Source organism: Centrocercus urophasianus, unplaced genomic scaffold (genome assembly GCF_019232065.1).
Source record: "Centrocercus urophasianus isolate 14NV4802_14NV808 unplaced genomic scaffold, USGS_Curo_1.0 seq_9, whole genome shotgun sequence".
NCBI lineage: Eukaryota > Metazoa > Chordata > Aves > Galliformes > Phasianidae > Centrocercus > Centrocercus urophasianus.
Window position 1 is genome coordinate 25,722,200 of NW_024885532.1, and position 288,358 is coordinate 26,010,557.

Here is a 288,358-nt window from a genome sequence, read left to right on the forward strand (position 1 = left end):
TAATAATATTAACATTAAGTAGTAACAATATTAGTATTATTTTCCCTTATAGAATAAAAAGAGTATGCAATAATTTATTTTTTCTAAATGCTTTGCACTTGTATAAGTCACCATCCTGCTTTGCTAATTACTCAAATGAAAACATCTGGGAGACATTTGTGTGCTTTTTGTTTTTTTAAATACAGGAGTGAGAGCATGAAAAAAGTGGCCTGCTGAAATAGTAATGTATAAAGACAACATGAAATTTTAGATTCTATTTTAATAAGGTATCTAATTTTTTTTTATATCAACATTCAAGTGTTTTGGATTCCATATTTAGTGGAGTCGAGCACTGCAACAAAATGCATTGACATAATAAAGAAATAAAGAGCCAAAATATTTCACAACAGTAAATTCACAATTTATTTTACCAAATTATCCTTATTACACAATTTTTCAGAGATCAGTTTTAAGATGATACATAAGAAGACCCTCACAGAATAAGAAAGTGCATATATCATTTTTGCAGTTTGGCCACAGACACAAAAGTGAAAAAGGAGTCTGAGAATCTCATGCTATTTACATCCCTTCTTATCACACATACCCAATCCTGGAAGGAAAGGCTTATTTTGGCACCATGGCCCATCTCAGTAAATTCAAACAAAATGGGATGAATATTCCCCTTCTCTAGGTGCTGCAAAAGCCCACTTAAAAACATCCACACAGCAAACTGAAATGTGCATAACTAACTTGTTTGTCAACATCCAGAAGTGCACTACTCCTCCACAGAACACAGAAGAGTGTTTCCAGAAAGCTTAGTTTTGCTTCAAATGGAACAAAGAGAAAATAAATAAGGATGAGAAAGAATCAACGTGCTTGGACCCCTTATAGCATCAAGATATGCTCAAATATAGTTAATTATATTAATATTTTTAAAGGTAATGTCACCTTCTGTAGGTGAGAAATAGCTAGATTGCACAAAGAGCAGAAATCCCTGAGCTAGTGGTGACCTAGTTAGAAAATCCACACAACACACATCAAAGCTATGTGGCCCTATCTGCTGAGGTCAAGAGGAAGAACTGCTACCTTTTCAGCTAATAAACACTGCTTATTAGCTGAAATTCAATACCATGCAGATGATGGATCACATTTGCTGAAGTCCCAGTTTCAGGGCTGGCATGTGCACAGACAGATTAGATCTGCCTTTATTATTGCTGATCCAGCCAGCAGCAAAGCATTTATATCACAGAATCATAGAATGGCTTGGGTTGGAAGGGACCTTAAAGAGCATCTTGTTCCAAGCCCCCTACTGTGGGCAGGGATGCCCATGTAGTGCATTAATCCCAAATAGTGCTGAAAACAAGGCATCAGGTTCACAACTGAATTGCTTCAAAAAGAAAGTGTATGAATCTGGCTTTTTCTGGACAACTTCCCCATCTGCTGACCCAGAAATGTTGAGATCTTAGATTGAAGCCTGCCAAATTAAGATGCATTTGCTTTAAATGACATTCATTAACATGGATACCTTCAGAATTAATACATTTCCCTTATTCTTTCCCAAGGAAGTAGAAAAAAGAATCACTTTCATTAGTTTAGCATTAAATTAGTCCCACACATTCTACTGTGTGGAAACAGGAGAAATCCTCCCAAATATTGTGAAAACCTAGTAGATAAACATGGAATGTGTGACCATGGCTTTACAGAAGTACTGGGTGACTCACTCTAGGGCTGTGAAAGCCCTGTTTTGCCAATTCCATTCTTGTACCCACCTCCCTCTGCGCTGTAAAGTGAACTAACAGAAAATCTCATAGCAGCATGGAAAGAAAACAGAACCACTCTGGACTGCGAAGGGAAAGAGATGCACTACACTGGTGCTCCTATTCAGAAAAGTAAGTTTTTCTTCAGAACAGAGTTTGGAGACATCTGTTAAGAAGTCCTTCAAAAGGAAGAAAATCTAGACATTAATGGAGTTGTCTCTTTGGGGCAGTGAAAGTCTAAATGCAGAACATAAAATGGTGAAGAAAAATATCCCAAATCAAAACAACTGCTAACTGACTGAGCTTCAATAACATCGGGTGGGAATCATGTCTCCAAGGCCCCAAATGCTGTTTAAGAGTTTCCTAGCAAACTCTGATTTCTTTACCATGAGCAACTTAAATGAGTTGAACTCCAATATGTTCCACTGTGAAATCTCACTGAATAGAAAACTCATCCTGATAATAAATCAAATTAGATTAAGAACAGACATAGTTAAGAATTAGTATGTGGCTGCTGTGCATATACTTTTAATTTAGTTTGACATGCCTGATGTCATTTTAACTGTAGCCTATTACAGGCTTGACTGCTTCAGCTGAAAGTGAAAACTTTCATTTCACTGTAGATATTATTAGCTACTCAAGGCAGATCCCAGTGTCAGCACTGACACCAGCATCCAGCAGCATCTCTCAACACTATAATGCATCCCTGTATTCAGAGCTGGGCAGTTTCAGCACGAAGACAAAAAAAAAAAAACCAAACATCCAAAAACAACCCAACAACTAAAGAAATGTTATAATGAGGTGTTTGACTAATCAATCATTTATATACTTCTCTCAGATCAGTTCTGGCCTTCATTTAACAACATACACAACAGGCCAAGTATTTGAGCCCCAACATGAAGCTCTGTACACCGATTAATAAATTTTTCAGTGTTTACAAAATTGTATAAAATAAAGACACTTATCTTCCTCTTTCCAGAAACAAAAGGAAAAGCCACCGTTGCATTACTCAAATTAACAGCTCAAGACCAAGTACTTCTCCAGAACTGCAGCAAGAACAAATTCTTCTCCCTAGAGTTCTGAGCACAATGTTCTGTGCTAAGGAAACACAAGCTACAGAAAACTCAAGGAAATGTGATCACAGCTCTTACACGTCATACAGCTTGTGCCACAGTAGTTGTGGGAAACCATCAACTCAAGGGTACAAATCTTTGCACTTGCTGGGCTCCAATTTCTGCGATATAGATTGCTCCACTCTTCACATCCACATCTACAAGGTGTGGCTTGGTTTCGTCTGCCAGCTGGATTGTGCTGACTATAGCACAGTCCCCAATTTCGCCAACTGGTGGTGCTGCCAAGATTGCCAAACGGTTGATATTCAGGTGAGCTACAATCAGGTACTTGTAATTGCCAGTAAATCTGTGAAAGAGAGAATGATGCACTACATGACATCTCACATTAACACAACCATGCACTTAAAAACAAACAAAACCTCCACTTAAACACTGAAGTTTTAGAATGCTACAACAGACCTAATGCAGTAAAAGAATTAGCTAGTAAACCTCTTTTCATGTGCTGCTTTTCCCTGAGACAAGTTAAATTACTACTGAAAATTCATTCAAGACACTCTTTCATAGAATGATTCATAGAATCATAGAATGGCCTGGGTTGAAAAGGACCACAATGCTCATCCAGTTTCAACCCCCTGCTATGTGCAGGGTCACCAACCAGCAGACCAGGCTGCCCAGAGCCACATCCAGCCTGGCCTTGAATGCCTCCAGGGATGGGGCATCCACAACCTCCTTGGGCAACCTGTTCCAGTGTGTCACCACCCTCTGCCTGAAGAACTTCCACCTAATATCTAACCTAAACCTCCCCGGTCTTAGTTTAGGACCATTCCTCCTTGTCCTATCACTAACCACCCTTGTAAAGACTCATATTTCCTCCTGTAAAGGCTGCAACAGCAAAGAAAATACAAGAACTTCAAAATGAAATTCCATTTTCCACACTTTAATCCATATGGCCTGTTATAAAACCAGAATTCTACTGTCATATCAGGATGCATCTGCACACACCTTTGCACACAATCAGGCCCAGCTCCCTATTAGTTAAACTGGTGAGCTACTTGTCATCAGACACTAATTATCAACATTATCATTCACAATGTATATATTTTATTTATGTAATTGCATGGTTCTAGTAGAACTGTTTGGCAATACCTGACAGAATAGGGTCCATCTTCTGAAAAGCAGCTGCTCCAAGCCCCCAGCCATTCCCCTGTCACTTTATCAAAAACCTGGATTCTTCTGTTGTCTCTGTCTGCAACCCAAACCTATCAAGAACAAAAATCATGGTTGTTCACAATTACAACAAATTAAACAGATCAGTTTCTTGCACAAGCAAAGTATCCTGAAGTAAAAAAAGAAGTACCCAGGAAGAACATACCTTCACATTCAAAGCTGAATAAGTAGGTATGACTTCCAAACAAACTCTTCACATACAGCAATTATTTTTAAAGTACTTTAGCAAAGAAATCAAGGCCCTCTCTTCACTTTTGTAGCTGTGACATGGGTATGCTCAGTGGTAATTTATTCATACCTCCAGTGAGGACATACACACACCTATTAAATTCTAGAAATACTGGTCTGTCTCTTGCTAAACATTTGTTTCTCAGCAGTAGTATCATGATCCAGACCCACGATGACTGCATCTGTAGACACTATTATGGTTTTAATACTACTACAAATGTTGAGCAACTTCAGCACTATGACATTTTCAGCACATTTGTGCCTCCTCAGTTTTGTGGAGCTTATCTCTGTTCACCCTGTGCTGAGTTCACAAACACTGTAAGGTAGCAATACCAATAGCCAGTTCCACTGAAAGCCTCACATTTTCTATTATCATGAACATTTTAGCTGTTGACAACTTGTCTGACAGGTAAATAAGCTTCATCAGTTTTCTGGGACATCACCCAAAAGGAAAGAAAAAACAAGTTTACCTGGGATCCTTCATCACTATTTTTAAATGAAATACTGCTACAGCATTCTCAGATTTCTTAGGAATTTACAATGGTTTTCAACCCAAGCTGATAACCAACACCACTTTGGCAATAAGATCTCAGCCCATCATAACTGCTGTCTTTGACTCTATATACTCACTGTTCCTCTGCAACACAAAGCTGCTGTATCTTTTCTCTCTCCCATTCCCTCAGTTTTGGCAGATAAGTTTTATAATCACTTCTTATTCTGGTTCAGACAGCATCTACAGAACCGGCTGAAAACAGTGACTGAAGATGCAGCCAAGTGATCTTATTTTCCCTTAAAAGTATTAAGAACAGCAATGCAAAAACTACATAATGATTTAGATCAGGAAGAAGTAGAATCTTGAATGCCTTGAGGTACATGTAGAAAAGGACAGATGCTCACAACCTAGCCAGAGTCTTACTGTTCTCTTAAGCTTATCTGGAATTTCCAAATATGAAACTGGAGTCCCCTGAAGAAGTTTAAGTGCTTGGGCAGTTATCTGTTACAGAACAAAATTCTTCTATGCTCCCACAATGGCAGCCTGTTACAAAGTGTATAAGGAACATTTCCAACATCCATGCAACAACAAACAGTATCTGGTCAGGACCCTTGCATCAACCCTGAAGATATCCACCTCAGTAGAATCTTCAGTATAAAACTTTGGCTCATGACTGCTATCACACCGAAAACTGTAAAGCACAGCAGGTCAAGGAAAACAAATACAATTTTTTGCATTGTTCAAATTCAGCTGCTATCAGAGTCATCTATAGGTAAAAAATAAAGTCCTCTTTACCCGTCCAAAAGGGTCCACTGTCACACTGTGAGGGATCTTGAATTGGCCAATACCAGTTCCATTTTCTCCACTCAGCCATATCTCTTTGTAATCTGAGCAGAAGGCACCACATGAAATAAAAGAAAAAGAAAAAGAAAAAAAAAAAAAAAAAAAAACAAAGAAAATAACTTCAGCTTAAAGTCATTCCCTTACAAAGCTATTTAGTCATTTGTAGAAGATGGTATTTCTGAACCTTGATAAGTGAAACTAAAAATACTGCAACTAGTGCAGTAACTACTGGATTGTAATTAGTGGTTTCAGCATCAAGGTTACAGAAATGCAGCCACTAATGCACGGGAGCCATAGTCAAGGCTCTGTTAAGCACTGTATTAAAAATAAATAAAAACAAACCTCAGTGATGATCACACTTCTTCGTTTACTGAATTCATGTTCTGTATTTGTTACCTGGCAGTTTTGAGTCTATTCTGAGTTTCAATAGTTTATCATTTTGCATGTTAAATGTCACCTGACTGTTTTATGAAGTGGATGGTGTAGTGCAAAGGAGAAACTGTAACACCTCAATCTTTCCCCAGCTGCAGACAGGCACAGGCTCCCGACTCATCGCCCTAACCAGCACTGATCATCTGCTGGAGAGTATGAGTAAGTTAATTAGAATCACAGAATAAAAGCATCTCCATCTGGCTCAACCTGGCTCTAAAAGTAGAACTGGTCCTGGTAACAAATCAAAACCTGGAATTAGATCAGGTTGGTGATATCAAATTCTCAGTATCTCCACAGGTTGAGATCGCAAAGGTTCTCTGGACAAACTACTCACTGACTGATCACCGCCATCATGAATCTTTCTCTCCCAAGATCAAACTGGAATTCCCTTATTTTGCAATTTTTGTTCATTGCTTCTCATTCTTCATAGAGAACATCCAAGAAATGTGCAACCCCTTCTCTATACCCTCCCATCAGTACCCTGCAGACAGGGATAAGAACCCACCTTACCCTTTGTCCCTGAAGTGTGAACAAATAAACTCTCTCAGCTTCTTGTCATCAATAATTAGAATATTAGTTTTTTAGATCATTTTTCCATACCTTCGGAAAGTTTGAGCAGTCTGTTATTCATTCCTCCATCTCCATCCACAACATACATCTCTCCACTCTCCTCTACAAAGACCTCTGCTGGCTGATCAAATTGTAGGGGATTCAAACTTGAACCAGCGTTACCTGGCGTGCCCAACACCTGCAGAAGTTTACCAGAAGGGCTGTACTGTTTCACAGTGTGCCCATATTTCCCTGAATTAAAAAAAAAAAAAAAAAAAAAAAAAAAAAAAGTGCAAAAATATCTTAAGAAACAAAATGAGAAGTATTACAACTGATTACGAAGATTAAAAAGAAAACCTGATGATTGCAAGTGAGATCAAAACAAGTAAAATTCCACAGTGAGAATATGACTATGGGTTAGTGAATCCACAGGCCATAGCAGTACTTCTCCAATCTACTAGGGTCACTAATCATAAGTAAAGACAAGCTTCACAGCCACAAGGTATTTTTATCCCTGATTCTTCTCCTTTGCCAAAAAGAAAAAGCGCTTGCTAAAGGAAGAAGCTACAAAGAGACACACAGCTCTACTCATGAACCTTCAGAGTATTTTATACAGCACCTGACTAGTTTTTTCAAGGCAAGAAAAAACACCAACTTGTTTCAGAGTGATCTGAAAGCCTTATTTAAATAAAAAGGCTGTTTAATTTATATACAACTTGCAATTTTTTCCCTGCTTAATATTTCCCGCATCTCCACAGTGCTTACCTGATCCAACATCTGTGATCCATACTGAACTATCTGTTGCAGTGTTTGATACGAAGATACCATGAGGCATTTCAACTGTATCATTCCAGGAGTAAAGAAAATAGCCTTCCTCTGAGAACACAAGCACCTTTGGTACATCATCTCCCCTCTGAAAAAGCAAAAAAAAACCCATTAATAAAACAAATTAAGCAAGTAATGATACTTTTGAAAATTCCTCTTTGTTATTTTTTGCAGTCTTTCATGAATCATGAAGGTCACTTGTCTGAGAGTTATCACTTTTTCCAGCTATAAAAGGAAAGAGAGAAGGGTCTAAATTAACACCTGCCAATCATTCTAGACTTCCAACTTAAATCACATTGAGATCAATTTTCAGAGCAGCCAAGCACCTGCACTTTGAATTGTGTTTTTAAGTGGTTGATGAAAAATACACAAATAAAATGCAAGCATAATACAGGCACAAAAAACTAGCTGTACTGGTTAACTGCATGGTAGTGAATTACTCACGCTGTGCTCCATAATTAAATCCTTTCAGATGGTCCCAGAGGGACCATCTTAGCCACGAATAAAGATGCAAATACATGGCACAGGATAACACATGTAACTGAATCCCAATTACTGTAACCATATGGTTTTGATTTCATGGGACAGAGGCTGGAAGGGGACCAGTCATCTACACCAGAACTACATTCTACACTGCAGTTAGAAAAGAAGTTACTGTGATTCAGTTAAGTTAGATCATGTGCTCATACCAGAAAAAAATTCATACTTTAAAAAAAGCACAAAAGTATTCTCCCAGAGCTGCTTTAACAAATGATCAATATCCTTATATAGTCACTAGTTTTAATACAATAATCATTTTATATACTTTGCAGGTTTAGCTATTATATTAAAATTACTGGAAAGTACGCGGGATGCTTCAAAAGTAATGCCTCCTGTCTTATTCTGTTGACCTACAATGTCAGAAGGCAGGCAGGATGTTGGTGGCATGACAGTTGAACCTTCCCATCCATGCTGCATTACATTTTGTTGCTGTGCAGCAGATGGTGGCATAGGGGTGGTCTGACAGAATGGTGTCTGACATGGAAGTGCATTTGAAGCAAAGGTGTGGCACTAAATTATTCCATGCAGAAAAAAAATGACACCCAGACATTCATTGATTCTTGCTGAGCATTTATGGAGCCCAAACAGTGGATGTGAACACAGTGAGGCAGTGAGTGGAGCATTTCAGCAGTGGAGACAGTGACAGTGGTCACCTGTGCTGGTGCAGATTTTTTCAAGCATGGCATGCAGGCTCTTGTTCATCGCTGCTGATGGTGGTGACTGTGTTGAGAAACAGTGTTCTGAATTTGCTCTATCAAATAGTGTTATTCTGCCCTTTGTTTCTCTTGTTCTTTTTACAGAAGTAAGCAGGAGGTATTACTTTCAGAGCAACCTATGTACATGTTTTAGCCTCACATTTATATAAACATATAAAATAATCTATATAGAAAAGTAAATATCCTTTTACACTACCTACAAATTATACATGCATATTTATATTTACAGATATATGTAATCATAACTCCTTACATATATGTAAAATGCACATATGAGAAGTATATACACAGACATATAAATGGATAACAAAATAATAAAATTATCATAGGTGTACAACATAATAATCCTTAATGTAAAGCAGAAATTTTGAAGGCAAAAATGCACTAGATTAACATGAAGAGAAATCTAGCATTTTCACTCACCTGTCCCACATAGACCAAACCGTGAAGAGAATCAACAGCAACACAAAATGTTTGGCCACTGAAGTACTCTGGAATTTTAGGCCAGCTTATGTCCAACTTGTACATCTGTTGCTCTCCATCTCCCTTCCAAGAAGAGAAGTAATCAAATGCTTTTAACATCTGAAAATACAAAAATATGTCTCTGTTAGCAGTTAGATTCCACAACAGTGGGGTTTGCTTACATCCAGTTTCAACAAATATGAAGATTAGAAGAATCAGCAACAGTAACTTATACTGAAGCACCGTAATTGGATTTCATTGAATCACAGAATCGTTTAGGTTGGAAAAGCCCTCTGAGATCATCCAGTCCAACAGGTGACCCATCTCCACCATGCCCACTGACCACGTCCCTCAGTACCACATCCACACGGTTCTTGAACACCTCCAGGGATGGTGACCACCACCTCCCTGGGCAGCCCATGCCAATGCTCCACTGCTCTCTCTGAGAAGTTTTTCCTAATATCCAATCTCAATTACTCAGGTTAGAAAGGTAAAGAGAAGCTGGTCTGCAGCTATGGCTCTGATGAACTGCAAATGAGGTAACAAAGCCATTTGCGTTGTGGAGCTCTGGAAGTGGAATGTGAAAAACAAAAAACAAACAAACAAAAACAGGGAAGAAGTGCACATGAAGAAGGAAAACGTCTTAGAAATGAGGAAGCTTAAGACTGCAGGAACAGCAAGGCTCAATGCAGTGTATACATTTTGAAACATAACAGAGAAAAGACTGCTGCTTCTAGGTTGCATTTTTGCAGGTGAGGGGTGGGAGAAGAGGGTGAGCATGGGATAGAGATCTGCACACGGGCACGGAAGGGTCAGGGCAGAGTCATGAAGAAGCAAAGTGGCAGCGGCTGGGGACAACACCTTTCAGCTCTTCTGTTAACGGCTTGGCTACAACAGGGGTACCCTGAGCAAACAGGACTGGGAACAGCACAGGGGAGGAATGTCATAAACGAAACAGCGGAGCAGGGAGGAAGCCTGACAGCAAAGAGAGCAGGCAGGGTCTGTCACTTCGCAATTAGTAATCACACTCTTAAAAGCAGCGTTCATGTGGCATTCCCTGACAAAGCATCGCCCGGCTGCTCATTTACCTCACAACAGCTGCAAAGCCGTGAATACAAACTACTACCTAACAGCCCTAAAGCGGGAAAGGCGCGAACAGGAGGCGGACAACGAACAAAAAAAAAAAAGGAAAAAAAAAAAAAAAGAAAAAAAAAAAAAAAAAAAAAAAAGAAAAAAAAAAAAAAAAAAAAAAAAAAAAAAAAAAGGTAAAAAAAAAAAAATAAAAAAAAAAGGAAAAAAAATAAGAGCTTCCTCCCCACATACGGCTGAAGAAAGGCAGCCAAACCCCAAGCCCAAAGCCGCCCCTCCCCACCTGCGAGCCCCAGAGGAGGCCGAGCAGCGCCAGCACGGCACCAGCCATCACCAGCCGCGGCTCCGCCGCTTGCTTCCGCCTCATGGCAGCAGGGCGGGCCGCGTTGCCATGGCAGCCACGTGACAGCCCCACCCAGGTCTGAAGGGCTGAGGGGGGGAGAAATACCTCCGCACATTGGGCTGTCCGAAGCAGTGCCTTGCTCTCCGCCTAGCGGCTGTGGGGCGAAGAAAAAGCGAAGAAGCCCCATGGAAGGACATAGCGTTTTGAAGAGACACCCAGAGGCTGGAAAAGCTTCGAGACTGGCTCTCAGCTCCACGATTTCGTTCAGTCACTGTTGTAGACGACCAAGATGGGAAAGGGCCTTCGAGCTGCCCTGTGACGTCATAGCTGTGCGCCCGGCGCAGGCGCAGGACCGGTGGAGCGGGCAGTGTGGGCTGTAGAGCTTCTTGCTTCTCTCTTCGCCTCGCCCCGGCTCCTGTCTGTTGTGCTGCTGAGTCCCGCTTCCAAACGCTCGGCCGCGCTCAGTCTTCGCGGCCGCCGGAGCGCAGCAGGCGGTGCGGCTATGGCTGCTGGCAGCGCTCTGCGGGCGGGCGCGGGCCTCGGAGCCGCGTGCTGAGGGGAGTGATTCCTGCGGCCGTCTTTCTGCCGCTGCCTCGGCCTCCTCGCTGCCCTGTTCTGCTCTGCCCTGCCCATCTCCTCCCGCGCTGCGAGCGGCCCTGTGCCGTGCGGAGGCCGGGTGCGGGTTGTGGTGGGGCGTTGAGCAGCGCCCGGCGCGGTGCCTTTGTCTCCCTCCGGCAGCCCTGAGGGACCCATCCCATCGCCTTGCGCTGCTTATTTTAACCTTTTTTTTTTTTTTTTTAAACTTATTTCTGTCCACATAAAGACTCTCGTTGAAAGCTTTGATTTAGATTTTTTTTTTAACTTTATTTTTTGCGGTTGTTTTTCCCTCTATTCAAATAGCTGCACTGAGTGAACTAATAAAGATGGATAAGAAATCATTTGAAACCGTGCTGGATGAAATTAGAAAGGTAATTTTTCATTTTGCATGTTAATTTAATCATCTGGTGGTAGAATACTCGAGGAATGTTCCATGTTAAATTGTGTACTGTAATTATCATTTGAGGCTTAAATAAAGACTAAATTATACCTCAGCTTGGAAAACCATAATCCGGCATTGCAGGTGCATCGTGCTCATTGCATACAGCAGTATGTGGCAGCTGTGCTGTGCTTGCTCAGTTTGAGGTAGCTTTATTTTCTCAGAAAACTGTGCCCGTGTCCACACTGTTAGCGAACTAACAAGATGTGCTTGGAGAATGCTTATTTGAGATGTGTTTATCATGGCTTTTAAATGGTAATAAAAGCCAGAATAACCTATCAGCACATTGGTCAGGGTGAAGGGATGCTTGGCTAGTCCAGCTGAAGTAGTGAGCTTGTAACATGAGATGTATTTTATTTTATATACCACCTTTTATATGTACATTTAGGAGACAGAACACACAAATCACACACCGTGGGGAGTTTCTAGGCTGCATTCTGCTTGCCATATTGAAATGTATGTCTCCATCAGTTCATGAGCGTTTCCTTCCTCTGAGTTGGTCCATGTTCTGAACTCTGGTGATATGTCTCCTGTTACAGAAGTGCTGAGCAAAATACTTGTTTGATGTAGAAGGCAGAGGTACAGACCTGCCCTCCTGTTCCCTGGCAGATGCTAATGTTCATTCTGCATGGAGCTCTGCTTTTGAAAGGGAAGCTGGAGATGGATAGCTGGGGCAGTTCCTAACTGATGGAAGTGGAAACAGAAAAATAAGTGTCAGAATTCTTTAGGATCACTGGATAACTAGTTGGGAGGTTAAGCAGAGGTGAGGAAACATCACAGAGCTGGTATGTGTCCTGCTACAGCTGCTGTGGTGTGGAAGGGAAGGGTATGCACCAGGTGTTGTCCTTACAAGGGGCTGTCCAGAAGGGATCATTTGCTCAGTGTGTTATGGTACCAGAGGGTGCAGCTCCTGCTTGAGATGCAGCAGTGGCCATGGTTGAAGTTATTCTTTTGGGTGAATTGGGGTACAAAGTGCTTTTGCACAAAAGCCCCAGTTATGTTTGCTGGCATAAAGGCACCTGTGGGCGTTTTATATAAGGTCGCTCTCATAAACTTCTCTTTATAAAGTAGGTTGGATATTGGGCATGTATGTGTATGTACGTGTGCTGTATTACCAGCTAAGGATGTGACACAATAATTCCAGGATATGGATTTGCCTCCTAACCTGAGGACTGTCATGGGAAATACGGGGATAAAATCAGGGAACAGTTTGCACATGAAGGACTTTTTCTGAGAATTGATGGAGGAAGGGAGCAGTGTCTCAAGTGTTACATCTGCATTGCAGCCCTTCAGAATACATTCTGTGATTACTAAATACTGCAGAGAAAAGGGTTTTTGGCATGGGATGTCGGGCGTTTGTATTTCCTGATGCCATCTGCCTGTATTCCTGTAAGCTGCATTTACTGCTCATCTAAGCATCGGTGCTGTGCTGTCTTAATGCTAAAGGTGCTGCTTCATTGTAACCTCCAGCTGTATCTTTGTTGCTTTGTTTAACCTTCATGTGAAGGAACCTTTATTGTGTGACTCACAAGTCAATTGTGTTATACCTTTCACTCCTACAATTAGCAGCAACAAAGTATTTAAACGTCTTAATGTGCAGCTTTAGTGCTATCTTTCTCCATGCTTATTTATGATAATTAAAAAAATAAACCAATTTTATGTACAGCAAAACAGAGTAATGCTTTTCATTTTTTTCTCTTATTATGGAGTTATCAATTGTCAGTTTATATGCTGTATTACATGCTAGTTTTGTGTGGTTGTTTTTTTCCCCCACAAATACGAAAAGAGAAGGAAGGGAAAGAAAAAAAAAAAAAAAAAAGGAATGAAGAGAGAAGTGCATTTTTTCTCTGACTTCAGCATTTCTGATAGTTTCAGGCTCATAAAGAGGTATGGGAGTTTACCTTGAACAGTGTGCAAGTGAGTTCTGTGCACCTGTGCTCCTGCAGGCAGACTGCAGTGACAAAGACCTTCATTTCCATCTGTGTGGAAGCAGAAGGGAAAAAAAGAAAGAATAGGGGCAGGTTTTAGGGCTATGGTAAGACAACAAAGCCCCCTGGAGCAAACTTTTATCATGAACTTCATTCTGTTGCAGTCTTGTTTCCCACTCTCCGTAAATTCACTGAAGTAAGATACTCAGCTCATTATTTTATAGGGATCTACAAAGAGATTGTATGAATAACTGTATTATCTTTAACATAAGGTTGATGTAAAAATGTAAAAAATGAGAATGGATAATATTTTTCTTTCAGTGTAGCTTTAAACCAAAGCAACATGAAATGAAATTTAAAAAGAGTGTTTTTTAAACAGAAAATTTCAATGACCTTTCTCTGATTCTCACTGTTCCCTTAGTTAAGGAGAATGCAGTCACTTAGAAATATTGCTGTTAATGGTGTAAATGTCATTTTGCAAGGTCAAATGTAGTATTTTTTAGATTAGTAGGTTTGTTTAACAGGACTGTGCTGTAACTGTAATTTTTTGAGAGCTACTTACGTGTCTTTTTTCTTTTTATGCATCTTTAGGCTGTATTGACTGAGTACAAATTAAAAGCTATTGAATATGTCCATGGATACTTCTCTAGTGAACAGGTAAAGTCAACACAGTTGCAAATTTAATGGGAGTTGTTGGTTTTGTCTATTCAGTAATATAGAATGTATCCCCAGTCATACTGAAGCTGAAGAGATTTATTTCCTCATTACTGTATCAACATGAGTCTGTTAAAATAGTTCTAAATTCTTTTGTATTATCAAACACATTACATTTTAGCTCCTCTTGCATGAGGAAAATTGGGGAAAATAATCATGGAATTTGGAATTATTTTTAGTATACAGCTGCTGCCAAGCAAGGCATAGAACTTCTCCTCTAGGAGGACAGGCTGAGAGAGCTGGGGCTGTGCAGCCTGGAGAAGAGAAGGCTCTGGGGAGAGCTGAGAGCAGCCTTTCAGTATCTAAATGGGGGCTGTAAGAAGGGAGAGGACAGACTCTTTAGCAGGGTCTGCTGTGACAGGACAAGGGGAAATGGTTTCAAACTAAAAGAGGGGAGATTTAGATTGGATACAAGGAAGAAGTTTTTTACAGTAAGGGTGGTGAGGCATTGGCACGGGTTGCCCAGAGAGGTGGTGGATGCCCCATCTCTGGAGACATTCAGGATCAGGCTGGATGGGGCTCTGAACACTTGATCTACCTGTGGATGTTCCTGTTTGTTGCATGGGAGTTGGACCAGATGACCTTTAAAGGTCCCTTCCAAGTCAAATGGTTCTATGATTTTTGGTCCTATTTGCAGTTTTCTGTTTGCTTTTCTGCTTCCTATGTACTGTGGGAATTGTGCATATATAAAAATGCATAGTGAGGAATGTGTGTGTGTTTTAAATACTTTAATAGAAAATCTTCCCTTCGCAACACTGGATTAGTTAGCAGCCTGTTTGGATGTAAAAAGAGCATTAGGTACTGATGGACGCTGAGGTAATCAAGCATTACAATCAAACATTACAGACAAAGTTGTCTATTTAGCTGTGTAACACCTTACTCTGTGAATGTAAAGAACGCACTGATGCTCTTAGCACTATTTTTGATATACTCAAAAGATTAATGATGATCTTTCTGATGCAGGTTGTTGAGTTACTGAGATACTTCTCCTGGGCTGAACCACAGCTCAAGGCAATAAAGGCTTTGCAACATGTAAGTTCTTGTGCAGTAATCTTGAGGAAGATGTTCTCTCTTTTAATCTCGTTTTAAATTTGTGATGTGTGCATTAGCAGCTGCCCTTTAATTGTCTCTTCATCTCTCTTTCTATGGTCTCATAGTGTGAATGCACATAGAATCTCCTTCTCAATGAGAGGAAAAGAATATTAAACATTTAGTGACGTACACAATACTTTGCTGTTATTAAGTTCTCAGTTTATTGTAGCATTATTTTATGTATGTTCTTTTCTTTCTTCCTTGCTTGTCAGAAAATAGTGGCAGTCCCGGCATCAAAAATGGTTAATATTCTCAACTGCTTCACATTCAGTAAAGATAAACTTATTGCTCTTGAAATCTTGGCATCGTAAGTATCTCTTCTGTTGTATGTCCTTAAGATGTATTTGCTGTTTTTACTAATGTTTGACTATGTAAAACTTAATGTATCTCTAGAAGGAAGACGTTAAGGTAAAGCACATGTCTGCTATTGATGTGACTTCAAAAGAAGACGTGCTCAAATTTGTAGTTCACCTGAGTCTTGTCTGTGCTGCTTCATGCCTGCTGGAAAACTGCTCCTTGGCCAGTATTTTCAGAGCAGTCTTCAGATGGTCAAATGATGAGGGCCTTAAGTTTATTTCTGTTTACTGAAATGTAAGAGGCTTGAGACCAGCATGTTCTGAGCATTTACTCCTTTGCATTTGAAAAGTCCTCTGATTATTATATAAAAATGTGTTAAATGCTTCACTCAAATTGATACGTTCGATTTACAGATCTAACGTCTATAACAGGTTTACCTTTTACAATTGTATATATTGAAACTCTTCTGCCTGATTTAGGGGATTTTTTTATATGAAGTGTTCTGTTTTTGTTATTGTTTGCATTGAGTATGTCTGCCTTGCATATGAACATTGTAGCTTAGAGTTAACTTGAACATTTTGAATGATATATAAATATATGATATAAACATCCATAAAACAATGAAGACATTATATAGGCATGATCTTACTTTTAGGGTTGAGGTATGAGAAGCAGTATGAGTGCTCCTGATCTCTTTCAGACCAAAGCAAAATAGGGTAGCCTAACGGAAGTTCAGTGGTATAATTAACTCATTTTTCTTCTTGGAATGGGAGCTCATAGGCTCTTTTGTTGCTACACTTCAGCTGGTGTGATCATTCACATTTTAATATAGTCTTTCAGGTATTTTTCATGGCTTTATTCAACATTCTGCTGATTGTGTCTATTCTTATGTTTTCCTCCTTTGATTAGTTGTCCTTTAAGTGGCTGAACTGTATTTCCAGTGTTTTGGCAGGAGCATAGTACTTGACACCAGTCAAAATGTCGTGGTCAGGGTTTTGAACAAGGCAAGTGGAAGCAGGCATTAGGCTTCCTGTATGTGCACATTTTGTTGTTCTCTGTGGTGTGTCTAATTTCATTTTTGAAAGAGGATCAAGGGAAAAGGAATGGTACTTTTTGGAGGTATCTGAGGAGTTTTAGTACTGCAGAACATGGGTAGAGTTGCCAGGAGTTTCAGCTTAATTTTTCTGGAGTAAACAAAATGAAAATTTGTTTATCTATCAATCTAGTGAGCAGCAGTGACAAATTCAGTAGCTAGAGGTTTTCTGCTGTGCTGGGAATTGTATGCTAGTGGGAATTAAAATTTTCTAATGAAATGCTGTGATCCAGAATCCATTTTGTCAGCTTAGTTATTTTTTACTGTAAAGTCTAGCCATCATTATCCATTGTTCCATATTGATTTTGATGTTTCACATGTTTCACTTACAGGTATGAAGTCGAGGGTTTTTGCTTTAGTAAGATTAGAAATGTTACAATCTGAACTTTTTATGTTCTTATTAATGAACTGTTGGATATTGGCTAAATAATTGTTGATCATTTTTTAATAGTGCATCATTTCTGATAAGTGTATAGAATGGCAGTAATCATTTGTCAATGTCTCTATTTGTAGCAACATTGTTGATGCTCAGAATTACCGCCTTATTGAAGATCTGTTCAGAATTAATATGTCAGAGAAGAAAAGGTGTAGAAGAATTCTTGAACAGGTAGTCAAGATACTCTGTGTCTTTCATTCTGTCAAATGTAGTATTGTTTCTGTCTTTACGGTCATTGTGGGGTCAAGACTTCCTTTGAGGACTGCTGGGAACTGTTGGTAGAAAAGAGGATGAAAGAAGCAGTCAAAGAAAGATAAGAACTGTGTAGTGTATGTGCAAGAAAAGGGAAGTTTTTGTTGGGCACTGGGATAATGTGGAGAAAGAGGGAGAGAAACATAACCAGTACTTGAGGAAACAATCTGGGTTTGTTTTAGAGAACACCAAGTGCTTAATCCTCAGTTCAGTACAAGCTGAGATGAGTTGAGTAGAGTTACTGAAAGCAAATGGGGCTTTGGCAGAACTTCACAAGGGCTGTTTGGCAAGAAGATCTGACAGATAGAGACAAAGCTGTGAGTTGTTCCCCATAGATCGATTTATGCAGTCTAAATGTCATTAAATATTAATGCATTTCTTTAAAGCATTGAATTTTGTAGCCAATAATGACCTCTCTTCGTTATTTTGCAGGCTTCAAAAACAGGTTGTAAGGCTCCTCATGCTATGATATCATCCTGTGGCATGATTCCTGGCAACCCTTATCCCAAGGGCAAACCAAGCCGTATAAATGGGATTTTTCCAGTAAGCATTTGCTTTTCATGATGCTCTTGATTTAAGATCCATTATAGTATAACCAAACTAGGATTCATACACATGTGAGGAAGAGTGGAATTAAAAGCAGTGATTTTAATTATATCATCCATTTCACTTTCACAGTGAACTGTACTTATTTTTATTTGCATATTCTTCCTATGCTGCTTTATGTAAAGATTACTGCAAAAATAAGATAGTGTTCATATATGGAGAACATTGTAAACTACAGTAATGTTTGGCAGAATCAGGAGAGGTATAAGGAACCTCACTCGTACATAAGATGGCTTAATATGATCACTACAGTACTACTGATAACCTTAGAGTGGTTTTTGAGGAGTTCTGGTATTTCCTGTGAACACTTTAAGGAGTGGAAGTTTCTGTAGAGAACTACGAAAGCCCAGTGTTACATACCCAGCTATTGGAATGCTCTTGTTTAGCATTTTACAAGTTTGTAACACCATTTTTTTTCCCCCAAAACATGTGTTGCTTTTAAAATACTTGGAAACTCAAATGTAGTTCAGACATAAAGCAAATATACCAGAAATTCTTCAGCAAGATTTACTTCTAAAGTAATCCCTAATAGTTGATTTTCTTTTGTTTCAGGGAACCCCCATCAAAAAGGATACAGAAGAATGTACTAGTGAAGGAAAAGGAATAGCAGCCCGTATACTTGGCCCATCCAAACCAGTATGTCTGATAAATGAATGAGTAAATGAAACTTCTAAAAAAAATAATCTAACCAACTGCAGATTTCATACAGCTTTTATGTGAAATGTTGTTATGTTTCAAGAAGACTGTAGAGCAGCAATTTAAACAAAGTTGAGTGAAGAATAAAGATAATACGTTCTAGAATTTTTGTAAATAATGTGAACAGAATCAAGCTGTAGATTATATCTTTGAGGAATAGGATTCTCTGGAGGATAAAGTGTGTGCTCATTCAAAGCAGAATTTAAATTACAATAGCAGAAGAGAAAACTAAAAGCAGTTTTAGTACTCCATTGTAAGCTAGTGGAATTTTTAGTTACAAATATATGCAATTTTATGTTACAGTCTCTGGGGTTTTCCTTTGTGAACATAAAAAGTGCTGGCATCATAGAAATGTGAATTATGGAAGTGATTGAGGAAATACTTGTTTCTTAGCAACATAGTTGATCTATATTTCAAACTTTTTAAACAGAAGTGTGATAAACTTTCAATGAACCTGATATTATCTAGAACTACTGTCCTAATGTTTTATTTCTACTTGTATTGTGAGATGTTTCCCACTAAGTGGTATTATTTTGAAGTGAAAGGTAGCCTCATAAGTATTGGTTAGTTTTAAATATACTAAATCTTTAAAATGAGAATTCAGTCCAAAACTGCAGGGTGTGAAGTCTACAAGGCAGGAAGAAATTCTCCTTTTCACTTGTGATCAGTAGGTATTCTAGTTCCTAAAGAGGACTTCTCATTACCCAAAGAGGCCTTACAAGAAAACTAGAGAAGGACTCTTCATCAGTGTAGCAATAGGATGAGGGCAATCCTATTTAAACTAAAAGGTGGGAGATTTTGATTAGATATTAGGAAGATATTCTTTACTGTGAGGGTGGTGAGGCACTGGAACAAGTTGCCCAGAGAAACTGTGGATAGCCCTTCCCTGGAAGTGTTTAGTGTCAGTGTCAAACTAGATGGGGCTTTGGGCAGCTTTGTCCAGTGGAAGGTATCTCTGCCCTTGGAGGGGGAGTTGGAACTCAATGGTCTTTCAGATTCCTTCCAATCCAAGCCATCCTATGATTACATTAAAATGTAAAGTTGTACTAGTGATGTTTGTTTCATTCTCTTGGGAAAGAATGAAATGTATGCAGTCAGTATGGATATTACAGAGAAATCTGATATCATGAATATTTTCACTGTGGACAACAGCAGTTCTGAATGTTAGCTTTCTGACAAAAATTAGGTAATGCTTTCACTGTTCTTCCATTTTTATTTATTTACTAATTTATTGTTATTGTTGTTGTTTATGTAGGCTCCATCAACCTACAATCCACACAAGCCTGTTCCATACCCCATCCCACCATGTCGGCCACATGCAACTATCGCACCAAGTAAGGCTTCTGTGTGTTTTTATCTTGATGCTGTTGTTCCATCCATTTGCCTTTTAATTAATATGTCAGTATGTCAGTTTCTCTGACCACAATTAGATCTGAAATTGGCTTGTGCTTCCTAAGCATGTTCTGGATACTGGTTTATGCCTCTTCCTGTCATGAATGCAAAGATGCTAAAAAGATAAACATATACTGACTTATTTTTCCAACATCCATTTTGTGAGAAAACTTCAGTGTCCTGTTCTGAGAACAGTATAGTTCACTGATGGGAGACACTGTGTATGTTAGATAAGATTGAGGCTGTGTATCCATTTTAATCTTTTACAAAGGTTTGGACTTTGGTTTGACAAGTCTGTTGACTTGTTGCTGTCATGTCACACTTAAGATATGGTCAGGTTCAGCCATACACTGGATGGGAATATGTAGGAATTTGCTGAATAGCAGGGACCTCTTCCTTAGTTGACCTCAGTAAAAGCACTTTATTGCCTCCTCATCACAGTGGAACACTGTTTCCTAAAATAAAAGTTTAGACTTCTAGATGAAGATTTCAGACTCAGAAGGGGCAACAGCATTTGTGCTTGCCATATTATGTTTGATCTGATTACTCCTAGTCACATGCCTCACACAAGATCAAACCTTTGTTTATAAGCTCCTCTCCTCTTGTTCTGCTGCATCAATCGTTTGATTCAAGACATTTGTGGTAGCAAGGCAATTAGTAGCACTTCTCTCAGGGGTAACTGTAATCCATCCACCTAAATGCTTTTCCTGGCAAATGACAAAAAATTGTGACATAGGTTTTGCTGGCAGTACTCTTAAATGGCCATTTCTTTGAAGTGAGAATTTGAAGATCTCACATGTCTGGGCTCTGATCTTTTTGTGCAGCAGACAGAAACTTGTTCTAAATTTGCCATTCTGTGAAGAGCTCTGGTCTGCAAGCTTGCTTTTCACTGATTTTAGGGATTTCAGGGACATTTTAAGGCATTTGATGAGAAAGCATGTGATGTTATTTACCATGGATATTAAAGGGTGAGTCATCTAACAAACATAATGTCTACAAATGTCTTTATAAAGAATCTAGAAAAGTAGGCACTACTACCAGGTAGAGTAAGTCTGATGACTTGTGTCCTAGAAATGCCTCACTCTCCAAAAAGCATACAGGAAACTTGCAAACTAGCTCTAATTTATATTACATAAATCCTATGTGAAATAAATTGGGACACAAAGTTTGTCCTGTGGCTGCACATAAATACTAGTGCATTTTAGGATATGAAGTAGTTTTGAAGGTCTGAGGCCTTGTTAAACTGCAACAGAGTTTTAAAAAACCTTTGTGATAAGGGAACTGATGATAAATACCTATACATATAAAATAACATTTGATGAGATTGCAGTTGTTGATCTATAACTATTGAATCTGATTCCAACAATGTTTAGAAAGATTGGAATGATGTTTTATTTTCTGCCTCTTATATGTTTTGGTGTAGTATCTGCTTTCTCTGAGTCACAGTGATTGTTAGTTACTTCTCTGATTTTGGACCATGAATTGTCCTGCAAGAAGAACCACGTGAAAGTATGAAATGAGAAAGGATTTTTGTATTCAGATTGCTGCTTTTTGAGTATTTTTTAAGTGGTGCCTTTTCCCGTGAAGCATAAGTTTGTATATTCTTAAAACAATCATTCAGGACCATTGTGGATTGTGTGTATATTCCTGTAGTTTAAATTCTGATGCTCTTCATCAGAAACGTATACCACAGGTATATATATATATATATGTATACGACAGTAGCAGTTTGGGTTGCTCTAACCCAAGAGCAGTTCTAAAGAATAAATAAGGGGAAAAGGTATTTTTGTCATGTTCAGTAGAGTAAGTACTTTATATAAAAATCATCTGCTGTCCCACTTCAATCTCTTTACATTTAAAGAGACATTGAAGAGTGATAGATTAAGAATTTGGTATGCACAGAGATGGGACATCATTCTCTACATTTTCTCACTAGCAGTGGAGGGCTGGTCATGATCATTGATATGTTTGACTCTTTTGTTTGTTAAGGCTTTTCGTGTTAGAGGAGGAGTTGCACCAGCCGTTAAGTTAGAAATAGGAAAAAAACAAGTGAGGCTGCAGACACTGATTTTTTCCTCCCATTAAGTTCTTCAAGTGAGAGGGAAACAAAAGCAGTTGAAACCTGTCTTTTCCAGGCTGTTTCAAGGTGAAAAAATCAAAAGTTAGTTTCTGCTATGTTCTGCCGTAAAAACAATTAGAGTCTCTTCATAAACTTGGATCACAATGTACGTCACTCAGGCAGATAATGTCAAAAACCCAAACGATTAATGGCTTTGTCTTTTTAGTGAAGAGATGTCTTAAAATCTTGATAATAGTCTTTTTAAAGAAAGACACTGGGTCATTCAGATATGGGTTCTTCTGGCAAATAAGACATTTACTGCATTTCTTCTTCTAGGTGCTTACAACAATGCTGGCTTAGTTCCAATGGCTAATGTCATAGCTCCAGGCTTACCAGCTCCTTCAACATACACTACTAATCAAGGGGTATCAGGTAAAACGCGAATAGGTTTAAAAGTGTTGAAGATATTTTCTCCTCTTTCTTTGTTATGACTGGATTATTCATTGCTGGAGTTCTGTTTGCTTTAAAATGATCAGCTGTTGTTCTCTGTTTAGAAAATGAAGACCTTTCCAGCCAGGCAAAACCTTCCCAAAATCCAGGTAAATTCAGGTCCACAAGGGGTTTATCATGTTGATTGTAACTCTGTTAATTGTTCAGAAAATGTAAATCATGTATTTGTTTAGTATGATTTTCATAAGCATTGAAGTATTTAATTGCAGCTGAAATATAATCCCTTGAGAACTGATAAAAATTCATTTCAGGCATTTGGCACTTACAGTTGTTGAAACATTAAAATCTGGCCTTCTGTGTTAGCTCATTAGAGTTTTATCTTCTAGAGCATCTGTGTATGCATGTAAGAGTTCATATAAAAAGCTAAAAAAAAAATATGCTTTGCAGTATAGTGTATTGAAATACTTCATTAATATTTTTTGCACTTTTTAAAACCTTGGACCTCTATTTGAAAATCCATTCACATTTTAATTCCATATATTAGTTGCAATGGGAGACTAGGAATACAAAATAGACATATTCTTTGTTCCTAGTTTGTTGAAATCCATATCTAGAATATCTTAACTGTTAAATTCAGGTATGTCTACCTGCAGTTTTGTCTTGTGCTTTAAATTTCAGTTATTTTTGCAGAAGAGAGTTGTGCATGTGTTGGTCTGTATATGTGTGGTACTTGGTGTACCGAGGTTTGGTAATTGAGGTGATAGTAATACAGATAGTAATAATAAATCCCATGATGAACTACTAGTACAAGATTTTTGATAATACTTTGGTAGCTTTGACAAATATAAACTGAGAATCTGTTATGTATTGAATCAGGCATATTAAGAAATACCCAAACAGACAACACGATTGTGATAAGTTCAGCTTCTGTAAGAAAAAAAAATATATATTTTGTCTTTTCTTCTTTGTGCTCAGGCTTGGTAGAGCAGAAGGGCTGCTATTTCAAAGAATCACTTTATACATATTTGCCCTTTAAGTGTGCATGTATTTTTATGAGGTAGTTTATACAGGTAAATCAATACCTTGTAAGGAGTCAAATAGTCTCTTAGGAAGAGAAATTCAGTAACAGCTTTGAGTTCTGTTGCAACTGTGTTTCTCTGGTGATTATCTTTGCTGGATTAAAAATTGTGACCATTGGGAGAGTATTCAGCTTGGAAATAGGGTGAAGGAAAATACAGCATCCAGAGCAGAGCAGTCTGGGTTTAGATTCTTGGAAAAGGCTATATAAAAGGAAATGACTTGTTTGCAACCTTTCTCACTTCAGAGTTTCAAGATGCATAAAACAGGAGTGTATAACATGAAGCTAGGTCCAAGATTTTAAAGATTCCATTTTTCCATTTAGTTTATGCATAGAATTTGGTTGAGAGAGAAATCCAACCTATTTTGGGCCTGTGGGAGATGAGTTTGGCCAATTGCATCAGTGATTTGCTTACGGTCAAACTGACCGTTTTTAAAGTAAATTAAAATTACCAGGGTTGTTTTGAGAAGAATGATTAATAATTACATTCACATTCCACAGGGTACTAGATGTAGAGATACCAAGGCACTTGATGTGCCAGCCTTCATAAAATGCAGCCCCGAACCCTGACAGTGTGCTGCCTTGTTTTCCTCCAGCTTGACTTGTCTCTTGATCTGTAGGGTTGATACAAAGTAATATTCCTAGTGTCAGGTGGTTGCCTCAATTATAGATGCCTGACTTTCAGCTTCTAGCAATATCTGTTGATAAGGTCAAGTGACATTGTTAGTTTAATACTGTAGTGTGATACATTAATTTAAAAGTGTACCTTCTTAGAATCAAAGTATGAAGGAAACACAGTGAAGAGAATGACCTGATTTTGAAAGAAAGAAAAATACCAGCACCTGAAATCAGCTTTCTTCAGATGTTGACTAAACTTCTCTGAAATCATGATACATTGAATTAACTGATTCTGAAGGAAATTCTGACCTTCAGTGAGAGTGAATGCAGAGGAGCCCAGGTGATCCAATGCCAATAGATACAGGTGTTTACCTGTATCATGTAACTATTCTTGCAGAGTATACTTGAATATCTAAACTGTCTTGCATGAGATTATGAAGAGATGGTAGATGTCACAAAGTGTTTTAAAGAAAAGTAGTAGCCTACATAATGTACAACTTGTGTGATGTGTTTGTACGTACCTTTTTGTTTTGTTTTTGTAGTTTCCAGTGTGGATTGTTTATATACAGACATTGTATGTTAGCTATTGCCTGTGTTTCATTTTTTGAAATGCTGTATAAAATGTGTTTGTGTTGATTTCAAACATTTCTGACGGTTTCAAGTATTCTTACCAGTTTTGTTTCTTTCCAGCTTTTTCTGCACAAACGAATCAGCTCTTTACTCCTCATGGTTCTAATCCTTCAACACCTGCTGCTACTCCAGTCCCTACCCCATCACCTGTCAAGGCAATAAGCCATCCATTAGCACCTGCAACTCCACTCATCTCTGGGATGAACATGTCTACCCCTGTCCTTCCTGTTTTCCCGGGACAGGTCTCCTCCTCCATCCATACATCTCAGCCATCCACGCCAACCCCTACAGTCATCAAATCCCTTTCATTACCTGGTGTTCCTGTCACATCTGTACACAGTGCAACCTCTACTCCCATCCCTGCGGTTTTCTCTGGGCTGGCTTCTATACCCTCTGCTACACCAGCTCCACAAGGCTCTTCCACACCGTGTGCTACACCTGCACCTAGTGAAGCTTTTGCATCTGCTACTACACCATTTGCTGGTCTCCCTTTTTCTGCAGCCTCTTCAGTTGCTTCAGCTAGTAATCCAACTCCATTGTCATCAGTTTTTGCTGGACTTCCTCTGTCCTTGCCACCCAGTGTCCAAGGGATTTCTAGTCCTGTTCCCTCAACAATTGCTAATTCTCCTGCCACCACCATTCCTGGTTCACTTAGCTTGCCTAACCCTATTTTGTCTGTCTTAAAGGGATTTCTGACATCAAATGACACTTCATTAATCAATTCATCTGCTTTACCTTCTGCCATGACAAGTGAACTTGCTTCTTTATCTGCTCTTGCTAATCAAAGCTCTGACCCTCCCACGTCCTCTGTCAAATGTTATACTCCATCAGCCACCCCCACCTCACAGCGTTCCTCCACGCCCGGGCTGGCCATTTTTCCAGGTCTTCCATCCCCATCTGTGACCAACTCTAGTTCCACTCCTCCAACATTGCCTGCACAGTCACCTTTAACCACATCACCATCAGTTATGCCAGTCAACTGTGGCTCATCAGCCTCCCTCTTGCATGGCACAAGCCCTACTAATCCCGACCAGCAACTCTCATCAACCCCAGTTGCCACAAGTATCCCACAAGTCCTGATCAAAACGGAACCCATGAGTCCTACCCTCTCAGCCTTCAAAGGTCCTTCTCACTCAGCTGGTCCTTCTCATGGCACTATAGGGCTCTCAGCACTCGGGCGTGCGTACACCTCAGCAGCGTCAGTGCCAGTCAGTTTACCCAGCTCCCTGAACCCAGCACTATCGGGTCTCTCCTCTTTGAGTGCTCCTCTAAACAACCCCAATTCTCTGGCTTCCATTTCCCTCGCCCCACATGGCTCCACCACTCCCATTGCCCCTGTATTTAATGGACTTCCTCCTTTCACATCTCTAACCAGTAACTTTGCTTTTACTGGTAATCCAGCACTTGCACCACCCGTCACTCTCCCAGGGTCTTTGTTAGCTACTCCAGCTACTACTGCTTCAGCTGTGTCTGCCCCTCATGTGAATTCCACAGCCGCCGTACTCTCAGGACTCGCCGCCTCAGCAACAGTCTCTGCTCCACCCTTCTCGCTTAACCTGTCCAGTGCCGTCCCTTCCCTTTTTTCTGTTGCCCAGGGACCTCTGGGATCATCAAACCCATCCTTCCCTGGTTTTCCTGTCTCTAACACACCCTCTGTCACTCCTGCTCTCCCTTCTTTCCCTGGCCTCCAGGCATCCTCTGCAGTAGCAGCAGTTGCACCGTTGCCAGCAGCTGCCACAGCCCCATCTCCGGCTCCGGTCCTGCCAGGGTTTGCCTCGGCCTTTAGCTCAAACTTCAACTCTGCACTTGTTGCACAGGCTGGGTATGTTTTTGTTTCTGAAGGAGCTCAGTACCACTTATTTTTCTCTTGAGCAAAATGCTGATTTTACTTTATATGTAGACCTTATTTTCAGTCCTAGTTAGTAAATTTGTTAGTAAATGATTAATTTGTAAACCTAGTTCACCAGTAGATTGCCACTGTCTCTGGAAACTAAATGGTATTTACTAAATAGTTTGTACTCAGTAGTCCCTGTCCAGTGAGGTGCTGAGTGATCTCATTTCCCAGATGAGGATACTTGGCACCTGCTGGCTTTTACACAAATGCATTCCACGCTGGCATCCATTGACACATCCAGATAACAGCAGACAATGTTCCTAGATGTTCGTATGTTTTAAGGAAATACTAAGCATTAACTTTTGTCTATAAAGTTTTTTTTTGTGTGTAGAGTAGGTACAACCAAGATATAAAATCTTCTGAGTTCCCTCTTAGGTACATTGTGTTCCAAATGGTCTTGGTTTGTATATGTGTGAATAATTTCTAGGTAGGTAGAGACCAGGCTTCAGTTTGCAAATTCCAGTCTTTGTGAAGCTTAGAAAAAGATGCTTTTCTGATTTGTATAGGTACAAGTTTATATAGAGTGAAAGATAGGTTAACATTTGGTAGGACTATTCCTAATAACAACCACATCTTGATTTCTTTCAGCTTGACTTCTGGACTGCAGACGCCAGGAAATGCAGTTTTTCCTGGTCTTTTATCTCTCCCTGGTATCCCTGGCTTTCCCCAAAGTGCCGCACAGTCTTCCTTACAGGAATTGCAGCACAGTGCGGCCGCACAGTCAGCACTGCTACAGGTATGGTGCCCGTTTGTTAATACTGTTCTGCTTCCAGTAACTACTTGAATATGTACTGGGGTGTTAACTTCTTAGGATTGTTTTAAACAAGTAAACCTGTAACATGTTTGAGAACTGATTACAAGGATAATGGTAAAGAACAAATCAGATGAATTTCTTACTGAAGCTTTGGGTGATAATCAGTGTATAGTGCAATGTAATGAAACCCTTTTTGAAAACTATGCAGAATAAGGAGTGAAAGATAAAGGAAAAGGCAAGCACATAAAATTTTCATAAGATTTGTTTTAAACCTATTGAGCTGATCATGTAGCTGCAAAATCTGTGCTCAGATTCACTCCGACATTTTAATACTTAAAGATTTATGTGGAAAATTACTTTATTTATGTACCTTTCTGCATCCTCCAGCAAATTTTATTGACTTTGTTGCTGTGCCTTCATCTTGACAGTTCTTTATAATATAAACCTGAGGTTGCTTTAGGTAATGTGTAGCTTCATCATCTCTCTCATTTGTGAAACAGCTTGTTGTAGTCATCAACAAACAGAGGCTAACTGAAGCTATCATCAGAGTTTGTATTTGATAATTGAGATGCTTATTTTGCCTTTTGTTAAAAAGGGCTTACGTACAGATTAAGAATGCTGGCAGGGCTTTTGTTCTTCCATCCAAAATACAGGCAGTAAAGTGTCTTCAGTTACTGATTTCTCTGTTCTGTGACAAATGGATTTTTGAGATGGAACATATGTCTAATACTGTTTAGTGTGCAAAACACTGTCAGATACCTCTTAAATAGCACGGGAAATGTAAGGGGGAATGTGTAGAGAATTATTCTGTGGAAATCTACATACAGGGGTTGGTTTGGAGAAATGTTTTTTCTTGTTTACGAGTCCCTGTCAGTGAAATGAACATTTAGATACTCAACCTATGTAGATGAAGAAGGCTGAAAGTCAGTGAAATGCTACAGCTCCTGATTAAGCTATGCCTTCCAAATCAGCTGTGGCTTCCAACGTGGGAAAATAAATGCCAATAATGCTTCTTCATTTTTCCTGTTAATCCAGCTGCTTTCTCACTCTGGTATTTCGGAGCAATAATTGCACTGCAGTTTAACACATGCATACAGCACCATTGCTCATCCTCATTCTTTGCATACTTCAAATGATACTTTAAGTAATTGCTGTTTTGGCTTGAGTGGGATTGGTATTGTGGCTGAAATTTTGCTTGATTTAGGTTTTTGTTTGTTTGTTTTTATCTGTGCTGTTTCCTAACTTCTTCTCTTCCTTGAAGGCACATTCTGCTTCTGCTCTGGAGAACTATACAGCTCAGCCTGAAGGTTTTGCTAACTATCCATCAACACCAGGAACACCATTTTCATTGCAGACAAGTCTGCCCCAGAGTGGATGGCAATAAATACCAGACATTTTTAAAGACTGCAGTGGTTGCTTGACAGAGCCTGGTCCTATTCACTTTGAAGGCTGTCTCCACTTTAGTGAGAGCGCTCTGCTTGAGTGGGAGCATGGTTTGAACTGGGGAAGGAGGGGAAACTGTGAGGATAAAATTCCAGGCAATTGTATCAGACATCAAACTTAGGTTGTGATTGCATTTTATTGATTCAGGGTCTGATCCTGCAAGTTTCTGAGCATCCTTGACTCTTTTTGTAGTTTATAAATCGGAATGTTTGGTTTCTTACAGGATCAGGAGCATTCAAACAGACGTTTGTGTAAATAGAGCAATTGGCTAACAAATCAAATGGGGAGAACAAGTATACTTAATTGTGTGTATAAGCACCTATTCTGTTACATTTTGTATGGTATACGTGGTTAATATAGAATAAGACCTAGAATGAAATTGGGTAATTAAAGCTGTAGATGGTCTTTAGATGCACACATCTGTGCGTGCATAGATCAAGATCAGCTTATGGTTCTTCAGACCTACCATTATGTCTGAGGATCTCCTGTTAGCATCGATAGTACGGTAAGGGGAGATCACAGGGGCTTGGGCGTATTTTTACACTTTGAATTATTGTCATGGGCTTGCTGCTGAATTGTGTATTCTGTCAGAATCAGAAGGAGAGAACTAGGAAATGATAATGTATTTGGATAGAAGTGGATGTCTTACTGGAGTATGGTGTAGCTAGCTGGAAATACGTCTTTCCAAAGTCCGTAAAAAGCCTTTTAATTTGCATCTAAAGTAGTGTTCCATAGCATTTTCCCTGCCCCCACACCTCTCTGTGGATGAAATAATTGTACTGCGGATAGGTTGCCTATCCGGCACTTTTGACTGCAGACTTTTGTGAATGTTTACAGACATGGGTCAAGTCCTTCTTTCCCTTATATTTACAGGCCCACTGGTTTTATTTTGTTGGCTATAAACCACAGTGTGATGGTGCTTACGAGTTATCCTGTGAATATAAGTGGGAGCAGAATTTGGACCATGGGATTTTTAGTATTTTTCCTTGGAAAACGTACATGATTTTAAAGGCATATGGCTAAATTAACTGTATTGGTTAGGAAGGGTTATGATGCAGTATATAGAAAGGTCTTGCTTTGTTAGTGAAATTGAGTTGTGCACTCCTCTAATGATGTTAGTACCTGTGGCAATGTGTAACACATCATTGAATATCATCTATTTAAGGTAAACTCTCAATCGTGTCAATAGAGATGAATGATATTCAATCCTGTGGTTAAATTAAAACGTAGAGGATATGATACTGTAGAAAAGCTCTGCACCTAGAGTTTTACTTTTTTAAAGATGAATTCTGCTGGGAGATGTTGCTAATGTATTTTCTTTCAAGATGTGAACAAACTTTTTTAGAACGTTAATGGAAATTCATGTACTGGTTTTTAACACAATTTTTTTAAATAAAAAGTTTACAGTCATGGCAAAAGGCTTTGCTGACTATTTACCTATTTGCTTAAAATATAGATGAATAAACTTGTTTTTACTAAGACACTTCCTAATGTTTGATCCTACTTAAGCAGGTTTTTGTGATGCTGAATTATCTACAGAATTATAAAATAGGTTTCCTAAAGAGTGATAATAGAAGTACTCTATGAAGTGTCATTTAGATAGAAATTGTAAATAGTGTCCTAGACACTCTGTCAGTATTGGGGTAGTCTTGCATTTTCATAATCAAATTTACATATTGCTTTGAAGTATGTTGCACGTTCACAGTTTTTATTTTGTGAAAGCAGTTGATTTCACAATGATTCTCTGCTTTGAACTTCTTTTGAAATTAATGCCTTACCTGTTGACTCCGGAAACTTGTGGAAAAAATCTCAGCCATCTTTCAATACTACTCATTCTTTTTATGAGAATTTTTTAATCATTTTTAGATCGGTTGGAAAAGGAGAAAATAAAAATGTAGGTATCTCGTCGAGAAGTGATTGTCTTTCATCCTGCAGATGTGACTGTACATGTAGTTCAAAACCAGTAATCATTCTGTAACCTTACTGAGGTGCTAAGTTTGATCTCTGGTTTGAGCCCTACTTTCCTATGCAACCAAGCAATCAAATAAAAAGCTTAAGCTAACTTAGTTCACCTTGTAGTCAAAGTCAGGTGTCAAACATCAGCCTTTATGTAATGTTTCATCATATGTAAGTAGTTCCTGTGTCAGTTTTTGGAAGCATGTATTGAGTGGTTATGGATTATGTGTTTGTGGTGAGTTTTTTCCTGTTTAAACTTGAAACATCTCAAGGGTACCTAAAAGATCGCGAAGCTTTGTTTCTCCAAATTCAGTCAGGTGAGAACTAGTGAAATTTTCACTGTTTGAAAAGTTGTTTTTTTTTTCCTGAAGCACTGTACTTCATAAGTGGGGCCTACCTACTGGGAAATGTCCTTTACCAAGGGAAGAGTTTTCCATGTGCAGCTGGTGTCATGTCAGATAGAAGCTTGTCATCAGTCTTAGACAAGTACACGAGTTGGTTCAGAAGCATTAAACTATCAACAGTTCCTCTCTATAATGGGCTCTTTTTTTTTACTGAATCATGTTGAATAGGACATTGTACATGGAACTTTTCAATGGTTAGGATTAAGGTAAGTTTCATTTCATAAAAAAGTCACTCCTGATGTAAAATGTTTTTTATTAATTTTTCTCCTCAGGAATAAAGTCAGTGTTCTGCATTGCAGCTTGAAGCCAACTCTTGTGACCCAACCATGGAATTTCTGAAGAGGATTGTTTGTCCTGAGCTCTTTCATACTTAGTTGAGCACCGTGTTTAAAGAGCCAGGGAAAAGTCTGCTCCTGAGGCAAATGATGCCAGATCATACACTGAAATTGTCTTTGGAAAGGACTGTTGCTGTGTGACTTGAGTCTGGACTAATTACGGTTTGATTGTTCAGTTGCTGATTACTGCTGTATTTCAGCTATGCTGAGAGACTACAAAGTCAGGTGCAGTGAAATGTTATTTAAAATAAACTCTTTATTCACAACAACAAAGCGAACCTACTGGGACAGTTTTTGCAAATGCAAGTTTCACTGTTTCAAGTGCTCTAATTGCAGTTGTACTAAATATGAGAGAAATTTATATTTAGAAATTTTATAATTGTTTTGTCATCTTCTTCCTCTGACTTGCAGTGGAGTGATGTGAGCTTGATTGGGCCTGGAATGAAACTCACCACAATATGAGCATTCTTACTTTTGTGTCAATTGTCTGCCTCTCTTGGTTGAGATGCAGAGAACCCATTTGATTGGTTCTGTCTTATATTTATTCATGGTCTCATGAAGTAGCCGGTGTCAGCACCTTCCTGTCATCTCACCATCTTCTGTAGGGAGCACGCTTTGCAGGGGAGTTGGACTCGATGATCTCTAGAGATCCCTTCCAACCCCTACAATTCTGTGATTCTGTGATCTTCTGTTCTAGAAAGCTGATACCATTTTCACACAAAAGGAGGAGGAGCAATATGGTGATGTTCCTACAAGTAGCAAGATGTTACCGGTAATCTCCTCGGTGTCCTAAGGGAGATGAATGAGAAGCCCAGAGCAAAAGGCTATTGTCTGTTCTGGGTGGTAGTGGGGATAGAATTCAGAAACAGGAAAGGAATGCGAGGGAAGATGGGCCTTAAAAGATCAGAAAGAAGCAAACAGAAACTTAGAACTATGTTATGTGCAAATCTCATGACCTGCAAATGTCATATCTACTCTATGATGGGGTAAGTAGAGCAAGTGGAAACCTTAGACTGTAAAAGACTGGTCACATTTTGCAAACTTAGTGGTTGGTGCAGGGAAATGTTGGAGAATGGAATGCTGGCAGGTAAGCCACATATCATTTTGTCTGACCTAAGCCTTTGTGATGATCCAGGAATAGACGTTAAAGGCTCTAACTGTATCAGCACACGCTGCAGAAGTGCTGCACCACCCACCCACCAGAACCACGTTTACTTACTGCTGTGTCCACGCCAGTAAGCGGTGCTAAAGTAGCTTTGGACTTGAGCTGTTTTGCTTTGTGCTACTGTACCAGGCTGGTCAGCATTAGTGAACTTGCAGCTTGGAGGCTGCTTGAGTGCTCACGTGTTTTACAGGTGGAAACATGAGGGCTAGTGGCTGTGTGTCTGCATTCCCAGCATAGCCCAAGGAGAAATGACTTAAAATTGCCCTACCTTTTAACTTCAAATGTTCGAAACTTAGAGAGAGAAAGTGCAACTGAAGTTAACACAAATAGTAATACAGTAATGTTCCTGTACATCAAAGAAACACACCATCTGCTTCTGTCACCTTCATGAGTTGTATTTACAGGCACCTCAGGGACTTCTCACTAAACAGCAGGGAGCAATTATTTCTGTTAGATTTGAATGGTTTGCCCTTGTGTCTCATGGTGTGAGCAGCTATGTAGGCTGTAGTATTCAAATGATCTGCAATAATAAAGTTATTTACCATAAAAACAGTTACTTCAAAATAATAATATGAGGGTAGTTCTGCATGTTAGATTTTCCTTTCTGAAATAATTAAGAGCACGTATTTCTTTTACCTGCTGTCCTGTTAGTAGGCATTTGTCATGATCATCTCCAGTACCTGAAGGGGGCCTACAGAAAAGCTGGGGAAAGACTTTTTATAAAGGCATATAGGGATAGGACAAGAGGAATTGGTTTTAAACTGGAAGGGGGTAGACTGCGACTACTAACCCTAACCCTGTATTAGGAAGAAATTCTTTACTATGAGGGTGATGAGACACTGCAACAGGTTGCCCAGCGATGTTGTGAATGCTCCCACCTTGAAGATGTTCGAGGCCAGGCTGGATGGAGCTGTGAGCAACCTGGTCTAGCAGGAGATGTCCCTGCCTAAAGCAGGGCGTTGGAACTAGATGATCTTAAAGTCCTTTCTAGCCCAAACCATTGTATGATTCTATGAGCAGGTTTCATCTTACAGCCAAGAGGTCAAATCACTGGGGAAGTGCAGCAGATAACTTCATATAGATATAGTGACTATTGGAGAATAGTGAGATAAACGTGAATCACAATTTTGCAAGCTGTGCTTATAGTTTCCACTGTAACTTCAAACATCCATTCAGCAAGGGTAGGTTGAAGTCTTTGTGAAGCTGGAATAGAATTCTCTGGGGAGCAATCAGTGCTGAATAACCCATCTGGGACCAATGTGGTTACTGGCATAAATGAAGGCTGGTATGAAATGAAGCTGGAACCAGATCTTCCAAGATGCTTGAGGTAATGGATGCCCATAGAAAACAACCATAGAATGAATGTGGCTATCTGTCAAAGTCATAGACTACATATGAAAAAATATGCCTTATTCTCAAATAACTGTTTTGTGTCCTTTGAGAAGGCTGCTCTCTGCTGCTGCAGTCTTCCAATATGTCTTAGTCTAAAATGCTTTGCTAAAATTACTGTGGAATCATAGAATTGTTTGAGTTGGAAGAAACCCTGAAAGGCCATCTGGTCCAACTGCACTGCAGTGAACAGGGGCACCTACAGCTCCATCAGGTGCTCAGAGCCCCATCCAGCCTGACCTTGGATATCTGAAGGGATGGGGCATCCACCACCTATCAGGGCAACCTTGCTAGTGCCTCACCACTCTTATTGTAGAAACTCACTATGTCCAGTCTAAATCTTCCCTCTTTTAGTTTGAAACCATTTCTGCTTGCCTCCATTATACTTTGTTTGATTCCTGTATTGAAAGGGAAGTTTTAGAAATGAAAGAAAACATATTTGCGGAAAAAAAATGTTAAAAGCCTTTGGAGCTGAAGCGTTCCTGCTGGAGTTTTTTAGTTATCTGGCACAAGGGGGTTCTACCTACTGCGATGTAAAGTATCAAGAAATGTCTGAAGATAAATTCCATACAGCATGGGCACTTTTCATACTAAAAAGTGAGCAGCAGAAGAGCAGTACCCAATTCATACACACTAGATTTCTTCTCTTACAGTTTTGTCTTTTTTTTATTATTAAATCTGTGTTGATAAATATTTCTGTGATTCACTGAAATAATTTCTAGTTTGGATACTGCATGGTTTAAAATCAGCTGAGCCATGTATTTCCCCAGCCAAAAGCCTGCCATAGAAGAGCACGGAATTACATCAGGGGCAACGGTGATCCACAAGTCTTTGTTTTTGTAAACACATCCTCCTCACCAGGGTAACTAACTCCCAGAGGACTCTGATACAGGTGGGGATTTCTCCTCTCCCTGTGCTTCCCTCTTTGGTGCATCGCATGGGTGCTGTGCTGTGTTGAGGTATGTTGCTGTCCTGTCTGTGAGGGGATCAGAACTTCCCTGGAATGAGATGGATCCCACAGAAGAGACACCCAAGAAAAACAACATAGAACATCTAATTGGTAAGCATCATCTTTTTGTGCGTGGTTATGTTTTTCTCAATGGAAACCAAACAAGAAGAATACGTTTGTAACCAAGCATTCATTGTAAATCTTATGTTGTACCAATAACAAAAACCAATCTCATTGTAAACCCTTATGGGCTGGAGATGAAAATCCATTATCTGCCACTGGAAGTGATGAGGCAAAATACCTCCTACTGCACTGCCACCATGCTTCAGCACTTACCTTCCAGGAAAATGACCCCAGAGACTAAAACATCCAGGGATGAGGTGAAATGGGAAAAATGTGAATAAATGAGGAATAGCAGGGATTTTCAGCCCCGAAAAGGAACTTAATGTGGTTGGGCTTGTGTGAGGAGCACCTAGTGCTCTTGTCAAGCGAAGGAACTGTTACCAAACCAAAGTTGTTTGGGACAATATGTTCTGTTTCCATCGTTGTGGGCATAAGAATGGGTGGTGCAGTGGACAAATGTGGGGACAGCAGGGTTGGTTTGGGTGCTTGTGGAAAGAAAGAGGTAATGGTTACAGAAGTCAGAGGCACCTTTTAGTTTGCTATGGGCTGCAGATGCAAGGGAGGTTTCTGCTGGTCATGGCTATAGTAATCAATATACAGGTGCAGCAAAACTAAGTCACTGGCATGTTGGGTTACTGGATTTATTCTTCACTATTGTGTTTTTGTAGAAACTCCCATTAGTTATGTGGTTAAATGGTTTGAAATTTTGGAATTATCAGAGTACATTTGTGATGGTCTTTGGAGACTGGATTGCTATTGTATAGTAAACAGGTGTATCTTTATATCCTGCTTTTCTCATTGGACTTGACACTTTTAGCTGGCATCAGGATCCCCAGGACAGGTCTCATGGAGGAGTCAGTCATAATTTGTCAAGTTTTGGATGAGTGGGTGCTTCTTAGCCATAGTTATGATGAGTGATATAATGACCTCTCTCTTCTCAGCTGTTTGAATACTGACCCGCAAAGCCATTCGTTCCCAGATAGTCCCACCTCTCTGGATTGTGTCAGTCCTATCAGGTGTGTGTCATTCCTATCCATCCTCACAGTGGTCTCATGTAGGTGATGGCGGATGATGCTACCATCCAAAATCAGCTTTTGAGGGGGGTTCATGGCAAAGGTTGGCACTGGAGAAAAAGATTTCCAGGCACTTTTCTCCATGTTAATCATTTAAGTGAAATAGGGACTGGGCAGAATGTTGTCTGCTGGTGAACAGAACACCCCCTTGTAACAAATTTCTCCAAGCTTTTGATTAAGAATTATGAATGATGCCCAATCCACAGCTTTCATAGATCAGTTTCTACTAATCAGAAGACAGACAACTGCTGGCACTTCATGTACCTGCTATAGCCTGACACACTCTTGGTGTAATGTGAAGAGCACTGTGGCTGTGAAAAGGTTAAAGCTTTTCATGTGAAATCTCAACAGCCCTGTTTTCAAGCACATGACCTTAGGGTCCGCATGGTAATTTACTCAGAGGAACTCCTCATTCCTACCAGTGACTATGGAATGGCTGATAATACCTCATTAAGCAACCAGGGAATATACATTATTATCAGTTGGGAAGGGTCAGGAGGGATGCCAGGATCCCAGGGCAGCAGGTCTATGTCCTGAAGCTTGGTCCTATTGGACACAAACTTACTTCAGTGTGAGCAGTTAAATCTCCAGAGAGGATCTCAGAAGGGAAAACTGCAAGGAGCAAAGTTGTAACACCCAAGTGTGCAGTTAAGGTGGGTTCCTCATTGCAGCCTGCAAGGAGCTCTGCAAGGAATTTCCTGTAAGAGGAAAGCACTGTGGGAGGGCTTTGTATCTCCTGCATCATCAGGATCATGGGTGTTTTCCAACAAACCTGTCCTCCCAGTCTGCCGGTCTGTTGCCTGGTATGCACAAGGTAACCTGATCAGGTCACTGATCAGGTAACCCCACACTGTCTCATTGTGGTGGCAAGTTTATTTCACAAAGTATATATAAGTTTTTCTTCCTATTTATCAGTTTCTGTCTGTACGTTAAGTTTATTTAATGTGAGAAATTTCTAGTGTTGCCTTACACCACTGAGGTAACATCAAAAAAAATACACTGCATATTTGCATCAGCATGGGAGTGGATTTGTTTTTAAGAACAGCGCAAGTCAGAAAGGAAACAGCCTCATGTGGACCTCAAAGCTGGCAACCCTTCAGACAAGCCCTGCATCTTTTGCTTTCTTTGCAGCTCTCCTGGTCCAAGACATTTCTGCATTCAGCAGGATTGCAGTGCACTGCTCTCATGGCAGGTTTCATGGCATCCGTTTCTCACCTTGTGCCTCTGCTGTGAGTGTCCCTGCAGCTCCAGTTTCTGATCTCACCAGAAAGCAGCAACTCCTTGGTCCACTTTCCCCTACAAAGAGCCTCCCAGATTTTTAGTACATGAGCAGCAACTTACCACCACCTTTCCTTCAGGCACTAAAATAATTAAATTTTGTGATGAGAAGAGCTAAGCACAGTTAGAAAGCTACCCACAGTTCCTGGGTGTGCACTTAGACAACCACTAATTCTGAAGCTTGTCTTCCAGTGGATGGACTGGTCCATTAATATTCCTCAAAACCTCTATCTAAAGATGGAGGAGTTCCCCTCATTTTTCTTATCTGCTTTTGTACAAACTAGATCTCCTATCCCAGGTGTAACACACTTTCTCAGTGATTCATATCCATACATACATTCTACCTGATCTTTTATATCTCCAAGTCCCCAGTTTTGGCAATGCCTGTCACTGCTCCTGTTTCTCCCCTGCAAAAATCTTTTAACCTTTCATGCAGAAGAAGTATATATATAGCTGGATTGTTGGTTATGTATTTGTGCTGAGAGGGAGGAGAGAGGGACTGACTCTTTGTGGACTTTGCATTCCATAGTGATTGCAGTGGGCTAGGTCTGCATTTTTCTGACAACTCGTTTCAGGATTTGCATTCATTTTGCTCCTCTTCCTTACTGTTTACAGCTGACAGGCGGGAAGGAATTGGTGTCTGTGGATGGATCCTGGTTTCCATATCTTTCCTGTTGGTGCTCATAACCTTTCCTATTTCCATCTGGGCGTGTATCAAGGTAAGCTAGTGGGATCTGGGGCACCCTGGGGCACCCCCATTCACTTTCTGGAAATAAGAAGGCTTTGCAGTGCAGATGTGTTCCGAGTCCAAGAGATTCATTATTATATAGTCAGTATTTCCACTGACTTTCTATATCAACAAAACCTTCTCATTTGACTTCTTATCATATCAACTTCCATAGTCAATTAAGCTTTCCTGCTTTACAACAACCCTGGGAGAATAAATTAGAAACTTTTTTGAAGAGCTCACACCTGGTGCTGCCAACAACAGCAAATAACAGATACTGATGGGAAAAGGAGTAAGCCCCCACACAGAGGGACTATACAACCTAAGCCTACAGTCCCTTCAAGACATAGGCATGATACGACTAATTTAAAGAAGTTTTTAGGGCTGAATCACCAGAGTGATTGCCCTTAGCACCATACCATGGATCGCCCTACTATCTGAAGTAGTTATGTCAACATTCTGATGGTATACTCTGCCTACAGCTCCTCTGCTTGTAGCACTGGTGTTGAAAGAGCTGTGGTCAGCCTCATTAAATCAGCAGCATTTCTTGCATATTTGATCTGTTTTATGACTTATTCACAGGGCCAAAGTCTGAATTTTTCCAGCAATGATGTGAGAAAACATAAAATGCTTGGTAACTTGCAGCATTGTTGACCCTGCGTTGACTGTGTTTTTCACATTTAATATGGATGTTATAGATAAAAAAAAAAAAAAAAAAAAAAAGTCATGCCAGAGAGCATGAATAGAATTACTTGTAAAATTCTAATTTTGAAATGTTTTCCTAGGTTGTCAGAGAATACGAACGTGCTGTTGTATTTCGTCTGGGACGTATACTGTCTAAGAAAGCCAAAGGACCAGGTGAATGCATGCAGTTTTACTCTATTAGGATGCACTGTAATCCCAAGGAGAATTACAGAGGCCCATGAAATCCTTCTTTAAAGCATACGTGGAATGAGGAGTTTCTCTGCTGCAGGTCTTTTGCTTTTCTAAATAGAAGGTAACGTCGTCCCACAAAGAACAGCACAGAAGGTCAAAAGGCTTCTAGTTGAAGGCCTTCTGGTTGAAGAGCTGTTGTGGCTTTGCTGTTCAGTAGATTGGATGACTGAAGGTTGAGCTTACGCTGCAGGCACTAGTGAGAGTTCTGGGAGGTTAAAATGCAGACTTCAGCTCAGATTTGTTTGAGTGACTGTGATGATTCTCCTTGTACTTCACGTCCAAAACTACAAGTTCTTGCCAGGACTTTAATTCGCCTTCAATTCTGTAGAACTATAAGTGCAGGGGCCTTTCCAGACTTTATCTACCCAGCGTTTGTTACATTTGAGTGGGATCAAGTTGCCAATTGCAAATAAAGTAACCCAGCAATGCTAGCAATTTGCATTGGTGCAGCAACCACGTCTGTGCAATAAAACTGGTCAGGTTGGAAGTCGAAATAATAAGAAAAAAAACTTTTCAGAGGGTGTCTTTCATCTTGCCAGCCATTGGGCAGGCACAGATTTTCTCTGCATGGCTCTGGGCAGCCAAATATGGTGCAAAGATTGGAAGAATTGTGTCAAGGCTCCTGCTCTCATGAAGGGAGAGTGGGGAATGCTACACAGGACTGCTCATATCTAAGGACAGCGTTCCTCCTAGCCTGAAGGCCTAAAGGTGGTGGAAGACTCCGGACGAAGGTGCCTTACCTGAATGGGCACACATACTGCAAAAGGGTTATGGCTGAAAGAATGGAGTTAGCAAAAGAATGGATGGAATTTTTGCCACAAGTCTCATGGCAGATTTGAAACCAGAATGATGTCTATCCATTCCCAGACCACAGCTCTAACCCATTAAGGTCTAATAAGTTCACATCATTTGCAGATATCTGCATTTCCCTCTATTATTTGAAAATGCAAAGCTTCACTGCTGTTACCTTCTATAGCAGAAGGACAGCTGTAGTAATAAAATGCTGCACAGCTCCTTGACTCCTTCCCCACCTTGTTTCCATCTGCTTGCTTTGTACAGGCACCAGGTTCAAGTCAGCTCTCAGAAGCAAGTGTTTCACCTAATTATTTCTTTATTTCAGGTTTGATTCTCATACTTCCATGTACAGATACGTTTATCAAGGTTGACCTTAGAACTGTTACGTGTAACATTCCTCCACAAGAGGTAACTATTTTCCAGCAGCCATCTAGATCAGAAACAAAACAGCTGATTCATGGCAAGATCAAAAATGTTGTGGGTGCTTTGTAGTCTTGCAGCTGTGAGCTACCCTATAGAGTTTAGCTTATTTGTTTTGTCTCTGGACTTCCAGAGGCATCATTACAGGCCAAGCAAACTCCCCTTGCTGAAGTGCTAGTTAAAGAATAAAGAAGATGATGTTGGGGCTCTGAATAGGAGACAGCTGAGATGCGAGGTTGCAGGGGGTGCATGTGGTGGCTCCCCAGAAACAGAAAGCAGGAAGGACGGCGGTTACATACTTGTACTGCATGAGATTTAGCAAGTTTTGGCAAGGCTTCTGCAAATGTTGGCAGAGCTTCCATGGAGCACTTAACTGCAGGCAAGAGACACTGAAAAGGGGAGCAGTCATGGGAGTCGTTAGTGCTCTGCTGTAACCAGCTGCCTGCTGAGGTGCAGAATCATAGAACCATAGAATGGCCAAGGTTGGAAGGGACCTCAAGGATCATTGAGCTTCAAGCCCGTGCTGCAGGCAGGGACACCAACCTCCACTTTTAATACCAGACCAGGCTGCCCAGGGCCCCATCCAACCTGGCCTTGAACACCTCCAGGGATGGGGCATCCACAACCTCTCTCATCAGCCTATTCCAGTACCTTACCACTCACCTGGTAAAGTACATCCCCTGATATCCAATCTAAATCTTCCCTCTTTTAACTTAAAACCATTTTCCCTTGCCCTGCTGTTACCTACCCTTTCAAAGAGTTGACTCCCCTTTGTTTATAGGCTCCCTTTAGGAACTGAAAAGCTGCAATGAGGTCATCCCACAGCCTTCTCTTCTCCAAGCTGAAGTGCAGGCACTTACATCTTCTTGCACTGGCAGAATATGACACAGTTCCTTTAGGAATACTGAAAAATCTTTCAGAATTTCTTCTCACTATTTTTGCACTTTGCTTTTCTCTTTTGCTTTAATTTTTGGTGATTCTCATAATTACATTGTGTAAAGAAAGTAGCACTGCTTTAACAAACGCCATGCAATGTGTGAAATCAGTTCTGGCCCTTTCTACAGGGAAGGAACAGGATAACTATAATTTATCATTGCAGATGAAATTCATGCAGGTGATGAGATTTACTTACTATTGAAACAGTTGTTTAAAAACTATGTAGAACATTTTGCCCTAATTTAAATTGTTGGTGATGCAGGATGACTTCTTTGAAGTCATCTCTTTGGGGGGAATGCCAAAGAAACCAGAAGGAATTCTTAGTTTCCATGAATTTTCAGGATCTATTCTTCACTAAAGGAAAAAGAAAGATTATGACTCCCCTTCATTGTCAATCTGTGCCTTATTGAATACTTCTCTAATTCTGTATGTTTCTCCAACACAGATTCTGACAAAAGATGCTGTTACTATTCAGGTGGACGGGGTGGTGTACTACAGGATCCACAGTGCAGTCTGTGCCGTTGCCAATGTCAATAATGTACATTCAGCCACCTTCCTATTGGCACAGACAACCCTGAGAAATGTGCTGGGTACACAGACCTTGGCTCAGCTCCTGGCTGGTCGAGAAGAGATTGCACACAGTATCCAGGTACATCTTGGGTTTACTGTCAAGCATAGAAGTTAGTTCTGGGCAACAGTGAATCAGAAATAATCTCATTCATTTTCTTTAACAGTAGAAAAAAATCCTATATGGTCCTTTCAGTTTTACTTCTCATTGCTCGAAGTAAGAAAGAATTACTGGAAAGGTATTTCCCAAGATTGTTCTAGAAGAGTTATTTCCTCTCAAATAGCAATGAAGATGCTGAAATTGTCTGATGAGTTGAATAAATCAGCACATGCAGTCTTTGCCCAAAGTTAGCTGCAAGCAATAGGAAACAAGACTGCTTTTTGTGGGAAACTCCACCCTAAGCAGACCCTCAATGGAGTTGTTGCACCTTCTGTCATGGTGGCCAACACAGATCCTGAGTGCTGCAGGACTGTAATGTATCATTTGCCAATAATGTGCTTGTACATTGAAAACATAATGCTATTCTTAAAGACTCTTAAAGTATTAGTTTGTAAATAAGGAAAGTGCCTACCTAAAAAGAGGGTAGCTTTGGGAAGGGCAGCAGTGATCCCCTACAAAAGTCTTACACAGGGAAAAACTTCAAGTATTGACCAGTATCTCACATCAGAGATCAGCAAGAGTTTCATAAGGCTGGGGTACCTGCTGTGTTCACACCACAGTGTGTGCCAGCACCTTAGTACATTCCATCTTCCTGTAGTCTGCCTTTCCTTCTGTTGACGTGGCACAGTAAATCCCACAGAGTTCTTCCTGCTCCCCCTGTGCTGTTTTGCTGGATATTGTGTTTGTCTCCAAGGCCATCCTTGACAATGCCACAGAGCAGTGGGGAATCAAACTGGGCTCGTGTGGAGATCAAAGATGTCAGGATTCCTGTGGCCATGCAGAGGGTGATGGCAGCCGAAGCAGAGACTACACGACAAGCAAGAGCTAAGGTGAGACCCATAGCTATACTTACCTCCAATCTGCAATGTCCTGTATCTTTCTTTGGGCTCCCAAGTTCTTCTGTTTCCTCCTCATTGTAAAGGTGATGGTGTTGCAATGCCATTTCTATTTCTTTTACATCACAGGTTGTGGCAGCACAGGGAGAGATGAATGCTTCTAAAGCCCTCAAGCAGGCCTCCATGGTGCTGGCCGAGTCTCCAGCAGGTCTTCAGCTGCGCTACCTGCAAACGTTGACAACTGTGGCAACAGAGAATAATTCCACTATTGTCTTCCCTCTGCCAATTAATTTGCTTGATGGTTTTGGGTGGAAAAATAGAGGGGGATAGAGATTGATCTACACTAGCTGCTTGGATTGGGGTTTTAATTTAAAAGGTTTTAGATTTAAAGGGTTTCCCAGGAAGCAAAGGGTTCCAGATTATCAAAGTAGAGTAAAATAAAAATAAAAAATAGTTTTTAATAACCACACATAGCTCTCCCAAGGGGAGACTGCATTTGAGCAAAGAAAGTTGCAAGATTCAGGCACTGAGCAGTTTTATCTTAGACTCGTCTTGAGATAAAAAGGAGGAAATTATGTAAAATACATGTTAGACCTAATAAGAAAATTTATTGATGCTTTCACTGCATACTGCATATGCTTGAGTGTAGCAATTATTTGGTGATTTGTCTGCTAAGCAAGAACCTGTGAGCTCCTGATGAGCTTACAAATCTACTCCATGCAGCAGAAGGGTCAGATGCTGGTGCATAATTCAAGTCCCAGAGAGCACAAGAAAGGATTTGGCCATGACCATGCTTAGTATTACTTCTTAACTATCAACAGAATTATTGGATAATTGATATGTCAGTGGAAGCCCTTATTCTTTATCACAGAATCGCAGAATGGCTTAGGATTGGAAGAGACCTCAAAGATCATCTAGTTCCAATCCCCCTGCCATGTGCAGGATTGCCAACCACTAGATCAAGTGCTAGACCAGGTTGCCAGGGTCTCATCTAGCCCAGCACTGAATATCTCCAACCTTAGATAAATGAAAATTAGCAGTAGCTTTACTGACCTCATCTGAATTTTGCCGTGTCACTGATATTTCTATAAGCTCTATAATAAAGGGATGAGAATATATGTCCATGTATTACAGTCACATTTCTTATATTTGATAGCTGATGCAAGCTTCTGCAAAACAAATTGTTCTATGCTAATTTAAGTGTCTCATTTTCATTCCCAAGAGGTTTATTATCCCACCTTGCAGATGTCATGAAGTGGTGGTACAGCTTTTTGTAGAAAGAGCCTTCCCCACCTTCCATCCATGCAATCCCCTGCAGCTGACTGGGGGGCACTCCAGAGTTTAGCCAGCATTAATGCTGAGTTTATGGCCTTCAAAAACAGCTGAGCTATTCACATGGCTGGGACACAACAGGCTAGCTGTATATGAATCTGAAGGCCCTTGCAGTGTAGATGCTCTGGTGGATGCTTCTGCTGTGTAGAATCTGAAAACACACAAGGCTCATTGCTGCCCTTTCTATATAATAATGTCATTTAGCTCATGACACTACTATGTCATGAGATCAGCACGGGCCTACTAACTGTGTTGTTGATACAGGCCCATCTTGTTTTGGCTGCAGAATAACTCAAGCAGTCCAGGTAGCAAATTTTGTCCTCAATAACTTCTGGCACACAGGCAGTGGTACGAGCATCTGAGGATGGTGACCTGCCCAGCAAATATACCTTTTCATTGCACCTCTTTGTTTCAGAGATGACTGCCAAATGGCATTTTGTTGGCAAATTAAAGGTGTAAAACCTACATTCAAAAGTCATCCCTATTAACATTTGCTGCAGATCCTCCTATTTTAAGAAAAGGGATGTTTTGAATTTGGAGGCTATTTTTCACTGTCAACTTAGTTTGACAGTTGTAGAAGCATTTACAATTGCAACAGGAGAAACCTCCTGCCTTTGCCTGACAAATGTTGCAACTCCACTGCAGAGCTGTTTGCCTAGCTGCAGGAGCAGCAGTGTTTGAGAGAAATGCAGCCATGGACTGCAACTCTTCTTTAGAGTAGTGCAAATTAATTAAACTATGGGAAGGAAAAGCTCGAAAGATATATAACTACAGAGTGTAGTTGGAAAACAGCTCTATGCCCTCAGTGAGCTACCTGCACTAATTGACAGCCCATGCAGGATTCTGTGGTCAGGTATATTCAGACCAGTTGTTCATCCCTGATGCTGAGCCAGTTCCAGTTTAAAAACTGTATGGGAATCCTACTGTGAGTACAAGTTGGGTTCATTTGTTTCCCCATATGAGCTCTCACAGAAATAATGTGCTGAAGCATGAGTGCTAATATCTTTTATTTCAGCAGCAAGCTGTACTTGGTAAGCCCATAAATATCAAGCCTTCTTTCTGACCCATGCAAATTTCTTGGTCTCTTTAATGTTCATTGACAACGACTGAGGGAATCAATCAGCTCTGCAAGAAAAACGTTCTATTAAAAAAATCATTTTTCATTTGATCTCCTCCAGTATAATTATACCACTGAGTAATGGGTCAGGTAGCAGAAATTTCTGCTCCCTTTTCACCAGCATAGAGTGCTGTAAACTCAGTAAGCAGTAGAATAGCTGCAATTTTTATCACATTGTCCCCGTATATAGATCTACAAGAAGATATCCCATTCAGCAAGTACACTGCTAAAAGAAAAACAGCCATGGAAGCAGCTCTGTGGTGTCTCCGGTGCATCTCTGATGTATAGGATTTCCAAGAAAAAATCAGGAACGGGCTGAGCTGCAGTAACATAGGTGGGATGCGAGGAGCAAAGCAGCCTTTCAGAAGAGGCAGATGTTGTCAGACTTGCTCAGGAAGCTCTGCAGGTGAGCACAGGCTTGCCGGTTACGGGTGGTGTGACACTCCCTGTCTTCTGGAATTTTCTCCACCCAGGCTTGCGAGTCAAGGAAGTACTGCATCCTGAGTAAAGGAAGTGAGTCATCAGTGTTTAACAGAGAGAAACAGGAAAGCACAAACCATGTGAGGCTGCCCTCTTCCGTCAAGGCACCTCTGAGATCAGGAGGAGTCACACTAATCATAAAGCTTGTCTGAAACCTCATTCCACCAGGAGGCTAACTGAGCTTTGACTTGAGTTTAGCAAGATAATCATTGTCAAGCTGGGACAAATGAGGATATACTTGTGTTTTGAGAGACACCAGTAAGCTTGGGCTGAGTTTCTATTATATTTTTGTGGAATAGCACCACAAATGTGGTCTTTATTAGTCTCTCTAAGTTTAGCATACACACTGGTGTCAGTAGATATGGTGGGGGGTTGTTTTAGGATTGCAGGAAGTGGTGCTTACAATTTCACAGAGATAGTCTCCATCCTGGAAGCTTTCAAAGGCATTACCTTTCTCCAGTTCTGTCCTGAGGAATTAAATATTTAAGATGCTTTTCTCACTGAATACTTATTAAGGACAGACTACATTCCTCCTCAAATAAATTCCCCTTTTTATATTCAAGTATGACAATGAGAAGTGAGAATAATGAGCTATGTCCACACATGATATAACAGAAACTTTGAGCGCTGCTCTTTGATGCAGTCCCACCCATTTCTTTGGCAAATGCACAAACTGTGTAAGACATTTGCAGCATAAGGAATGATGCAGCATTTCCCATTCTCCCTTTCAGCTGTGAGTTTTTAGCCCATTGGAGAAGGGCCAAATTTTGATTCTTAGAAATGTGGGAACCAGGCTGTACACAGATAGATTTGAGTGGCTCAGCTGTTACCCACAGCTGCCCTTTCGACTTTAGGCTGATACTCTGCATTTTATTAAAGCAGAATCAGAATCCTAGAGAAATCTGGCCCTCCCTTTGCTTTCTGGAAGCATTCCAGCAGTTTGAGTACCAGCTGGATTCATGATCCGTGCTAGCAGCCTCTGTGGCTCAGAACCTATTGCACTTACTTGCTGTTGCAATCGACAGTTTGCCCATCTTTCCCCATGAGAAGGTACCGTTTCCCAGCTACCATGTTTAGCGTGCAAGAGGAGCGCTTTAGGAAATGTCGATGGGCTCCTACTTGGATGCTTTCATCAGCAGCTGTGGTATGAGAAGAGAAAAACCCATAAACTTTCCTGATGAAGAGCAAAACAATAGCCTATGAGATGCAAATCTTTCCAATCTTTAATAATACTGCAAAGTCAAGCTAATATTTCATTTGGGAGTAAACGCTGTGGTAGGGCATATTTTCCTTAACATTTCTTGGCTAAATGTAAGTCACTTTTTCCTTTTATGGTGGTCTTAGCCTCTTTAACAGCTATGGAAGGAGCATCTTTCGCTCTAGATATCTTTCAGGCTTTATGGGGTTCCTTTCAATCTTAGAGACTGAAAGAAAAGACAAAGGAGAAAGAAAACATTATCTTACATTTCAGATTGTTCAGAAACATAGTGATCTTAAAAACTGGCAAACAAAATTCAAATATATTGAGGCTCAACAGTGCAGCAGGCAGTATTAAAAACTCCTTTGTATGATTGACTTGAATGTCACTGATTTACCCATTATACTATTGCTTTTGAACTTGCTTTGTAGGAAATGTACTTTGTAATCTCCACATCAAAGTAACTTAGAAGATTATGGTCTAATTCTGGCTCAGAAGCTTATTCATTTAAAAGCTGCAGTGCCCATTACTGAAATGGCATGAGATCTGGAAAGAGACTTATTTAGCAAGTTAACACAGGATACGAGTATACTGAGTTTTTTGGCTAGAAGACCAGTTCACAAAGTCCACTTGGAAAAAAAAATATGCAGATTACATGTTATTCTCTTATATTCTTTCTAACAATAGTGCAAACTGTTGTGCACAACTGAGGTGAGCAAATCAACATCAAACCAGATTAGACTGCAGGTAAGACACCACAGACTTCCTAACAGCAAACAAAAACTTGTGCAGCCTCTGCTGCCTGAATTGTATTACAATTATGAAAAGTTCAATATTCACAATGAAATCCTAAGAGCAGAATAAAAATCTGATTTAGACTATTTTAACACTAATAAGATTTCAGGGCATTTGAGACAGTGCTAAACTGTGAAACGTAGCACTAAGAACCATATCAGTTTCCTAGCTGAAGCCTGAATTAATTTTACATATGGTAGGTACAGACCAGATAAAAGTTGGTCTTCAGTTCTGCATACAGTTTCACATTTGTGCATTTCCAAAGAAGCATGCAGCACTGTAGATTTTCTCATGAAATCCAAGACTTTCTGCTGTTCCTGAGCTATATCCAATTTTCACTTTGTTGTAAGAATGCAAAGGAGTGTTAAGATGAATCAGAATTATTTGAGAAAATTACAAAATTTTGCCTCAGGTTCATTATGTTTAAATTACCATGGTGCTTCTCACTTCAAATGCTTCACAAATGTCCTGGCAGATTTCATACTCTAGGGATCATCAGCCATTAATGTAACAGTTGTTATATAATTATGCAATTTTCAATCTCCAAATACATATATATATAGATGATAATATAGATGATTTTAATATATAAAAATGCATCTCTCTATATAAAAATGATTTGGGAAGGTACTGCACCTTGCTTTTTCTTCATCATCATGGCTTAGCTCCCCTTTCCAGACTTTACCAACCCCACTGAAACAATCTGATGCTTGTAACCTACTTCATACAGTACAAACAAAGGAGTATTTTAAAGGAGGTGGGAATGAGAGAAGTCACCTCTTCTGTTCAAGTTTAGGTTCAGAAGATACCTATCTCTTTCAAAAACCAAGAAGCAAAATCTTCCCAGGGCTTGCCTATGAGCAAGAACAAATGCAGTGAGGCCCATAGCTCTAAGTTCTTCGGATCCTGTAGGTTTTCTGGAGGCATTAAAGAAACTTTCCATCGTGGTGTTGTAATCTTCCAGAGGCAGTGTTTTGATCATGAAGTGTATTACGATTTCCCTGCATATGGAAAGTCCTGATTATCACTGGCCCTGATCTTCTGACTAAGTGGACATTTGACACAGATCACAGGTTGCGTGCCCTAAAGTACTGGCTGACCTCACTTGCCCTCTAGGCAAAGATCAAAAGAATGAGATAATTATTCTGCTTAAGTAAGGGAAGTTTTGAAACCTTTACAGTTTTTCTTTAAAGGCAATCTCTGGCTGCCAAACTCAAAACTGAAAACCACATGATAGCTTGGTGGCTGAAGTCTGAGTTGTCATCTGACAGCCTTTCCAGAAATTCCTTTGAATAATTTCAGTGTTCACTGATGCTGCTGATAGAGTAAAATTCATGTGGGCACAGCTGGAATGGCAGGCCTGCAAAAGGACACTGTCTGAGAGCTCTGCAAATCTTTGCATTGCAACAAAAGGGAAAAAAAAGGCTTGTTGTTATTATAATTATTAAAATGATATCCAGAGGACCTAATATACGCACAGTACATGTTTTGGAGGATTTGCTTTAGACTAGCCCCAGTTTGGAGCCATGGATTAAATGCAGCTGTAATGTGTCTTCTGTATTAGTTTCATCTGAGAGGATTGGAGGTATGTGCTCTGGGATTGCCATGTAGTGTGAACCAAAGCAACCTACAGCTGAGCTGAACCTAAGAGTGATGTAGCTGCACCAAATCAATAAATCAGTCTTCTTTCAGGCCTAACGTAACTGACTATGCTGACAGCAAGACAAGGCATCTGAATGGCTCATGCTGGCTAGTGTTTAATCAAAAGTTTTTCCTTCAGGTGGGAAAAAAGGAACTAAACATTTTGATACTTACTGAATTTAAGGATTCTCTGAATTCTGACCTCATAGTAATCAAAAACATTCTTCTGTGTACTGTTGAGGAGCTCCACTTCATAGACTACAACAGACAACACTTGTGTGAGGGTACATGGAAACATGAAGTTACATCCAGAAACTGAAAACAGCTATGCTTTTATCCCATGTCAGTGCAGAGGCCAGCATGCTATCTTTTCAAAATTTATGGTAATATAAAAGACAGCAGCACAATTATCCTGCACATTTAATATATTTTTAGCAAGTCTGGTACTAATCAATAACCTCTAAAAGTGTATTTTCTTTGGCTATATATGTTCTGGAATAAACTACTAAATATGATTGAGTTCTTGCTTTTTCTTCTCCAAAGATACTAAATCAGTTTTCCTCCAGTAGATCTTCCCATTTTCCATCCATAGTAGAGGTCAGACAGGCAAATTAACCAAAGGGAAACTATTCTCCTAACACTGCAGAAGGGAAATGCTAAGCTTTTGCATGCTGCCTGTGAAAACTGCACTTTATCTCATAAATCCTCTAAAATTACGGATCATGGGGTCAGTGGTCTTTTCTAAACCCTGCAATACAATGTTATACATTCTTCCTTCCTCAACATCCGACTACAGCTTTCAGAGGTCTTTATTTTTCCCCTTAACCTCAGAGGACAGCTTTAGCATTTCATCTTCTTTGCCTCCTGGCCACATAAAGGAACTCTTCTCATTCCAGGAGTGGTCTAGGCATATAAGACTCCAAATTTAGCCTTATTTTTTGAAAATAACTGCTTTTACAATGCTTCGACAATTGTCTTTCATGCCTCACCATAATCTGCAATAGGCTGGTAGCACACAAAGTTAAAACGTGTGTTTTCTTTCACGTTTTTACTGAAAGTTGATTTTTGTCTTGGGCAAGGACCTAGAATGAAGAAAAGAAATGATGCATCTGTCTCTGTAATTGTGGATACTTAAATAGATACATATAAAATTAATCATCCACTCAACATTATCAAAGAAAACAAAACAGCTGAACAGCTTTATTAGAAGCGTGGTGATTTTCTTTTTTACATACATATGCATATGTTAATAGATATCATATGCAACTATCAAGATAATCCTGGATATCTTCAAAACAAAGTTTTTGGTAATACATGAGTGGATATTTTGTGTTCTAATTTATGCATTAGGGTAAATGCATAATATAAATGCATAGGTCTTTTCTGGGTAAAAGAATTCTCCCATGAATGGTTCTTTTCATCTGGTATATTTAGATTTCTTTTACCTTCTGCACACTGGCAAACTTCGGCATGGCACACCTTGGCAAGCATGGCGCTGTGCTGGGGAGCGCTGTAGAAGACACTGCATTTTCTGTCTGTGGAAATGAAGCAAAGTGATCTGGCTTACAGTGCTCAGATGGAAGAGCCTAAATGCTTGAACTACACTTGTTTCCCAGTTTTTCTCTGGTCCAGACAAATCAGCATATGAGAGACATATGAGCATATGAAATCCATAAAGGCCTGTAGCCTCAGCACCTACATGCAGTACAAGTATTTGACTTTTAGCTGGACAACAGCCTGGGTTGTTGCTTCTGTGGTTTTGCTTTTTTTGTTGCTGTGGCTGCTATTGAAGATTTGAGTTGTATTCTTCCCCCCTTTTTTTTGTTCTGGCTGAAAACCATGCATCTTAATTTCATATTTTAGCAATATGGCAACAATGACCACAACTTGTTTCAGAGGGAGGAGACAGGATCACCAATGGTTAATGTATGCTTAGCCAATAAATAGAAAAGTCAGCATGGATGAAGCTCTAGGTACTGTAAACTGCCAGGGATATCTCAGCTTCAAGCAAAATAGAGTTCTGACCTAATTTTCAAATACCGTTATCATATCTGTTAAATGGGGATCTTAAATTGGGGTACAAATAATTGCAGACTTTTTTTTATTTATTTTAATGCTCAACAAATTCATGTGATTTCAGACCCTACATTAAAAACACCTTTTAATAAACTAGAGTTACTATTACGGGTCACTTTCTGATCAGTTACATACCACTTTTATATGCCCTTACCTGGGTTGTAAAAATCATACAGGATGGCATTTGCTGGCTGAACCAAGCCCATTGGATTAATTTGCTTTGCCCCAAATACTATACAGTCTGGCTCTGGTCCACTTGTGAGCTGCACAAGAAAGGAACACAGAATCACAGAATCACAGAATCAGAATCACAGAATGACCCGGGTTGGAAGAGACCTCAAAGATCATGAATGAACAGCAGTTGTGATGTGTAGGCTAATCAGTTCCTCATTCATTTGTGCCTATACCAGCCTGGCTATTCTGCATGGATGGCATGGATGAGTTAATTCTGATAGTTCTATATTCAATTAAAAGAAACCTTTTATACAACTGCTCCTCATTCATCTTGCCCTTCAGACTCTTCATCATCATCATAGTCCTGCACTGAACACTCTCTAGCAGCTTTATATCCTTCATCTACTATAGTGCCCAACACAGAAATTAGAGGATTTGATGATTACACTTGTTTATTACTGTATTGATCTTGATCTAGAAATACTGAACTTCACATGCTGGGTGAGGCACAGACTACATCTACAACACAGAAGAGCTGAGGATGAATGTGCATGTCTCCCACCTTTACCTCCCCTGCCCTCTTTGAACTAAACTTTCAGTACTAATAAATGACAAAAATCACAGAAGGTAATGGAGTGTGAAAGACAATGGTAGGTTTAAATGGAAGATTCTGTGTATTAACTGAAACAGAAGAACATAAAACCACTGGGCTTGCTTACCTCACCAAAGTAGAGCAAAACCTTTCCTCCCTTGTACTCAAAGTGCTGAATATATTGATCTGAAGATGTTACCAACTACAGAAAGACAACAATAAAATCAAAACAACAATGTAGGACAGTAACAGCATTGCTATCATCTTCTTTATCCTGGTTTGCTTTGTTCAGACATTTGTATTATCCTGCTTTCTTTCTTCCTCCCTAATGCAAACATTGCCTGTGAGCACAAACCTGGGCAAATCACTAGACCAGGAGGTTCTAGAACAAAAATTCTGTAACAACCTTCACAGAGTGCTGTGCTGCATGTCCCTGCCACTGTGCCCTGTGGGCAACACCCACAAATGCTTTTGCCTTCTCCCTTGTAATCAAAGGACACACCATTCTGCTTTGTCACAAAAAAGCAGTGCCAGCAGGGACATGATGATGTGTAAAGACAGGAGAAGTATGAGTGCTCTAAAAAGCCTTGTGCTAATTTCTACTACAAGGAATTAAAGGCTGCACTCAATTCAACAGCAGCTTTTCATTTCTTGCATATATTCAGTGAATAATTTTTTCAAAGCAAGATAATGAAAATATGCCTATCCAAAGTCTGTTTTACTTTCATTATTCTATGTACCTAGGAAAGATATACAAAGATAAAATTTGCATAGAAAATTTTACTGAAGAATGCCATAAAAAGTATTTCTCACCTGTTCAAGATCATTAGTATCAGGCTCCAAGCCACTCAGCAGAGAAAGATCAACCAGGGACATCTTTGGTGAATAGGAACCTGTGGACCTTTATAAGGGAGTCTGTCATCAGTGAACATCTGCACTGAGCTTTGTTCAGCTTGTTCTCCAAGCTTTGTTTGGAAAGGTTAGCTCTTCTTGCTCAAAAAAAACCCAACCCAACATTCTGCTCCATTTAGCTTTCTTATATGGATTCTAATTTGCCAATTAGCTGCGTACCACATTAAATATCACAAAGTAAAATTAGTTATATAATAATCAAATGGTCATCCAAAACACAGGTGCTTCATCTCACCTTGTCATCTAGGCTTTCATTCTCTCTACCATAAAATCATAGCAGAATATAGAAAAGACATGGAAGGTAAGAAGCACTCGTAAACATCCTTTATTATCTACAAGGAGAATCTAAGAAACTAGCTTGTCCAAAGTCCTCGTGAACAAAGTAAAATTTATGCTATCTTTACTTTTCAGGGTCAACATTCTCACTTCCTTAAGTGCCTGCTAGGCATATATATATTGAGCTTCTATTCCTTTTTCCCTTCTGAAAAATCAGATAGTTGTGTGATTGCTGGATGAAGTTGTTCTGCACTCACACAGGATGCTTTGTTGAAAATATTCAACATATCCTTCAGAAACTTTTATTTCAGCACCTTCTATTACCCTGTAGCACAGTCCAGAAAGGTTCTGTAGTAATGTAAAAGGTCCCTTGACTTTTTCTTCTGGTGTCTTACCTAAAACAAATGAAACTACACAATTTCTTTTAAACCTCACCCTAACACTCTGCAACATCTTGCTCAACAGTGGATCTGATTGTTGATAGATGTATCATAGCAATTAATGGGGAAAATAGTGTTTCAGTCAGCTGACAATTAACTGAATTTATGGTTAACTAGGGAGAGTAAAAATTGGGAATTAGAGTAACTCCAGTCCTCCCCTGTCTAAGGAAGTTCCTGTCCCTCTCTGGGAAGAAGGATAAAAAGTATTGCTTTTAAGGCTCTGCCAGAAGTCAGTGGAAAACTGGGAAGAATAACCTCCTTCTGTCACTTGCTCATCTCCAGAAGGGGAACTCAGGACACACAGAAACACAGAATCACAGAACGGCCTGAGTTGGAAGGGGCCCCAAGGATCATGAATCTCCAACCATCCACCACACGCAGGGCCACCAACCTCCCCATTTAATACCAGACCAGGCTGCCCAGGGCCCCATCCAACCTGGCCTTGAACACCTCCAGGGATGGGGCATCCACAACCTCTCTGGGCAGCCTGTGCCAGCACCTCACCACTCTCTGTAAAGAATTTCTCCCTAAATCTTTCTTCCTTCAACTTAAAACCATTTCCCCTTGCCACCTACATTTTCATGCTTCTGCAATACTTGCCAAGCTGTGAGAGGGAACAAAAGCAGTTTTATTCTGCACTAGGGAATTTCTTTCTCCCTTGTCTGCTTCTTGATGTTGGCCACAACTTTAGGATATCATTTCTCCTCTCTTTCCTCCTTACATAGTAGAAGACACATTTTCTTTTCTATGGAGGCCAGAGTTGCATCCATGAAGGAATTAATAATCTCTCTCCAAAAAACAATGAAACACTGTAGATGTGTTATTGTACTTACTTTATTAACCACAGAATCACAGGATGGTTGATGTTGGAAGAGGTAATCTAATCCAACCTCCTTGCTCAAACGGGGACACCTATTATGGGTTGCCCAGGACCATAATAATATGACTTAGGAAGATCTCCAAGAAAGCAGACTACACGACATCTCTGGGAAGCCTAGTGGAGTGCTACATCACCCACACAGTGAAGAAATGCCTCCTGATGTTTAGATCTTATGCTCCCACTGCCTCTTGTCCTGTCCCTGGACAACCACTGAAAAAAGCCTGGCTCATACATAAAAGACATCTTTCAAATGATTAGACAGCCAGGATACTCTGAGTATCCCCAGAGAGCCAAATATCGCCAGTGAATTTGTTGGGGCAGATCCTGAAATGGGTGTTTGAAGTCTGTGTAAACCATCTAAATGTACTTTGCTTGGAAACTGACTTTTCTGCTGTGGATATAAGGATGCAGATTCTCTCCATTTATGTGCAACTACAGAAGGTTACCAGCTTGGATGCTGAATTCATGGATATGAAAAAGGTGACCAAGAAGAACTGCAAACAAAAATGAAGATACGTGCTAATGAGAGGCTGATCTCCAGACCTACCTGACACAGATTTTGTACTGCAGAGATTCTGTTTTACTGGGTGAGATCACATTCCTTTTCCTTCTGCTGCGGATGTCAAACCAGTCTATTCTAGATAGAGTCTCAGAATCACTGGAGTCTGAAGCAAGATAATCTTCATCATCATAATTTTCCTCGGAGTATACAGTGTCTGTAGGTGATAGGCACAATCAGCCATGCAAAAATTTGACTGAAGTTCTTGTAATTTCATTTATTTATTTATTTGTTTGTTTATATAATGATAGATAAAATGGACAGTCACGCTACCTCTATGGGATTTTATTAAAGTTTGTGTTACACCATCTCAGTGTTTCTGATCAATTTAGAGTTAAAATTTGAGCAACAATTTTAGTAAGAGTCAGCAGATCTAGCTAAGAATGGGGTTTGTGCCATCTATTCACATATAAAGTACAACCCTTGCCTAAAAAAGTTACCTATTCAAACAGAAAAAAAAAAATGCAGACAAATGCAGACATAGGCAGAGAATCTATGCTTCAGAGAAATGAAAACATAGTCTTGACTATATGAAAACACCTAAAGCAAATCTGCCCCAAAGTATACTCTATGGCTGCTAGATAGATCCCTTATTAGTGGAATAATTGAGCTCCCTGCATGGGAGCCAAGAACAAAATGATAGGAGTTAATCTCCCTCTCTTCCAGGTAACATAGAAGAGTTAACAATAGTAGCAATGTACCTGTTAGGTACTCTCTGCACCCACAGTTATTGTGTGAGTTATTAAATTATTCAAAATATTAATAAACTGAATGCAACTATAGCTATGCAGGTTTCAGAGACCTCTCTCTTTCCTTGCTTCACTCATTTATTCCCATTCTCCAAAGCTGGAAAGTCATTGACTAATTATTATCCAAACGTGTTACCTTTGAGTTTCAACCACTTTTCACTTACCAGAATACTTAATCCTTCCTTCCACTTCCACTGTCAAAATCAGGTCATTACATGTATTGTTTTTCAGCTCAGGTGACCAGTACATTTTCAATATCTAAGACAAAAGCACAGACATCAAACTCATAAAAATATCATTTAAATGACATGTGATTTGCTCTTCCAGGGCTTTAGCAAATGTTGATGAGACTTGGAGCGTGGAGGGAAACACAAGTCTCTCAGAGGCACTAATTAGTCACAGAGAACTGCCCTGGGTAAAGCAGGAGAGGTCTGTGTGCAAACCTCGAATTCCCTGAGACCTCTGACACTATTCTCCATCCTCATCACAGAAGGATCTTTCCAACTCCCAGCACTTCTTTGGATCTTTCTAATTAACACTTCATGGATTTCATGATGTTAAAAATAGGCAGTATTTCCTATCAGGGCAGTTTGCTTGCCATGAATTTTAGAAACTTGGTGGTAGGAATGGAAAGAATGAAGACATGGGAAATAGTGCCCCTTGGTGTTCAAAAAGGGAATGAAAGAAGTCCACCTGGAATCTGAATTTCCAATTTATGGCTTACACTCATTGTCCCGTTTCCTCTGCCTTGTACAGACACTTGTAGTTTTCTCCCAAGTTCGAACTGCAAGCAAAAGCAAAACAGTGAAAATTTAGTGTGTGCTCAGCATTTTATCTATTGCTTTCCTGTGATCAAAACAGTCTTCTGTGTCTTTCACCTCAGAAGATATGGGAAATCTATATTTGAGAAAGGGGTTATGAGACCCCACATCTAATGGGATTTTCAGTGTGCTGGGCTGGAACATCTTGTTCTGCTGTTCTGTGGCTCAGGAGACAAATTTTTCCTGAGTTCTTTATTCCCTCTATAGCCAGGATATGACATTTCCTCAGGTCCCAACACTGTGAATATCAGAATACTCCCCTGCTCTCTTCTGCCTCATTCCTTAGCAAGACTTAGATTGTTCTCCTGGCTTCTCTCCACTGATGGAGAATGTTCACATGTTTTTGGAGGGGGGTGGAAGGACCTATAAACTCTGTTTCTAGGCGCATGTTGATTTATTTTTTTTCTTTAAAAAGATTATTTGGTTGTTTTTTACAGATTGAATTACTGAAAAATAAATGATAGCTTAACGTGAGAAAAGCTACCCAAGCAGTCCAATGCTTCTCCTGTTTGAGCAAAAAATACTGAACAAAGAATAATTGTGTACCTCCAGCTTCTTCTGAATCCCTTCGTTAGTATCAGTCAAAGTAATAGTGTAGTCCTCTCTCCTTCCAGGTGCTCCTATTCTTATAGTCAGGTTGGTGGGAATAGTATTCAGCGTCTTTATGCTGTATGCTGACATTGCTTCCAGGGCCACCACTGTGTCCTAGTTGAGACAAAAATGAAAAAAAAAAAACAAAACAGAACAACAACAACAACAAACAAAATAATGCCCCCAAATTATGCTGGATTATTTCAAGAGTACATATGGTTGATCAGTAATCTAAAGCTGTTCTTCAGTTCTATCTATTATGCTGATTTGAGGTTCTGTATCTGTTCCCACCTGCATGTACTGTTCATTTTGTTTCTCACCTTCTTCCTTTGTCATTAAAATCCCCAAAACACTGCAGGCCTAACCTCTGGCTACCATAAATCTTCACAAAGGATCATAAGGTTATTAAGGGACAGATTTTTTGGTGCTTCATGAACTGAAGAGATTTGAGATGAATTATTACTATTCTTTCACACTTGAATGATAAAGCCCTTATGGAACTACCATTTTTCTACCCCTTGAAATGCCATGCTGGTTAGTGGTCTGGTACCTGTGTAGAGCAGAATCCTCCACCATAATTCTTTCTTTCTGTCAGCCACGTAGCAATAGGCATTGCATACTCTGTATCTTCCAAGAGCAGTGTTTGAAGCAAAGCATAGGCAGTAGTTTCCACTGAGATTGCATTGTTGCCATTTCCCCAGTAGCGCTGCTGGTTTGCTGAAAGAATAACTCAGTCTAGAATGTCACTGGTAAAGATATTAGCCAGAAATGGCTGCTGTTTTACACAATAGATATTGCATGTCATAATACCAAGGAACTACCAAACACAGGCGCTGTCATGAAAGCAACAAATCAGTGTGGAGGTAGATGATGAGAAAGGAAAAGCATGCAATTTTTAGTTTTGATTTATGCAATCATCATAATCTTATGATCCTGTTGTACTGTGATGTCCATGTAATGGAATGGTAGTATTGTGTCTGGTGGTACCCTGGAGATAATAGTATTAATTATCCCTGTATGTCTCTACATTTAAACTACAGCTATTAAACTGTGATTTGTTTGTCAAATTATGAGAAAATTTATAGCTGGTCATTGTCATACACCAAATCAACACTGACCCCAGCCATGCTCCAAAAGGGAAGAGGTGATGTCCACATGGAGCTGGAACAAAGTACTAGTGAGAAGCTCTGGAGGTGGGCAGGCGGGGAAAGATATCTTCCCTTTTACTCACCAATCCATTCTGTACTGCTCCCACATGGAGCTGCTTGTTTCCACTGTCCATTAATAATTACTTATTTTTCAACAACTTGTACTTTTTTTTTTCCTTTTTGTTTTTGGATGCAATTTAGGGGTGTGGAAACTTTGGAAGCAGCAAGAGAAGAAGAAAATGTAGATTTCTATATTCCATGACTTTGTTCCATCTTCAGTAACAGACAGGAGCACAATGCAACATCCTCAATGCTAAACTGTTAATTTATATTGATTCAAATTACACAAATTACATATAATTTTAGCATTTATATATAATTATGTAATTGAATTAATTACATTGCACGTATACATTCACACTTTTATAAAAATTAAACACCCTTCATTTATGTGAATTTGCTTTATTAGCATATCAGAGTGCTCAAAGCACTTTAACTACAAGTTGAATTTTTAAGAATAGTTACTAATACCTGCATTAAAAACAGAACAGCTCCTTAATTTTTCTGTTGCACTCAGGGACTGAGAACTATCAGGCTCAACAAGTGTCAAAGCATAAGCAGCAACAACTGTAGAATAGCAGTCAGTATTTCCAGGAAGTTCATTATTCATGTAAACCACTGATCTTCTAACAGCTTCTGCCTGTGAAAACAGAATGGATTCATCTGAAAATATCATCCACACCTACTGTTCCTGCTGGTGGAAGCACTCAGAAATTAGAATAGTCCCGTGTAGTTATTTTTTACACGTTTTTAATAACTGCTGTTTTGTGATTAAAGACGTCAATGAGGGAGTGTGCAGTTCAAAATACTTTGCTGTACATTAGCTCACTGCAACTTTTCTTATCCATCACAGACTTGGTAAACAGAATATTACCTTCCCATCCACAGCACTTTAAGACAGTGGGGTGAACGTGCCACCGTGCAATAGCCTTCAAGCTTAAAGATAAAAAGTCAGGCATCCTACCACATTGGGTGATTCTTTGTAAGCCTGTAGAGTCTGCTGCAATGCTATAGTTACAAAGGCTGTCAATGCCAAATCTTCTCCCGCTGACTCAATGCCACCCTGGAAGATGAAACATGAAAATGTAAAGCCACATGTACTTTCTTATGATTAAACTTAGAAAATAATTTTCCATGAAGACAAGGACCCCCCTGTCAAATCCTTAAACAACAAAACATGTAATTTCACCCTTTAACTTTACTCAATAATTCTTGTCCAGTAAAAGCGTATCTTCTTCTATGGTAACTTTAATTAGGCAACATTAAGAGACTGGGAATCCCACATTCTTTATCTGGTAAAAAAAATATCTAATTAACTCGCTTTTAAACTCCAGTTTTTGATTGGAGCAGTCCTGTCTTCAGTTCCCTAAAACTGTTTCACTTTCTCACCTACTGCTTATAAACTCAAGAGTTCTTTAAAATCTTGAGCTTTTTGCTTGTAAGGGATATATACAGCATTACCAGTTCATTTATCATTTTACTTCCTGATAAACTATACACAGTGTCTAGCTTTCTTGCTCCCTGAAGAGGTGCGTGTTCATTCCTGTTCTTCTTTCTCGTTCTTTTGCTCATGCTCTTCTTTGACAACTGGATCATTATGACCCTTCTCTTTCACTCAACCTCAAATGCTTAGAGAAGCAGAGATTGTTTGCATAGAGAGATTGTAAGTCTCTGCACAACTGCAAGCAGTTTCTGAAGTAAATGTCAAATAGAAGATAAGTATCTCAATGCAGACAGGTTAAAAGCTCTTTGGCCAGTTTTTCAGCTGATTGGTTTTAACAGTAACTATACTGGCTTTGAGGGTAAAAGCTACACAAGTGTTTTAAAAAATATTAACAAAATGGTTATTTTCCCTTGTAAGGCCCATGCAAAGGTAACTGCATTTTTGATGGATTTTGGAAGAGCATTTTTATAACCCACGTGCATGGGAGTAAAAATTTTGTGTTTCTGGGTACTTACAGAAGATGCATAGGCTAACGTACACTCTTGAAAATTCTTATTAAATACTAGAATTTTTATTTTTACTTGGAGTGTTTGAATTCTGACACACTCAGAGAGGCTGTGGGGTCTTCATCTTTGGAGATTTCAGGACTCAGCAAGACATGGCCTTAAGCAACCTGATCTAATGAGTCCTATTCTGGGTGGATTTAGACTAGAAGAATTCTGGAGACCCCTTTGAGGTTGGATATTAGGAAAAATTTCATCTCAGTAAGAGTGGCAGAGTATTGGAACAGGCTTCCCAGGGTGGTGGTGGAGTCTCTGTCCTTGGAGGTTTTCCAGAAAACCTCTTTGATGTCACACTGAGACACATGTTTTGGTGGGCATGGTGCGAGGCAGAGGGTTGGACTAGATGATATTAGTAGTCTTTTCCAATATTAATTATTCTGTGTCTCTATGATTCTACAAAATATAAGTTATTATTCTATCTACCTATGAAAATAAAAAGCATGAATTTTTACAAAGCACAAAGATCTCAGAGCTGATTCTCTAATTCCTCTTGAAATACAGGTAAACAGCAAAATCACTCGAGATAGGATGAAAAGGTAAAAGTGGTGACATACTAGTCATGTTTCTTTGATGGATCTATTAGCAGGTTCATTTTACATTACAGATTTTGTACTTGTTACATTATAGATTTCTTTAAAAAATAAAAAAAAAAGAATAATAAATTCTTGATACTCAGCAATTCGGGTTATTCCTTTTCCTTACCAGCCTTAAAGGTGCAACTAATTCTTCTTATTACTAATGACCCACCTGCATTTTTCTGTCCATTACCGGATGATGGTCATGGAATGAACCATCTGCCTGCTGTTGATTAAGCAAGTACAAAATCGAGTTCTGTATGTGACTATCTTCCACACTAATGTATTCTTTGCACCTTGTGAGCACTTTAACAATGAATGCAGTTAACCTGCACAAAAGAAAATATTTAAAACTTGTGTTGACATATATTTACTGAAGAATATATTAATTGGAAATTAAGCATACTCCATCTCAGCATAGAATCATATTGAACACAGTGTGCTCACTGGAAGCTGGAGATTTCTTGTGCAACATTAGAATTGCAGTGACAATATGAATACTCTGTGGCAAATGCAAAATAATCAGGGGCTTTGTATAACTCTCTTTCGTGAAGGGCTAAAGATTAACATTCTGAGAAGACTGACTGTCCATGACGAAAGTACACAGGCAATACCATACTCAGTAAACTTTGAAAATCATTCCCACCTTCCCCTTATCCTCCCCCCCAAAAAAATTTTTGTATCAAATGGTAATAGTGGCATTTTAGGAGGCAAAAAAAGAACCAAAGCTGGTTATGAAAAATACATTTACCAAACACTACTGGGTGTTGATTTAAAAGCTCCATAGGAACCGTCATCCTTCTGAAATTCAAGCAGTCTTGTATAACCTGTATGAACAAGACAGCACAGAACTGCTTAGAATATATACATATTTCTTGATAATTTTTCATATATCACTTTTATTAACATGGATGTGTTCAGCACTGTTAGTGGATTGGGTACATGGAGGTTTTCATCAGGTATGAAATGTTTGGGTCAGTAGACCTTTGACAAACAAAAAAAAGGCAAGGCTTTCAAGGTACTTTGTCTTGTTTGATTTAGTCAAACCATGAAAACAACCTTAAAACTGTAGGTATGTATAGATACATGCATAGTTAACAAGGCATTTTTTTCCATGGTGAATGTTGGGAAACTTATTCCCCATTATTGAAAATTTCTCAAGCTGTTGACTTCACAGTGCACAAAATCAAAAAATATACAAAATATCATCTACCCATGTCAGGTTAAGTTTTAAAACTCCTGAGTTTTGGTTTCTGATCTTGGCTGCTATTATCTTAACAACATCTGTACCATATCTGTATCACATTTGCATTAGCCTGAAATGATTCACATTCCACAGCTGCCTTCTGCTGTCTATTTGATCTGAGTTGACGTTGATCAACTTAAATTTTACTTTCTGCTTCTAAATGAGGCAAGGAAGAGGATGGACTGTGAATGTCAGCACTCTGCAGTGTCAGACACAAGCAGTTAGCCACCCAAATCCTCCCCATAAGTTTCATTTCTCATATCTATCTGGAGGCTACCAATGGCATTACTGCTTGATTGTGTCAAGACCATGCTCACTCCTTCAAGCAAGTAGCAATATTTAGTGTGGGGAGAATATGGGGAGATAACAAAGCCAGTGTTTCTTGGTTTCTGTATTTTGTTTCGTATTTTTTCTTTTTTCTTTTTTTTTTTTTCTATGTACCTTTTTCAATCATCTTAATGGCTTCATCCTTTCGTTCGGGATCAAAGTTCTTCCACTGCTCACTGGCATCCAAGTACTCAATAGCATAGACTGTGGGAGCCATTTTCACCATTGTTTGCTCTGCACAGCCCGTGGGCACTTGAATAAGTTTCTCAGTTCCATTGAGACTCAGACAGTTTTCAACAGAATCACCCATAGGATTTCCTGTTGTAAAAGACATAATCTGTAAGACATATAGCATTTCAAGCTGACTGGTGTAACATTAATAAATGTGATATTAAAAATATGTTGACATTCCAGCATGCCCTGATTGTACAGTTGCTTGATACTTCTCCCTGTTAAGCTATTTTCACTCATTTGTGACTTCATAAGGCTGAAGAAAAGCAGGGGTGAGTTACCAGGTCCTGGAGTAGCTGGAGGGAGAATGGTGGGACAGTAAGGTAACATGGAATAGAAAGAGTCCTGAGGTTGTTGAAAGTGGGAAGCAAAGAGAGGGGCAAAGACTGGTGCCTCAGATTCTTGCTGGAAAGGTCTTGTCAAATCAGAACTGATCCTCTCACAAGGGGGAAAAATAATCATGCTTTAATAATGTCAAACATGTTTGGCATTTTTTACCTTTATATTTACCATTTTCTCATTTGAGGATTTTAGGCATCTCAGCACTTTAGAACAGGGATTTGAAATGCAAGCAAATAGCCTTTTCATCAAGGATGCATTATTGTACAATTCCTGGGATAACTTGCTTTTAACTTTGATGAGTATTTGCTCTGCTACTGCATATTTTTAAATTACGTATGCATGAGCATAAATATGTAAAAAATATACATATCTTCTCTTTAGAAAAACAGATATTTCTAGAACTTATAAATTAGAATATGGTATACTCATTCTCAAACAATAAAGCTAATTTCTACAGGGCTGCATGCAGTGTGGAGTTACTACTGATGGGCAACACTTCCCTTCTCTGACCTTAGTGTCCTTGATCTGGGCACAGTAAGACAGAATTATTCTATGCAGTACAAATGAGAAGGGGCAATGAGAATGAGGTAAGCTGCTGGATAATCTTGGGGCTCCTTTTTTTTAACAACCTGGGTATGCGAGAAAGACTATTTGGATCATGGCAGAAAACCTAGGAATGAATGAAGACTTGGTGCTCAGAAACTAACAGCAAAAGGGGCATGTCTGTTCTCCCCTCCAGAAAAATACTGATGGAAAATGTTTACCTTTCAGGCTAACAAACATGTGACTCTCTGAACCTGGTACCATGTCAGATGGTCTGCTGAAGTCCAGTGTATGGGATCTCACTGTAAATAAATAGGGTTCAACATCCAGACTCTTTAAGCACAAAAATATACTGCAATTTTAGAACAAGCTTTTCATTAAATGTCTCACAGTTGATGACTATTACAGCAAACTGTTATTAGAAATGTTAAATGGAAATGTATAAGAAAGATACTTATAATTCTTAAATTTAATTTTTAGTCAGTAATTTTTTTTTTTTGCTTTTAATTTCAATTCTTTGCTGTTCTTTTTCTTACCCCCATTTATACTCATTAATTAATAAAATAGAAGCCTACTTAAAAAGAATGCTACTGTTAAAAAAAAAAAAAAAAGGCAATACAAATCAGTTATAAACATCTATACAAAAATTATTTTTTCCTGAGTCTTACTGCTATGTTTTGGATGAAGAATGTTTTTAACTTAAGAAGTATTTCACCATATTCATAGCAGGCTTCACTATCCCTATTCCTACTCAAGATCTCATCTATGTCTAACTCCCAAGTGTAACTTACAGTCGCTATTAATGCAAATTGTCTGTTCTTCTCTTTGTAAAACACCTTCAGCCTGTACAAATGAAGAAAGAAAAGTAAAAACTTTTGCAATTCCACACCTGAAATTAAGTTGCATGAAATCCATGATATTCACATCTGCCTCAGACCAGCAGGTGGCAGAAATAGGTTATTTTGGAGTGAAATTTCTTTCCAGGTAAAAAAAGAAGCTTGAAAACAGAATTGAAGTGTCCCAGTTGAAAAACTAATCATTTTTTACTGGCTTTTTGTTATAACTGATACATTTCCTTAGAAGAAATTCTTTTAACTGAAGCCCAGAAAAAATGAAACTTCAAAGTTTGTTCTCAGCTTTGTGAACTGTGCAGGTAAATTCACAGGTGGACTCACGTTTATAAGCCTCTTTTCTATGAAATCCACCAATTTCTGAGTTCCTCATGTTGGTAAAACTCAAAGGTTTTTCCCTTCTGATTTCCACACATCCCTTTTCAAAAGCCTGTCTTTTATAAAACTGTTTCCACAGACAATTTTAATGCTTTGGTGTAACACTGCCTCTGAGACAGTGTCAATCTCTAAAAAAGTTATGGTCTGTAACAACAGTAGGTTTGCATCATCTCATTAATCATCTTTACGTACAAGCCTGCAACGTTGACATTAATGGTGCAAAGTTTCATATCCCTAATAGGCTACTTGGATGTTGTAATCAGTCTGGATGTTGTAATCAGTCTTTGTAATTGAGGTCCATTAATTAGATATAAAATAATAGAGCTAAACTTCATGTTTAGGAAAGGCTACTTCCTTCTCAAAACATCACTGGATGAGTATATTCAATCTTGACTTCATAAGAGAAAAGGACTTTTTATACACTTTTTATATTGATGAAGCAGGTGGAATTTGAAGATGAAGAGATGTGCACTGAAGGATGTTGTTGGTACATAATGGAGGAAAACATATTAATGAAATGCCCACCATCGACTACCTGTACTTACCACGACCTTGAGGTTCTTTCTAACACTATCGCTATGCCCAGTATTTGAGTCCAAAGCAGAAATAGTAATTGGAATTTCTCCCACAATAAGTGGAACAACTGAGAAATAAGCTGGCGTTGCTGAATTCCCCTTAGCCTCCAGTTTCAGCTGCACTGCCTTTCCTGTTGCTTCTGCAGTGCACAGCCCCTTCACTGCATCCATTTTCACTGTGACCTATGGGAAAAGGCAATGTCCACCATCAGTACTAAAGCATCACTGCAAAAGAAAATGCTCCAGCTCCACCAATTCTGAAATAAGAATGGGAAGTAAGAAACAGATCTAAAAGGAGATTGTTTAAGAAGAAAAGAGCAGTACATATATCTGCAAGACAAAAAGGAATTTCCTATCCATATACTGGCTTATATAACGAGATTGATGTAGCAGGGTAGCTGTGGGGTGGCCTCAGTGAGCAGAGCCCATCACTGCCTCATGTCAGATCAGAGCCAGGTCCAAAAGGGACTGCCACTGCCAGAGCTGACCTATGAGCCATGATGGGTGTGCTCTACAAGAACATATTTAAGGAAGGGATCAGTTTAGGGAGAATGGTATCCTATGGGAGGGACACCACCCTGGCACAGCAGCAGAGTGGTCATGAAGGAGCAGCAGAGATAAAGAGCTTTGGAATGACTGCAGCCCTCATTCCTGTGTCATTGGGGGAAAGAAGGTAGAATGGGGTGGGTGGTAGAGAAGGTATAATTTACTTTTATTTCTCACTGCTCTACTCTGTTAGCAATAGACAATAAATTATATTAATTTCCCTACACTGAGTCGGTTCTGCACATGATGGCAAAGAATCTCCTTGTCCTTATCTTAATCCTGGAGCCCCTTTCTACTGCATTTTCTTACTCTTTTCCTTTGAGGAGGAGGAGTGAAGAGAGTGAGGTGGTAAAGTTTACTTGGCCTTCAGAGTGAAATCACCATAATGCTACATCTACAAAATGGGAAAACCATTTCACCAAGAAGTATCAAACACTGGCACGGGTTGCCCAGAAAGCCTGTGGTAATATTACCTGGAGATCATTGGGCAGATAGTTGTAAATCACTGCTTTAATTTCCAGTTGTTCGTGTCGTTTAACTGAGTATGGTAATCTCAAGGACACAAAAAAGTCTTTGAAAACATCAAAGTTTTGAGGATCAGCTATGCAAAATCCTGGGATAAGTTAAAAACAGAGTTGAGAATTACACACTTAAGATCAGTTGATAAAATTAGGTGTTTGGAATAACAGCCATAGCTCTTGACAGGTAAAATTTGGCAGAAGTATTTGTAGATTTTGTAAGTTAAATGTGGCCCGGCTTTCCTGCAGAGGCCATGTTTAAAACACAATGACCTTTCCTAGACTTTTGTAAATAAGCTCCATGACTACTGTCTGGGTGCAGACAGTCAGAACTCACTCCCAGAAATATTAAATTATAAATCAGTATTATTGTCACTACATTTCTCATAGCCACAGGAAAGACAAATGTGACTGTTTTGATTGTTCAGTCCACCCTTCATAGCCCACTTCACCTTGCTTTCAAAGACATGTATTTACTCCCCTAACTTCCAGTTAAGCTTAATATGGCATAAAAGAGAATAATCATGCTACAAACACTTGGTTGTTTTTCAGTAGAGATTACCTCACTCTGTCAAGTTGACATTGCATCTCTGACATAAGAAATAAACATTCTCTATTCATTTTCACAAAATATACCCAATAGAATAATAATACTTTTTACCTTTTTGGGGAGATATGCTTATTGCCTGAACTTCCCAGGTAGTAATAGAGTCAGGAGCAATGCTGGTTACACTAAGAAACACAAAACAAAATGCGTTACGATGGACATATGATGTGCAAATGTTGTTATGTGCCCAAGTTTGAGTATTATAAGGTAAAAAATATTCGCTCAGTTCTGAAGACAAAATACTTGGAAGTATTCTAAATTCTTCTGCACTAGATAACATATAAAGCTGATATTTATACATATACATTATTATTAAAACTTTGATGCATTCATCTAGTCAGGTAATTACAGTACCTATGGTTTCCAGGATTTTTCACTTCTTTGAATTGCCACCACCAGCTTTCAGGAAAATAACTGCGCAAATTGAGAGTCATTTCCTCAAAGATTTCTTCCTCCTTATCATAGTCTATAAAACAAAAGTGAGATTTCTCTTTTGAAGACTTCTGTTGCTGACCATACAATGTCTTGCAGAGCTTTAGTCAAAAAGAAGGTAGCACTGAAAAGCAGCCTAAATGAATTCATCTGGGTTTCATCTTATGCATTAAAAAAAAAAGGGGGGGGAGAGAGAGATGCAATGACCAAAGATTTTTGTCATTGAGAAAAGATATTTTTTCTTTCTATGTTCAACAACGGTATGATGCCAACCAAGAAAAAATTCCCCTTAAGTAATGAGTGCAAAGTCTCTGAATATGATCATTTTCAATGTGAAGAGTTTTGGGGTTTTTTGTGACATGGCTGTTGGATCAGAGAAAGAGACTTTGGGGAGAAGAAAGGAAGAAAGACAGAAATAAAATTGTTCCTAACTGAAGACAGCCCTTTAGAGATACTCAGGAGTTAAAGCGATAGCACCACTGAAGGAAATGCCACGAATGATTAAACAACCCTTAGCTTTTCTTTGCCCCTCTCTGAAAGGTAATTTTCTTTAGACAGTGGTATATCATTTTTTACTTCGTGCCAAGCTCACTGCGGTTCTCCTCTTCGCTGCCTCCTCCTTCCGGAGGGCTGTGGCACTTTCACAGCAGGCCTTGAAAGCTTCTCTGCATTTGGGAGGGCCAGTCACTCTCGTTAACCTTTTTGAACAAGAATACTTCATGGCATTTAATTTCATTCCATCTTCACAGCATTTGCGTACATCAGCATCTTGATATTTGCTAGCTGCAACATAATTGAAGGCCACAATTAGAGGTGTGGAAACAGTAGGAAGCAGAAAGGTGTTGATTCCTGCTGTTATTTGCAGTTAAGATTAATTAACATTGCAATAGTCTACCTATAACCAGAAACCTGTGCTCCATCCTAAAATCAGACCACAGAATAGCACAGCAAAGAACATATCACATCACATCCAGTAAAAGCTTTCTCTTTGGATTAAGAATGTGGCACATTGGAATTAAATATCATGGTATGAACATTCATGGCTCTACTCTCGTTTTTGAAGAAAGTCACTGAATCAAAAGTTCCGCTGACTTGGCAAGGAAATATCAAATATCACCTTCATATCAGCTATCCCCACTAGTCCTTTCATGCCACCCAGGTGAATGGACATACCAATTCCTAACATTTTCTTCCGGAAATCCAAAGATCTCTTCTCCCTTCTGGTAGCCTGGAGGCAGGTATACTCTGGGTAGGCAGAATAGAAGAGTTTGGTTTTGACATGACAGTAATAGTCAAATAATTCATGTCAATCCTGGAAGACTCTTACTAGGACACATCTCATTTACAGAAGACATATTGCTTTCAGTCCCAGCCAACTGTTGCCCTACTCTAAGTGAGCTTGGTACCAGTGGACCAGCAGCCAACATCTGGGCTGTCTGAGCTGCCAGCATGCAGCAGAGAATGGGAAAATAAAAATCCACAGGGACACCAGCTCTTACAACTGCATGATAAAATGTTTTGAATTTTTAAGCGATCAACTTCCTCAAGTGTAGATTGATTTCTATGAACATCTAAGGTAAAGGACACGTTTCACTTACCTTCCCGAACATTGGATTGAATTGTGTCTGATAAAAAGGCAAGACCAACATCAGTAAAAACTTGAGCACTATCTGCACCACCGCCTGCGGAACATCCAAGATCATATGAATTCATCGCCTTAAATACCTGCCAAATAAAACACCATAGATTTCATATTGTGTACATACTTGCAAGTTTATTATTACTATTATAATAACATTCTCATTGCCTTTAACTTGCAGAAACTTGGTATAAACTGTACGTGGAAACAAAGATTAAAGTTGAGGGATGTTTTGGTTGTGGAATAATTTCAATTAATTTTATTTTATTTTTTAATTTACAAAATTATCTGCTGTAACATGGGAATTCCCAAACTTCTCATTTAAATGCATCTTAAACTGCAAGAGCAAAAGCACTTTCAAGTTTAGCAAAGTTTGGATTAAGCATTTAACCATTAATTTCATTTTAATCCTCTCATTAGTCATGGAAAAATTTTCCTGGCTAGAAAGCATGATATTTTCTTTCTAAAGTTATCTTACTTTTTTGGATGTGAGTTTATTTTTCTTGTTCAGAATAAACACTGCTTTATCAACCACAGCTAAGGCAACAGTTCCCGCATGGTCCGTTTCAATCTGTAATTTGACGTTGTCGGTTGGTTCATATATCTCATGTTCTGTTCTCACTTTAATCTAAATAGAAAATATTGAAACAAAAATCATAGAATCACAGAATCATAGAATCACCAAGGTTGGAAAAGACCTAAAAGATCACCCAGTCCAACCGTTCACCTATTCCCAATAGCTCCTACTAAACCATGTCCCTCAACACAACATCCAGTCTTTCCTTGAAAGATGTCATATGTCATAAAATGTCATATTTGTTAACGAAATGCAGGCGCTCTCTGGGCAGACAGTGCTGTGTCAGCAGCACGAGGCAGTGTTTCTGCTTGGGATCCTACCTTTTGGCAGATAACCACTACTGGGGCACTATGAGGAAGGTTAACAGATATATCTGGGTGTTATCTTACAATGGGACATAAGCACCAATGTGAATTAAAAGTATGTGTAGGGAATTTGCCCCTTTTTTGTTATTTTCCAATGGAAACAGAAGTTATTTTGAATTGTTGACACTTCAGTAATTGTGTTTCATGCTATTGTAAAAAATGTTCATAGAACCTTAGAATGGCCTGGGTTGAAAAGAACCTCAAAGATCATCTCATTTCAATCCTCCTGCCATGGGCAGGGTTGCCAACCACCAGACCAGGCTGCCCAGAGCCACATCCTGCCTGGCCTTGAATGCCTGCAGGGATGGGGTATCCACAGCCTCTCTGGGTTCTTTTATTTTTCCTTTATAGTAACAAAAAGATGAAGATAAAAGGTGCAAAAGTCTTAGAGAATCCTCAATTTTATCCACATTTCATTTTCTAATGGAAAGAAATTAAAAAATTGTATTTTTGAAACGTTACAAAAGCTTCAAAAGGAATAAAAACATTAAAAATTGCATTAAATTTCTTTTTTTTTTTTCCCCCCAGTAAATTCACTCTACTTTCATTCAATGAACATCACTGCAGGAAGAAAGAGTTCTCAAGAGATCCTGCCACTCAGGAGTCCTGCTAGTATTTTGCTGTATTTTTCTATTATCTAGGCCAGGGATTTACCTTTATGAAATTATGTTTTTCGTCTCTTCAAGGCATAACCTGTCCCATAGAAAAGGACTGTCTGTGACATCATTCCTGGGAGTGTTCATCAGCTGCACCTTTTATCAAGAATCACGATGATTCCCTCTTTAAATAAAAAAGAAAATGTCCACCGTGCCTTTCACATTTCAACCCCAGGTCTGTACTCTCTGCTGATAATATTTTTGTTATTATTTTGGAATGCAAAATCAGAAGCTACTTGCTCTGAATTTACCTTTCCTTCACAGACATCCATAACATCTACCCATACAGAATCAGCAACAATCTCTTGACGGCCCTGGTTTGCAATGAAGTAGTAAGCTAAGAAGCGAAAAGCAGGCACCATCTTCTGAGTGATTTTGAGATTTATTACTTTGTTTGAGGAGGACACCCTTCCCAACAGCTCAGCTTGTCCCTTTGCTATAACCTATAGAAAGAAACATAAGAGAGATCAAGCATCGTGAATATGCAACACACATTACATTGTGTAATTTTATAATCTATATGCATTATCTGTTATATATATTAGACATATTGTGTATATTATGTATATTATATTTCTGCATCTATATAATTTTGAGGCCATTTTTGTTTGAACTTTATTCTGTAATAGCATCTAACAGTTTTAATTCTCCAACAGTATTCTGGCTGAGACCAGCACAGAGCCTCTAGGAGAACAGTCTCTGCTGCATGAGTCCTGTGGCCCAGATCTAAATATGTCTCTCTCTCTCCACTTGGTCTTACTGCTTGAAAAGGGGCTCAGAGATGGCATTCTTCTGTGTTCTGCAATAACAGGTCATCACCCTCAGGAAGATATCAACTGTATTTATCTACCATCTGTATTGAATATTTTGGATAATGTGGAGGAATTGGAAAGAGAGGTTTTAACCACCCAAGTATTATTCAGTGTAAAGGATCATAGCCTGGCCCTTAAATGATTTCTGCCCATCTTGTACTATTTTATCATTTTCTTCCTATTTTCATGAGTAGTCAGCAAATAAAACACAGGCAGCTTTCCTAAATGCACAAGGAGTGGGCTTGAGGAAGAAACAAAACTATGTTGTAACCTCATCCAAAATCCTCACAGTCTTCATTTAAGGACCAAAGTTTGAGAAAAAGCCTCATTGCTCTGGCAGTGCCCCCATCACCCTGCCTGCCCAGCCCTACTCCTTCCCAGAAATGAGCAGCAGCAATGTCAGTGCTGTGCTCAGCCCTGTGATTAAAACAATCTTTCTCTAAACCCAAATTTAACTCCCTGGGATGCAATTATTCCAATATATAAGGGTCCAATTAAAAGTAAATGCAAACTGTTGTTGTGCTGCTTATCAGCCTAGGGAATTTAAGCTGCCAATGGAAATTATGAGAAGAGAGATAAAGAAACTTAAACACAGTTCACATGCAACAGATTTGCTCCTGGAATGTATCTGTGAATGCATTTGTCCCCTTAAGCAGAATAAATACTTTGTGTGCCTGGGCCTGGCTGAACAGGATTGTTTCCTGGCTTTTTCATCTGCAGAACTGATCTTTTGTTCCAGTTTCAAGATGTTATTGAGCACCATAATAGCTAATGCCTTCAACAGCCCTTCATCTTCTTTTGGAGAGAACTGTGAGTTGCCCATTAACTGACATCAGCTGCAAGTAATATGGCAATTTCAGAATCATGTATTATTCATGTAATAAGCAATAGATATCCTCAAAAGACATTTTCAGAGATATTCAAGGTCCCCTAGAATGTGACTGTGTTTTCTGTTTCTAGGGGGTAGAAACTTTAATTTATATAAATGATCTGCACACAGCATGGTAGACATTTTTGTAACGTCTGAAGAAAAGGTATCTATAAGAATTATATCAATAAAAAATAGTAGGCTTATTACAAGAACAGAGCTCAGATTGGATGGAGAGGCTCTCAATTTAGTATTTTTAATATGTATATCTACATTATTATGTAAATGTTGTACACATGCACCTATTTGCTTTAGACTATTAGTAACTACAGACCAAAATTTATAACCATGTCTTCTTACTCAGAAGAAAAAAAAAAAGAGAGATTACAAAGTTGTGCATATTATGTCCAAAGATAAATAAAAACGTATGTAAATAATGAAGTCGCAGAAATATTTTTGGAAGGCACTTGTGGAAATCTCTAGTTTAACTGTCTACTCAAAGGTGGGTTATCGTTGGCATAAGCGGGTCAGATACGATGTTCGCTAGGTGAGTATTGAGTGCTTCTGAGAGTGTCAATTCCCTGAAATGTCCAGGAAAATTCTTCCAGTGTTGTATTCATCATTAGTGAAAAGATTTTTCCAAAATGAATCTTTCAAGCTACAATGTGGACTTTGTGCCTTAATATATTACATGGTACCACCTAGGAAAGTTTGTCTCTGTTATGCCTGTAATCTCTCTGTAAGGAATTTGAAGTAGTTAGTAACTCATTCAGCCTCTTCCCCATACTGCACAAGCCCACTTCCCTCAACCTCTCTTGGTAGGCTTGGTGTGCGAGGACACTGATCACCTTGTCTGTCCTAGATGGACAGTTTAGTTTTTCTTGTATAGTATCTAGAAGATATTACTGATATGCCACTATTCTGTTTACCATATAATAGAAGTAGTCAATCGTCCCACTGCCAGACTGATGGATGGCATTTAAGATGACTCGTAAAGTATCTCCAGGTGCCAAAACACTATGTGGGATGCTGATGCTAAGGTAGCCACGGGTAGCAGACTGGTATCTTTCAGCTCTGATTCTGGTTTCAGGTGATTCTAACCTTTCTTTTCCCTCTTCAGCCTTTACCTGTCAGGGGAGGAAAGGACAGAGTGAGTAAAGTGTCCCTCAAGAGACAATATGCAGTGTCACTCCATTTTCATCATGCCAGCTTATTCTGAAAATGCTGAGAAATGAGATGAGGTACCACAGAGACCACGTTAGCAGAACATGGCATCAAAATACCAAGGTTTTCCATCACTTTTTCTCCAACCTTATTTTGTCTCTTGCTGTACTAGTGATTGATATTTTTCAGGTATGGCTTTTTCTGAATCAGAATAAATATCTTAAAATCACACAGTGGTAATTCAATGCCTTTTTTTCTGTTTTTATACTGTGAATATAATCACACCCTCTGAGCATCAGGTATAAATACAGATCTAGTCTGTATTGCACCTGATATTTTTCTATGCCCTCTTTTCGTTGTTTGCTGTCACTTCTCATGGTGATATTCCTTACAGACCCATTCATATTCCCCATATCAAGAAAATACAAGTTGGAACCATACAAAAAAAGGTCACCAGCCATGCACACTCTCAAAGCTCTGATGTACAAGAGTAAGTCATTCATTTCAACTAGATATCCCTCAAACCCAGGTCTGTCTGATATCTCATACAACCTTGATAAAGTTGCGAATATGGTGTAAGAATTCATCTTTCATAATGAAAACAAAACAGCTTCACAGACATTTGCAATTTTCTCAAGAGCTCTTCTTAACAGAGTACTTTTAAACATGAATGTCTGGGTTTTCCTTACCACTACTTGAAGAGTCTGGGCATCTGCAGGGATGTCAAATGTGAGGGGGATTAGGCCATCATTATTAGAAAGTGCAGTCTTCTTCATGGAGGACTTTCCAGGTATGGTGACAGTAGCAGTGACAGGCAAGGAGGCAGCAGGAGAGCCATCAACCAAAGTGACAGAGGCCTATTTGAAAAAAAATCTTTGTCTGTTACTTCAAAGAAACTTTTGGTTTTAAAAATGCCCACAAAGAAGAAGCAAATATATATTAATTTTTATAAATTAAAAGGAAATATAAAACTGTATACATAGGCATTTATAGATATATAGGGAAAAGGATAGCAATCGACTCTGTCTGGACTCAGCTAAGATTAAAATCGATGAACAAAAATTAACAGCTGCCCCAGATCTTTATTTAGCATCAGATCCCAGAGATATTTGTCTTCAACTGTTTTTAGGTGAATTTCTAACCTCGACAGCTTGTAGAAAAATTTGAAGGAAAACTTGCCATGTTTTAAAACTCACTAACTTAAATAAAATAAAATAAAATAAAATAAAATAAAATAAAATAAAATAAAATAAAAGTCAATATTCCGTATTTCAGTTTTTGTAATTTTAATTTGATACAGGATTAAACTGATACAACATGATTCTTTTAACCTTTCTGTATGGAAGTGAAGAAGAGCCTGCTACAGGCTTTATGAAACCTTGTAATGCTACAGTGCACAGATGAGTTCCAAAACAGAAGCAGCATTTTCTGATTTTATTTCTCTGCTCAAGCTGAAGACAAACCAGAAACACCAACAGTAGCTCCATGTTGGGCCTGTTCCTGAAGGTCTCTTCTACAAAATTCCCACTGGATCAGATAAGAGTTTTACAAACCAATACGAAACCTATGGAGGCAGAGATAGCTAAATACTGCATACCACAACAGAGAAGGGGGCTCCAGGCACAAAGTACTTTTTGGTGTTAGACAGATCAACAACATAAGGAGATTTCACAAACTTCACATCGCTGAGTTCCTCTTCCCTCATCTCTCCACCTGTTGATATAAAAAAATGCACATTGCCATGAGAGTAATACCTATTTACTTACCTATTACCATAGCATCTGTGGTTTTCCATTTTCACTGCATTGTAATCGTTGTACATAAAGATAACTGTAACATGATTCCTCCCTACAGAGCTTCAGTTGAGTTGAGTACAGGAGGACTGGGAACATAACTATAGATGGGCCAGCCCAATGGCAGTTCTTTGTGTCCAGTGCTCCAACCATTTGGCACGAGCAACTGTGTGCTCTTGGGAGCTTGGAAACTGACAGCTGTGAAGTGCTCTATTATGCTTCCTCCAGCTACTTCTAAAAGCATGCCTTGATTAATACAAAGTGTGTTTAGAGACATAATTTTCTTAGTCCTTATTTTCTACTTTAAACACTGAAAGGTGGAAGTGTGCCAGTAAAGTTCTACAGCCTTGCTCTGCCACGCGTGTATGAAACACTAAGCCCAGCAAATATGCAAGTGTGGATAGAACCCGTGTGTGGATGGCAGATAAAGTATGCACAGACGTGAAGAGACCACGTCACATCATGAGATTCATCATGCTGTTGTGGTAATGAGAACAATCCCTTTTTCTGCCTGAAATAAATGCTGTAGTAAATGAAAGTAACTATAGGAAATTATATATTAAAAGAAAAAAAAAGGCACTGCTGGAGTGTAATTTACTTAATTTTAGGATTCAGAGAAATTCTAATTGAGATTTAGGATTTTTAGGAATTTTTAATTCTGAGCTAAGTAACTAGATTCCTATAACCAGTGCATAGAAACATCCCTGGAGTACAATTTACCCTATCTATCTTCTCTGCTTACTATACACTATACACCTGGCTCTGGCCAAGTGCCTTACTTTCAGACACTTAACGTAAAAGGGACCAATCTCTCTTCAACAAGACAAATATTAACCAAGATTGCAAAGTCAGCTCCATTGAAGATTCAACAAGCACTGAAGTTCATGCCTCTTATGACTGACTGCAACACAATTATGCCATTCACCACTGCACTCAGTCAACCCAGTGATCTCCTGTGGATAGCTGTAAGACATCTGGAGGCCTTGTTGTGTTTAGCATTGCTGTGAGCAAGTGTCCATACAAATCCTTTTTAGTAAACTCTGAAAATATTTATCTATTCCCTAGGAATATTTTTTGGAAGGTGCCCTCCAGCCTCATTTCCTCAGCCACCATCCTAAATGAATAGCAAAATCATACTATTTGGACTATATTGTACACATAAGCTAAACTGTTCAGCGCTGCAGGAGATGTCTAAGATGCTTAATGCTCTCTCTCATCTCCAGAGCAGCCTTGCTGTTTTGCTCACCTTTTAAGACTTCAACATAGCAAAATATGAATTTGAACTAGCCCTGTCACCATTTTGGGTCTGCCATATGTGGGCCATAGTAGGGATCTGCCAGGATTTGATGTCAATTCCTAGCCAGCTGGCATGTGGGAAAGATGATCTCCTAGAAACTGCATTTTCAATAGCAGTTTTATAGTGAAGCAGCTGAAATGTAATCAAAAGTAAATCAATGTAAAAACAAGATAATTCTTAAGATAACTTACTGTAGCACTAGGTGTAGAAAGTGTGACAAGGCATAAGAGAACTAGCAGGAGTCACAAGGACTCTGCATCACACCATGGTTGTGGTACATGTCTCATCTTTCCACTGACAGCTCAGCTAGCTGGGGAACAAAGTGAGATAGAGCACCACGCTCAGCTCGTAACGCTGCATGTATGGAGTAGACCTGGCTGAGGCAAATACTCAGGCATGGTCACAAGGGGAGCAGCAATTCAGTTGCCTCTATACAGGCATCTGATGCCTCTTAATATGATTTAATTAACTAATTAAACCACATTAATTAAATTATTAATTAATTACATTATTAATTAATTAATTAATTAATATGTCAGCTATCCTCATAGAGCTACTTAATATGGTACAACGTTGCTCACATGAAAGATCATCCTAGAGAATGTTCAGTGTAAATATTACAGACTGTATCAGTGAAGGCATAATCTACTCACTTGCAGTTTCTACAGCAGTAACAGCAACATATAAATGAAACCCTTCCAGAGTGGAAATACTCTTTTTTAATTTCTCTTCCAGAAGTGGTGTAGTTAAAGTAACTCTTCCTTTTCCATTTTGAATCTATAAGAGAAGCCAAAAACAGTGACTACCTTTGCTGATTTGTTGCCATTAGAATTACAAAAAAGTTCACTGCATGACTATTGTATTACAGGGATTTATATTTTGATAATAATTTCAATATATTTCAATATAATTCTGACAATATTCAGCTCACTTGGGATAAATCTGAATAATTCCACTGAACTTTAGTAGTACTTACTGACAGCTGTTGTTCCAGGCCTGGAAGAAAGACTTTATTCTCAGTTTCATCAATTATTCCAAATCGTACATATGCAATACCTTCAATCCCTTTTCCATAAGAGTGCCTTTGGAAGGAAGAAAAGTGAGGAGATGAATCATTACACTGACAAAAAGCAAGCATAAATCACATTAATAATTTTATGCTAAAATAAAATAGGCAAACTTGTAAGCATACTGACTGTAATCAATAACTTGAAAATGAAAAATAGTTCCACCCACTGATAATGCAAACGTGAAGACTGCTACAGGCCCATGTAAGAATCAGTGATTTCACTAGATGGATGTATGTAGCAAATCAGCTTGTCAGAATCCCATGCGGAGGAGCCATCATCTGACAAAATTTATACTTGAGTAAATTTCTGTATTGTTTACAAAGCAAGGAGAACATTATTGGCACAGGTACATGAGGTCTCACACAACCAACCCACTTCTCGGGTAGCAAAGGAGGCATCCAGTCTGTTTAATTTGGATGAACAGCTGATTCCTTTGTATTGGGTAACCAATGAACTGAGCAGTGTCCCGGAACTACATGAAGCATCAGTACCTCTAAGGACCTAGAGGTGTCATCTGCTGAAGGTATTGTTTCTTGCTGTGGATATTCTTCTTTTCAGCTCTATAATGGCTTATTTTTATTTAAACAGTGACACTTTCAAATTGACCTGATCAGTAGCATTCATCTGTATCAGTGAATCTAAAATTTTTCAGAAGACTGAGAAGCAATTCTTATAAAAACTGCTTAAAATGACAGAACTAGCAACTACTGGAAACAACAGTCAATATATCAAATAATTTTTTGTTAATTACATGCACGGCCAGTTCAGAGTAGCAAGCTCGATTAAATGAATTTGATTTGTTGATAGTGATGAAAGTCAAGCAGGTCTTTTTAACATCACTAGAACCTTTTCAATAAACAAAAGAACAGTATTAAGTTATTTTACCTCTTAAATAATTACAACATCAATGAACAGTGAAATGTATACAAGGAACTGCACACTTCATAAAGTCAAAATTGAATGCTGCAGTAACAAAGAGAGAATTCTAGTTATCTGGTATCACTGATGTTATCAAATAATCATGAATAAAACTAACAAAAAGAGTAATAAATAAAAGAAAATGAAGGTGAGCAAGTGAATGGCAGTGAAGCTGGTGAAAGGACTAGAAAACGAGTTATGAGGAGTGGCTGAGGGAATTGTTCATACTGGAAAAGAAGATGCTGAGCTAAATGAAAGGAGCTTGCAGCGAGGCGGGAGTTGGATTTTTTTCAGGTGACAAGTGATGGGACACGAGGAAACAGCCTGTGGCCTTGCCAGGTAAATCAAGCAAGGCTTAGATTGAATATTAGGGCTAATTTCTTCATGGGTAGTGTGGTTTGCATTGGAACAGGCTGCCTTGGGAAGTAGTGGAGTCTCCATCCCTGGAGGTATTTAAGAGGTGTGGATATGGCACTAACTGACCTGGTTTAATGATGGGACTCAGTAGGTTGCTGGGCTTGGTGATACTGAAGGTCTCTTCCAACCAAGATGATTCCTTGTTCCTGAGACTAGAAGAGCTGACTTTGCTCAGCCAAACAAAAGGAGACTGATGCTGAAACCTGTCTGATCTCACAGGACGCTCTGAGGAAAGGAGGGATCAGCATGAAATGTGAAGAGCTGAATGACGGTGGGCAGAAGAGCAACTTTATATAAACTATCCAGGGATTAGCTTACACTGAAAATAAAGCCCACTAGAACTTGGGGTTCGTGATGAGTATTCTGCTTGGATAAGTGCCAGGGACCACACAGCACAGCTATACCCTGCACCCTGCTGGAGATAAGGTGATTATATAAAATTAAACAGATATCCAGATTGCTGACCTGGAGTGGGCCTTCCTCTGTGCTGACATCTAAACAGCTTCTGGGAGTTATCTGGGGAGTGTTCAACTGCTGAGTCTGAGCCTGTGCCAGGCACTGGCCAAAAAGCCAGCAGCCAACCTCAAGTGCTCAGGAATCTTCCCTGGGATGGCTCTTTTGCCTGCTCAGGTGGTTCAAATAGCTTTTCTGGTTTCATGTTGAGCTCAAACTGAGATGAAGTAATGCACACATCCATAGCAATGCTTATATAAACTCCTCTGATTAACTGTATTTATTCACCTCAATTCAAAGGAATTTCTGCATAACATCACTATTCTCAAGTAAGAATGAATTTGTTACTTCCAAACTTCACTGGACATCGAGGATTAGAAAATTTCATACTAGAAAATTTCATTTTAAAACCTCAATCCATTTCTATTTGAATTGCATTGAATAGCAACATCTGAGGCTTTAGATTGATTCCAAATGTTTAAATCAAAAACTGTAAAGAAAAACTGGTTATTATTTTGACTGGAATCTTTCTTAGCAACACAAAGAATTCTAAATTGTCACCCATCTGCTAAAAATCTAAAGCATTCAGAAAATTTTGTTTCATTTTGATCACCACCACTTGCATCTATGTAGCATTTTACACCGACACCAAAATTTAGCAGTAAAGCAGAAAGAGAGAGTACAAGAGGATAAAGTTAAATTCAAATAAATCCAGAACCTGGTTAACTGTTAATGATGAGGAGAAGAAGCAGCAGCAAAATTCATTATCTACCTATCTGCCTTCTAAATGACCTCGATTTGAGCTCACTCACTTTGCCTCGATATCAAATATGAAGTTTTCATTCCAGATGGAGTAGTATGGCTGAAGTGGAATCAGTTTGACTTCAAAAGATGGAAGTTCTGCATGAAAAATAAAACACAAAAACTGTAAGGTCATGATGGCATGTGCTGTGGGAACTCAAATTCCTGGTATGTTGCAACACTCCCTAAAAAGGATGGAGCTGTGTTAGTCTTTTATTTTGGATCATAACTCTGAAGCAAATCTCCTGATTATCTTTTCTTACTCTGCTTTGTTTCACCTAGTGAAGCAGTCTAGGAACACACAAAATGGATTTATCCAATGGCAATAAGTCAGAAGATGATCTACAACCACTATTGTGCATTCAATGCCCTGGACTAGAAGTAGTCTGAAGGAAACCCACACTGAAATGCATTTATTGTGGACAAGATATCCTCAGCATCAACTGTGTCACTCTGTAAGGTGCCCCTATAAAGCTGTATTAGTATTAATTGTGGATGCAATCATTTATGTGTTCCTGGCTGTAGACATTTGCAGGGGATGCAGTAATATCCACTTGTCTGTTACTAGTTATCCACTACGTACCCACTAGCTAAAGAAAAAGACATGGATTTCTGAATCTGGGATTTTAATATAAACCTAAGGGATTTTTTATTTTTTTTTTTTAAGAAGAAATACCATTCTTTGAAGGTAGCATAATTTTGGCACACATAAATCAAGTAATTTATTCCTTCAAATTGTGGGATTTCTACACTTTCACATGGTGCCCTTATTTTCCTTATAGAAAGCTTTTCTGAGTACGGTGACAACTCTAATGAACTTCCAAACAGCATTCTACTGTGAGAGAATAGTTGATTTTAACAGCATACTTCCATTTTATTTTCTACAAAATGATCATTTGGAAATAAAATTGAAGTTGATTTTTAAAAATTAAGTTGACATTTTATTCTGTCTTTTTAAAATTTGTTTGCTTCTTTGTTTATGAATATAAATAGAGGACACAAAGAATTCTCATTCCATACAAAAGACATAGCAATGAGAAACAGAAATGTTGTGAATTGTGTATCTAGTAAGTAACATCTAGTTACAGCCAGATTTAATCACTGCAGTATATCTTTAAATCAGTAGCGATGGCCTCCTATATATATTTCAAATGAAATATTTTCATACCATATCTTTTAACTTCAAATTCAGCTGAAGCATTCGACATTTCATACTGTTGAAACCAGGCTTTGATTTTCCAAGTTCCAGGCCTAAAGTTCAGATTTAGTAGAAAATAATTAGTTAAGATTCCTCCGATATGTTGTGATGCTAAAGTATTTAAGTTACTGCTAAATACTAGTTTTGTCCTTTTTATGATTCAATGTAAAATCTATTTATTAATGGATTTCTCATTTACTGTAGGAGCTAGAAAAGTACTTCCCAATTTTCTAGGTAACGCTCCATCAGAACTTCTATGAGGAGCTGCAAGATAGTATATTTGCAAGCTGCATGTAATATGCATTGCCTCTGATAAACCTACAGAAACAGGCATTTCATGATAATAACCTATACCTCATCTTCACTGTGTTAAAATCAGGATAGCACACAAAAAAACACACACTGAACAGTAAGTAAGTAAAAGCTCAAGTCCATTTCAAATCACTTTATAAATTAAATCCTTATGGAAGTGCTCTCCTGGATATAGTCATTTTCATATAATATCAGAGAATCATAGAATGGCCTGGGTTGAAAAGGACCACAGTGCTCATCCAGTTTCAATCCCCCTGCTATGTGCAGGGTCATCAGCCACCAGACCAGGCTGCCCAGAGCCACATCCAGCCTGGCCTTGAATGCCTCCTTGGGCAACCTGTTCCCATCACCACTCTGGGTGAAAAACTTCCTCCTAATATCTAACCTAAACCTCCCCTGTCTCAGTTTAAAACCATTCCCCCTTGTCCTATCACTACCCACCCTCGTAAACAGCTGTTCCCCCTCCTGTTTATATGCTCCCTTCAAATATCGGAAGGCCATGATAAGATCTCCCCAAACATTCTCTTCCCCAACCTAAACAAGCCCAGTTCCCTCAACCTTTCTTCATATGATTGAGGCAGATGGTTAAGCATTTGCTCAATTGTTTCTAATAAAGAGAATAAAGAATAAAGGTTTCTAAACATACTGTATTAATACAAAATGAAGACGAAGGGCCTAAAGGAAAGCTAAGGAAGAAGACATTTGGACATCTGAACAGTTTTAATGCACAGGGCATTGTTACATACTCGGCAATGTCAGGTATATCAAAATTTTCACTGAACACTGCTTTTATTTTCCGTTCCGACTTCATAACCACCACTCCTTTTGAATTCTGTTGAGAGGGTGAAAACAAGCAAACGTAAACCAGATACTAAAAAAGAAACTCATGGTCATAACTGATCCTAAGGAAGACGCGCTATTTTCTGACCTTAATTTTCATGCTTTTCCCCTCCCTCTATGCACCAACAATGAATTATATCTCACAGTATGTAAATAGTGATGAGGAAAAGAGAGGAGCTATAGCCATGGCTTTACTCTTGGACTATTTGTGGAAGACTTCCATAATGCCTGTGCTGAAGAAGCACCCATTAAAAGTATTTGTATACTCACAAGCACAGCAACTGTAACTGTATCTTCTGATGGCCTCATAGCATTGTCCAGAATGAAGATCCTGTATCTTACTGGTTAATGGAAGAAGAAAATGCGTTCACGTACTTATTGCTTTTCTATATAATAATTACTATTGTCATAGAAATTTAGGTTGTTAAAAACCTATAGATCACCAGCTCAGTTAACATATCACTGGCAAGTCTACCAGTGATTTTGTCCTTAAACATCATACCTGTGTATCTTTTAAATACCTCCAGGGATGGTGACTCAACTGCTGGGCTGCCTGTTCCAATGCTTCACAACCCTTTCAGTGAATAAATAATTCCTAACATCCAATCTAAGCCTCCTCTGGTGCAACTTGAGGCTATTTCCTCTTGTTCTATTGATTGTTGGTTGGCTACCAGTATGTATCTGAGTTTAGGATAAAACACTTCTTTTTCAAAAAATAGAAGTGTAAGAAAAAAAAAAAAAAAAGATGAATTACTGTCTTCCATATTTTGAATTTTACATTACTTCATACAATTTTGAAGCCACTTCTGAAAACTATATAGATAGCTTCATCCATCTACTATTCCTTTTGCTGCCAAGGTCTACAGTAACACTTAAGAATTTGTTTTTACCTCCCTCACCTGCTAGTTACCTAAACTATTAAAAAAAAAACTGTTGTGGTCTTAAAGTGCAAAGATGCTTTGTGCTGACATTGCAAACAGAAGGAATACTTCTAACATTTTTTTCTCTTCTCAGAAAGATAAATTTTCTGAGCAAGAAATATTTTTGGAGGGGCTCCCATTGTAAGAAGAAAAAGACTTTCTGGCTCCTCTGTCATTTCCATGTGCTTGTACTAATATGCAGTGCAGACCCTGCAAAAGCCCTGGCAGCAGAACACAAATGTAAAATCTGGACTGGTTTGTATATATGGAGATAGCTGTGGGAAAAGACAAGGAATTACATTATATAAGATCAAGTCATTATTACTTTTTTAAACCAGCCATGTAACATCTATATTCAACATCTGAAGTGCAGCATTTGTATGTTAACCTTTAGAATTTGGTGTATATATAGGCTTGTCCGTCTGAATGAAAATGTAGCCCTTCTTGGATGACAGGAGGATGTGGATTTTTTGAACAGCTTCCTTATGAAGCTCCCTGCTTTCAGTGACAAGCAGAACTTGTGGATTTTTACTCTTCTTGAATGTATCCTGCAGCAGATTTCCTGGCTTGACCTGAAGATAATGAAAGAAACAGACACAAACCTGGTAATCTTGGAGTTACATGGCTGATGGCCAAAGCTAGCTGAAGTATCATTCAACAGAAGTTACTCAATTGTGTCTTATTGAGTGACTATTTCTTTGTAAGTAGAATTAATATCTATTCCTCCCTTTGAGTAACATAAGCCCAATGACTTTTCTCCTGTCTACATGCATGTTTAATTCCAGCTACCATATCATTTTCATATCATAGAATCATAGAATGGCCTGGGTTGAAAAGGACCACAATGCTCATTCAGTTTCAACCCCCTGCTATGTGCAGGGTTGCCAACCACCAGACCAGGCTGCCCAGAGCCACCTCCAGCCTGGCCTTGAATGCCTCCAGGGATGGGGCATCCACAGGCTCCTTGGGCAACCTGTTCCAGTGCATCACCACCCTCTGTGTGAAAAACTTCCTCCTAATATCCAACCTAAACCTCCCCTCTTTGGAGAGGTGCTCCAGCCCTCAGATCATCTTTGTGGCCCTTCTCTGGACCCTCTCCAAGAGCTCCACACCCTTCCTGTTCTGGGGGCCCCAGATTTTGGGTATGTTTCTTTGCTTAAATCTTGTACATGAGGTCAGAACTTCAGCTCATGTAGTTTGATACATTTCTAAACATCCTGACAAATTCTCTTCGCTCAGTGTGGCCTAGGCAAGCCAAAAGGTTGGATACCCATGGCTTTGCAAGTAAACAGAACTAAACTGACTATTGCTGTATGTTGTTTCCAACCAGATAGTGCCAATCAGTACTACTGAACTGAATGTTAAGAATTGTGTCTGAAGCAAATGTTGTAAGGCAGAATTAATCAACAGTTTTCAGAAAAATTACATTCTTTGGAATGAGAGACTGCACATTTTTCGAGGACTCCCCTGCTTCCTATGATGGCCAAGGAAATGATAAAGCCATGAAAACAGTTGAAGGATTACACTGCTACACTTCCAGGAGGAAAAGCAAACCCCTCAGATGAAAAAAATAAATCAATAAGAAAAACTCAACCCTTCAAATGCCATAGATTTCTAGAAGAATGACCAAAAAAAAAAAAAAAAAAAAAAGTTTAAAAATTTAATTTCATCACTCTGATCAAAAAATCTTTCATCACCATCAAAACTTTGTGCTTGATGATTAGGCACAGAAGAGCAAAAGCCATCACTTTATTAGCTTTTTGGATTAGCAGTGTTACCATTACTGATATTGATGTTTTCTCCTTTCACTCTAGAAATCAATGTTATCTCTGTTCCAATGCATTTTTAGAACACATTATGATTTATACCCAGGATAAGCATTTACGTCACTATGATGGCAGACTTACCATTATTTTCTTTATCTCTTGGTAGTTGTTCCCTTGGTTAAGGTTAAAGTTAATCCTATCTGATAAAAGCCGATTTTTCACCTCATCTTTGAAATAGGCAGTAACATGAACTGGGCTCTTTGCTCCATGAACTTGAACGGTTACTGTCTCCTGTGCACCCAAATGAACCACATTTGGGGCAGTGATGAGAAATCTAAAATAACATAGGTATAGATTGACCAATACGTAGACTTTTTTTGAATAACACAAGATGCAAAAAAACAATATGACTGTTAAAGAAAACAGGCTTGTCAGTTCCAATATCACAAAATAGTTGAGGTTAAAAGAGCTTTGCGGAGGTCACCTAGTTTAGTTAGAGTATATATTAAAAGAAGGCAGATACTCTCTGACTGATCCCCGAATTCTGTATCATACAAATTAGATCCTACAAAAGATCAACCCCCACAGACAGGAGAGAAAAAAACACCTGCAATATGTGGTAATATATCAGATATTATGAATTCACAAATCTTCATGTAGAATCATAGAATATCATGTATTGGAAGAGACCCACAAGGATCATTGAGTCCAACTCCTGCCTCCACGCAGCACCACCCAAAAATCAGACCATATGTCTGAGAGCGTTGTTCAAATATTCCTTGAACTCCTTGTGGAGCCTGTTCCATGCCCACAGCCCTGTGCTGCAGACCCTTTCCCTCACCCCCAGCTCCCCTCCCCTGACACAGTTCTGTGCTGTTCCCTCAGGCTCTGTCGCTGTCACAGACAGCAGAGCTCAGTGCTGCTCTTCTCTTTCAAGGCCATACGCGTTTCCTACTTTCTGTTTCAAAGGCTTTGTCATAAATGAAATGTTAATAATAATATATACTTACGAAGGTTCTTGCTGTGTACTGGCTAGCAGCAAGCAAAAGCTTGTCAAAAATACCAGTCTTTCCATGGTAAAACTACAGCATCTGCAAAACAGAAATACCAGAAGCCCACTGTCAATCTACGCTTGGCTTGCAAATTGAAAGTATTGGCCAATGGCATATTGCAGCTAAGTACATTATTCATCTTGGTTATTTATTAATAAGTTTCAAAACTGTACAACCAATAATGATGGACATGTTAGTGGTGCACAAATTAATAGCCTGGGGAGAGACACTCTGGACTAGGCCAGAGTTTTACATTTGATTATTCATTCGTTCTCTTCCCACCCTCGGTATGTACACATTACAGTAACTAAACATTATGTAAAGAGAGAAGTTTTCAGAAATGCTACAAACTCAAACCCAAAATCAAACAAGGCTAAAGGAATGATTGCAAGGCAATAATAAATGAAGACAAATGCAACAGACAGATTCCTTCTCTACGTTATTGCTTAACTCCAGGCATTTCTGTAGTCCAGCAAAGAATTGAGGGGGCTCCTTCTGGTTAGATAGCACAAAAGGAACTGTAGTGGAAATCTGTACATCTTAGTTCCATCTGTAGTGTTTGATGGCAGATCAACTCCTTTAACTTAAATGGGATTAAAATGGATGTCACTAAGCTAGTCAGTCCAATTTTCCTTTGTAGTCAGGACTGAGGGTTTTTTCAAAGTGTAATTAGTCTCTTCTTAGCATAAGCATGTAAAATGGCACATCAGCTGAAGGCATTTCAGACAGCACAAAAGACATATTATGTCTCAGAGTGTGGAATACTCAAAAACAGAAGAAAAACATGCCTGAATCAGAACTGCTTGTGCAGGAATCTGTTTTGATAAAAGACAAAAGAAGAAACTGAAACTTTCCCCATGTCTCATTCTTGCATGCCTGGAGATTGTTATTTCCCAAACACAATTTTGTTGACTCAGAAACATGGAAAAATGCCCATCTGATCTGCAGGCAGCTGAAATCCCAGAAACAATCACATGGTTCCCCACAAGGTCTGGAGTTAAACTGCCCTTTAGCATTCCACATTTAAGCTGGTATCTTTCATTTTTAGCAATAGATGCCCTAAGGCAGCACACCTTTATTTTTAAGGGAAATTCACACTCACTGGTGGCTCACAGTCATGTTGTGCTGTGAGAGTAAAGGGACCCTCACCTTGCCCCATCTTTGGCCTAGGAGAACTTGCCTTGCTCTTCAAACATAAGAAGCTCCTCAAGTCGACATTTTCCATCGTGAGCAAGATAAGGAGGTAGGGGAAGAGAACAAGCTGTATGATGTCAACAGATCAGTTCACTATATCACACCAAGTATTTCAGAAGCATGGCAGTTCCATCTGAATCAAACACATATGGATGACAATTACCTTCTGTCCAGTGATGGTCATAGAAAGTACCAGTGGCTGTAGCAACAAGTGTATTTCTGGCTTACATTTAACATCAGCAGATGGTATGACAACAGACTGAAATTCAGCCCATGCAAGCATGGCCTTGGAAACAAAAAACTATTGCTTTTAGACATTTCAAGCTGATAAGTATTTACTTATGGTTTGGACAGGTAAATTATTCCATTTCAGATTAATGCTTTAAGCTTTGGTTCTTGAAACAAGTAATGAGATCAGTGCAAGAGCACAGTGACAGAGGTAAAACTACGTTAGTGGGGGATAGGAATTCTCCCACAGTTCAGAGAGATAGCAATTGTTATGCTCATAAAAGAAAAGTAAACATATAAATAACACAAAAGAGAAAAATTTAGCTTGTGATAATGCTAATGACTAGACTGCTAGTACATTCTCTTTATTACTTCTACAGGTTTAGCATGGTCATACAGCTGCTGATTCAGGGAGGTCTTTTGGCCAAGTGCATCAAGGCTTCCCTTGTTGTCAACGGTGTCCCAAAGTGCTGAAGGAAAAAAGGAGGCATATCATCTCCATAGGATTTACTCTTGAGGAACAGAACAAAGGTAATTCGACAGGGAATAAATACGGCAAGGCAAATACATGACTCTGTCACCACTGGGAGCTAAGGCTTGGATCGGAGCTTTTATAAGAAGAAAAGAAAATTCTTTAATTCAGCTTACTACTCTAAAGGGACTCAGTCCTCATCATACCAATGAAATTATGTATAAAATAATGCTATGTTAGAAATGTTATGAGTTATCAGACTTTCTGACCACTTTCTAGGAGCTTTCTACCTGACTCATGTTTGCAGGGAGACTTAATGCACATGTTGTTCGTAGGAGACTCAATGCACATGTTATTCACAGGGCATTGGTTAGGACAGCCAAATTTTGGCACTGTAAGAGTGATAACTAAGAAGCTCCAGAAAAGGGCCTATCAGCCTTCGATGGTTCTCAGAATAAAGTTAGGAAATGTGCAAATACACCATTTATAAGGCTGAGATAACACTTGCTGCTGTCATGTGTTGCTGAAAAGACGATTAGACAGAAGCCTGTCTAAGGTTTTGCTCCGCATTTCCTTCAGTTTCTTTATTTCTACCAAAATGTTGCCTTGTTAGCAACATTGTAATGACATTTACTAGGGTCAACTGAATAGCATCCCAGTATTGAAAATAGGCCAGTAAGTATTGCAATATCTTTGTCTTAATGTCATTTAGTAGTTGGCTTAATTGAGCTATCTTACAGTGGAAAAACAGGATTTACGTCCTAGATTAAAAAGAAGAAAAAGGAAAAAGTCAGAAGATATGGATTAGGGTGAGGAAGATTTGCTTACAGCCATCTGAGTTAGCAATCCTGAAGAAATTAGAGGAAAAAGAGAAAATCTATTTCTGCAGCCCAGAAGTCCACCGTGAGCTCTCCAGATGCTCTTCTGGCTTCCACTCTGATCTTTGCTGTCAAGCAACAGTGAGAAGATATGGAAAGATACCCAAGTGTCCTCAGGGCCCAAACTTAAGCCCTCTGGGAGATGTTTACTAGATATCATAAGTGGGAACTGCTCAGACAAAGTTATCTTCACTTTGCTTTCCTTCCCCACCCTCTCATTCCCACTGCAGTTGCGCATTGCTAAATCTGATTCAGCTCCGTGCCAAAATCACACAATTTCCTCTGAGGGCTCTGGCATACCAGACTCAAGCAAACTGATGAAGAAGAGCAGAGATTTCCACCACAGAGAGCATCTGTGCTGAGGAAAAAGGCAAGTTTTGCGGAAAAATTCTCTTGGGAACAGAGCTCTTGGTCTTCTTACGGAATAGAAGAGGTTTGCTAAGAACTGGCTGGCAAAGTAAACAATTCTCACTGTTACATGATGAAGAGAAGACGATGGGAGAAGTTAGCTAAAAGCTGCAGAAGTTGAGTAGGAGCATGATATGGCTCCTTGCCATATGTGGTCAGAAGTAATGTAAGCACTGAATAGCCTCAGTCACAAGAACAGGACACAGAATGAGTGTGAGTGAATCCTTATTTTTGTTCAAGACAAATAACAAAATGAGACAATAAAAAAATTAACATCTTCAAGCTGCGTGGCTTTTCCTTGGGAAAAACACAAGGATATCTCCTAGGTGAAACAACACCAGTTGCAGAAGTCTGTAAGATGGCCAGCAGAGATGTGTCACCTCTGAAGTCAAAGGAACTGTGCATTCACACCAAAATCTCACTGAAGTTCTTGTCTCTGTCAGAGATTTCATTGTCTGGGCTGGCTTGTTTGTCAGCAGAGAGAGGTCTGTTTGTACAGCTATACAAACAGCTCTTTGCTTTGGTGGCTGCAGTTATGCTCTGCTGCATGTGAACTCACGCAGAGACATTTTCATGGATCGCTTTTAAAGGGGACTTTGTAAAATCTATTCATCTTGATTTCACTTTTTAAATTGGATTTGCACACTTTTTTCTCCCTTGTGAGGTAGGACTATCATCAAAGTCATTTTTTTTTTGCTCCAAAATAGAAACTGCTATAAGCTGCTGCAATTTAATAGGGATTTTGTCACTCTCTAACACTTGAGAGCAAGAACAGTCTCACAATTATTTATACAACTAGCCTTAAAATTATTTTTGTTTTATTTATACTTTCTGGAGTTTGTATAAGATGATCATTTTACTGCTTCTCTCATGCCATAGATTCTTCAGACTGCCTGGGATTGTAGTTACCACATGCATATATATAACAGAGGGTGATAAAATTAAAATCTCTCATTGAAAGCCTACACATGCTTGTAAGAGAGAACACATGAAAGCTGTCCTAAAATAGCTTTCATGCCTGCCCTTTCTCTTAAGGCAAAGTCCTTTTATATTTACTCATTGGGAACGTTATTGATTCTCCAGCTGACCCAGAGTTCAATACAACAGTCTGGGGTTGAGATATATGCAGCAAGAAGAGACTAGCCAGCCTTATCTTGGGGAGATGGACTTGCTCTCCTTTCAGTGAGTTTGTCTGAACTTTGTAGGTTTTCACAACATTGTGACTGCTAGCAGTAGGTTTGTTCTTTGGCTCTAAGTTCTTCCAAAACTCCTTTTTCTCCTTTCTCTGCTAAAATACTAATGAGACCAAGCTCTTTTTTCAGTTTCCTCCTGTCCTCTTTCACCTCTGCAGGGCAAAAAGGTACAAAGGATAATTTCACATTTCACAAATCAGCACCGCAGAGATATCCTCTTTGCCGCATTACGGGGAATTGTGACAAACACAAAGGCAACATTTCACTTCTGACAATACAGAAAATTAGATTTGGAAATCCTTTTTCAACAGCAGACCATGAAGTGCTTCTAATTCGTGAAGTTCCTCTTAACAGCTGGGTAACTTCTTAACTGCAATGTAAATTGAAATCATTCTTTTTTCCTTTACCAGAATATAAGTCATGAATTAAAATGCTAATAGAGGCTCCAGTTGCTTTTGCCATGAAAAAAATGACCTTTTTCTGTCTGTACTTTCTTAAATGTTCTTCAGTTAAACTCTCCTACATATACATACACACTCTCTTTGGAAGAGGAAAGCTAATATGCAAGAAATTTCTCTTTTTACTAAGGAGTCAAGATTTTTGGGAAGGTTAAACAAAAGACCTTGGTTATTTTCTTAAGGGTTCTTCCTTCATTTTCCCAGTGGATACACTCAGTTATCTAATTTTGTTAAGGATATATCAAAACAAGACAACAAACAAAACCCCCTATTTCTTGGTGTTTAATATGTTGCAAAGGTAGCCTATGTAAGACCTAATGGTTTTGGGGCTTCTTTGGTCAAATGATAGTTGCATTATACTACTGATGTTATAACACTACCACATTGATGTGCTGGTTTTTGATCAGCTACTATTGTCAGGATCTTAGAGATTTTCACACACACCTTAACCTCAACCACTTTTTTTATTCTTCTGGACTTATTAATACAGTTAACAACCTGAAATGTCTCTGGAGGATTCTTTTCTTTCTCTTTTTCTTGTGAGCAATATGTAAGAATAATGAAAAACAAAAATAACAACAACAAAATCAACAAACAAACAGACAAAACCAGTCTTGAATGTATCAGAGTAAAAAACTAAAATTTTAACTAGCCAAGAAAAATAAGAATAAAACTTCCACATCCAGTTTTGAAGGTTTGGAGGCATGGAACCAAAGAAAGCCAACCTTTTAAGAAGGCAGAATTTAGAGATCTAATTTAAAAACATTACTGGTCCTCATTCCTTGCAGTTTCCAACTTATTGTTAAATGGAGATACTCTAATATTAGTTTCAGAAAACTTCATTATTATGTTTAAACTGTTTCAAAACAAAAGGAGGAAAAAAACATAGAACATCCTCATCTACAGCTGGACATGTGCATATCTTTCCCAAGCAGCTTTTCTTCATTTGCTCTGATCTGCTAGTTAAATCTAACGCAGTCAGTTCATGTGACCCTGAGAAACACGATGAATAAGAGGTTCTTGTCTCAGGCCTGGGAGAAGACTTGCCCACCTCCATTGCACATGAATCAGCTCAGGTCAACTCCAGCGATCAGAAGCTGTCCTGCTTATTTTTATCCCTTGGTTTTAATGTTCAAAAATGAAATTCAAAGAGAAAGGGGGGTGTGAGTGTCAGGAAAGCTTAGCCATTGTTGTAAATGAGAACTTGCTCAGCTATAACACATTTCAGTGTCAGGAGTTGTGGTACCTCCCTGTGGCCTGGGCAAACCATCTGCTGTCTTGTTATAGCAAAATAAAACCAGAATGATTTCTGTAGCTGCTCAAAGGGATAGTAATGGGCAATGTGTGATGATCTCTTCTTTTTGCAGAGATTTACCATGGAGCTCTGACCCTCTGCAGCCATAATCTTTTTAGGCAGCCACATGGATGAATCATATGCTTCTTGATATTTTCAGATGTAGGTACCATACTAGCCTGAGCACAAGCATCATGGCAGACATCTTCCCTCTTGCTAACCCAGTTTTGAGAAAGCTCCTTCCAGCAAAACGATACAGAAGAGACAACTCAGCTGCCCTTTCAGCGGCTTAGGTGCAGAGGGAAATGCTCATGTCTTTAGAAGGGGACTATTGGGTTATCACCAAGGCACTCCTGATGGCAATTAGGATAGACATACCCTACCCACATCACGTAGGTTATACATTGTACTTATAGAAAAATCATAGAATGGCTCAGATTGGAAGGGACCTTAAAGATCATCTAGTGCAAACTTGCCTGTTTTTCTTAAAAGAACTTCACAGACTTTTTACATTACAACACTAAATGCAGAATTCCCCCTCTTTCTCTGGAGTCTTCAGTAAAGTTTGTTGGCTTCTGTTCCTGCAGTACACTGCAGATGTACACTTAGGCAGGAAGCCCAGCTTCATTTTCCATGGATAAAAGCATTAACAGCATTTACTCATACATTATTATCTGCCTCAGTGTTTTCTACTGTGATAACAAAAATTGTTGACTCACTGTGGCAGCATCAGTGCCTCTGACCTAGTCACAAAGAGGATGTTAACATGCTCTAAGACAGATAATCCTGCAAGAAGAATCCACTAAACCTCCCAGTATGCATGTACTACAGCTGCTGCTGTGTGAAGCAGCGTTGAGAGGGATTTGGAACAGTGTTTAAAAAAAATAGAGCCCTGGTGCCATCCAGCGGTCAGATCATAGAATCATAGAATGGCCTGGGTTGAAAAGGACCACAGTGATCATCGAGTTTCATCCCCCCTGCTACGTGCAGGGTCACCAACCACCAGACCAGGCTGCCCAGAGCCACATCCAGCCTGGCCTTGAATGCCTGCAGGGACGGGGCATCCACAGCCTCCTTGGGCAACCTGTTCCAGTGCGTCACCACCTCTGTGTGAAAAACTTCCTCCTAATATCTAACCTAAACCTCCCCTGTCTCAGTTTAAGGCCATTCCCCCTTGTCTTATCACTATCCATCCTTGTAAACAGCCCTTCTGCCTCCTGTTTATACACACTCTTCAAGTACTGGAAGGCTACAATGAGGTCTCCCCAAAGCCTTCTTTTCTCCAAGCTAAGCAAGCCCAGGAAAGGAAAAGACTGAAAGGCACAATGAAAAGTTTTTAGCTGACCACTACAGCTTAGTGCCAGGATCAGGGCTTGTCTCACCTGTGCCCTTTCTGAAGTGGTGACTGAAGTTAGAAGCCTGACCCAACTCGATGTCTTATGGATGTTCTGATTTACTACAGCTCCCTCCTCTCTTTCCACTCCCTGTGGTTCAGAAGCTTATCTGGGAACACAGCTGCCTCAAAAACATGGGGCCCCTATTCCCTGTTCCAGCTGAATTCCACTCATCATCATGAGAAGGGAGGGGTGAAACATTGCTTTATATCATCCTAAAGCTCTCCATATTTCATAGAAGGCAGAAGATTCATTGCACTTCTTACAGACCTAAAAGTGCCTTACAGTACTGTGATATAAAGCCAGAATTCTAGTACTTTTCTGGCACACAGGAAAAGGCAGAGAAGGTCTTTGGCTTCTCTGTCATAACACATATCACTGGGGTTAAAAGAATACAGAGGAAAAATACACCCACTAAGGATATTTATCTTACTCCTATTCCTCTTTGCACTCTACTGCCAGCCTTCCAGCCTTCTTGCCAGGGTTATGGTAGAAATAAAGGCTGGTTTAATTGTATTTAAGGTTCTTCTAAAGAATAAATAATCCAATCTGAAACTGAAAACGGCCTCTCTAAGGAGTCAGACAGGCAGGATACTCTACACATGGCAGTGCAGGACCACATGGAAGTAAGATCATGCGTATAAGCTGTACGAGAATGCAGTCATCACCTCAGCAAAACACTCCTCATGCAAATGCAGGTAAAGTTTGTGACATCCCCCACTTCACTGTGGCTGATGGTGCCTCTGGGAGAGGCCCCTGACCTCCGCAAGGGAAGCCCACCAGCACCATTCCAACAGCCATGTACTTTCCCTTGCCCTTCCATATACTACCTAATGCAGAAATATCTCTAGTGAAAAGTCTTGAGACATGAAGGCAAGGTCTTGGGACCAAGGCTGCATTTAGATATCCAATCACAGTGCTCTTAGCAAGTATGCTGAGTGTCCCAGTAGTATTGTGTCAGAGTGGAAGGAGACTGACCCAGAGCAGCTTCAACAGGAAATGCACGAGCATGGGTGTGTGAGCAAAAGTGAGGATTAGAAGGCAAAACAGAGATGCAGCTCTCCATCCAGTGCAGCCATGGAAGGGAGAGCTGACCAAGCACTATCTCCCTCCATCCCTTCTGCTCTCAACAGCAATGACTGAGCTGCCCTACTTACTGGTTCCCTTGGGAACCCCATGGTGAACATATTTGTTGTCCTTGTCAGGTAACTAAAGCTGTGAACAAAGAGAAGCAGGTATTCAGAGGGGTTTAGGAGATGCACATTTGTAGGTTTACATTCACATGCATGTGTCTGCATGCACCTGTGCATGTGTGGGCTCATTTTAGAATGTTCCCTGGAGGGTGGTTTTTCTGGGACTGTGTAATTGCTAAAAAGAACAGAAGATGGCACATTATCTGCATTTTCAGGCAGCAAGAAACACAGTGAAAGGAATACAAGAAGGAACTAATAGAAAGAAGAAAGAGAATCACACACAGAATCACACAGAATCACAGGGTTGGAAGGGACTTCAAGGATCATGAATCTCCAACCCCCCTGCCACATGCAGGGCTACCAACCTCCACGTTTAATACTAGACCAGGCTGCCCAGAGCCCCATCCAACCTGGCCTTGAACACCTCAGGGGCAGGGCATCCACAACCTCTCTGGGCAGCCTGTTCCAGCACCTCACCACTCTCTCTGTAAAGAATTTCCCCCTGATATCCAACTTAAATCTCCCCTCCCTCAACTTAAAACCATTTCCCCTTGTCCAGCAGTGATTAACACTTTCAAAGAGTTGATTCCCCTCCTCTTTGTAGGCTCCCTTTAGGTATTGAAATGCTGCAATAAGGTCACCCCGCAGCCTTCTTTTCTCCAGACTGAAAAAACCCAGCTCCCTCAGCCTGTCCTCATAGGGGAGATGCTCCAGTCCCCTGATCATCTTCGTGGCCCTCCTAGGGGGAGGACAAAAGAGGATGAAATTAAAGCAAAGGAAAACAGAAGGAAAGATCTATGTCACAGTCTATATCCAATTTATTATGTCTCCAGTGTTAACAATTTTGTTAGTACAGAAAGTCTTTTTTTTTGCTCAGTGTACACACTGATGCCATGAGAACAGATTTTACTTGACTAAATAAAAATCTTCTCAGTCATGATGCATTTCATTTCCAGTTCATAACATTTTCTGGAGGCTGTAAATTGCAGCTGTTTGGGGTTTGTGTTTTTTTTTTCCCCCCTTTTTTTTCTTTTTTTCCCTTTTATCTTTTTCTTTCCTACTTTTGTATTGTTTTGTTTGTTTGTTTGGTCAGTTTATCAAGATCTGATTCAGAAAGACTAACATGGCCCTCGAGAACTTTCTTTTAGAGCATAGGCATTTGAGTAGTGATACCAGGAAACAGAAAAACAAACTACATTTCACCAGAAAATTAAGTAGATAAACAAATAAATTAGAGATGATAACAGAACTGTTTGCTCTCAAATGCAGATCTTTCTGAAAAGTCAGCCCACCTTTGCGAAGCTGCTCCCACAAACAGATGCCTTTTAACCCACAGGCATTCTTTTGGAATCACAAAATCATAGATGCATAGATTCTATGATTCACAGCCTGGGTTGAAAAGGACCACAGTGATCATCTCGTTTCAACCCCCTGCTATGTGCAGGGTCGCCAACCAGCAGACCAGGCTGCCCAGAGCCACCTCCAGCCTGGCCTTGAATGCCTGCAGGGATGGGGCATCCACAGCCTCCTTGGGCAACCTGTTCCAGTGCATCACCACCCTCTGGGTGAAAAAGTTCATCTTAAAAGCATACGTTTATCTCTTTTCTTCCCCCTCAATCTGTATTACCAACAGTTTCACTCAAAGCTGTGTGACAGCAGCAAGAAAAACCCATCTGCATCAGAAATTGGTGACTCACCAGGCAGGATGCTCCTCACACCTTGAGACGGCCTGGTCACTTTGGGAGCAGGCTGAAGTTATGTCTGATGCTGAGGGCTCAGACGGACCAAAGGGACCTCTCTCTGTCCAGCCAGGGTGCCAGGAGCACAGACGAATGACAGCTGATAGGCTCTTGGGAATAAAGCAGTCCCTCTACTGTCCCTTTGGGGAGCCCTGGACTGCAGCCTACTGCAGGCGCCTCTTCGTTTAGCAGCCAGATTGCCTCGTTCCCCGACTAGATGTTTACTTCATGCCTTCACCAAATGGGAGGGACTCTTAACATGTCTGGGGATCTGGAGAAAGGCTCTCATGGCCCCGATGCTGGCAGCATCCCCTGGCCCCGGTGGGAACATGCTCACTGAGACAGCATTTCTCCTGGCCCACATTCCAGACCAACCAGCAACCACAGAGCTCACAGCAGTGGCAGGAAGGGAGCCAGGAGAGCGGCAGCCCAGCAGAACAGCTCTAGGGGAACTTTGCCCTGGGGAGTGTTGTTCAGCCTGACACTTCTATTAGCATAAATTGATAGAAGAAACACTGAAATGTGGGTGTTCTGAGCACTTCAGTTATTTAACTTTTCTTTGCCCTGCTTTGTGTACTTGCCATTTACTGCATGCTCTCAAGACTAAAGCAGCCTGGCAGAAGGGCAGTGCTCCCTGGCATCCTGCACCAGACCATGACTGAGGGGCTCAAGCTGGAGGCAGAGATGGCAGTTGCTGTTCCCCACAGCTGTGACCACCAAAGCCACCACCTGAAGGCCCCCAATTTGCCTATTTTTGCTTCCAGCTGAGCAAATCAAATCAGCCCTCCTGACTGTAAGCATGCTCAGGTTTCAGCCTTAGCTCTAACTGCTGGGACTCCTTCCAGGCAAATAGCACCTGGAATTCTGCTTCCCAGCTTGTAGCACTTCACCCTTGTAATGTTGTCATGAAAAATCATGTATAAATTAAAAAAAAATATGTATTATGTAATGTAAAAATACAACCACATAAATAAAATCTATGCTATATACCTATGTCAATATGTATTATGCACTACATAGAATACACAATTACACCTATACATAAATTTGAAAAGATATATAACATAATAAAACCTGCATGAAATTTATATAGTAGTAAAAATTGTTCTTGGTGCGAATGTTATTGCAGTCATGTTTTGAAAGCAATCATTTTGCTGGAGAATAGAAGTTCTCAGCCATTTCATGAGGAGATGAGGATAATGCACATTACCAGACAGCTCCAGATGGGAAATACGGGCAATGCCTAAAAGCTGCAAGTTGCTGGTTTGAATTATTGGCGTCACCCTTAGCATTCATCAAGTCAAATGTCTTTCCTGAAGAAGCTGAAATATCCTGGAGGAAAAATACCTCTCCTTAAGCCTCACTTTGAGAGGCAAATGGGGCACGAAAAAGTTAAGCTGCCATGCACCGAGCGCTCAGACAGAAGCTGTGGTTGATGGCCCCATTTTCAAGGGGCAGTGCAGGGCAGGAATCTACTGCAGCAGAGGAGATGGTCATAAATGGGTGCAGCTGCAGTACAGAAAAAAAACTGTCATTGAAAGAAAATGGCTATCGAATTGCCCACGTTCACCGTGGCTGCAGAAAAGCAAGAGATTTCTGCTTCTGAAACACGTGTTTTTGGAGAAGCAAGTCTGGTAAAAACCAGTTATGTTAGCACAGAAAATGTGGTTGCGAGTCAGTGTTGGTGCTCTCTCTGGGCACACCTTCTATTAGGTCACTTTTGTCGTTTGTGCCTCATGATACACGGCTTAAATGGGATTTTTTTGGTCCTGGTTACTAAAGTTTACCCATGTTGGCATCTGAGGGGGCATTTATGTGATGTGAACACGGTCTGATATCTTTTAAGGCATGACATGAATGAGCACATCTCCATGCACTATAGTACATCAGTGGATGGTGTTGCACGTTTCTCTTCAGCAGATGCTCTTTGAGGGTAGATACAAATCTTTCCTGTTCTAATAGAAGGGACCATTCCTGCTGATCAGGGCAAATGTGACCTAAGCCAAATTTAGAAAGCTTTTTAGGATCCCGGCAGGACTGCAAGGTGTGACACTCAGAAGGTGCGCTGTGGCACTGCTGTGTGATGCTATGAAGTGACAGGAAGATGTCTCCTATAAACCATAGAATCATCATTGAATGTTAGAATGGTCTGGATTGAAAAGGAGCACAATGCTCATCCAATTTCAACCCCCTGCTACGTGCAGGGTTGCCAACCACCAGACCAGGCTGCCCAGAGCCACATCCAGCCTGGCCTTGAATGCCTGCAGGGATGGGGCATCCACAGCCTCCTTGGGCAACCTGTTCCAGTGCGTCACCACCCTCTGGGTGAAAAACTTTCTCCTAATATCTAACTTAAAAGTCCCTTGTCTCAATTTAAAACCATTCCCCCTTGTCCTATCCACTATCCACCCTTCTATAATGCCTCCTGACATCTCACCACTATTTTATCCCCAGACACAGAGGAATGCGGTGTTGTGAACAATTAGCTGGATGCTACTCCAGCATTCTTTTCCTGGACTTGACCACTGGGAAACAGTCCCTGTGGGCCACAGCGCAAGCTTTCCATGTTGAAATCCAAGTCTTTTCCAAGAAGTGGATAAAAAGCTCAGCTGCATCCCCAGGAGATCCTATTTTTACAGAATTTGTAATTTATATTTCTGTCTTGCCAGGAACATTTTGGTTTCATAGGAAACGTAAGAAAAAAAAGAAAAAACACATCCATGAAAGAGACACTTAACAGTACCAAAAATATTCTTTTAATCTTCTCTAAAAACAGCAGAGAATATAAGATAAAAAAAATTGCCAGCAGTACCTTTTAGCTCTGCCCAGACCTTCCTCTTCCTAGATGCTTTACATCTTTCTGTCTAGATCATATGCCTTCATAGGATATGTACCAGGAAGAGCTTTTGGCTCAGAAAACCATTTCAAGCAGTCCTCAGCAGGAGATGTAGGCAGATGTGAGGTGCAGGTTAACTCACCTGATAGAGACCTCGTGTTGATGCTAGGTCAGATGAAAACTTTCATGTCCTCTTATCCCAAGAAGAAATACTTTTTTTTTTTTTTTTTGGTACTTCATATTGTCAATTGCAAGGCTCTTTGTAGGACTATTAGGGCATGAGGGTGGCTTTTCTGGGTGAGGAGTCTGCTCCTAACAGCACCAGGAGTGGAGTTGCAGGGAAGAGAAGGGAAAGAGATGAACAGTCTGTTCCTTTTCCTGAATCTTACCAGCTTTTCCATTCTGGCCTCTCTTAACTAGTTGCTGTAACAAAGAGGCAGTTTTAATGACCTTTCTCCCAAGGATTTCACATCTTTTTCAGTTTGGCACATACATTGTTTTGCTGTAGTGAGTCTTGCAATTACAATTTTATGTCAAATGATAAAGAACTTCCTTTCTTCTGTGTAGCCAGCAAATTTTGTTGGGTGGAATCTCTTTAAAACAGCGAGAAACAGTGAATCATTGTTCCCTACCATAGTCTCTGTAACATTCAGGATTTAAGGCACCTCTGCAATATTCTTCCTTGAATGTTTATTTCCTAAGATGAAGAGTAGAAGGGAGTCTTATTTATTTAATTTCTCTCCGTGGGGAATACATTCCTTACTTTTTATCAGTATTGTTGTAATTTACTGCCATATTTACTTCCATTATATCCATTATATAATATGATAATAATAATATGTAATAATAATATATAATAATAGAGTATAATATAATATATATCTATGTATTTAAGGGAATGCAAGAGGGAGAAAAGCAGAAATTAATTACAGTATTTCAAGTGATGAGCTCATTTATGCAGAACGTGTCCTCTTGTCCTCTATGGTAACTGAATTAGAGGTTTTGCTAGAAATAATGCTCAAAACATTCTAGAGACAATCAGTTCCACTAGATTAACCAGAGAACTTCAGCTGGTCCAGCTGCAGATTCACACTTCATGTGGAAATTTACACTCAAGAATACTTGTATCGTGAAAATGCAAGTAACAGGAGGTAGCAGGAATTCAGCACATGCTTTGGCATTGGCCATTAAGCGAAGAAAGATGCAACTATTTGAGAACCTTCCAGCTGTTCCCTTCATTTTTACTGGAAGTCAGCAGATAGTTACCAAAGCAACAGTAGTAGCAGGTGAATTCTGAATGGATCATTCCTTGAGATAAATAATAAGAAAATCAAAAATCAAAGAGCCAATCACTTGAGAGTAACTTACTGAAGAGCTTTCAAAATTTAAGGCATTCAGAGGTATGAGCTGAATTTGAAGACTTATTTCAAAATACAGCAAGGATGCAACCAAAGAACCCTGATCCCTACTAGTACTGGAATGTAACTGCAATATACCCGTGCTTGGACTGCGAGCGAAAAGCCATTCTGGACCTTTTGGAACATGCTTGGACATCTTAGTAGAAATAGAACTGCATTTAAAGACAAAATGAACACGGACATGACTTTACTGCTGTGGACAATCTTGAAATGGGAAATTAATGCCCTTTGATCTACTGACAGTGCACCATTTGTAGCAATTTCATAGAATCATAGACTGGTTTGGGTTGGAAGGGACCTTTAAGATCATCTAGTTCCAACCCCCTGCTATAGGCAGGGACACCTCCCTCTAGACCCAGTTGCTCACAGCCCCGTCCAGCCTGGCTTTGAGTGCTTCTAGGGAGGGGGCATCCACAGCCTGTCTGGGCGACGTGTTCCAAGGTCTCACCACCCTCACAGTAAAGAATTTCTTCCTGATACCTAGTCTAAAAGATTATACTGTAGTAGGACAGAAATATTTCCAATGTGATTTGCAGCAGTAGAAATCACTACAAAGATCTCATAGATGTTACGCTGGAGGATTCAGCTCAGTATAAGATGTAAGAGTACAATCCACCTGAGCAAGTTTAAGTAGTATAGGGGACAGATATGGAGAAGCTCAACCAAGCCTACAAAGGACTTGCAAACCCACTGCTGATATCTACAGATCTGGATGTTTCTGATGTTCTGCAGCTGAAAGAAGAAATCCCCCTGTGAGTCACGAGCACAACTCCAATGATTACAAAGCAGCCTTTCTGCTGAACGCTTTGTGACCAAAAGGCAATCACTTCGGGAAGGAAGCAGGAAGACTTACTGCAAATGCAGCAGTAAGCTTACGACCTTCAGTTTCTGTAACAAATTCTTTTTTCATAACAATGCATTACTGACCACTCTCCACTGTGTGACAGTTATACACAGATTTTAGATTAGTAACAAAACAGAAGTAGTTTTATTTTTATTTTTTTCCTGATAAAAAATGCCAAATATCACAGCCACAGACATACATAAGAAATTGCTCCAAATAAATATGCATGGAAAGATTTCTGACAGCTTGATAACAAATTTAAACACAGCAGTTACTGCATAAAGGGCTTAACAAATGGCATTACTGACAGCGGAATACGTATCTTCAGGGAAAAGAAGATTGAATACATAATCTGGAAATAGATTAAATATATATATAAAATATTCAGTTTATTGCATGGATAGATAAATATTAATATACTTGTGCATATAACTGGGGATGAGGCACTTATTCAGGTTAGTATAAACAAGGTCACTTGTTAAGTAGAAGGAAAAATGTTAATAAGCCTCCAAAACATCTTGCTGAAATTCAAAACCTTGAAGCCATAATAACAAAGCATGCTGCTACAGTTTATTTATAGTTCACTGAATTGTAAGAAATTCAATTTCTTAGGAACGGGACACACCTGGCAGGTCTTACTGGGAACACTGGGATTTTTTTCCCAGGCAGAGGACTTTGATACCTGATTAATGAATCTTGCTAATTCTTGTCCAGCTCCTCAGTGTTTGCTCTGTGTTTTATTTTGTTATCAGCAGGTTTTTTGAATGTATTTTTTAGAAAAAAAAATTTGTCTGATAATCCCCATCATTCGGAACCTTTTACAGAGCTGTAATCAGACATTATTCAAAGCAGTGATCAAATCTACCAGACTCAATATTTGGCTTGTAGAACACGCGGTTTTTGATATGATTTCATAAAAAGAAATAATAATTATTAAAAAAAAAAGATTTTGCCTGCAAACAACTTTAACGATATTTCAGTCTGTTAAAATTCGAAAGCAGAAAAACTGCTCTACTGATAAACACCTACATTCTGTATTTATTATATATATATTTTAAAAGATCTTCTCTGCTTACACAAAACAGGCATTTTATAAATATTAAAATGTTCCATTATTTACATGTGTCCCATTTTACTGTAGAATCACTGCCTGAATATGCAGGTTCTAGGAGACAAATTCTGCCTTTCTCATAATCACTTATTTCATGTACGGGCACAAGGGCAAAACTGATCCTAGATTACGATTGTAATGTAGTTCTGAACTTTAAACATAAAACACATCTGTGGCTTAAGTCTTTGATCAATCTTGCACACATAATACATGGATCACAAAACTGGGAACTTCATTACAAGAGTAAATTAATGTCAGGTGACCAGGGGAAAGGTCTAATGCACTGGGCTCGTCTTGTGGATAGTCTTGTGGATAATTATTTCAGGCAAGAACTCAAATTAATTAAAATAAAAGATGACTGCGTGACTTTAATAATGGAGCTTGACCCTCAGGTTGCTGAAAACATCTTTCAATTAAGCAGCCTGAACAACAGTCTTCAGAAAACCCAGGAAAAGACGGTACAGATTCTGACCTGATTCGTTGGTGAAAAACTGACGAAGCCTTACGAAATGAGTGAAGTCACAACAAAATAAATCCGCAGATATTAGCGTGAGTCCCTCTGTGGGCACATTCACACTGTACCACAAATCCTGGGCACAGACGTGCCCAGGAGAGCAGACCTCAACATTTCTCAGCCTTATGGACGATTGTGCAGAATCACTAAGTTGAGTTTCCCTGTGTTTACAGCCAGCCACACATAGGACACAAAGCCTCTTGGGTATATTTTAGTTAAGAGGCAGCACTCTGTGATAGAAGCCAGGCTGCTTTCAGACTGGATCCTGCTAACTCAGATCTTTGCAGCATGGTCTCCAGAATGTCAAATGCCAGATTGTTTGCAGCTTGAGGATAGTTTGAGGGGTTGCCAGTACCCACTACCAAAGGCTGTGGAAGGGAACAGGTTTTTCAGCACCAATCTCAACAGCCTACTTCAGATTTTATTTAGTTTATATAGTGGAACTCCACTGACTTGAAAAGATTTATTCATATCAAATGCTAGTGTGACAAATTGGATAATCTTCAGGATTATATGGCACCCAAGGCCAAGCATTTGGCAGGATATCTTTAGGGCAGAACAGGTCCTGTCTGCATAAAACAAATGGCATGGGACACTGCTGATCCAAACTTCAGTGAGACATTAATGCTGCCAGACTGTCTACATTGGGAAGACCGAGAGAAAATCAGAATCTCTCTTTCAGAAGTAGACATTTGTTAAAAACAAAAAGTAGCCCAGCAATGATCTAGCATGTTTGTCAAGATATGCTATAATGGTAAGCTAATAAATACTACTTAATTCAATCATGTTATATTTTTTTCTTCACTTTGTTGCCACTTGACATGGCAACTGACAATCGCATGCTGGATTCAATATCATGATTCCTAGGCTCAGTTCAGGCAGAACTTTGTCCTCTGCATTTTGAATCTAATGCTAAGTACTGAAATACTAATGCTTGCATTTCCCAGCAGTGGACATGCACTAAGAAATACAACTTGCGTTACAACACATCCATGATTTGTTATAAACTTAGGAAGATATGCGTCCAGTTCCTGTCAAAAACAAAATTCCTTCACGATTTGTTGAATTCTTTGGCTTTATATCAACATAAATAAGGAAAAAAAAATCTGATTAAATAGCTGAATAAGAATTTGCAGAAAAGAATACGTATTGCCTTTTGTGACATGCAACTGATTATAATGTTACGCCGTCTAATCTAGCTGCCTTTTGAAAAAGTTCAGTTAAACATAAGGAAAAAAAAAAAACCTAATCACTGGTATAGCTTAAATGAAGTCAAAGTCTTACAGGAGGGAGGACTCATGCCTAAGGTATTTTATCACCTTTCAGCCTAACTGCAGACACTGAGTTCTTTGTGAGAAACAGTACCAAATTTAACTGAAGAGTGTAAGCATTCCACCTCTCAAGTATTCAGTATTTCTAAATAAATGGATTTCCTCTCTTATTACAGACAGGATCTATAGCACCTTTGGATAGTTTCTACTACTTCTTTGAAATGTCAGCAAATACAAAAAGATAAAATGTTCTCCCTTACAATGCAGTTCCTTGAACTCCTGCTAAAGATTAGTGCATGATATAGGGACATCACGATAACCTTTAGTGCAAAGTGGGAGATTCAGCATGGATTTTGCTATTGTTGACAAAGGCAGCAAAAGTTCAGGATAAAAAATTTCAAGTAAATCTAGATGCACATGAACTTTTTACTCTTCACGAGTCACCGTGATCTGCTGCTACATAAGTGCAGTTCAATTTTGTTTTGAGGCACCCTGGAGACACTGGGTTGAATTCTGTGTTCTTCAAATCAAACCTCAGAGCTATCGCTGGTGTAGTTATCGGGCAGCATCATTGGTTCATTGCTGCCTGACTTCTTTGAAGCTTCCTTCTTCTCAGAATTTTGTCTCCGCTTTAGCAGCAAAATAATGATTGCAATTAAGCAGATGGCAAGGAAAATGGCAGCAGCTCCACCAATGATTGTGACTACGCTGACCCCTGAGCTCTGGCTGTTCAGTTCTCTGGGGAGAACACCACTGACCACAACCTCCCTTTGAGGGACCTGTTTCTTGCTGGTGCGATCCAGTGCTATGTGCTGTATGTTCGTCCCTCGGTTGTTTTCTACTCCAATGTCTTTTGCAAGCTCTGGGGCTCCCACAACTCCTCTCTTACGGCGTCTCTGTGTGGATGCTACTGTGCTACCTCCACTAAAAAGTGAGTGGTACTGCTGCTCCACGCTTCTTTTGCCAATTCCGCGGTTAGCGTTCTCCTTTGATCGCACAGTGTAGATTGTATGGACATACCACTCCCTGCCCAAAGACACCTAGAGAGACACAATTTTTTTGCTTTTAAACATACACGCACAATCTGGACAGAGCTATAAACAGACAAAATCAGTTACCACTTTGTAATGACTGTCTGGACAGTACTTTCAAATTTCAAAATCAGGAACAGATAAAACACACAATGTGTCAATCAGTCCCAGGTAAGTCACATTTTCTGTCAAAATTTTAAGAACAGTGTTAACCCCTCTCCATAGCCACACTCTATAACTAACAGGTGCAGATGAAGAAAGACAGCCTTGTCATTTAACTTTGTACCATTAATACCAATGGCTGTCCAGGTCTTGTGCAAAGAACCTCGGCCATGGACAGGCTACAGAGAAGGGGCTTTCCAGACCTAACCTCCAAGCCTTCTGGACCTTAGCTGCGGCTCCTGTTTCCATCTGAACATAAGAAAGCAATTTGCCATCTCATGGTGGTTAAACAGAGAGCCTGTAGAATCTCCGTTCTTGGAGTCATTCAAAATCCAGCTGAACAAGACCTGGGCAACCTGTTCTGGGTGACTCTGCTTTGAACAGAGGGGTCGGAATAGAACATTTCCAGAAGTCCCTGACAACCTCATTCATTCTGTGACTCTGCGATTCCCTGCAGTCTGCAGAAGATAACAACATCTTCCTCAAGTCTGTCTATTTTCTGGATACATAACAAATTTGGCAAGATCCAATAGGATGATCTGAATCTCTCCTATTTTTTTCTTTTTTTTTTAAGGCTACTGGTTTCTACTTTACGTAGTTGGCCCCAGATTCTGTTGTCATGCAAAATGCTGAACACATTTTCTATCTTATACTTGTTTTTCCACATCTTTGTCAGGACATAATGTTTCTTCACATTCTCATTCTTTTGACAGAATGAGAGCAAAAAAATACTGCATTATTGGGAAAGGATTCTTTAAAACAAAACAAAGATATCAGGTCAGTGGGGTCAGGTTATGAAACCATTTTTGTATTAAATAGGCTGTTCTCTTAAATACTCCATTGTTTATAGTGAGACATATCACTGAATGGACAGGAGTAGGATTAATGACTCCTTAGTACTTTTCCTAATTTGTACTTTTGAGTTTGTTTATGGGAACTATTGAGTCACGGCCTGAACCACTGATTGATCTCCTGGGAAAGAACCAGGTCAGACCTGGGAGCACAGCTGAAGGCAATTCACCTGTACAACTAGAGGGGTAAAGTCTGGCTGCACCTCTTTAGACCCCATTTAAGAGCTGACTGCCACTAGAGAAGGATCTCTTTCTGGAGATCCCTCCCTGGTTGAGCTTTCCTCTGCAAACCTGGAATCTTCTGATATGGGTAAGCAATCTTCTTCCCTTTCCTTATAGCACCTTTCTACTGTGCTGATTCTTCCGCCATTACACCTCTGGTGAAACACCTTTTCCCATCATTTTGATCTGTCCAATCGCTACAGTATTTTACATCTTGAAATTTGTAAGCATTTGTAACTCTATTTAACTGAATTGAAATAACAATAAATCTTTTAGTTGGTTTCAATGTTACTTATACTTAAAAGCATTTCTTGTACAAATGTTTCTGCTTGGTTCAGTGTCTTGGTACTAAGCTATAGAAATCATACCTGAAACAGAGGAGTTGAGTCTACTTTAAATCCATCAGAGCCTGGTTGTTTAACTAAAGAAATTGCTTCTGGATCATCTATTGCAAGTTTTGCATTAAAAAGCACATCTCCAAAGCTTGTGGCTTGTGTTTCTGGTTGAGCTTTATCCTACAAGATCACAGAGGTAAAAAAAAAAAAAAAAAAAAAAAAAAAAAGCATGTTTGTAAAATATAGATCTGTTATTCCCAGGTTGGTTTCAGATAAAAGAAGAAGTAGAAAAAATTATCACAATAAATGTGTATTCTTCCAGATCTAGAAATCTTACCACAATCTTGAATCTGTACAGAAGGGATGGAGAATCAGCAAGACACCCATATTCAGTGTTGGATGGATTATACTTGGGTACATATCCATCAGCTCCTGTACACAGGAAAACCTTCTCAATGCTACAATAGAAGGAATCACCCAGATTTTGCACTGGATCCACCATCACTCGACCATAAATGACATCACCTGTAAGAGTGCACACAGTGAACATCCTGTTACACTGGAACAGTTAACTGTTAACAATACTGAAGCTAAACAAATAAGCCTAGTTAAGAAGCTTGGTGCAGTGTAACGTGACTGCAGTTTCTGCTCATCTCAAATGTCCGAGCTGAAGACTCTCAGTCTGCCTACAACTACATCAAGAATTTACTTGAGACACCTTGCCACTCAGCTTTCACCAGAGGATGTTGCCAAAGGTTGTGATCAAACTGCACACTCTTCTACACGCTCTGGGCTGTGTAATAGCACTAGGAAGCCATTTGCAGTTGCTATAATTAGAACCAGTTCAGAAGCTGCTTTAAATTATGGACTATATTCAGGTCTTCACTCAAAAAGTGTTCATGAAGTGCACAGCATTTGAGAAATGGCACCACTAATGTCAAATTCAGATGTAATAGTTTCTGCGTAGATGGACCAACAGCTCTCGTATAAAGTGCCAGTAGGAAAGGCAAATGCAAAAGAATGCAGCTAGACACAGCTAAATTCTTATTCCTGAAACAGAATCCTGAAAGAGTGACACACATATTAAAGGTCTGTGATCAGTGCACAATTTTACCTTCTGAGAAAGCAACATCACTTTCTTGTCCAAAGCCCATTGATCCATCTGACAGCCAGAGCGTCTTTTTGGAGAGAAGGAACATCTGGGTGTTCAAGCTGAACTCAGCAGCCACTGGGTCACTAACCTAAAACACAACAGTGCTTCAAAAAGCATTCTTTAATCACTTTCAAAACATTGATCTTCTCCCATATATGCTATTCATCAGTTCATATTTACATGCTATAACACAGCCTAACTATAACTATTTATTTGCACTAGAAATACATTGCTGCACATTTTACACGTGTATAGCCTTTGGCTTATCTACTTCTGTGATTGATGAGATTCTGGGCTAGTTTTATCCCACCACATTTTTCAAATCCCAGACAAGAAGGTGCCCAGGGCAACTTGTATGTGTGGTAAGGTGAAGAAAATATTTTCCACAGTATCTTCTTTCTTTTTGACTCAGCCTGTTTTCTCTATCCCATTTTTAACCTTACACTGAAGTCCCTGATTCTGGGTCTGATTCTCTGATATCCATTTGCAAGATTCAGTGATGCAGGATATCTGTGTATGTATCTCAGATCATATATCTGAAAAGGCACCAAAGCATCTGAGCATCTTTTATGCTAATATTTATCTTCATATGTTCCATATTGTTATCTATGATTTTTCCTCGATTACATAATAAAAGTACAATAAAACAATATTATTAGAAGCAGCTTCTCACTGGGCCATGTACTTCATAAGCATAAGTTAGAAGGCAACCCCTATATTGGCCATAAGAAAAATGAAAGAATGCAGCAAAAAGGACTGAGGAGAACCCAGACCTCAAAAAGATGCGTTTCATGCATTCAAAAAAAAAAAAAAAAAAAAAAGAAAAGAAAGAAAGAAAAAAGGAAAAAAAAAAGTACAAGAGGCCACTAAACAAATAAGAAAAATGCCTTTGTCAATGCATATATGTATATGAAAAAGAAGGAAAGAAGACACAAATGAAAACATTCTTGCTGGCCTACAGACAGGGTGCTGATGGAATGAGATATAACAACATAAACAGAAACTGCTGCCACAATATATGCAGGCTTTTTCTTCTTCAAATCCCTTTTTTCACAGTAGGCTCCCAAAACTGCCAGAGCAACAGGATTTAGCAAAAAGAATGAACAGCTAAAACATTTTTATAAACTTCATACAGAGGAGTCTTATCCCCATAACCTTTTCACAGAAATTATAATAATTAAAAAATCATTTCCAATCTCTTTGGAATGCTTCCTTCCAAATGCCTGGATTCAAGCTACTGGGTTGTGATCCCACAGCTTCAAATACCTATCGGAGTCAACTGGTTTTCAGCTGTGGATCTGAAAGAGAATGAAGCATGGCCTCATCAAGCTCTTCCTTGGCAGAGTAAATCTCTACTGAACTGGAAACGAAAGGCTTGTGTTAAACTGAAGGCACTGACTTCAGGCACACCATTTACAACCAATGGTAAGAGCAATGGTCTGGATCAATACTACGCGTATAGCTGCGAATACATCTCTTATTCATTCTGTGACTATTTTTGTTTCAGTTTTACATGCAAGATTCAGTGCTGCCAGTGGCTGACTTATAGCTGAATTTTATGACAGTAATTTAAATGTAATTACTTCCATTGTCCTGCTAAAGCATTTTAAACAAAAGAGCACTTAAAAACATAATCTGTGAGGATCTGCTGAGTGAAAAAATGTACAGCCAGTTTACTCTGCCTATTTGTCATACTCATGAACTTTGCATATGGATGGTTTGGAACTATATATATACATTTTATATATATACATATATATATACATATATACACACACATATATATACATATATACACATATCCATGTCCATGGGACAAAAACCCACGAGATACATGGTACCTCAAAAGAAGCACATGACTCCTGAGGCAGGTTCATCTGAGGGCAGCAAGTACTATGGGAGTAGTTCTGTCAAGAATTAGTTATGTGCATTTAAAGAAAGGAGATGCTGAAGAGATTGTAATACAACAGAGATTGCAGTTTGGATGCTGTCATGTACAGGGCATCCCAGAATGAAGTAGTGGTAATACAATGCTCAGTAATGTTACAGGCTACCTGCTCCCCTCTTCTAGGGCCACAGAAGGAATAACAACAAAATGGGTAGAAACATGGTAAAGACGGAAATACTGAAGTGAAATCTTCAAAGAGAGAACACAAAAATATCTTTTCTACTTGATTTTTGCACCCTAAAATGGCCCCTCGCTCCTAAACAATGAAAACATTAGTGAAGGAAATCCAAACAAAACAATGATTACAAGAATATAAAAAGTCTCATACCAAAAATACCAAGAAGATAATTCAGTAGAGCAGCTGGGACACTAGAATGAGAACTGAGAGAAACAATTTGTGTGGTTCTATTTCATAATTTGATTTGCAGTCAAAACCATTTTGATCCAGTTTTGAGACTGGCACTCACTGACTTCAGTGGGTCTGTGCAAGGTATCAGGATGTTCTTAGTCTAAGAACTAGCATCGCAGCATGAGTTTTCATGCTTACTTCTCTGTTTCCTGTTTCTTATTGCTAAAATGTGGATACTAATGTTCATTCATTTTTGCAGAATGCCTAAAAGTCTTATTGGAACCCACTTTAAGACCACATATTCTTTCCATCTATGATCAAAGGAAACAATAATGGACCACAACATTTCCTGAATTCCTTTCACTGTGACTATCTCAAAACAATAAGTTGGTCTTGATTTGAAAATTGCTGGTGATGGGGACTAAGCAGCAATAGTACTTAGCAATTATGACAGAATTACAGTTGTGTATCTTATCCCTAATTTTAATATGTGTACCTGAAACTTGCATATGCCACACTATTAAAGCGTTGTCTGATACAAGGAACCCTATAGCAGCCATTTTATTTTCACAAAATCATTCTCACAACTTGAGAAATTTGCTCCTTAGGCTTCTTCCAGGTGAGATAAAAAGAATATCCCTAGGCTACTTTGCCAATTTTGCAACAATTTTGTTGCTCTTTCGAATTTCCTTCAAATCATCAGCATCTTTCTTGTTTGCGTGAGGACTGGACACAAGCTGTGGTTCAGCACTGTTGTGAATAGCTTTAGAGTTCCTAGAAGCAGATTAGAAATGCCAGATGAAAGCCAGAGTGCTGAACTAGTAAAAATTTGCCCCTCCCAACTCCAGCCACTCATTTTTTCCAAAATGTTTTGCTGGGTTAATTCTGAGAAGGCAGGTTTTGTGTCAGATCATGTATTATCTCCCTGTTTCACCAGAGCTTAATGCCGTATCAGGAATCATCTGTTCTCCCATAGCTGGCATAACACCAAATGAAAGCATAAAGGCTGCATACATTCTTTTGCATACTCTGGCTAATTCAACAGGAAACTGTGCATCTCTGGCTGATTCACACTGTATTTACACTGTAAGATGATCTAATAGCATACATTTATACTAACGAGCATGAAACCCCAGCCACATTGTTCCAGTCTTGGTTGTATTGGCTCCAAATAACAGGAGTAATAAAACTTCATCCTTACTATTCCCAAGATCATGCTAGCCCTTACAATTAGTGATCCATATGGCTGGGATTCTTGTCACTTAATATCACAAATAAGTCTTAAAGCTGAGTGTTTTAACAGTGTTGCTTATGTACACTTCCTCCACAGCAAGTGGAGGAAGTCCTGCCTTAGGACTGGATCAATCTTCCTCTGAAGGTCCCACATTCAATACCAGACATAGTAACCATCACACAAATCAATGTGAATGAACATCCTTCTGACTATCATAGAAAAATCAACAAATATTGTCCATGCGTCAAGGACAAAAAAATCACTTGTGCTCCTACATTGATCTTTCCACATTGCATAAAACTAAACAGCAGAAGACAGCATGTTCTGTCATTGCAGTTTTGGAACTGGTTTGTTGTGAGCAAGTAAATTAAATTTCTGGTACTATAATTACAAGATTACCAAAGGTGATTTGAAAATTAAAATGAAAAGCAAATACGAAGAAAACATCACTGGGGTGCTACCTGCTGGAATCGAATATCCAGATCAAATGTGATCGGCTCTCTAGGATTGCAGATCACCGGCAGGCTGTACTCCTGGTGTGCAGCAGTGGTACAAGCTATCAGCTTTACCGTATAGGTCCCAGAATAGTCTCGAACCTTTGTGGAGAGACATTGAGAGAGAAGAGTGTTAACACCAACATCCTAACTGACAAGTTGAGGTAAGGGAAAAAAGCAAAGGCTGAGGTTTTACCGCAAAATCTGAAACAAAGCTCCACTGCTGTACTGGTTGGTTGTACGTGGGCTCGCTTCGGATGAGGCTGAGGCTGAATGTCAGGCTCGGGTGATCAGCTGACACAACCATGGAAGTTAGAGATGAAGCTAGAAATTTGCCAATAGACAGATTTGTCACCTTCAGTGTTTCAGTGCAGACTCTCAGCCTGACAAACATTCCCAATAATTTAAAAACCATAATGCCATGGTGATGTTAATGCTTTTACAGGGCAATGGGCTTTATTAGCTGAAACTTACAAAATGAATTACAGTCAACATAGCTGGGCCCCCTTGACTCTTGTTCAAATGTCAGTTAAGCAGTTGTTTTTGGGCTACGCAACCAGAATTGTATAAAGATTAAATCTAACTGAAAGGCAAAACAGTGAGAGTGGAATGGCAAAGATCTATAATCCCTCCTGTTTTTAACTTGGAATGTCAGCCCAGGGAACAAAAAATAATTTATCTTAGCAGAGTAACTCTTTCAGTTCTATCCAATACATAGAACCTTAAACTCTAGAAGACAGTTGAGAAAAAGCAGAATCACTATGAAGGAGTGTTACAGGTTAAAAAAACTAACTAAAACTAAAACAGATTTCTTAAAATGCTTTTTTTTCCCCCCTTCCATTATTGTTCAACAGATTTAATTTACTTGGATAATCTTTTCCATAGCCAACATTCATGCTCAGACTTACATCTGTAAAAAGAGACTTCTACCTGTGATTATTCTGAACAAAGGGAGAAGGGTTTAAACAGATTAAATTGCAGGATCAGGTCCTCAGTAATGACTTAATTGAATGGCAGTGAGAATGTTTTATTAACAGAGAGATACAAAATTCCTACTAAAGCTTTTTTTACTCTTTGAAAAAGGTCTAAATTGACAGGCTGCAAATTAGAAAAGAAATTTTAATTCTTAGTCTCTAAATAGAGGTAGGTTGTACATCTTAGCTTTTGGATCAAAAATATGTTTTTATGGATCTCCAGTGGACAGATTGGCCTAGATCTTCACCTTTCACTAATCAGCCTTTCCATCAAGTGGAACTATTTCACTAAGTTTGAAATTCTGAATATAGTCATCAGTGACAAGCAAAAAAACCCAAACAGAACAAATCATTATCTGGAGAGACAGAGGACATAAAAACACCAGATGTCAGCAGCAAGATTAAGAATGAAAAATATGAAATTTGGGAGGTGTGTCTGTATTTTTACAGTACTGCTAAACTGCAGATTAAGCTTACCAAGGTGGGACATGACAAACAGACCGTGAAACCGTGCTTCAGTCTTGAAGTTGACAACCAGGCGTCCCTCTTCACTAATACGCATGCTGGTTGGGTACAGAGAACCTGCCAGCAGAAGCCAATCCATAAATACCATTCCAATTGCAGATGACAAACAAATCACACTTCTATACAACAGCAGCTCCACTCTTTTTATTCTCTCTTGCCTCATCAGCTGTTTGGGAAGGGGCCTGATGGTATCTTTTAGGCTCATTTAAGAGTCTTTTTAAACATGAATTTACATAGTGGGACTAGAGCTAGAGTTTCACAATGTTTTCCAAAATACATAGAGAAATTCTTAATTCCCTGCAAATTCATAGTCTTACATATGTTGTTATGCCCACACAGAGGTTCTAGTAGACTGAGAAAAATTCACAGCATAGGCAGCATCTGTATTCAGGAACAACGTAGTCAGGGCCAGTGGGTTCTGGAGAAGGAAGAATACTTTTGGTTTCACCAGGTATTCAAACTGACTTCTGCCAATAAAAGCTGTGTCCTCTTTATCAGGGCCTCTCTGTCCATTGTGCCAAGGCAGCACGCACTGCCACTGTGGCAGCAGCAGTTGTGTCTTCCGTGGTACTGGTGGACAGATGAATCTGTGAAACTTGTTCTGACAGGGTTTGCATTGCTGGAGATTTCTGGAATGAATTCAACCCAAAACATGAGCGTAATGTTCCCTAATCTCAGGTTACAAGGTCTTGTTTATATGTCAGAAGTGGTTTATTTCTGTTGCTTGAATTCAAATCCCCTTTACTCCAGTATTCTGCAAAGCTTCAGAGTTCGGGCATTTCTACAGTGCTCACTTATCAAGAGCCAATGGTGTAACACCCTCCTGTTTGCTAGTGGCAAGAAGAAAACAGGCCAGAAACCTAACATAATGTGCCAGAAACCTAACATGTTCACCAACATGAACACATATCACAAAATATGCACAAAATCACTTGTACCAAATACATTAATTTATACATTAGAAATATATATAAATGTATACCTGTATGTATACATGAATTGTGGCTTTACACAGAATTTCTGTAGAGGAAATAAATGCATCCAGAGGTATAGAAATAAAGTGAGAAGTAGTTAACTCCTTCCTGCCCAGAAAAACACATAGTGAGAAGCAATAACTCTCAGTAGCTGCCCAAATCAGACTGGAATCCATTGGGTGTCTGCCCTCCACTACTCCTGTGTTCATTATGTTCTATGCTTCTGTGTTCAAAGGGAGCTGCCAATGTTCATTACCTCCATAGCCCTGAACATCAGCTTTTTAGACATACAAATAAAAATTTAAAGCACCAAAGGCATGAAAGTGGTGGCACAGACACATCACATAGTTGCTAAAACTAAGGATTAGATCTGGCTTTTAAGTGGTGACAAATACATCACATGATTTGTGGCATGTGGCTTGTTCTTTAGGCAGTGCCTGGCATGTGCTTCATTCTTCATGCACTGCAGATTGCCCTTGCCATTCCTCATTGCTTCCTCTTACTATGAGGACAGAAATTTGCATAGCAATGACATGTGCAATTTAGACATAGGGTTTGCAAAAAAAAAAAAAAAAGAATAGCTTCAGCTTCACACTGGATTGCTGACATTGTGTGAGTGCACATATGTAATTATAGCTGGTGCCTGTATCCTACCTTAGGTTGGGACACATAATGAACACCTGAAGCTTAATTCTGGGCGCTGCTAAGTAAATCTGCACATGAAGAACAAAGCAGTACATATGCACAACTATGCATTTTAATCTTTTGCAGATATCTGCATGTTTTTTAAAATAAATTCACTTTTTGCAGAGACAGAATATCTAATGATAAAGTCTGACCTGCTGACTAATTGCAGTCACAAATATTTATCGGCAGTATGTATCACATTTAAATAACGCTTTACTTTTACAATTCAGTAGTCTAACAGATGACAGCTTGTTATATCCATTATGTATTTCTCTTCTTTTTCAATGTTTCATAATTAATGTTTTCAAAATATCAAAAATATTCTGCAATTGTATGCTCAGAGCCAGAAAAATATTGACAACAAAGTTTCAATTTTTCTCATTAACACTCAAATATAGTGTGTGGTAACAGAATACAAAGACATGGTAAATGTTGAAGCCCTGAGTAGAAAGAAATGTGTTAATTTTGTGTACTAGAAACACAAAGAGGCAGTTGTTTTTCCTTGCAGGAAAAGAATTGATATCAACTTAATGTGGCTTTCATAAGCAACACAGCAGAGAATTTCAAGCGCTGGGCAAAAAACAAACAGCTTGCAACCAACAGTAAAGTACAAATTACACTCTCGGTAACAGAATGATTTTGATGAAAAGAAATCAGAGTCCCACCTTGGAGCTCTGCCTCTGGTGGACTCCCGATGCCGTCCTTCCACAGGATGGCAGTGTCATACACAAAAGTCAGCCGGAGCTCAGACTGCAGATCAAAGTGCTGCCAACCTCCTACTCCCACCGGAGAGTGGAAAACATAGGAGACATACAGAGGGACCCTCAGTGTGACATAAGATTGTACTAGGTTGAGAACCTGGCAAAAAGAAAATGATTTCTTGAGGTTAGAGGTGAGGAAGAACAGCACTGCACAGGCAATTCCAATGCCAAAGAAAAAAAAAAAAAAAAAAGACCTCTTGAATTAAAAATTGTACCTGAATTATTTTTCATTGAAGCTCAAGTTATCTTTGTATCTTTGTGTCTTAAACACAAATTCTGACACACAAACATCTAAATTTTGACTCATCCTTTTTGTTTGGGCTTTTTAAGAACATGAATATCACAAAGACTTTAGAAAATCTTCAAGTATCCTCCTGCGTTTGCTCTGTCCTTTCCCATAACTAACTCTTTTGCTTACATTCTTACGTTGGTCTCCTGCAAGATCTACTGGAAGACCCTGAGCTTGCTCAGAAGTCATTGCAAGTCTGAGTTGTTAGACTGCACTCACTCAGCTCTCGAATTATTTCCTCCTTTGTGTAGAGATGCTGACTGGCATACTGCATGCAAATACATAAATCATATTGTCACTCACACAAAGAACTGAAAATGATGTGCAGTTTGACACAGATTTAACAGTAGATCCTCTATGCATATATTGCACAAAACAGTAGCATTATTATCAACCAGAGAAATAAAAATTCTCCCTATACATTTTGATAAAAAAAAGGCAAAAACAGTGTCAGTAAACTGTTAGCTCTTAACACAGCTCTTACGTGATTTAAGAATCCTTTTCTGAAGTGTCTTACTTCACATCTCTCTAATTAAAAATGTGCAATACAGATCCTTGTAGAAAATGATGGATTGTCTCACAAAGACAAAGAAGGAAAGGCATTGAGATCATCTCCCAAGGAGAAAAATTTCAAAAGCATAAGTGGTGTTGAACTCCCACTCGCTTCCAGCAGAAAGTGTGCCTAACTGACATTTGTGCATCTGAACATTTCCCCTGAGTGGTTCCCTTATAGGCCTTTGAAGAGTGTTTTTCACTATTAAAGAAAGCATTCAAAGAACATTATAAACTGTGTAAAAACCGAACTGTTTCTGAGTTCCCCCAGAGGCATGTGAAGAGATTGAACATCCACTACCTTACAGCTACCTTTATTTTTCCAAATGCCAGACAAAAGTTTCAGTGATATTATGAAATGACAAATTTACTGCCTGAGCTGACCAAATAGTCTGAAATAGTTCAGGTGTTAATTATGGCAAATATTCATAGTTGCAACAGCTTAATTTTATGCATGACACTCCTTGATCTACACACTATGTCACTTAACACCTTCCACTTAAAATGTTATCATCATTCCATAAGATGTGCTAGTATGTAGGCCTAGAGAGTCTGGAAACACACATGGTAGCATGCAGTAAAGTCTGGTAGATAGCATGAGCCAGTACACACATAGATGATTTTATATTAATTATTCTTTCTTATATGTAAACACAAGATGTTCTACTTGAAACAAAAAAATAGAATACTTTTATTCTGTGTATGTGTGGATGACAAACTGAAGTTGGACAGCAACATTAGCCTTCAGTCCTATTTATTTTACACAAACAGATGCAATATTACCTTTGGGATACTGTCATGGACATTCAAGCAACTATTTCAGGCATGGATTTGTTAAATAATTCCAAATAACAACACTGAATGCTCATTTTTATCAAGAAAGATAAAGCTATAATGCAAATCTACAACATATCTTACTATGCCTTTAATTCAGGAGTAACACTGAATATTTGCCATTTTCTGGAAGGATATCAAGAGCTAACTACATACATTTGCTCACATAGAAAATGTATCACTACTGAAAAGTCCTCCCAGCAAAACTAGGTTACCTTTACTCTGTGTTTTTGCCCCACATCTACATGTTGTACAATAAAAATTGGACATCAAAGCAAAATATCTAGAATTCAGTTTGCTTATGGGAAGTGAGAAGAGTTAATAAATTGTTGTCCTCTTGAAAAGATGCATCCATAATGCTTAGTGAGGAGGACTGGAGTATCACACAGAGTGTTTAATGACCTTGAGGAGTAAATAGAACTGAGATGAAATTTTATACTATAAAGCATAAGGTAATAGAAACCAGTGACGGGGATTTCTGGCTGAAATTAAAGACACTGGTTAGAAAGAATAGCGGAGAAAAAAATTCGGCATGTGAGTTGATCACATCATAACTATGACCTTCGTATCCCCTCCATGTGATATGTGCCTAAGATAAACTGAGGAATGGAGTGGAAATTAGAAGCATGCATGCCATTATTCAGAGCACTAGTGAGAGCTTATCTGGAACAGCTTTGATCATCCATGCTTGAAAAAGCCTAATTTGCATTGTAGACTGTAGAAAAGAAATCAAAATATTTTATGAGAAGCAGCTAGAATAGCTGGGTTGTTTAGAGTAGTTCAACATAAGCTGTGAGGAAATAATTCCACCTATACACATTAGGAGATGAATAGTAGAGAAGAACTACTGAGGATGATGAAAGATGGTGCTGACATGAGAACAAATGGGCATAAGATGGCCATGACAAATACAGCCTAGAAATCAGGAGGATTTCTAACCCTCACAAGAATAGTGAGTCCATGAAATCCTATTAGTTTTTAGATTAAGTTTACCAGGTTGGAACTACATTATATGTTCCTAAGGTTGCTGACAGGAATGACCTGGACAGAGTGATCCGCAAAGCTCTTCTAGTTCAGTCTTATGCCACAAGTAAAAAAAGGCTTCTCTCAAAGTTATTCTTGGTTATCCAGTATTAGGTACCATTCACTGTTCATGTACCTTGTATACAGAGAAATCTATGAATGGGGTTTGTAAGCCACATTTTAGGCTACTCTTGCCTCCATTCTGTGTAAGCATGGCACTGGTGAGCTCAGCTCACTTGTATTGGTGGGAAATCCAGCAGTACAGAGAGAATGGTGAGGAGCTGGCACAGGCTGCCCAGAGAGGTTGTGGATGGCCTGTCCCTGGAGGTGTTCAAGGCCAGACTGGATGGGGCCCTGGGCAGCCTAGTCTAGTATTAAATGGGGAGGTTGGTGGCCCTGCCTATGGCAGGGGGGTTGAAGATTCATCATCCTTGAGGTCCCTCCAACCCTGGCCATTCTGTGACTCTGTGATTCAGTAGGATCTACTCTGGAGAAAGTCTGTCTGAAATGCTGCTCCTTTGCCATATCTTGCTACTGCTCTGCAGAAAAGTCTGAAACTAAAGTGTCAGAAAATTCATCCTAGAATTTAGCAGATTCTTCTCTCCTAGTAAAACCCACATATGATGTTTGGGCAGTAGGGCTACTTGCTCCAGCATGGGAATTTATTCATCTACCTATGAAACTGTGCTTCCATTAGCATGATTGCCTTCAGGTGTGATTTGCTGGACACAGGGAGAGGAAGAAGTTCTTTCTAAACCATCTCATCGAGTTGTTATGCACACAAATCCCTCCTGAGGCACTCACTGTAAGTATGGAGGAAAACCTATAATACTGGTAGCCAAAGTTATTGAATAAATAGCTTGCTTATGCTAACAGCAACTTGTAGCTTACAAAGCCAACTCATTTCTTACTAAAAAATAAACAGCTGCAGGGGGAAAATTACTCTTCAGTGGACAGCACAGAAAAAACTCAAGACACTCAAACTAAAACACAGGGGACCTTTTTGATATAAGAAAATAAAATTAAAAAAAAAAAAAAAAAAAAAAGAGGAAATTAACTGCAGAGGAAAATTGTCAGAGTAAGAGGAGCCCCCCAACAAATGAAATGATGGAATGTGTCATGCAGATGGAGAAGCCCCACTTCTCCAACTCTCTTACCACGAGAAAGCATTCTTTCCATTGGGTTATCTTTATTTTCCTGCAAAGCCTATTGAGAGTAGCCAGCTGTTCATATTTTATCTCAGTGTGACACTGATGAAACCGAAATGGTAACTCAGAGCTGTGTAAGTGTAGGATCAGCTGAACTGCTATGGAGAGACAGAACAGGTGCACTGTGTATCTACACAGCCTGTGAACAGAAGATTGTAGAAGTTGTATGGGCAAACTAACATTTCACTAAATTTCACTAACATTAGTTTTATACAATAAAAAGTGGATGTGACTTTCAGCCAGCCTTGTGATACTAGCACAGAAATCTGAATTACGGCCACATCTGAGCTGAATTGGGAAAACTGTGTCTCTCATCCTGTGACAATGCCTGAGAAGGCAGAGGACAAAAATTGTTCCAAGAAGAGAACAATCTTATGATCACTATCTGAAAAAAGTCATTCAGATAGCTAAAAAAGCATTCAAGTAGCTCATCTAAAAATGTTGTCTGAGAGAAGAACATGATTTATCCTGAATACCAATATAAGATGTAGAGATTTATACATGTTCTTTGCAAGATAAATTGTCACAGACAATTCCCATTTAAGAATTTCTATAGGTGTTCTTCTTTTGTTCCCCTTTCTGATGCAAACTGTCAAACTTCATTAAGAAAAAAAAAAAAACATAATTAATTTGAGCACCTGTCATGTAACAAGTGAGCAAATCATTTTCAGTTAAGGTTATGGGGCATGGACTCTGTCCTGCATTATACTGAATTTTATTTATTTGGCTTTCATTCCAAAGAACAGAACTTTGTCCAGGAAAATGATGTTATAGCTTTGGGATGTGATCAGTAGCAGTAAGAGAGTGTGTGTGTATGTCTGTGAGCACGGGCATGTGCTGTCAGTAGTGGCAAGATCAAAATTAGAAATTAGAAATTACAGTTTCATATTTTATATTGATTATCCTAATGAACCGAACTTTTCATGAGAACTGTATTTTTGTCCTCCAATCTATCCTAATCCTGACTTCCTATTGCATTTACTTGCTATGTCAGCAAATTTGAGTCACACAACAATGTTGTCAACTCAATGTTTACACAATAAATATATGGCAAAGCTCAGATTTGGCCCCAAGAAGGCAAACAGCCAGGTAGGTCACAGGTGAAATGCAAAGCAGCCTTGTTTAAAAAAGCCTGAATGGAAAGGAGAATGCAATACAACACCGAAATGCCAGCTCCTTGAAATGTTTAACCTCTGGCTTTGTTGCACTGCTGGTGCATTAACTTTGGAATAGATTTTTTTTTTTTTTTTTTTTTTTTTTTTTGCAATAGATAGGGTTGACAGCTGGAGGGAAAAAAAAAGAAAACAACTTGATGGCTTGTTAGCTTCTTTCAAGGAAATACAAACTGCAGGTTTTCTTAAATTGATTGTGGTGGCTGACATGAATATAAAATCTGAAAATAGACACTTCTGGCCATCTGCGTTTTACAGCTTCTAGTGAGAATTTCAGAAAAGCTGGCTTTTCCCCCTTACAAATGATTTTTGTAAAGCTAAAACTATTAAAGCTGAAAATACACTGTTTCCATGCAATGCTAAAACTCTCTGCAAGCTACCTCATATAAGCTGAGGCAGTATATTAGTGATTTTAAGATTTGCTTTCATATGGGATTTCCAAGCATCTCAGTGCCATATGCAACATAAACGTGAACTGAACATACTGGAAAAGAAACGTTTTCAATTTAAGTCAGAACAAACTGTTTTTTGTCGGAAAGCAAAACAAAGTCTTCAGCTGTACTCAATCAAGGCATTAATCTGCATGTACAAATGTTTTAGTGTATGTTTTTTACCTCTTTGTTTCAGTCAAAGACTTGCTTAACTAGTTGCTAATAAAATCTGAATGGTAATTTCCTTGTGCTCTTATGCCAAGTCTGGCAGTGGTCAGGAACAAGTAAAAGCAAAATCCGTACATAAGTACTTGGCCTGAAACACGCAGAAGCCTTTGGATGCCAAACTGCCTGCTTACAGCAAATAACTGTAATGGCAGGAAGTGAGATCAAATGATACTTCACACTCCATTAAATAAGAGTAGGCCAGTCCTTCAACATATGCTTTATTACAGGATAGTTGCTTGGTTTTCACTGTTTCATTTTTTAATTTCCTTTCAAGGAAATCTGGCATTGCTTTAGCATCTGTGTCTTGAGGACCTGAGATATCTTTAGTGCTTTACTCTCACAGTGCCCTCCTGAAGTAAGGTCCAATCTCTAATAATTTCCTGAAGATACACAAAGACAACTTACATAGAGGAGCTCCACGTTTTTACATCCTCAATATTGCCAAACAAAGACCTTGAATTTCAGATTATGAAAGGAAGATGTTCAAAAGATAAATGACCTTAATTTCGACCAGAACACAGCTATAATCCAAACGAATAAGTTCAATTTAAAGAGCAGACTTTTATTTATAAATATGCATTCCTTAATCCATAATAGATACACAGATGCTTGATTTTTCAGATACGGTGAATATGGGCAGACCCCAGGAACAAAGCGTCAAGCTATATTCTGAAAGAAGGGCCGCATCTATCTCACACAGGGTTTGCTCATGCACAGAGTAATTGCAAAAAGAGAATGGGTCACAAGGAGAAGGCCTCAAGGACAAAAAAGAAAAAGAAAAGAAAAGAAAGAAAACTAAAACCTTCCCTGTATGTATTATGACAGTTCATGAGTTCATGGGAACTGGCAAAGACAGCTGCAGTCTGCGGCAAACACCAGGAGTGCTGCCAGAAGAACGACACCAGCTGCAGGTCTCCCACCTCACACTTTGCTTCCTGAAGTTCATCTTCTTCCCCTCCCATTAGAGGAGCTCACATAAGTGAAGGTCCACATCACACAAGATATTGCCAGCCGTTTTTATGGAATATCTCTGTCTGAATCATGAGTGCTACCTTTGATCATATAGAAGCGCTGGAGAACAAGAACTGAAAATCAGAATTTTGAGCTTAAAGATCTACCAACTGGTAAATTCAAGCTAGCAAATTTATAGTGGTAGCAGGATATGGTAAGAGAATTTAATTTCTTTATCGGTTCAGTATGTATGATGGAAATTAAGCTTCCTTTGTGTGCTAAAAAAAACATGGTGAAAACCATAGCTGCCAGCTTCCCTCTCACAGAGAAGGATTATTAATTGCTCACCGAAGGAGAAAAAGACAACAATGGTGACAACCACAGAGATAGGGCACTGACTGCCTCCCCTCTCAGCTGGGGGGGGTCATGTGAAGATAAAGACCAAACTTGGAGAAGAATTAAATGGAGGTGGGGGGAACAGGGAGAGCAGTGAAGCGCATACCGGCTGCGGCGAAATGCTTTCCTGCTAGAAGTAATTCAGCTTGATATTTCACTTACCACCATAGCCTTTTAGCCACACCCTACAGAGCGCTAAGGGCTGACATCAGCTGCAGTTTCATGGCTCTGCAGCTCATGTTTGTCCCTCTCTGCTTTTAAATGAGAGATCTGATCTAAAATACATAACGCTTCTGAAGCTTAAAGAATGGCTTTCTTCCTAAGCCCAATTATCATTTATGCATGTCCTCCACAAAGAAACACATAGGTTCTCTAAAATGAAGGAAGGATTGTTATTTTTTGCTCTGTTTATATCCATCCATACATACATAAGACTTATTTAGACATTTGTCTAAACCGACTGTTCAGCCTTTTCTCTATAGGATACTGGAGTATTAAATATGGAGAGAATTCAAATCATATCTTCCTTTTCACTATGGGAGAAATAGGTGACAGCATTGTCTTACAGCTGCTTGTCAGCTTTTTGTACCTGTGATTGTGCAGTTTGGGAAATAAGAATATATGTCTGCATGTTGTACATGTTCTGGAGCATAAAGAGAAAGTAAAAGGAACAATGAGGTGAAGCAATGAGATCATTCTAGGAACAGAGAAGATTGCTGTCATTTTTATCATGTGGGAATGTGAAAGGCTTACATCCCACACTTTCATGCCTTCCCCTTCCCTCTGACAGGTTCATGGCTACAGTGGAATGTACCTGTAGGAGGATCTGCTCTTTGTGGAGGGGCAACTCCAAGCAGATGCACAAACAGTGAGCTTCCAGCATCAAAGCAGATACCTTGAACTGGTTTCTGCAATAGACAAGGAACCAGGAGAGACAACAGAGCACTCAAATGATGAAGACTCTGTGCATATAAACCTTGTGAGAGTGGATAAGCTGATGGTTCCTAGATGAATACCTGTTAAAAAGCAGAACAGTTCTGGCCATTTCACAGAGGCCTTATCCTTTTCACAGTGGTTCAGAGGTAATGCCAGTGAGCCAGGAAAGTGAGCTGGCTTACCATACAGCTATGTGCTCAGCATGGACTTCTGTGAAACAAGGCACTGCATTTCCAGTCCTTCTGTATTATCCCTAAAGGGACATATCTGTGTCATAAGGGATCGATCTTCCTGGCTACAGCTTTTGTTTTCCAGAATCTGAGTGGGAGCAGACAGGCTTGTGTAGTAATTGCACAATGAAGACTGAATGATTAACTTCGCTGTTGCAGCAGAAGAAACGTTGCACTCTTTTTGCTCCCACACTATTATGGATTTCTGGAAACCATTTTCCAAAGGACATTTGAAGATCTCTCCAATTTCCTTGTTTATAATCTCCAAACCACTTTCACAGCTCTGTTCTTCAGCCACACTGACAGCTTCTCTTTGCTTCACAACCAAGGAATTTTGTGCTGGGCAATGTGAGACCACTGTGCTGTCTGCACTGGTGGGTCCTGTTACACTGCGAGCAAAAGATGAGCAGTGCCAAGCAGCTGACAGTACAATGCAGTCCATTATGCAGGAAGACTTCACAGTTCTTCTTAACTTTAAGATACAAAATGACTAACAGTCTAGCACTACCTATGTGCTAACAGTAATAGGATAGTAATTCTCTAAAAGGCTCCCATTCTAAGAAAAGACTAAAGTGGCTTGCTAAAAATTGGGTAGGTATTTCATTGAGTGAAAATTATAGCAAATTTAATTCAAATTCAGTCACTCACTTAATTTCAGTTGGACAAGGATTTCATATATAGCCTATTAGTGTTTAACTGACACACTGATAGCTTTAGGGAATATACTGTCCTTAGCAGAAGTCTGTATTTTGTTAAATAATAATAAAAAAAGGAATACTTTTAAAACTATTAATGGATGAATAGATATATTATTGTACTTAGAAATACATTTCATGGGAAGTTTTCAATTTAAAGAATATAGTAAAAATATCAAGCTGTAGTTTGGTACCTGTCCATCTGTCCCAATGGTGCCTCCACAATCTGTGAGGAGCTCGGACATGTCATAATAGCTAACAAACTCCCATAAACAGGCTTCCAGATTCAGATTTCGGTAGAATCGTAAGGTATTGAAGCCTCTGATTCCCGGACTGTATTGGTAGGGAATGGTCTCTCCAATCACATTCGCATTTTTGGTAGCATCAGTCAAGAAACCGTGGTGGGTCCTCACTTCTGTGTAATCCAACAGGTTGGAGCACTTATGGTTTCCAACTCTAGTTCCATCAGGGCTAAGTGTCAGCTCAAAATTGGAGAGCTCTCTTGTAGAAATAACAGGCAGCATGCCTAAAAAAAAGGTAAAATAATGATATCACTGTCACTAAATTTCAGTGCTCTGAGTTGCTTAACTTGGCAAAAAACTCTCGAAAACCAAGCATATTATGAAGTGCTTCTGTACTTGGAACTTACGGTAATGAATGTACTTGAGAGTTCAAAGAAAGATGATATGCTGTGTCTGTCATTTTACTATGAAATGCCAGATATTTCTAAAGCTGTAACGTATTTTTCAATTCAAATTTTTGTTAAGTTTTCAGAAGCATGTAGCAATTAAGCTGCTTCATATGTTAAAAAAAAAAAAGTTAAGCATTCCTTGTTATAACTGTGCATTCAAAGGAATTTTATTAAGTGTAGGTCTAGCCCAATTTATGTCAACTATGCAATTAATCTGGGAATACTCTTCACATCAAAGACTGTGAAGTTATACAGCATCTTATGCATTACTGCAAAGTGCATTTGTATTACACTCATGGCATTTTTTTCTGGTTTCATGTGTTAAAAGATAACACAACGATTTTGACTATTTAAAATAACATGACTGATAAAATAGCTCAAATGACAGCAAGTTGTACAACTTTTCTCGACTCCCCAGCTGCTTTTGTCATACCATCAATATGTGGCATTGTGACTGTCAGTTTGATGAGATTGGCATAAGCGGGATCTTCCGGGCCTGTGTAGCGCAGTTTGGCAGAGAATGGTTCTGCTCCAACTACTCCTGACACACGAGGCTGACAAAGACCTAATGGACAAAAAATAAAGTAACTTTATGTCCAGAAGAAATAATCTATACTTTCCCTTGCATTAATTTTAGACACACTTCTTTTCCCACTAGATATGTTGCTAAAACAAGGAGAATTTTCTGAAATGACAGGTAAATGCTATGGAAAACATTTATCAGAGGTTTGAACAGGAATTTATGCAAAAGAACAGTCAAGTAGAAATTATTCTTTATCAATTGGATCACATTTTCAGAACCTGGTGATGACTGCACCTGTACATTTTCAGTTAAACATTGCAACCATACTTGCAAAATAAGTGTCATGCACCCTACTTCCTTACAGATGACCTCAGAGGCCTTAATTCCCTTTCCCTTAAACCCATATAGAGCTTTATGGAGGACACTGATCAGTATTCAGGTGCTTCTAGAACTGGACTGAGGTATGGACCCATATATGACTTGATGGGACTCTATAAGCCACTTGTCCCATAAGAGAATATTGTCATAAACTAATTTTAGTTGGAAATGTTCTCTAGGAACGCCATGCTCAAAATGAAGCCAGCTTCTAAGCCAGATCAGGGCCTTATTCTGTTGATTCTAAGTTTCTCTAAGGCTGGAGAATCTGTAAATTCCTTTGTCAGCCCATTCCGGGCTTAATTCAAGCTGTTCTAGGATTAATCCTGGTTTGCAGGACTAGCAGATTAGGTTTGTAATTGTATGATATGAGATACGTGCAACTTCCAGTAACATTGTTCAGTGTAGAAATGCTTGCATCCTGGTTGCAGGATGGGTCTTCTGAGAAAGAAACCATCAGAAGCTGATAATCTGATTTAGCACGTTTTGTTATTTGCCCATTTCTGAGGGGTTACAAACAAAGTAAAGGAGGCAGGGCTCACCTCCTGGATCATTTATTGGTTCTGGTGGACTTCATTTTGCTCAACAGCTCTAAGCTGGAAGCAGCAGGCTTGAGGGCACAAGATTTCTCTTCTGCAAAACAATAATTTGTTTATTCTCTAATGGAAGTAAGATGTGCTAAAGAGACTAAATGCAATTTTTATTTATTTATTTATTTATTTTTCCACAGTCTGACTTACTTTCGAGAATTTGGTGTATTTACTGGAGGTCAAATGCTGTTGAAGTTGCAAACAGGATTTTGGCATGTTGCTTAGATCAGTGTACATCTTTGAAAATAGCATATAACAACTATTTGATTTCCACCATCTGTGTTGTATATGATCATCAGAACTGATGTTTTCCTTTTCCTCATCGCAAGACCACTAAGGTACTGGAAGTAATATATTTGTGACAATTCAATGATGGTCCTGTGCTAATTAGTCCTGCTAATTTATCATGTGTAATCATTATAACACTAACATAGTCAGACTGTTTTATATAACCAAACTAGCTCATCCAACGCAAAGTTGTCTGTCTTTAAAAAGCACTACATTGTATCTTGTAGACAATACCCTTAGACAGAGTCCTTTTTAGTCCTTTTTAGGATTCCTGATACAAAAGTGACTTTAGCCTACAGTAAAAATGTGAAATAAAGAAAATGGGTAAATAGAAATTTCATTTATTAAGCTCCGTAAAGCCCTAACTTTGCAGGAGACAAATGGTTTTAAATAAAAACATTTGGATGGAAAGGTCAAGGAAATTAAAATGATATTGCAAATTGGTCACATAATTGTGTAATGTAAGATCTTACATAAACCAGAAGACTTAATGCAGCAACAGAAACAGCAGAGATGACATGATGAATACAATATTTTGTAATTCAGTTTGATGGCTGACAATTACTCATTCAACAGATTATACAGTAAAAAAAAGTATCTGAGATTGCTATGAAAAAATAGCATATGCTATCAGACTGTACTCATGCCCATATCGGTTCCAAACCTCTGCTTCATAAGTTCATAACAGTGTAAGTTCCATGAAAAAGAGGTGGCTGGGCAAAGGAAGTAGACTACAGTACCTATACTGGTTGAGAGGATGCAGCATCAATTCAATATATACACTTTTCTGATGCTAAGATACTTTTGACACTATCTATATTAAAAGTAGAAGGAAATACTAAAAGTAGAAGGAAAGCTGAAGCTGTAAGTGTGAAAATACCTTATAATGCCATTTGATTTTGTTACTATGGAAAGTGGGTTTCAAAAGTAGCCTAGGAATTTTTGTAATAGTTGATACCTTACCTTCTGATGTGCTTATAGTTACAATAGGGCTCATAAGTTCAAGACCCTCATTCCCATCTGAATTCACAGCACGAGCTGCACATTGGACACGAGAGCCAGCTTGAAAGTAAATGGAGTCCAGTGTGATCATCTTGGAAGAAGTGAAGAAGGTATCGAAGTCAACCTCCTTCATGGGACTGGTAACACCATCAGGACCAGTGGGTGCACTCACAAGCCATCGATATTGTGTCAGAGTATTATTGATGTGTTCGCTAGCACATATCGTACCAGTCTTATCAAAGTCTTCATATTTAGGATTGCAAGCCTGCAAAATAAGGCAGATACATAACTATTTATTTGCTTTAAGGCAAGGGAATTTTAATTTTTCAATAGTCACAAACTCAGCAATGTGGAACAGGTAACTCCAGTGAGGAATAATTAATTTGTTTTGGCTGTGATACTTTTATCACCTTTAAGGTAGATTAAAAGGCTTGTCTAACTTATACTAAACTGAAATAAAAAACTTGCATTTGAAATTGTAGTTTATGGGTGAAAATACAGTTATGGAGGTTCAAACTACACTTCTACCTGCTACTTTAACTAGGATATCACACCTGATCTAATTCTGCAAGTACACTTTGCGTTTAAAGATTACTTTTGGTTTTGTACTTAGGAAAACCATCCAAAACATGACCCATTCCTGTGTGTAATGAGTGGTGTAAGAAACTGAAGATACAGAAGGACCAAAAACTTCCTCAAAGCAAAAGAATGCTCCAAAAAACAGCAGTCATTTTTCAGTCTGTGACATTCATTAAAAACGATGGCTCATTGGTTATCTCCAGTGATTTTAACTTAATGCAAGGAAATGTAGAAAATAGTAAGGTGATACAATCAGCTTACAGACAGTGTACAAGTATCAAACTTGTTCTTAGTGATGACCAAGTGGTTTTTGTACTCCTGAAAATTCATTTGCTATCCAGACAAATTATATTAGCACTTAGGACTGTCCTAGCTTAAATTCATGTGTGACTCACAACAATATGATTAATAATATTGTCTACAATTTAATTGGATCTTTGAACAAAATCCATATACTGGTGTTGCTCCACCTTTCCACAGAAATACTCACTGTAATACAGATGACAGGATAGCCAGCCACAGGACTGGTTCTGTCTTTGGCTCTAGAAGTGTCATCATATATCAAAAGGGATGCAACTTGAGGGACAGAAGGAAAGGTGACATCTGCCATGCTGTTCATTTCTTCAATGTAAACAATGGCCTTGGCTGTCTGATAATGAAAAGGTAAAAATGTTTTCTGTGAAGATTTAAACAAACGAAGGAATTCAAGCTACACCTTGATCAGAGTATATATGGATCTTGAAACAGTGTCCCAGGGTAAGCTCTAAAACCTCAGCTGTATGAGCTGTTGAGAAAAGTTTCAGGCACTAGAAAGTATATTGCAGACTATCAAACTAGAAGTTTTTGGGGTTTTTTTTGGTTTTCTGTACACTGAAGGTAGCAGACCCTGAACACTATTTTCATGCAGAATCAGAAAAATTTACCATTTATACTTAAAGTATGTATGATATAGTGCTAAATAAGGAAGAATATGTGGCTACTTCAAATCTTAACATAACTTTGACAGTAGAAGATCTATTTCACCTGATTGTTCTTTTTGCAGCATAGAGTATATATTTCATATACGGCCAGCCAGTATTTCCAAGATTTTTAGTGTTGATTTGAAAAAGAGAATATATCTGGAAAGGTATCTTGAAAATTTCTGTTTTACATGGACTATCCTTATCTCTAGAAACCATGAACCTTACCACCATGGCAACAAACTGTTTGGGGTAGGTATTACAGTATCAGATGGGATTGCATTGCATGTCCTCTAAAACTACAAGCAAAGATGGCTTGCATAAACTTTAAGAGAAGAATAAAGCTGCAAAGCCAAAAAGCAAGAATATCTTTTTACAGGCTTTGCTGTTGAGGTCTTGGAATTATTTTGTTACCTGTATTTCAGCAACCATGTTCTCATCAGGTTTCAGGTGAACAGTGAAGGCTTCTCTCATCTCCCTAACTCCATCAAAGAGAACTTCAATCTCCACAAAGTGCTGTGTTTCACCCTCCTTAAATTCAATTTCTAAAAACATAACGAGACACCTAAAAGTAAATTTGATGTTCATAAGAAGCTGGAACTTTGAGCCTAGCTATAGGAGACAGTAGCTAATACCCACCTTTCAAATTACACAAGTTCATATGAGCGTATTTAGTTTAATCTATTTGATGCTAAAAATAATAATGAATAGCAGTGAATACACAGAGAATTCACTGACAATGAGGAACTGTCATCACAAAAAGAGATCTGCAAAACCAGGATGTAGTACAACTGAACTTAATATTCTGGAAGTGATTTAGGACTAATTTTTCCATAAATGCTGACAACATATGTGAATGACCTAAAGACTTAAGAATTCTAAATGATAAGTGTTGTCAGGGTTTACTCAAACAAAATGTACTTCAGTACAATGCTATAACCTAAATAAGGCACAAAGTCAGAGTTATAAAAAAACACTTTTTATATTAAAAAGCACTGTCTCTGAAAAAACTTCCGAGTTTTTGGTGGATGAAAAGTTCAATCTTAGCTGACAGAAGTGGAAGTGAACTGTATATCAGCAAGGGGATGCAATACTACAGAAACTATTCAACATTTTATATGGACTGGGTGAGACATACTAAAGAAATACGTGCATTTCAAGAGAAGTGATCTCATAGGCTTGAGAGGAGCTTAGCAGTGTAGAACAGAACAGAACAGAGCAGAATAGAATAGAATAGAATAGAATAGAATAGAATAGAATAGAATAGGAGTAGAGTAGAGTAGAATAGCTCAGTTCAAAGATCATCATGTCCAACTGCCTGACCACTTCAGGTTTAAGCAAAAGTTAAAGCATATTAATGAAAGCAATCTCAAAATTCCTCTTGTATACTGACAGGGTCACTAACCACCTTAGTAGGAAGCCTGGCCCAGTGTTTGATCACATTCACAGTAAAGAAATGTTTCTTAATGCTCAGTCTGATCCTCCCATGACACAGCTTTGTACAGTTCCCACAAGCCTTGCCATTGGTTACCAGGGAGTAGATTCCAGCACCTCCTTCTGCTTTCCTTTTGCTTAGAGAGATGCAGAGAGAAATGAGGTCACCTCTTGGCTTCCTCTTCTCTCAAGTATCCTCAGCCTCACCTCATAGGATATACTTCTGGATCTGGTATCTTAACATCTTTTTCATATTGTGGAGCCCAGAACTGCACACAGTATTCAAGGTGAAGACACACTAATTCAAAATATAGTCGGAGACTCAATTCTTTTTAATAGATGGCTGTGGCGTGCTTAATGCATCACAAAATGTGGTTTGCCCTCTTGGTTACAAGGGCACACTGCTGGATCATGTTGAGCCTGTATTTATAAATACCTGAAGGGAGCATGAAATGAGCGTCAGGCTCATTTCAGTGGTGTCTGGTGCCAGGACCAGAGGCCCTGGGCACAAACTGGAGCACAGGAGTTTCCCTCTGAACACCAGGAGCCCTTCTGTGCTGTGCAGTGACAGAGTACTTGAACAGGCTGCCCAGAGGCTGTGGGGTCTCCTCCTTGAGGATCTCCCAGAGCTGCCTGGATGTGGCCCTGGGCAGGGACTGGGCCAGACGACTGCAGAGATCCCTTCCAACCTAAAACATGCTGTGATTACATTATTTCTGCAGTCTTTATTATTTAAAGTATGCAAGTATTAATGGCACAGAAATTACCAACAGAAATTGAAGACCAGAAGAAAATAAAAGCCCCACAGACAGTGACATTCTAATTAGTAAACTGAAACACAACCCTACTCTGAAGGGACAAGCACAATAAGCAGCAGTGGATGAAAGCTGGAGCATATATGGGAAATAAAGTATAGATGATAAGGAGTGAAAGGGAGTGACCAGTGAAGCAAAACTGAAAGGCATAAGATAACACTTATAGTGACACTGTCAGCTGACATTAAAAATTCCTGTGGCTTTCAGGAGGAAAGAAGAAGACTGAAATGCAGGAGACAAAGTGGCTGGTGTTAGCAACATCCAGCTTGATCATTTTTTAATTGCTAACATTTTTTCAAATATCACTAGTGAGAAATGCCTCTCCTTCTGTGGAATTTGAAGATGTCTCTGTGTCGCTGTTGATGTTCAGAATTAAGTCCCACCCTGCAGCTGGCCTGGACATCAAATTTGTTTATCTCAAACTGTGAAAACACTCCAACAAGGAAAGCTGAGTGGTAAGACACAGAGTAATATCATGTATTCTCATTAACTGTAGAAGACAGAAAATACATGGTGCTTTTATTCAACAAACCATGTGGGTGGGCTACTAAAAGAAAGAAGCTTATCAGCTATGAAATTTCTCATTCTGTTTCACAACTTCTCTTCTAATTCATCACTTGAAAGGAGCAGTGGGCAGTGAATTGCAGAGATACAGAAAGTAAGTTTAAATGTTATGAAAGTAGAACAAAAAAATAGAAATAGATATTCATTCCTAGATAGAGCAATAAACCATTAACTTATTGAGTTGCTTGAAAAAGAACTTCACAATGATTAAATGCTTCTGCAGAGTAATGGTAATACACAAATGATAGCACAAACATTTTTCCCACTGTTATTCAAGCTACAGGTGTCTTCAAGAGTCACAATTATTTTGTAAATGTCTTCACAGATACATGGCATTTAAGAGAATTTGATTTTTTTTGTGTACCACACTGGATTATGCCCATATTGAATCCAAACAGCAAAAGCTAATTCTATTAATGAAATTATGTAATTGTTCAAATATTATACTATAATGTTAATAATAATTAATTATAATGCATAACAATAATCCCACAAACCATAGGATGTGATAAACATCTGATTGACATTACCTTCTGATATAGGGTGATAGTCCTCTCCAGAAATAGCAGATCCATCCTTTGTATGAACTCTCACAACAGAAACCTTGGATGTGTCTCCCAGACGAATCACTGGGATTTTTACAACTGCTACTTGCCTTGTGTCCTTTGGCTCACTCACACTAAATTTGGTCTCACCAAATTTAATAATAGCCTCTGTAATTATAGGAAAAATACAATTAGAGCCCACTAATTGGCTTGCAAAAGCTAATAATAATCAAATAATTTCTTACTGTCTGCATCATCTCGAATCTTTATGAGGGTCTCATTTTGTTCACCAATAGAGGCACCGAAGGATGAATCACTTCTTGGAGTGCCAAGAACCAGACGTAGTTCTTCATCTTCTTCATGAAAAGTGTCATCCATAAGCACCAGTGTGCAAGGCTTCTCTGTCTCACCTGCAATCATTCTGAAGGTAATATCATGCAGATCTTAGGTGTTCTTTGCTTTTTGACAGCACTTTTCTTCAAGCTGAAGGAAAAGGATACTTATTCTGGCCAAGGCACCCACCTCACTATCTTGGTACCATGCAATTTAATGAGCAATAGCAGTGAAAGGAGTACTTGTCACAACTGTTTCAATGGAATCTTCTGTTTTGGGATTTCTCTAAGACAAGTTTATGTTTAGTATATCCACTCTACATGTATTGTTCCTTTTGTCTTATCTTTATACTTCTTTTCAGTGAACTCACCCACAGTGATTATTTCAGAATCAAATACTTGCACAAGGAAACAGTACAATAGAAACTTTCAGGAATACTAAAGGTAATTTTACCCTGGAGTTTGTGGATTTCAAGAATTGGAAGCTTATTTTAAGATAATCCCCAGTTGTGTGTATCTTCACTTACATTATTCCATTTTAATGTCTTTAAAATTCCCATTGGTTTCAAATCTCCTTAAAAATTTTTTGGAGCTACGAAATGTTCAATTTGAATTTGGTTTTCCAGAGCAAAGCAGTCTTTTTGGAATTAGTTTATAGAAGAAATTTAAAACTAAAATTAAATAAACCAAACCAAAACAAAAAGGTAGTAGACTAAAGACTTCTAAAATAGGATCAAGAGCTTACCAGGAAGGAATGTGATGATGGAACTATCAGTATTAGGACGTTCTTCAAAGTCGATCATTACCTGAGCTGAACCTTGCCTTGTATAACATCTCACAGTTGATGTGTATTGGATATCTCCACTCCTGTATATCATGGCAGAAATCTGTCCATCATTTTCATTGACTACATATACAGATTCTTTAAACTGCATCTTAGGCACTGTGCAGAGAAATACAAAATGTATGTGTAAAATATTATTGCAGATATTCAGACCTTTGCTCCCCTAGTTCAAATTTTGTTGTGCTATACTGCACCAGGTATATAACGTATGCAGCTACCCAGCAACTGACATAACAAATTGTCTGCAGCTGAAAGATTTAGATTCACTGGCTTTGGTATGATCCAAAAGGACATGTGCTGTCTTTGTATTGCAGTCATCCACCTCGGGTAATAATGTGAAAGGGTACAAGAAATTAACTCACAGTCAGAGACTGAGTCATTGATGAAGATGGTAGCCTTGCTGGGTTCTCCAAGGGCAGCATTCATAGGCATTCTTAGCACAAGCTCAAACTTCTCAGTTCCTTCTAACATGGGTTGTCCAAGGTCATCCAGAATTACCACACGAAATGTCTGCATAGTGACTCCAGGGGCAAAATCCAAATTACGACTGATACCAACATAATCTACTCCAGCTACCAGTGGAGAAGGGATTAAAATAAATAAATAGACAGTGTTACATGTAATTAAAAATAAAAATACCCAACATATATAACACTAAACAGTTAATTTTAGTTAAATCTATTTTTTCTTTAAAAGTAATTTCAATATTTTGTCAAATGTTAGCAGTCAATGTCAACTTCGATGGTGAAGGGATATTTCTGCTTTACATTGTCACTTTTTGTTTAGTGATACAAGTCACGAACCTGGCCTGATTCTTTTCTCTTGGAAACAAGAAGTTATTACACTACAATCAATATAGTTTGTAGAAAATAAAAACTGAAAGTAAGCACAGTAATTTGAGAGATTCTGGAGATGAAGCAGAGTCTTTTGGAAAGTCAATTCGTATTAATCTGTAATCATTTTTGAAGTTTGGAGGCCAGTGTAAACAAGGAAGGAAAAAAAAGGCAGTGAGCTGAGTGTAAGGGAGAAGTGCTGTTCAAAGGAGAAACAAAAAACAGAAGGAAGGGAAACTGAAAGAATCAAATTCTGCCCAAACCATGTCAGGTGGGGTTTGTCAACTCCTATTCCCTTCACAATTCTATTCTCTTCAAAATTCTATTCACTTACAGACTGATCTGATTTGCCTTGTTTTTATGCTTTGTTCTGTTCTTATGGAATCATGGTATAATTTAGATTGGAAAAGACCCCTAAGATCATCAAGCTCAATCACTGTTTTGTTTTAAGTAAAGCAAGCCCACAGACAAACAAACCAATGAAAAGGAATGAAACAAAACAATGACTAAACATATGACTAAATGACTAAATGAATGACTAAAATGTAAGTGTATATGAGAACCAAAGTATTAAGGATATCTAGAACTTTAGAAAAAGACTAAGTTTTAGTATTTCTTTTTAAGGTGATTAAGCAACAGAACTGTTGACACAAAGCTTTGGGGAAAGCAGTTTCTTTGAAAATAAAAAGGGGTTTGTTATTACATGAAAGTGACAAATATGGTGACCTCAAAGGCCATCATCAGATGGACATAGAGTCCTTGTTGCTATACCCACACATGGGCCTCTCAGCTGAGGCACCAGGGTATGAAGCAATCATATATTCTTTTTAGACTACATAATTTCCTTTTTCATGAGAAACAATATAGAAAGACTTGCTAGAGGTGAGTGCTCAGATTCCCCATATTACTCAATTAACAGTAAAGCTTTACACAACTTTACCTCACTAGAAATTACTTGAAAAGATGAACTCTACTGTCTAGTTATGCTAAAGATAAGCAACTAAGGAACATAACTGATCTTTTCATGAAGTCTGCATTTGGCTGTCTCAAGTATCAGTTTGCAAAAATACTGATGTACACTCAAATTTTATTCTGCAGACAAAGATTCTACCAAACCACCACTGAGCCACACAGCTGTAGCAATCCTCCTACTGAATGGGATTCTAGGTAATTTCTCATTGTCTACAGAAAGAGTAAGGGGAGAAATGGTGCATGTTGACAGGGTTTATAAGCCTGTGTCTGGAATATGAGACAATAATCAACTGCCTTTGTGGAACAGTGTGTTATACAAATATTTGAAAGAGTTTCTCTCAGTTCTGGACCTTAAAGTTGCTCCTATTCCAGTTTGTTTGAGAGCAAATTCTTAAGAACTTAATTTGTTCTAGAAGAAAGATTTGCTGAGACATGTAAATTTAATCTTATGTATCTGAATCTCAATCAAGTAAGACCAAATGATGCAGCACTTGTTGTTGAGACGTATTATGAAACAAGACTAAAACAGTTACTTACCTTCTGCAGTTCTTGATTCAGATTTGCGAGACCTCACTGTAACAGAGGCAGCTTTAGATAGATCAGTTCCTGTCCTCCAAACACGTACCTCAACATAGCCAGCACTCTCATCAACATAGTATTCATCATTTCCAAAGTAGAATGCTGGTTCTGGTAAAAGAGTAATCATATCTGTTAGTATTTCTTTACCTTACACTAAAGGTAATGAGAAAGCATAAAATCCATGTTAGACAATGGAGAGACCTTCACTCTATTCAATAATTGAAATAACGTATTTGTTTTAAGCTTAAGACTTTTTCTTAGGTATTTTTAGCTTAATTTCAAGTATTTAGCCATTTTGGAACAGCAATTGTTACATCAACACTGTCCTCTTTTCCTTGCCTCCCAAGTTTCCAACTTTGTGTGTTAGTAGGTGTAAAAACAAATATGTTATCTCATTAAACTTACTTGAGCTGTGTCCTGTGCACAAGCCAGTAAATTCCTTGCATTTTTCACTTTGGTACAAAGAGACAAAGGTGGATACAGATAATGAAAGATTAATAAGAATGTTCTCAGAGATTTCTGTAGTCGAAACTAGACTGGAACAAGATATATGACTGGAGCTGCTTTGCAAATGTTTTCTATCTAACCAAAGGGGCAGAGACTTAATTTTTAGTTCGCTCATATCTAACATTTAAAACAAAATCCATCTTACTTCATGTAGACTGGAATGTGAACAGTCTTTCATCTTAATATTTAAGTCCCAGAGTTTATAAGAAAGAAGAGCAAAAAGCAAAGGAGATTAAGCTATATCCCACTTAACAGACATATTTTTTATCTTCAACTTTTCTCCTCCCTTCTTCAACTTTTCCACTCACAACAATTTTACAAAGTAAACAGGAATGAAAACATAGCCCAGCTACATCCTGGATATAGCTCCCCTTTGCTATCCTTTAATTTCCATTCAAACATATAAAAGTAAGCACACATATCCAGTGCCTCAATTTTCCCATTGCACAGCAGAAATCACAACCACTTTCCCCAGTGCTTGAAAATCTGTACAAATACACTTTCTATGTCATCACAATTTTCTTATGCTGTTAGTGGCAATTTGTTATAAACATGAAGGTTATGATACCACAAACATGCTGCAAAATACCATATTACATATGGCCAACTACACTTGAGTTGATAAATATCATAGCAATTTAATCATTATGAATTCTTCTCTTTCATCAGCATACAGGACAAATTCAAAGGAAGTGATTGGAATACTTATGGTTCTACAGAGCAAAGGTACAGGCTACCCAAAGGAATAGACATAAATGGAAGTTAGGCCTATCATTTCTGTGACTCAGTCAATTTTCACTATTATATTATATTGAAGTATCTGATTTCTGTTATTATAGAACGATATCTTCTAATTGAGAAACCTGCCTCTGACTTCAGCTAAGCTCAATAAAACAAAATATTGTGAATATATTTTCTCAGGAAGGTTTTGAAGAGGCCTGTAGGATAATCAGAGAAAAAACAAAGTTCTTACACAATAATTGAGGACAATTTGAGTGACTGTATAGCATACAGAAAAGATTTCCTCTGTTAAAGATTGCTTATTTCTTTTTATAGAAAACCAAACAATGTAGGAAAAGATTTTAATTGAAATTAACAACAAATAATATAAAGCAGTTGCTCAGTTATTCATAAGCTAAAGCTTCCTCTGAGAAGGCAGCAGTTCCTGAGTCTTCTGGAATTGTGCACAACAGTTAAATTAGAAGTTTTGGAGAAAAGAATCTTCTGGTTTCAAGATTGTTTTCTGTATTTCACAACTGACAAAATGATTAAAAACCAAGCAAACAAACCCCTTAATATTCCACCAGTGAAAACAAATGAAGCTGCCTCTCTTCTGGGAAAACTAGACTCATGGGTTGCAGCAAACTGATGGAACTGAATGTGTTTACTGAATGACAGTGCAGACTCACAGACTAGCTTCAACATTATCAAGGTCATCAACCTTTGCAGGATGAAAGACAAATTGAGCAAATGTCTGGCTTTGGCAGAAAAATCTTTCAGGTCCACTTCAAAACTTTTATTCACCACGATGTGTATTTAACTGTATGTATACAAAGACAGACACATACATCAATATTAAGTTATTTGCCTACAGAGATTGGGTTGTCAGTGGTTGCATTTATATTTGGGACTGAGAAGCTTTCATCTGAAATATTTTGAATACTCAGTTGAATATAATATGCTCTTTGGAAATTCTTCTACGTCGGTTGTTCTGAAAGTAATGCCTCCTATCTATTTTCATGGAAACTACAACAGATACAAGAAGCACAATAACTATTTGATAGAGAAAATTCTCTGCTACAAAACACTATTTTCCAACTTCGTGACCTTCATTAGCCTATTCACACAGATGAGCTGACTGAGGTCTTGACTCTTAATTTTGCGATGTGACAACCATGAATGGCCATTCAGAACGTGGCTTGTCTTTCACATTTCTGTTGTCACTGCTGAAACCCACCACCCTCTGCCTTGCTGTGTTCACATCCACTGTTTGGTCTCCATAAATCTTCAGCAAGCATCAGTGACTGTCAGTGGGTGCCATTTTTTTTTCACACAGAGGAATTCAATGACACACTTTTGCTTCATGTCCATATCAGACATCATTTTGTCAGACTGTCCCTCTTCTCTTTGTCACACAGAACAAAATGTAATGGAATATTGGTGGGAAGCTTCAACCTCTGCTGCCATACCACCAACATTCACCTCTGATGCTGTGGGCCAATGTAATAAAATAGGAGGTATCACTTTACTCCCTATACAAGGAAGCAAGTCTTGTATAATTATTATTAATTTTGATTATGGTTTTCTACTTATGGGGCTATTTCAGACCTCCATGGATCTTCTAAAATTCTCAAGATGGACAAATACTCATTCAACTTCTAGAGGTTTAAAAATATAGAACAGCTACTAAGATCAAATAGTTATGAATGTACTAGCAGAAAAAAAAAAGATTAAAAAATCATTATAGCTAATATGCGCATTTTCTTAAACAAGTATTTTTAAAGATTAGCATGGTTTTCCAAGCTTAATCTTATTCTTATAATCCTCTTGATTGTATACTGATGTCCTGGTAGTTCCGGAATTGATCTAGCCCCAACTCCACCTCATTTTAAGCATTTAAGTGAGAGGTACTCATTCACAGCCTGCTTGCTCTCAGTTTTCAAGGACAAAGACAGGCAATTCCAGAAGGTTTGCCAGCATAACAAGGAGAAGTAGAATGGATCACCCGCCACAGTGATTAAATCTGAGATCTGGAAGTATTCCCTTCTATTCATTGACCATTTATGGAGCTTAGATGATGTACTTCAAATTTTCAAAGATGAAAATGGTTTTGTTTATTTTAATGTTAACCTAATGCTTGTTTTTGCTGAAAAAGAGCCCTCATGCTCTATTTGTTCATGCAGTCACAGACAAAAATAAAAATGCCTAAATGCAAAATTAGCTAGCCTTGTAGTCCTGAGCATGCTTTTCACACTTCTAGAGGCATGTATCTTCAATGAATGACACGCTCTGTATGGTTACTCATCCTAGGAAACAGATCCTTACAAGTGTTTTGTAAGCTCATTTCCTGTTAACTGTGTTAGTAGCTCCCAGGGGAATTGCAAAGCCAAGCTGCTAACAGGGGAAGCATTGTATTGCTCAGGTCACGGCTGGAAAACACTCCGCACAATGACTGTGGGCTCGCTTACAGCAGACCTTTAATCCAATAATCACTCTGGAGAGACTACTGCAAATTTAATGGTTTCTCTTTCAGAAGTAAGAAGACTTTTTAAAAGAGGTTTTTGTTCAGACCCACAGATTTCAGTGGCATGAAGTTACAATAATCAGAAAGAAAGGCTAGGTGCTTTACTCCCTGTTTTCTTGGCAAAGGAGTGAAATCTTTGTCTTGCCTTCGTATTTATACAGTCAGGTGTGTATATCAACTACAGCAGAAAGCAGTAACAGGAAAACAAACATGCTTCTCATATGTTAGAAATTCAACATTTACCTGAAACATGTATAGAACATATATCAAAACACATATCAGAACATAATGAACATATCAGAAATGTATATCATTGAATATATATCAGAAAATCAATGAAATGGAATGAAAATATTTGTTTCTAAGGAAGTTTTTGTTCTTCAAATGATATCCTTACAAACTACTTTGTAGAATCATGGTAGAAGAAGAAAGCATATGCAAAATGCTACAGTCAGTTTGAGTTGCCAGCACAAAATACTATGAAAGATAGGATAGTTAGACCAACACATAAGAGACTCTTCTATGCCAGGATAGGCCTTAATAATAACGTGATTTTCAGTGATTAATATTTTCAGTGAGAGATATATATGGATAGAGAGAAAGATATGCATATATATATATATATGTATACATTCTCAGGAGGAGATAAATAATTGGAAAAAAAACAGGACTGGTCGTGCTGATGTACTTAGATATTGGAATAATCATTACAGATGAACACATGCTTCCTCTTTTCTAGTGGTGTTAAAAATTTTCTTTCTAAAAGCTTTTCCCACCTTGGTTTCCATGCACTGTACAAACAACGCTATGATGTTAGCACTACTCATACAGTCCAGACTTGCTACATTAGACATGCAGGCTGAGTTCAAAGGAATGAACCCTGTTTGTTGACAGATAATTAGTTTAGACCCAACAAAAGACAAGCATGGTTACATTTGCTCTGGGCTTGAGCTGGTTCAGCCCAGGTTACGCGTATACTGCGACACAATGCTTACTTGCAATCCATTTTCATGGTTAGCATTAAATGGTGGAGTTGGGGCTAGTCTATATTGAACACAGGTGTCTCTACTCTTCAGAGGGTGAATTAGTTGAGCTGCACATAGATTAGTTAAGAACAAGAGTTCCATGAGATTATAGAAGAAATTTAACAGAAGTGAATACCAGCCTTTGTAGCCTCTCTTACCTAAATGAGAGTAAAAGAAAAGCTTAGAAGGACTATTCTTTTAAACAGTGTATATTATTGTATTATCAGAGGACTCTAACACTGGAAAATAGGTAGCACTCCATAGCTATTCACACATACTTGAAGCTATCCAAGTAACGTTTGCCAAGTCATTCATTTTGGTTGAATGGTGTAGAAGCAAGGGTAAAGATTACAGTCAAAGCTCAATTCTAGGTCAGATACCTACTGTGCAAATGCCAATAGCTTCTTATTTGATGTCTCAGGACAGGTTATTTTTCAAATTCATCTGTTGCAATCCTAACAGCTTTCATCCTCTTAGCACTGTAGTCATAACTTTTGCAATCAAAAAGTAAATTCACCTCATAGTAAAAATTACTGGTTGCAGCAAAATTGCCACAAACATTATCTCAAGCAAATAATGTCCAGATTTCCATTTGTCTCAACAGCTAATTACTGCCCAAAATCCTCATAAAGATTCTTTAAAGTAAGATGGAAACATTATAATATCTAAAAGGACAAACTTTAATGAAGGGTACCTTTACCAAATCCAGTTCTCTTTTTTCCAAGAAAACACACTAAATTTTTGAATCCACAAAAGCAATGTCATACATTGACACTTCATTCCCAGATTACTCTTGTTTTATGCAACTTAATTTCAGCAAAGAGTGAATTAAGATCAAGAACTGCTATGAACAACATTACATATGGTTCACTTTTAATTAACTTATGGTGCATAGTACTTCCTTTTGTACCTTTACCTTTTAACTTGCCCTTTACATTCAGTTTCTCTATACACAGTACCATCACAGGACTGCCTGCCCTACAGTCTTAGAGGGCTTGGAATCCACACTGATACATGAATGATTTAACATCAATCATGAACACAGAAACACAGTAGAGGAAGCAGATCACTGCTTTAGCTGCAAGACCTAGGGCTGCAATAAAGTGGTTGTAGAAATACCTGATCTATGGTTACCCAGTTTTTACTTAGGAGTCCCATGTCTGCTGCAAGGACATCCAGCATACTTTGTAGCCTGGAGAACAGAGATGATTCGGATTTTCCTCAATGTCAGGTGCAATTCATAATTGTTTGGTAATAATTGATTTAGGTTACAAAGTATGTCTGTATCAGGGTCAGTAAGGATATCTGAAAGCAGTAGGCTATATCACAGCTCAGCTTTTTCAAGAGTCTTAAGTAGTCTCTCAGCCATAACGGGTATTTCAAGATAAAAACAAATATCTGAGATTGGCTATTTTAAGTGACCTTTTCTTGGAAGCAATTCATTTACCTTTGTTGCTTTGCTGAGAAACATTGTTACCTCTCCAAAATATCAAATTCACCTGTATGTGAAAATCTGTAATAGGAGAAGCAGTATTGTTATCATCACTGCCCGCGCTATCAGGATATCATCTACAAACACTGATATCCGGAATGTGATGGTATTGACTGCAGCAACCACCTGACTTTTACAAGGAGTTTTTCTTCTGTCTAGACCTCTCATAGAGCATGAAAGCAATTCAGATTCTCCTACATGTTCCATTTTTAAAATGAATCAGTTTTTTTGTTTTGTTTTGTTTTGTTTTTTTTTTAAGAGGCATAGGAAATGATATTACTAACAAATTCTGAAGAATATCTTGCAAAAGAGATAGGCAGAAAAATGGGGAGGCTTGGCAACAGTATTTAAATATACCACACACAAGGTATCTCACAAGTTGGCCAAGCATGAATGAACTCACAGTCTGTGATTTGTACATGAGATATCAAACGAGGATTCCTACAATCAGAGATATCAAATGAGGATTTCTACAATCGGGAATGGAAGGAGAAGCTGAGCAGCATCTTTGGACTTAAGTTACATAGAGCTGTAATATGTGGCCATGTCTAAAAATGCTTTTCATATTTTAATTATTTAGTTCTCTTTTGGATCTTGTAGAAAAAATAATGTGTAGAAAGGGTCTGAGTTTAATAAGAATATTTGCAAAAACAGAAGATTTATGATAACAATATTTTGAATTTTGTTCTCTCAAAGCATGTTCACACACCTACACTTGGATCAAGAAACCTAAACCACAAAATTGCATTAACTTATTCTGTGAATACTTTATAATATCTTCTAATATAATCCACCTAAATAATGTTATGATTTATCTTGGAAAGAAATACCATTATTCACATAAATGGTAATGATACATACTTAAGCTGATTGTTAAAGAACCTGCAGTGGCAAAAGCTTGAAGATACGCTGCTCCAGCAGCTGAGTCCTCTGTCCTAAAGGAGCCACGTGAAATATATGCGACGAGGTACTGCCTGGAGATCCTATGGTATTCTCCCTTCCTATCAAAGGAGCCTAGATCCTGAAGATAGACAATATACTAACTTTTTAAGGAGCTAAGTGAAGATTAAAGTAATTTAGTATCTGTAGTTTGTATATGTATAATAAATGTATGCACACACATGCAATAATCTGCCAGCGACAGATGATGTTTGCAAAGTATCATAACTGTGGCTAGTTCCCTCATTAAGATGTCCTGCTGCAAGATATGATATTTATTTATTTCTGTGATAGAAAACAAACAAAGACTTCCAAAATTTTTTAAGGCTGTCATTATAAATTCAAAATTTTTTAGTCTGTTGAATTTATAATAAGAAACAATATGCAAAGAAAACAGGAGTATAATGTGTCATAAATTGGCTGACTTCCACTATTCCTCCTGGTTAGCTGCCAATTTGGCCATTTGCCACAGACTAAGGAAGGAGGAGGCTTCACACAGATTTTACTTAATGAGAGGACAAAATAAATTAAAAGCTGCATAGAAGTGCCAGAAGCATCAAAACCATGGATGCTGTAAAAACAGAAAAGAGAGAAAGTATAAAAAATAGCTGTACAGAACAAAAGAATAACTCATTCATAATTCAAGCCATCTGCATAGGAAGGTACAGGATACTTGCTCAAACCATGACTCTAGTCCATAAAACAACATTAAGCATGGTCTTCCAGTTGTTTTTAGATTGCAATTAAAATTGGACAAATTGATAGGCAGATATTAACTATCATGTTCTACCAAGAACTCCTGCAATTTAAGATTAGAACCATAGAATCTGATTGGAAAGCACCTGCAAGATTAAGTAGTCCAACCACCCTACCATCACCATTGCCACCACAAGCACTAAACCACATCTCGTAGCTCCTCATCCAGACGCCTCTTGAACACCGCCAGGGACGGCGACTCCACCACCTCCTCCCTGGGCAGCCATTCCAGTGCCTGACCACTCTGAGAGAAAAAGTTCTTCCTTATGTCTAATCTAAGCCTCCTCTGATACAACTTGCGGCCACTTCCTCGGGTCCTGTTTGCTGCCTGGGAGAAGAGGCCAAACCCCTCCTCACCACAGCCTCCCTTCAGGAAGTTGTAGAGTGCAATGAGGTCTCCCCTGAGCCTCCTCTTCTCCAGACTGAACATTCCCAGCTCCCTCAGCCTCTCCTCATAAGGTTCGTGCTCCAGACCCCTCACCAGTTTCATTGCCCTTCTCTGGACACGCTCCAGGGCCTCAATGTCTTTCTTGTAGTGAGTGGCCCAAAACTGAACATAATACTTGAGGTGCGGCCTCACCAGTACTTTTACCTCCCTGCTCCTGCTGGCCACACCATTTCTAATGCAGACCTGGATGCTGTTGGCCTTCTTGGCCACCTGGGCACAGCTCATGTTCAGTCAAGCATCAACCAACACCCCCAGGTCCCTTTCCTCTTCACAGCTATCCAGCCACTCAGCTCCAAGCCTGTAGCACTGCATGGGGTTACTGTGGCCAAAGCACAAGACCCGGCACTTGTTAAGGTTATGGCACTCCAAAAAAAATTAGGATTGAATGGCTGCCTCTGAGGTCGGTGGAAGTAAGGAGATAGCAGATAGCCTAGTTAGATATGGATGTCCCTCTAGCAAACTATGTCAGTAATAGAATATTTAATTGTCATCAGCTTGAAATTCAGCTCAGTGCTAACATTGAAAATTAGCTTATTCTGCTTGCCTACTGGAGACAATGCAAAGCAGAGATTTATAATGTAGGACTGCAGTGCTGAGTTTCTGTCTTTTTTCACACTACTGATAGCAAATACAAATGTGGACTATTTGGGAAGTTGGACAAGTGCTAGTGGATATCAACTTCCAAAGTTCATTTACCTGTAGGGGGAGAAATAGCAAGAAAGAAATGTCCAGAAGACCATATTATTCATGTGTCCTGTCTGACCTCTTACACTGGCCTTTGGCTTCTGACCAGGTCATACCATAAGCCATTTTACTCAGCAAGAAAATGCTTCCACATAGTGCCTTCTTCTATCAAATTGCTGATACAATCATAATTCTGCTGAGTAGGTATAAAGAAAATAGTAGGCAAGTCTCTGGCATAAAACTGAGTCCTTTTCCTACCTAGCCTTGATGTAGAAATGTCAAGAAGAGGACATATGAAGGGCTGCTTGCCCATCTAACGTGAATGAAGTGGAAAAAATGTATTTAATGTACTTCCTGCTGTGAACAGCATGAGGCTTCAACAATTCCACTGAGGTATTAAGTCTGTGTGCTCTCTAAGTACAGTAGCATAGAATTAGAATTGCTTGGGAAGACAGCCACTGACCAAAACCTAAAGCAAACAACATAACTGTAACTATTCTACTGATAGCTGCAAATTTTGAGCTGTGCATTTATCACATCTCTTCCCTTCTGGTCTCAAAATTTGATTACAAACTGAAAGCTTAAAATTTTCATACAATACAGAAAAAAAAAAGTAAGAGAGAGTCCAAATCAGTGAGACAGCAATCAAAACATTTGAATAGGAAAGAGTTTTTGGCTACAAGTCTTTCTGCAGGGATCAAGGAATATTTGTGACCCTATGCTTTACTCTGTTCAGGAGAGCTCTACAATTCTGTGATTCTGGAATGGAACCCCTTGGGAATTCTTCAAGAATTCCCTATGGAATCCACTAAACAAACTGAATGTATTATTGTATATCATACACAGAAAAGCTGTCTTACTGACACTTTTTTGCCACTCAGATTTAAAAAAAAAAAACAACCTGGAAATGTTTGGTTTTTTTCTTCTAAATGATTTAGCTTAATGATGAGTATTTTACTGGAAAGTAAATGACACTACATTTTCTGTGACACTGCTAGATTTCTAGGTCTGTGTTTAAGAGATTTAATTTTAGTAATTCAATATTTTAAAAAAATCATAATTATCTTACAAATCAGGAATAGCTAAATATGTTATTCATGGCATTTCACAGTAGGGGATGTTTTAAGACAAAGACAGAATGCCTAACAGACTTTATGACATTGGGATGAATAGGAAATTAAATTTCAAAGGGTAGGGTACACATCTACTGTCAGAAATTCAGGTATTCAGGTGTATCAGGTACCCAAGGTGATTGATCTTAAAAGCTGATATACTTCTCCTAGGACAGGATGGTTCTGGGGAGCATTGCTCTCTTTTCACTAACAGAAGAACCCTGTCATAGCTTGCTTGAAGGAGATGTCTAACTAACTGTATAGATGGCTAACATCAAATGTTGTTTCTGTCCACCCAGAAGTGGATGATTTTACACAGGTCTTTCCCCTCAATATTTGTTTGTTTTTTCTTAGTGTTTCATGGTTACTATATCTCTGACTCCAACAGATCTGCATTTTATTTTTTAGTTCTTTAATATATTCCATTAACTTAATCTTTTAACATAATTGTTCTTTGTCTCCAGCCTAAAAGCCTATGAGGAAAAGCCTGCTCCAAGAAAAAAATGTCTCAACAGCAGCAATGCCACTTTCTTAATATATAATTATACTTGCACATGTTCTATATACTATGATTTTTTTTTTCCAGATTTTGCTTTGGCAGAACAGCACAATTGGGTAATCACTAATTCAGGTACACGGTTGCCAGGAATTTCTCAAATATACTCTTGTTAGTACAAAGTTGAACACACCTCTTTTGTCTCTTATATTCATGATGGTATTAGAAGTTAGCTACTTTAGTTAGATCCTATGGGCTTACTCTCATTTCGACTCATTTCTGTTTTTCTTAGTCTCTTGTAGAAACATCTTCCCCACCTCAAATTGTCTGTATATATTTTTAGTGGTCACAACATCTTCAAGCCTGGATAATTAGTTTATTAACTAGTAGACTATTAGAGATATTAGCTACTCTTCCACTATTTTAGGCTGTGCTATCTACAAATTGAGATCCTAATAAATTCACTAAAATTATTAACAACAAAAAAATCAAATTGCCATATAAAAACCTACAGAAGAAAACTATTTGTTACAACAACGAAGTAAGACAAACATGAAATTTCCATTTCAGCTTGTATTTGATATGTGATCTGTTACTTTACATGAAGTATTAATTCAAGCTTGATTCAAACTTGTGTTCATTCATGTTATTTAATTACTTACATGGATCACAGAGAAAACAAAGTTGTCTTTGTTACAGGATTACACATGAGAAGGCTCAGATAGGCTGAGTATTTATGATGCAATTAGAAGGGTATTAACTTCCTGCCTTTAAGACCTACCCTTTATATCCTTAACTGGGGAGAAAGCACTGATATTAACAGTCTCATTCTAGTGGAGAAGCTGGTTGGTCATGGTTTAGATATGCTCCACTGGGTGAAACACTGGCTGGATAGCTGGGCCCAAAGAGTTGTGGTCAATGGGGTTAAATCCAGTTGGCAGCCAGTCACGAGCGGTGTCCCCCAGGGCTTGATACTCGGGCTGCTTCTATTTAACATCTTTATTAATGATCTTGATGAGGAGATTGAGTGCACCCTCAGTAAGTTTGCAGCCAACACCAACTTCGGAGGGATTGTTGATCTGCCAGGGGGAGAAAGGCACTACAGAAGGACCTGGATAGACTGGATCAATGGGCCAAGGTTAACTGAGTTTCAACAGGGCCAAGTGTCAGGTTCTGCATTTTAGTCACAACAACCCGAGACAACCCTACGGGTTTGGGGAGGAGTGGCTGGAAAGCTGCCTGATGGAAAGCGACCTTGGTGTACTGATGGACAGTCAGCCGAATATCAGCCAGCAACGTGCCCAGGTGGCCAAGAAGGCCCATGGCATCCTGACTTGTATCAAGAATGGCGCACTGAGCAGGATTAGGGAAGTCCTCCTGCCCCTGTCCTCGGCACTGTTGAGGCCTCACCTCTAGTACTGTGTTCAGTTTTGGGCAACTTAGTACAGAAAGGACATTGAGGTGCTGGAGAAGGTCCAAAGAAGGACAACAAGGCTTGTAAAGGGCTTGGAGAATATGCCCTATGAGGAGAGACTGAAGGAAATGGGGCTGTTTAGTCTGGGGAAAAGGAGGCTGAGGGGAGACCTTCTTGCTCTCTTCCAATATCTGAAAGGTGCTCACAGCAAGAGCGGGGTGGTCTCTTCTCACTGGTGACAGGTGACAGGACAAGGGGAAATGGCCTCGAGTTGCACCAGGGTAAGTTTAGGTTGGATATCAGGAAACACTTCTTTACAGAAATGGTTGTTAAGCACTGGAATAGGCTCTCCAGGGAGGTGGTTGAGTCACCTTCCCTGGATGTGTTTAAAAACCGTTTGGATGTGGTGCTCAGAGGGTTGTTGCAGTTGGGTAGTATGATTAGGTCATGGTTGGACTTGATGACCTTTAAGGTCTTTTCCAACCTGAGCAATTCCATGATTCTATGATGATTCTACGATTTGGCATCACGCTTTCAGAGAGTACGATATATACTTGGTAATCCCTCACATCAGACTTCAGGAAATATGACATCTTCACATTTGATTATACATGGCTAAAACAGCTCCTTGGTATTCCTTTCACAGAATTTACAGTTGAGATTGCACTGTCCAAACTGCATGCATAAATGCAAAAATGCATAAATGCAAAAATAATTTTTTCAGGGAGATTTTTTGCTACTCATAGAGAGCTGCAACACCAAAGCCGGGGACATACAAGGAGAGACTTAACGCTATAACAATATTTACACAGGCTTTCCAAAGCAGTTGATGTGCAGTAGAGTGCTGTTTCTGTTCTTCCTCAGTCACAGACCTCTAATTCACAAGAAATGTCTCTTTCAAAGAAACACATTAAGACTATTGATCACTCAAACAAAGGACAATGTTCTGTTTGGACATCCTTCCTGAGGGGATTTCAAAAGCAACACAACTGTCTTCTGATTATTTACTTTTTTAGAAAGACATACAAAGCACACATGGCTACTTCTAGGCAGAATATAAATTCAGGGTCATAAGAGAAGGAATATTGCAACTGGTATGTGGCTTCTAGATCACTACTAATCTAATGCTCTAGAGCATAATCATTGATGAGCCTGATGGGTTTGTGCATGCAGCCTCAGAGTCACACATATAAAGGTGCTCATGCAGTGTCATATGTTGGGTCACACCTATTACTACAACAAAGAGAAAAAAACATCTTGTTCTCAGTTTGCACATGTGATTTTCTCAAACCATAAAATACCAACACAAAATACTTCAATAAAAAGCCACCCTCAGTCTCTAAGACTATTTTCAAATCTTTTGACTCAAGCATATTTTTTACTATGGAAAAAGTGCAAAAATCCAACTTCTGCATGCTGATTTGACTGGGAAACTAGTTGTAGTTTATGTCCTGCACTGGGAATTTGACTTTATCACATTATGTCTTACCATCATCCTTGTCAGGTACAATGGTAATTCGAGTGCTTGCAAATTCTGTACCAATTCTTCCACCCATTGGCATGCTCAGCAGAACATCAAAGGTCTCAGCCTCTTCATACAGGGAATCATCTATGATCACAACCCGACATGTTTTTTCTCGTTCATCTTTGTCAAAACGGAGAACGCTGTTGTGATCCTCAGGCCTGGATATGTAGTCAGAGTAAGAAAGCACAGAGGTTGGAGCAGTGCCAGTTGCTGTTCCTGTGGCACAAAAAAGGAAGAGTCAGTACACATGCACTGGCTATTATGATCCTCTGACAATGGCTGAACTTTATTTTCATTATATTTTAATTTCTGTTTAAAGTTAGATGATCAGAGAGGCAGAAATCTCTAAGCAGGCAAATTTCTGAGGTCCCTGGACAAACCGCTTCTATCATGCGATGCACTGAAGGCAAATGAACCCTCACATTCATTTTCAGCTTTTCAGGCAGAAGGAATACTATGGTCTATCATAAGATGAAGATTTAAAAAGGAGAATGTGTAAGAGCTAGAAATTAACTCCTTTACTCTTTTAATATATTCAGTGTACTAAGTATGTTATAAAGATGACGTCAGTGCAACAGAAATTAATTATAAACCAGTTCCTAATTTGATGTAAACAAATGAAGTCCTATACTCTGTGTTGGTTTAATTAATAAGAGATTGGTAGGCAGAGGAAAGAGAAGGTCATCAGCCGAACAATATTATTTTATACTCTTTTTTTCAGGACACAAGCAAGTAAAGGCTATTGTGGACCACTGCAACGCCTTCAGTTCTCACCACTTTCAAATATTAGGGACCTCACTAAAAGATCTTGTGAAAAGGTAAAAACATAGATCCTCTTACACTCCTAACAAAAGGAGAAGATTGGAACATAATTGTTTTTCAGCTAAATTCACTAAGACTCTAAGACAAATTGTCAAGATAAATAGAATACATTTCCAGTAGAATCTGAAGATGAAAAACTCACTAACTCATTATTCAATAGATGGACCAATTTTTTTCAATTTCTGCCTCTTTTCCATTTTCAGATTTTTTGTCTGTTTGTTTGCTTATTTTTGGTCTAGTATTAAATGTGGAGGTTGGTGGCCCTGTCTGTGGCAGGGGGGTTGGAGCTTGATGATCCTTCAGGTCCCTTCCAACCCGGGCTACTCTGTAATAGCGTGATTGTTTTATATTGCAGATTCCGTTACCTTGTTGTGTGTAACAGATAACCATCAGTTCCTGGCTCACATCTCCACTTCTTCTGACTGGAATAAACAACTCACCAACATCTTCTTCAATAGTATAGGTAGACTGAGGAATAAAGACAGTTGATTCTGCAAATGATAGAAATATTTATTTATGTAGATTTATGGCCTCAGAAGGTAATCTATGAAACAGCTAGAAGCATTTTGGCATATTCAAAAATCCACAAAACATCTTGAATTTATTAGTGATGGACCTAGATCTGAAAAAAAAGCCCTACAAAACCTCAAAACCATAGAGGGTAAAAGAATTAGTTAGCCTTTTTAAATATCAGAAATGGAAAACTAAATCACATCTAAAATCACAAGTTTTTACCAAGTAGTCTCTAATGGGATTAATTTACTTAATTGGGTTTAAAAGTACAAAACTGAATTTGGTGAATTTTGTCCACAAGGTCTATCCTTTTATCATTTCCATGATATTTCATTATTAATCATTAATCACAGTAGTAGCAATTCTTGTAGCTCACACACTGGCAGTGATTCTGTAAGGCTATTCGTTAACTTAGTGCATCATCAAGAGAACTATGAAAATTATTTGGCACTGAGGATGCTTATAAAGTCAAGTCAAGATGTTGCTCTTTTACTCTGACTTGTACATCAGATACGACCTGGCCAAATGTCTGAGCAAGTTGCTTAATGAATCTCCTTTAGAAGGGTAATTTCCAAAACAAATGATTATTTATCACTAAATTAACAATATTAATGGTAAGATATTTTATTGTAATAAAAAGAGAAGCAGCTAAAGATTTAAAAAAATCTTGAAAATGGGGTAGAAAATCTATTATATCTAAGAAGTAAACAGAAAGCTCAGTATAATATATTACAGGAACAGAGATAGCATACAATATATGCACAGGAACGGAGACAGCAGGGGTTAAGAGACAGTCAAATCTTTGTAAAGAGCTAAAGATAAGGGTTTGGGGAAAGGTGGTCATAAGGGGACTTCAGGAATAACTGAAGCTGCTGATGACACTCCTTTGGTTACATCTTTATCATACACTTAAAATGATACAGGACAAATCCCTACTGGATATCCAAATTTGTCTCGAGAAATATTATGAGGGAAGGTAAACTTTGCAATCCACTGCTGGATTTGCCCTCCATTTTTCAAACTGCAAAATGAACATACTGTCAATACTGTTCTGAACAAGTTCTTACCGTCTCCTGGATCAATAATTTCCACTGTGGATACAGAAGGAAATTCCAGAACTGCCATGACAGGCTCAGAAAGAACAATTTGAAAGGACTCAGATCGCTCATGTTCCCCATCACTCAAAATCCGCACTCGCCACGTAGCTAAGGTTTGGCCAGGATTAAACTGCACCTGCTTCTGGGCTTTCCCTCTGAAGTCTTTATCTTTCTTGGCAGTACCATCTCTGGTGCTAATACCTGCCAAAAACAAAAATTCAACTCATTAAAAACATCCCTTGTATTTTTCTTTCATTACATCATCTTTGAAAATCAGAAAAATGGACTTGTTTTCACAACGAGAGTAGCAGAGCTGCTCATGTTGTTGCTCAGTAAATCTTACACTTATGTCACACACAGAAGTGGAAGCACATCAGTTAATATTGTGAAGGGAAATCTGTATAGAATTAGCCAAGCCAACACTAACTACTAGAAAACCTAAATTCTCTGAGCACAATATCAAGTCACCGTTTCTCAGTAACTCACCTATGGATGTCCAAAAAGACCAATACATTTTCCTTTCAGATTTTAACCTTCTGGGCTCTCTTCTATTACAGAATATCTAAATAACATATTGCCTAACAACCTCCCCCCCTTGATAATTATTTCTCTAAGGAAAAAATAAAAACACACCTGGAAAGTCCAACCTTCATGTGGAATGCTAAAGAAAACAGACAAAAGAGGTAAAACAGGGAGACAACGTTGACAGAAGATGTAAAACATGAGCCACTGTGGTCATTTTCACTACAGTAAGCATTTTTAAAAATAATTATCCACTTGTTTCAGTGTTTATGTTACAACAGTCATTAAACTCAAACTTTTCAATTCAGGTCAAGTTGAAATAGTAAAGTCACAGGATAAAATTCAGGGCAGCTATCCCCACCAAAGCAACCACTTAAAAATAGCTGTTTTTTGACTTCCCTCCCAGTTTAAGGCTGTCTGCAGGCCCTCACTTTAGAGAACCCTTTATAGCTATCTCCAACTCATGCATTTAGCCACTGTTCCAACTCTACAATACAATTCAAATCTTAAAGGTTTTACTCACATTTAAACTTCTCTCTTCTCTGTCTATTTCTTCAAACTGTATTATTTTAAGCGTTCAAGAATATCCCTTTTCCTTACAAAACTTCTCCACTTGTGCCAATATTTGATGTAACCTTTAAGTCCCTTAAGACCTTTCGGCCCACAGGCCAGCAAGGCTAGTAAGCATTTTCCTTACTATCTTTTACATCCTTTAAGCTCTGTAATTCCATTCTGCAGGATGAAGGGAGCCAACTGGAGGCTTATTGTTCTTGTGCTTGTCAGATCCTTTGCTTGATTTTGAGTCATCTCAATTCAGAAACTGAACTTGAATCCACAGGTAGAAAACTTCGTACAACTTCTTTATTTAAAAGGCCAGAAGTCAAACTGTTAGCCAGTAACAGGAGTTAATTTAAGCAACATATACCTAAATTCCCATTTCGCTCATCTCTTATTCTTTTACTTTCTCTAAAAGAAATGTGGAAATGTGATAACGCATTTCTTTTTTCCCCACCTTTTCACTCCCCTGACACTGCAAACAGCTTTTAACAACTCCTGTACCAGCCTCAGCTGACTGCCAACATGGGCTGAAGATAATGAGCGTACTGCTTGGATCACACAATGGCCTGGAAAATGATACATGTTTATTGTTGTCTTTCTTGTTGATACAACCGTATTTTCTCATTACAGGGAAAATGAAATCTGGACAAGAACTGTATTCTGTGAAACAAATACAGCAGTGGTATCAACCTTAGGTGCCTATAAAATAATCCCTCCTTGCACAGGTGATAAGTATCATCATTCATTACAACTTACCATTTCACTCATAGCCTCGTTAAAAGCTGTACGTGTCTTACCTGTGTGGTACAGCTAAAATTGCTGTTTATATATCACAGAATCACAGAATGATAGAATGGCCAGGGTTGGAAGGGACTTCAAGGATCATCAATCTCCAACCCCCCTGCCACATGCAGGGCCACCAACCTCCCCATTTACATATGGCATACTTATTGCTATATATATTAATACAAAAGTTGGTGCATGAAAGGTGGCACAAAAGGACATTCAGTACTTTTAGAATACTTCTTGACAAGCAGCAGACCTCAACATCTCAACTTTTTTGCAAGTCTGTGGAAAAATACTGGCCTTGTTACCTATTTGTGGGAGACTCTTCAGGCCATGAAACTACTGAGATTTCTGAGGAAACAGAAGTACTTTGAAAATTAGGATTATACATGTATTTGCACCTTTAGAAATAGACTTCTAAATGTTGTCTTCTATTGTTACAGTATTTTTAGTATTTTGCTTGGACAGTAAAAATGGCAATATTCTGTAGAGTCTAATATACTTCTTTAAAAGGAAATCCTTTCATTAACGATTTCTGATTTTTTTCTGACACACGCACACACAAAAAGATTATTCACTGAAAAATGTGTTCAAGTTTTGAGATATTTCTTATGTCTTTCTTTTACAAACTATTTTTAATAGTAAGTATATATACAAATATATTTAAATTAAAATTCTCACCCTCTACATATTTGCCTGTTCTTGAGTCTGCCCAGGTGCTTTAATGTAATGTATTCAAGATACCTTTTTATTTAGATTGGACATATGCCATCTGTTCTCCCAGTAAAAAGTCTGGTAACAGAAGAGGTAAATACCCTTATTTCCTCAATTTTTCTGAAATCTCATGAGCTAAGAGCAGATGAGACTGACTCTCAAAAAAACCTAGTCTGTATCAGTAATTTCAACCCCAAAAGGAAGTGGCTGCCATCAGTCCCTGCTGTTTTCCACTAGCTGGAGGTAAGTCAGGAAAAACTCTCCCTTAGACTTCAGTATTGGGCAATCACTTCTGTGTTCTGTGCAGTGGTGCAGGTTGCCCAAAGAGGTTGTGGAGTTGCCCTCCGTGGAGACATTCAAAAGCCACCTGGACACTGTTGTGGGCAACGTGCTCGAGAGGAAACTGCTTGAGCAGGGAGGTTGGACAGAATGATGTTCAGAGGTCTTTTCCAACCTTGATAATTTTGCAATTCTGTGATATACAACACAACAGAATTTAAAAATACTATAGAATTATAGCAAGACTGCACTTCAGTCTTTTCTGTTTCAATGTCTTCCCAAGTAATAGAATTCCTTGTAACCTCCAAATTGGATTCAGAAACAAACATTCTGTTTCCTGAAGGCAAAAACCTGTTCTGCTAGTGATTAAACAGTCTGTCACAAACACAAACTGAAGTATTTCCTATGACTGCATCATAAAAAGCATTTACATATCTAAACAAATACAAATGCTCATATTAATAAAAGAATAACTTGTTCTAACATTATACACTTATTTTAACATTATACACTTTATGATTTTAATTTTAAATTTTTATATTTATATTCAATGAAATACTTATAATCTAAACTATTAAAATATTCTCAAAAATGCAACTCAAACTGCAAAGTTATTTCTGGAGAAGAAATATTCCAGAGAACTACTCAGAATGACATGCTGCGATAAATTTCAGTTTCATGTTGATTAACCAGTTCTGCTTGTATGGTCCTCTTCTGATACTGAGGCCACCAGAAGTTTCAATGTTTCAAATCAAAAGAAGGATTGAGATGTTCAATTGAAAATGAATAGCAAAAGGCTGCAAAAACAACCCCTGTCATGAAACCTAGCCAAAACAAACAACCATGTGAAAATGTCATCATATAACTAAAGAAATCATACAACTAGCTCAACAAAAGACAGTTGTTTTGATAAATCAATATATTACTTGTATTATATTCTTATATTCTATTGTATTCTTCTATTATATTCTATATCAAACAATTCTAAAAGGACATAAATGTATTGATGACTGTTATGAAGTATGTGGCCAGTGGTTTATAGAAGCAACTATTCAGACTAAAATTGATCTTACTTATAAAAGAAGTTTCTCCAAGGTAACCTCTCCGTTTAAGGATGACATCAAGATATTTGGAATCTTCATTTACTAAATAATATTCCTGTTCTAAGGAAATCCATGCCCAGTTTAGACGAAAATGTTGATTCTTCAGCTTATTGCCTCCTGCAAAATAAAATACATATATATATATATATACTCATTTTCTGTATTAAATAATACTTAGGTTAATGAAACTTGTATCCTGAGTAAGAAACCATCTTAGCTGTATATTAAAATTCCAGTGTAACAAAAGCTTAGCACTAAAAATAACAGGCAAATAATCGTGATAGATTTGATGCGTGTACACTACAGTTGATTTTAGATGCATACAACTAGTCCCATTCATTCCGAAGTATGCTGATTTTCTTCTTTTTGAAGGAAAAAGAACAAGAGTTCATCAAATTATATTTGGGATCCCTTTTTCAGAAATTACAAAAATGGAGGATGATACAAGCACTTCTAAATGACTCACTACAAAAGATGTCATGTGGAGCTTCCTTGATAAGAGTACCAGAAGTGCTGGGAGGTCCTTATACTCTTGAGAGACTGGAGATGATAGCTACTGTCTGATTGCCTTTACTCATGCAGCTTGTTTCAAAATGTAATACTTAGTTCAATAAAATTATCATTTTGGGGCTTTCCTGTAGGATTTTAGGAAGAGCTTTCACATCTTGCTAGGAAATGGTTTCAGTAATATTGAGTATCCCTGATAAATGCCACAATTTATAGCTGTGCTAATGCCCTCCTAAGCTTACAAGCTTCTAATTATTGGGTCAACCACACAAGCACAGTTGCCTGTGTCACCTAAGGAAATTTAAAGAGACCCAAATGCTTACTGGCATCCTTTTTAACTCTTTTGTAATGACCTATTTCATGGTATCTCCCCAAACTCATTAAGCCGCTGAAATGTGTTTTGAGAATTAAGCTTTCAACAGACCAAAAGACATCGTCACAATTTGTTTCAGTTACAGTTACACTAATACTGCTGTAGCACCACACACTAGCAAAGAAAATTGATCCTGAAGAGCTCTTCCAAGGTCTGTACTGCTGTAGCTGTACAGCAGCTTCCCTGAGGTCTCAATACACATGGATGGTTTCTGTGCACTCGTGAAATGAAAGCTGAGTGCAGCAAAGCAGTGCAGGGGGATCTGAATCTCCAATATGGACCAAGTCAGTAGCTCCAGGTGACACTGTTAATGCAGATGGCATTGTCCTTAAGGTGAAGACAATATTTCTTCTCACAGTATCATAAAGAATATTCATAGCTCTAAAAGAAATAAATTGCTCATATATTTATCAGCAAAAACAGGCTCTTTTTTTTGAAGCCAAATCAATGCAATAATACAAGAAACATCACTCATAGTTTTGCAGGGGATGATACGGAAGCCATTTAACACAAGATGCAAAACACTGAACACCAGCATGCAACATGAGCATGTCTCAGCCTAATTTCTTGTTTCCAGCAGAAATTGAGCTGATGTGCCTACAGTTAATAGGATTTTCATAACTGTGACACAGTAGGAGTGGTCGCTGAAATGGCAAACTATAAGAAGTTTATCGTAGTGTAAAGAAGCAATCCAGAAGCAAATGTAAACAGATGGTACTTTAAGGCCCAGCTAAAAGTGCAACACTTCTTTTCAGTTGGAAACATAAGAGCTACAAAGAACCAGGAATCGTTTCACCGTCTATAAACCAAGTATTTGTACAACAGATGGAATATAGCAAATTACACATTTCTGATAAAATATAACATAGCTTTACTTGGTCATGTATGGTTTATCTCCACCTGTTCACTGATTTCCCACAGTAAAAAGGCATTTCTTGTCAGCATAGGGATTCTGGGTGTCACAGATAAGAAGCAGAACAAATGAAGTTCCATATGTCATTCTATTGGAGGTGTTTGTTACTACTCAGGGGAATCCTGTAATTTCTTCCGCAGCAATAAAACAGCCTGGTTTGCTCACTGAAGATAAATGCTCATTCAGCAACTGTCTTCTGGGAATGCAGGCTGGTGTGAGGCTGTAGTCTGATCACCTTCCCACAAGGTGCTGCTACAGAACAAGATTAGCTCAGGTAATGACAATTAGAAACATGCCAAGAAATCCCTTTAAACACTTCTGTGCAAAAGCTAGGGAATAAAATAACTTACTCTGGATAGCAGAGAAATATATCTAAGTATTTCAGTTCACTTATGGTTTAACTACTGGAAGAAGTGCCAGAGACTGATTTTCCCCTTGTAGTTTCTTCCAATCTGTTCCCTTGAACAAGAAACCTTCCATTTTCTTGCACTCTACTTCAGATAAGCCTCTGTGTTTTGTTATTGACCTGTCTACTAGGAAAATAACAAACACAAAACCCACAAAAAACCCACTACCAAACTTGTGAAATCTCTCTAACATAAAGGCAACAGTACTGTGTAAATGAAAGTAGGCAGATGGTCACCAAAGTATCATGCTTCCTGGCCCTGCTTCGTTCTGTTCCTTTCATCTCAACTGCTCCAATGGGAAGGCTAAAAATGCATAACAAAAACTGTAACGAGCACCACTATAAATCCAGTAACTGTAGTGCCAGAAAGCATGTTCCCATCAGTTTCTTGGGATAAATGCAAAATAATTTGTAAGAAAAGCTGTGTGTGACACCTCTGAACACTGGCCAGTCTAAACACGACTTGACAGAGGAATAAAATGTCTATCATAAAATAAATGAAACAGTACATGTAGGTATCACTATGAAGAAAAAAAATGCTGCTATATAAGTTCATTGCTTTCTAGCAATGCGCATTAGGAATCATAAAATCCCATCTGAAGGAAAAACTTCTTCCAGGGTTTGCAGCATTGCAACGTAAAACCTGGCATCACTGTTCTGCTGCCCAGAGAATGAATATTTCAATAAGTTTGTGGGCACAGGCATACAAACAACACTGTACTTATGGATAGGTCTCTTTGCTTCATTCTTAATGTGTTAAATAGGTCAAACAAATCTAATCTATATTTGCAAATAATTACTGAACAAATAAAAAATGCCATACAAGAGGCAAAGTCCCTCGGTTAAGAAGGAACAGCCATGTGGAGAAGTTCCAGTAGACAACTACAAAACCAGTATGCTGTCAGTGATGCTATGGAAAATGAAGAAATATGCTGATTTAAAAACCTAATAAGAGTATTAAACTTAGGAATCAGAAAACAAGAAAGGCAACAAGAAAGACTTACTGTTGTATTAATTTCATATGTTTTGCTTTCAGCATTTTTTTTTTAATTTTTCCTTCAAGTAAAAAACAAAAACAAACAAACAAAAAAGCAAATCCACATTATCTCTAGGGCTTCCACTTTGACTAGCTTACTTCTGCCCCAGAAATATCTATTTTTCATAGTTTAGAATGTACAGTACCGAGTTTCAGGTTTAGATATTTACTTCTAAATCTACTTATATGTAGGTATTTTACATCTTGCCTTCTCCTCTTTGTACTTTTGTGCTTAAAAGAAATGTTTTCTAAATTGTGCAACACATCCCAAGGTTATTCAAAGAATAAGAACTTTTTTTTTTTTTTTTTTAATATGTATTATTACTATCTCAGACTCGTGTTACAATAGAGTAGGAAGCAGAGGATTCATATTACCTAACTTCAGGCATCTACTTTTTGGCTAGTAATTTTAAACTTTCAAAACCAGGAAAGAGGCATCTTTTAAGGCCTCTATTATTTTAGGCATCTATTCTAGAATAACAGTGTCTCAAAATATGTAGAAATGCCTACATTTTTTGTCAGCAACTGTAAAAGATGCCTGTGGTGATCAGGTGGGTTGTAGACATCTTTATTACAGTCATCTAATGCTGGGTAAGAAGAATTGAATCATGTCTAAACTAGATGAAAATTGGGCCTTTTATACAAAATTGTAGAGCCAAGCAAGCATCAGCCAAAGAGATGATCTGTAAAGATCATCTAAGACTGTACAGCTTTCAGGAATTATAAGATATAAATGCTATCTTTATCTGGTTCCCTATTAAATTATCTGTCCTATTTATATGAATAATATTTCTATAGGCAAATGAATTTTGCATTCTTTTTAGGCTTTTTCTTTTCTTTCTTTCTTTTTTTTTTTTTTTTTTGGAACTTTCCTTGGGCTTAGTCAAACATTTAACTGCGAGGCACGTAATTAAGGTACTATGCATCAGTGACAGTTTGGGTTTTTCCAGACAAGTGTCTGTAATACAAACACATCAGAAACTTGGAGAAAGAAGCCATTAACAGAGCACTTGTAAAACTGAACAAAAGGAAGGAGTGCCAAATTACAATGAGGTACATCCAAAATAACTTTGCTTGACATCAGTGAGATGCAGTTGTGGGATACTGCTAGAGAGATGGATGGAAACCTGTTTCTCAAATTTTGCCAGAGTGCAATGTGATAAATCAGGAAACAGTAATAGACAAATTGATAGGATATGGTGCAAGCAGACATGCACGGGAATGGAGATAGGAAGAGTTGAGACACAGTCAAAGCTTTGCAAAGAGTGAAAGCTAAGTGTCTGGGGAAAGGTGGGCCATGAGGTGACTTCAGGAATAACTGAAGGACACCTCCCTCTGGAAAGGTGTACCTGAAAAGTGATGTGTCAAAGAAGGATGTAGCCTAGAATTCATCTTTACAGGAATCCTGTTGGCAAACTGGTAACATGTCAGAAAGCAGCAATAAATTACTTTTGCAAGGGTAATCAAGATAGATATTTCTAGAAAGATTAAGTCACCTGGAAACTTCAGTTTCAATTACACAACATGAATAAAAGAAAAGGGGGGTACAGGCTTGGTTAGCACAATAGTTTCAAGGGAGAATGATTCGAATGAATACTCACACTTAAGCATTGATCTTTCTACCTGTGCTGCTCAGATATCTTTATAAAGAAATAAAACTTCTATGAGAAATACAGATTCGATTGTCAGAACTTTCTATCATGATGCAAAGAACTCAGAGAAGGAAAGACTCAGCTCCACTTCTCTCCACGGACCATTGGACTCTATCAAAATGGTAAAAGAAATCTCTCTGCCATTAAATCCCATCTCTTCAGCACTGGTGACCTAAAAGGGCATTATGTGATGAGCACCTGACTGTGGCTTTTCTCTCCCCAGGAGTTACCCCAGAACCATAACTCATCAAAAAAGCGTACAGCTACACCACAGGTTCGTGTACTGACTTCAACAGAAATGGAGGGATTTTGATATAGATATCGGCTTCCCTGCATTGTAACCACAGTGTAACCAGGCATAGGGAATCAGTTAGAGTGCCTGACCTGTACAAGGGTAGCCACACACACTTACTGTGCCCACAAGATATGAGTCTGAACAAACACAGCTGACTTGTACACGTAGATCTTTATGGTACAACACAGCTACACTTTTCAGTCATTATCAGAGATCATTTAGTGGAAAAACAAAACCAAACCTTCTATAAATTCTTCCAAGAAACAGAACATGCATTAATCACAAGAACAAAAGAGAACAGGGGAAAAAAATGAAGAAAATCAGTAAGAATACATAGGAATTAAATTATAAAATAGTAGTCATTATCTTGATCTGAATGGTAAAGAAAGCACGAAGAAAAGAGAGTACCTTTAAAAATTTTATATGCTGGTCTTTCCTCCTTTTTCTTCTTATCTATTTTCCTGTCCAGACTAGGAGGTTAATAAAAGAGAACCAGGCCAGTAGTGAAATATTAACAGCCCTCCTATAGTTCAGGAATCATTATGTGACGTAACTAGAACAACAGCAAGACATTTTAAGAAACTGTTTCCTTCCTCTCCTTCCAGCTCCTTCCAGCTCCTGCTACTGTTTGGTGACTTGTTTGCAAAGTTTCTATACTATCCTTTTCCTTCCTATGGATTTCCTCATTGCAGCAGGGATATGAAACATCTGAAAAAGGAAACCCACTCCTGTACTTGAGTTCAACCCACAGGGAAAAGAAATGACACACAGGCAGAGGAAAGAAAATGGAATATTTCACCTTTAGAAATTGATTTCTTTATGCTCTGATTAGCCACCTCTGTGCCAAGCCAACTTATTTAATATATAGCAGGATAAAGTTACATTACTTTAGTTAGATTAAAGTTAGATTACTTTAGTTACTATAACAATTTTATTATAAGGAAGACTGGACATGAAATCTTTGTCCTCAGCATCATGACTCCCCATTTGTCCCTGAAGCTGTCTCCAACATTAGCAGGCCCAGGATTTTTTTCATCCTCACACTATTTGCTATACATGATTCATGGCTTGTATAAACATGCTTTTTGCCAGACTACAAAAAGAACATCTAATCTTAGGTGATTCTTCCCCCGATTAAGATATAACTTAAGAAAAAAATATAGAGAAGACATTATATGCTCAGATCAAGACACGCTGTTTCAACAACTCTGATTTGCCGCAGTGTTGTAGTTTCAATACATCACAGCTCCATGTTACAACTGCAAAGGTCTCAAATAAACTTTTTGTCTGATAAATTTCAAAAAGGACACTTACAAATAGCTAATAAATTTTCTTCATTTAATGAACTGGAGCAACACAAAATACACTTTTCCTTCTCCTATGAAGGATCTCCAGAAATTGCATATCCAGTAGAACTGCTGTATTTTCATACAGAAAATAAGTTTGCAGAAGCAAAATAATACGTAAAGCCAGCACACAAAATACGCCATTAGAATGTTTTGAATTGACTGCAACAATATATAAGTTAACCTTATAATTACCAACTAACTTGTTTAAATGCTCCACCTTCGTAAGTCTTTCTGAAATGTAGCACAGCGGACTCCAATCACTAACAAAATCTGCTGAACTCTGCACCCTTCTGCACTCCTGCCACAGTAACTGAATATATTTGCAGAACAACCACAGCCAACCCCTCAAACTAGCCCTGAGTGATTAGGGACTAAAACAATGCTTTCTCTTACTTCTCAGGAGAAAACCCACACTTCCCAGCCTTACGGACTTGGCCTGCCTGGAGTGTAATTGCTGGTATCCAATGAACTGCAGACAGTTTCCATCTTTCAGTAGCCTCTGTAACTCTTTTTTCCTTCTGTTTTATCTTTACCCCCAAGAAACAAATTGAAATGGTTGTTTGCCATGGCCTAGACTAAGCAAATGCTTGAAGTCAAGTAGCAGAAAAAAATATTTGAAGAATACTATACAATGCCTTTGTTAGAAAAAGAGAAGGGGAAGTGAGAGAAAATACTGAAATCTGGAGACTAGCTACTGCATATTACATTTTGTACCCAGTTTAGTTGAAATCCAACTAAACATAACTAACGACAACTCCAAGCATGGAGATTCATGATGGGTTAATTTGAGGAATTCTCAGTTCAAGGCTATCCTAGTTCTTCTGCAGGAGATTAATGAGATTTTCATTTAGGAAATCTATTGGGGGTGGGGGGTGGGGGAGGGGAGGAGTACCAGGTCTTCAGCCACTGCATTTCATTGCTTTAAATTAATTTCAGTTTAGATCAGCTCTATATACATTAGTTCACCAAGAGCCAGGATATCTTCACTCTGCTGGCTGTGCTGAGAGGCTTTGAGCTTTTGAAGATGGAAAAAACAAAACTGATAAAGACAAGCCTAGTCTGAATCACCAAGGAGAGATGCTGGAACACCACCTATGGTTAAAAGCCTTCAGAGATGTTAAGTGGTTAGCTTTGTAACTGACTTCAAAGGAATCCAAAGGGTCCCCCTGCTGGTTTGGGATTCTGTGCCGTAAGCATCTCTGCAAGATGCTGATTGCTTCCCATTTATAAAGTTATATTTGTGAATATGTAAATTTATGAACTCGGGGTACAAGTGAAATGTTACTATTTGAAATGTTTAAGCACATACCTATATGCACTGCAGAATCGTTGTCCTTAATGGAAGTGGAAGACCCAAAAAGTTCAAAGTTACCATAGGAGATCTTTACAAACTGAACAAAGCACACATCCACAGTTCCAGTGAAGAACCGCTACTCTCAAAACACAGAATGTTTTGCTCAGGTGTCAACACAGAAACACAACTGGCTTCTTCTTTAGAAAAGGTGAAGACAAGAGACACTTGTCTTATGGGTAGGATTCGTATTTTTATAATTTAAAAGACATGTTTAATTAAGCTAGCTACGTAGGCAGAAGGAATGGAAAAAGCTGCACTGTAAGGAACTGCAGGCACATGTTACACAATCAGCTGGATCACACTTTGGAAAGAGATGGACCGCTCCATTGAAAGTAAAGAGAGAATATTCAAACAACCAGTATACATGGGCAACTTTAAGATACCTAAGTCTGTTGATGTGCTTTTCTTAGGTGCACAAACAAAAGTTCTGAGAAAGCTCAAACATACAACGATTCCCGAACTGTGATGTGGTAAACCTGCAAACTCAAACACTTTGTAAGTCACCTTTGGAATATTTAAAAATTACCCAACAAAATCAATTTAGTTGAGAATTATTCTCTTATTAAACAACTACTCCTGTGTCACCATAAAGCTAGTCAGCATTCTGTATAGTCAGAAACAAGCTTCACAATTAAACTTCCTCGTGAGTAGAAACAGAGCAAACCCAAACACACCACTCAAGCTGTCATGCTTCTCATTAAACAATGCCTGTATTACCTAAAGCAGAATACCTTTTTTTCCTCAGGATCCCCACCCTTCACCTCCCTCTGAAGGGAAAAAAAAAAACAACCACACCACCTGGATTAATAAGATTTCATGCGTGCATGGCCTGCAGCAGTAAGTAAATTTATTAGATCTCTGGCAATGCATTCTTAAAATAAACTTAATAGTCTTCACATCTCTGCTCACTAATTCCTTTTGTGGCGCCAGACAACTTCTCCCAGAAAGCAAGCTCCAGATGTACTAAAGCAAGGCTTATTTCACTGTGTCACAGAATAACAGCCTGAGCTTGCTTACATAATGTCCAGTATAGGACTTCTGGTTTGCACCTTTAAAGCAGTATCACACACATATTGGTTCACAGGAAAACTATTCCAATAAAGATCAAGTGTTAAATTTGAGTCATGGGATAACTTCAGCCTCAGACTTCAAAGTTATCAGTAGTACCAATGACATTGTACAGCAAGGAGTGCTGCAACCTCACAAATGAAAGATATTTCTTAGAAGAATATACCTAAAATCAAGATATTATATAATAACGTATTATTTTAAGAAATTTCCATATCTAAGGGAAAAGATTCCATTTCCCTTCTTTTAAATCACATTTTTATTTAGACCCCACTGTTGCAAACTACTTCAAATGAGTTTAATACTTCAATGCTTGCATTGTCATTACTCTGCTGAAAATAGAGTAGGTGTTGGGTGCTATCTGAAACTGAGGCCCTTTATTTGTCATGATGAATTTGAAATTGGCATTTGTGTCAAACTAATTAGCAAATTTCTCTTGGAGTAGTTGAGATTTTTAACTCCACTGAGTGCTGTCTTTGCAGAGAATTCCTCTCCATTTCAGGTGATATTCTAGTCTCATAAATCTCAAACCTTACAGCCTTAAGAAGAAAATGTATGTGAGAGGGATTAAAGTGGCAGTTGTCATTTGCAGAAAAATAAAATGGAACAGTTTTCCCATTTCTTCAGTTGACTTTTCTTCTGTAACTGACTGAGCACCTATAGCAAAAGTATTCCTATAATTCCATGTCAAGGTGATTGAACAGATTTGAATTTTGGTTCCTTTTCTGTTCTGGCAGGGCAACAAATAAAATGCCCGACTGACTGGAGGAGAACAAATGTCAGGTGGGTTCATTTAACATTTACTTTTAATTCATTTCAGAGTCATTGCACCTGGTAATCTTGAATACTTAACTTTTAATATTATTTGACCAGAGAAACTCCTCTGTGGTATGTTTGATCCTTTTAAAGCTCTGCCAACCCTATAACTTTTGGCAGGTGATTCAGTCCTCCTCGGAAGGACAGAGTGAAAATCTGAAAACATGCAAAATAAAAACCAACCACTGACAGAGACAAATACAGTAGAAGCACTGTAACTCTGCCTTAAGACATGTCTTGTAAAGAAATGTTTTAAGATATTAGTTCCGCTGTGGAAGGAAATATGTTTGCATTAGTAATTTTTGTTTACATCATGATGAGTTTTTCAGTATTACCTAAAGAGTATCATAAAAAACAGACTGCAAATTCTGATGGCAACAATTAGATTATATTTCAATATTATGAGGTCTGCTCCAAAAGTAATGTCTCTTATTTTGTTGTGTTGACCCACAATGTCAGAGGTGGATATTGATGGTATGGCAGTAGAGGTTGAACCTTCCCACCAATATTCCATTACATTTTGTTGTCATGTGACAAACGACAGCAGAGGGGTGGTCTGACAAAATGGTGTCTGACTACATGGACATGTAGTATGAAGCAAAGGTATGCAGTTGAATTCCTCCATGCAGAAAAAGTGGCGCCCACTGACATTCATCAACACTTGCTGAAGGTTTATGGAGTCCAAATAGTGGATGTGAGCACAGTGAGGCAGTGGATGGTGCGTTTCAGCAGTGGTGACAGTGGACCACCTCCACTGGTGCAGGTTTTACAAGCACTGCATGAAGGCCCTTTATCATCACTGGTGAAAATGCATAGCTAATTGTGGTCACTATATTGAAAAACAATGTTTTATAGCTGATAATTTTCTCTACCAAATAGTGTTATTGTGCTCCTTGTATGTGCTGTAATTTTCATGGAAATAAATAGGAGGCATTACTTTCAGAGCGACCTACATATTTTAGATGAAATTTCCACGGTCCTAATGCAGCAATCAGTGTGTACCATAAAGCAGAGAAAAAAAAAAAAATACAAGAAGAAAAAATTCTTTAAAAGATTCAAGTCAAGATGTAAGAAATATGTTTAAACATCAAGTACAGGAAAGGAAGTACTTCAGAACTGAAGGACTGAATCGAAACTCCAGAACAGAACGACCACTGTGAGTCCTGAAAAGGAGCAGGCAGGGCTCAAGTGAGACACAGCAGAGGGACTGGGACAGAACTGTCAAATTATAAGAAGTCAATCTCGATAGTATATTTGTTCCAATACATTCTTCCTCTCTCTTTCTCCTTGTCTCTGCAAATGCATGCAATCTTTAGTCATGCCGTAAGATAGTTAAATTAAATGAAAATGATCAGTAAAGAAGTACAGCCTTAGCATTTCATTTATGCTGGTTCTAGAATAATATTATGGTTTCAGTGGACAAATTTTAACAAACGACTTAAACACTGTTCTTTTATTCACCTTGAAAGGAGATGACAGATTTAGATGTTATTCCCTTTCTTAATATAGTAGTAGATACATACATCAAAGTCTTGATAAGTGAAAACGCATATCTACTTAAAAATTTCTTTAAAAAGCTTATGTGAGAAAATTATGTATTGACCTTCAAATACCAAGGCATGTTTTTTGATGTGCCAAGTTGAAGTTGATTTGGCATTCACTCAGCCTTTTGGAACTCCTTGATCACGACCATTCTCCCACGTTTATTCAGAAATTAGAATCCTTGAGCTTTCTCCCAGTGGCAAGGGAGATGTTTTTGTCAATTCCAATTCCACCGCTCACTGAGACTGCTGGCTATTGCACACAGGCAGCAAAAGGCACAGGTATCTGTGGGCTCATGTTTACATTTTTTGACAGAGAGCTGGCAGAGGTGACAAGACAACAAAGATTAGAGGACATGCTAAATTGATTCATTCAGGGCAACCCTCCAACAGATGATTACAGAGGGCTACTGAAATCCTTCTAATTTTAATTGTCCTGGAGCTACCTGTGAAAGTTTCATCACTGAGGTAGATGGGCCCTTCCTTAGATAGCCTGCAAGGGTACTTCTCTCCCTTCTTTCCTTGACTATAGAAGAAAATAAAAGATTTAGGAGGATTGATTCATGAGAGTGCATAAGAGGTGCATAAATTAGTTTGAGTGAATTTCTTGTTCTGTGCTATAGGACTGAACAGGCATGCTTGTCAATCGATTTAGTATATGAAGATGGCAGAAGCATTCATTTTCACATAGATAATTATACAGTGTATAAAATGGCACTGATTGTTGGCCCTCTCTTTGACACTTCCAAAAACACATACGTCTGAGCTTGTCTATGAAAGCTGACTGACCTGTTGGTCAGGCTGAAAGAAAATTACTGTTGATCCCCTGTGCAAAACAATCTAATTCACATGGATGGAAAGCACGGTAGCGTTTAGAGATAAATCTGAAAAGTTATGTGATAAGTGATAATGTTTCAGTCATTATAATATTTGCGCACGTAACTTGGGTCATACAAATGCCTACACCTTTTCTAAATCAGATTGTCAACTTGCTGCCTTGCTGCTAGGAAAATTACATTAACCTTTTCAAAGAAGGAAAATGGTCTGCCAGTCAGCCTCATCCTGCTGCACAGAAGATTAGATGCTTTCTCTAATCTTTCCAAAGAAGTACCTACCAGTTTATCATTTGTTGGCCTCGGCCTCCTGCCCTTTCAAAGACAGAAAAGTAGTATTAACTTTGTTTGTAAAGCCCAGCTAATTAAACATACAAAATATCATTGCATAAAACCTTGCCATTATTTTTAAACTACTATTTTATCCTTCTCCCTGCCCTGAGCTAGTAAGGGAAGTTATATCAGTGAATTATTACTTCAGGTTACTGACAGGAGTATTTGCACCTATTCTTGTTAAACCATTTAACCTTTAATAATTACAGTTATTCTTTAGGTCTCATGCATACCTGAAGAGAAAGGGATACAGTAGTAACATAACCTCACTACATCTCACTTTGTTTTTAAGGTTCTCTAGTCCAGACTCACCCTGTGTTTTCTAATAAGTTTCATCCCAGTAATAAACTGGGATCTTAGTTGCAGTATTCATGTCTGTGGGAAATTGAAAAGGATCTCCAAATTGAAAAGGATCTCCAAGATTCCTACCTCCTGTTCCATATTGTGACAGACAGTCTCGTTGCTGTTCTTGGTCACAAACTCATTAATTTCCACTAAAAAGCAGAGACTTCTGTAAGAGATTATTCTGTCAACGTCTGTGTCTCAAAGTTTGCTGGGAACACCGATGGACTTGTTCAAGTCCAGACAAGTCCCGAGCAAGGACGGTGAAAACCTGTGTCTTAAGGAGACAGATGGACAAGTCCAGGCAAGCCCTAGGCAAAGGTTGTGAAACCCTTTGTCTGGGGGAACGCAGATGGGCAAGGCCAGGGGCAACGAGAGTGAGATGAGCTGCAGCTAAATAGCTGTGAAGTGCTCCTTTGTGTGGACCTATCTCCGGATGATGGCCATCTCAGGGGGTACTCAATGACTCTTGCTCAAGGCCCATCCTTGTCACGTAGGCAGGAGAATAAGGAGGATAAAAGAGGAACTGAAAACCATGAGGATAGGTTTCTGACAACAGATTCCTCATGAAGAAGAACGGAGGTTTTCTGACAACAGATTCCTCATGAAGAAGAACAGGGGTTTCTGACAGCAGATTCCTCATGAAGAAGAATGGAAGGTTTCTGGCAACAGGTTCCTCATGAAGAAGAGAGAGAGGAATTCCTGAAGATGGAAGGATTCCTGAAGATTGAGGGGATTCCTGCATACTGTTGAACTCTCCTGAGCCTGCTGCCTGACCGCTGTTCCTGCTTCAAGTATTGGCTCCTCGACTTCCTCGTCTACCTGCCTGCTGCCCAGGGCCGGCCACGCTGCTGCTCCCCGTCTTCTGCTGCGTTCTGCCCGGGACCTTCAAACACCGTGCAACAGGACCGCTGCTGGATCCTGCTGGTGACTCTCCCCGCTTTACGCAACTCCTGCTTCTTTTCCATCTTTTCTATCGCACTCCTTCCCTTCCCCGTCTCCCTGATTAGGTCTTAGTAATAAATTGGATGGAACAACATATGAACCGTTGTTTCTTAATCTCACACCGGGTATACAGATATTAAAGAACCTCATCTCCCTCCTATAAATTGGAGTGGGACAACTTCTTGCTCGCTTCCCATGGTAGAGCCCTTCAAACACCCTTCAAAAAAGCAGTGACTAAAAGCAGCCACTGAAGTCCAGTGTCACATTAACTCTCTTTTAATCATCTTGACTGAAAAATTCCCAGAGAACAGATTCTGACCTTGGAAACTCTTTGATCAACCACATTTCTTATTCTTTGGACATAAGTCTGGTCTTCTGTTATTAAATTCACGCATGTTACAGAATTCCTTTGCCACAGTGTTCTTGCTCTCTTCACTTACTGAGAGCTTCTTGGAAGCAAAGTGATCACAATCTAACAAATCTAAAATAACAAAGTGGTCACAGTCTAACATGAGCATGCAAAAGCACTTTCTTTTTACTTGCTAGTTAATGAGCAACTTTCAGCTAAGTTTGATAAAAGTCCTTATATTAAAGAACACAGAAGGTAAAGGTGAAGTACTGTCTCAAAAGCTACTTGTTCTATGCAGACACATTTTCTATATTCTAAATTTCACAGTATGCTTACATTAAAGAGTCCTTTATTTGTAGTCTCCTTGTTCTTTTACTGGCTGATATTTCAAGCTACAACAAGCAATATATCTTAAAGGTGCCTAGACACATGAATACAGGAGGCACGGCATGGTACATGGACAGACTGGAGAGCTGGGGGGAGAAAAAATTTATGAGGTTCAACAAGGGCAAGTGTAGAGTCCTACGTACAAGGAGGAATAACTGCATGCACCAGTACAGGTTAGGGGTGGATCTGCTGGAAAGGAGCTCTTCGGAGATAGGCCTAGGGTCCTGGTGGACAGCAGGCTGTCCATGAGCCAGCAGCAAGCCCTTGTGGCCCAGAAGGCCAATGGTACCCTGGGGTGCATTAAAAAGAATGTGGCGAGCTAGAGAGAGTTCAAAGAAGAGCCACTGAGATTCTTTCCAATCCCTACTATTCTGTGATATGTGCATCCTGTTAGAGCCAAATAAATTAAATCCAACTGCTACATCTGTATTGCACAAACTGCAATTCCAAAGAGCTCAGCCCCCTAAAAATCAAGGCTTTATCAGTTTGATGCTTTGTTTGGCCTAGGCAGTTCTGCAGATTGCTGTTTTCTGATCAGTCCATTAAGCTCTGTCATGAGTATCTCAGCGAAGGACTGTGTTGCTCTTTACACAGGAAAGCTTTATTTTTGTCAAGAAGTAATAAATGAGGAGAACAGATTTTATCAGTTCTCTCAGTGTTTTTCCACAGTTCAGTGTGCAAGTCTTTCCTTCCCATTTGTAGGAAATGGGAAAATAGCTATAGAAACCATTTTCTCACTGGTCCTCACATATCCTCACTTGTGGTAAATACTGCAACAGCTTATATGGAGATACAGTACAGGGCAATTCTTCTGTTTATTTTGATGGTTTCTATTCAAAACCTACAGACAAGAATGAAGAATGGGTGCCAGAAATTAGTGTGAGACAAATTCTACCAAGTTTTCACACTGAGAGTGTCCTTACAGAATCAGATTGTCTGGGACACTTACTGATAAGTAAAAAACAGCAACTATTTAAAATCATTGAAGAACAAGGCAGAAAACCTTCCTGCAGAAATGTAGACTGGGAGCTCCATTTGGACTGTGGTCGATCTTTTTCTTAAGTAAATTCAGAACACAGCCACTCAAAAATTGCAGGACAATGAGATTCGTACAGCATACTGCATAAAAAAGAATTAAGGATAAAACGTTTAAGAAATTTCATTAATTACATTCATTTGGCATATCAAGAATTTTTAAGTAGTTCTGAATTATTTTCCAACTAGGCAGCTATTTAATATTCAGAATCTCAAAAGCAGGAAGGGCAATTTCATTTCAGGGAAAAATCATTACACGTTTAACAGCTAACCAAATCCTTAAATATATGTTTTCTCTACATTTCCCAAGATGACACAATTTGAAGTCACATGAAGATAATTTCATTTCACTGATGGTCCTACTTGCCAAATTTCAAAATAAAACCACAGCTTTACCAGGCTGTATTCAGTGGAATGGGACTGTTTGAGTCATTCACCTATTTTGTGCATCTATCGTATCGTACTCCCAACTTTAATATTTGCTGTCTGTAGAAGTGTTTTATCCCAAACATATTGCATTGTCCTTCAAACTGAATCTAAATTTTACTTTGCTCCATAATGAATGTCTTACTGTCAAACTGATTGAGTTGATTTAGACTTCATATAAAACAGCCTCCTTAGTAGCTTTCAACATGACGCCAGAAGACTATTTCTTTAGAGAAATAAATCACGATAGAATGCAACTCAAGAAAGATGTGCTAGGAGTGAAAAAAAAATCATTACATAAATTAATGAATAATATGAACCAGAATACGTTTTAATGGAAATTAACCTAAAGATTCCCACTATCATGCTTGAATCAAAAGAAATTAAGTACCTAATATACCATATTTGTTTATACCACATCATGTTTGATGCTAGGATGTGCCTCATCACTTACTGTGCTAGCAAACTCACAGCTTACAAAACAAATAAGAACTGATATTATAAAAATATTGAAAAACTTATTGTGATCTTCTATTCCATTCAAGTCTGCAATGTTCTCTGCCATTTAATACTGAATATACTGAGCAAGATTTTTTTGTCTATGGTTGGAATACAAATAAATCATTATAACCAATTCTTAAGAGATCAGTTACCAAGTATCCAGTGGAAAATTCAATGAAGAAAAGAGAAAGAATCATAATGTAGGACGACAGAGAACTAAGTTTGATATGCTGAGTAGGTAAGAGGAAATAGAATTTAATAATGTTCTGAAGACTGCATCATTAATATCTAACGATATTTTATAAGATGTGCACATAGACATAAAGTATTTCTTAAATCAAAATGTATAGAAAAATTATGTATATTTTATAATCAGTGTTCCCCAAAAGTATAAGATCACCCAAACAAATACTAAATAAACATGGATATTTAAGTAAGCATCATATAGTGAAAATATTACATAAGCATTGTATTTAAAAGATAATGTAACTCAATTTTATAGCATCAAGCACCCATAACATTTTTCAGTGAAACACTATGTATGAAATTTGAAGTCTAGGTAGAAGATATCAAAATGTTGATTCTCATTCTCAGAATGGGAAAAATACCGCACATCATATTACATCTCTTAAGAGCTGCACCCAGATATTCAAATTCTCTCTTCATTTAACACCATAAGAACAGAACAGCAGTGAGAGGCAGCAGGAGACATACCACCAGGAATTATTTTGACTGTTCTTCCCCTTGCTGCAATTTTTGATCTCGGAAATGCTTAGGAAAATTTTATTGAAGTCAATACAAACTATTTTGATCCTTTAGACTTGGAAAGAGTACCGAGGTAAAAAAGAGAACAGTATGTGAAAACATTATATTCCAAAGAAATCTAAATGATCTGTTCAAGCAAACAGCTTACAGTACTTAGAAGACCTCCAAAGATATTTCCAACAAGTTATAAATATTCTTACCGTAGTAAGCATAATATTTATATTCTTTAACTTTTGCCAGAATATTATTATTAACAGGGGATGAAAAATCACAGAATTGCAGGGATTGAAAGGGACCTCTGGAGATCACTGAATCTAATCCCTTGCGAAAACAGGCTCTCTACAGCAGGTTACATAAGTAGGTGTCCAGACAGCTTCTGAGTATCTCCAGAGAAGGAGACTCCACAACTGTTCTCTCTATGCTCTCCAGAGCTTGTTCCACTGCTCTGTCATCTGCCAAATAAAGAAGTTCTTCCTCGTGTTTGTACAGAACTTCCTGTGTTCTAGTTTGTGCCAACTGCCCCTTACTGTGCTTTTGGGCACCACCAAAAAACCTGGCCTCAACCACTTGGCTGCCACCAATTAGATATTTATGAGCACTGATAAGATCCCCTCTCAATCTTCTCTTCTCCAGGCTAAGCAGTCTCAGGTCTCACAGCCTTTTCTCATAACAGAAATGCTCCAGAGTCTGAATTGTCTTTATGACTCTCCTCTGCACTTCCTGTCAAATTCCTTGTCTTTCTTGAACTGCGGAGCCCAGCACTGTATCCATTGCTAGGCTCCAGCTGCGTCCTCACCAGGGCAGAGCAGAGGGGGAGGATCAACTCACTTGATCTGCAGACCACACTCTTTTCAATGTGTTCCAGGATCCCGTTGGCTTTCTGAGCCACAAGGGCACACTGCTGGCTCATAGCCAACTGTTGTCCACCAGGACACCCAAGTTCTTGTCTGCAGAATTCCTTTCCAGTGCATGATTTTACTGAACATAATTTCTACAGTTCCTTCTCTACACAGGATTTCAGCATAATATTTCAAACACCGATCATAAACTCAAGCTCAGCTTTCATTTCTATTCTTTGAATCTGCCCAATAAGCAGTGTAAAGTGCAATTATCAGTAAACAATGCAGTGTAACTACTAATGTCAACACTGAATCTTAAGGATGATCTACGTGGAACATAAAGAATAATATTCATCCTAAAGAACATCCTAATTACACCTGACAGATGCAAATGATTTATGTGCCATTTTTTGAGCAACCACATCAGTTTGGCGAAAAATCTCCCAGATTTCCTCCCAACAGCAGTATATCATATATTTTTAACATGCCAGATGCATTTCACCTGATGAACATTGGCCAGCTTTCTTTGTATATTGTCAGATTTATAAAGAAAATTGAAATGCTTTACATATCAAATTGTAGAATGATTATCTGTATATAGATATATGTAATATGTTTGTTACATATGTATATGTATATATCTTCAAAAAGAGAATTATATGTGTATATGTAAGTCCTTACAGACTTGCGTAGGAGGACATACATCTGAATGCTTACTTAAACAGTTCACAGAGTACACTACATTCACTCCATATTTAAAATCAATCCAAATCTGTGTAAATCATCACAGCTCAGCTGAAGCAAATGGAACAGTGTCTGTTCACAAAGATGAAGACCGAACCAATATTTCTGTGCGGTTCTGCCACCGAAAAACAGAATAGGTATCTATACCATATGCTCATCAAGAAGATGCCCTTCACATCTGCAGTACAAATGTGAATAAATCTGAGCACAGTACCATACCCACAGAAACATCATTATTTTTGTTTTGATACACGTTATGTATCAATTTTCATCTTGATAAAAATTCAAGTCTTTAATTTAGAGCTAATGGAATTTATATAACAGGTTGAGGATTAAATCTCTTTGGCTGTTTGAAATAAACCTATAATTTGTTATTAATAATTATGCTGTGGATAACAATGTGGATAATAATAACATTTCACTTTGTGATGGATAGTGAAATTCATTGCAGATCTGTGGAATCACAATCTCTGTACTAATAGTTTCCACGCTATCTGCCGCCCTTATGAGGATTGATTCCATGATCCCCTTGGACCTTGCTGTGGACTGCAACAGACTCCCACAACCCACACAGGAGAAATCAGTTCATGCAGCTTCCCAAAAAAACACAAATAAAAGTACCCATTCTAACAGTAAATCAAGACTGAGCCTCCTGTGACTGTGTGACTTCCCGACACGGAAATGTCAGAAAACCTCTTCTACCTTCAGCAGAGCACTTTAGGCTGATACAACACATGTAGCTGTTATCAGAATAGTGACATCTGCCATTACTCATATTTTCGCTCCGAGAATGTTAAGCTTAGGGGCTGGGCAGTATTATGCTCTTGCTGGTTTCATACACTTACTAGAAACGGTAAGGAGATTGTGGAAAACAATGTTCTGGTAAAAAGGTAATAATACTTATTTACTACAAAAAGAAAACTCCTTTGGGTACCTCTGGAATTGATTTATTCTTTCTCTTCCCTGACTTTATACTCATGCAGCTCTACTGGGATGACAAGACACACTGCAGAGGGCTTTGCTGGATTAGGTGTAGCTTATAGCTGTAACAAATTACTGCCCTATTGTCCAAGCTGTAGGCCTGCTAGTTCCAGTAACTGCCACTCCTTTTCTGTTCTTGCCAGTGGCAGCTGGAAACTTTCTTCCTCTGTCTCTGCAGGACTCTTTAAGTTGGGAGACATTACTGCATTGAATTACAGTCACATTTTTGAAAAGCGTTTGCCAGGATTCATTTCATCTAACTTTGGACACTGTGGACATCTGTATTCTAAGATAGTTATTCTAAGCATCCATTGCAGTCAGCAATGGTCTAGTCACCAGATTAGAATTCTGTTGCCTAAAGATAAGTATTCAGGGCCATTTGAGATCCGGGACATCTGCACAGGGCTGGAAATATAACAGAGCATTACTTGGAGATCCGTTTCTTCTGCAGGGTTGGACAGAGGTCAGGCAAGTTGCCTGGAGCACCCCAAACTGCACTCAGTGCTTATGCGTAGACATATTCATAAACCTGCATTTAGACATCTATATTTGGTTGTTCTCATTTTAAAACAAAATCACACGTGCTACTTTTAAACCTTCTCTTCTTTTTTTCTAGGAAGAGAGTAGTGCAGATTGAGAAACAAATCTCATTTTACATGGCAGATGACTTCACCTCTACAGAGATTCGCAAGCCCTGCCTCTTGGTGCTCCACCTTTGAGATGACTGTGTAGATGTTTGCCTTCATCAAATAGGCAGCCTGAGAGCAGGGAAGTGAAGGAGGCAGCATACATTTTGGTGCTATAATGAGATTGGCTTAAGCTGACTGACGCTACATCCATGATCAATAGGTTCACATACACATTCAGCAAGCATAGACAAAGGAATTAGGAACTCCTTGTTCCTCCGTGTGTTCTCAGTCCCAGTGTTTGGTGTTCCCTCCCTACAGCTGAAACAAGCACTTGTGTGGCCATATAAGGAACTGCTGTAAGGAACTTGTAGTAGAATTGAAAGTAGAAATAAACAGTTCTGATTTAATTTCAGTGATTTCTCTGACCCGGAGTTCACAGCACAGGGGTAACCATGCTCGTGCCAGCATTAGGGAGGCAGCAGCACAGTGGCAAGTAGCAGGGGTGGAGAGAGAACAGAACTGATGTGTTTGGCAGCAAAGATGGCTTTAGATGCTGAAAGTAATTCCCTAGGCACTCATCTCTTTCTGATCAGAATGTTACAGTGTAAATCTACACCAAAGAGTGGTTTTTCCACATTATTTCCATTAACAACTACATGACGACATGATCTTAGTGGCCTTTTCCAACCTTCCAACTCATCCCCTAGCATTATACCTAAAGTAGGGTGTCACCCTACTTGTCATGCTGACACTGACCACATAACTTTTAACAACATGAAAATGCTCTTAATACAAGCCAGGAGTTGTGACAACCATTTGAAGTGCTCCTAAAGGTTCCAGCCTTACAATGGTTCCCAAGTAAAACAAAGGTCTGCATCTACTCAAGCTTTTTGTTAAGGAACATTTCTATCTGGCCCACTTGCCAAGATGCTGATGTGACTGAAGCATGGAGCTTCCTGAAATGCTGCAGTTGGATACTTTTGCTAATCTATTGGGCATTATCATGCGTTTAACTGTCATGCCCACCAGCCAGCCACTTAGATAAGAAGGCATTACATGTTGTCTTAAGAGGGAAAAAAAAAAAAGCCTAACCTTTTAAAAATTAATTCCCTTAAACTCATTCTTTACATTCATAACCGACACATGCAACACGCAAGCATGTATCGTGTACAGCACCCACCAGAATACATCTAAAGTGAGTGTATGATTTAAACACAGAACGAAACAAAATAAGCATGGTTTGTTTGTTCTGCAGAAGACCAAAACAAAAAGACTTTCTCTTTGATTAATAGTGTATCACTTGAAATAATATGCTAAGTACCAAAATCTAGAAAAGTATTAGCAAATGAAAAATATAATTTGTTTTTGCAGATTTCAGTAGCTTGCTAAATGTGTTAAGGGAGTTACTTCTTGAGTGCTTCTCTAATTGTTTACTATTCACCAAACCATTCAGCACCTTCAAGTGCCAGAAGAAGGAAAGATAAAGAATATGAAGCTAATCCAAAAATCAAGACCTGAGTATTAGCTGCTGCCTTCTGCAGTGTTTCAGGTGAATATCCCTTACATACAGCCTTATCCTGCAAACAATAGCACAAATGACCTTTTCAGTCTACTACACTTATTAATGCTATTCATTTAGCTAAGCTGTGAATGATACAGCCAGCAGCAGATACTTGGTGAAAAATCTTTTCACTATTTACTTATGCATTAGAGAATAAATAGATCTGTATGACTGCGTGGCAGACATCAGTGCAAAAGCAGTGAAGAAAATGCTTTCTCCACATAAGATGAATCCGATCAAGGTGTTCTTCAGTTTTCTCTGTTTCTCTTGGTCATGTTACAGTGAACGGAAGTAACACACACCACAAAATAAAGTTCACGTTAATCTCTGGCACCATTAAACTACCTCAGCATTTCCTGTTTGTTCAAGTTCATTTTGAATGTAGTGATGTTTTATGAGTACGTGACAGTGCATGCAAAAGAATCGTTATGCTCTCTTGCCGGAAGTAAGGAAGAAAACTCAAACCTGAATCAATTTCACTGTTTTTACATTAATCAGAGTCTACAATAATGTAAGGCTTTCTGCTTACAAAGCAACATTGCAAGCACATAAAAATCCATCTTTAAAACCTGCACAACCTGCAAAAGATGACAGTAATCATCCCAGACATGTAGGTATGTGAATGAAAAAAAGAGCAATAAAACTGAAGTAGATCTATACATGCACTACATATTGTGTGCTATTTCAATGCCCTTACTATAAAAAAAAAAAAAAAAAAATCAACACTGAGATAAAATATTATTCATCTCAATAGGTGTTTTAGTTGCAAGAATTTTATCAGATATTTATCCTTTTGTCTATTCACTAATTACAGATTGATTTTACGAAACTGCACAGAGTGCTTTTGGGTTTCTTCCATACATACTGAAATTAACTAGTTTGTATTTTTAAGTATCAGAAATTCTCTGAAATGTTTTCTGCCTTATATTAACCTCCCCACATATTTAACACAAAATATAGTTAGCTACCAAGGCCAATCACTCAGAAAAGCTTTGTTTTTTTCCCTCTCTCTGCTTAAATGGAATATTTTCTAGTAATGGTACTCGTAGTTGGCCACTTTGTAGTCTTTAAAGTGATACAGGAACATCCAGAGAAAAATCATCTTGTTTGTCTTTTCTTAGACACTTACTTTACTGAATATTTAGTTTTTAGATATCCAGAGTTCAAGAAGGTCAATCAACCTTGGATGATGCAACCCTTAATAACTACACAACAATACATGAGGATCAGCTTTCTCCACATAACCACAGCCAAACCACTGAGTGAATGAGAAGAAAACTAATTCCTCACATTCAAATGCTTTGCATCTTCGTATTCATTAGATGCAGTATAGGTAGCTCATTTAAGGTTTCCATACCACAGTCCCACTACAAGCTATTGTAACTGAGATGTCAGTCCTTTCACTGTAAACAACATAGCTAAAGTTCATAGAAAGAAATCTGATTTTCATAGCACAGATATCAACAGTATTTAATGTAGTATTATGTTAAAATATTCTAATATTTCACAGTTGATAAAGCAATTTTGAAACATTTTAGCTTTTCATACTGCACTTTGCGACAAAACAGCAGAGCACCATGGAGCTATTTTAAAGGAGTCTAGTAGTTAGTACGAATCTTGCACTTTTTAATCAGAGTTTTTCTTGAAATTAATCTTATTCACATCACGTCCAAATTTGAAAGGATACTAAGCATCATCCCAATGCAAAGGACAAAGTGCTATTGTAAAATACATTTTTATTTAACTATTAAGAAGTAGCTAGGATGAAAACACTCTGTAAGGCAGAATTTCATTCTGTGACTCTTTTGAGCTTCCTATTGATGTTTAGTAAGTAACAATCATGCTCGACTAACATTAGCTGAGCAGGAAGCTTCTTTTTTCTAAAATTTACACTGTGTCATAGTTGCGTGCATGCACTGGTTTAAAGAATTAAGTAAGGCAACATCTAACATAACTAATTAAATATAATTGAAACAAGCAACACGTTTCTAGGAACACAAAACAGCAGATCTGAGTGAAGGCCTTTCATACCCTGAATAAGTATATGTATTTTCTTGTAGTTAAACAAGTTATATTATCCATAGCTTCTAGGCTAATAAGAATTACTTTCAAATTTTATGGAAGACAAAGAATAACATACAATAAATTCTAAGAAAATTACAGAGTGTTTGGAAGTCCTTGTAATTGCACATGCATGTCAGACCCCTTTGTCATTTATCTCATCACTAGCCTTTAATACTCCTGGATTAAAAAGAAAAAAAAACACTTTTTTTTAAACTCTATTTGCGGTCAAGCATCACACAAGATGCTCTAAGATCCTAAATTACACTATAGAGAATAATGGTATCAGGAATAATTGTTTACAGTCCCTTTATTCCCTTTATCTTCACTGAAATTAAGGAGAAAGTCCCTTTCCAGAAACATGACTGCTCTTCACATTACCTCAGAAAGAAATATTCAAACTGTTCTCCAGTTCAGCACTATATTAATCTAAAACTCATCTGACAAGCCCATGCCAAGGAGGGCCTGCTGACATAGTTGCTGTCAGGCCTGTGCATTTCTGACCATGAAATAATGACCAGAAGGTCAGGAGAAGTTCAGGACTCTTATCAGAGTCTCTATCAGATAATAGAATTGGTTGCCCAGGTAAATGTGCAGTTATGCAGGCCCTAGAATCTTTTCAAACCCCAGGAGAAAGAAGTAGCACCTACCAAAACCACAAAAAAGATGAGTTTCTCACAAATTTTCCTAAACTTTTTAAAGGATTATAAGTATAGATTAGTCAAAATTAATTCACTTACTGATTTTGTTTGCACTGCTGAAAATCAGTGTATTGTAACTTTTGGCATCTCAGGTACATAAGCAGTCGTGGAACTGGGTACTCCAGGATATTTATGAACTTAAATCAGTTGAAAATTCAGATTGCTTAAAATGGGAAATGTGCTGACCTGAGAATCAAGGAACGTAATGAACTAGCTCGACTTGAAATCAAGCATTCCTCAGAAAGCCTTGATGTGATCAAATCACAAAGAAGTAATGCCTTAAAGCTGTACATTTTGTCAGTGGGCCCATCACAGAGATCTGAGGCTGGTAAATGTCCTTGCAAGTTTCACATATGCTTATTTTGGGATAGAAATAACAATTTTGCCACTGCTGTTCAGGAAATTGTAGGCCACTAAGAAGAGAAGCCACACATGACTTTCACTCAGCAGATGCAAATCCTAGAAAGCATTCAATTCATCAGAAAGGCTGTATAATAATGTTTCCAACATGAATGAAAAAATAAATATTTTTTCTCCTTTTTAAGGATTAAAACAAATGTATCAAATCACCAACAAACAGTAGTAGCAATCAAACTGGTTTACTGTTAACACAGTGAAAATTCAGCTGTAACAGAAGATGTGGGAATGTTCAGTAAGCTCCACAAGAAATGTTCTGTATACTAAAAAGTCTGTTACTTTCTAGTGTAAAAAAAAGAACAGGACCAGGAATTCTTCATCCTTGTATAACCAAAGATGGCACCAAAACAAATTATCTATTATAAATAGCATATGCTTACAGAGACTTAGGCACTTAACTTACTCAACTGTAATTGACTGCCTTTGAAATTCATAAAAAAGAGGGGAGTTGCCATCTTCAAATGTGATTACACATGAGAATTTAATCTTTTAAAATATTTTAATGTCACATTACCAAATGTGGCAGAGATGACTAAAGTAGCAGATGATATAGTCACAGCCAAAGGAGAGACCTACATCCCTAGTATCAATCCCTAGCTATCAACGAGAGAAATGAAAGAATAAATGTTGCCTAACATCCAGAGCTTCTTTTAATAAAAAAATAATAACAAATGAAGAGTGAGTGAAGGTGAAATTCATCTTTCAGAAGTCTGGCTATCCAAAAGCTAGGTATCTAAACTAAAACAGATATTCTGCAGTCAAAAGAGAGAACAGCATCCCCAAAATTAGCACTGAACACTATCTGCCTCTCTGCAGACGCTTCAGGATGCTTGCTAAGGAAGCTCAGGTGATGGGTGTAACTGAGATATTTAACTTCCAGTGAATTAATTGAATGATTGTACCTGGATTGTAATGTCTGTCAGAGATAAAAACATAAAATCTCTAATCTTTGCAGGAATTGTGATGTGTTTTTTTTTTACAGTTAACTAAATTGTGAAAATCCAAGACAACTGTGTATTTGAATGTATATCAAACACACAGCAAACACATGCTGACTAAATTTGATGGTTGCCCTAACCCTGGAGGTGTTCAAGGCCAGGTTGAATAGGACCATGGGCAACCTCATTTAGACCCTGATTTAGTGTTTGGCAACCCTGTCTGTGTCAAGTTGGCTGGAACTAGATGACCTCTGAGGTCCCTTCTAACCCAAGCCATTCTTTGATTCACCCCTGCACAATACAATGGACTTCTCCCAAAACTGCAAATGGCGGAAATGAAAGATTTTGCAAGTGAAATACTTTTTAGTATACTCCCCAGTCTGACTTATGTCTCCTTTATGAGAGAAGGCTGTGCATGCAGAATAGCTGTCCATGCACGCTCAAATGAGTAGGAAATCATCTAATTTCATCCTTTTTAATTTTATGGATATTAGCCTTGTCAAACAACAGCAGTCAAGTCAGAAAATTAAGCTCTCCACACTGAAAAACAGCAAGTTAACTTCTGTATATGAAATAATAAGTGGGAATCTCCTCACCTAAATCAGAATTAAAAGCTCTGTGCTAACCCAGCTTCTCATCATGGTCAGCAGAGATACACCTATCTAGTATGCGATAAAACCTAGCTGCCTTATATCTTCATTTTAAACTCAACTGATAGTTTGTTATGCTAAGAGGATGGAAGAGACAACTCTTAGATGACATCCCAAACATGTTGGGATGAACAGCTAAGAGCAAGGTGCTTTAACCACAAAAGCCATGCAAACTTTATATCAGGTTTTCTGTTTGGCCAGAACTGAATCTACACATCATTACGTTACACATTACACATCTACACATCTAAAATACTAGCTTTACAAAATGAACGTGAACTCAGCCTATGTTTGATTTTTATTACGATAACTGAGGTGCAGAAGGCTTGGATAATGTTTGGTCAAATTGATATATCAAGAATAGTTTTTTTTCAGAAACACCTTAGTTCATTTTGTGTTTGAAACTGAAAGGAAGGATTATGTCACTGACTTAGGCTTTTATCAACCAGTAATTACTGAATAAACTGTTATGCTTATTTTTAGCACTTCTCCCATAGTCACAATGTTGTATGTGATCCATCCTTACTGTGTTGGCTTTAATCCAGATGGAATGCCATATGACAGCAAAACCACCCATTCATCTGACTAACACAGAATTTCCTTGGTACTGGCAGCCTATATGTTATGCACTGTTTAGGAAATCACATCAAAATTTAATTTAAATTCAAAAAAATAAAGTTTTTTCCTTAGAGCTCACTATTCTGGATCAAACATATTTGAAACACCGCTTAAAGCTTCAGTTCAACTAGCTGTTCAGCACTCCTCAGGCACAACGGAGTTTTTTTTTCCTCCTGAAAGCAAAGCCTGCCCGTGCAGGAAACACAGCTTGCTTGGGAACTTCTCTGAGTTTGTGAAATGAACTTCCTCAGGAATGAAGAACCATCACAAATCTTCCAGTTTCAGACAGAGCATATATACATTTGATTTGTCTTCAACAAATACATAACATATATTAAAAAAAAACAAAAAAACAAAAAAACTCCGTGACAAAAACAAAAAAACAAACAAAAAAAAACCCCACGAGGCTACACTGAACGCACTATTCTGCCCCAAGGAAAGGATGAAAGAAAGAACATTTTGTGACAAAAGCTAATCATGTTTGCTCATGTACCACTGAGAAGTGATTGGATACTATAGGGACGGGGTGGGGGAACTTTAGTATGAACCAACATAGAGAAGAATAGCCTCACTATCGCTCAAGTTCCAACATGCTACCCTGTCCCACTGCACTGCTCTGTGCTTTATCAGGAACACATTTTCTTTGCCACCCCCGTAAGCTCGTATCTTAAGTAAACAAAGTTGACAGTTTATTCATCAACCAGCTTCCTAAACTGAACAACAATAAACGTTGTAAATGTTAACTTTGATTCTCAACAATCAGAAGTCTGATTGTAAAACAATACTGACATTACGGCGAGCTACTGATAACTTAGCTCTAAGCATGAAGTCCTGCAGATTTCTGCATGTGCTTACTATCGATGGTTGTCAAGATGTTTCCTAGTCCAGAATATATATATCTGGAGACTTATCAGTTCTTCCATTCTCATTTCAAGTCAGCTGAGTACCATACTGAACACTTGCTCAGATGTAAATCCTTTTAATGCTCTTGATGGGTTTTCAAATTCATGTAATATGTAAAGCTTCAAAATACCCAGCCCTATTACATAGTAGATTACAGCACAAATCCTTGGCCAGGAAGCTGATCCTAAAATGCATTCTCCATTCTCCATCCTAACTTGTCTTGTGCTGACAGTTGCATTTTTTATCAGAAGAACCACCTGTGTACTCCTTATACAACTGCAGGCATAAAATAAGGGAGACGTGATTTGGTTGATGAGTGAAATCTAAATACAGTGTGCAAATACTGTGTGCCTTGCAAAACAGTCATGAGGCAGTTCTACACATTGAACAAACGACAGTAAAACTTTATGCTGGATGCCTTATTGTGTCACATGTGTTTTCATTTAGCAAAGCATTTGTCACTATTGACCTTGTAATCTTATCACATTTCTCAAACTGACAGTTTCAATAGTAATAAGCTATACTTTAAAGAGATTTGCTGGTGATATTTGTACAGGTAGGACCATATTCTAAAGTTTTCAACAAATAATTTATCCTGGCACTCCAATCAGCTTTGTAAAACTTCAGCTATGATGTCAGAATTGATCACTATTATTAAAAATAAAAATTAAATCCCAGAAAAAAAAAAAAAAAAAAAGAAAGAAAGAGGGATTATGACACAAAATATTTCTTTTTTTACACGTGAGAAATAATTATCAGCTGTGGCTCAATATAAAGCAGCCTAAAAGGTTTGGAAGGAAGAGCACTATGAAAAAATATTACTGCAAGTAACCTAGAAGTCTGTGCGGTATGGCAGCATTTATACAGCAGTGTTCTTTTTTCCTATGATTTCCCCTTCACTGGCCGTACCTTCCTGTTGTCAGAACACTTTCCTACATCTTGCTAGGTTGCTCTTAGTGCAACATTGTCACAGCCCATTTTCAGGTTCCCTCAGACCACAGCTGTAGTACACAAGCAGTCATCTCATGGCTGTGGAGTAGATATCTTTTCAGTCCTTGCCCTCTGACAAAGAAAATAATTGGCACTTCAGAGCAGAGGAGTACAAAATGAACACAGAGAAAAGATCCACAGTCATTCTGCAGCTCTTGCCTGCCCTCCCTGTGCTGGCAAAGCTGGCCAGACAAACAGTCATGCCAGGAAACTACAGGAAAGGTTTTCTCTCTTGAGCCAGAATCTGTCTGGCAGCTTTCCACAGGCCCTGCTGCTTTGCATGGGACTTATCACGGACAATATCAGTAAGGAAAAGGCTGCACACTTTAAAGGAAACTAATTTAGATGCTATTGGCAGTTCCCAAATTACTACAGACAGGTGGACCTTCCATAGCAGGTGCAGACACATGTAAAAAATTGGAATGTGTTTCTGAGTTCTCTGGTGGGAATCAATACAATTCCTGTTTTATAAGGCTATGATGCAAACTGCAGAATGTGTAATGTTGCCTCTGTGTTTTTAGCTTCAGGGCACTAAAGTAACACTCCAGTATACTTGTATTTATCATACAGGGGCAGCTGAGAATGCCGAGATGAGCAAATGGCAAGCCAGAGATTTTGATGTCCGCTCAGTCTTAGATGGGGGCAGTGCTGTAAAATATTGGAGTGAGCATAACAACAGAGATTAGCTGTATCACTGCAGCTATTGAAACTGCTAGTTTTAGTTTTAGGCTGCAGCCAGACAGGAGAAATGAGTGCTATGGCATTGGAAACTAATGTATCTTAGCTGCTTATTTTTGTTCCTATGCTGGATGCTGTCATCAATCTAGCAATTTGAATGAATAGATCTTCTGAGTACCTCTCATCCACACCAGCACAAATGAACCAGGTTAGCTTAAACCCCTTTCATCAGCAAGTTAAGCTAACTCAGATGGCCTTATGCTGAAGTAGAGAAAGACAAAGTTCTGCTGTTTCTCCTATGAGGTTTCAGCCTTTATCAGAGGTTTAGTAATGAACAGCTGAAGGACAATAATATCTTAAACCAGCACAGCTGTTTCTGCAGTGATTGTCTGAGAGGGCCTCAGTGTTAACTGAGATGCACAACATGGAACGGGTCATATGCATGCTAGTTGTTTCAGCATGCTTGCAGAATTTGAAAGAAGAAAGAATCATATGGGTGGGATTTGGATGTTTAAACACTGGCATCTAGTGCAATTTAAGATGGCTATGCAAACCAGACATCTATGAAGAATGGCAGGCAGGATCTATGGAAAATCTGGATTGCTCTGAAAGGGCAGCTGGATGTGAGAAGTTCACCTCAAATTCTACCCTACCTGAGCTATTATGAGTTGTGTTCATACAGGAAGCTCATTTTAAAAACTGGCGTTTTTTTCTTCTTGCTTTATAAGGATTGAGAATATGTCTTTAAAATTAAAAATGCAGGAAAGTATTTTTTTTTTGTCACTGATAAGATCTGCAATAAACGTCTTATTGCCATTCAGCAAGGACAGAATTAAGTTGATGCTGGATGCTTTTTCAGATCACGCCCTTCCATTCTGGAGTACAGTGTACAGCTGGATTCCACAGCTGTAAATGTTTGGTATATCTGGAGCCTTGCCAGTAAGACACTGGTGAGCCCTTACGTTACTAAGTATGTTGTCTTTACCATTTCCTAATTTGCCCAGGCATCATTATTACCTTCCACTGTTGAAAACAATCCTGTGTACTTCTGGCAGCAGATCCCAACGAGTAGTTCTTCATTATAAAAGTGCTTCAGCAAGTGGCACTTCCCATGACTTACACTTTGAACTACTTTGTTAGCCTACTTGTGCTGCCAGGCAGAAAAAACTAGCTCAAGTGCCTCAGTACAGTTCCTGCCAGTCGTGAGTTGGCAAGGATGTGAGGGATTAAGGAAGGGTGCTCCTGTATGAAGAGGCTCAGGCTTGTGATGACATCTGCTGGCTAACTAGAAAGGCAGTAAACCACTTCTAGTGAAGCTCAGTCCAACATCTTACATTCCTGAACATTTTATGTACAAGATGCATCCAAACTCGGAACTAGGAAGTCTTGACAGCAAAGAAAATAAGAGCCCTCTGCTCCTGATAGATTGCAATTATTTACTTTGTCTTCTCCCACAGAATAGAAAAGCAAAATAAATCCATTTGCTGAGCACTATTTAGAAGGTATTGTAGGGAAACATTTCCCTCCTGCAGCAGTTTTCCAGCTTTGCATTTCTTCAGTCCTATGTTCTTCTGTAAGCATGAACCCCTCCTAGGAGTGTCTGTTTTTGCTCCTCTCCATGAATGCTTATGCATTAACTTCCTTTTCTAACCTGCCAATTAGATATGAGACAAGCTCTCTTTTCTGAGTTTAGAGAAGTACGGAAAGAGCGTAGCTTGCCTTTGTCTTGGTATAGACACAGCAGAAGCCCTGGTTCAGTTCTCTCTCTTCTGTACAAGTATGTAGAAGGACAGGACTTTCCTGGCCAGCTGACCGCCCCAACGAGTGCACTGGGGCATAAGGTTTCAGCTGATCTTCATTCCTGTCCTGTCAATTCAGCAGGCATAATGCACTGCAGAAGAGGTGGAATAAAAATTCTTGGTACTTTTTTTTTCCTGAAGTTCACTCTCTGAAGCATTAACCAAAGATGCTTATCCTTGCATTTTCACTACAGCACAAGGAATTTAGAAATAACAGCATCAAGGAAAGCGAGGAAGTGAAAAAGGCTTTATAAATGGGAGGAGAAAAAAGTCCAAATCTATTTATACTAATCAAGCCAAATGATGAGTAAAATACAAACAATTTACTTAAAGGAAAAGAAAAAACAGTTTATCAAATACTCTTAACTTCCACTTATCGTGGAGTTTATAAATTTCAGAGAAGCAACATAGTAACGCCATTCAAAGGATCTCTCAAACAACTCTTTTAAAACACACTTGTTAAGCCTTCCAAAAACATCACTCCTTACAGTTGTAAGGTTATTTTCTCCCTTCACATGCCATTCATATTATAATTGAGTTCACTCCATTCAAGTCAGTTTAGGCTAAGTGCAAATGGACAAAAACAAAGGAGCTGTAGAAGGAGAAAGGTATTACGTTAGTAGCTGATGAGCTGCACTAAATGGAGCTGGAATGTACTCCCCTGCCAAGACAGCCAGCTCAAGGTAAAAGCAATAACCTGCTGGATTTTACTGATTTTGTACACAGGCAAGACTCGAACTAAAGTCAACCCAAGAGTCTTAACTTGCAGGAAAAGTATTTAAGTAATTTTTCTTTAACTAAAGGGCAAAGTTTGCTGTTTGCAGTCTGCCGGTGTGCCTATAGATAAAAATGTTCAGAAAATTGACCGCTCCCACACATACATTTTCATCCTCAGATAGTCCTTTAGCATTTTTAGACAACAACATAAGCACTGAGATTTAAGATTCAGCAATATTGCTGCTTTTCCACCCTGACCTTTTAAAAGCTGAAGGTAGGAGACGTTCCTGAGTAACATGAAAGCTATTTCAAACTGTCACATGAACAGGAGTGTTGCCAGAAGCCAACCATTGCTCTGGAAGCACTCTTCAGTGGTCATTCATTTGGTTGGTGTGGTTTCATTGTTTTTCCCCCTAGGTAGAACCAATTATTGGACACAGATCTGAGAGCACACAGGCAGCCCTCTCTGAGGCCAGGAAATAACTACTTAATGCATCCTGCCTTCAGCTTTGCTAATGAATGGGTAACTCCTAGGTTAAAAATTATCTTTCAAGGTTTATGTATTCCATGCCAGAAAGGGCAGGCGAAAAACAGAAAAGAGTGAATTAAAATTATTGCTGGCTGTTTGTTCAGCTTACGTTCATCACAATTAATGTGTTAATCATAAAATACCTATCAGATTGCTAACAAATATTTTGATTATTATATTACTGTCAGCATCTTGGAAAAAGAAGTGTTAATCTAGCTCCTGTGAGCATTTTTGAGTATAATGTTTATTGCAAAGTACAAAAGCTTTAATGTAATTTCTGTGCGTTAGGAGATTTGCTATAAATTTCTGATGCTGGGAAATGAGGATGGCAATGGTCAGGTTTTCAAAAGAGAGGTGATTATCTACTTCAATTTTACCAGTTTACCTAAAATCTATTCCAAAGACAGCAAACATCCCATACTAAACTGAACGCAGATCAGATCAGTGCTCTGGGTTTTGCATTCCCTTTTCCAGTGGCCACAGACATACACACCAAATAAAACAAGGCATGGGGAGGGGAAGAGATAATATTAAAGTATAAATCAGTGTGCAAAAATAATACAATCTCGTGTAGAGCAGCCTTACTTTATGAGGTCTCTGGGAGCTTCCTAGGTATTTGGGAAGGCATCAAGTCCAATGGGGGTTGGACTCGATGATCTCTGGAGGTCCCTTCCAACCCCTACAATTCTGTGTGTGTGATTCTGTGTGAACTTCTTGTGAGCTTTGCCAAGTGAGCAAAAAGCAAAGACACATAAATTCCCTGATTCCCATAGCTGTGCTCGTATCTTGAACACCTGTGGTGCTGTGCCCTAGCTCTTTCTGCTTTGTAGCACCATGTCCCAGAGGTGAGCTGCAATCGTGGACTGAATTTATCTTGTTGTCTAAGAGCAAGAGGTTGTTAAGTTATGTAGTCATGAGGATACAACCTGTGAGTGAGCCATAACAACAGAGCCCTTCTAAGATGTATGTTCACCAGTAAAATCTCAGAGTCATTGCCCACCGTTTACCATGGGATACAGCTAGGATACCATATCCCACTGGGATGTGGCTCACTGGGAAGCAGTGTATCAGGCTGTGATCGTATACCATGGGTGCTCGGCATACCTCGGAGCTCTGCCAGGTATTAACCCTATTCCAGTTCCCCAAACCACTCCTCAATACCAAACAGAATGAGAATTCCTTTGAAAGGCCTGCCAGTAATAAACAGCATAAATGTGTTAATCATGGCCCTTAAGAGTTCCGCTGAGCAAATCAAGCACGTATTCCCAACACAGCTCTTCAAGGCAGTCCTGTGTGGGAGTACAAAGGTGAGACTTCCCTGGCCCAGTGCCACATGTACTCCCCTCTGCATTCAGTGAATCCCTGATCTACAAGTCTGCTGCCCTGTTATCTCTGAGCCCTTCTGTGCAGTTCATCTGTTTGGCATGGCCACCTCTGTTTCTCTTGCTAGCTAAATAGGGGCTACTTTCCAACTTGCAGCCCCTCAGATCAGTTCTCATTCATTTTTCTTTCTATAGCCTGCATCAGTACTGACAACTCTCAATTTAATTAAAAAGAAATAAATCTTAAAATTACTGTAATTTTCCCATAAACTCGGAAGATATGGTACAGCTGTCTAGTCAGAATGTAAAGCATGGCTGTCTGATGCTAAAGAATATTGTCTCAGATTTTACATTGGGTCTTTTTTTCCCCCCATTTGATTACTCTATTGTCATACATCCAAGAATTGCAAGAAAAGCAAAACTCAAATTTTATTCATGTGAATAACGTTTATGTATATCCCATCAGTGCCTATTTCTGATGTACTTATTCTATATTTTATTCTAAAAGCCTAGTTGTTTTATTCTTAAATATACTAGAACGTTTCAGGAAATACTAAGGGTGAGAACAAAGGCAGAAACCTGCGGTATAAACACTATGCTGCGTTTCCTTAAAGCTTCATCTTTAGTCAACAGAGTAAAAGTTAGGATACATCTCATCTCAAAATAGGTACCTAAAACAAATCTGATTTTTAAGTTCAATGAAATAAATCTCCTACATGAAAGACAGTTTAAAGATGTAGTAGCATAAAAAAGGATGATGATAAGGAGATAGAGACTTTTTTCTACCACTGTAAATGGAGACAGTAAGTCTATAGGGTATATCCAAGATTAACAGCCAGCTGAGATGTGACTGAAAGACTGAAAAGAGATTTTAATCTCATCCTGGTCTACTGCCTTACTCCAACCCCTTATTTTCTCTGCAAATACAGCAGATAAAGATCTTGTGAAGACAGAGGGAGACGAGAAAAGAGGGTTACGACAAAATATTTTTGTATGTGTCTTGGTGACTACATTTCAGGGACTTGAAAAGAAATTCTCAGGATAAAATTATTTTGATTTCAATTTTTTAAAGTGAGATCAGTCTTCTATTAAAATAAATAAATAAATAAAAAAGTACCTCCTTAATCAGGTCACTGAAAAAATCCTATCCTACAAAGGACATGTTAAGCATCTAAGTAACTGTATAGATTCCTGTGAAAGAAGACCAATCTGTTGACATTTCTCTCCACCAGGAGAAAAGGAGTAAAGTTTGAAGACACAGAACTAGATGTAACTAGGATTACGTCTGTATTCTCTCTTGTATATTTTAAAGTGCAGCTCTAGCAAAGCAGAATTACACTTAACTCTGTATTATTCAGGGTTAAGGTTAAGGGGCCTGGGAAAAAACAGAAAATGGAAAAATAACAAGGGAATTATGAGACATGCTGGGGAGGATGATGTGTAGATATGCAAGCAACTCTATAGGGCATCAGGTCAAGTTTTAGCAAAGGGTGGAAGCAATTAGTTTAGTCCACAAATAACTGTGAGTTTGCTTATATAATTAATCTTGAATTCCTCTCTGAAATTCTCTCTTACCAGATAATATTTTCAAAAGCATCTGAATGAGTCAGGAGTCAGTGTTTTTGGTGAAACTTCACATGCACCTGCAGTACAGAGATTAGGAGAATGGTACCAAGAGTTCCAGTTCTGCAGTTGGGAGGTTATGCAGCAAGGCGTCAGTTCCACTTCATGAGGCACAAAGGGGACAAACCCAGCAGAGATGACTCAGTGACAGAACAAAAGCAGCATGAAAATGAAAGTCTACTGTATCGTACATGGACAATGAAGAGCTCCACCTGCTTTGCAAAGGGATGAACTATTCCCAGGTTTTACTTCTACTTTTACATTTTCTTTCCCAGATCTTGATTGTATAATTTCTGGATAGTACTTTCAATTTCAACATTTCCTTTGCTAGCAAAACTTTTTGGGATTCTTTTTTTTTTTTTTTTTTTTTTTTTTTTTTTTTGAGTTTTTTTGTTGTTGTTTTTCTTTGTTTTGGTTTGGTTTGTTTTTAATATAGACGTGATGTAAGAAAAAGAGCAAGAGGATTTTACTCATTTTACTCCAAGCTTCCATGAATTATCACTGTTTCTTCTAATCCTATAAAACCAGTAACACCTAAATGGTTAGGTATTTAACAGCATCACCCATCTCCATCACAGCAGCTTCTGTTCCTCCTGCCATGAAGAGATGCAGAAGCACAAATTTATTTTTTATTTTTCTTGCTTGCTTGGAAATAGCCCAAGTGATGAGGACAGTATTTTCCTAACGTTCTGTAATAGCCACAGAAATCAACAGTACCCTTGGCAAAATTGTAGGCCTTACATTCAGTGACTGCAGCAAGTGCCAAAGAACACAGCATTAAAAAGTGCAAACACCTCCTAAACACCCAACTCTACAGAACACCTACATTTTAGAGATAACAATATGCTCAGCCATAGCTTTTACAAACTAATGCAAACTTCCATTTGTGGCAGAAAAAAAAGAGCTCCAGTTAAATCTACTTCTTCATGCACTAATAATTTTTGCTCCAGGGATGTCTAATACTGTAATCACTCGGTTGTGCACAAAAGGACATCTAGGGAACCAACATGGTTAAGCAGCCATCCATCTATATACATACAAACCTTAAATCTCTTCAGGATAGGTATGTGGCTGAGCAGGAACAGTCAAGAATGGAGGCAATATGAGACTGGACAGAATATCAGTACTGTAATCTACATAAGAAGCTCAGCTCTACATCTAGGGCTCCTGCAGTCATTGTTTCATGCAACACATCTCCATTTTGCTGCACGTGTAACCAAATCTTGCTAAAACTTACTTCATCTTCATAGGATCTTGTACCACTAAGATTTGCAGAAATGTTTGTGATGTACCATAATACTGGAGGAGAGCAGCTCAGTTCAGCAAGACTAGTTTCATCTCATGAAGGACTACTTAGTATCATAGAATCATAGAATTACCAAGGTTGGAAAAGACCGACAGAATCACCCAGTCCAACCCTCCACCCATCATCAATAGCTCTCACTAAACCATGTCCCTCAACACAAAGTCCAAACGTTCCTTGAACTCCTCCAGGGTTGGTGACTCCACCACCTCCCTGGGCAGCCCATTCCAGTGCCTACTTGATACACTAAGCAACCACATAATGGACAGGATTTAGGGCCTTCTAGATTCTTAATGTGTGATGTATTTCTAATGCTGAAAGTAGGAGGCAAAGAGTATTCTCAGATACACAGATGGGTCTGATTCCAGGACAACACAGAAAGACAATTTTCCTTTCAACATGAAACTGTCAGGAACATATTTCTGACTGAACTCAGAAATATCTCAAATTGTGTAAGTATAAACAGAAGAAATATAGAAAAAGAAATCATAAAGAATGACATTTCACCCCAGTATTTCAAACTGAGCCTCCACTTCTCAGGTAAAGCGAATGCCTGTTGCAGCATACAATTTAAGTTACAGTGGAGATATGTGCATGTATATCTTAAGGCTCCAGCTGGAAAAGAAAGAACAGCAGAAAAAGACAAATTATTTAGAAATCCTCACATTGGATTCACTTCCCATTTTGATTACTGTAATTTTGTAGACTTCCTAAATCATTACCTGTTTTCCTGCAGGGCCACAGAAGGCGCTGCAATTTCACGTTGCTCAAGGGGTAATTCTTTCAATTACTTCAATTAATTTCATAACAGTCTTAAAAACCAATTTTTCCAAGTGGCCTCTGGATGTGTGGTGCATTCTTCTCAATCTTTCTTTATTTCTCTGTTAATATCCTTATTTCTGTTTGTTCTCTCTACAACTCTCCAAAATTAAAAGTAAGATTTTTGTCATGTACAATTGCACCAACACTTAGGTCTTCCCTTTTTTTCCTAATCTGTCTCATGACTTTCTTACTTCATGCTGCCTCATACCTGGTATTGGATTTCCACTTCATAATTTTACCTGCGATCACGGTTGTCAAAATTTAATTCTCTCTCAACTAAGCATACCATGATTTCTTACGTTAGTATGTAAAACGTAAATGCACTTCAGTATTTTTTTAATTTAATACCAGATATCTAATACAAATATTTCTGTAATAGGAAGAATTTCTAGCACTGTAATGTTCACACTATTAGCCTATAAAGTAATATTTATTTAAGGTAAGAAAGTCTGTCCGCATCTACATCAAGTCCAGAATCCAAAGAAGACATACTTGATAACAATCCCTTTGTAAGTGAACACGAACTCATTTTAGTTTTTCACAACCATGTATTTTTTAAATCAGGTTAAAAAAAAAAAAAAAAGAGTTTCTGTGTATTTCTATTAAATCACAGGATTGCTTTTCATAACACGTTATTCATGATGTGTATTGCACGAACATGCAAACTCCCATAATTGCAATGAAAAATGCAGAAATAGGGCAATTAAGAGCATGGCGGATTCAGTGACAATTAAGCTGTCAATTTGGTGTTTTAAATATGTGCAATCAGGATTACTTTCTAGGCAGCAGGTACTAACTTGGACATGCTAGACATACTAACGTATGCTTGAAATGAGCAGTAAATAAAGGTTATTAATGCATTGCACCATACTGTACACTCTGATACAAATCTTAAAGGCACAACTGTGTCTGACGAGCAAGCTCCAGCAGATCTTGCGGTAGCAGCTTTAAGTCTCTGCCCTCCTCACAGCTGACCAACTCCTCCCTACATTACTAGCAGCCCTCAAGCAGAGTTAGTGGAGGACATTTCCTTGCCTTTACAACCCCATTCACATTTTACATGTTAAGTATCTTAGCATAAACTCTTCCAGAACTAACATATGCATTCCACTCTGCTGACTCTGCAAAAAGGCAGCTACCTCTGGCAGACAGAGAATTAATAACGTGTTAAACCACCACACCTGTTTCTTCAGTAAATGACAGTCAAAATGCTTTTCTTTTTTAAATGTGGTCATTACTCCAGGAATCCTCCCACTGTTTTCAAGAAGGACTTGGGGGCAAACTTGTGACAAAGAGCATCAGCAAGCCTAGATAATTTTGATTAAAGGCAAAAGCATCAGCTTTTAACCAGAGAAGAGGCTAATTTAACCAAATACTGTCCAGATCCTTGCCTTTGCAAGGGTTCCTCTGCATTACTCATGTCTCAGTCAGTCTCCTGGAGCTCTCAGAAGAATAGAATTTTTTCTACTTCTTTTCCCTCAACAGAGGAAAAGAGAGAGCGACCTTACCCATCAACAGTTTGCAAGTATTGGTATGATGCATTGGCACAGTGCACTGCAATCCAATTAAGCAATTGCAGCACATACAGGTACATGGAACCTAGCTTTAGAATACTTCAAAATGTGGCAGTGGCAACAAAGAACTCGGCATGAACAGACATTACTACAACTCCAAACTACATTTGCAAATCAAGCAGAATTGCAGATTCCTATGGCTAATGTCACACATCCTTAGTCCAGAATGACTTTACAATCATTACTGTGCCTTACAGTTAGCCTGCTGAGTTTTACATACAGAGTCTGTAAAGACTCAAAGTCATCATGAATGTTCAAAATAGCTTTAGAACTCATCTTACCATATCACCTTATGTAGAGGTAAAGAAAGCTTACATTTTCCATGCAGAAATAATTTGACTGACTGCAACAGTGGTGTAATGCATTCTAATCTACTCCATTCATCAAAATCATCAAGCTATAAGGCAGTGAATTGCTACGTTATTTGGGAAATTAGATACACCTCATCACCACTGCATGTGAAAATTTAAATTCAGGAATTCACTGTGCAGTATGAGATTATGTTAGATTTTAAAAATTGCACCACTAGGCACAAACATAAACAGGAAATCAGGCATGCACCTGCATGTACTGTCTCTAAACAGAGATGTCTTCAGAAAGAAATATCCAGAGGCAACATCTTGTTTCTTACGCAAAAGGGATAGTAAAATGTCAGAGTAAGTTGGCATCTTTACAGACACTGCGTGTCTGAACAAACATGCTGCAGTTTCTTATTTTATTACAGCAACATCCCTAGATTTTTTGTAGTACTACCAGAGACAGTAACATACATTCGCTAATAGAAAAGGAGGTCACATGAAAACAACTGTTTTCCTTGCTCATTGAATTCACATATATATCAAAAACATATTTTCATAAATCTAGGTAACACTAGGTAATTTTGATTCATTTAACTTCTATCGTTGGACTGCAGTGACCCTCAGTTCTGTTGGGTTACTTTCAAAGCCTAATGCTGGCAGTCAAGCTAAGTTGCCTTGCTTAGGAGACCTATCTTCCCAGCTTCGCTTAAAACTCTTTCCTGGGCTGAGGACAAAGAGCGTGGACTTCTGTCTGCATCCCCAGCATTGGAATGTCACTGACTCTGTATGGCAGATGAGGATCCTTGTTCTGGACACATATAGTTACTTACACGCTATTATCAAATCACGTTTCAATCGCAGAATCATAGAATGGCCTGGGTTGAAAAGAATCTCAATGATCATCTAGTTTCAACCTCCTGCATGCGTAGGGTCGCCAACTACTAGACCAGGCTGCCCAGAGCCACAACCAGCCTGGCCTTGAATGCCTCCAGGAGACAATGTAAGCATTCAGGAATTCACAAGACTTTTCTCTTAAAACAGAGAACATGCACTATTCCTTCCTCTTAAAAGAAGCAGCAAACACAGAAGAATCAAGTTCTGAACAATCAAGTTCTGAACAATCCCACTCCTAGTTTTTCACTAGCTTTTACTTAATCAAACACTGAATCAATACCTGATGAACTCGCTTCAGCATTTTTTTATATTTTCAGGTCTCAAAGGGAAAATCCTGTTTCAGTGATCTATTCAATGCATGGGCACCACCTTCAACCTACTAAGCAAATATCTAATGCAAAGGATGACATTTAGTCATTGTGCTATGAATCTGTGGCTTGAACCTGGTCACATAAAAAAGTGTGAAGTATTAGGAATAAAATTCATTTTAAGAACTTCACCTCAGAGCCATCTTTTCTCTACTTAGAGTTAGAAAAAGGCTGGGAAAGGATTGGGTTCTTTTTCAGTTGTGCTATTCATTTGTACCAAAAACCTGGAAATACTAAATTCAAAAGTCATTGTTTACTTGACTTCAGAGCTATTCATTTCATTGCACTTCTTATACGTACATGTGCATAAGCACACATTATTAGGGCACTCTGTATAAACACCACTGCTTTGAAAAATGTAGCTAAATATTTTAAAAGATGTGTTTTCAGCATTTTGGTTTCATTTTCATAATCCTCAGTGCTCAACTCCCTATTCTCCCTAATCGCTTGGTGTATTAAAGGATTGTATAGAATAGATAAAATTGTTCTTGGGTCTCTAAGCATTTTATTTTATCTGAATCATCACTTCTTGGTATTTCACTCTACCAATGATTATCTCTCTTTCTCAACTGTTTAGATAAAAGGAATAGCCACTGAAAACAAAAGTAGCTTGTCAGACTTACAGTGAAGAAAAAGATAACACAATCTCAATTTTCATTTTTTTTTAATTCTACCAGCTTTTTAAAAAACTATTCACAGTATCTACTGCATATGCTGCAGTAATTAACTTTACAGATAAACAAAGTGGCACCATATCCATACCTAGGCCCTAGAAACCTTGATAAACAAAATCTGACTTTTTATGAATAACATGTTTTTAAGCTGCAAATAAATGCACTGAAATGACTGTGTAAGCAGATTAGCTGGGAGTAACCTAGTAGACATACTGGATTACCTGTACAGTCCTCAGTCTTTGATAAATAAATAGACAGCTCTAATATACTCTGAGATTCAGAGAACACCATGATAAAATAAAATGAAGGTGAAAAGAGTTGTGTATCTAGGGAAAGACTAAAGAATTTTACAGAAGTCCTACCATGTTCATCTCTAATATACTCAGAGTACAAAACAGACAACACTGCATGTCTAATTTCAGCTTCATTTAATTTTTTTACTCTTTTTAAACAGAGAAATAAATTTAATATAAATGTCAATAACTGAAATAAATTTCAACTATTGGTCCCAATTCTCAAACTTTTTTTATGTGATTCATACTTAAATTTCTCCAAAACATAACTTTCATCAAGTGAAGCTCTATGTGGGAGTTACAAAATTGGTTGCATTGAAGTATTTTTTTCTCTTTGTAAATTTCACCAGAGACTGAGATATACCACAGCAACTTGGAGGGAAAGGTTTTTCACTATGAGCTGTTTTTACGAAGAAGAAACAAGTATTCCAGAACATTTCTACTAGATTAACTTCATAAATTTTAGCCTTTTAAAAATATTTAATGACTTCAACTATAAATGATGTAAAACAGTGCTGCTATAATCATTTTTAAATATTTTAAATATTTGTAATTGCATAACAAAACCTGGTGTATGAGGATCCTTAGTATACCTTCTCAATTGCAATGAAGATTCTTTTCACCTGCTACATTCTTCCTTTGTCTCCTTCATAAAACAAATGTTTCAGGGACTGCTTTTACACAGATATTCAGGATCTGTATATTTTGCAGAACCTTTCATCTCAGGTGAATAACTCCTAGCATTTCCAAGCACTCTGTAGACTTAACCCATGAAGGATGCTGTGGTGTTGCAGTCCTCCTCCATCCTTGACACATTCAGAATAACTGCGCCTTCCTTCCCCCACAGTGCCTGCAGGTTCCTCCTTATGATGCTGAACAAAGTCTGACACTCATATTGTAAAAATATGTGAATCAGAGGCCTTGCAGATTGTAAATAAACAATGCCAGCTACCATGGATATTTATTCTGAGGGCTTTTAGACCCTCTGCAGTTCCTTGATTTTCTCTAGGCCAAACAATTCTGTGAGCTTTCACCTGTAAAGATGCATCCTCACTGCTCACTCATGCGCACAGATTATCAACAAAATCCTCATGAAAGCAATTAAAATCCTGTTAACAACGGTTAATTAAAAATTAATCTCTGCTAATTTTTACAGTTTCCTAACCTTGAGCTACACTTGAGCTACATTTCAACTACTTGGGAATGGCCTTGGGGATATTCCTGATTTGGACTACTAACAAATTCATTCTGTTCTGTTATTACAAGTATCCCAGTGGATTAAGAAATTTCTGCTACTTTATATTAACAAAATATAAGAAGATTCAGTGTTTTAAATATTCTATATTAACTAATGATTCGACCATATTACCTGCTACAGGAAGGTTTACTTGTCCTTGTTCTCCAGAGAACACGAAGAACATACATTTTCCTCCAGCCACAGGTAAGTTTTAACAGCTTTTAGGTTGTTTTCTGTTAATTTAACTGTCTAAACTGGAGAGCTCAGCTACTTGTTCTTTTTTAATTTCCACTTTTCAAAGAATCTTAGGGTGGTTTGAGTTAGAAGGGACCCTTAGATCATCTAGTTCCAACCCCCTGCCATAGGTAGGGGCACCTCTCACTAGATCAGGTTTTACAGTACTTTCAAACTAAAGTACAATTCACATAACTTGTTTCACCTGTGTTGTCTTTGCTTCAGTACTTGTCTTTTAATGGGTTAATTTTTGATAGTGTAACATTTCCTTTATTTAATCTGAGTAAAAATCACCTAAATCATGACCTAAATCACCTAAATTTCATCTTTACCTTCTACGTATGTTCTTTTGACACTCCAGAGTTTCTCACTGTGTAAGAATTTAACTGAAGGGTAGCATCTACATGGCCAAAAATGTAAAGCTGCATTAGCCTGGCAGTATAGTTGATTTGGAGAAAAGCGCATTTGAATGAACTGTTTATTTACAAATGTTTATATTTTTAAGAACTACACAATGTTGCAGCGCAGAAAGTGAACATTTGGGAAGAGGAAAAGACCTTGGTCACTTAGTCATACCTTTGAAAAAGAAAAACGTGCCAGAAAATAGATTATGAATTGATGCAAGTTAAAGATCTGATGAGTTAATTTCTGAGAGGTGAAACAGCATAAAACAGAAATCATTAAAGACACACATTTATAGACTGAGACTACAGAGCTGTGACGTTAGTTTTTCACTATGCCCATAGCCAAGAGCACTGACTGATCCTAAAACCAGATTAGAAATTACCATTAATCTGTTAGTAGGCAAGATAACAAATACTGTTATGCTAGCTAGGATATTCTTGAAAAGAATAAGGTCACATTGATATGAATGTAATCAGATACTTATTTTAAATAAAATCATACGCATTTGTGAAGGAAAAGTACTGAAGAGAATATAATTTATATCAGGTTGATCAAGTGCTTCCAGTATTTAAAAAAAGATAGCTCCAACTGTAGATACTCCATAATTAAACACAACTAAGCAGCTTCTCTTTTTATGGCATTTTTATCCGAATTCAGATGACACGTTAAAAATTGTTTCAAAATAATATTTTAACAACATGCCCATACTAATAAAATTGACAATTTGTCTTTTTTATCTTTAAATGTCTAAGTTTTATTCTAGTAAATTACTGTAAATGACAACATGAACACCACAGGACAGAAATTCAACAAATCTATCAGATCTTCTCTTAGACTGATATGAATCACCCTTGCTTAATCAGATTAATTAAAAAAGGATCCCAAAATTGCAATTAGATTTAGAAGCATATATTTTGGACATCTGTGTTAAAACAAATGAATTCCATTTTTTTAATATACCCTGAATTTTGAAAGCAAGATTTGATGGTGCATTGGGGAGAATCATTTTTATTTATAATGTAATAAATGGTTAACTTACTAAAATATACTGTATCTTTAAATATAAAGACCTTTCATAAAGAAAACTAAACAGAACAAAACAATACCTACAAAGTTGCTTAGGGAAGCTCACTACAAATTCCTTCCAAACTTGGCAAAATCCTATTAAATAGAAGACAAGTCTACAGAGCAAAATTAAGATATGTGTATAAGTATATACTAGTGCTAACTTGACCTATTTAACATCCAAGCATTAGCAATGATGTGATAGTAATATGGGTTTTAGTAATGCTTGTTATTTAGTACATATATCGAGAACATCTTGAGAGATTTTCCTTGGAGTAACATATGCCAGAATTCATACTGTGGCTTCTGGTATTCCTGTAACATATTCAGCTAGTTTGAAGTAAAATGAATGTATTAGCATATACAATTAATCACGGCTTCGTTCTTTCTGTTTCCTATTCAGTACCATTTAGTATGCAGCCCTGTATTTCATAATGGAGTTGAACAACAATGCCGGAAGGGGAATTCTCAGAAAGACTGTATTTATGGAGGGGAAAAGAACTGATTTTTTATCTTAATGAGAATAATACAAGGAATACTAAGTTACACAATAAGTACTTAAAGGATTTCAAAAGCCCACAGAGTTACTTTAAACAAACAAAAAAAAAAAGTCTGCCAATGCACATCACTTTGCATTAACCACTCACTCCAAGTATTTCATTTTATTCTTAACTCCAAGCTTGCATTTATCAGCTTCTTGATGATCTCTTATCGGTACTACAGTGAAGAGGAAGGTTGGGCCTGAGAGCTATAGTTTTGTGAGCAATGAGTGCTGGAAGTTGATCTAAAAAGTATTCTGCAGAAAATATCCCCTGGTCATCTTCTCTCCAAATAATTCTTTTTTTTAAAAAAACTAGTTTTCCTGTGCAGGAGAAAAGATACATATAGCTTAAAACCAACTGCAGCCTTGAAACAGTACACTCTGTTTTCAAGTGTAGTAAGATGGCTGGATAACAATATCTGTAAGCAAAGGTCAGGGTAAAGATCTGTTTATACAAAGCTAAGCCCAGAAAGTGGAGCGCTTGCTTTTCTTCAGGTAGAAAGCCAGTTCAGGCACGTCAAGAATTCAAAGTTCGAGACATAACAGTGAACCATGCTACTTACCAAAGCAACTTCAGCCTAATATGAGGAAAAAAAAACAACTAAAAACAACCAAACAGGAGTGAAGCAGGAAAACACACCATCAGAAATTGTACTTGCTACAGCAATTTGACTAGCTGTCTCAAAGGAGTGTTGGTTGTCTATAAAACATTTAGGTTACAGGCCATCAGTTGAAGTCAGCACAGTTAAGGAAATGTGAAGTAATTGTGCATGGGGTATTTTAGCAATTGAATACCAGCAGAAAGTCATCATTCTTGGTGCCACGTGTCTGTATGCACGTACAAAAGCTAGCAGTGTGATTAAGAGGAAATCTCATTCTCTTCAACTTGATCTATTCAAGTTTAGCAGTGCTCTCATCATCCAGGTCATTCACTGGATAAACTCCATTACTTAGTAGATGGAGAATCCTTTCGTAAATGAAATTAAAAAAGAAAGCTGGGTAGACTTGTTCTACTTTCATTTATGTAAGTATGGCAATATTTCCCTTGATTATACAGAATAACCCTGATCTTGCTAAGCACAACAGAATAAACATCATTCTAAAAAGTATTATATCTACATTTATCTACAATATTATCTTGAAAAAGTTGACACAGTGTGGTTTCAAACATCATAAATAAAATCCAGCAAACAAAAGTTTTTAACTGTTAAATGCAAAATGTTTTAAAATTAACAAGACAGCTAAAAAAACAACCTTAAAAACTAAACTAAAAATCTGTAAGTGCTGATTACTTTTAGATACATATATATATATATATACACATATTTTCTAAAAACTTCCTTGGGGTGAAAAATGTTAGGATAACATTGAGATTAACAAGATACACTTTGCAAGAATGTGTGTGGGTGGGAGTGGGAGAAGACTGTATGTTGAAATACTAAGTAAATAGAGACTACATGAAAAAAAACATAACAGCCCTACAGATTTTAAGAGCTGCACAATTTAGCTTTCACTTAATCTCCTTCATATTCAAAACTCGTCAATTATGTGCTTTAAAGGTTCTCCTATGGTGTAACGACAGCGCTTCTTCATTATTTTCAGGATGTTGAAGAGGAACAGATGAGGAATAAGGATCATTTCTTAAATATGTGATTTGGAAGAACAGCACTGATAGGAATGTCATATAAGTAATATATTATCTTTCTAATTTATCCTCACTGAGCTCCAGGTGAGCTTTGCTGCTGACTCTAGTTGGATACAAAATCAGTAATGGTTGACAGTTTCTATAAATTCTTGATTCATAGATTTCAGAGCCAAAAGCATCTATCATCATTTAGACTGTATTCCGTATTAAAAAATATAAAATCACATCCAGCAATTTAGTGTTGCATGTAGCTTCAGATACTTTTGCCTGACTGTTTTTCACTAAAGTACTTTTTCTTCAAAACATCAGAACAGTTCACCTCTTTGATTAAATTTCTGCTAAGTTGATTCACTTTTAAAAACCATATTTCCATCTCTAATCCAAGTTGCTAGGCATTCAGCTTCCAAACTCTGACCTTTTTATGCCATTTCCTACCACAGGTAAAATATAGCAATCAAGCACTCAAAAACTGCCAGATCAAAAAAACCTCAGACTCCTTGTTTAGCAAAATGACCATTATTTTCAAGTTTCACGAAACAAGGAAATTACGCTTCCCAGCTTTTGTGAAAGTTCATGAGATCTATGTCTAAACAAAACATTTAAACTGTCCATATTGTCATTTTATGATACTCATGGTTAGTTAAATGTTGAATATGAGTTTTGTCATGTGTTGCTGTCAAGTGACTTGAGAAAGTCTCTATTACCTGTCTGCAATTACCTTCAGAATGAAGTATTTGATCCTACCATAGCTTCACTCTGAAGCCATGAAACAGGAGGACAAAAGAAAAACAAAACTGGACTTAACTGGAAATACTTGCAACTCAATTCACTGTATGAAGAACTAACCAACATGGACGGCATCCTATAAAAACTTCACAAGTCAACATGAATGCTATGAAGAAAACTTACAAAAGTAATTCAAGGGTACTCAAAGGGTATAAGAACATGGGATTTAACAAAGGTATTTATAGATGTCTTAGCTCATAGTTTTGCATCACTATGTATCTATTCCATGCAAAAAAAAAAACCAAAAAAACAACGTAGAATTGTTGGAGGAAATAATACCACAGAAGCTACTTTTGACCAAAATAATACATTGTCTATCAACATGACAATAAAGAAGCAAACATTTGTGTGGTCAAATCAAGATACAGATCTATTTCCAAAAGTATATCCTAGCTTGAAATGAAGATTTGTCCCAAAGAGCTAACATCTTGCACATATTCGTATTAAAAATGTGAGTGAAATTCACAGAAAACCTAGGTTTATTCTCTTTAAGTTGTGGAAACCAAGGGAAGACTACAATGAAATTATAACAGATCTACAATGAATAGATTAATCACACATAAAAGCAAACGCTGAATTAGTTGTGTTTTCCCTACAGGCAGCTTCAAAATCTGAAATCCACACATTATTCTTCATATGACTTAGGACAGATTCATGAACATTGTGCTACTTATTTGAATGTAGCTCAGTTATGATCTTTCCATGGATCTGAAGCAGCATATCGAAAACAAGCACAAGACTGGGCATCTTAAAACGACACACAGGGCTTAGCTGTGCTACGACTACAACGTCTGTAGAACATGCTATTAGATGATCTTATGCATGTTTTTAAGTGTGGGAAAAAATGAGAACTGTATGAAACATATCAGCTCATGGGCTAGCTGATATACTCCAAGAATTACCATGTCTCACTTGTAGGTCCCATCAGCCACTGCAGACCATAGCTCTATTTTGATACCTACTGCTAATTCCAGATACTCTGAAGGGTAAAGGATGCAGATCCTTTAGAATATATTCAGGATGGTCAAGTGCAACTCTTTATTTTTTGTTATTTTTTTTCCCCTTGGACATTTTCATTGGTGGTGAAATAATTCTGAAAACATTGTTTAGCTTTGCCTCATTCCCACCTGCCACTGAGTGCAAACAACAGAACCCTCTGAATGAGTACATGCTCTATCTGAATAGCTCTCAATGATTCTTGGTACAAACAGGCTGTGGCAGCAAGCGGAATACAGAAGAAGGTCAGGGGGAAGAAAAAAACTAAAAAAAAATGTCAGACTGGATCAAGACAGAGGGCAGAGAGGTGAAAACTCAATTAGACAATTCTCCACACACAGGCAAAAATGGAAATCAAATGAGACAAAGAAAACAGCGAGCTTGGCTTTCACACGAGGGAAGATTACCAGCAAAAAGAGATGTTTCCACTGTGCTGGATGGAGCAAACAACTGAAAGGAGTTGAGCATCAGCCCAAACCAAACCTGGTTTGATTGAGCTTGGAAAGGAAACCTGAGTTGCACTGAATGGTGAACCATTTCACACAAAATGACACAGCTTCAATTACAGAGATTCACCTTGCATTTCCTATTGCCTAAAGGTTAGAGCAGTTGTGTATGAAATTCCTGTTTAAGTCCCTCAGGCAACAGAGGGAACTAAGTGGAGGTCCTCAGTACCAGCAATACATACAGTAAGCAGTGATTTATTAAATGAAAGCAGGACACTAGCAGTGTTGAGTCCTTTTGTACGTTTAGTGTTGGGCCCGGAACAGTAGGCTTGGTTGAAAAACCAACAAACCTATCAGTCTTGTCAGTGCTGAAAGCTATTTCATACTCACATGATTTATGTAATTTTAAGGTTACGTGAAAAGAGAAACACGGAGAAAACTGGATTCAGAGCAATTGCTCTTGTGCCACATCTAAATCTAATCACACTCTGAAGCCATCCAGAGAGATTTAAACAGGCTTGAACAGTGGGCCCAGGAGAACTTCATGAGGTTCAACAAACCCAAGTGCAGGGTCTTGCACCTGGGTCACAGCAACTCCCAGTATTGATACAAGCTAGAGGATGTAAGGATAGAGCCCAGCCCTGCCAAAAAGTAGTGGATGGCAAGCTGACGTGAGCCAGCAGTGTCCCCACGCAGCCCAGAAAGCCAACCATATCCTGGGCTGCATCAAAAGAAGCATGGTCAGCAGGGAGACAAAAGTGATCCTGCCCTTCTACAAGGGCAGGTAAGACCTTTGCACAGGTAAGACCTCACCTGGAGTACCATGTCCAGATCAGAGTCTGCAGGAGAGACATGAACATGCTGGAGTGCATCCAGAGGAAGGCCACAAAAATGATCCAAGGAATGGAATATGTTCCCTACAAGGACAGGCTGAGAGAACTGGGGCTGTTCAGCCTGGGGAAGAGAAAGCTCCGGGGAGACCTCAGAGCCTCCTTTTACTACCTTAAGGGGGGAGAATGGGGCTGTAAGAAAGAAGGAGACAGACTCTTCAGCAGGGTCTGTTGTGATAGGACAACAGAAAAAGAATTTAAACTAAAAGAGAGAAGATTCAGATTGGATATAAGAAAACAGTTTTCTACAACAAAGGTGGTGAGATGCTTGCACATGTTGCCCAGAGAGGTGGTGGATGCCCCATCCCTGGAGACACCCAAGGTCAGGCTGGATGGAACTCTGAGCACCTATCAAGCTGTAGGTGTCCCTGTTCACTGCAGGGGAATTGGACTAAATGACCTTTAAAGGTCCCTTCCAAATCAAAGGATTCTATGCTTCTAATAAGATGTTCCATGTTGTCACTGGGTGTGGAGGGAACCTAAATTATTATGGCTATAAATTCAGCACTTTACAGATCTACACAATCTGAGCATGAATCCAGAACACAATACACTCAATGTGCTCACTGGAAAAGCTCTGTCATTTTGATATTAAGTGTAAAATATTGTATTATCTATTCCTGAAGAAGTCTGAGACCATTTCACTCTTCAGTTTACAAAGCATCTATCAGAAAAAGAGTAGCTAATGATTAGTTTTCTCTTCATTGGAATCTTATACTTCCATCTACAAAATTCTCTATTCTCTGGAGGCATATGTCCTCTTCTGCAAAGAGTCAGCCTAAATGCCAGTACTGAGATTACACAGTGTAGATAGTGAAGGAATTCAGCAGAGCCCATATAATTCTTAATACATAGTATGCCAGTGATTTATTTTTTCTTAGTTAATTACTGAGCCTAAGGCTCTCAAGCTCAAAAGCTCTGCCTGAGGATGGGATATTGGAATAAGAAATCCAGTAGATTATGGTCTGTCTCTGAAATAAAAATTTTTTAGGCACAAAATAGTTTTAGGAGCAGTGAGTAGTAGCCTGCTGTTAGTTATGAGAATCTCATTTTCTATAACCTGCTATTAAAGATCACAGTAGTAAGAGGAAAAAAAAGTTTTACTGACTTTACTAATGCAGGATCAAACCACAAACCTCTAGGCACAAGGAGCCTCACTGGAGGCACTAGGTTTTGAATCAGGTTTCAAATGTTTCTTCAAAGTTATCCTTAACAATGCCCTCTCTAATTATTATGTTCCACCCTAACAACAAAGCTTTAAAGAGGCAGCAAGGTGTGTGGTAACAGCATTCCTACAGTCTTGAGGAAAATGCACATTATATAGCAGTGACAGAAGTGCGATGCCAGTACTTCAAGTAAAAGTTACTGAGATTGGAATCCTGGCAAACATTCAGGGAAATGCTGTATCAAGTTGAATGCATTAATGTTTTACTAATGATTTGAACTTAAACAAGCTGAACTCCTTCTTCAGAAAGCGGGGAAAAAAAATTTCTGTGTTTTCAAAGATCTTCTTAAGGGCCTACTGCTAAACGAAATTCTTTCTACTCTTAAAGCCAAAAACTAATTAGTTAAATCTGTAAAAGAAAGATTAACTAAAGGAAAAAAAAAAAAGCCACAATATACTAACATAAGAAAATCTTATCTAGGCCAAACCCAAACAAAAACCAACACAAGTGAAATTAACTCATTAATTTACTCTAGCAAGATTTTCCCTCTGTTTTTATTATTCCTGGAGTTTAACTTCCTCTTCTTAAATTTGTCAATGGCAATTAGAAAGAACAGGTAATATAATTGCAGGGTAAATTTGAACAACATTCAAACAGTTTGAGTTTATGAAATACAATGAATGTCTTCCTTTTTTTCAGAACGTACATAAACAGGTTGGTGAGGTAAGAGCGTTTCATATATTTTGAGATTCAGCAAGGCAAAAAGAACACACAAATTCTCTTCTCTGATTCCTAGCAGACTCATAACCTGCACAGTCTTTTATGTGTTCTATTTTGCAAGGTCAGAAGAGATATCTCTGACCCTACTGTATTTCTAAACAGTAAGAGGATTCTTCTAACTTCCACAGAAAAACTTTGAAGAAAGTTCACTGCCTTAAACTAGCTACTCTGTGCCATTGAGGTAACACTAAACAAGCACATCTGAGCTCATTGTTCTTCATCCCACCTGTACAGTACCGGAAAAGCTACATATACAGATTGGATCCCTCTTGTTGAAGAAGGCTTTTAATCCCTCAGCATTCAGTGATTATGAAATCAATGGAAGTTTCAGTTTCAGCAGATTTCCAATGCCTACAAGCATGGTGGAGGTTTGGCAGATGTATTTTAATTACACAAATGTATGTACGCATAATGTAACACAAATAAGCTGTTGATTAAACATCCTGAGCAGGCAATAAAATCCACCATAGTCATATTGCTAAAGAGTGTTTCTTATAATAGCAGGAATGCCTTGAGTTAAGATGCACAAATTGCATTTTGAACTTTAACAATGTATGTCTTCATTAGATTTTCTCAATTGTTTGTTTGCTCTAATTCCTAGTGTGTCTCCTTAGGTTAAGACTCCCTAATTTTTCTGGGTGAAAAACTGCTTGAAAACTACAGCTGGATTTTCTTTCAGAAGTGTTTATCCCCTTCATATAAATAGCAATTAAACTTTTAAAGAAATTACAAAACTTCTCAGGCATATTTCATCTACTGATGGAATTAATCTTTAAGGAAGCTCTGATGACTCTACAATGTTAACTAGGAAGTGAAGTGACACAATTTAACTCATCCTGAAAGTTTTTTAGAATCTCCCAGTGAAAAAGGCTGTAAAATCAAACAAGCTCAGTTCCCATGAGCAAGGCTCATCAAGAGCAGCCAGCAATCATTCCGTCATTTCATTCTTGAAAACTGATGAAATCTAAAAAAAATTACATCTACTGTCCTTTCCTTACTCATCCAGATGGGTAACATCATCATAACAGGAAATTAGGTTTGTTAAACGGGACTTTCCCCTAATGTACCTGTGTTGGCTGTGATCACTAGAAAACAACAACAACAACAACAACAAACCAATAAGCAGACTACAAATGCTGACATTTTAAAGTATTGAAAAATTTAGATTAGCATCAGTTGAAGAGTTCAGCTCTCTTTACTACTATTTTAGGATCAGACTTCCAGAGACCTCTGTCAGCCTGTGTGTCACCACACTATGCCCGTGTTCCTCCACAAAGTTCTGACAGATGCTCACAGACAGAGTGTTTGTTGAATCAAGCAATTTATTGGCATCTGTGCACAAGTTGGATCTCCCACAGGTAATGGACTCAAAGATTTTTGGTGGTGACTACTTTGATACTAACAATTCTCACTATCACAAGCCACCATACGACATCATCTTCAGTTGCATGGGGTCAGGCTCCCTAAAACATAATCTACATGTAGAGAAAATGTTCAGGAGAAATTCCCACTACATGTTGAGCAGTGTCTTCTATGTGTCCAGTATGCTCAGCCTTGTGGCACCCAGGGATTGTCAGGGATGGGAAGGTTCTTCACTTCTGAGACTAGTCCTCAGAACCCTGGATCCTGGATGTCAGGAAGTCCAGAAAAAGGAAGATTCTCTCTTGGTGGAAGAGGCTTGGGTTAGAAATCATTTGGGAAATGACTGGCTGGGTAGATGAAGGGAAAGTAGCAGATACTGTCTACTTGGATTTCAGCAAGGTTTTCAACACTGTCTCCCAGAACAGAGGCAAGCCAGAAAATGTGGGTTAGAAGAGTAGACAGTGAGGTAGAAATAAGAACTGGTTGAATGGCAGGGCTCAGAGTGTTTTGATCAGTGACACTGAGCCTAGTTGGAAGCCTGTAGTTAGTGTTATCCCTAGGAGTCTGCACTGTAGTGCCATGACACTACATCTTCTATAACCTCTCTGACAAGCCACTCCCAACTGCTTGTCATCATGGTACTGTCACCACAACCACATCACAGCACACTTTCACTCTCATCTGTCTACTCCATGATTGGCTAATGTCAAAACTTAATGAAAAATGCAGTTACTTTTTATTTAGGATCCCAACAAAATGTACTAAATTTTTAACACAGAAGATCTTATGAATTTGTATGTATTATTAACTCTTAAATAAAAACAAAAAATAAAGAAAAATAAAATAAAAATGATTCCCCAGACCTCTTCAATCCATCCCAATCAAAAATATTTGCAGCCAACAACCAGTATTATTTCACAGGCTCATTATAGCTAACTTTAGGAATTAGTGTCTTTCAGCAGGTTCTCATGTCACTAGCAATCACTGTTACTTGTGAGAGTTCTCATTTCTTTCACTGAAGCCTAATGTGTCTGCTTAATCCATTTAATTCTCACATTTTTACTTTATTTTACTGCTCATTGCTGTGCTGCTTTTGTAGCTAGCAGAGCCTTATTATATATCATAATAATATAAAAGCTAAATTATGGATTGTTCTTGGGTAAAAAGCCTGCTAAGTACTTATAATGCTAATCTCAAGCATCACCTCCCCTGCCTCTCACCTGAGCAGGCCAAATGAAATCAATGGCATTATTCAGGAAGCAGGATTCAGTTCCAAGAGCAAAGCTCGTCAATTTTCTCATTAATATCTTGTTCATTAAAAGTACGATTATTCGGAAAGAGATCTCAGCTGAAAATTATTAAAAATGTCTATTGACAGCTGATGGTGTGGAGAGATTTCCCTTCTACCCAAACAATCCAGCAGCTGGGATATTCATTCTACATGGAACACAAGACTATTAGGCATGATTCAAAGAGAACTGGAACCAAAAATACTGCCTGCTCAAAACTCCAATCTAAACCAACAGCAACCTACATGTTATTTCAGAATGCACTGCTCCTAATCAGCACAATCTAGGAATTTATTCTGTGGAGAACAGCAGTTATAGAAAAAAAAAAAAAAAAAAAAAAAAAAAAAAAAAAAAAAAGGAGATACACAAGGCAAAAAGAGAAGAGAGATACACAAAAATGAGACAGAACACATTGGCCCTACACTTGAAGCTTTCTCTAAGCAGTACTTAGAAGGAAACAGGAATATCTGAGTCTAAGCTACATTCCAAAAACTATTTAAGAATTCATACACACGAGGGAGAAGGAGATCAGAACACAAGTAAGGGGCATGGTGTTAGGTCTCACTACGGGAGGGTGGGTTCAAAACTCCTGAAATTAAGTAAATGCATCTGAGCCTTCCACACATTTGCACAAAGTGCCCTAACTTCTGTACAAATGCAATTCACACCATAAATGCCTCTCTTTTCTTAATGCAGAGCAGCACCTCAGCTCAGCATTTTGACTTTGTTCACTTCGTTCAGCTTTTGTTAAAATTGATCAATAATGCAGAATGGGGAGCAGAGGAAAATTTTGGTTTTGGCAAAAACCACCATGCATTTGAATCCAAATAATTAAAAACAGACAAAAATCTAAAACTATCCCTCCCTCGCAAAAAAAAAAAACAAAAACAAATTGTTTTAGCTGTACTTCTACATTTCCAATGTAATTATCTCTACACAAAACACACAAATACCTCTATATATTTTAACGGACCCACTTAAATATTGCTTTTGCTCTGCAGCCACATTTATAATCACCTCAGTGAATTAATCTTTAATTTACAGATAGGTGAGGACTTCTTTCTATGTTTGTTTGCTGTTGTTGCTTTTTTAAAAATGTATCGTCAAGCTGTTATTTAAACCTCCAGCTAACATTTACAGTAAGAAGTGTGACATGAAAAACTGTTTGGGCACCAACCTCAGGTATATCAAAACAGCAGCAGCAGTAAATCTGGCAACAGATCAGAACCCAATACAGTACTTGGCAAATGATTTAACATACCACCAACATAATACATTCTCATTTTTAAGCCAAAGATAAATGTAGTTGATATTTTCTGCCAAGATGAATGTGACCAAATGTCACATGTGAGGTCAAACAAGGATGCAGCAAGTAATTCCCAGTGAAATTTACCAGTCTGCTTCTTTCAGAACTGTCAGATATTAAGCCTGAAATGTCTGTTTGAACGCTGTTATTACAGATCATCCTGGAAAGTATATTAGTGTTATGGCTTTGAAAAAAAACCTGACAACTGTTTAATTTCTATAATCATACTCAGGAGCATCATATTGTTTTCTCTCACATGAATAACACATACCAGAATGGTGAAATTCTTTAAAATATGTCCTTTTTACTTAGTAAAGCACAGGACAACAGATGAATTTCTTCTTTCTTTTTTTTTTTTTTTTTTTTTAGAGAAAAAATGGAAGCTTTCTCTAAGCAGTAGAGCAATACTTCTTTAATTAATAGTGTTTTTTCATGGCAAAAGCCTATGAAGTTTTCCCGGACAGTGACTTAAGGACTAACTTAAGGGAATTGTTTTTGAAAGATTCTTGCTTAAACAGAGGTTTAACCAAATGTTTGTACAAGAAAATGCAGTTCTGTGTTAAGGCATGTGGGGATCTACAATGAAAAGTTTAAATGAAATTTAGTTAATGATGTAAACCACCAATTTCAGTGAGCCTTGGCTTTGCAGTGTTCTGGCTCAAAGAAAAGCTGCTCCACAGAGACTGAAAAAAAAAAAATAAATCCTGTTTCTTTCCTTCCCAAGTGATCCTCACATTCCTAAACGAGGCAAGAGGCTCTTTCATTACCTCCCCTTTGAAACCAGGCTACCCTTGAGGCACTGTACTGCAAGATGCCACTTAACAGTCCTAAAGAAACAGCTTGGAGGACTCCACTGATCATTGAGAAAAGGGAGTTAGGCAAGGGGGTGGTCAGATTACATTTCAAATTAGGACTGAATTGAAAATGAGTTTTCCCCTTGTTACTGTTGTGTTGTTTTTAAATGCTGTGGTCCCAAATCAGAGTCTTCTCAATTCTTTCCTCAAAGCAGGAAATTTTAATGTAACTGACTCCGTAATGCAAAATACTGTCAGTATGGCACCAGCTTCTCGCAACAAAAAGTAGTGAGGCTCATAACAAGAGTTCTTCCCTTGGGTGCTGTGGTCTTATTTCACAGTGCCTCAACCTTCAGAAAACAGACAGGATAGAAGTGGAACAACAAGTCAGACTACTGTGATGAGAGCACTAGCTAAGCAAGAGCAGGTCATATATTTCAAAGAATCACAGAATTGTAGGGAATTTTAAAAATAGAATTAAAATAATATTCTATATGTTATATATAAAATATACATATTCTCTCTATATATAACATTCTATATTAGAATTTAAAAAATATTCTGGTGTGGATCACTATTTAGAATAGATGAGCAATTATTCATTGAAGAATAGACCTCACAAGGTCTGAACTAGAACAAAGAGTTATCTACAACACCTACACCTTACACATCACGCCTATGCCAACACCTTCCTTTTAGGAAGGATTTTCTCTTATTTCGGGAAGAAGAAAATGGGGACTACAATGCTGTAATAGTCCTTTACAGAGAAGCATTGCTTTGCAGCTAGCATTCATGCTGCTCTAGTACTGCTACCCCAGTCTCAATACTCACTGCTAGCTAGCTGCCCTTGGGTAAGGGAATATATCTGCCTCTGGCAATATCATAACTGGAATGTCAAAGTCTGGGTTGTTGGGTCTGAGCTACGATTTGAGTTTAGTGCAAGCCTGAGGATACATTGTTTTATTCCACAGCATCAACAGAATCTGGCCAAAAATTGCCTTAAACCCCTTCAACTAATTTCACATTCTTTGAAACATAGCACATATAGTGCACAACTTCAGATTCAACAAATACATCAGTTTGACAATCATTCTAGATTTTCATTTCTTACTTCCCCACCAGAAAATATTCTATTTCTCCTATTGATTGGTAGCATTGATTCCTTTATTAATCACTGAATTAAGAATTTTGTAATTTAAACATCAGGATTCACCATTGCCATATGCTTGCATTTGCTAAGAGCTTTTTTCCACTTCATAAATGGACTGTGGAAATCACTTCTCAGTAAAGCAGTTCAACAAAGGTTATTTTGCAACTCTTGTGAAAAATAGAAATATCCAAACTTTTTTCAAAGTTTTGCTAAAATGAACTCAACACTTCAGTATCAGCTGGTCTCCATACGGTCATTTTAAGACCTAAATTTGACACAGAGCAGAAAGTAAATTGTTGATATGATGTGATATATTGATACAGTCAATTCTTTCAAAACATGGCACAGCTAACTCTGCAGCAGCCAACACACTACAGTCTTCTTGTCCTAAGTAGAACAGAAATGGAAGGGGTCATCCACCTTATAGATCATTTTGAGGATAATTCCCCAAACATGAAGAATTAGAACTTCTATCTTAAAAAATATCAGTGCTGATACATGCTGGACTACATTCAATTTATCTCACTTTTTAATTACCCTTATGAAAGAAGTCACTTAAGGCCAGAAGGCACTACAACCATACATATGTAGGTAATTGGTGCTGATGATAAGAATCTCACAGAGCTTCAAACCTCAACAAGTACTTTTTGGCAAAAGGTCTGACTTCAGTTTGAATAACACAGGCTCTCGCTTGTAAACAACAGTCCAAATGGCCTTCTCTGCTTTATTCTTTAATAGCCTTCCTTTCTCTTCATTTTGAGCCTGTTTTTGCTGTCTTCAGTTACACCTGAATAGTTGCCATTTGACAGTCATAATTTTTGAGCTATTCTCCATTTGTCTGAATTGCAATTTTGTCCCTTGGCCAATAGGTAGACAAGTTCCCTCCAGCACCCCATTTCATGTTTTCAGATCCTAACTAGTGATTTGTTCCTCAGTTTGACACTCACTTCAGAGCTGGCAGAGCAAAGACTTGGTTCTTTTGTCCTCTCCTACTCACCTATTCTGCTGTTGCTTGTCACAATAGCAAAAAGATGAACAAAATTCCAGATTCACAACACAATTCAAAGTGCAGAAATCTGAAGACTCCTTCTACTTGCCATGCCTCCATGCAATTACCTGAAGTAACAGTCTAGAGTCTCAGTCAGACTGTGATTTAAAGGCAATTGACAAGTTTTCGCACTTGTTCTCTTTTGTTACTGTGCATTGAGTGGGGTGGATCAACTATCAAATGGTGAAGCTACAGAAAGACTAGTCTTATTTGCATTCACAGACCACGAATAAATATTCCAAGACACATAAAACAATATTTCAGAGGTGCTAGAGGACTGTAGGAAAATCAACTTTATAACTCTTTGAACTTAATTTAATACTTTAAAGTATTTGAAGAAAGTCGGAATCGGTATTCTAGCTTCCTGCTGCTAAGGCACTAAGGGATTGGAAGACATAAAATAGCTGGGACACAAGATTACTTATGGAACATGGAACATTATTTATGGAATGATTCACTTACTTTGTTTACAGTGTCAGGTCCTGCGTGGTAGCCATCACAAACTTGTTACTACTGCAAAATTCCCAATACAGAAGATAGAAATCTGGAGCATGCTTTTAAACTGCAGCTGTTGGTAGTCTGTGCTCAATCTTTCACTCAGATCTTACGCATAGTTTCTTTGATCTAGCTTAAAATCAAACACTCTGTAACAATAATCTTGGTACCACTGAAAATTTGCCACAATCTATCTGAGCTGCAAACACACCTCCTTTGGTGTCTTTCTGAACATAGCTGAAATACTGCTAGATAAATTATTGGATCTTTCACCTCTGTGACAAATTCTGAAGACATCACTGCTAAAAAAAGAGTTATTTCAATTACACAAAAATGTTTTGATCACAACTTCATCAACTTTTAAACACATTTTTACTATCTTCAGTCAAGGAAAAATTCAAAAGTACTCTGAAATACAACACAACTCATCTTGCACTGAGTCAACAAATAGGAAAGTAAGGACCATCTTACTATCTTGCTAAGTAGCCTGCAAAAATGATAATGTCACAAATTCCAAAGACTCTAAAAAAATCAGCAAATACCTTCTTACTATGATGATGCTTCATATCATGAAAAAAATACAATTGTTACAATCGACAATCTGTTATAACTTTCAAGTGGTAGAAGATGTGTCCAATAAGAGAAACATTGTTGTCTAGAGCTAGAATATACTAAGTGCAATTTGCTTTAAACACGTATTTGCGAAGATAAAATGTTAAAATACCATGAAAAGAATGTTGGATTCCCAAGGATCAACTCAAATTTAGAATGCATGTTAGACAGTCCACTGAGAGAGCTAATTTTCCCCAGTTTTACTTACTTCTTTGACATGAAATCTTGAAACATTTCAAGACTGAGTGTTTAACTACTAACAGAACTTGAAAATAACGAACAGTATCACCACATAGTGACACTTGTCACAAGAAAGTGAGGTTACTACAAAGCAAATACATCACACTATGTCAAATTATCATTATTTAGCTTTCAAGTTTTCTAACTATTCAGTAAAAATAAAATATTTAAGTAAAATGAGCAAAATTTAACAAACTCTTATCTCGCTACTCAATCTCTGAGGTAGCAAAGATTTGAAATCACATTTTCAAAAGTCTCTGGAGGTACTGTCTTTTTCTGCAGTTGTCCAGCACAATGAACAGGAGAACATGATTTAATAAACCTACTCCCAGCAATGGCAGATGGTGATAAACTCTTCAATCTGTGACAGACTAGACAAATGCCTGTTCTCTGATGTTAACGCTAGCTCTGCTTTGTAAAGAAAGCACATGCTGAGTACATGAGCTAAATCTGGTCTGAAGTGTGTTTTCTAAGAAGCATATTATGAAATCAACTAATAATATTCTTTGCTAATTATTCATAGAACTGTGTATCACATCGTTAAAAAAGGTATTAAAGTAACATAATCTAGCCAACTGTTACTATGCACAGAAATTTCTTCATATAGAAATATCTACCGGACCAATACTGGATGGAAAAAATAGCAGGTGAATGCATTTAGTTTACTCCTCAAACCATTATTTTATTTGGCTTTAAAACAAACAAACAAAAAACCCAATACAGTTGCTTCCTAAAATTAACGTGTGCCAGTATTCTCAAAGTGCTTTCATTCTTTCCTTTTCCATCTTCCACAACCCTATGAGATATTATCAGTCATTAGAATCTGTCACCTGATGAAGATCTTTCATAAAGCCACCAAGGATTCTGTTATGGTAAGGACGTAGAAGCTGAACTTGAACACAAAGCAACATGTACATCAAAGACAATCCCCCATTATGAATAGATGAAAGGTGGTCTTACAGCTGGAATCTTTAAAGAGGTAGGCAACCATAGTAGTGAATCAAAATCTGCAAGGTCTCTCTAGATAAAAGGTTTATGACAATTTATGTGTGAAGATTATGGACAGGGAATACAAAGAAAAAACTACAGAAAGCCCAAATATCTGAGTAGACTTAGGTAACGTCACTCCCTTTAATAAGTGGACTTTTTTCATTAGATGCAATTACAATTTCTACAAACCTCTTTCTGTAGTCACCATTGGCAGTCCACAACATGGGAAAATAAAAACAAAAATCATATCCCAAGGGAAAGCATGAACTTCCCCCAATTACATTCCATGTTCTTAATCTCCCCAAATATAGTTACATTCCATCTCTTTCCAGAACAAAATCACAGATTTTACAAGTACTCACCACTGTCTTCAACTGTGAAGTGAAAAATGTCACTGGTGGCATTGTCACCCGCTCGTAAAACATAGCATATCTTCATATCATCAATATCAGCTGGAAAGAATCAGGAAAAAATGCACTTTACTTTAAATGCTACAGACAGGAAACTGTTTTGTTTTTTTAACAGAAAAAACTTGACTTGTACTGAATAGCTTAGTTTCAGCAGAAAGAAGTCAAGGTTCTCCACTGGAGCTAAGAAACTTCAGCATTTAACAGAATTGAAGCTTTACAGATGTGATTCATTTCCTCTCACTATATTTCCTTATCCCTTGTCCTCTCTTTCATTTAAGATGTATTAGAAAAAGAATCAAAAGGAAATTTAACTATTGAAGGTCAACATTCAGAAAGTTTATTTGTGGCACGTTTTCGCAGAAGTCCAGATACACACACTCTGTCACCATCCTGAGAAGTACTGTAGCCTGCTTCAAGGAAGAAAATACCCTACGTTTTGTTTCTATTTCAGTCATGCCTGATAATTAGGAAATTGCTTCAAATGCTGATATCCACCATACAGATACTTGAAAGGAGATAAAAAGCATTCTACTCTAAATAACTCATCAGAGGCGATGGGAAACTTGTGACTGAAAAAGGAACAAAACCCAGGGTATTTTATACGTTAAATTCCAGTCCACATAACCCACCTCTGCTTCTATAACTGGATTACTTTTTGACAGGTGGCCTAACTCTAGAGAAGGATATCTCTGCTCATTCTGCAGTACAGAGATCTTAATCTCTTTAGTTCCCTAAAAACGGCCTCTGAAACCAACTTAAACATCCTTCATACCAGCCCATTTTCAAGTGATATGGCATGTAACCTCTATAAATGTCCTGTCACAAATAGTGCTCAAACACAGTGATCAGGTAGAACTCAACATTACTTAAGCTGACAAGACTTCAGCAACAAAAAAATATCAACACAGAATTTTTAATAAATTTCAGTTTTAAAAGTATACAAGAAGTAACCAAATATTTATTAATTTAGTGTGCTCTGGTTTCCTTGAGAAGTAACAAGAAACACACAATACATAAAAGTATTTTTTGTCACTCTATTTGAAAAATAAGATTTTTGTTGGTCAAATTCCCGGTCTGATACTACACCAAACAGTGTAGAGTAATTCCTATTTTATTCAATTTTAAGAGCAAGTTCTCAAAATTAGTGGCATTAAAATGAGTGTCAAGTAGCACCCAAGTTCTATTTCAATGCTATGGCATGTAAATTGGTCAAAAACAAGCCAAAAGCATCTTTATTAGAGCTCCTCAACATCCTCAGTTCCAAAAGTAGCCAGACATCTTCTAAGGCAAACAAGTTAAGAAGTCTATCAGCAGGTATATGTCACTAAAGAATCTCTTCTATAAATGTTTGAAAGAAAGTTAGAGATCAAAAATTCACAGGGCTGTAAAGAGGATGCAAACAAATACCTTTTTATGTCAGTGCAGCAAATAAATCTTTCATCCTGCAAACACTACACAGGTACTTAGCTCCACACATGTGAGTAACCTTATCAAAATCAATGGTTCCAACATACATAAAGATAAGCACTTGAGCCAATGTTTGCAGGACTACCTCATCAAAAAAGCCACTTGTCATCCAAAAATCTCATTTTTGTGAAAAGAATTGCAAAGGAACGGCCTGCTTTCTTTTCATTAAGTACACCTTTAGAGTCAGTTGAGCAGTTTTACACCTTTTTTTCACAGTTGATCAGGTTATGTTAGCTATGTTAAAGCTGACCTAGATGCAAGCATTATTTATTATTATGCAACTGCAGTACCTACTAAACATTCATATGAAATTGGAATTCTTCCTTCACTAGAAATCCAGCAGCTTTCTCTTAGGGGAAAAAAAAAAAAAAAAAAAAAAAAAAAAAAATGAAGTTATCTACACTAGCTCAAGACATGAACTTCCTATTTAAAATTCTGCAGAATTGATGCAGTTAATAAAGGTTACATATATTAATGTCTATTATTTTAAGAAACAAACGTACTTCACAACACAGTTAATGTATCCTGACCCTTAAAAGCCTACCCACATGGGACAGGGACTCTCAAAACAGCACTGAAGATTCCATCATATGGTGTGCATTTAAAACATTATTCAACAACTAACAACTTGTTATACACCTCTAAACTTCTTTAAATGTGAAAGACTTGGCAGTTTGTTAACAGATTTTTCCCCACTTTTAAATATATTATCTAATCTTAATGAATATCTGCTATGAACAGATTCCAGCCCTAACTTGCAGAGATGAGTTCTATGCAATTACGCACACAGGTTATTCTTTGTATACATTTTATCCTAGAGCAGCACTAGAAACTAGAAATTATCATGTAAAAAGTATTCTTCTGTAAATTTGCTCTTCATCATCAAATTGTAAATATAAAGCAATAAGGAAGTAATAATGAATTGAAACCGCTGCTTTCAGATATAACTTGAAGTAACAGATAATAATTGAATAAATTTTGGAACTGCTTAATTTGTTTTAAGAGTATTTTAATTTATTACTGTCAATTGACTCTCTCAATCAAACTGTTTTAATAATAAAATAAAAAGGAATAAAAAGCACCGTTTGCAGAAGTTGGAGGCCTTTTATCCAGAAGTTAGTTCTTCAGTACTCTAACATCTGTTTTTAGCAATCCCATTGAACTCTACAACATTTGTGAGCTGAAAGACTATTTACTGCAGTGGTAGCAGAAGTATTTGATGTATTACAAAGCTCCACATTGCTTATTCCTGAACAAAATACACAGGGAACAAGTTTCCTGAACCTACTAAATTCTGCACAACTGCATTTTGAATGGGGGCTTTTAGCTCAATCTGTATGCGAGGCTAATTTCCTTTCTAGCTCTTTAAAAAGTACTGTGGGCCATCACTGCAATGCAATCTCAAGCAGAAAGCAGAAAGCCATTTACCAGAGAATCCCTCTGGTCCCTGTTCTGATTACAGACAATCTTAAAAACTGGACTGCTCAAGCTGCTTGCACAAAAAAATCCTGTTTCATCAGCGTTATCCCATTCAAACTGGACAGTTTGCGTATTCACACAAAGATACACCTCATCCCTGGAAGCGTTCGAGGCCAGGCTGTCCAGGGCTTTGAGCATCTTGGGCTTATGGGAGGCGTCCCTACCCACAGCAGGGAGTTTGGAAATAGATGATTTTTAAGGTCTCTTCCAATCCAAATCATTCTCTGAGCCTATGATTCCATGAAATCCAAGGAATGGGATTATGAGATGGTAGAACATTAGGATGGACTTCACAAACCACTGAACATCTCTCAAAACTGAACTGCATAGGACCCTGAAGACCTCAATCTGATTTCAGATTCGATCCAGTTTTTAATAAGGGTTGGACCAAATGACCTCTAGAGATCCCTTCCAATATGTATTAGAAGATCATAAAGATGTTCTGCAAGCTCTATCAGGATCCACATGTTAATGAATTGGGACTTATTTAGCAGTTTGTAAAAGGTCACTCCCCACGGCAGAAATGAGACTCCTAAAAAGGAGAAAGATCTAAACACAAAGTAATATCAGATTTAATGGTCAGTAACATCCCAAAGCCAATGCCAGTATGAGTGTTTGTTGACAGAATCTGCTTTTATGGAAGTGTCATTAAGAATGTCATAAAAGAGGATCTTATTTACTCCTGCTCTGATAATTAGATAATAGAGTCTCAGGATAACAGAAGTATGAAATATGCATAAGTTCACTGCCTTGTGTGCCTTACACCTCAATTACAGTGGGCTAAAAATAAGGGACAACAGTGAACAGTTTTGAGCATGCAGCTTGGTCTACATAAGATCTCAGCACCTCACATTACTTCTGAAAACTACAGCCTTCTAGATCCAGCCAAGAATTTATGTTTCCCTGTCATTTATGACCCCTCCCATACCCAAAACAGCTACAGGCATGAGGGCATGTGAAGAAAAAGGAAAGCAAAAGACAGCCTCTGTTACCCATGACTTACATTCCCAGGTTATTTTGTGACTTCCATTAACTCCTCTCTCCTTGCCCCCAATAGATGTATTACGCCTGTGTGAGTTTGATGCTTTCTCCCTCTCACTCTCATGCAGCCTTTCCAGATCTATTCTCCCTCAAATGACCAGCCCTGCATTCATAAGACATTTTAATGTGATCGCTTCACAAAATATAAACCATCATAGAAAGTATTTAGAAAGTAGAGAAGAGAGATAACACAGAAATGGTATGCAGATGCTCAGGCATTACTTGATTAATGAGCTCAAAGAAGAAAATTGTATTTACTTCTCAAAAAGACTTCAAATCAGTAGAAATAAAGAGCGCTTGTGCCAGCATGGTCAGAGAGCTTGTGAAGTTTCAACATGGTCTGGAGATCCTCATAAACTCTAAAATCAATTTTCCCTGAGGCTGTAGGCTTCTCCTTCAGCTCAGCATTCTGGTTCCCACTCCCTTTCTGCCCCCATGAAATGAGGTAACATTGTTATGCAGCAGACTGTTTTTAGGGAGCACTGGCCCAGCAATTCTATTCTCCATTGTAAGAGAAAGCTCATTAAAAAAAAAAGTGACAATCTGTTATCTCCTCACTCTTACCATCTTCTGTTTCTCACCTACTCTGACAATGACATATTTAATACTGCTTATACTGCATTACCACAGCCTTACTTGCATGAGCTGAAGCTGTTCCCAAAGCTTAACATATTTAGTCCCTCCTTACCTTCTACTCTGCACTAATACTGTAAAACTTAAGGCACACCAGCCATTCTAAAGTTCATCAGGCCTGTATGCAGTATATTTGGTGCATCTGACAAGAGTACCACTTATAGCCAAGCCTGTAACCAGGGATACTCATCAGTATGAGCTATGTCAAATGAAATAACTGCCAGCTACAAGGACTCATCTCTGGCCTTACTACCTACACAGCTCATCCAGTCTGGGCCCCTTTAGCTCTGAGTCTGCGAGTAGTCATACAGTCTAAACACACAACAGCAGCAGGAGGCTCCAAGAAACCACATTTCATTAATTCATCACAAAGTGACATGGAAAATTCTCCAGAGAATAGTTAGTGCTGCCTTTCAATTGAAGAAAGTTACTTCATAGCCTCGTAGTAAGGCATGTGGCATATGCAGTTTGCATCCTATTTATACCACCTGGCATTTTAGGTCTGTGTAAAAAGTAAGTACCACTGACATAATTTTAAAACATTTATGTTACCTTTTAGCTTACCACAAACACTTTGTGGCTAAGGTTTGTGTAATTAAGACAACAAATGCACTCATTATTTCCCCATGTGTGGGAAATGTTTTTCTTTGGTTTTTTGGGTTTTTTTTTTTGTTTGTTTGTTTTGTTTTTTTACAGTTAAGTACACTCAAACTTTATTGCAACTGACACCCTAGCCATAGCATGACCATTAGTTAATAATAACTTAGCCACTCCTTTAGCACTTTCTAAATAAAATTCTCAAAGAAGGCACTTGGCCTCTAGAGATCTGGAGCCATGTGCAACCAATTCTGTTATCCAAATGAATAAGTCAACTCAATCTAATTAGACTTATTCCAAGCTATTTGGACTGTAAGCTCTCTAAAGCAAAGATGCTCCTTTAATCAGTGTTTATCCAGTAAACACCCTTTCCTTTTTAAAGCTATCACAGACACAGTAAGTAGGACTAAAAAAAGAATAAAGCCACTACAAATAAATTGCTGTCAAAAAGATTATCTCATCAATTATTACACAATTTAACATGAAAAAAGAATGTTACCAGTGAACTAAAGAGCACAGAGAGTACTGTAATACCTTGGGTGAACTGGCTGATGCTATGGTTGCCCTTCCCCAGATGAATCAGGAATCCATGGCGAGGACCCTCTGTGACTCTGATCTTCAGAGCAATATGTAAACTGTCCCTGTCTTCCACTTTGAGCACTTTATTGGTAATCAGAAACCCTATGTGACCCGTGGCCAGAAAACGCAGAGTCTGAGCACCTTTGTTGGTTACAATTTGAGGTACGCTGTTGTCCACAGCCATTATCCGAATCTTCATAGTCTGAGGTCTCCTTGTTTCAAACACAGTATTAGGGAAGACATAGAAATCAGCGTGAGTGCCATCTGTAACAGTGAAAGAGAAGCTGTCCTCAACTGATTCTGTGCCATCGTGTTTGTAGCTGATCAGATTCTCATTGAGATCTTGTTTAGTGAAGGTGGTGACTGGTTTGGAGTTATTGAACATAATTTGACCATGAATTGGTATTTGAGTGATGACAAATTTTAGCAATGGATCAGGTGTATCTCTGTCTTCTACAGTCAGTTCAAACGGGGTTATTAGTTTGTATTCATTTTCAGTCACCACCAGGTTATGGATTGTGACAATAGGTTTCTTATTGTCCACATCACTGATAGAAATTCTGAAAGTACGAAACACGGGGTTATAACCGTCAGTCACCTCAAACTCAAAGCTGTCCATTTTCACCTCATCTTCTGAAGTATGAATGTAATAAATTTTATTGCCTGCTAATAGGAGCTGAGTAAAAGTGGAGATGGGCACCCCAGGTCGATCTGTGCATTCAAGATGACCACGAACGGGTGCTCTGGTAATAGTGAAAACTAGGTTCTCATCTGGACTATTCAAGTCACTGGTGCTAAGCAGATCAGTTGTAAGGGTTACCTTCCCTCCTTCCTTCAAAGAAACTCCTTTGCTGATTACATCTGGGAAGACTATATCAATGCTACCTACTGTGACATAAAAGTAGCGGTCAATGAGAGGATTTATTCCATCAGTCACGTCAAATTTGATAAGATCACGAACACCTTCTCGGCCAAAGTGCGTATATCGAATTAAATTTCTATCCACTTCATCTTGAGTGAAGTTCATCCCCAGAGTGATATTCTCAACTCCACCTGAAGGTTTTAATCTCTGTAAAAAACCTTGTCCTGGTCCATATCTTATAATATATGTCAAGGTTTTGTCTTCAGAATCTAAGTCAGTAGCTTTCAATATTCTGTTATGAATAGTCCTAGTTTCCCCTATTTCAATCTCCAATCCATCATTGATGGCCATTCTGGGTGTCTCATCATCTACAGGAATAACCATAATAAATATTGTTTTCACTGTGGTGTGTTTACCATCTGAGAGTTTCACCTCGAAATTGTCCTCTCTTGTCTCAGAGTCATCATGTTCATAGAGTATGTTGGAGCTCTCTGTTATCTGATCCAAGGTGAAGCTCTCTGCTAGGACAGTTCCATTGACCAGCTGGTTCACAATGTGGCCATGCCTGGGAAGCCTGGTGATTGTAAATGTTAACTCATCGGCAGGGACATCCCCATCAACTGCATTGAGGATAGGGGTATCAATAACCAGGCTCATGCCTTCCATCACAACAAACTCTCGTACAAAGATTTCAGGCTCTTCATCATTCATTGGCTTAATGACAATAGGGAAAACATGCCTTTGGGAAAAGTTAATGCCATCAGAACATCGGAAAGCAAATCTGTCTTCAACAGGTTCTACACCTTTATGTATACTCTGGACATAAAAAATATGCCCTTGACGAAGGTCTTTCAAAGTAAAAGCACTAATAGCTATACCTGCTCTGGATTTTTCAGATCCTGGGGCTGGAGAGATGTTCTCTACATACCCAGATGTAGATTGGGCAACAATGGTGCACAGGATATCATCACTAGGAGTATCCACATCTTCAGCCCTTAGATGAGCAGGAGTAATAACACGTTTGTCACCTTCCATTACTCTGAACTGCTCCCCAACAAAAATCTCTGGGGCCTTATTGTCTACAGGGAGAATAGTCACCAATACTGACACTCCTTGAACAACATTGCCCCTGATGTTCCACTCCTCAGCCAGGTCAGACAAGGTAAGGTTGAAGGTATCTTCTTTGGGCAGAAGGCCTATTTCACCACTAGTGTGAGCATACACCACAGCACCATCCAACACATCTCTCTGGGAAAACCTCTCTGCAGGCACCCCTTGGACCAGGATGTTCCCATACTGAGGAGGATCCTCTACAATGAAAGTCAACATAAAGTCATCTGTATCCTCATCTGTACCCTGAATTACATTAGCAGTGATTTCAACAGCACCGTTCTCCAATACATCCAGGTAAGAACCAACAGTGCCTGGGGCCAACCGTAAGGTAGGAACCTCATCATCAACTGGGTGCACATTCACTTTTAATGTGATGGGCACAACATGAACCCCATCACTCACATCTAGGCTGCAAGTATCACTGTTGGTCTCAGCTCCACTATGTACATACACCACCCTTCCTTGTCTGATATCCTCCAAGCCAAAGGCACCTCCCAGGATCAAACTGTACCCAGAAAGCTGCAGCTGGCCATAACGAGGAGCCTGGGTCAGGATAAATCGGAGATGAGCAAGCTCTGTGTCTGTGTCACTGGCATCCAGCTCAGTTGGGCTAAGGACATGGCTGCCTCCCTCAGGCAAAGCAAAGCCAGTATTAGTGATTTCAGGAGGCTGGTTATCCACAGGTTGCAGGTAGATGGTGAAAGTCCCCTCGGCTGCATTGCCAGCTGCATCTTCCACTTGGTAGTGAAACTGAATTAAATGAGGAGCCACTCCCAGCTCTTCCTGGGGGGGGCGGTAGGAGATCTTATGATGATTGATCTGGGCTTGTGTAAAGTGGGTAACCTCCACAGAGTGATCTTCAGTCAGCACAAGGGACCCAAGGCGGGCTCCATGCTCATCTGGAGGGTGGTTAGAGTCAGTGTCAGTGGGGGGTTGGGTTACTGTGTAGCGGAGCTCCCGGTCCCCTGAATCCTGGTCTGTGTAACACAAGTGCTTCCTCCGCAGGGGAGTCACCTGCTGTTCTGCAACTATTAAGTGCAGGCTGCTGCTGCTGTGCAGCTCAGGGGCTAATCTGTCTACAGGATGCACCCGGATCACAAAGGTCTGCGGTCCAGAGCGGTTGGGCGGGTCATTGTCATCTTGGACCCTAAAGACAAATTGGTCCAACACAACCCCAGGGCCAGGGCTGTGTGGCCCAAAGTGGTGGTAAAAGAGACGCCCTTCCACAATGTCTTGCTGCAGCCACTCTCTCACTGGCTTCTCATAGATTAGTGAACTCCCCACTACACCTGGCACCTTCCTCCAGGAAAAGCCCTCATCTTCTTCCTCCTCTTCCCAGCCAGGAGGTGGCTGTGCTTGCCGGAGGAGGAGTTGGCCAGCTCTGGGGCCAGACTCCACTGTGAAAAGCAGGATGGCATCCTGTGAGTCAATGTCAGTAGCACTAAGAGCACGAGTGGTGATGGGCACTGTTTCACCCTCAGCTATAGCCAGCCCTGTATTAGCATTGAGTAGGGGTGGCTGGTCATCAGTGGGTACCAGGGTAATTGGGAAAAGGAACTCAACATGGTGTCGGGAGCCACCATCTTCCAGTCGCAGCACCAAGTTGTCACTGAGTGGAGACTCACTGCCATCATGCTGGTAAATGACCCGGCCTGCTGCCAGCTCAGCCACCGTGAAGTGTTTACGAGGAGCGGCAGATGCTGGGGTGTCCTCCAGCAGAGTGAGGTGGCCATGTCTCAGTCCTGCCACAACACTCACCTGCACCTGCTCAAGGTCATCCTCATCACTGATCACCAGGTTGGGGCTGGGACCAGGGCCTGAGAGAGGCCGTGACTGCCCCTCATAGAGCACAAGGCCAGTGTTGCGGGTCACCACAGGTGCCAGGGTATTCATTGGCTTCACCACAATCACAAAGGCGAAGGGCTCTGATGCAGCGCCCTCGGGATCCAGCACCTCCAGCTCCAGCTCAAACAGACGTTCCCGATCAGAGTCCTCCATGGGGGGCTGGTAGGCAATGCGCAGCTCCCTCACATCGCGCTGGCTGAAGGAGGAGATGGGCAAACTCCGGTCATCTGTGCTGACCATGTGCCCCTGGCCCGGGCCGAAGGGCGAGGTGATGTTGAACAGCAGCAGGTCTGGGGGTGACTCAGCATCCTCAGCTGCCAGCATGTCAGGCGTGAGGGCGGTGAGGACAAACTGATCCACCTCCATCATCAGCATGGCCATGAAGCTGGGTTTGGGTGCCACATTCTCCATCCCGCCTCGAATCCGCACCAGCACCTGGAAGTACTCGCGCTTGAGCGGCACCCCGCCACCCGCTGCCTCCCATAACTCGGCCACCAGCGGAACCAGGTCGCGGTTGGGGGAGCTGCCGGCCGCCGTGTGCCGGTAGCGCAGCCCGAGGCGCAGGAACTCCTCGCAGTCCCACATGGAGGCGGGCAACGGGCCGCCTCCTGCCGTCTCCACGGTCCCTCCCGCCGGCATCGCCACGGCCGTGGGGTAGTTGAGGATCTCTCCGTAGCGGGGCAGCCCGGTCAGCGAAGGCAGCAGGCCCACCCGGCAGCGCTGCCGGCCCGGCTCGAAGGCGAACTCCAGGCTGCGGGCATCCAGCGGGCTGCTGGTGCCCCGCAGGCGCTCCACGACGAGGGGCAGGTTTCGGGTGACGATCTCCAGCTGAGTGAAGAGCACCTCTACCTCCAGCACCAGCGGCAGCACCAGGGCGCGGCTGGGCGAGTCGTAGCGCAGCTGCAGGCGGACGCGATCCCTCGCGGGGCTGCGGCCGCCCAGGTGCGAGTAGCGCACCTCGCGGGGACCGAAGTCGCAGGGGAAGCGCCTGGGGCTCAGGCGGCCCGGCCGCTGCCACAGCGGGTCCTCGTCCAGCACGGTGAGGTGGCACCGGTCGCCCAGCTGCACCTGCAGTACCAGGTCCCGCGTAGGGTCCAGCCAGGCGGAGCGGCCCAAGGGCACCCGCAGCCCGCGGTTGGCCACCACGACGGGAGCCGCCGCCTCCGGTGCCCACGGAGAGGAGACGGCGGCTCTACCCGGCGACAGCGGCTCCGGCAGCCCCACGCACACGCAGCCGGCCAGCAGCAGCAAGCCGACCGGCAGCCGCCGCGGCACGGCGAGAAGAGCCTGCATGGTCCCTGCTGGAGAAGGACGGCGGCGTACGCGCTCACCCCGCGCACACGCTGCGCTCTGCGGACAGCCCGCCGCGCTCCGGAGGGAGCTCCGCCAGCTGCCGAAGACCCGCCTCCTGCCTCCGCGCGGCCAATAGACACCCGTGGGGGGAGAGACCCTCTGTTGCGATTGGACAGAGACAGTTGTCCATCTCACGGGCCACGGCGGGTTCGGTCCCTCCCTCTGCCCGCCCCCCCGCTAAACAGGTTGCTGCTGAGGGAAGGGGCAGTGCGCGAGCGGGGCGGTCGGGGGGCGCGTGTGCTAACGGCCGCCCTGCGGAGCAGAAAGATGCCCGGCTGTCCCGCTGTAGGGCTGCCCGTCCGGTGCGCCAGAAAGAAAGCAGATAAATAACTCCGGGCAAAACACATCAGTTCGTATCCGATTTCACTGCTCGCAGTGACCAGTCACGGCTGTGGTTGAATAAAAGCTGCGCAGCGTTTCTGACCTCTGGTGTCTGCAGTTAAAAGCACATCAGTAAGAGCTTGGTCTTGAGGGAGTGTTTGCGTTTCAGAATTCCTAACGCTGACTTCTTAATTCATTTTCTCCCACTGCAGCTTAACTTCTTTGGTAATGAAATGTGACCTATAGTATTTTAATAGAAGTTTTCCAACAGAGGAAAGGCAAATTCAAAACAGTCCAAGCAACGCAGTGCCTCAGGTTTGTTCAGGAGGTTTGTGGGAGGACTCCTCTATGGGGGTAACGCATCCAAAAGCCCAGCTGCAGTGCCTCTGTGCCAATGCACGCAGCATGGGAAATAAGCAGGAGTTGGAAACTGGTGCACTTGATCTTACTGCTGTCACATAAACGTGGTGGGATGATTTGTGTAACTGGAATATTATCACTGGGGGCTGTAAGGTTTTCGGAAGGGACAGGCAAGGAATGGGGGAGTTGCTTCCTATGTTAAAAAGAATGCAAGGAGCTGTCTGTGAGAAACTCAGAAACAGGCTGAGAGACTATGTGTTAAGATTAGGACCAATAAAGTGCACCTGGTGGTTGGGATCTATTGCAGTTACCTGATCGAGGGCAGTCTGTTGATGAGACCTTCTTGCTTCAGCTGCAAGAAGTGTCCTGCTCATAGGCTCTCATCCATGTGGGGGATTTCAACCACCTGGATATCTGCTGGGAAAACTGTAAGGAGTTGTAAGCAGTCCAGGAGACTTTCGGAGTCCACTGATGAAAACTTTCTTGTTCAGGTGTTGGATGGGCTGAACAGAGGGAAGTGTTGCTGGACCTTGTGCTCACCAATGTGAAGGGGATTGTTACAGTCATTAAGATTGTAAGCAGCCTGGGTTGTAGCGACTGTACGACCTGGTTGAGTTCCTGATCTCTAGGAATGTGGGCCTGGCAAAGAGCAGAGTCAGGATACTGAATTTCAGGATAGCAAACTTCAGGCTGTTAAAGAAATTGTTAGATGAGATCTCCTGAGAAGCTGTCCTTAGAGACAAAGGAGTGGAACAAAGTTGGCTACTCTTTAAAGATGCCTTTCTGAGAGCACAAGAGCTCTTCATCCCTCAGAATAAGAAAGCGGGCAGGGGAGACAGGAAACTGGCATAGACCTGCTGGTCAGACTGAGGGAAAAGAAAGGATTGGACCAGCTGCGGAAAGAAGGGCATGTCACCTGGGAAGAATACAAGGATGATGTCTGGACATGAAGAGATGGGATTAGGAAAGCCAAGGCACAGATGGAACTGAACTTGGTAAGGGATGTTGAAAACAAGAACGAGTTCTGATATGGGTCAGAAGAGACAGGCCACAGAGGCCTCCTCTGAGAAACCTGAAAGGTGGGCCCTTGTGAACCTAATGACAGAAAGCAGTAATGTGAGAAGTTAGACCACTAGTAACTTAAGAAGCAGTAGTACAATTTCTCTGCCCTAATGAGGTATTCGCCCTGGACTGTAGCAGTTAATGTCTTCCTTCTAAGCTTGAAAAGACAATAATTCAAATCCCAAGATCAAGGTTGTCCTGTAGTTTCACAAACATGCTCTTCTTGTTAGAGATGACTGTGTTTGGGGTGGAGTGACTGGAACTGCATAGATACAATGGGAAAGTTTGGTGTTATTTTTTAAAACAAGAAAACACACATTTGTACAACCAGCACAGAGACTTGAGATAGCACTGGTGAGATTTAAAGTAATGTCTGTCTTTATCAACATTAATATATTACATAATAATTCAAGAATAAGTGTACCATCTTTATTCCATTCCAAATTTAAACACTGTGATTTTTTGCCCTTTTCCATTTCCTAAATCAATATACACATATATGAATACACATGCACGGTTCGAGTTGCAAACAACTGCCAACACTTGTTTTCAAATCACACTTAAAGGAAAAAGGTCTTGACTAAATTCTGGTCTAGTTATATTGGTGCAACCCCAAAGCAGTTCCCTACTAATTGTTACTGAATACAATGTTACAGTGACCAAGATTGGGTCCAATAACAAGTCCGCTGATCTCTTAGAATACTTTTGTGCTGAATTTTCATTCATTAAAAAAAAAAAAAAAAAAAAAAAAGAGCTGGCACCCTTTCAGAATGTGTGTGCAGATCTACTTTACTGCCACACTATATTTGTGAGAATAAACAGGTGCAGAAAGCTGAAATGCAAAGAAGGCCTGCTCATTTAATGTAGTATTCAAAAAAAGAAAGCATGCTCATTGAAATATTGATGAGCATTTCTAAATAATTTACCTGTTGAGATTCAGGAGGATGAATTGAGTCCTTTATGTTTCAAGAACCTGCTTGTTATAAAATGAGTGCAAATCTATTATTAATTAATTTAAATTGAATCCTTTCTGGTTTTGGTGGTGGATCATAGATTTATTCTCCTTAATTGAAACTGACAACTCAGTAGCTCCAACATAAAAGAAGTTTACTGTTCACCAAGTCTACATAAGTTTTAGTTATCAAAGTCCGCCCTCTGTTGATACAGTGTAATCTTAACATCTTAACTGTAGCCAAGTCTGATTTTTGTTATCACTGCATTTGCACCACTAAGTTTTGTGCTTAGTTGTAAAATCGATTCTAGAGATGTTTTTAAAATAAATAAAATCATTTTGATGAGTACATACTAGGAAATGGGACTAAATTTGGCATCTAAATGTCCATTTTTAACTGCTTTCCACATCAATAGGATCAGTGTTTTGTAACCTATAAATTTAAAAAGATTTACTATCTCTCACCAGTGTATGTTAACTCTCTTGCCAAGGAAATTGGGGAAGTGAGGAGAGAGCATAGAAACAGAAAATGAGACTGATGGGAGCATTTGGATGTTTGCATATAGTATAAGTAATTTTGCTGCAATTCAACGCTGAAAGCTCACACCTCATCCTAGAGTCTTATTCCCAGCCTCAGAGAAATCCCATGAACTTATATTTGCTTGCTTTGTTATGAAAGTTTGGTATATTGAGCTTACTGTGCGTACTGTGATACGAATAACATTTTCATCACCTACAGTTTGAAAGATGATTTGATACACAAAGACAAAAAGTAATCAGTTTTGTTTTGTTTTGTTATAGCAAAGTAAAAATTTGAAAATATTACGTCAGCCAGATGAGGAAATATCTCAGTGTCCTGTTATGGCTGTACTTAACCACCCACATTTCAGTTGCTTCCATGCTCACTTTTGTTCTCTTATTTTGATAATAAATTATGATGCAAATGGCTACTTTTTTTGGATCTAGCCTTCTTTCTGGGTATATGCAGCCATAACATTCAGTCTTGTTTTTTTTCTGCAACATATTTCAAGGGGCAGATAGTTGTCTTCAGAATCTTCTCTCTTCTTCCTGACATTTCTTCCTTGCCATTACTCTTTGTAAACATGACACTGCTGGTCATTACATCTTCAGGTATGTACCAGCCTATAAAAACCTCAAAACCCACTAAAAAATCACCTTCTGTGTTTCTGACGCTCTTTGTGGACATTTGGCTTGGTACCTGATGATATTTCTCCACTGCCTCAGTAACTCAGTAATTGTTTTCACCTGCCTAGTGCTGGCATTCTGCCCACCTTCCGTGTCTTCCGCAGTATTTTTCTTTAGCCTTGGCTCTTTGAAAATCTACTTTTCAAGCCAACCTTCTTCAGCCTCTTTCCCATGATAGATCTCCTCAGAAGTAGCATGTTTTCTTTCACATTATTTCCTCTCTGCCTTTTGATCACTCTTACTCTTTCTTTCAAAGCCAAAATACAACTTATTGATCTCCTGTTAAAAGTACTAAAAGACTTGTAATTTGCTAGAGTAAGTAAATAGTTCCATGGAGCTCGCTACCTATGGTTTATTTCTTATGTTTGGACACTTTCCAGTTTTTTTTTTTACTATGTTATTTACTTTTAAATGTGCATCCATATGCATACATTTGATGTGTAATGAAGGCAACAGCAAAGATACGATAAGCAACATTGCTGTTTTCAAAAAAAGTATTTAGAGACCTAGACTTTTTGAGTCCTTTCTCAGATGTCCAGTGGATGAAATTGGTGAAAAGTTGGAAATGTTCTTATCAGGAATTGACCAATGCCAAGTTCATTTTAGTGCGTACTCTGGAATAGATTCATGTTGACCTGGCTATGCATTATGCTATATATATATGCCACTAATAATTATGACTGAGATCTGTTTGTCAACAAGACATTACCTGTAAGGCATATTTTGCTCTCAGGTAAATACCTAATACCTGGTGAAGGTCAACGTAATCTAATCTTTTATGTTCATACATACATCTGGAGTGCCTTTTTTTTTTTTTTCCTTTCCAAATTTCATATTTTCTTCCAAACAGATACTGTGTCTCTGCAGTTTTTCTGGCTGAATTTAGATTGTCATATTTAAATTATAGGTCACTGAAATTGCAATACACTCAATTGCTCATAGATTTTCTCAATAAAACAGATCAGGAAACAGTCTTGATATCACATTCTCTGAAAAAAAGAAAAGAAAAAGAATGGAAGCTTCTTTGGGAGGTTGGAACCTCCTTTGGGAGGTTGTGGAGTCTCCTTCTCTGGAGATGTTCAAGACCTGCCTGGATGCCTCCCTGTGTGACCTGCTGTAGGGAACCTGCTTTGGCAGGGGGGTTGGACTCGATGATCTCTGGAGGTCCCTTCCAACCCCTACAATTCTGTGATTCTGTGATTCTGTGATTCTTAGTGGATATGAAATCATATCCAGGCTAAGTAATTTAACACCTCTTGTCCTGCAAACACATATTGTCTTGTAAGGATGCATGAAGCATTGTGATTTAGGTGTAAAAATGAAAATCAAAAGAAAAGTCTTAATGAAAGAAAATGCTGCTATTGCAGAAACCTTCTGATGTCTTATTTCTACAATTTTTAATCAGCAAAGCCTCACTGCTATAGAGACTTCTTTTGTTCAAGGAGTTTTTGTTTGTTTGTTTCATCTATAAACATGTTATATATTATAAATTATTGCAACTGAGATGTATTTATCTTTCTCCTTTTACTTTCAGAAAGGAGGACTATTGGCTTCACAGTACAGCCTTTTTGCACTGCGTCTTTTGTGTATTTTGTCATGTGCAATAGGGGCATCTTGTTGTTGTAGCATACTGAAAATATCATAACTGAAAGAGCTGTGATTACTCTGTTGGCGCCAGAGTCAAGGTTATTTATCTGATGTAACAATGTTCACAATTGAATAGAAAGTGTGAGAGAATTAAGTGCTAGTTTTCATGGCAGAACTAAGTATGAGTCTGCATTTGATGGACAGTATGCTTAAAATCATTTCATTCTGGCGCAGAACTGAAATGTGATTGAGGTGAAATTTTCTGAGAAGTCCATTGACTACAGTTTAGTATCTTTGACTGACAGTGGAGGTGTTTTGACTGTTATGACTTAAGATTTACCATCTTAAATAATCAAAAGATGTCTAGTACACATTATTAATATCTTCTAATAATCTCAATAGAAAATTACTGGAAAAAATAGAAAAGACTTTGACTGCATAAACCTGTCTTATCCCTTGACCTCTCATATAAACAGTAAACTGAGAACACTTGCCCAGACTTAACTTTCTTATGATAGGTCTATGAATCAGCTTGAGAGTCAGCTTGGAGACCTGTCCCTACAGAATGAAGCTATGTATCCTGAGAAGTCATTCAGGGTGGTCTTCTTCCAGCATGAGTTATAGCAGTTAATGATTTTCTGCAAATATTTCATGTTTAGCTGAATGATCAGTGATGGGCAGAGATTGTACCACAGTAAGGACGCACGTGGTCTTAAAGTAGTTTGTTCAGAGAGCCCATCTATTTTCTCTAGAGGAGCAATCTCAGCTGTTGAGAAACTGTAACATCAGGGCATGTTCTTCTCAATACAATTGCTACAATGCCCAGATGTATGTTATTATCTTTTTTATGTGTTTTGGATAGCTGTTGGTGTCATGGAAGGAAGTAGTTTGCCTTTAAGTTGAATTCTTGGTAATAGTGCTGTTATTCTGCATATTCTGCAGCTGACAGTTATTTTTAGTAAAAATATTTATAATTATTTGAATTTATCTGAGACAAGATTTTGATTTTTGTGTATTAACAGAATTATTTTATGTCAACTCTTTTTTTTTTTTTTTTTTTTTTTTTTTTTTAAAAAATATTTTTTTTTAAAAAATTTTTTTTTTTTTTTTTTTTTTTTTTTTTTTTTACACAAACTAGTAATATAAACTTGACATACTATGTATCTTATACTGTATACAGCCACGTTCCACAAAGATTGTTGAACTAAGTTCAGAACTTCAGTCAAACAAGCTGTCAGGTATCCCAAATTGAATGCCTTTAATGTTTCACCGCATTGTGGTACGTGTCATAAAATGAAACAAATTCTTTTGAAGGATGATCATACTGTCTCTGTGTTGACCTTGGATAACTATTAAAACTGCATATCAAAGACTGAAGAAACTGTTGTGTAAGCACTTACAATGCCCTTCAGTGTAATCTTCTCTCTCCTGCTTTATGAGAGAAATTTTACCTAATCTTTGTAGCTTCAGTTGTCATAACAAAACCATCCCACACAGGCAGTTTCTTCGTATTGTAATTCAAACAGCATGGCTGCCAAGTACACACACGTTTTTCTGTGACTATAAACTACTGGCCTTTGTGTTAGCCAAGGCTTGAAAGTGAACGAGAGCTAAGTCTTAACACTGTAAAAAGGACAAGAACTAGCATATCCCTCCCCTCCCCTGATTTCATACCCTCGTAGTGATGTCAACTACTTACTAAGTTTCCTGCATTCGTAGAGGCTCCCCTAAATCAGTCAATGTTAATTTTATTCAGATTACTAGGGTTTAAATTATTGATAGCCTGGAATGGCATTTGCCACACTTAATTTTGTAAGTCTAGGAGTTAAGCACTGAGTCCAAGTTACCTGGACATGGTCCTGAGAAACCTGCTCTGGTTGTCCTTTGACCCCTTGTCTGCATGAAAAGGGTGTTGGACCAGATGGCTTCCAGAGGTCTCTTCCAGCCTCAACTATTCTGCAGTTCTGGGATGAATTCAGAGAGGTCTTAACATTTTGGATCTAATCCTAAGACTTCCATTCAAACAAAGTCTATATTGTGTTCAAGGAGTTTTGCCAAGATAAGAGCGCAGGCAGCTTAAAATATTACAGATGAGATTTTGTTAATGTGTAGGTGTCTGTTTCACTTGTGTACTTATTACAATTAGGCATTTATAGTGTTCCAAGTTGAGCTCCAGTCACTTCTGTAAATTTGTTTCAAACCATTTCTCCAGGCCTGTAGTCACATCCAAACGAGACAGTTAATATCAGCACACACTGACGAATAGAAACTATTCTAGAGCATCAAGTGTAATTGGATCAAACTGTTTTTCTCTTATCAATAATGCAGGAGGTATTTATCACTCAAAAACCCAACAATTGACAAGTAATAATTCATATTTCTTGTTATAGCTCATTTTAGAGGGAAGATTTTTGGAGACATGAGCGTCTCTGAGAGTGGGCGCACCATGTATTCACCACACAGTTTGGACATAGCAATTGGCCAGCTTTAAACAGAACCCCAAACTTGGGCAGATCAATTTCAGATTTCCCATCAAAACATCTATGAGTAAAGGCCTAGAGGCAGAATATGACTACCAAAGCTGAAAGACCCTTTGAGCCATCCCTTTATTTAATCTAAGTTTTGGAACAAACTGGCTTTATGGCATTTCAATAAGGAGAGGTTTTTGTTTTTTTTCAAATATATATTCAATAACTATGCATGCGGTGTTATGCATCATTAAATATCTAACTAGCAGCTTGAAAACATTGCCCACCACTGTGATGTCCCTTGTTCTGTGGCTTGGAAAGTCAGATTCATGCCTGCCAGATTCATGCCAAATTAAAGTTGAATAGAACTGGCCAAAAGGAAATCAGAGAGAGAGAGCAAATAGTATTTTTGGTGAATGCCTATTTCTGGATCTACTTAATGAAAGAATGTGCAAGGTATACAGTTACCTTCCCCACTTTTAAAAGAAAGAAACTTCTTTTCTTTAAGGAGCAAGTAAGCTATTTGCTATTAACAGCTCAATTAGCAAACATGCATTTACCAGATATTGAGGGAGGGGGCAGAGGCCACCAGTATCTGACCCACCATAAAGATTACTCCTGCTATAGCATGTAAATCTGTTGTTAAGCTGGTAAATCAAGCCCAGGGACAATACAACAGCCTCTAGAGATATCTTGTCAATTTCCTTTGATAGCTAAATAAGTATTTTCAGTCAGATAACATTAGTATTTGCATTTTTTATTGTATTTCCAATAGCATGTTTAGAGAAGTTAAACTGGCAGCATTATTTGAAAGACTCAGCTCAAAGGTGAGGTATGCATGGTTGATACAAATGAACAAATCATCGTGCCCAGAGAGTTTTGCCACCAGGCTTTCTGCGCTTACTTCACACAATGCTCGGACCCTTAGAAAGAGTGGCTGCTTGAAATATCCCGTGATTAGCCTGTATCCAAAGAATCAACTTAGTATCTCTGTATCATTTGCAGACATGGCATTTTTTCCTGTTACTGTTAAAATCCTCTTTTTTTTTTTTTTTTTTTTTTTTTTTTTTTTTTTGTCTGTTTAGATCCCATTAAGGATTAAATGGCAAACAGGTCCTACATATGCACAGGAGAGTTCTCCTCTCTCACATTAACTTTGTGTTGAAATGAAGTCTAAAAAACTGTAAAAAAACCCCAAAGTTTTTCATGAACACAGTAAGGCACACTACATCTTAGATGAACCTGCAAACACCTTCAGTAGGGGAAGATGCAATAAAACCAATGATCCAGACATCATTTCACTATTACTGAACAAAGCCTTAGGAAGAGCCTGGATATATAAATATATCAATTCAGAAAATAACGTTTTTGATTTAATTTAACATCATGGTTGCAATACAATCAAAATGAAGACACAGTAACTCAATTACTGCAAAGTTGTACAGCTAGATCAATTAACCAATTAATTATGGACCAATTAACTCCATAGATTAGTAACAGGTGAATTTGAAGATCCTTTCTAAGTGCATGCAAAATCTCATTATTTCACTCCGAATAAATACACACTTTAGTATCGGTGCTGTAGAAAAGTAAAGACTGAATATTTTGTAACATTCTGTAAACTTTAGCAATCCTTTATTAAAATGCTTCGATTCATGTGTAATGTTGACATAACAAAATATGTCAGCTTTGGAAAGGACAGTTTTTGAAAGTTTTACTGGCAGCACTTCATTCCTGGTAGCGTATTCACTCGATCAAGTCAGCATTCCCTAAGTCTAGGTAACCTTCAGCCAGATATGATTCTTCAAAACAAACAAAAAAAGAGTATGTGATTTTAACCTGTTTACATGAGCACAAGGGTGACAAAGCTTCCATTTGAAAAAGGGGAAAGATTTTAATGTATATGGTCAAATTAACATACTGTGACATCAATGGTATGTGAACTTGTTATGTATGTTAAAGCAATCATCTTTGTTCCTGTTTGATCAGTTCCTAAATCCACGCTTACAATATATTCTCTAACCATAATGTACCAGCATGCTCCCTCTGTTACTGAGATCAGGAGTGCCCTCTTCTGCTTTTTAAGATTTTTCTTTTTTCAGTCTCCTTTATTTAGGTAGCTCAATATGTGAGTTAAGGAACAAAATTCATCCAAATGAACATATTTGACTGCATGTGAGAGTCACTTTCGGTTCTCTTTAGAGTCAGGGCAGTATATGTTCCTAGAATTCACTTAATTTTACCCTGAAGTTAAATTTAAAACTGTTCAAATGACTCTAGAATGTTCTTCATAATTACAGTGAGAACTTAGGAAGATTGTTACCTTCACTGCAGTAACCAGCAGGCAAATCAGCTTAACCCCACCCAAAGCATACATTTCTTATCTCACTGTAAATTATGTCAAAATTATTATAAGATCCACTCTGATACCAGTGATTGTGAAGGAAATGTCTGCTTTTGCACTCCTATAGATAAGATCAAATCTGAGTCCTAAGGATATACTTTGAAAAAGAAGACAAATCTCAAGTATATGTGAATTTCACATTAATGTTTAACAGAATAAATTGCTCACCAGTTATGTCTCAAGGATCTCAGCATAAGACAGCTTTAGACACTCTTAAGTTACTGAAGAGTATTTGTAAATGTATAATAAAATTGCATTATAACTTCTCTGAATACTTGGCATATGATCTCTGACAGTGAATTACAGTAGTTTAAACACTGTGCAAAACATTGACATGAATGCCTGCAGTGGTCAGATCTTCATATTAGAGTAATTTCATTTTTTATACTGTATTTTATTTATATACTGATTTTATTTATTATTTATGATTTATATTTATATATATGTATTTATTATTTATAATATTTATTTTATTTACTGATTTTATTTATAGAGCACTGAAGCTTAAATCCTTTTTTGTGGGTCTCTTCACATGCCATGGAACAGAGGATGTGAAGTAAGTTTAGGAAAGACAATTCAAGGACATGCAGAAGACTGAAGTGTGCTAATTTATTTATATAATGATGTCAAATCTGATATCAGCCCTTCAGAAAACTTTTCCTATTTCTTTATCAACAGCAAAGGAAACACAGCAGGTTGTGCCTCCTTTAGTAGTATTCTATAGAAATACGATCATCCATGTAGCCTGCTGCCAAACGTAACTCAGCTTTGTAGATCATAACATATACCTTAAGCTTCAGTTTTACCATTCAGAGATCTGAGCCTATTCAGGAAAGGCTGTCCATCTGCACAGTTTATGGTCTGGCCTTACTGCAGATATTTTAACATGGTTTCCATAGAAGTTGAAGCTTCTAAATATGTTTATAGGTTCAAGCTTTCATTCTCATCTTTTTCCAGTCTCTAACCTTTTGAAGAGCCCTCCAGCCTTCTTATCAGGAAATAATCACAAAACTAGGAAAAAAAAATAAGACTAAAAAGGATGTCAGATGGTTAGACACTACATCTCTCTGCCTTAGGGTGGAATTAACTCAACCTAGACTAAATACATATTTGTCTAATTCAAAAAAGGAGATTACTGGGGAGGAGGGGTCATGCAATCTCTGCTAGTCAATCATAAATAGAGACAGTGCAGATCAAAACCTCTTATTCTGCCTCTAAGCAACCAGCACTCAGAGTGCACATAAGGAAGGACAAGCTAAATCCCAAAAGATCTTTCATGATACAGTCTAAAGACTGACATGTCAGCTAAACACTTTGATGGGAACAGATTCATTTGAAATGGCACAGGAGAGACTGTAGTGATGAAGCATTCTATGTTAAAACATGTATTTATATCATAAACTTTTAAAGGATATTTCTTCACATTAATAAAAAAAAAAAACAAAACAGAAAAAACAGAAAAAAACAAACAAAAAAAAACCAAGGCCAAGGCAAAAAGAATGTTTTTCTCTATCGCTTAAATTTAAAATGGTGGATACATCCTGAAACAAGAGAGTGGAGCATGTGCTTCCCTGGGATTGGCTCCTTCTGTAATATTCTTGTTTTGTGTATGTGCATGAAGGAATAATACTGCCATCTAACTGGACTTTGCAAAAATCAGACTACATCTGAGGCTAAATTGTTTTGCTAGGCTTTTGGTTACCTCACCTTCTAGTAATTGATTTTCACATTTGCTACATTTCATACCTACTCTCATAATTTCCAAGCAGACTGTCTAACAGAATAATTAGCAATACAGATTTCTATGGTTTCCATGGTAAGTATCAGAAGTATGATCCCTGAATGTTTTTCAGGAGGTCCCTTTTATTAACAAAGGGCTTTTGAACAGAAAAAAAAAACAACAATGATGCAAAATATATGATTGGAAGATTCACAGAATAAAAGCACAGAATGAATAGTCTGTTTTACATGAAATTTGACTTTATAAGCAGTAAATATAGAGGACCCCATATTCACATGAAATTAGATTCATTTTCAGGTAGGATTTCATTTCTTCCCCTTCAAATTCTAAATACGTTTTACTGTATTTGTGTTTCTGACTGAAAAAACACTAGAGAAAGAAGAGTAAACAAAGGTTTCCTAATCTTGCTGAGCTTCAGTGCAAATATGTGGTTCAAGTTGTATTCCAGAAGTGCTGTTTAAAGCTCTTAGATGCATATCTTAGCAATCCTTGCTAAACTCTTGCACTATGTGCCAGCTAAGCAATGACATCCTGCTTTTTGGCTGGAAGGATCATATAGACTGTCCTGGAGTAATTCCAGGGCTGTACTGTCTGAATTTCCTGAAAAGCATCTGAAACATGTCCAATATAAGGCTAGAAGGCTTTATTTAATTACTTATTTATTTCTTTTCTGCTTGGTTGCATATTGGTCCCAGTGTGTGCTCACTCATGTCACAAGACTTACTAGTTCAGTGCTCTCTGAAAACAGGACTGCTAAACTTGATCTTCTTGTCTCCAAATCTGAAAGAAAGAGTATTCCCAGAAAAATGGTGGTGGCCAAAATAGAGTATTTGTTTGTGAAGTCCAATTTGCTGATCAGCTCCTCCTTTTGCGTTGATTTTGAGCAAAAGGACATACTGTTTCTAGAATAAATTGATAAGCCAAAGCTAGCATGATTAGTAAACTGTAGAGCTCAGGAGATAAATGTTTAAACTCATTTATTCATTTTCCTTTCACCCAAGGGCACACACATATAAACATCCCTCAGTCTCTCAGTTTGATCTACTTTTAGTTTGAGCAATAAATTTCTACCCTAACAAGTAGTCGGACAGAGTGAATGATGATCTCTGAGGCCGACCAGACCACCCTCAGTCATCTCTCAGGGGTTGATCTGTCCATGTATTAGACACTGGCTGCACTTGTGTAACATGTCATGCTGGTAGTATATGAGCTCTCAGGAAATATCAATATAAATTGTCTACTTTAAAGATAAATAAAGTAAAAAAAAGTGGAAAATCCATTATTTAGCACTTCATATCCCCTCTCCCCAAGTCTTATTGATTAGAGACCATGAGAGCAAATCAAGTGCCTAAGCATAAGCATCTAGTACTATTATAGCTGCCATATGGTATCAGAGACATCCCACTTGGGCTAGTAAACATGATGTGAGACCAACTGAAAGGCACCTGCAGCCTTCTGAGTAGCAAAGGCAAGACAGAATACACAAAAAACTTAAAATACGCCACTGGGCATGTTAACACACCTGAACTATTCTCTTCATATTCCAAAAAGCACTGCTTCTTCTCATGGTCTTAACCTTGTTTCTATCCTTCACTCACACTACAGTTGGCTTCAGCTGCTCTGCCATGCACCAAGTCCAGTCAGGTAGGAGCTGCAAGCATTACCAACTGAATGAAGTGTGGAAGTGAGCAAGACAAGCATTTCTGGGCTCAGCCCGCCTCAAGCCTGATCCCTGGAATCAAACACCTCTGAAGGAAAGAGCACAAAGGAACTCTTCTTGCACAGGGAACTGTCTCAGGGATGTTACAAGTAATCCCTCTGTACATTTTAGATAAGCTGCTTGCACCTGATGAGAATGAGAAAAACAAAGGAGTAGTCAACACAATTTCAGTAGGATATAGGATTTGGTAGTGCCAGAAAGGAGTAAGGATGTCTGAGTATTTGGGAACAGATGGAAAGCATTGAAATAACTCATTCAGATTTGTCTGGGTCATGGTCCTTTGATAAACCAAAGATGTGTGCTCTGTGGAGAAGTACGGGAGCTGTGAAGGCTGCAAAACAAGGTCTGCTAAACAAAGATCTGAAGGATCTTTGTCGAAGCAGGTGGATGGCTGGGATGGAAGTCATGGCCAGGCACCTCAGATGCTAACAGTTGATCATACCTATAAAATGGTTGGGATTGGGAGTGGAAAAAACCGAGTAAGTGGCTAAGGAAACTAATAGAAAATTATCTAGAATAGAAAGAGATCTTTTCCTGGAAAAGGAGTTCCAGCACTGACAGTGTGCGATTTTGAAATGAATCTTAAGTGATTGTTTATACTCTTTGTTTCTTCCACACTTCCTCGTTAGTTGAAAATGCCTATTTTAGAAAGACTCTTGCCAGCAGAGGGCTCAAAAATAGCAGTTACAATGAAAAGTTCCCATGTATGTAATTGTTATTATTATTATTATTAGTTTTTGATCCAAGGGTGACTTCAGCTGTTTTAGCTGATCACTAAGACTGAGGGCTTGCATTTTCTTTTGTATTCACGAGCCAAACAAAGACAGCAGACTTTTTTTTTATATGTTATATGACAGAATGAACATTAATAATTCTAGAGATTGTGTTCTAGTGCTTCAAACTAATTTGACAAAATGGTTTGGCTGCTCCTGCCTACGCTATTACTCCTGAATTTCTCCTTCATATATTGTGTAGTAGCTGGGATTATACAGTAACTAAAAGTTACAGTCTATTTATAGGCACAAGAGCAAGTACAAGGGCTGATAACCTTGTGGTGCCTTTACAGCTCTGTTCTTTCTCATGTACACACACACGCTGGCTTGCAGCCAGCCCTAAATATGGTTCATATGCATATGGTATGGCTTCATATGCACACACTCAAACATTCACTGACAATGACAGCAGTGAGACAGCTTTCAGAGTTTTTAATTTAATTTGGGAGGAAGCAGAACCTTCCAAAGGCCAACTCATTCTGATCATACAGCCAGGGCAGGACTTTTTACCATATTTAAAATAGTGTATTGAATATTTTCAGTAAATGTAGCTGAGCACTTAAGAAGCTTGTTTTTTGGACAAATATATTTATCATTTGTAGCTTTCCAAGTCTTTTCATGTTGAAGTGTTTCTCTGTCAGATCTCTTGTAATAAGATAATTATTTTTTTAATTCAGAAATGTTAATTCTGAAGCAGTCCAATTCACCCATATTTTGCTTAACGCCTAGGAAATTTTGTGTGTGCGTGGATTTGGTCTTTGGAAATGCCTGTCTCTCTTAATTGCTTATGGAGATACACAAATTAAGTCTATTCTCTTGATTTAGATGCCTAGATTAAGCTCCTCAAATTAAGAAGGCTCAATGCAAATCAGGACCACAGAGGAACACAGAGAGCCAACTCACGAATATTCTGAGCTAGCAGGTCCAGAAGGACTCTGACCAGCATGATCTGGTCTAGATTTATTCCACTGAAACTTTGAAATAGGGATGCATTGAAAGAGAGTTGGCCAGCAGGGAGAGGGAGGTGATTGTCCCCCTCTACTCTGACCTTGTGAGGCCCCATCTAGAGTACTGAGCCCAGATCTGGGGTCTCCAGTACAGGAAGTATGTGGTGCTTTTGGAGAGGGTGCAGAGGAGGCCACAAAGATGATCAAAGGGCTGGAGCACCTCTCCTATAAAAAAAAAGATAAAGAAGTTGGATTTGTTCAGCTTTGAGAAAATAAGGCTCTATGGCGACATCATTATGGCCTTCTACTTGAAGGGAGCTTACAAGCAGGAGGAGGACTGGCTTTTTACATGTTCTGATAGTGATAGAACAAAGGAGAATGGTCTTAAACTTAAATAGGGGAGATTTAGTTTAGATGTTAGGAAGAAATCATTTACTCAGAGGGAAGTGAGGCACTGGCACAGGCTCTGTGCCCCATCCCTGGACATGGTCAAGACCAGGTGGATGGAATACTGAGCAGCCTCTTCTCGTGGGTGGCAACCTTGCCCACAGAGGACCAAATGAGTTTTAAGGTCCTTTCAAATCTAATTCTTTCTATGATTCTGTGACCCTCAACTCTTTCTGCTTAATGAGAGGGAATTGATACCTCTGTAGGGCAGTTCATACTACCTGTTTAAAATAATCATCTTAGTTATTAATTGCTTTCAGAAGTGTCCTTTCTTCTCTATTAGCTGTACAGGAGCCTGTGAATCTAGCCTAGACTGAAAATCTAAGTTTTGAGATTGTTTAAGTTTGACAAAAATGAATTCAGGTTATTTTCAGACAAATTTCTACGGGTAAGATAAGGTAGGTGCCTGTCATCACCATTGCAATGTTTTTTCTCTGTGTCTGTTCAGAAAGTCAGAGGCTTTTGGATTGGAGTGGAATAACTGTGTTACACAAAACGGTTTAGATCTTAACTGCATTGACTTCGACTTTGGAAATACCTTCTTTTGTTATTTATGTATATGGAGAAACACAAATTAAGTTTATCCCCTTAACATAGGTGCCTGTATTAAATTCCTCAAATTAAAAAGGATAAATGCAAACCATAGTGCCAAGTCCAAGGACCTGTGTTTGTGTTGCGTTGGATTCTACCTTAGATGAATCATTTTTCTCGGGTCTACCAGCAACAACGCTGTAGGTATGTTGTTAAACTTTCGACTCTAGCATGATGCTTCCACTCCTCATTTGTTACGAAATACATGGCATATTCTATTAGAGAAAACAGAAACTACTGCACCCGAGATCATTTCTAATTATATGATTAAAATGTTTCATTAATTGGCTCCAACATTAGGATAATTAATCAATGTCATGATAGTATGTAATATTCTTGGCAAAATGAGATGAAAGAAATAACTGTAGTTAGCTCCTTGAGGAATTACTTGCCCTAAAAGTGACATCTCACTTATGAAGTTATAAATTAAGAACAAGTCCTGACTTCAGTAGGCTTCCAGATTAATTCTGATATGGCTCAAGTAAGAAACTAGTCCAGATTTCCTAAAAGAAATCAGATGTGTGCTATACACACATCAAGCATCAGGAAAGTCACTGTTTTTGACATTTGTGTGAATGATGGCCTATTTTTCTTAATAAAATAACACATTCTGGGAATCATATTTTTTAAAAATGATATGTGATAGAAGAAGCCATAAGTTACTACTTATGTTAGCTAATGTGTCATGTGGGCAATAAAGACTTTCTTGGCTTCCAAACCTTTTTGTTTTAATGGAAATAAAAGAGGGCTAACATTTGGAAAGCCATTTACCCTGTAACTGCACTAAGAGGGTAACTGTGGATACTGTTCACTGAGAAATAGAGTCTTTCTCAAATTTATGGGCATATAAAGCAAATTATGATGTCATATAGGAAATGTGCTTTGTGACATTCTACATATAGCTAAAAAAATGCATATTTTAATGATAACTATAAATTGAGTTTAATGTCAATAAAATAAAACTATCCATTTTGTTCCAGTCTGCTGTAGTATTAGCACCTGATTTACAGTTCCTCCCATTAGAAGAAAATACAAATATTTTCTATAGAAAACAAAACAAGAACTTTAACAGAAATTGTGTTGATTATTTGCTCCAAGCTGCATATTTTGGAGGGAGGGAAGGAAGTTTCTTGCAGACAGGTTTTACCCTGTATGTGACAGGGTAGTAAGGGGCAAGGGAACTTGTCTTCTTAAAGACCAAAAAGTGAACCAGGCTTCCTCTGAAAATTATGCTCTGGCTGGTGAGGACCCCTATGGCATTCTCTCATTAGTTTCTAGCTGAAATGACTTAGCAAGGTAATTAATACAGAAAGTGTTGAAGACTGAGATGAGAACAACTGTGGTCACCCAAAAGTGACCAGAATAAAAGAATAATGTAGAAATAGCAATGATTTCCACCCTGTCTGGACAAAATGGAAAGAGGAATAAAATGTGGATGTGGTTAGAAGGATCTATGGCAAATGGAGTGTGAAATGGATTTAGGATTCCTAGGGCTCCTCTATTGTTAGTTTTAGATGTTAATGGAAGATATGTCTCTGCTTTTTCCTCTTGATTTATGCAGAAGTTGACAAATGTGCTACTAATTCAAAAGGATGCAAAGAACTAAACTCTAGTGATGAGCTGTTTAGGTCACAATAATGCTACATAATGGATTTCCTTGAGAAGGTCAGTTTTCTCTTTAAGAATACCACAAGATTTTCCATTAACATTCCCTCCCTTCTCTCTCTACTCCTTCTCTTGCTAGATTAATAGACAAATAAATCTGCAAAGTCAAGTATTCACAAGTAAGAAAATGCAGACATGAAGTTTGCGTTTGTAGGTGAGAAGAAGAAACCTCTGCTGGTTTTGCCAGCTGCCCATGTACTCAACAGCAGACAGCTTAATTGATCCCTTAACAACTGAGAAAACAGCTGAGACAAGCCCATAAGTGGTCTATAAGTAACTGCTCTTACTCCATCAGAACATCCTTGCATACAGGCTGACCACAGTTAATCTACTATGCTGAGGAAATAAGTACACAAAATTCATACAGCCCACATCTTGAGCACTTTCTTGATGTCTGGTTTACTAGTAGCTCATGTTAAACATGCATCAAATTATACAATTCTGAAAAGAGGAGAATTAAAACATTGTAAGATGGATGGTAAGTATATCTGTGCGCAAGGGGTAACTTTTCTGTGAATGTACTCTCTTTATAAATATACGTGGTACAAATCCCATCAAGCAGAACTGCACACTCAAGTAAACTTTCTGGTTTCTGATCTCAAATGGAGTGTATGGTATAGTATTATATGTTGTTAATTCCTGATTAAATATTTAACAGTCTTGTAAATTGAGAGGACAAATTTCCTGGGTAGAAGGATGTTACTCCTATTAAAATTTTCCAAATTATTGAAGTAAATTTGATTTAGTAGTTCAGCATTCAAGCTCTATAACTGGTCTGTGGGCAGCTTGACATTTTTCATCTGACTACAAGGTCCTTGAAATAATTAGGTTAAATCTCTTCTGGGAAAGATTCAGCATGTACAGTCCTCAGTGAACAGACAGTAGGAAGTGCTGAGCCTCAGAGCTGATAATTAGCACTTTGAGGGACTGATTCTTTATCTTCTGATAAAGGTACAAATTATTTTCAATGGCTACTTTTGTGGCCTCATTTCAATCTCAAAATGAAATTTTGAGATCATCTGTTCCCAAAAGCTTTTCCCTAGCATCACCAACAAATTATTACTTGAGAATCTACAAGAAGTTAATTGATTATCAGTAATAAATGTATTTTTTGTAGCATAGCAAATTTTCTTTCTTATTGTGTTAGTAGCAAAAGCAAATGCTTTAACACATTAAAGGAGGTATCTGTCATGTTCAAATGTGGATCTTTGCAGTACAAATAGCCACATCCAAGCCAGTTTCTTAGGTGGTCAAAGGAAATGAAGCCAGTAAATGAAACTGAGGGTGAGATTTATATCTTCTTAAAGGAGATGCCTACATTTGTGTAGATGAACCTTATATCAGATGTTAGATCTCCGCTGTCTTCTGTATAGATCTCCTGTACTTTAGGAACTTAAATGTCTTAGATGGAGATGACGGTGATCACTTGGATGGATCCCATACATGCTTTCCTTGAGACACTGTCCTACATGAAGGCATTGTGTCCCAGGGCTTTATCTTTCTCACAAGACATTGTTAAATCAGGGAGGGTTTTATGGATATGCAAACATAATAGTGGCAGAGAAAGATAGATGTTCCTATCTTTGTATAGGTTGCATCCATGTTTAAGCAAAGAATCCAACCCCGTTTTAACCATTTATAAATTAGCACTTAGGCAACATTAAACAACTTACCTCCCTCTGTGGAAATAAACACTCACAGTGGGTATTTTTCCTTCCTCTTTTAAAACCTTGGTGAGCAGTGCCTGATCAGTAGGAGACGAAAAAGAATGATAGGTTCAATCATCTGAGCTCTATACGGTAAAGACAACTCTGCATTTCTAGTCATACTCAGCCACTTCAGTAAGTGGAGACATACTACTGATACTGAAGTCCACCTCATCTGAGCAGGAATGTCTCTCAGGCCAGAGCAATGCCTCAGGCAATTTTTTTTTTCAAGCAGTGCAGTTGGGCCACTGGTCCTTTTATCAATCTTCTGTTCACATTCCAAAAAACAGGTAAAAGTAATAAGCCCAAACTTACCAAGTAAAACATTGCTGCGGTTTTGCCACTTTTTCAGAAGAGCGTTGCCTGGTTCTGCAACATAAGATCCTTTACTAAAATAATACACTAAATATCAAAGTTAGCAGTTTTATTTTAATAACTGCTATGATTGATATTGTCAGATTAAATGCAACTTTCAGTTCTTTCTATTTTAATGTGGCATTTGCAGTTCACAAATCTTTAAGTGGACTGAAGATCAGATGCAGCTACCTCACCATAGTGTTTTCCAAATGTGCTACTGAGTCTATTTGGCATCATACTGAAATGTCTACTCTTTTTCTAGTTAACATCTAAGACAAGTCTGAACTGCAGGAGGAATGTCAATAACAGATGAACACTGTAGCTCAGCAGTCCTACAAAACGTATTTAGGGAAGAAAATTTTTCCTTTTCATATGGAGTGAACTTTAGCATTGTGTTATCACCTTTATTTCGTACTTCTCTGATACTCAGTCATCAGCAATCAAAGCTGGTAAGGTCCTATCACTTGACTGCAGAATTAAAAACCAAACAAATAAAAAAAACCCCAACCCACACTACTCATGCAAGCCCTCGAGTAAAACAGAAGATTCTAATTACAGTAAAGATATTTAAAAAACCTTCCTTCTCTGCAGCCTTTATTTTGCTTGAACTATTTGTGTTAACTGTAGATTCCATCTTCTTCAGGAATATCTTGTTTTTCTTCAGCCGTGGCTTTAAGAACTGTGTTATAAAAGTAGGTGGCAAGCATTTGAAATGGTAAACCACTGCATTTTGGAGAAATGTGAAGTCTGACTATCTAAACTGTTTGCTGGACAGAGTAAGCAGGTATATGGAGGAAAAACCAGACAAACATTTTGAAAACATTACAAAAAATGTAAAGCTGACATTAAAGTTTTGATCTGTGTGTGTGCTGTACTAATCATTTTGGGCTGTTTCTTTTTTTCATTTTTCACATTTTTTACAGAAGAATCTCATGACCGCAAATGCAAGTAGTTCATGTAATTGCTCATTAATCTCAGTGCTGTCATTAAATACTTTGATCTTACAAATGTAGATAAGGTGATTCATCAGGTAGAATAATTCATATATCTGAAACATCACTTTTCATATGTGAAAATTCATAAACTAATGCAATTCATAATAGGTAGATGAAGTAGAATCTATCAGTTTTAATACTTTGTTGTCTCAGGGCCAAGGAAAGCTCTAAGAGTGCTTGTCTGGGGTTGCTTTACTCGGATGACATAAACATACGTATCTGTCTTACTGATTAAGCACTTAAGCACTGGAACAGGCTGCCCAGGGAGGCTGTGGAGTCTCCTTCTCTGGAGATGTTCAAGACCTGCCTGGATGCCTACCTGTGTGACCTGGTGTAGGGAACCTGCTTTGGCAGGGAGGTTGGACTTGATGATCTCTGGAGGTCCCTTCTAACCCCTACAATTCAGTGATTCTGTGATTCTGTGATAATTTCACCCTTTCCACTGCAGAAAGAAAACCAAAAGTTCAAAAATGAAAAGTGCTATTAGAGTTTATTTTGTTCTACAAATAATTCAAAGCCTTCTTATTGTTCATACGTACATGGATAACCTCTTTACACTCACCTCACTTTACTTCTCTTGACAGGTTCCCACAGTTACTAAATTCACATCTCTTTTTCTTCACTATTTTTGTGTGTTTTGACTTCTCTTTCTTAGCTGAGTTCCATTTTCTCCATTTTGTTTGCTTGCTTGGGGAAAATAAATACATAAATGAATAACTGTCCTTTGTTTGCTTTCCCAAGTCTTATTTTTAGAGTATCTACTAGAAAGTTAATATTTTCCAAGCATTTCAAATAGGTTCCCTAGTAAGAAGGAAAAAATTAGCCAGGTTTTGTTTTTATTAGGATGTTGTTTGTAGTACCTTTTCCAGTATTAAAATTTCACATTATATCTTCGGGGGAGAAAAGTGGTAAAAGAAGTTACCTCCTGAACATTGACTAGATTCTATACTCTCAGCTATCCGTGTAGCATTGTGATAGCTGCCCATTGCATTCCGTCCTCAGTAGAGACCTGCAAGCACGTACAAACACAATCACATTTTTCTGCTTCTACACCTTTGATAAAGCAACGAGATTTTCTAAATAAGCACTTTGAAGTATCTGAATATAGTTAGTTCCAAGGCATTTACTTGTGTAGGGCAATAATAGCTAGATCTATATTTAAAATCTTCGTCTGCATGCCAACTCATACCATGGATATGTTTTCACATTGCACACGCACTGAACTCTACAGAAGAGTCAAAGATGTTATCTGGGAAAGAAAAAGTGAGGCAGCTGTCCAGATACTGTCAGCTAACCAGAGAAGCTGATGAGTGCTTTTTGCAATGTGCTATTTTGAGAATTACAAATCAGAGCAAATGAAAAGATAAAATAGAAGGGACACCGACAGTGCTGCCAGGGATGTTGGTCCCGAATGTCATTACCATTATCATTCTCTATGAAATTCTGTAACAGTAAATTTTTATTCATCATTTTCAAAAGAAATTCTTATTGCTGTGAAATGAGAAATTCAGATTTTTCCAATATATTAGCACAGCCTCTATTTGAATGATAGAAACGTTAATTGTCTTCAGCTAAAGCTATTGAGAAATTTAATTCAGAAGTATGCATATTACTTGAATGATCAGGTGAATATTACCTGATTTCCTCTGATGAAGAACAACAGGGCTGCCTGCTAACTATGCCAGATCTCATAATCACATTATAGAAAGAAAGGAAACTGTATGTGCCTCCCACAGTTTTGATGCTAAGGGCACAGGTACATAATGTGCAAGCTATTTAGGTTCTCAGAAGTCAGATCTTCATTTAAACAAGTGTGCTGGACAAGTGACACGGAAAAAGAATCTTACAGTGAGGTAGTGTCTTTCTCATTGGCAACTATGGAGCTCAGTGTGCTTTAACATCTTCATAACACCGATTTTACTTGCAGTATGGTGTTTTTACTCATAGGCTGTTCACAGTGCCAGCATGGAAGGGGCACAGCAGATGCCAACGGTTGTTTCCTGAAAAGAAGAGCAACACAGAGCCAAGACAGAAGGCAATCTCTGCCAAATGCTGATCAGGTATAAGATACACTATCAGAGGAAGCCCTAACTGCAGTTTAGTGGTGCCACTGTTTCTCTCAGTACCTTTGGATCAAGTTACACTCTCTTTCAACTCACAGTATTGGATTCCTTATCCATTAAAAAGAAGGATTTCTCCTGCTCCTGAAGACAGTTGAAGCATTAATGACTCACTTCAGTGAGCTGAGCTTTGAAAGTGCAAAATAGCTACTTAATTTATTTTTTCCCCAGGAGAAGTAAAGGCACCTAGTTTTCATCAACTCATGGCTAACACAGGAAAGCACTGCCTGGATCAGTAATTTCATTGGGTACCTGTGACCCACTAAGCCACAGTAAGACATCTGTAGCTGTTCCATGAGCCATGGCGTGCTTTAATTAAGTTTGCTGATAAGCACAGACTATGTTCTCTGAAATCTGAGGGTTGGCGATGTCTGATATGCCAAATTCCCCAGGACAGGAAGGTTTCTGCAGACAGGAAAATGCAGAGGCTATGCCTACATGTGCACTGTATGGCTTTATGCTGCCATTTTGGAATTTGCCTGGTATTTGACTGTCTACTGGTAACACATGGGTGATGACATGTACTCCATTCCTGATGTGAAAATTTAAAAAAAAAGAAAGAAAGAAAGAACAAGACAGAAAGGAATGTCTTATAAGCTGTGGGGTCAGTCAGTGAAAAGAGATGTTCATTTTAGAAGCTGCTACTGGAAGAGAATCATCCCCTGAATTCCATGTCTTAACATGTCTGTCAGGCACACAGTGAAACTTTACACATAATTTTGTTATCCAGCAAATTTTACACACTTTGGAAAACTCACAAAAAAAGGTGTCTTTGTCTAAAGAAATAGCTAGCACATGCTGTGACAAAACAGAAGTATTCCCTAAAATAAGAATAAACTGAATAACTCATTTGAAATAATCTCTGTACCTTAATCACAGGAAAAAAATCTCTACAAATTCTGAGGCCAAATATGAACTTTTCCATGCTTCCACTCTAAGATACTGTACACCCAATGAACCAGAGGAATACTTTGAACATGTTCAAACACTCAATTTTTAACCCTCAGCCTTTGATATATCCCAAGCTTAGAGAAAGCTTTCCTGCATTGGCAGGGGGGTTGGACTCGATGATCTCTGGAGGTCCCTTCCAACCCCTAAAATTCTGTGATTCTGTGAAAAGATCTTATCTAGAATAAATTCACACACAGAACTGTAAGCAGATTAAACACACTTTGTTTTCCAGCACCAAGAAAGCCTGATAACACAAACATAGTGTAATCTTTAATGAAGGGAGACGTTCCATAGCACATATCCTGTGCCTTATTCTCAAAGGAGATGTTCATCTTCAGTGTGTCTAAGCAGATCTAGGACATAACCAGGAAAAAAAAAAAAAAATTATATCAGGTATTCTGCTTTTCCTCCTCTCCTCTTCCATTCCCTATCTATCTTCTGATCCTCCCTCCCACTCAGTAAAATGTAGGTTTAGCCATAACAGCTAAGGTTAGCTAATTAGCTAAGTCTCAGATTTTCACTTCCAAAATGTAATTGGAGAAGGATTTCTCACAGTCCACCTCTGAAATGAAACACGACACAATCCTTCCCATTTCTGATTGCAGGACCAGCAAACATGACTCCATCATGGAGAGAGATGGATTCTACCTCCCTCTGGTCCTTCAGCGTTGGAGAACATTAAAAAGTCACTCCTTGTGTACTCCTCCCCATTACTGTGCCTTGTTTAAGAGGGTGCAAACTGATACAGCCTTTCTACAAGGCATTCTGCCTTCCTACTCCCCTGGAGATTGTCCAGGGACCTGAAGAAGATTAGAAGGAGAAAGCAGTGTGACTCCTCCACCAGTCACAGCTAAATAAGCTATCAGTCTGTAGCCAGGACAGAACATTTATAGGTTTTAGCAGGCAGATTCAACACTGAGGAGCAGCTCTTTCTTTTTCCCATTGATGACAAAGCCTCCACATTCACCTAAATGATTTGGTCTCTCCCAGCCTCACCAAGGTCCTACAAATTCATCCTCCACACTGCCAGAGTAGATAGAAACGAAGATGATTTTGAGAAGCTTGTTTAGTCTAGGGAAAGAAGAACATAGGAATACATGATAAGCATTGTCAAACATATTACAAGATATTTAAAAAAAAAAAAAAAAAGGAATAAATCATTCTTCATATCCAGTGGGAAGATAACAGCTAATGGACTTACTTTGCAGCTATGGAGACAAAGACATTAGTGAGGAAAAAATCTAACTGGTAATACAAGAAAGCACAGAAATATACTGCTAAAGATGAAGGGAGTTTCTATCATGGTTTTTAAAGGTAGAGTAGAAAAATATCAGAGTACATGGGAATGTGTCAGAAATTACACAGAAAAAACTGTACTTGAAGCTGAGAGAGGGACTGTAACACCGTTCAGTGTCCCTTCCTAATTAGCTGTCTACAAGTCAACAAATTAAAAAATAGCCATAAATATTCTGAAAAATCATTTTGCTAACAAAGTTTCACATGCAAAGAACCACCATCAAAGATGATGAAGCATTTTCTTTCTTAGTATATCGTAGAGATGTGCTGCTGGTGCAGGAACTGATTCTGTCTTTCTTACTTTCATTACACAAACGATGCTAGAATGAATAGAAAATTAGAAAGTAAACTTTTGGGCCAAATTTCCCACAGGTACAAATTGGCTTGGCTCCAGTCACACTCCATGGATTCATACTGGGTTTTGTTTACATGCTGGGGCCTGGTCATTTGACTTATATTCTCCCCTTCACTTCACTAGCCTTTGAATTCTGTCCTTGACTGAGTCTGACTCTTCGCTCAGAGGGTGAAGGATCTGCACAAACAAGCCAAAGTGCTTCAGGATGGCTTGAACTGTGCGAGCATTCATAGTTGTGTCTAATTAAGCAAATACAGGGAGCCAGAAGAAAAAGGACAAGAGCAGTTAAATCCAGGAAGAGGTCAACCCCATTGGTAATTAGCGGGATAATGGATCAAAGAACTCCACTTTGCACAGGAAATATTGAGCACCTCATCTTTATAGCTGAATCTGATAAAACTTGGGTTATACATTTTCTACTAAATGAACCGGAGGCAGCTACAAACAGGAGGCTATTGTTTAACCTCTGTGGGAAATTCGGTCAGGTTATTGCATGCTTGATGTGCTACAGAAGAGCAGCCCTTATGCCACATGTTGATGTAGGTCTAATGATCTCTTATCTTGACATTCACAGTGGTTACACCAAAAGCAAAGAAAAATGAAAGCCTTTTAAATGGATTTGCCTCTAAAAACACTACCTCTAGTTTTCTCTCTCTCTTTCTCTTTTTTTTTTTTTTTCACTGTCTTTATAATTTGTCTATGGTTTAACCTACAAATATAGCCAGTGCTTTATTTTAACAGATTTATTGTTCAAAAGATGTAATGTGCTGGTTTTGTATTACACCCTTTAAAAATTTAATCAGAAAACTCTTTTCAGGCAGAAAACATCAGAAGTAAAAATGAAAAGAGGAAAGATCTTCAGTGCTCTTGTGACATTAATCCCTAAAATTACCTCTCTGCAAGTAATGCGTTATTCCAGGCCTGTCCCTACTGAGGCTGTAGATTCAGTTCTTTGCAATAGCCTGGTAAAGTGAACAACACACACTTTGTAAAAGTATTTAAAAGTATGAACCCCTTAAGATTATGTAGTGAAGAAATCAGTAACCAAATATTAGGTATTAAAAAAACATATTTCAGTTTGTTTACCGTTACTATTCAACAGATAGAACATTACGTATTTTTCACTGCTGATTGTGGATGAAAAGATATGCTTTTATGTTTCTCTCTGGAAACACTGCTGGATGTATCTGTTATAACAGATGGCTTCATTGTAAACTCTCCACACTTCTTTAATTGTCAGTGGTATGCAGGTTCTTCCCCAGGTAAGTAACTACACCTGAAATTTGGCTCTTCCTCAGGCCTTTTCTGGGAGCATTCTGCCTCTATACATAGATTATATAGAATAATGTTTTGTTTTTCCTTTTAAACACAGGCAGACTTTCATTTTTGGCTCCAGCATGAGACATGTGACTGGGAGCCATCCGAACATTCAGAACAGAAGTCATCTCCATCAGGAACAAATTAACTGTGGAAGACACATTCCTCTCTTGCTGCTCCCTCCTTGTAGGATGCATACCATGACTGCAACTTTTGAGTTCATAATGTGCTGCTTTCTGGACACTGAAAAAGCGTACAGGGCTCCAGTCTTGATTTCCTTTGCCTGCACAAATCGGACCGGCCTTAACAGAATCAGAATTGGAATGAAGGCAGCGCCACAAGCAGCCCTCTGACCATACTCAGCATCTTCACAAACTCCTCTGGTTCTTCACTATGGAATAAAAGCTTTCTATGTTCTGTGGCCATTAAACTGAAGTGGAGCACAGTTTCTAATCAGTGGTGACAAAAAAGAGAAAAGGAATGGAAGGGATCACAAAAGTCAATTACCACAAAAGCCTCCATAGCAACAAAACTGGCTAGTTCTTTTCTTTTAAGCCTCCTTATAAATGCCATAAGCACAAAGCATCCAGGCCTCCCTACAGCTCATCGGTGCCAAGTGGATTAGGCTGGCAGAGACTGTGCTGGTTTAATCCCCTTTAATGCCTTGCACCTTCAGTCTGATGAGCAGCCAGGTCCTTTCGCTCCAGTTCCACACTGAGCTCATCAGCCATAATGGTTTATCGTTATCATCATCAATAGGGAGCTGCTTTGCCTTGTGTTCCAGTCCTTTACCCCGTTTAAAAGAATTTAAGAAAAACATAAGTTTTAACTGAAGTTTTCCTGTTCCTACCGGTTTGGCAGCAAGTTGCCTAGTGAAGGGCAATAGCATTTATGCATATTGCCCCTGAAAAATGTAAATGAAAACCTGGAAACAGAAAGCTGTTTCCTGGCAAGAGTACTTTTCACACAGAAGCAAGATGGCATTCATTCATCTCTGAAGTGTATCTCACTGAAATTCAACACCAAGCAGTGTTTCCCAGGCTTTTTTATATCCAGGGTAGGACGGGTTGGGTCATAACTTATGATTTTGAAGAACCAGGAGAGAACGGTCAGGGTGAGGGTCCCTGTCTCACACACACAACCGAAAGCCATTTCCATAGAACTTTCTATTCCCTTTACTAGGCCAGCAGTGAAAATGGCAAATTACAGGAAGGGCAGAAGGAATTCGGTAAATCTGGAGACCTATCCCCTTCTCTGCAGTGCTAGAATTTAGCATAGAACTAAGCCTGTTCTGGGAAAAGGAATAAACTGTTTACCACTCAGCTGGACTCCTGCAAACCATAATTGCGAAAGCACAGGCAGTTCAGTCCACAATTGATTTCTATTGTCTTCTTGTAGGAACTATGTGTTTCGTAGTGTGTATTGGCATGTTGGAGTACAGCATTTATTGTAACATGTGGTAACTGACTGTGGTAACTGACCATCACTCCTGCTAGTCTCAAAGTCCTCCATGCTTAACTAACTCTGTATTTTGCTGTAAGAAATATGCCCCAAGAGGACATTTCAGGCTTCATAGGTAGCAGTAATAGTAAAATAGTTTCCACAGACAAGGCATTAGGAGTCACTTTTTCCAAGTTGCCTCAGAGGACTTCTCTGAGGGAGCCCAGCCTACAATTGTCCTTCTACTGTCAGTATCACCCATAGGGGCAAAAGCGTGATACCAAGAGTGGGAAACAAGCAGATGTATTCTGGCAAACAAACACCAGTTGCACAGAGTGTAAACATGGTGAATTTGTCTGATCATTTTAAATTGTCCCATTACCAACAGTCGATGACAATGACATTTGTAACACTATTCACACAAAAAGATACGGATAACTTCTGCAAAACATATGAATCATAATCATAGAATGGATTGGTTTGGAAGGGACCTTTAAGATCATCTAGTTCCAACCCCCTGCTATAGGCAGGGACATCTCCCATTAGACCAGGTTGCTCAAGGCCCCATCCAGCTTGGTCTTAAATGCTTCCAGGGAAGGGGCATCCACATCCCTGTCTGGGCAACCTGTTCCACTGTCTCACCATCTCACAGTAAATAATTTATTTCTGATATCTAGTCTAATCTACCTTCTTCCACTTTAAAGCCATTTCTCCTCTTCCTGTCGCTACATGCCCTTATAAAAAGATCCCTCTCCAGTTTTCCTGGAGGCCCACTTCAGGTAGTGGAAGGCCACTGTAACGTCCCCCTGTACCTTCCCTTCTCCAGGCTGAAGAGCCCCAGCTTTCTCAACCTGTCCTCATACAGGAAGTGCTCCAGCCTTCTGATCACCTTCACGGTCATCCTCTCAACCCTCTGCAAAGACTCAATGTCCTTCTTGTGTTGAAGGCCTCAGAACTGGGTGGGGTCTCACAAAAGCAGAGTAGAGGGGCAGAATCACCTCCCTTGATCTGCTGGTCACATTTCTTTTGATCCAACCCAGGATACTGTTGGCCTTCTGGGATGCAAGATCACACTGCTGGCTCATGTTGAGTCTTTCATCAACCAACACCCCCAAATCCTTCTCCTCAGAGTTGCTCTCAAGCCATTCTCCACCCAACCTGTATCTGTGTTTGTGATTGCCCCAACCCAGATGCAACTTTTGATACTAGTTGTCAGAGGAAGCAAGTAAATAGTTATTATCATAAAAGAATGAGAACCACCCTAGGATATGTAAAATTTAACAAGCTAAAACCCAGTTCTCTCTTGCAGCAATAACAGATATTTATAATGACTCTTAAAGTCAGTTACCTTTTTTTTTAAAATAATCCTTATACTGATTTTGAGAGCAAGCACAACACTCATTCCTACCGTTCACCTGCTAGGTAGTTCTTCATGGCTGTCAGTACTTAAAACCCCAGACAGTATCCTGCACATTATTTTATGGAAGGCATCAGAAAAGAGGAAAGCTTCACCACTATAATACATGGAAATATTTTTTTCTCTATTGCATGCCTTACTCAGGCCTGGGGTTGGGCAGTGCTGCAGCTGTCCTGCATACCAGCCCAACCCATGCCAGAGGCATTTCTGGACTCTGGCTTTGCTGATTGTAGGGGACAGAGACACAAGAAGCTGGGCTTCAGTGAGCAGAGGGGTTGACAGCTGATAGTGGAAATCATGCTATCTCATGGAGATGTTAGGCTGTTGTTATTGGATCATTGTTGTCTTAGTTCTATCTATTCTCAATTCCAATTTTCCACTAGTTTAGGGGTTAGGATTCCATTCAACTAACTGTAGTTTTTTGAAGACCAGTTACCTAGGCTAAGTCATGCCTATGGTTCCTAGTAATCCAGTAGATGTAATCAATCTCTCTGCTACTAAGAAATACTAAATTAACGCAGAGGAGTTTCTATTTATTTAATAGAGAAACACCAATTAATACTATGAGTGGGACCAACACATGCACCAAAACACCTGTATTCTTCTGTCTATATATCATTTCTATACACAGTCAGAGTCTAAAGCCCCCAACGTAATTGAGGACAATCAGATCAATGCAGTCACTGAGGCCCCAGGAACATGCAAATTCATTCTGAAACAGTGACCACACAGCTGAATGACTGAAGGTTGCACTGACATTAGCAGCTAGATCCCCCCTTTCTGCAAAGGGAGTTTGGAAATATTAATCACTCGCAGGAACTATCTACCCTATTCTTTGAGTTTATTATCATCACAGAGGCTTTAACTTGTAAGTGTCTGAAGTCATGTTACATGAATCTGATTCACTCTAGTGCAACAAAAAAAATTATTAAGTTGTATTGTCACTACATGTTTGAAAGTGACAGATGCATTTTGCGTGGTGACAGGCTAGTGTCCTTGCTTTTGGGAATGAGAAAAAGCAAGGCCAGCCAAATTCCCCTAGTCTCGAATAAATTTTCCTCATGGACACTCAGTGTCATCTGTAACATGGCCTGAATGAATATCCAGTGGGGGAAAAAAAAAATTGACTTCAAACAGCTGTGGATGAGATTCTCAGTTTGTAAGCGTGACCTACAGCAAACCAAAGAATTTGTTGCCTCAGAAGCTCAGATCTAAGTTTCTAAGAAGGGACTGAATGGGAATGTTAGTTTGAAGGACAAGTTATCTTGCATCAGCTTTATTTTTCTGCCCCACAGGACACTCAGCCATAAAACACTAAGGACATAAAACGTAAAGTGGATCTCTTTTGTGTTTATTGAAATCTGATTGCTTTGTTAATAAATCTCTCTTTAGAATGGAAATGAAGACAGTCAGTGTGGTCTGTAATTAGCATGATCTCAATCTTCCCCAAAGCTATGGGTTTGTTTGTGGTTTATTTTAAATTATATTTCTACGGACTGTTTGAAGACAAATATAACAGTGTAAGGGTATGTGTACTACTACATTAGCTTCAGCTTTTACTTTGGGCATATGACTCTGAGCTCTTATAGCATCTCTCTTACACTTTCCTCAGTGCAAAGTAGAAATAGAGATTCTCTGCAAACAACACACTGCTTATGTGCTCCAGGATTTGCTACTGAAGAAAAGCTTTACTGTTATACAGAAATGAAAATGTGTTTACATGGAAAGAAATTCATGATTCAGAGTTAACAGAAACTACTTCAAATAGCTAAGGGATAAAATAAACACTGACTTTATGTTCTAAACTGATTTAAATGTTTGCTATAATTGCTTTTATGCTGCATGGTTTTCACCAATGAGTTTCAATGTTTGTGAGCTTCCACATAAGATCTGAATAGTCAGAGCAGGGGAATCAGATGCTGAGTTCCATCTTTCTGACATGTAGACCAACACTGTTCTGGGTCAGATAAAACTGGACGTTTTGGGCATGGAAACTCATTTTACAAAGTGGCAACAGTTTACAGCAAGTAAAGAGAAAATAACTTATTTTCTTATTCTGCAATAAATGTCTAGATATGGCTCTGAGGGATATACTTAGTGGGCATTGTGGTGATGGGGTGATGCTTGGTCTAGATGATCTTGGATGTCTTTTCCATCCCTAAAGATTCTACCATTCTATGATTCTATGATTTTGAGGTGACATGAAAGAAGGTTTGACCAGAATGAGGCACTGCTCACTCATTAAAGCTCTTTCAATCAGATCCACACTGTGTTTGTGGTCCTCCTTTGGGTCTGCGTTTAGGCTGTCATTTTTGAAGAGCAGGAAGCTGTCAGCTGATGGGGATCTTTGAGCATGGGGCTGAGAAATATCTCAGATTTTGTGGCTCCAGCACCGAGCTCTTCTCCTTCTCTCCATCCCCAAAGTTTTTGGCAGGGCTTCAGGGGAAGTCAAGCAATTGGCAGAGCAGCTGTAGCTGCAGCCCAGGGCACTGAGCATATCAAGGCACTGATGTCGAGCTGTCCAAAGAGCAGGCAGCCCAGGCTGTGGGGGAGGTGGAAATGGGAATTAATTGTGGATCTGGAGCTCAGTGTGTACGCATGAATGCTCAGACCTGAATGACTTCTACAACTGCATTTCAGAGCATGTCAAGTGAGAAAGGCTTTTCCTCCACACTTCCAATAGACTTGAATGTTTTTATTATCATCCAACAACTCAGTTACAGTTTGCAATTGAAAAATCTTTGCATCACATTACAAAGAGATGGCACCTGAATGAAATAATTAGCCCTGTTCTATAAAATAGTCACATTTCACTGAATGGTTTTAATCACAAAATTCATGTAACTAGGTTGCGTTTTCTGATAAGTCTCTCCTGAAAAAATACTCTTCTCCAAGAAAGGAGAGTGTTTAAAGTGGAAGTAATAGATGAGAGAACTTGTATCAAATCAGACTGTGATTCATTTATTTGCTGTCAGTTTTTTGCATACTTTTTTCTCGAAGAAATTTTCAAGGGGGAAAAAAAGGTTTGGGGTTGTGTCAAGAAATCTTCCTTTTCAAGCATCCATGGAGAGAGTGCAACAACAACAACAAAACCCCACAATTTTCCTTTGTTCACCCATGTTAAGATTACATCTTAGAAAACTGGCTTTTCTGCTTTCCAGCAACCACTCTCAGAGTATGTTTTTTAAACAGAGCTCCCTGAATTGCTTTAAGTAATGTCCAAGTTGACATTTGTGTGACTGCACATTTTCATTAATTTAGAATATGGGCTGAAAGAAAGCAATCCAAAGAATGTCTGGGCGTGCTTCAAGCTCACCTCTGTTTTTCATGTTTTCCACGTTGCATTCTCCTAAATCAAACATAACATAGTTCACATGCCAGTTCATTAGACTTCTGAAAAGCCTTAAGAGTAGAATTTCAATATCTGAGTTCTCCCCCACCATCTCCCGCCTCCTCTCATGCAGGCCATGCAGTAGAATACAGAAATAGAGATAGAAACAGAAAGAAAAATACAGCTTCCTGGGAATTCATGGAAAACTTCTTGATTTGACTGTAGGACTATGGACTATGGAGGTTTATGACCTCATTCATTAAGATATATGAAGAGTGTTAGAACAATCATTTTGTATAGCAAACTTCCATGGGCAGGGTTTGAAGGAAGGGTGAACTGTTTTTGCTCAAATAACCTGACAATTAGAGAACTTATGTGGCTGTATTCTTTACCTGTACAAACTCTGCTCTCCCTTCCATTTTCCCTCTTTTCATGTAGGTCTGCCTGACAGACTCATATGTTCGGTTCCTTTCATGATAGATTTTACTCACATGTTCCAGCCTGTGATGAGAATGGGAAAGCCACATAAACAGTGAAAAATGCCAATTGTTTCTTTATCCAAAAGGCAGCTCTTTTACCAGAGTGTAGACCCATGACTAAGGCATGCAAATAACTTCCTACAAGAATGGACGACTTTCCATTCAGTGTACTCAGGGCCTATGTGATAAAGAAACATTCTGTCTTGAAATAACCTAAATATGGTTTAGTAGCATGTGGTGGCAATGGTGATGAGGAGACAGTTGGACTAGATGATCTTATAGGTCGTTTCCAACCTTGTGATTCTATGATTCTATGATTCTATGAGTTAGATCAAAAATATATGTATTCTGAGGACAAAAACAAACAAACAAGCAAACACAAAAACCCAACAGTTTCCCCACTGTATGCCATGATCTGTTTGCTCCCCAAGAATTTCCCTCCGCCAACTTTTTTTTAGCCCAGAATAACACGCAAGGCCCAGCCTCCAGGGTTTATGGGATTTCTAGAAACCAACATAGAACAATGCCTTAAGATTCCTAAATCACAAATGTATGGTAGATAGAAAGACAGATTTATACTTCTTGGTGATAATGGAGCTGGTACCTATCCAGGTGCTTCTATCACACTAAATTAGATTCTGGCCTCAACTATTTTATAGCAGTTGTACAACCAGTTACCATCATAAGAACAATTGATTCCAGTACTGGCAGCACTAAGCACAGGAGCAATCAACTGAGAGACATACTTAACACTCAACAGCTTGAGTATTGAGTATTGAAACATTCTGAATTTGTATTGTCTGGTTACTTGTTATTACAGTTTTAGGGTATTCTTCTCTCACATTATCAAGATTTTCTTTCCACATACAAAATTAAGTAATCGTTGTATTTTAAATTGGATTTTGAATTGTAGAAACAAAGTCTTTTAGAAGACTTGTAGAAACAAGTAATGCCTGCAAAGCCCAGCATCAGCTGACATTTGCAGGGATGCCTGCCGAAGGAAGGTTCTGAAAAGAAACTAAAATCATTCCAGTGCAATTTTATATACACTAAGTACATCAGTGTGCCAGTTCAGAACTTCACATAATTGATTTGTAGTAGTACCATTGTTTTGTAATTTTTTTTATTCCCCATGTTATACACAAATTTATAGAGAAAAGTAAATGTAATTCTTGGTGCTTTAAGGTTTGCCTAGATTATTTATGATTTATCTCATCTTTCTAAAAAGCAGATGCCGAGAAGTTAGAGAAGCAATTATTTTTACATACTAATCTTAACCGTAAAAAAAATTTGCAGCTTTTGTTTGTCTATTTGACCACGTAAGTGCGCTGCAACTTAATGTAATCCAGGCATGAGACTGTGAATAAACTCAAAACCCCAGGGAAACTAAGCAAACAGTCTCACTGGGCACACGACAACATGTTTTACTCAGGTCTCTAATCTGGGTAATCAAGGGACCACAACTGAGATTATAAAAAGCTGCACAGTGCACTCAGCTAAGACACAGGTAAAGAACCACCCAACATTTCCCATGCTTTTTCCAACTCTCCAAAACACCCTTGGCATATGATCAGGTGGACAGATGCCCTTATTTCCAAAGCAATAGCCTCTGTGAACTTGTGTGTAATGAACAAATAAGATACTTGTGTAAGCTCTGATATGGCTGTGAAATCTTTCTCAAACTCTTAAAAACATGTGATGGATTTTGTTACTCAACTTGAAAACACAATGCTGTTTCAATCACAAAACCCATCTTTGGAGCCCACGTGAAATGAGGTTCCTCACTTCTTCCTTCAGACCAGGGAAAAATATCCCATGGAAAATGTGTATGGTTTGACCTTACTTTAACTCCAGATAAGCAATCTCAGAGTATGCAAATATCTGCAGTTTCCTCTTCTGTGTACTTACAGTAATTATTGAACATTAGATCGCTAAGGAATGCTGTCACTGAGGTGATACATGAATGACATTCTTTAACAAAAGGAATGTTTGTTATAGTAAAATACCAAGAAAAAAAATGACACCAACTTACATTTTTCTGACAATTATAATGGTCTGCTTAAGTGTGTCTTTCCTAAGACTGCCAGTGCCACAAATGGAAAAGTACCTTTGCTACAGTTCTTTAAAAGTGCCTCATCAGACTCCAAGGAAGCAGGCATACAGGTAACAAGGAGGTAAATGACCCTTCTCAAATGTGCTTTCATGGGTGTGATCATATCGAATCCAAGCAATTTGTTTATGCAGTGAAAAACTGAAATTGATATTATTCTATTTGTTGGCTTATTTTCTTTAAAGAATTGTCCAAAGATAAGAGATTTGATTTTTACAACTCTACTGACCATGTTGCTGCCCTGCATCTACCTTGCAGATACTTTTCATTGCTCAGTTGAACAGAATTAGACACTATTAATATAGAAACCAGAAAAATGCCAGAATGCTTCACAGATGCCAAGAAGCTTTATCTCAGCATATTTGAGGGTAAGGAGCTTCAAGGAAACAAGTGGATGTACATCAACAGCTTTCTTGTAAACTACAATTCATACCTTAAACCTCACCTCATTTGTTCCCCCCCAACAAATAGTATCCTGTGTGAGCCATGTTTCAAACTTTATCCTCCATCCACAGCTCTTGATAACCCAAATCATTTTGTTACTGGGTGTCATCACTTTACTTTGAAGATAAAATGATCGCAATTGCAAATATTGGACTAAACTGAACCATCTAACAGAAGGTTCTTGTATTGCCAAACGTAGTTGTTTCAAAGCATAACCACTGAAAATAAAATGTAGGCCTATTTCCATATCTGATATGAACTCATATATAACATTCAGGCTGAGAAGGAAATACAAATTTCTTACTCATTTTTTATTCATATGTTATCCTTTCACTTTTTCCCCTTGAACTTTTGGTCCACCGCTCTATATCCTTATTTCCTACAGCTCTTGGTTTGCTTTCAACAATGTCAAGTTTTATTTTTATTTTTGCACAGTTCCCACGATACAAAGTTGTAGCACATACCCGTAGTTCCTGCTTATTTCAATTATGCCGTTAAAGTCATCTATTTAATTTGGTTAATAAATCTCAAAGAGAGTAATTCTATCTTTCTGGGAAATTGTTTAAGTGATGAGATTGCTTCCTAGAGTGTCAGAAAGTTGGAAGCTCCAAAATTGTTTTGCTTCTGTTCTTTATGTTTGAAATGAAGAGATTTTATATATAAATTCCTTACAAAACAAAACAAAACAAAACAAAACAAAACAAAACAAAACAAAACAAGAACAACACTCCTCAAATATTTACAGTGTTATTCGGATTTAAATTTGTCTAGAGGTGAAATTCTTCATCTAAACTAATGATCCAAAAGTCCAGAACACAGAGATAGAGCAGCTCCAAAGTGTTATCTTACTAATCTTAGATGTATATCTTAAGTTAGGATAAATGGTTCTATAGGATACAAGTCCTTGTTAACTGCAGAGGATGACTCAATGTGTAGCATGGGTTAGATGGCTAATTTTAGTTGATGAAGTTCAGGGAAATGAATAGACTCCGAGTTTTTCCCTGCACATTCCTCTGTTCGTCTCTCACTTCTCACAGTTGACTGCATCCCTAAGATCCATTATTTTCAGATGAAAACTTTCAGAATCTCAGCTAAATTTTTTTTTTCCCCTTGAAAAAAACGTTTCCTGGCCAACATTTATTTCTGTTAGCCACAAACTAATGTCTAATCTCAGAGAGACAATGTCATGTATGTAAAGGAAAAATACTCTTTTAGATACTCTACCATAACTCTGTAAGTGAGGAAATTAGTGGCTCTTTACACTGTTTGTGAAATCTAAGGAAAATTCAGAAACTATCCAGTGAGGCATTGAGTTGCCTTTTTCTGACAAGGGACTTCGGGAAACCATGGTACAGTTGGAAAAAGCTGATAATCCAAGAGACCTCTTTTTAAAAAGCTGAACTGGGTATTTCTCTTAGACTGTGTCACAAAACTCAAACATTTAACACTAAAATTGACAAAAGAACTCCTTCATTTTATCTTGAAAGGTTTCCAAAGAATGACTTCATCACCAATATTATATTTCACTACCTCATCATTTCATGCTTGCTCTGAAAGCAAAAAGCACGCTTCACCATATATTATTATCTGATGATGTACTTCATAACTTACATGCAAGCTTGGTTCCTAATGCGAGATAAACACATACTTGCCTGAACGAGCTCTACCCCTATGCCTTCTGGTGAGTGGAATGCAGACAGTTCCCTTGGCTTCCCCCTGAAATGCTGCAGCTCTCTAATCCACGCATTTCAGCTCTTTACAAGGACTCATGTGAGGCAGAGCAGATAAAATATACTGCCCTAAGAAACTGCGTACTTAAGATCACAAAATCCTGGAATCTTGAGGCTTGTTTCCTGAATACCACATTGCTAAGAGGATACAGAGTAGATGAAGGTGGATAGAAAGAGCATCAATTGGAAGAGAAATATCTATTTTATGTTAGGACACTGGAAGAAATCTGGATAGGAATGACTAAGGAATGAGTGAAAAAGCAGGACATGATAATTCAAAATATCTAAAAATCACTAGTATCAAAAAAGGGAGAAGTACATGGAGGTATAGTAGATAACAGAAAGTGATGGAAACATATAGGCTGACAGCTCTAGTATTCTTGTCAATAAGTTCTGCTCACATCTGGCTCGGTCTTTCTGTGCCACAAAAATGGAATGAAAAACACACCCTGAAAATTATGTTAAATAAGTAAAGTTTTCTACCCTACACTCCTACACTGAGGCCTTTCAGGCCTTCCTACTTCAGCTTTTTTACAGCCTTTGATGCCACCTTCTGGCTTTAGTAAATATTAAGTGTAGACCCCCACCAGCCACGTAGAGAAGCTATCAAACTGACATACACAATTCCTTACAAAATTTCTGTTTGTTGCATATAAAAGGCAGTAGTCGATTTCTAACTATTGCTAGTTATTTGTCATATATTTTCCCCTGGATAGGAAGTGTCCTTTTCACGTAGCAAACATAGACAACCCTCAAGACCTCAAATCTGAGCAGCTCACATAAAACAGTTTATGAAGTCTTTCAACTTGACTTAAATACGGAAATGTATCTGTAAGAAAAAAAATCTGCGGTTGTTCTTGAAGACAAGAGCGTGCATGTACAAGAGATAAACATGCTCTAATAGCAAACGAGAATTTCTCTTCATGGACTTTCTTCTGAAGGTAACATTAAAGCAAATAAGGAGCTAAAAACCAACCAAACTAATTTATAATAATAATAATAAAAAAACATATTTTTGCATTAACAAGTTATGTGCAGTACTAACTTAAACCATCAGTGATCTCCTGATCCTGATGCTCTGCTTCATGCTGTGCTTCTGGTGGGGTGTGCGAAGTAGAGGGCTGCTCCCTGTGCTGCACCATTGTGGATGTGACATTATGATAAAGAAGAGAGTATGAAATCCATTCTGAAATTTATTGCATATTTTGTTTAAGGGCTGATCTTGCTTCTTTATACATAATAATTGATCTACCTTGTGCTCTTAAACAACAGGAAACTAATATTCAATGGAGAGTACATTTCTTACATATTATTGTTACAGGTTTGCAAATTTATTTGTATTTTAAATTCCCTTACACACGGGAAGAAGATAAAGTCATTGTTCTACACCCTCTGGGTGTCTGTTGTCCATTGTTTCTGCCTTGATGTTTTCACAGGGCTGTGTATCAGTCTTGTGTTCTTGGTAGGGAACTTTATTCCTAATACCATGTGGATTAGATCAGAGGTATTCAACTATAATTTAGAAATGTAAAATCTTGCAATTCATTTCTTCTTTTACTTGCCTTTTAGAAGCAAGTACAATTCCTCAGCCACAATAACATAGCTGCAGACTTGGTCCTGAGAATTAGCTCTATAAAGCAGTAACAGGTTTTTGCTTTTTCACTCCTGTCCCGTAAGAGATGTTTTTGCCTTCTTTCACTACTACTATCTCCATATGTCTGCTCAACATCCCCCATCTCCCAAAAATCACTCTGTTTTCTTTTCTCAAATACAACCAGCACTTCTGAAATTGTTTCTGGGTTGCGTTACTGTGACTTGGGATTTGGGATGCAGTATGTTTATAACACCATTAGTTTTATCATCCATGAACCGATCAGCATGGGCAGAGCATTCCCATGTTGCCTCCAGAATGTGTAATTCTTGTTGTATGAGCCCCATGGAGCGAATGGGAGTGTGTCCAGAACAAGCTGAACACAAGGTGTGATTGGGTTGCTTTAAGCAGGAAGACTGAGGAAATGTCCTGGTCCTCAAACAGTATCTAGACGTGGGAGGGGAAAGTGCCAGCGGAGAATCCATGCGCTGGCTCTAAATCCACCCAGACTTGGTTTGTGGTGTTCATTAGAAAATGGCATTAGAAGGAATAACAAGAAAGTTACATAATACTATTTCTGCAGACACTGTGGGAGTACTGTAAAAGTATTTTTGTACCTGAAAGATTCTTCCTTAAATGTTGGACGTGATTTGTAATTAAATAAATATGTCAATTTAACTTAATTGCTTATCCAATCCTCCATGATATCCCTTGATGAATTGGTTTCTAACTTCTTTGAGAGGAAGAAAGCAGTGCCAAATGACTTTTGGAAAATTTACATCCTTTAGGGTATAATTCCAGTGTATTTTTCAACTCATGAAGCATCTCCTAACTGTGCAGAGTGGGTATAAATCGTTGCTCAAATATAGATAGTTTTCTATAAATAAAATGGAGTAACCAGGTGGGCAGAGAGAAGGGCTCTGAAAATGTTCTCCTGAAGAGCAAACATGCAGGGCTGTACTGCTGGCATCTACAAAATGAAATGTGAAAAGCATTCAGTGCTATGCATTACCGAGAGGCATGCTGACACTAATATGGGATGCCTTTTCCTGTGAGGCATATTTTCCTTTGGAATCCTGTGAATTCCTCAAAGGTTTTTGCTTGAAAATATATTTTCTGACATTCCTAAGCACCAAATATAGAAGTAGTAGAAAAAACATGATATGAAAGTAGGAAAAAAAAAGTATTTCACAGGGGGCCTCAGTCCTTCAGAAACACCTGCTCATAACAAAATTTCAAAGCAAACATGGTGTTATGGGAGTCATCAGCTGCAAATTTAGTTGCCAAATGTTTCAATTACTGGCTCTCATCCCCTCTCATTCCACCTGGTGCTGTGGTGGAGCCAGAGGAGTGCTTCCCACAGGGCTGAGCTCTTGACTGAATGTGGATGAGGAGAGGTTGGATAATGATGAAGTGAATGTCAACTGTTAGTGTCACTTCTTCACCATAAAATTTGGGAGCTTTAAAGTCTAAAGATAGAACATAACATACCTGTATTCTGACACATAAAATAGAGATCAAGAAATCAAATAGTTAACAGAGGAAGTTAACATATTACTTCAAAAAAGGCACGATGAATACCACAACAAATTGTCACATTTGTTCTCATAGCAATGTCTCTATTAGAATTACTATTTTTTTTCTACTCAGTTTTTGACTCAAGACTACGATGAATTACTCACATGATGAAACAGTTAAAAAATTATATGCATTTAACACCATTTTCCTGATTTAATAATATCTGCAACAGTACTCCAGATTCCATAAGTTGTTAGTGAGAATGAGGATACTCTGATAAAAAACTATGAAGATGATCTGAGGGCTGGAGCACCTCCCTTATGAGGGTAGGCTGAGAGAGCCAGGGCTCTTCAGCCTGGAGAAGGCTATGGTGAGACATTATAGCAGCCTTACAGTGCCTGAAGGGGACCTGCTGGAAAGCCAGGGTGGGACTTTTTATAAAGGGCAGTTAGCAACACTGGAACAGGTTGCCCAGGGAGGTTACAGATGCTCCCACCCAGGACTTGTTCAAGGCCAGGCTGGATGGGGCTCTGAGCAACCCGGTCTAGAAGGAGGTGTCCCTGCTTATAGCAGGGGGTTGGAATAGATGGTTTTCCAACTCAAACCATTCTTAGATTCAGTGTTCTCAGTGCAGTGTTGGAGGGTCCAAAATGTCCTTGAAACCAAAATATCCTTGGAACCAATTGGGATGCTCCAGAAGCAGTTGAGTGCCATTCATGTGGTCAGAGAGATACTTTTAGTTTAAGAGGGCGTATGATGCTGTCAGCATTTGTTTTCCTATAGCTGCTCTTCTATAGATACGATGTCTCCAGCTGCAGAATCATGTCTCAATAGACAAGGCATGTACAGGACATAGCTTGACATTGGTTAACTGCTCTCTTTCCACTGCAGCATACAAAACTGCAGTTTGCCTCATGTTTTTCAGGTATCTTTTTAAGGTAAAAGCACAACACATTAATCCTTTTTCTGCTGCATTACAACTCTCAGATTTGACTGTCATGTTGGAATGCTGGCAGAAATAGAACTTCCAGCTGAATGATGTTTGCAAGCAAACTAGAACAGCCTCATGCCTGCTTTCCTTCAGCAATTCCTCATTTTCTGATGAGCCATTGCCTTTTTACATTTTAGTTTTATCAGCACTTTCAGATGGGACAACAAACTTCTGCTTCTGGCTGAGAACATTTCAAAGCAGAAGCACAAGGACAAAGGAAATATCAGCACAGACTTCGATGGTTGCATGAGAGTGATGTCTTTTCCATGAGTGGTGAGCAGACATGAACTCCACTGATTGCCCTCCAGGCAGGACAGATGACAGTTCTGATTCTGATGTCCAGAACTGATAGAGATAGAGACTCTACCAGTCCAGAACTGGTAGAGAGTTCTGGTACTCCTGAACTGCACACCAAGGAGCCTTTGGGACAATTGATTATTTTGTTAACATATTCTCCATATGCACCTGAACTCCCACAATATCAGTGTGGATTAGGTATCTAAATATCTCTGCATCATATCTCTCATGCCTATTAGAAAGGATAAATTACAATTTTACCACAAAGCAAGGATTACGATATGATTTGGTACGTGTCTAAAAATTATTGCTCTGCAAATGGCTGAGAAAGTTCAAGCAATGGCCCAGAATTATGGTGCCTTGAAACCTATGAAAAAAATGCTACTAGTGGTGAAAGTCTAGTGAGGAAATAACACCCTGAAAGTGGTTATTGGTAACATAGGGAGGATACCATCTGAAGAATAGCTATAGTATTAGCTGTACACGCCAGATGAGAAAGTCACATTAACACCATAAACCCATTCTCATGTTCCAGCCTGGAGTGCTCCCAAACACCACATGAAAAGCAAGAACAAAAGAAACATTTATTGATTATAGAGAATGATCTTTTATTGCCTGCTTTATTCAGAGGTTAAACAGGCTTTACATTACATCTGGATCTGGCATTACAAAAAGTATAACCGGTCATGCCAAGGCCTAATTTAGTCTACAAATCTTTCATTCACAATGGAAACATTCCACCCCTTGTTTCTCTGCAACCTGAGACACGTGTGATGGTGTCTTAGAAGTTACATTCTTCTTGAAGAAGGCATGACTTTTAAAATGCAGTATATGTATATGCTTTGACAAAAGAAGAAATTCAAATATATGAAAAATGGATTCCATGGAATTGGAAAACCTTGTAACTGTTGTCTCTGTCTTGTAACAGTCTTTGCCCAAAAATAGGATGGGTTACAGTAAGAGGTTACAGCAGTGCATGACAGCTGCAGGAGTGATAAAAGATCTCACTAACTATCTGTCAAATAATGAATATTTTTGTCAATATAATGTGGTAACTGAATAATTCCACTGGAAACATCAGTAATCAAAGAGTAACTCATTTTGACAATACCTCCAAAACAGTAAATGGCTTGGACAATACTGTATATGCAAAGTATGATTAATTGCAACAAAGTCACACATCTATGGTAATGCAATGTATATCTTGAAATAAATGTAGGCTGAAACCAAAGAACAATCTTGGCACCTTGGCAAGAAATTAATTTACTTTAAGTGACACTTCAATAAAATTCTGTAAAGCAATTATTTTACAGTTCTGTTCCTTTTATAATGAAATCTTCGACATGTCCATCTTTATGTAATTCTATCTTAAAAAAAAAAGAACATTTTTGTGAATTTAGATGAAAAGAAAAGCATTAAAAGCTGTTAAGAGGCTTTTAGTAGCAATTCAATACATACTATTATGCTATTCTGATTTGAAGACTAAATACTCCTTGCAGTGGTGTGAACTGACCTCACCTTGACACTTTCAGAGAAGCCAATACTTCTGTACTAAGTTAAACAAGGTGCTTTTGAAAAAGGCCATGCTTTTCTTCAAGTTTTGAAAAAGGCTGAATATAGAGAACCTACACATGATTAAGAGGAATTGCCCTAGGAGCTGTTCAGCATGATGGTAATCTGGGCAACAAAATTGTGATCTTACTTTTAATTTCCATGCTACATTTGGACTTAGACTTGAGAAGGAAACTACGATGTGGTCATTTATGAAAATAACTGCATTGTCTTTTAGACTTTTCTTGTTGCTGCAGTTAACGTTGAGACACCATTTGCAAGGATTTGCCTCATGATGGTATAAAAAAATTATCAAAACTTTACAGCACCTTCTTTCCAAGTAGATCAAAAATGTTGGTTAACAAGCAGGCCTTCATTTTGATGGTTAAAAGTGTCATATTGTTCCAGTATTTCCGCAGAGAAAATAATAGCTCAGTTTAGAGCTGGGTGTTAGACACACATGTTGAGACTCAGAGTGCAGGTTCATGACCAGTGTAAGCGAGTCACAGACTAAAAGGGCAGCGTAAGGATTCTTTCCTCCCTTCTTCTGCTTTGTGATTGTGATCCTTTTCACCCCAGCTGCAGCACTGCAAGGCTGCACAGCCAGGAGGTCAATTTGCTTTCCTCCCCTAGTGACTTTTCTCCAGGATTAACACTCTGATCCAGCTCCCTACATCCAGGAGCACCATCATGAGTGTTAACACAAAGAGTCAACAGCGTTATACAGCTTAGGGCAGGGCAGCTTCTTGCAGCAACATATTGTTTTCCATCATCAGACATATGATAGACCAATGTAGTCCAACATTTCCAATTGTTGGAGGGCTTCCTTCTTAAGATCTAGGTTTAGAAAAGCACTGAAGACTGGTAACAATGACTATGCATATATAAAATGCCAGAGAGAAGAGTGCTACATGTTGTAGTAATAGCATGAACTGTAATTTAGGATGAACTTTCTCCACACTGCTGCCTGGAAATGCCTGTCACCAACTCAAGCATCCTAGCATGACTGAGATAGAAAATCACGATATCCGCTTCCAGTGGCTTGGCCAACACCTATGATCTCATCTCCAGTGCACTGTTTGCAAACGTGGAACTAAATCCAGGTCTATAAATCCCCTCATCACCTTCTGATACAAATGTAGTTGAAAGAAGGTTAGATGGAAAGTGCTTAACACAGCATCAGAAAAGGCTTCTACCAAAAACAAAGCACAAAAATAATATCAGAGATGAGCAGCTATGTATAACACAGGTGCACATCTTGGAAAAAGTCTAGATTAACAAACTAAAATTTACCATGAGAGAATTTTCTCCTTGTTATATACTGTGAAAGTGCAGATTTCAAAGCTCACATCTCTTGACTGATTCCCAGAATGCAGAACAGATCTGAATTACTGCTTGAAATGTTTCATTCAACATTTTCTGCCCAGATTGTGTAGAATGCAGAAAACATGATGTTGTCCCACTTGTGTCAGTCTCCAGCTGCTGCAGTAGGGGAGGCGGTGCTGAAACCAAACACTTTCCACTGATGATGCTGGATTAGGTTTGCCTCCCACCATGATGGAAACCCATGTCCTGAACAACACAGGGCTCAGAGTACAGACCAACTCAGCCTCCTCCTTCACATGTGCATGACTTCCCCACCCTCAAAAGAGCAACCTCACTGTTTTCAATTTCAAACAAAATTGAAATGCCTCTTTAGCACGAACGTGATTCTCCAACGTAGATCTCTCCAACACGAAATGAAGGATGAACTCTGAATCTCAGGGACAGAAGTAGCTCTTAAAGTTGAGAGGAACATGGGGATGTATTTAATGATAACACTGGTGAGCTGTCTTGCTATTACCCAGTAAGCCTTACAGCAGGGAGATTGATAGTGTCTTCACCACACAAACCAGCTGCACTCTGTCTTGGATTTTCTCATGAAGAAAATTTCTGACGTTCATTTCTGCAGCAGCCAGCTGGAATATGACCTATGATTTCATGTTTAGCATGGGCTAAAAGAATAAAAACTGTTGCCCATGCTCTGTACATCACCTTACTGAAAGTATTCTTCCTAGAAACTAGAAGATATATTGCATATAGTGTTAAACATGAATGGAAGATTTACATTAGATGTAAGGGCTTTAAGGAAACTTTAGAATAAAATTTTTCTGTTGCGAATTATTTTCCTTTACAGATATTGGATAAATCTGTGCTATACTAATTTACATGACTGAATTTTATGGGGAAAAAACAATCAAACTACTCAGAGGTGGCAGCTTTTTCTTCCTAGGAAAGAGAATTCTTAAGTGCAGGAGTGCTCCAGGCTGTTCAATCTCCTTTACAATCAGAAAAATCATTATCTGTGACAAAAGCAGTTCTGTACAGGCACACAGGGACAGATCATTTGGTGTACTTTTAAGAGCTTTTATTTGCTCTTATACTAGAGTTTTGTGCCACACAACAAATGCCAGAGGCTCAGAAATCTTTGCTACTTATTATATTCTTCAATGGTCTATGCATGTTTTTCTCACATCTTGAATTATATCTGTTCAGTGCAGCTCCCTGTACAGATGGAAGCACTAATTTTGCTGTGGGTATTTTGGTTACTCTACCTTGGGTACTTCTTTTATCAAAATCACAAACAGAAGAGGTGACACTCCCGGGAAGATACCTTCACTTCTCTCTGAGACAGATAGGACCACTTTAAAAGCTTTTATCTATTTATCTCCAATCTTTGGATCTCATTGTCTCTGATGGTCCTTTTCCCTGAGACATGACCTCCCTTATGACCTAGTAAAAGTCTCCATAAATCAGAAATGTCACAAAGCATTTGAAAATGCTGCAAACCAATTCAGAAGATTCAAGAGTACATATTTGATCAAAAGAAACAACAGTTAGATCTAACAGTGATAAGCCATCACATCCCAGTTTTCAGATACAGTCTGTGTAAATATTCCTCATCTACAGAACAAAGACTGTGTCAGTGATAGTAAAAGGTGGCTGAAATCCAACACCCAGTCAAGGTTTTTTTCTTCTCATTCTCCCAGCACTGATTAGTTGGTGTGCATTCCTGTACAATCAGCTTGGAAGATTTAAATTACACAGTGTTTGCTAAACCCGACACTTGGCCAAAGTAGTACTTAATAGAACTAATACAAGGACTAGGGATCAAATGACAGAGTCTTGCTGAAGTGTCATTATCTATTTGATGAGTGACAATTTAAGCCTCACTTTGCTGCTGGTTTCTTTTGAAGAACTCGGGCTCCAGAAACGTAGTTCATAACTTGACCATATCCTAAGAACTATTAGTTAATTGTTCATGTAAGCATGAGATTGCTAAATATCACTCCCCTCCAAGTTAAATGCAAAGTAAAGCTCCATTCCTTTGATGCAAGGAAGTGTGTGTCTCACAGAGAAAGATAATGGTGCAATTACATGGTGATAAGGAAAGGTCACCAGTGCAGACTCCATGTAATGAATAGGAATTTCTTTTATTTAACAAGAATTCTTTTGTGTAAATAAACATTTTGATTCTGAAGAAACGATTGGCAACGGGAGGCAAATGTGACAAATGAAAGTTTATAATATTGCCTTTGTTATGTCTTCAAGAACAGAGAAAATAGCTTATGATCAGTCAAGGCATAGGAATGTTCTGTAATTCTCCACCACTTACTTTTGTTGATTGGTGCCTGTCTTTGGCAGATGACTTACAGGCATAGGTTATTGCTGTACGCATGGAGGCAAAGAATATTCCTCCCTAATCTTCAGCCATTCAAATGTTTTCCAGCCTAAAATCACATGCAGTGCTGGAACTAAGTCAGAGTAGGTATAGTTGACAGCAGGATAGTTGCTAAATTGGAGCAGGAATAAAGTTTGGCCATTAAGTAAATATACTTCTGACTAGCTATTACAAATAAAGATGGAGTTGTGTTTGATAGTGTTTTAGTTGACTGATTGTTTGTTTGGTGGCTTCTGGTTAGTTTTCTGCTTTTTTGATTTTTTGATTGTTGGTGGTGGTAGCCTGACTGTGGTTTCAAATAAACCAATAGGATGGAAAAACATTTGTCAAGCCAGAGATAATACTCTGGCCAAATCCCAGCTACCTCTCGTTCTGTTTGGAGGTGCAAGAGTGGTGAGTTAGAAGAAGAAGTAGAGAAAAACTGTAAATGAAATCAACAAGCACCTTTTTTTTTTTTTTTTAGGCCCTACAAATGACAGCACGGCAAATTTACAGTGTGAGGAGTTCCTCATATCTGCAGTACAACTTCAACACCCTTTTTTATCTCAGTTGCTGAAATTTGCCATTGCTCTGATCTTACTGGAAAACTGAGAACAGGCTGTCATTTGTATCCACCACCTCCTGTCATCAGCACAGTTTTGTAGACTCCTACTGGCCTGTCAAGGAGCTGTCTGCATCTTATGTTCAAGACTGAAAATCTATCCTGGAGAATTGATATCTTTATAACCCTGTATAACTGGATGGCCAACTTAACTGGATCACTGTCTTTAAGCTGTTCCTCATAGCAGTGCTGGTAGAGAGAGAAAAAGAGGCACTGCTTTGCCCTTCCAAACTCCAGCCTCAAAGACAGTTCTGTGACATTTTAAAGAGTGCGTATGCAAACTTAAAATAGTGTACAAACTGCTCTGTCTCCTGCTCCATTGAAGAGCATAGGCAAACAATATGAAAGCTCTTTCAGTTTGTTTCCCTAACTTAATTTAATTTCAGTGGTGCAACACCTTTAGAGTGTGAACTCAGACCATCTTTACTTGTTCAAAAGACACTTCAACAACATAGAGAGATACTTCCCTCTGCTGGTCGTATTTATAAATCAATGTCCTCTTCAGACAAAATAGATGTTAAAAAATAAACAAGTAGGCTTCTTTTGTGCTTGGCCATTCGGAGTTCAGGTAGATAGTCACTATATCTTGTTTTGTGTATCTAAGTTTAGGTGTTACTAAGTACCTCTGGAAGCATCTACCTTTGTCTACGGTATAAGGACAGGCTCCCTGACACTAATTATTGCAATTAGATCTCTATTTTAGGTAGATTAAGTAGTCAACACAATAAGATAGACCAAACCTATGTCAATATAAATGAACAATTTTACTGGTTAACATAGAATCATAGAATAAAAGAATGGCTTGTGTTGGAAGGGTCCCCAAGGATCATCATGTTCCAACACCCCTACCACAGGCAAAGCCACCAACCTCCAGATCTGGTACTAGACCAGGCTGCCCAGGGCCCCACCCAACCTGGCCTTGATCACCTCCAGGGATGGGACATTCACAACCTCTCTGGGCAGCCTGTTCCAGCACCTCACCACTATCTCTGTAAAGAACTTCCCCCTGACATCCAACCTAAACCTTCCTTCCCTGTGCTTAAAGCCATTCCCCCTTGTCCTATCACTGTCTAACCTTGTAAAAAGCTGTTTCCCCTCTTTTTATAATCCTCTTTTAAATACTGGAAGGCTGCAGTGAGGTCTCCTTTCAGCCTTTTTTTCTCCAGGCTGAACAAGCCCATCTCCCTCAGTCTGTCTTCATAGGAGAGGTGCTCCAGCCCTCTGATCATCTTTGTGGCCCTACTCTGGTTGCTCTATAAAAGCTCCACACCTTTCCTGTGTCGAGAGCCCCAGATCTGGAAGCAATACTCCAGATGGGGCCTCATGAAGGTAAAGCAGAATGGGACAATCACCTCCCTTACCCTACTGGCCACCCCTCTTCTGATGGAGCCCAGAAAAAGGGAGCATTAGTAGCAAACATAAGGTGAACCTTGGATTTACTTCAAAAACATAATCCTCTGTGCTCAAGATCATTATGATGAGAGAAATATTATGGAACTGAACCATGTCCGCAGGTTATGTGTCATTAGGCTGTGTTTCGGACAATTTGCAACTGATTGTTAGAAAATTATGCCTACGTATTTCTGATGAACCTTCAGTTTATTTAATAAGCATTCACTGCACAGGTATATTATGAAGGGCCAGATTAGCAACTTTAATCAGTTGTTAAAAATGTATTTTTACTTGAATAGCAATTATTTGCATTTTGAGGGAAAATGGTGAAAAAAGGTAAAATCATTTGCAAGCAAGCAGCTAGTTAAGAACAGTAATGATCTGAATGAATTTTCAGATCAATGTCTAATTTTGGCATATTTTAATGGTAATCAGTTTTATTGTTTTAGACTTGGCTTTCAGGTTTTGTTTGATTATGCTACACTCAGAAATGTAATTTTCCCCACTGATTTTAAAAAGTTATTTCTCTTCTCAATATCATCTCTGTCTCCTAGGTTCCTTAAAAAACTGAACTGCAGTTCTGCTGGATCATTCTCTTCCCCATGGGTTGCATCTGTCCATTGAATCCAGTTCTTTAACATAGTCACATCAGAAATCCAATTCCTTCTTTGTCTTGGGCAGTAGCAGATGGCCTTGTTCCTTTGTGTCTGTTTCTTGACAATTGTGTCAGTGTTTAGGGATTGCCACTTTTGGCTCTCTGTAATCACAGTGTATTTTAACTCGGATTTATTAATTGTCATTTACTGCTATACCTTTATTGTATGATAACACGAAATAGAAACAAGATACCTAGAAGTCTTATTCACTGAAATTTTACTTCATTTTAGTGAGTAATTAAATAGTCTTGTAGACTTCCTTTCTAAATCTCATATGTACTCGACACGTCCTCTCTGAAGATCAAAAGATATGTGATTCCTTGGGTATTTAGGAAAATTGTGTTACCTGAGCACATCACTGAATTCAAGTAGAAGAGGAGATACATTCATGCAAAGCATCTTCACAACAGGTGAAAGAAAGTTGTGGGGTAATGTTTAGAGATAGCATTAGAGGTATGTAATTCCAACCAGACTCTGCTAAGCATATTAGCAAAAATGAAGTCAGGAAAACAACCTCATCTAAGTTCTTCCCTTTTTCAGCATATTCTTATATATTAACAGCTCCTTTTCATAAGCTTTTTATAGATGTTCACAGTTCATGTGCTGAGATCTTGCAGTCTGTAAATGATGTGGAAAAAAAACTGAAGCTTTACAGTGAGGTGTCCAAAGATATTGTAATTTTCATCTCAGTAACAGCTACAAACCACAGCAAAGAAGACAGATTAGAAATTATCTGCCATCATACATTGTAAAGAAAGGTAGATACTCTCTCTTGGAGAGCAGTAATAATCTCTCTCTGCTCTCACAAAGTTTGTCGAATTAGATTCAATTAAATTCCTTACCTTCACTTTCTGAACTATTTGGAAATCCAAATACTTCAGCTAAGGTACAACTTGAGACTCCAGGAGCAAATACAAACAAAAAATTGATTTTTTTCTCAAAGTTCAGATATATTATATCAAATTATACACAAGACCTTACAGAAAACCTACCAAGACCTTTGTAGAAATTAGAGATGTTCAAAGCATTTTAGACCAAAATAAGTTGGCACTTTAGAACTGTACAAAAATTGCAAGATCTGTAGAAAATTAATTTCTGTGAAGTTTTTCAAGTTAATTTCTTGGTGACATCACGGAAAGCCCACTGCTTATTCCACTATTTTTGGAGAGACTTAGGCTTATGCTTTACAAGGTATTCTGAATATTTTGGTTAAAGGTCCAAGTCTGTGATTTGACAGAATGTAGCAAATACAGGAATTCTTATATCCATCTATACAATAACATAACTCCAGTTTCAGATACTTTTTTTGTTTAATGAAAGCAAAGAAGCTTTACAGAACAAGGCATGGCAGCGTTCAAAACAAATAAGCGAAGATTAAAAGTGACAAGAACAACTCTGGAAACTAAATTTGCAAATTATCTGACATATACTATTACACTTCATTAACATGCATGAAGAGCATCGTGTCTTTGTTCTTCTCATGTCTTAGGAAGGATACAAAAAGCAAGCAGAGATCAGATTTAATTATCACCTTTTCATGTTCAAGCTCATTAGCATTTGTACATGCCCACATAGTTCCTGTTTTGTAACAGAAACACTTGAGATGTGATAACATCCTGGAGGTCAAAGTGCCTCTAAACAAGTCTAAATGAAATCTAGATGGTAATTACTTTTTTTCTGGTTTAAGCTGTTGGCATTAATAGGCCTGGAAATTGGTATTGAATATTCACATGATTAATGCATGTGTATGCTGCTATTAGTTTGGAGCTTAACAGTTTAAAATTACCACTGAGTAGTATTTTTGTGTGAATTATGAGGTTTTTTAAAGTATTTTCTATAGAGAGGATGTAGTCCTGAATTCTTCTTAGAGTCTGTCAGGAAATTAAAGGAATGTGTCTGCTCTGCAAGGAAAGGTGAGGGGCCTGAAGCAATGAGGCAGGCAGGGCAGAGGTCCATGTCCCTTGGAACTCAAGAGGAACACAGAGTCCAAAGTTCCTCCCAGCTTTTTCCCAGTGGTTGGATCCAAGGTCACAACCACATTGTGTCGGAGATGGTCAGGAGCACTTGTGGCCAAAGCCATGGAGGAGGGAAGATTGCACAGCCTGCAGCTGTGGCCCTGACACGGCTCTCCTCAGCCCCACAGAACCATTTGCATGCTTGGACCCTGGCCTTGGGTCATCAGTGAGAAAGTTTAGACCGTTCGGACCAGGAGTAGTTACAGAAGTAAGTGACTTCTAAAAATATGAAAATCCTTTGCATTTGGCTTCTTTCCCGTGAAGACAAAGAAGACATATGCACACTTGGATTACATATTCAGAACTTTCTCTTTAAGTATGAGTGTATAATTCTACTTTCTTTCAAAATTGAAGCAGAACTCATCAATTATCTTCAGTTATGTGAACAATTTAGTTCCTTTTGAGACTGAGGCAATTGTAGGCACATCCAGACACATAATACTGATATCTCCTGAACTGCAGAACTGGAGGCATTTCTGAGCTTCAGAGAAGCTAGGAGATAATTCTAAATATCATAGATTTATCATAGACTTTGCGATTATAAATGCCATCTCACTCCCGTAAAAGTCTTGTGATGAATCCAAGAAAAGCAAGATACAAACTATAGAGTGATGGGTCCTTACCGAAAGATGTGTTTTTAAAGCTAACTTGCATCTCTATCTATAGCAAACAAATCTGATGTTCATAGGTCAGAATACAGCCCTATCTTTGTAGGACACTACTTATTCTTACTTTTTTTAACAGAAGGAACACAAGTGACCCTGGATCCAGGCACTGAGTGAATGAAAGTGTAGTAAATTGGCCTATGGTGGCTGAACTGTATGTGTCTTGTATCAGTGTATGTAGAGGATGTTCAGTATCAAATACTGAGAGACATATTTGATTTAAGGCAATAACCTTTCGTTGTGTATCAACGTAATTTTTCAGACAGTACTGAAAAGAAGCATAAATTCCTAAACTCCAAATATCTGTGCATGCATTATTAGATTTAAAATGTTCAGTCCCCGGATGCTTCATTTTGTCTGCAGATGCACATCCTGCTAATTGTATGTGGTATACAGGCTCACAACTTAGTGGCAATTTCACAGACGTACTGATTAGAAAGTCATTTACGCATGCATTTACTCCATGGCCTGTGAATGTGCATTAATGCTTTGGGCAATGTTAATAGTCTTGTTTTCATCCCAGAAACAGCTCCTCTCTTGCTAAAATGTATGCCTGGGGTTCAATTCTGCTTTGACTCCAGATGCAGAATCCTGATTTGTGGGCATAGCAATGACATCTCACCTTAGTAAATACAGGAATGGCTTCATTAAGGAGTTTGTTATTTAGGCCATGTTTTCTGTCACAAAACACAATTTTATGATCTACTTTGTAGTGTTCTACACAAGGCTTTTTCAAAGGAGCTTTATTTTTAAAGAAGGTGGAAGAAAAACTGTTCAAGGCCTCTTGAAAGAGGTATTTGAAAACTCTGTGAGTATAAGAAGCAAAAGGGAAGGCATTAAATCTGCATCCATAAATGCATTAGCAGTGTCTCAGTGCCTTCCTTTTTCCATATAACAATTTCCACTAAAGCTGTACATTTAAACCAGAATCCACAGAATTGTGTCTACACATAAACTGAATAAAATCTTTACTATTGGATGAATATTGCCAGAGGCATCAGTTTTAAAAAACTGATTTCTAAAAACAAAAATTATATGGTCCAGTTTCAAGGCACTACACTAGTAAATACAATTTAGATACTTGTATACTGGTAACAAAATGACATGAAGTGCCTTAAATGGGGATAAAAATACAGGAACTTCTTGTTAAGGAAAAGTGCATTTTTTTGTTTCCAGAACCTGAGCACAAAGGTTCAATGTTCTAACAAGAAAACACGCTTCTATTATCATCCCACCAAATGAGTTGACATCAATATTAAATTTGGGCTTTTGAGAGTCTGACTCCTGCTGATAACTTATTAAGCTCAGGAATAGGCAAATATCTTTATTTTTATTATTTTTTAAATTCGTATTCTTATTTTTCTTTTCTTTTTTTTCTTTTTTTTCTTTTCTTTTTTTTTTTTTCTGACAGATTTCCTGTCTCCAGGAAAAGAAATGAGGTTACTGATGTTTCTTTATCCAAGACAGATTAGATTTAGCTTTAATCCTTCTTCTTAGGTATGTATGAGCATTTCAGTTTAATTTAGTTTAGTTTAGTTTAGCTTAGTTTTTGCAAGTCTGTTAAAATCATACTTCTCACCAACTTTGTCAGCAGTAAGAATTCACCAACTTTTGTTAGAAATACAGATGAGTCAAAGTTCCTCCTCAATGTGTATATAGCACACATGATTTGAAGATCAGCTTGTGGTGCTGGATCTGAAGCAAGCAATGTTCATAATTACAATTACTTCGTAATGACTAGAGGAAGAGAATCTGCTCATAATGAAGTAGATATCATTTTAAAATAACTGAATATAACAGAAACTTTAATTCCTGTGATGTCAAACTGAAACTGAAATTGCTGCTGTCTGTCAGTACTGGCTGATATATTCACCATCATTGCAGAAAGGAAGACAAATGACATACTGTGGAACAAATGCAGATAAGTGCATAATCAGAGAAGATAAAACTGTCTCAAACTTTTTAAATGGATTTATATCTTCTGAAGTTTAATACATTTTAAAATACATTTTGCAGACTGGAAGGAGCAGTCCTTGAGAGTAGCCATGCAGAGAAGGACCTGAGGGTCCTGGTGGATGAAAAACTTAACATGAGCCAGCAGTGTGCTCTTGCAAAAGCAAAATGGTATCCTGGAATGCAAATGGTATCCTGGGCTCCATCAGAAGAGGAATAGCCAGCAAAGATAGGGAGGTGATTCTCCCTCTCTACTCTCCCTTCATTAGGCCCCATCTGCATTCAGGTCTGGGGCCCTCAATACAAGAAAAACAGGGGTTTGTTGGAGAGGGTCCAGAGGAGACCCACAGAGATGATCAGAAGGCTAGAGCACCTACCCTATGAAAACAGGCTGAGGGAGCTGGGCTTGTTCAGCCTGGTGAAGAGAAGGCTGCTGGGTGATCTCACTGCAGCCTTTCGGTAAATAAAGGGAGCCTATGAACAGGAGGGGAGTCAGCTCTTTGAAAGGGTAGATAACAGCAGGAAAAGGGGAAATGGTTTTAAGTTGAGGGTGGGAAGATATAGGTTGGATGTCAGGGGTAAGTTCTTTACAGAGAGAGTGGTGAGGTGCTGGAACAGGCTGCCCAGAGAGGTTGTGGATGCCCCGTCCCTGGAGGTGTTCGAGGCCAGGTTGCATGAAATCCTGGGCAATCTGGTCTAGTACTAAATGTGGAGGTTGGTGGCCCTGCTTGTGATGAGGTGTTGGAGTTTGATGATCCTTGACATCCCTTCTAACGCAGCCATTCTATGATTCTGTGATAAAAAGTGATTGATTACTTGCTGTTTAAAGCAAACATAAGCAATGTTCAGATTTCTGTGTTGTCTGCTTAGAAATGGATCCAGTTCTTTCTGATGTAAGGAGTGAGACCATTTCTTCTAATGTAAGGAGCGAGACCATTTACTGGGTTAGCAGAGGTGGAGTTACACATCTCTCCTAGGACAGCAGACTTATCACAAGCAGTCATTGCCATAGCAATTTCTCTGTCAGAAGAAAAATGCAAATCTTCCTTTTCCTTTTTTAATTAGGAGAAACTGGCTAGCAGTATGAATGCGCATATATAATCTACATTAAAAATGAATGAAAATGTTATTTTATTTATTTATTTATTTTTGCAGTGACAAAGGTAATCAACATTCTTAAGCAGTGCATTATGGTTTTTTAATACAGTAATACATTTCCAGTTACACGAGAGACTCAGATTCAGAAAAAGCAGGAAGGCCAGAGCACAGCTCATTTCCCACCTTGTTAAAATCTGTTTGTAGAATTGGGGCTGTCAGTCTCTATCAGGACACAGCTCACAGAGGTTTTACTTTGACTCTCTCAAGAGTGCTGTTGAGAGTTGAGAGTTTGTATGGGGTGGTGGAAAACTACATTCAGTACTGATTTATAATGTATAAATGAAATTACTGCAATAACTCTTTCATGTGCAGTGGTGGCCACAGTAATGGATCTCACTAACCATCTGCTGGCTTATGAGTAACCTTCTCTGGACGAAACCAAAATAAGTTCTAGACCACTGGTTTCTCTTCTCTGTCTTCCATATTACAAGTGTATCTCAGTACAGACATTTGTTACAATACTGTATTGCATTGTGTTCATCTTTATACCACTAACAAAGTTCTCAACTTTTTAATATGAGAGCAGTTTTTTGCCAAGGCAGCTATTCCTGAGCCTTGGAAGCGAGGAGGGTTGTCTCTTTGCTGTGTGCCATCTCTGCCAAGAAGCATGTTGACATCCATACCTATGGCATTACAAGATGAAAATGCACTTTTCAGTTTGATTTCTGTGCTCCTCCTTGGGGATCTGAGTTGAATTTTACCTTTCATGGGAAACAAAGAAGTTTAAATGCATGATGAGAAATGGTTCTTCCTCGATGTCCTCACTGGAGTGTGAATGTGCACCTACATGAGATGCTTGGGTATCACTACCTCCTGTAATGGGTGTGTAAATATATAAATATATATATGCCCTACAGCTTACTTGTCCTTGATAGAGAGCAGTGTGC

The 288,358-nt window shown here is 38.6% G+C and overlaps 5 protein-coding genes across 6 annotated transcripts; 2 read left to right on the forward strand and 3 right to left on the reverse strand.

Moving 5' to 3' along the window:
• Positions 1–378: 378 nt before the first annotated feature.
• On the reverse strand, positions 379–11,309 carry NHLRC3 (NHL repeat containing 3). Its single transcript, XM_042839143.1, is given in 9 exon segments — positions 379–3,155; positions 3,956–4,068; positions 5,553–5,644; positions 6,633–6,833; positions 7,347–7,494; positions 9,086–9,244; positions 10,497–10,691; positions 10,693–10,979; positions 10,982–11,309. Coding segments are annotated over 9 exon segments (1,752 nt in total). The 3' UTR covers positions 379–2,926.
• Positions 11,202–31,992, forward strand: PROSER1 (proline and serine rich 1). 2 transcript variants are annotated; one of them, XM_042839053.1, is made up of 13 exons: positions 11,202–11,524; positions 14,112–14,177; positions 15,198–15,266; positions 15,539–15,633; positions 17,230–17,323; positions 17,837–17,947; positions 18,563–18,646; positions 19,962–20,040; positions 22,494–22,589; positions 22,712–22,756; positions 24,994–26,755; positions 27,416–27,563; positions 31,657–31,992. In XM_042839053.1, exons 1-13 carry the CDS (start codon positions 11,480–11,482, stop codon positions 31,660–31,662), a joined length of 2,700 nt encoding a protein of 899 aa, XP_042694987.1. In that variant the 5' UTR covers positions 11,202–11,479; the 3' UTR covers positions 31,663–31,992. The 2 variants fall into 2 exon arrangements, with proteins under 2 accessions (XP_042694987.1, XP_042694986.1); XM_042839052.1 differs by having other exon boundaries at positions 11,203–11,524; positions 28,843–31,992.
• Positions 31,993–35,213: 3,221 nt separating this feature from the next.
• STOML3 (stomatin like 3) lies at positions 35,214–43,967 on the forward strand. Its single transcript, XM_042838751.1, is given in 8 exon segments — positions 35,214–35,333; positions 38,312–38,415; positions 39,209–39,281; positions 40,480–40,562; positions 41,956–42,159; positions 42,932–42,973; positions 42,975–43,067; positions 43,203–43,967. Coding segments are annotated over 8 exon segments (852 nt in total). The 5' UTR covers positions 35,214–35,281; the 3' UTR covers positions 43,404–43,967.
• Positions 43,968–45,395: 1,428 nt separating this feature from the next.
• LOC122171298 (complement C4-like) lies at positions 45,396–87,114 on the reverse strand. Its single transcript, XM_042838750.1, has 41 exons — positions 86,969–87,114; positions 86,100–86,292; positions 84,581–84,764; positions 83,543–83,613; positions 83,179–83,264; positions 82,091–82,173; positions 80,934–81,021; positions 78,240–78,345; positions 77,917–78,040; positions 75,771–75,886; positions 74,863–75,030; positions 73,939–74,136; positions 71,581–71,772; positions 70,210–70,359; positions 69,691–69,817; positions 69,266–69,337; positions 68,669–68,875; positions 68,015–68,126; positions 67,715–67,785; positions 67,009–67,148; positions 65,960–66,172; positions 64,977–65,028; positions 64,407–64,487; positions 63,184–63,387; positions 62,248–62,323; positions 61,669–61,825; positions 59,879–59,977; positions 59,386–59,554; positions 58,257–58,423; positions 57,662–57,820; positions 57,019–57,078; positions 56,459–56,552; positions 55,534–55,702; positions 53,292–53,379; positions 52,606–52,680; positions 51,867–51,975; positions 51,082–51,171; positions 50,626–50,718; positions 49,811–49,894; positions 47,009–47,141; positions 45,396–46,022 (listed from the first exon to the last, which is right to left on the reverse strand). The coding sequence occupies exons 1-41, from the start codon at positions 87,031–87,033 to the stop codon at positions 45,884–45,886; spliced, it is 5,064 nt and encodes a 1,687-aa protein (XP_042694684.1). The 5' UTR covers positions 87,034–87,114; the 3' UTR covers positions 45,396–45,883.
• Positions 87,115–102,673: 15,559 nt separating this feature from the next.
• FREM2 (FRAS1 related extracellular matrix 2) lies at positions 102,674–231,010 on the reverse strand. Its single transcript, XM_042839144.1, has 24 exons — positions 225,853–231,010; positions 220,054–220,143; positions 158,032–158,178; positions 154,070–154,300; positions 152,855–152,980; positions 151,632–151,883; positions 137,984–138,133; positions 136,004–136,213; positions 135,543–135,740; positions 134,711–134,875; positions 134,451–134,633; positions 131,522–131,652; positions 130,639–130,797; positions 129,531–129,834; positions 127,225–127,356; positions 126,295–126,626; positions 117,060–117,252; positions 114,686–114,790; positions 113,431–113,558; positions 113,202–113,336; positions 109,171–109,297; positions 108,394–108,581; positions 108,090–108,236; positions 102,674–106,495 (listed from the first exon to the last, which is right to left on the reverse strand). Exons 1-24 carry the CDS (start codon positions 231,008–231,010, stop codon positions 105,983–105,985), a joined length of 9,504 nt encoding a protein of 3,167 aa, XP_042695078.1. The 3' UTR covers positions 102,674–105,982.
• Positions 231,011–288,358: the final 57,348 nt, after the last annotated feature.

Excerpts from the sequence above, each read along its gene's own strand:
- PROSER1 (XM_042839052.1), top strand. The coding sequence starts at position 11,480 with ATGGATAAGAAATCATTTGAAACCGTGCTGGATGAAATTAGAAAG. Across the intron at positions 15,267-15,538 it reads CAATAAAGGCTTTGCAACAT|AAAATAGTGGCAGTCCCGGC; the intron begins GTAAGTTCTTGT and ends CTTGCTTGTCAG. Across the intron at positions 27,564-28,842 it reads CACAGTCAGCACTGCTACAG|GCACATTCTGCTTCTGCTCT; the intron begins GTATGGTGCCCG and ends TCTTCCTTGAAG.
- LOC122171298 (XM_042838750.1), bottom strand. The coding sequence starts at position 87,033 with ATGGAAAGACTGGTATTTTTGACAAGCTTTTGCTTGCTGCTAGCCAGT. Across the intron at positions 62,324-63,183 it reads CATTAAGATGATTGAAAAAG|GTTATACAAGACTGCTTGAA; the intron begins GTACATAGAAAA and ends TTGTTCATACAG. Across the intron at positions 51,172-51,866 it reads GTATGATTTTTACAACCCAG|ACAGAAAATGCAGTGTCTTC; the intron begins GTAAGGGCATAT and ends TCATTTCCACAG.
- FREM2 (XM_042839144.1), bottom strand. The coding sequence starts at position 231,010 with ATGCAGGCTCTTCTCGCCGTGCCGCGGCGGCTGCCGGTCGGCTTGCTG. Across the intron at positions 127,357-129,530 it reads AACTATAAGCACATCAGAAG|GTCTTTGTCAGCCTCGTGTG; the intron begins GTAAGGTATCAA and ends TTTGTCCATTAG. Across the intron at positions 106,496-108,089 it reads ACTCAACTCCTCTGTTTCAG|GTGTCTTTGGGCAGGGAGTG; the intron begins GTATGATTTCTA and ends GTGTCTCTCTAG.